This window comes from Pholcus phalangioides, unplaced genomic scaffold (genome assembly GCF_987345545.1).
Source record: "Pholcus phalangioides strain wild (caught in Gottingen) unplaced genomic scaffold, Ppha-v1.0 ptg000015l_1, whole genome shotgun sequence".
NCBI lineage: Eukaryota > Metazoa > Arthropoda > Arachnida > Araneae > Pholcidae > Pholcus > Pholcus phalangioides.
The window spans coordinates 85,498,298-85,724,455 of NW_028301608.1; the positions used below are offsets into that span (position 1 = coordinate 85,498,298).

General features: G+C 36.3%; 5 protein-coding genes, 1 long non-coding RNA gene and 2 other non-coding genes across 12 annotated transcripts; 4 read left to right on the forward strand and 4 right to left on the reverse strand.

Annotated features, from left to right (window-relative positions):
* The first annotated feature begins 5,739 nt into the window (after window positions 1-5,739).
* On the forward strand, window positions 5,740-92,554 carry LOC149076909 (LIM/homeobox protein Lhx5-like). The gene is made up of 6 exons (XM_089244626.1): window positions 5,740-6,140; window positions 39,445-39,677; window positions 52,167-52,603; window positions 76,839-77,022; window positions 89,199-89,384; window positions 91,732-92,554. Exons 1-6 carry the CDS (start codon window positions 5,962-5,964, stop codon window positions 91,938-91,940), a joined length of 1,428 nt encoding a protein of 475 aa, XP_089100752.1. The 5' UTR covers window positions 5,740-5,961; the 3' UTR covers window positions 91,941-92,554.
* Window positions 92,555-111,420: 18,866 nt separating this feature from the next.
* LOC149076910 (putative RNA-binding protein 19) lies at window positions 111,421-158,702 on the reverse strand. 2 transcript variants are annotated; one of them, XM_089244627.1, is made up of 27 exons: window positions 158,289-158,702; window positions 156,380-156,447; window positions 153,365-153,547; window positions 151,960-152,076; window positions 149,972-150,034; window positions 149,707-149,851; window positions 149,393-149,451; window positions 148,531-148,620; window positions 148,027-148,089; window positions 147,754-147,820; window positions 146,998-147,069; window positions 145,980-146,047; window positions 144,834-144,878; window positions 144,447-144,522; window positions 143,345-143,475; window positions 143,186-143,246; window positions 142,809-142,860; window positions 141,405-141,501; window positions 140,849-141,160; window positions 139,719-139,787; window positions 138,875-139,030; window positions 138,004-138,067; window positions 137,624-137,759; window positions 136,354-136,470; window positions 136,147-136,252; window positions 132,193-132,319; window positions 111,421-111,727 (listed from the first exon to the last, which is right to left on the reverse strand). In XM_089244627.1, the coding sequence occupies exons 2-27, from the start codon at window positions 156,413-156,415 to the stop codon at window positions 111,639-111,641; spliced, it is 2,601 nt and encodes an 866-aa protein (XP_089100753.1). In that variant the 5' UTR covers window positions 156,416-156,447; window positions 158,289-158,702; the 3' UTR covers window positions 111,421-111,638. The 2 variants fall into 2 exon arrangements, with proteins under 2 accessions (XP_089100753.1, XP_089100754.1); XM_089244628.1 differs by having other exon boundaries at window positions 149,972-150,031; window positions 158,289-158,425.
* Window positions 146,311-146,384, reverse strand: TRNAS-AGA (transfer RNA serine (anticodon AGA)). The gene has a single exon. It is a non-coding gene; the product is annotated as a tRNA-Ser (tRNA).
* Window positions 146,606-146,679, forward strand: TRNAS-GGA (transfer RNA serine (anticodon GGA)). Its single transcript has one exon. It is a non-coding gene; the product is annotated as a tRNA-Ser (tRNA).
* A 31-nt stretch (window positions 158,703-158,733) lies between the features above and the next one.
* Window positions 158,734-178,043, forward strand: PhKgamma (phosphorylase kinase gamma). 2 transcript variants are annotated; one of them, XM_089244629.1, is made up of 14 exons: window positions 158,734-158,890; window positions 162,334-162,514; window positions 165,097-165,275; window positions 167,245-167,299; window positions 167,409-167,474; window positions 168,500-168,572; window positions 169,497-169,587; window positions 169,720-169,810; window positions 170,421-170,450; window positions 171,650-171,773; window positions 173,059-173,139; window positions 174,966-175,007; window positions 175,144-175,260; window positions 176,151-178,043. In XM_089244629.1, the coding sequence occupies exons 2-14, from the start codon at window positions 162,417-162,419 to the stop codon at window positions 176,292-176,294; spliced, it is 1,191 nt and encodes a 396-aa protein (XP_089100755.1). In that variant the 5' UTR covers window positions 158,734-158,890; window positions 162,334-162,416; the 3' UTR covers window positions 176,295-178,043. The 2 variants fall into 2 exon arrangements, with proteins under 2 accessions (XP_089100755.1, XP_089100756.1); XM_089244630.1 differs by lacking the exon at window positions 158,734-158,890 and adding an exon at window positions 159,032-159,133.
* Window positions 178,044-179,062: 1,019 nt separating this feature from the next.
* On the reverse strand, window positions 179,063-179,675 carry LOC149076914 (uncharacterized). Its single transcript, XR_016194126.1, has 3 exons — window positions 179,560-179,675; window positions 179,296-179,353; window positions 179,063-179,132 (listed from the first exon to the last, which is right to left on the reverse strand). It is a non-coding gene; the product is annotated as an uncharacterized LOC149076914 (long non-coding RNA).
* A 9,284-nt stretch (window positions 179,676-188,959) lies between these two features.
* LOC149076915 (serine/threonine-protein phosphatase PP1-gamma catalytic subunit A) lies at window positions 188,960-211,724 on the reverse strand. 2 transcript variants are annotated; one of them, XM_089244631.1, is made up of 8 exons: window positions 211,341-211,642; window positions 203,959-203,994; window positions 201,574-201,705; window positions 199,354-199,584; window positions 198,889-198,993; window positions 192,994-193,217; window positions 192,491-192,625; window positions 188,960-191,200 (listed from the first exon to the last, which is right to left on the reverse strand). In XM_089244631.1, exons 1-8 carry the CDS (start codon window positions 211,393-211,395, stop codon window positions 191,090-191,092), a joined length of 1,029 nt encoding a protein of 342 aa, XP_089100757.1. In that variant the 5' UTR covers window positions 211,396-211,642; the 3' UTR covers window positions 188,960-191,089. The 2 variants fall into 2 exon arrangements, with proteins under 2 accessions (XP_089100757.1, XP_089100758.1); XM_089244632.1 differs by lacking the exon at window positions 203,959-203,994 and having other exon boundaries at window positions 211,341-211,724.
* Window positions 211,725-216,127: 4,403 nt separating this feature from the next.
* LOC149076916 (uncharacterized) lies at window positions 216,128-219,462 on the forward strand. Of its 2 annotated transcripts, none has more exons than XM_089244633.1 (7): window positions 216,128-216,311; window positions 216,484-216,722; window positions 216,884-216,993; window positions 217,301-217,439; window positions 218,634-218,870; window positions 219,036-219,188; window positions 219,326-219,459. In XM_089244633.1, exons 1-6 carry the CDS (start codon window positions 216,247-216,249, stop codon window positions 219,179-219,181), a joined length of 936 nt encoding a protein of 311 aa, XP_089100759.1. In that variant the 5' UTR covers window positions 216,128-216,246; the 3' UTR covers window positions 219,182-219,188; window positions 219,326-219,459. The 2 variants fall into 2 exon arrangements, with proteins under 2 accessions (XP_089100759.1, XP_089100761.1); XM_089244635.1 differs by having other exon boundaries at window positions 216,227-216,311; window positions 219,036-219,197; window positions 219,326-219,462.
* The last annotated feature ends 6,696 nt before the right edge of the window (window positions 219,463-226,158 follow it).

Below are 226,158 nucleotides of genomic sequence, written 5' to 3' on the forward strand. Positions count from 1 at the left end.
GTTTAACTCTGCTGTTTTCGCACCATGTTTCGACTTGATCAATTATTTCTTGTAAATTACTTAATGCCTTCTGTGGTTTTCTATCTGCACAAATTATCATTGAATCGTCTGCGTACAGCGCAGTAATACCCTTAATGGCCACTGGAAAATCATTCATGTGATAATTGTGGAGGCAAGGTCCTAAAACACTGTCTTGCACTATAGATGACCTAATTCGTCTAGTTGTAGTGTAGGGACATTCTAATCATTTTATAGAGCAACCCCTCATGCCACACTTTGTCAAATGACTTACTTAAATCCAACAGTGCAACTGCAGCTGTATCATGATAAATTATAGCTTCTTGGAGTGTTTCTATAACTCTTAATAATTGTGTGGTTGTAGAATGACCGTCTCTAAATCCATGTTGTTCGGGCCCAATTGTTGGATGAGATTTTTCGTAAGTGTTGATACGTGTTACTACAACTCTCTCGAATAACTTTCCAAAATTACTAAGCAATGAGATGGGTCTCCAATTGCTTGGAAAGTGCAAATCTTGGCCAGCTTTTGGTATAATTTTAACAATTGCTGTTTTCCAGTTAGATGGAAAATATTTGAGATCCAGCAATCTATTAAAAATTTTGACAATATATTCTAAAATATTATTGGGCAAATTCTTCAGTGCCATATTTGAAATTAGGTCATGCCCAGATGCTTTCCGAATTTTCAAATGTTTTACTGTTTTTAATTCATTGATATCTGTTGGAGTGAGAGCTGTTTGTGTTTCAGGTGGAGGGTTATCAAAATATTCATTAATAGTTCTAAGCACTCTCTCGACCTGAACATTTGAAGTATTTGGTGAGAATTGCAGTTCAAAGGTATCTGCAAATACTTCTACCTTATCTTCATCTGTATATACCAGTCCATGCGGGCCATGTATAGATGTAAGTCTTTGGCTACGGGGTTTCTGTGCTCTATAAATTTTATAGAACGACCCATCCTCACAATTAGCATCTTCTAGGAACCTTAGAAATCGTTCACTTGTAAACTCCCTGATTTCTCGACGTGTATTGTTTCGTAATGTTGTATATCTGAGCCTATGTGTAGCATCTCTGGTTCTTTGCCACCTTCTTCTAGCCCTATTCTTTTCTCTTATCATTTCCCTCAGATATCTGGGGAGTGCTAATGGGTTGTTTTCGTTTGACCTTTCCCGAGTGGAATTATTAACAGTGTCCTGCAATTTTTGTGTTAATGAGTTTATTTCATTTTCTATATCTATGGTACACTCACTAGCATTATCTGGTGTTTCAATTCCTGTAAGCACTTGCCTATATAGTGGCCAGTTTGTAATTTTTTTGATTTTTTGTTGTATGGGAATTTCGAAATCAACATCAAGAATTGTTGGAATGTGATCTGATGAAAGTGCAGAAGATTAAAGGCAGATAAAATTCAATTTTATAAAAGGCATTTTATACTAATATTAATTTACTGTATACAAACATCAATTGTTAAAATTATTAAGCAAACTTTACAATTCAACTATTTTATTGCTCAAAAACTATTTATTAATGTCATACTACATTGACTTTTCTATGCAGTGCACCAATCAAAAACCGGTCATCTCAGTCGAAGAATCACAAAAGTTGCATTTTTTATTTGATAGGTGACAGCAGTAGTTCTTGTTCCGTGATATTTCTTACATATATGTTCAGGATGATTACTCAATTCACCCATGCCTCATTTTATTGCCGAACCGTTCCGATTCTAGAGACATAGCCTACTTCCAATTATAAAAAGTATCCAAATAGCGTATGGACCTCAGATAACATCATTCACGGTGCAAGGGGTTGTATAATCATAAAAATAAAAAAATAAACTTTTTTAATACGAGTACCCTGTCCTCAAAAACCCAATTAAAACATGTTGCCCTGTCTCTCTCCTGAGAACAAAAAAAAAATCCACAGTTTCTAATTGCAATATTCGCAGAAATATTTGAATTCAAAAATCGAGGGAAAATTTGGAAAAACTGCATAAACTAACGGACAACGCTTCTTTTCCTCATTTGTGTTGTTCTTTCGATCTGCTGATTTTTTTAAGAGGCATTATCTCGTTAAAACTCAAAATAAAGATCAGCTTTGCGGGTATTATAGTAACATGAAAGCTCTCCGGATTCCGTGGTGTTCGATTAAGCGGAAGCCCAAAAAAGCTGTCACAGAACACTTGTTGGAAACCCATGCTTTAGGCATATTCTTATGCTACCCCAAAGCGAAAGAAAAAAACACCGTCTCTTTTCTTTTCTTCTGATATCAAATAAAGATCAAAATCTGACTCTGTCTACTGGCAGTTGCTATGACAGATTGGGCGGGCGAGGGTTGGAAAACAAGTTTGTGCGAGTAAAGACACCTTCACAGAGATTGCTGGACTCGTCCATACCAAAATAAAAGGGTTTCAAGGGGGTGAGATATTATGTAATTAACGAAATACAAGGTATCAAGTTAGGTGAGATATCTCGTCAATGCCGCTATAAAGGTTAAAAAAAAGCCAAGTTTTGAAGGCTTGCAGTGTTTACGCCGATGCCATAGTGCCTTCTTTGATTTGGAAAGAAAACACAATCTCCATGAAGTTAATAATGGAAATTATCATATAGCATTGTAATATCAATTGATTAAATTGCATTTCAACAATTCAGAGATGTTTCTGAGCTGGCCATGTTATTATTTTTATTACTTTATGGAATACAAGGAAAGGGTAGGCAAACAAATTGGTGTTCCATGAAAGTTAAATTTCACCCTGGAAATATGCGACACTGAAAAATTTTTAATTTTGTGATAAGGAATCAAGCCTTACTTGGCGCACATGCACGAAATCGGATGTGACAAGTTGTCTTCAATTTAAATCACTTACGTCACTTTTTTTTTTAATTTAAACGAACAAACAGCAAATTACAATGTACGAATATATAATACAATATACAAAACAAACATATGTTACACGACACAAAAAACACACACACATATAATACTTACACTATGTAGCCCCAAGGGACTAAGAAGTCCTTCCAGCAGGCCTATATGGTTTTTATTTCAAGATTTTTCCCGCAGCAACAGCTCTTTTCTTCATTAGATGTATTCTAGTTTATAATTAATATGCATTGGTTCAATAACTTATTTCAAACTACTGTATTAATATCTGTGTTTTTGATCAAAATAAAGACATCGTAATCTGTATTTTTATAACTATTTGTGTAATTACTAGAGTAGATGAAGTTCATTATTTTTGGTTCGTTGTAACAAAAACTTTTTTGAAATGATGTTTTGTTACTTTTAGGCACTTGATAGATATTTTTATACCTATTCGAGATTCTATTTTCAATTTTTACTAACCATTCTTCGTTTTTTATGATAAATTTATAAATTCTGTACATGTAGTTCTGTCAATGTCAGTATCAATATGTGGCACTGTATGTTTTTGTTTTCTGTTGGAACATTTATTAATTCTCTTAATTTATTGTAAAGATTGTCTAGATTGCGTATATTTTCATAATATGCTCCTCCCCAGACACATATTCCGTAATTTATATTTGAATAAACCCACGCATAGAAGATATCTTTCAAGAAGTTATTATCAACTATGTATTTAAGTTTATAAATGATTCCTGAATACATTCTGAGTTTTTTTTATCATTTTTTTACTATGTATGTTCCATTTTAGGTTATCTTGTAGAACTATTCCTAAGTATTCATAATTGAACACTCTACCTATTTCTTCACAATTGCATACTGATATTGTTTGAGATTGGCAGTGAGTGTGTAATTTTACGTGGATTTCTGCAATGTCATTTATATTTCTTGTTTTCGTGCACATAAATTTAGTTTTTTGTGTATTTATTTTTAATTTGTGTTTAATTAGCCAGTGATTAATTTTTGTTAGGTCTTTCTCTGTTCTTTTAACCAAACTATGTGTTTCTGTATCCTCAACATATAAAACTGCGTCATCTGCAAAAGATATAATGCTACCATTTAGGTTTAGTTTACTCAGTTCATTTATGTAAATTAAAAATAGTATCGGCCCTAAGACCGACCCCTGTGGGACGCCTTTTTTTACTCCTTGAAAATTGCTAATTTTTTTCTCTATTATGACTGCTTGTCTTCTAGTGTAGTAGTATGATTTAAACCATTCCAAGATATTTCCTCTTATACCGGCTGTATATAATTTCTCTGTTAAAATGTTTAGATCCACGTAATCAAATGCGCGTTTTAGGTCCAAAGAAACTATTATTGAATATTTATTTTTATTTATTCCATTGTTTATCAAGCTCGTTAATTTTAGAATTGCCATATCTGTATTTTTGTTTTTTTGGAATCCGTATTGATTGGTTGCAAAGAATTTTTGATGATTCAGGAAATTGAGCAGTTGGTATTTCATACATTTTTCTAAAATTTTTGAAAAAATCGGGAGAATTGAGATAGGTCTATAGTTGTTAGTATCATTGGAATCTCCAATTTTAAATATAGGATGTACGAGGGAATTTTTTAGTTCGGAATAAAATACTCCATTTGTTATTGAGGAATCCACTAAATCCTTTTTTATATCTATATGGTAATGAGAGATAATTTTCATCATTTTAGGTGTAATTCGATCGTAGCCACTTGCTTTATTTTCTTTAATTTCTGCCACAATTTGTCTCAGTATCACTTAATGATAACATCATTAACTTATCAAAATTAAACAATAACTCGCCTAATGTTGGCTACCGAAGGATGTTTAGAGGTTTCGCGAGTTAGATACCCGATTCATACTATCAGAAACTTTCCAGACGTGGAGGTGCAACAGACACGGCGACAACATGACCGCAGAAAATAGATTGTTACCGCAGGGAATCCCGCCCCTGGGGAATAGCACACCAACATAAGCATGAAAGGGGCAATAATTTCGAACGCTGCCGTTCGGAATCAGCAATAAATTGTCTAATTAGCCCTCGTGTGTGCAGAAAATGACCGTTGTGCGACAAAAATGATCAAATGATCAAAATTAACAAGATGTCTACGTAAGGAGAAAGAACTAAGGCTTCAAACAGTAGGCCTGCTTTATAAAGTTTAGAAAACCGTGATCTACACGAGGTGCGGTGGTGCCCAACCTTCTACAGAGTAGGCTACGGGCAACTTGATAGCGATTTGAAAACCTTTGCGGGCCACTCGAATGATTTGCTAATCTTTCGTGGACCAACTTGTTTGGTTGGAAAAATGGTCCGGCCCATTATTTGTGCACGTAGACCCTACAACAAATTTATGCAGGGGATATTTATGCGTGTGTGAAACCGTTCTAGAAATGGTACGCACACAAGTTTCGCCACACCTTCAGAATCATGCACACACATATTTTTACATGTGTTAAACGCATTCGTCTTTTGTCCTTTTTTGAACTACACGGTTGTCATAAAAGAAAAAAAACACATACATACAATGCATATTTCTAGTTGAAAGAACTTGTTGAAAGTGAAAGACGTGACAAAAAAAAAGAATAAAATATAAAATGAATATATATTTAGGTGTCAAAGAAAAGAGACATTTTCTTTTCAGGTTGTAGAAAACATTTCTTACCTGAAATATTTTTTTGTTTTTGTTTTCCCACGTTACGTGAAGCAATGACCTGTCGCGTATTGACTGACAAGCCCTCGACCAATCGCACGCAGGGAACGTCCTACTCGGAGAGAAGCCCCGCCCATCCAACTGCTGAATGGAGGAGTCTGAATGGGTTGCACTCAGTCTAGTACCCGCTGCTGAACGGAGCGGAGCTGAAAGGCTCCGTCGCCGAGTTCTCTCTTTCCCCCCTCCCGTTTTGCGAGATATATTTCCAGTTTTTGTTCCGTTTTTTTTTTTAAATTTTCCGAAAACAGAAATTTCTCAAACGCGTGTTATTTTTTGAAGAAAAAATAATAATTGTGTTTTTTGTACATAATATATATATATTGTTTGGCGTTTGTGATGAAGACCCTGGTGCAATGCGCCGGGTGCGAACGGCCTATACTGGATCGCTTCTTGCTGAGCGTCGTCGACAGAGCGTGGCACGTGAAATGCGTCAAATGTTGGGATTGTAAAAGCACTTTGGCTGACAAGTGTTTCTCTAGGGACGGTAAACTCTTTTGCAGGAAAGACTTCTTCAGGTAAGACAATACAAGTTTTTTGCTCAGTTTTCTGTAAGGAATGTGACTTGTCACGTTATTTTACGTCGTATAAAGCATATATGTTCAGCCCATGGCCCCCCTCGGACTCATCTGATGTGGCCCGCGACCTCAAACTATATTTTGTCGAAATAAACAAAGTGGGACGTTTGCAGATCACTCAAGTGATCCGTTGCACAACAATTAGACGACCCGTGGTACAATTAAATATCACTCAAGTTCATTGGGGTACGCAAAGGGGGGGGGGGGAATAGGGTTCTAAACCCCTTGAGCCAAGATTATAGTGTTATTTTGCAGGAAAAAACGTAAACTCCCAGAAGGAAAAAAAATTTAAACCCCTCCCCCCTCGAGAAAATTCTGCGTACGCCTATGCTCAAGTTACCCATGACATATTTACAGATCACTTGAGCGACGCTCGGCACAGTTCCAGAGCACTTAAGCAGCTCGCGACACATTTTCTTCTATGATCCGCGGCACATCTACAGAACAGTTAAATGGCCCGTGGTACAGTTGCACATTACTGAAGCGGTCTACGGCGCATTGAGACATCACTTAAGCTACTCGTGGCACATTTGCAAATCACTCAAGTACCCAGCTACATATTTACAGATCACTTAAGTGACGTGTGACACAATTAACTTAAATAGCCCACGGTGCAGTTCCACATCACTTAAGTGGCCCGTGGCACATTTCCTGATCCCTTCAGTGACCCGCGACACTTTTACACGTGACTTAAGTGGCCGCGGCACATTCCCCGATCAATTCAGTGGGCTTGTGGCACAGTTCCAGAGCACTCAAGTGGCCCGCGAAAGGTTTTCAAATCAACCAAGTGAACCGCACTTTAACTACTACTACTTAATCGTACATGCACCTCGTGCACATTCCTCTGCGGAGTTTCTAACGAATTGGTACGTACCGGAATGTACGTGTTGTGTGAACCTGACGTGAAGTTTGTTTCCGTGCAATGCTTGTTATGTGTAGCAAGTGGTGATCCTAATCAGGGCCACGTGTTCGGATCCCCCCGCCCCCACACTTTTTGCTTCTATTCAAACTATTCCACTACCCCTTGCAGATTGGAAACTGAATGAAGTTACCGATATCAAAATCAAACTGTCAGACGAAAAACAAATCAAAACAGTCAAATCTTGAATGTGCAGTGGCCGATAAAAAACTTCTCGTCAGTTCGACTTATCGGAAATCCCGATTTCAGAGTAGAATAAAATCAGATTTTTAAATCTTTACAGTGTATTTACGAATATATCGTATCAGTAAAATATGTCAACTCTTATTTTAGATGAAGAAATTCGGAAAGATAAATAAATAAATTCATATTTAACTGTTGAATGAGAAGATTTAGAAATGAACTAGACCAGTGATTCCCAACGTGGGCATTAACGCCCTCTCTGGGGGCGATAGAATGCTCCAGGGGGGGACGGTAGAAGTTACGGGTATTACATAGGATCCTATGGGTTAGATTGCGTTGGGGGGCGAAGGGAGAAAAAATTTCTGAAGAAGTGGGCGATGAGACAAAAAAAGTTTGGGGAACTATGAACTAGACATAATACTGTAGAATTATGGAAGAAACGGAAGCATATACATGATACTCGTATATATGAAACAAATCACAAATAAAGTGTACGGTAAGTAGTCACTCACTTTCTCTCACCATATTTCACTTACATAATGTTTTTAGGAAGTCTCTCTGGAATCTTTAATCACCTACCATGGATCTCCTTTTACTTGGCTTTACGTGCCCCCCCCCTTTTCCAGGGTCACGTGGGGGGCCATGTGGCCCATGGTTATTGTGAGCTATAACCAGTTAATCGAAAATTTCACGATGACGGCCGTTACCCAAACGGCGGTGATGCTTCACTCTTCACGCCGTCCTAATGCACGATCGTATTTATTCACGGAAACCTTTCCCCCCCCCTCCCCCCACGGCCTTACGGATACAAGAAAAAACAGCAATCAGGACAGAAATAGTCAAACTCGGTTATAATGAGCTCGGTCGTAACGACACGTCGGCTATAACGTCAATAATTGGCCGTTTGGGCTGATTCGTATAGACATATAGAATAAAGTGTATTTTCTGTCAAAAATGCAATGGTTTCTGACCGCCTCTCCATTTTTTTTGTTCTTTTTCGTGATTAAGTCATTCATTTTTTGCAAGCAGACAAATGAATCTGCTGAATTCTATTGCCAAATGCTAAATGCTATTTTTTAAATTTCTCTCATTCCTGGAAACTTCGAGTCAAAGGAAATTTATAACACTATAAAAATACGGAAAACGTTATGGGGGGGATGAGTGAAAACTTCGACTTAAACAGATATGGGCCCCCATATCCAGGAGTAGGATCCCCCTAGGCCGGGATCTTTCGCGAGCCCCCGGTCAGACTTCTCACGGGCTATTATTCTATAGTTCATGTATAACGTGTAAAAGCAAAAAAAATGATGAGAATTGTCCGAGGCCTTAGGGCTAGAGCCCTGTCAGCCGCAGCATTGTGGGGGCTATGAAATGAAAGGTGTGCATCGCGAGTTTCTCCTAATGTCAAAACACACTTTCTTATCGCCATCAAGTGCCGCACAACGTGTTGCGTCGAGAGAGAGAGAGAAAGCTCATCCTTTGACGGACGTTTTGTTGGGAACACCACGCGCTTTTGTGTTTTTTGTCCGTCATTGTGTGGTCACGTGGATTCCTTGAGCAGCTGTTATCTGAAATCGCTTTATCAGTTGTTAGCACTTGGGATTTTTTCTTTTTTTCCCCGGAAAGAGTCTAATGGTATTTTGGAGATGATATAAGCTCTGTTCGAATCCCTTTATCTTAAATTTCTAGCTCTGCCCTTTTGAAATAATCCATTCATACCGAACAACGGGGAGCAGGATCACGATTCTAACCGATTAAGAAAAATCGAATCATTTTTGTTGTTAACAAACAGGTATTCTTGAACCTGTTGCTCGCGAGCACAGCGGAGGGTGTGCTCATCATCGTAGTAACCATGAATGTTCGATGGTTAAACGTGAGAAATCCAGTCAATGACTATTTTGGTAATCTTAAAAATTTTTCGAATTTATATCACATTTACCAGTAAATAATTCCCTCATACGGTGATATGATAAATCGCTGAAAATTAATGAAGGAAATTACTAAAACTGAAACTTTGATTAACTTAATAATGGATAACTGAAAATTAGTGAAAGGAAGAGATGATTGAAAATTAGTAAAAGAAAAAGATAACTGAAAATTAATGAAAGAGATAACTGAAAATTAGGGAAAAGAAATAACTAAAATAAATAATTTTAGAATAAAGCTATGTTTCAATTATTCATGACTAGAGCCCAGATTATATACATTAAAAAGTGGCAAAATATGCTCTAAAAATATGCAAAAATAAGCACTTATGAATGCAAAAATAAGCACTGGAAATACCAAAATGTGCACTTAAAAGGCTAAAATTTGCACTGAAAATTCCAAAATATGCATTAAACACCCCAGAATATGCATTAGAAATCGTGAAAGTCAAATTCCGAAATATGTATAAAAAAAATGAGAAAATATGCATTAAAAAAATCCCCACGAAAAAAAAAGCAAATGTGTTTTAAAAATGCATCTTTTGTATTTCTTAGTGCATATGTATTTTTCATTTGCAAAAAAATATCCCCTCATATATATACATATACCCGCAACCCGCATATATATGCACACAAATAACTTCTACATATTTTTTTTTGAGGCATTTTTCAATTTTCAGTTTGTTGTAGCTGCTCAATAACGAAAATAGCAGTAACAAATGAATTTGGACACTATTTCTTAAAAAAATTTAACACTTTGACGTATCTATAGAAATAGCCTTACAAGAAAACGGTTAGTATTTCGTAAAATACTTTATAAATATGTATTAATTCACTAAATTTCACCTGCGGGGGGGGGGGGGGAACCGATGTTATGAAAATATTATGACAATATTTACTTGAAAAATTGTAAAAAAAACAAAATTGAGTTGACTTAAATAAACCTTCAAAAATATGCACATATGCTGAAAATTCTTTGCTTTTATGCATTTATATGCATTAATGCTAAAAAAAGGCCATTATATGCAAATGAATATGCACATATGCATTTGCATATAATCAGGGCTTTATTCATGACCCATGTTTCATCCAGGAATCTGGCTCAAGCCCTGTAGACCTGCCCGTTAAGACACCATTGCATTGGTTTGACTAATTTTGAAAACCACAAGTTTTGTTGATTTGTCATGTTCTCACTAATAGTTCATATATTTATGGCAAAATATGCGCAGTGCACCCAAGGCCGTAACTAGGATTTATGCCGCCGCTCCCCCCCCCCCCCCACTACTTTAAAATTCGATAATTTTACAAGGGCGTTCTTTTTCCCCCACCTAAAATTTACGCCCCCCTCCGAGGCAGTTGCCCTCTGCCTCCCCCCCCCCTCTAGTTCCGGCCCTGAGCGCACCCATAGGCTACTGAAAAGTGGTTGAATTTAATTTGTTAGTGTTTTAATGGACGTTTACTAACACTAACAAATTCCCTGGACGGATCGTAAAGATCTCTTGGGAATATGTGGTGATTGTGTTATTATTATAAATATTTACGTGATATTTCCGCATGATTTCTTCCATACAGTAGGCTATGTATTTATCATGCTTACCAGCTTTATTCGGGAATTATGCATAATCACCGGTAAAAGTGATAAATGGAGGGAAATTTATCAGACTTACCGAGATAGTTGGTGATTATGCATAGTAACCAGCATTTAGCCCGCGGACCAAGTATGCCCCCCGGAGTCATCTGATGTGGCCCCTAATCTCAAACCTAATTTTCTAAAGATGAACTTAGCGGCACATTCCCAGATCACTTAACAGATCCTTGGCATATTTAAAGATCATCTAAGTGACCAGCGGCACATTTGCCGACCCATTGAGACCGGCTTTTTTAAGACCAGACTTTATTGCGGCATAGTTCCAGAGCAGTTAAGCTTTCTTTCTTTCTTTCAAACCGAGCACAACTCAGGTCCATCACCCTCTATGGGCGATTTACTGCCTAGTGAGTTGTGCCGGAAGTGTAACTGTGTGTGTGTGTGCCTAACAGTCTTTTGAGTGCGTATCTATTGTATGTGATTTTTCAGTGCTACCATCTATATTTCAGAAGTGAAGTGAGTGATGTGTTATGATTGAATTACAATTTGTGCTGTTTGTAGGTCTGTTGCTGTCTGTGGCGAGATTTTTTTAATGGGGAGATCGGCTCACATTCGCGCCTTGAAGTTGGGAACCACAGAAAACCAACTTCAGCCGACCACCACTGTGGTGACGGTGGGGTGCGAACCCAGGACCTCGAGACGCGAGTCTGTCACTATGACCACTCGACCACCACAGCGGCAGAGCACTTAAGCCGTCCGCGGTGGAGGTCCACATCACTTAAGTTACCCGCGCACAGTTCAAGATCATTCAAGCAGCCCGCGGCTCATTTACAGACTAGCGACACTGTTCCAAATGATTTAAACGGCCCGCGACACGTTTTCAAACCATCGAAGTGGCACACTTTCTCCTAAATTTTGAGCACCCTTATACTATAGGCTATTTTAATAGTAGAAAAAAAAAATTCCAATAGTCACACACTTTCTCTCACCATATTTCACTTACATAATGTTTTTAGGAAGTCTCTGTGGAATCTTTAATCACCTACCATGGATCTCCTTTTACTTGGCTTTACGTGCCCCCCCCCCTTTTCCAGGGTCACGTGGGGGCCATATGGCCCATGGCTATTGTGAGCTATAACCAGTTAATCGAAAATTTCACGATGACGGCCGTTACCCAAACGGCGGTGATGCTTCACTCTTCACGCCGTCCTAATGCACGATCGTATTTATACACGGGAACCTTCCCCCCCCCTCCCCCCACGGCCTAACGGATACAAGAAAAAACAGCAATCAGGACAGAAATACTCAAACTCGGTTATAACGAGCTCGGTCGTAACGACACGTCGGCTATAACGTCAATAATTGGCCGTTTGGGCTGATTCGTATAGACATATAGAATAATGTTGATGAGCCTTTGCTTCATAACGTCTATGAAAAGGAACCAACTCGGATGTAACGACAAATCTTTCGTTGCTTTTGTTTCGGTGACTTTTGTCTAAGAAAGGATTGGAGCTGATCACATTCAGAGAATGTTGTTCAATTTAAAAATAAATATTTATTATATATTTGATGCTCCGTCCGACTTACTCATTGGCGTAGCAAGTATACAAAACATTCTAGTATTTTGCTCTTCGCTATACTATATTCGCTGACTATTTCGCTATAAAAAATGTCCCGTTTTTTTTTCAGTGAAGATTAGGCTACTTTTAAGGTCTAATCTTTACTAGAATAGGGGCTGGAGGTAATTTTCGTAATTTATAAATTGTAGCATAATGAATACGATTATAAGCATTCATACGCAGGGCCGTCTTAAGGACAGCATTGACCCCCCCCCCCCCGGACCAAGTGATTTCTCTGAAGCCCACCACCCACTAGGCTAGTTTGCATGCTTATGATATTCTCGAAAATCGCAACCGGATCTCATTTTTGTGAGGCCCCCCCCCCCTCTTCTCTTGAGCCCCTCCCCGGGTAGTGCCAGGATGGGCCCATGCGTTAAGAAGGCACTGTTCATACGAAGGTTTCAACAGCTAGCTGATGCGAAGATAAATCCAGGATAGACAATTCAACTGCTTCTGCAGGGAATTAAGGACCCACATCTTTTAGGCTGTGTTCATAGTAGAGCGAAAAGGTGCTAGAGTTACAAGAATTACGACTAGGAAGGGAAAAACAATGCATAGGGATGGAGGAAGAGAGAACTCCGCACATAGTAAAGGAGAAGGATAGAGAAAATGGCCGGAGGGGTTCTGAAACGTGTGGGTGTGTGATGACGATGATCCCTCCACAAAACAGAGAAAGAAAAAAAAAACGGACCAATTAGCAGATAGTGGAAATCAGCAGATCAAGGTGAAACAAAAACATGTTTGTTCAACTCTCTCACCTCGTTGGGGGAATTTTTTCTCTTTTTTGTCTCGCTTCTCGAGTATGCGCAGTTTAGAATAACAAAACAATACAATTGTTTTCGCGGTTTTTCTCTGTTATGCGCTCCCGTACCTCGTGGTCGCCTCACTATGCTTACGGTCTTATCTACCTGATAAGTGCGCTAGACCATTACGCTACAAAGGCAATGAATGAACTTCTTTCCTTTACATTTGTGTGCAGTGGACGGGACTTTACATGGACAGCTCTAAGAAAAGAGGTTCGTTGGCTTTGTGGTGAATTGATCTAGCGCACTCATCCGGCAAGTGAGAAGACGTGGGTTCGATTCCTTGAAGAGTCAGATGAATTTTCTTTCCTGGATTCGTCTTCACATCAGCCAGCTGTCGGAACTTTCGAATGAATAACGGAGAGTAACATCATCTTCGAATAAACATTCATCTGACGTATGTGTCATGCTTAATTTTCCCCCCATGAAATACATTTTAGTAGACATGCTGTAGCGGTGCTTTTCTCGCCAAGGCTTGTTTATAAGCAATATTTGCTGACAATTGGCAACATATTTGGCGAGAATCGGTAATGCTACGTATTTATTTTTCATCAAAAGTCTTAAAAACTTCAACCTCGGTTACCACGACAAAATTTCGTTGAATCTTCGATGGCATTATAACCAAGTTTGACTATATGTAGAATAAAGTATGCGGAAATAGTAGAAAAAGCACCCGAGTTATATAATGCCTCCTTCATGTTTTCCGACGACTCCTTACAGGATGTCAGCTCGTATCTGAGAGAGTGAGTAAATACCGTTAGTAAATATCGATAACGCGTTAACTTCTTAGGTCCAAGCCTTTTGCAAAAAAGCCGCGCTATCGCCGGCAGCGACTGATTCCAACTTCGATTTTTGTCAGGAAAACTGTGTTTCGGTCAACGATTGTTCGACGACATTTTCATATGCCGCGAAATCAATACAGTTGGCTCTTGGTATCCGCGGTTTTGGTATTTGAGGTCACTTTCCCGGTTTTTTTTGGAAAACACAGTTGCAGTTTTATTCCAAAACTTGGCGATATTGTTAAAAGTCAAAAATCGGGAATGAAACATATTTGGATAAGTCCGATTGGTGAATTTTTGGTTCCAAAGAAAGTAAAAAAAGTTATACAGTCTACGCCGCCTAATGTGATCACATCCGGTCTCGAGGTTTATGATAACAATAACTGTATGATAACTTTATTCGGGAAAAAGTCCCGTTTACAAGAACCGTGACCATACATCCCATTTGGTTGAATATTAAAAGCAAAATTTAAGCTTAAAAGCAGACGTTAAAGTTACAAAGATAATTGATGTTGACTGAAGATCACGTGCCAAATTAAAGCAAGATTACGAAGTAAATTTAGGCTTAGAAGCTGAATTTTATATTACAAGAAATATTTAAGATTACAAGGAGAGAAGAAAGATTTTTACAAGTAATATTAAGATACAAGATTTACAAGAAACAAAATTTAAGCTTAAAAGGTGGAATTAATATTATTAGCAAAATTTAGCTGAATTCCAAATACTTGGAAAATTTAAGCTTAGAATCACATGCGGAATTAGGATTATTAGCAAAAATTTAAGAGAAGAAGCAGAATTTAATATCACAATGCTAAATTTAAGATTACAAGCAAAATTTAAGAATATTGGCAAAATTTAAGCTTAGAAGGTGAATTTGAAATTACAAGCAAAATTCGAGATTACACAAGCAAAGCAACAAATATGAATTTTTTTTTTCAAGCTTATCATGTTCTTTTTTTCGATAGTTGAGACTAAAGAGATATAAGTCCGCTGTACAACATTGCGATCGGGCGTTAATAGTAGCAGTAGCCTACGTTATAGCTTGTTACAGAGTTGACTTCTTATAGGATAAAAAAGAACAGTGGCTTGGCAATCCCTCGAGTTAAAATAAAAATAATAAGCAATGAAAGGAGAAGCAAGAAAAGAAAAAAAAAGAAATCGAGAAAGGCACAAAATTGGATAATCACGCGACAGACCTTGCTCCCATCGAACAAATAACAGTTATTATAATGATGAATTAAACTATATATGTTATGTGTGTACGCGATCAAAAAACTGCACCCACTTGATTTCGCCTCGGCAATTTTATACATATATACGCAGCTTATAAGAAAAACAAGAAGCATTGCTTCTTGTTGTTGTTGGGTCTTTATCTGTAAGCTTCTGGCTACTTATATCGATTTAGTTTATCCCATTCTCCTCTCCTCCCATCACTTATAAGCTATGTCCTAATAAGGGGAGGAGGAAAAATAAAAAGATCAGACACAGAGTATGTATTTACTACTTCGATTCTTCGCGTATCCGCAGGTGCTTCGAAGAAAAGTTTAGTGTCGAGACCGATATTTTCAGTCATGCTTTACAAGCTGGCTACCTAACATTCCGGTAGCTTAACTATTGTTTTAACGATCTTCTTCTTGACAGCTCTCACACGAATCCATGTGATATTTTATATCATCGATTGCCCCCCCCCCCCCATTCCATGGATATTTATCATCTGCATCCCCGGTTTATGTTATGAGGATGATGATTATGCCAGAAGCGTGAATGTGCAAATTTTCACTTTTTTTGGTGTATCGGCTGATTGGATCCTTTATTTTCCTAGTTTTGCCAGGAACGCGAACGCGTTTCTGCGCCCCTTTATCCCAGTGTTTCTCATCCTATGGTCCGCGACGATGACATGAGTGGTCCACAGGCAGGCTCGATAATTTAATTCCCACTTAATTGAAACCGTTGTAATTGGTATTAGTAAGCCTATTACCCATATAGGTTCAATTAATAATGTACCTTAGGTTCACTATACATCAGCCATCTTCAACCTGTTGCTCGTGGCTTAAAAGTCGGCAAGCATCATGGTGCTGTTCGAAGCACCGAGAGTGCTCATGTTCGATTTCGTGCTCGCGGGCGCTTGATCAACAAAAATTGTATTCAAGGATTATGATTATACAAATTTCAGTATCCTTGATGTCAACGTTGCCGTTAGAGGTGCTCTTCGTTTGATGATGGGCATAGGCAGTGCTCACGACTCGAGAGATAATGAGCAACCCCTACTATACATCATCGAGAAAAATGCGGGTACTGCGATGTTAAGTACGGGATATCATTAAATTATGCCAAAAAAATTTCAAATGGCCTTAAATAAAATTTCCTAATTACTTCTAAAATCACTGAAGGGGGCGACTAAAGGGCTGATATAAATCCAGTGATAATAATACATTTCACGAAGAAAATATTCAATTGATCGGATTGCTATATTTCATTGAGAAAAATATGGTAAACGGGGATCTTAAATAGGGTAAAATACAGGACAAAACCAAATGTGAACAAAAAATGTATCCGGAAGAAGGCACAATCATTAGTTTTCACTAAAATTATTGAAGAACTGCGCAAAAAAGTGTTGAACATGACAAATGTGTGAAATATATAAATATCTATATTTTTTTGCCATAATTATCATAATATAATTTATAATGAAAACGCTGAGGTACGACTTATTCAAATAAAAGCATCGTTAAAAAAACGGAACAAATGTATAAAAAAAAATCGGCACAACAAAAATTACAGTAATGTCCCGTAATACGGGAGGGGGGGGGGCACAAGAGGTCCGTAAAACTGTTTCAGACCTTTTACTGCTCCTTGGATTCAGAAAGGTTGAGAAGTGCCGCCCTATCGAAACAATGTTACAGAACATTTTAGGAAAATAGCATCCACAGAGTATCATGGGCAGAGTGAACATTCAAACGTCACACACACTTTCCAAGTTCCTTTGCCCCCCCCCCCCCCCCCTAGTATTTGCGCATTCATGTTTCTGGCATAAGCAGGACGATGTGTGCTAAAAAAAGTTGTAAAATATGCACTAAAACCGCTGAAATATGTATTAAAACTAAAGATAAATCTGCATTAAAACTAAAGATAAATCTGCATTAAAACTACAGATAAATCTGCATTAAAACTAAAGATAAATCTGCATTAAAACTAAAGATAAATCTGCAATATCTATCTTTAAATCGACATTATTTATGTAGGCCTATGTGCGAAACATTAACACAAATCTGTCCAATAATGAAGAAGTATGGCGCTGAAAATAAAAAATATACGCAAAAACGAAAAAAATAGATGCATTTAAAAGTGCAAGAAATTAGAAAAATTCATAAAAATTGTGAAAGTATGCATTTAGAAAGGCTGAAAAATCTCGAAATATGCATTTAAATATATTGAATATGCCATAAAAATTCTTGGATATGCCCTACAGCGTAAAAGGAAATAAAAAGGGACCCTATAGCCATATTCAAAATACACGTAAAATGGAAAAAAAATGCATATGCATTGAAAAAAATCCCCCGAGCAGAAATATGATCTAAAAAGAAAAATATGCCTATTAAAAAGCACTGAAGTATCGCCCGAGAGAAAAGAAAAATATACGCAAAAATGAAGAAAACATGCTTTTGATACCTTTTGCCACACCACGGTCCTTTTCTGTGTTGTGTCGTTTTCCACAGTGTATTGACGATTCCGAACGGCAGCATTCGACATTTTTGCCTTTTTTATACTCACCGAGAGGTTGGTGCGCTAACTCCCTCTGTGGTGGTTCTACTGTATATATGTAAGAGGGAAAGAGTACACGTAGGGTGCGGGGGAAAAAAAGAGGGACTTAAAAACTCTTATATATACCTTATCTATATTATACTTTATACTATATTTTTCTTTCTTTCTCTATCTTCCTTTTTGTAACGTGTAGTTAGGTTAGGACAAGGTTACCGGATTTTCCGCCGACTCGTCAAATAGAGATAATTCAAATTTGTTGCCAAAACCTTGTATATGAAGTGGTTAAAAATGAAAATATGTTCTAAAATGAACTATAGTCGAATCCCGTTTTAACGAATACCGTTATAGCGAAAATCTCGTTTTAACGAACACTTTTCTAATCCCTCAGATGAGTTTACATAGGAACAATGCAAAAATCTGGAATTCCTTTATAACAAAATTTCGTTATAAGGAAGTGATTTATCCGGTCTCCTGGAGTTCGTTATGACGGGATTCGACTGCATAATCAATCGTGAAATATTTTCTTCAAAAAAAGGAAAAGAAATGTTATTTAATTTGAAGAATATTAAGATAAAAACAATCTTAAAAACATTAGCACGTTGTTATCAAAATAAAATAAAAAATTCTGATACATTAATTATGCAGTCGAATCCCGTTATAACGAACTCCAGATAAATCACTTCGTTATTACGAAATTTCGTTATAAAGGAATTAAAGGTTTTTTTGTATTGTTAAAACGAGCTTTTTTTCGCTATAACGGTATTCGTTAAAACGGGATTCGACTGTAATAATAATGCTAATAATGATCTTGGAAGAGTGAGGGTTTGATTTAGAAAATATCGAGTATTTTCGGAGGAAAAAAAAGTTCCCGTTGACCTGGAAAGTCAAGGAAATGAAAAAGGGTCAAGGAAAATATAAAATATTTGACAGGAATAAGTAAAATATGCAAGTATTTGATAAAAGTCATGAAAACATCTATGAGGGGAACAAATGATCAAACAAATTTTGTGGGAGACCCTGTTACAGTAAAAGTGTTGTTACAGTAAAATCCAGGGGTGACCAACTTCTTCCTGTTCGCGGTCCAACTTAATGGTCAGCTATAGCGTCACGGGCCGCATCAGTGGTGCAACATCGGTGTACAAGCCGCTCACTTATTAATTGAATAAATTAGTTTGTTATTAAATTAATTTCGTCACTAGAAATAAGGAGTTTGTAAGCAGTTTGTTAATCAAGAAATCTGCTGTTGGAACCCGATAGTTCAAATAATAATTTTTCACGGTACTTTTTTACCTTTTCGTGGGCCGCACAAAATCATTTCACGGGCCATATGCGACCCGCGGGCCAGCTGTTGGCCACCCTTTTGGTATATTCGAAGTATGTATATATTTTATTTTTCTTTTAAATTTAATCCAAACCTATATTTTCTGGAATTTCCCAAATTCTGGCCTGGCGAAATTAAGTTTAAAGCAATATCTATTTGTCTTTTGATAGCATCGTTTCGCGAATTATTTCCTACATAAATAATTTTTACTGGGAAATTAATTGAAAGTGATCCGTCTAGAAAGCGTTTCTACACCTATAGTCCGCGGACCAGAGGTTGTACGCTACGTTGGCATAGATCATAGATGGTCCGAAGGCATACTTCGAATCCTGCGATGTCGATAAGGATAAGCTTCAATCTGACTTGTAATGTCGGTAAGAATCAGCTTTAATTTGACTGATATTTCGCTAAAGCTGGGATTACGCTATAAAAGTTTCAGAAAAGTTCTTTTATAAAACTTCTAAAATGCAACCAATAAGCTCATCGGTTACATTCGAGCAAACGCAACCGACTGGCGTATTGGTTGCATTTGTCAAGTTTTATAAAAGAATTTTATAAAACCTTCATAGTGTAATCCCGGCCTAAGAATCGGCTTCAATTTGACTGAAATGTCGCTGAAGCCGGGATCACACTATAAAAGTTTGTTGAAAGTTCTTTGAAAAATGGAATTAATAATCGCATCAGTTACATTTGAACGACTGTTACCAATGCGCTTATTGGATGTTTTTTCAAGTTTTGTAAAATATCTTTTATCAAACTTTTATATTGTTATCCCGGCCTCACTGAATGAAAAATTGTTCAATTCTTTTAATTTATATTAGTAATATCCATACATGGGTTCAAATAAAAAATTGTACCTTGATATTTATAGGTTCACCATACCTAATTAAGGAAATGCGACAGATTGCGATCCTAAATGCGGAATATGGCTAATTGTGGCCAAAAAGTTAAGTTAACGATGAATTAAGTTTACGATGACATCTATGTCTTTAAGTCACTCTTTTGGTCACTAATTATTGAAAAAATGAATGAAAGGGGCGGGGAAACAAAGTCCTGCTACAAATCTGAGTAGCCTAAACAAAAATTTATTAGACGAAAAAAACATGTAAATGGCTTGATGACCATATTTCATTATCAAAAATAAAAGGTACCAGAATCTTAAATACGGTAAAATACTGGACGTCGCCAATTGTCATCAAAAACGTTGCTGTAAGTCAGCAAAACCCCCCAACTGTAGTTAAAATTACTAAAACATTGAGGGAAAAATGTTGAAATATATGACAAATATGGAAGATGAATTTGTATCATTAAAGCTATAATTATGTTGATAAGTTACGAAAACGCTGTTTATTCACGATTTTAGTAAACATTACAAATCCAAATTAGCATCGTTGAAAAAACGGGACAAATGTAAAAAACAATCTAGAACAACTTAAAATATAGGAATGTCTCGTAATACGGGACACAAGAGCTCCGTCGAACCGTTTCAAGCATTTCACTGGTCCTTGGGTTCAGGAAGGTTGGGTAGAGAAACGTTCATCTAGAACAGTGGTTTCTTAATCGACGGGTCACGACTCCCGCGACATCCATCATACCCAGAGGCGTATTTATGGTTTTGCCGCCTGTGGGCTACACGAATTTTGCCGCCCATATCCCACTTTAGTCTAATTTTCTTGACTACTCGGATTCGCCACCCTGTGCTATAACCCGCTTGCCCCCCCCCCCCACTTTTGCAAGCACACCTGTGTTTCTAAGTTTTGGTCACTTTTCTTCTCTTTCGGTCACTCTTTTAATCATTCAGATGCTTGAACACTGTTTTGGTCACTCCAAAGTTTGCCCACTGTATTGGTCACTCACATGCTTGCACACGGTCTAGGTAACCCTTTTGATTGCTCCTTAACATGATTCCTAGTTTTGTGGGTCACTCTTTTGATCATTTACACGTTTAAACATGCTCTAGGTCACTGTTTTTGTCATCCTCAAGCTTGCAAACGTTCTAGATCGCTCTTTTGATTATTCACACGCTCTAGGTCACTCACTGACGTGGTTCCTCTCTGTGTAGGTCACTTTTGCGCACTCACGTGCTTGCAAACTCTCTAGATCACACTTTTTTGGCCACATCACTGACCAAGTCCCTGGCTGTCTGGGCAGAGGTGGATTCATTGAGGGTAATACAAATTTTTCCACACTTCTCCCATTCTACAAATTTTCTTGGCAACCGATTTTTCCCAAATTTTCCGCCCCTCTGAACTTTCTGCCCTGGGCTATAGTTCACTAAGCCTCCCTATAAATGCATCACTGATTATACCGTGAGGAAAATAGTCCATTCATTAACAAATCTTACGGACGAAGATGTCAACAACAATATTAGTTGACCGTTTTTTATTAGTTAATTATTGCGGTGTTAGTTTATATAATCATAAAAAAAATAGTGAGTAATTAATTTTTAAGAAAACTAAAGTATGTGAAAGCAAGTATTAAAGTACTGTTAAGACTAGTATCAACATTATCGTTTTGTGAATACCCTATAAAATAGTGCAACAAACAACAACGAAGATGCATACGACACTAAACACATTTGCAATGGGTCTAATTTTAGAAACCCCTACTATTTACATTATAATAACTGTACGTGACATAAATAATTATACATTTGTAAAATAGATTAGGTAGTACTTTAATAAAAAAATAACGGCAATATGGCAATATTCAACCATCAATAATGTGTTTTGGTATGATTTATTTAAACAGTAAAAATTTAAAAAAAAACTGAACGTGATATAAATTATATATTTTTGGATTCTGAATATCCAAATACATATATATATATGATAGTGTATCATGTTTGGATCTGATCAACATATAGATGGCAGCAGTTACTATGTATACAGGGTGTCATAAATTCCCGTAAATACAGTTTAAAAATTCATCTTTTTTTTGAAGGAATATGTATGTTTAAATGGCGTTTGCGAAAAAGTTATTGGGTGGGGGGGGGGGGGTCTTTTTTCGGTGCAGGACCTGCAAATGTATGTAATGTTTAACCATGTGTTTTACCAATGTTTAAACCATGTCAAAATTTTTGCAACTAATTGTAAATTAATTGCAATTAATTTTGGTTTTTTTTTCGCTTATTTATTGTCTTAATTTTAATTTACCGAGCCCTGATCTCAATAAGACCGAGAAATACTGTGTAGAGCAGGGGTGCACCTGCACAACCCTTTCAGTCCTTGAATGAGTCGTGCATTAAATACGTGCATGAATTACAGTCGATCCGGCTCATAACGTTCCCACTTAGAACGTTTTCCCGCTTAGTACGACACCAAGTTACCACCAAAAAAAACTGTCAAATGCTAGTGAAGTTGCCAATCACAGCAAAAAAAAAATTGGCAAAGCAAGTAAAAAATAACATTTACAGCCAGAAAATTACCAAATGCAAATGAAGTTGCTAATGGCAGCTGAAAAACTGTCAAAGACAAGTAAAACTGCCAATTAGGGCTAAAATTGCTGAAAAATCGCCAATGGTGGAAAAATAGAGAGCTACCACAGGTCACGATCGGTAAAAAAATAATTCAAATAATCGTTTGCAAAAAAACGTGAAGGCCTGACATAAAAAAACATATGTTTGACAAGAATGCGGAGATGAATATATTTATAAGACTATATACACTCGCTTCCAAAAGTTAAGCACGCGACGGCTTATATAACATAACGACACCACTTTAACCGTGTCTTTCTGAGTTGGAAGGACAGTTAATGGAACACAAATGCGTGTACTCGGGCGCATAGTCCCCTTCATGTGGAGCTTTCGGCACACAACACTGGCAAATATTGTCTTACCAAGTGATGCTGCATCAATAGATGTAACAGTGGTGAAAGTCACTCGTGGATTCCGCTTGAGTACTATAGCAATATACCGATCATCAAATGAGGGTGGTAACCCTGGTTGACTGGACCCGTCTCCGGTCAGCTGTTTGACTCGCTTAGAAATTGTCTTCGTAATCGGTGTATTTTGCTATAGTATCTAAGCGGAATCGACGAGCGACCTCCACAACCGTTGCTTCCAAGGTTGCAATATCACTTGGTAAGACACTATCTGCTGGTACTGAGTGCCGACGGCTCCACGTGAAGGGACTGTATGCGCTAGTACCACGCGTGTTCCGCTAACCGTACAATCTAGAGGGGCAAGATTAAAGTGGTGTCGTAATATCGCGTGCTTAAAATTTTGGAAGCGAGTGTATGCACTGTAATTAATTATGATATAAATTATATTATGATCACTATGATTCTGAAATATGAAAATAATCTTTCTCTTCCTTTCAAAAATTCAAGTAAGCGTCGTTGAGAATAAAAGAAAAAAAACTGGCATTTTATGTGAAAGTTGGGACGGTAAAGGTTATGGGAATGTAAGTATATAATACGGGTCATATGGTCCCCCTATGCATACAACTTACTGGCCCGTGAGCGGCAGAAATACCGCTCATCTGGCCCGCGTACTCAAAAGATTGTGCATCCCAGCTTTTGATTATCCAAGATAGAGAAGAGAAAACCAGCGGAAGAAATTATATATAAAAATTAATTTTCAGATTCTGAAAATAATGCAGCACTTATAACATCATATAGAATTCAATTCCACTTACAAAAATGCACGCCATCGATTGGAACCGATAAATTTTACGCACTAAAAACCATACGTTAATTGAAACATCATTCTAGTGAAGATGAAAATTTCACGCTCATTCAAAGATATTTGATTGAATTTATTGTGGGGTTCAAGAATGCAGTTGAGCAAATAAATACACGTACCATAAATCGAATATGAATCCATATCTGTCTCATGTATGCTTTGAATCCATTCCTGCAATGAATTTTTTTTTATTATTATTATTTTTTAAAGGAACCCAAATCGTGCCATAAGTTGCACTGTACTTACGTAATGTTCTTCTTCTTGAGATTCATCATTGATAGCAATCGCCCATAATGGCTATTCATTTTGAAAGAAAAACTGAGGAAAAATAAATAACTCGATGAAAGGTTCTTTTATTCGTGAATGAGCGATTCTCCCGCGATCTATGATTAATTGGAAGCACTGGTCCACTTCCTAACATTTATGCTTCTTTTGACTTTAAATGGTCAGTCTATAAGAGAGAGATGGCGGAATAAAAAAAAAAAAATGTCTTTAATCTTTTCATCAAAAATACACGAAATGCTTCTCTTTTCTTATCTCTCTCTTTTTTTGTTTCGTAATTTCATTGTTTTCTCTGTCTTTTGAAGCATTCTTATGATTGAACACAGTGAGATTATTATGAGGATTTCCGAAGTATGATGCATGAAAAACACGATGACAGGAATCCTTTTTTAAAGTGGGTCTATATGGCAGTGAATGATTTTCCAGCGAATATGAAAATATAATTGAAGTATACTGGGTGGGGGTTGAAAGGAAAAAACAAATAGCATTTTTTTTCGGTAAGGAGGAATAATAAATAGAGAAAATAATTGATGCGGCGGAAGTTTTTAGTGAATACTCACGTTGGTTTTTGATAAATAAAAACGCAGATACTCTTCAAGTATATCGTAATCCGGGGCTACTTTGCACAATGCTGAGAAAAGGGTTCAATGTTATCTAGCGGCTATTCCAATGAATATTTCCACAGTTTTGATACTGTCCAACAGGAGACGTTATTATCGACGTTCAATTAACACGTTCAAAAAGAAGTGGGATAAATCGAGAAGTTATCCATACTTAGATTAAGACAACCAATAATATTTTTTACGGGCAGTGTGTTATATAGTAGCTACTAATTATTAGATTTTTCTTACGTGATATATATGTTTGTATATTGGGTTGCTGTATTTTGGTTGTATTTGGCATCCACACACACATATTTTTTTTATGTGTGTGGGCATCTTTTCAGCCACCTCGTTGGGCATTTTGCTTGTTGTGTGGCCTTGGTATTCGTATTTGTTATCGGTGAACTCATACACAGTGATGTGTGTTATGGGCAGTGTGTTATGTAGTAGTAAAAGTAGTAGTAGTGAGTACAACTCATACACAGTGAAACCTCGCTATAATGGTATTCTGCTGACGAAGAAAAATATCGTTTTATCGAGAGGCAACATTATCATCACGTGACATCAAATTTATGATGCTGTTGTCATCTTTTCTAAATCGGCGTTGTTCGTACCACCAAAATACACGCGTTTGATTATTTACAGATCGCAAAAAAATCTAATTGTGATATAAATTGGAATTAGTTAATAAACAAAATTCAGTTAGATGTATTGCCCCTGTAAAGAGATACAATTTCGGTTGTACCAGGTACCAATATTATTAGACGCCCTCGGAAGAAGTGAAATATGTGACGAGTTTAAAAATATATTGAAGGATATTTCTAGCGAAATATATAAAGAATACCGTTATAGAGATTTCAAAACGTCCTTAAAAATATCGTTATAGAGGAGTTTATCGTAGTATCGACAGGAGTTTAGCATTAGACGATAGGCGATTCCAAACAAAATTTGAAAAAAATAATTGTTGTAGAGAGATTTATGTCGTTATATCCAGTATCGTTGTAGCGAGGTTTCACTTTATTTGAGTTCCTGATGCAACAATCATAGTTTCGGATACGAGAAAATACAAGACATTGCCAATTGTCACCGAAGTTTTGTCATAAGTCGGCAAAATCACTAATTGTTTGCTGAAATTACCGAAAAATTAGCAATAGGTGCGAAATAAGAGTGCTATTCAAAATCGCAATGAATTGAGATGCAATTCACGGAATTATCACAGTATAATTTCATTGTGAAAATTATCTCCATTCACAATTTTATTAAAGATCATAAATTCAAGTGAGCTTCGTTGAAAAAAAAACTGATGATTTCGTATATTCAGAAAGTCGAAAAATACGTGAAAATACAAAATTTCGCCTCAAAATACGGGACATATGGTCACATCACTCTTCTTGCTGTACCTTGGTGGCCAGTTTGATTACTTCAGAGTTTCAGACGCATTACAGGTCTTTCCGTTAGAGAAAGATCGAGAAACAATGCTATGCAAGGGATACACTGTAATAACATTACTTACCATACACTTTACATATGCTCTAATAGTTAAAAACACAAGATAAATTCCAAACTGTTAGTCCATTGATTTTGGTCATGTTCTGATGACATCTCATATCTCCAAGTGCAATGTACTGCAGAGTATATCTCTATGTACGAGGTAATCGCATGTTATTCTCGCAGTTTCAATCACCCTCCTATCAACACATTGCGTCTCTCTCGGTTTCCTACACACACACGCAACTGTACGAATATACAGGTAGTATTACATACATGGGTATACACTCGGGGATTGCACGGGCTATCAAGTTCTAGATCCTATTCGAACTTCAGAACTCATTTCTGAATTTGACGTCTCAATCAGACCTTGGACAACACATCATAACTATAAACTCAGAATTGTTCCGAACGGATCGATCGGTTCCTATCTCATGGCTCATCAATTCGTTTCACTCGAGGGATGGCTTTCATTGGCTCTGAACGTTAGTTTCGAAATTCTCAAAGTAAATCAAAATTTATATTTAACGAATTAACATTTATATTGAGGCTTAATTAACCTAATTAATACATGGCAACAAAATCAGAAAAAGAAGTTGTCAACTTTGCGTAATTTACCTAATTTAATATCGCACTATGTTTAATAAGATGTATAGAGCGTCTGTAATAGAATTTTGTTAGAATCAAAAAAAACTTATAAGGATTTTCAATGATAAATTTCTATATTTGATTTTTGATTAATAAACGGGGAAAAAATGTGTATTAGGAGTTTTAATTATAAAGTTAATTAAATGAACTTATTTTTTCCGATGTTCTGGATGGAGGTGTTACTCGATTGACCTGGAATTCTCTATTTAGTTAGGATTTCAATATTTTTATGAAGCTCTGATATTTTTTTAGATTTCATATATGCTCATAAATATACGCGAAATAATTTCGTAATACGTTACTTATTATGTTGCGAAAATTTGGAAAAGTTTCAACTGAGAGAAAATATATTTTGTTGTTTGGAATAAGAGAAAAACGAGTTTGCTAATTTATCTATCATTTTTATCAGAGCAGTTATAATAGGCAATATGTAATCGTCCATACAGGTCAACAAAATATTTGACTGTTGTTCACAAATACGTTGTTGACCTATATGAACTCGATTGATTTATGACCGACTCCTTCAATTTGAACCGGTATATATTTATCATGTTTTCTCTTTTTAGAAAATATTTTAAAAAATTGATCTGTTAGAACTTTTTGTGGAACAAGAACCACATGCCTGATAACAATTTTTTATACGTTTTACTTCCTAAAAAAATTCAAAAACGTTGATACGTGATGCAATGTGTTTTATTTTGACAGGCATGTAAAAAACCGCTCTTTTATGCCAAAATAAAAATTAAAAATTAGTAGAAAAAAGAATAAGTTACATAAACAGAGTGTAATGTTGTAAGCTGTGAATTCTATTTCTCTACAACTTTCTTCATGATGAATTTATATCCGTTATGAATTATTTATATCCTATGAATTTATAAGTCCGTTGTTTATTAGAGAAGTTGGCCTTCTAGAGAAGTTGGATATTTTTAAAGGATTTACCTCTGAAGACATATTCAATGCAAGACTAAACTTTATTATGTAAACTCAGTAAACTATGGATAACTATACTGCTTTATGTGACGTATATAGCTTACCGATAGTGTGGTGAGAAGAAATTAAAGCTATTAGTTATAGGCATAAGTACTTTTCAAGATGCTTTTATACAGATGAATTTACTTTTTTTCTTTACATCTGAATTTTTAATAGGCCCAATTTAGAAATTATTTCGGGAATTCTCAGATAATTTGTGAAATTATATTTTTAATGAGGTCTAATTTTGAAATAGTTTCTTTCAAGGATTCTAAATATCTTTTTGGATTCGAAACTATTATATTCATCCTGAAATTATTTCTTCTTTTTAAGTTTGAATTTTTATTAGTTCTGAAAATACTTCTTTCAATAACTCTGAACTATCTATCTCATTAATTCTGAACACTTTCTCTCGCAGTAACTCAGATTATTTCTTACAAAAATTCTGGATTTTCATTTATTTTGAGTCATTTCCCTCATTAATTTCCAAATTTTCATAAAATTACGTATGCTCTTCACAGCGTTCGAAATCATTGGTGGTCCTCTGGTCCGAGACCACTAATTAAACCATCGGACAACCGAGAAAAAATTGTAGTGGTCCGCGGGACCAGTAGCTGAAAATCTCCCCCATGATGCATTGATCACGGAAGAATCTCCTATAGGAGAATAGTCCATTCTCAGTCGTTTTATGTTGTCAGCCATTTCAATGTCGAATGATAATCATTTATTTGCTGTAAAAAAACATTCAGAAAACCGCATCTGCCGCAATTCAAAAAATTTATGAGCGAAACTGATTTTGATATGCTTTGCATTTTACAGTATGTGCACTAACGGGCGCATGAACCATTTAGCATCCATTCGATGAATCAATATTTCTCCGTCGTTTGCATGCCACCCCTAATCTCTTATGCTCTCCTAAATTAAATTGAAATTTTATTGAATATTTGTCTGAAACATAGCATTTTGTACTAGAATATCACTTTGAGTTGTGAATATCAGCAATCTTTTCTGTCTGACAAAAATGTGGGTGATTCCTTCCGTCCTTATTCCTGAGGATGCATAGATGTCACATTCCAGAGTCCTTTTCTTTTGTCTGTCTTGGCAGCCTGAAAAATGTCTTATTGTTTGCTGAATATGCTAAAAAACAAAAATAAAGACGTGCATTTATGAAAACATTTTGTTTTAATTATTTCTTAATTAATGTTGCCGTTTGAATTTTAGCAAGCCATTTAAGCCGCACAAAAACCTACTACTCATTTAGTATACATCTTCTTAGAAAAAATTCTTCTTTTGCGGAATGGTTTCTGAAAATGTAATTTAAAAAAAGAAGCCTCTTTAAACCTCAACACAAAATCAACAGTTGTGATTTATCGGACCCATCATGATGTCTGCGGACTAGTAGGTTTTCATATTCAATGGTCCGTGGCACCAGTGACTGGTTCTTTTAAATTCTAACGCTACTCTTCAAAATTACGACTTCTCCCAGAACTCCTTATAAAGTCATTTTAATTTTCATGAACGTCATTTGCCAAAAATCGACACAAACGTATCCGCGTTATCGAAAATACGGTTTTCTACTTCGAAAACCAATTATCGGCGTTACTTTTCAAAATGAACGCATCGGAATCGGAGGGAATGTGGCGCGCGTCTTGAAGTCCTTTCGTGTATACGCGTCGGATACCAGAGGGTCTGTCCATCCAAAATCTGGGTCCGTTTTCCGGAACCTTCTCAAAATTGCTGATCTTCACAAAATAAAAATTAATGAAATCACAAATTTGCATTTAATTTTTTTTTTTGATAGATTAACTAGATTATTTCTCTTCGCACAAAATTTCTTACTTTCTCACAAAATTGATGACCTTTTTCACAAAAATCAGGAAAATATTTACAAAAACAGAACCCTACATAAAAGTCTGGACAGACCCTGCATACTGTTTTTACTTGCACTGTTTAACATTAGAGAATTAACACGACACATGCAAATATTATATGTGCACATACATAACTGTAATTTTAAAAAAAAGTGAGGTTTAAACAATTTTTTCGATACACCGTTAATTAGCGTACTAAATTTAAAAGAAATATACCGTATTATGAAAAGGTAATATGCATCTGAAAAACCAGATCTATATATAACTAGAAACTGCTGTGATTCTCTTCTCAACTCTGACAGTGCAATTTCAATAACACTGATACCTTTAGATTTAAAAGCCTAAACTTTTTCTCGAATGTCCAGACCCAATGTACCGGATCTTTGACGTGTAGGTCATTGTAAATACTTCATGACTTACTCATATTATACTCCCTATTTAACCTCAAGTTAATTACCATTCCTTTATGTTATTTACACAATCTGCATTACCATATTCATATAGCATTAATCACATCGAACGGAAGAGTTGATCAACTTTGCCCAAGAATATTAAGAAGTCCTCAACGAATAAGGCAAATACACGAAAAATACGAAAAAAAAAATCCTAATTTGTATCCTATTTTGTATTTTTCGTGTATTTGCATATTCGTTGAAGACTTCTTAATGTTAATCACATCACTATTAACATGTTGCATCGCCCATTTTCAGCGTCTTACTCATCGTATGGTGACTTGATTATCATTTATTCATATTATATTATCATATGTAATTAGTTAGCATCAATCATCATCAATATATGATATCCATGAGTACCTGTGGAGGTTGCTGGTCATTCCCGGGGTAAAGATGTAATTCAGTCACTGTTCTTTTCTAAATTTTTCGCCATCTTAGAGGTGGTTTGTAATGACTCTTAAATGTCATTACATGTCCTCATCCCCTATTCTCTTATACAAACCATGGCTTCAATGCACCACTGCATTTAATTGGTAGAGCGATGATGGGGGGGGGGGGTATGAGCTGTTAAAGTCAGAGCTGTTAAATTATCCACGGCACCCCGATATGGGAGTGAAGGTTGAAGTAGAGGGTTCAAGGCATCTAAAAAATAATGATGCAAAATTAACTAGTTCAGCGGTTCTCAACCTTTTTTGACTCGCGGAGCCTTTGGAGAGTGCATAAGGAGTCCTAAGGGCTCCGCGAAGGACCGGTTGAGAACCGCTGATCTAGTTTATCGATACCAGCAGTGAATGATTATGTTGTGGCAAAATCGGCGTAAGAACTGCTCAGAATATCTCTGCCTATGACTAGACAAGGGCGACAGAACAGCTCTTCTAACAAAAAAAAATTCACAAATAATAAAGAGGACCCCCCCCCCCCCCCCGTCCCGTCCTCTTGGGTTTTCGATGTCCACCCGATCGAGTTGAGAGCGAGCCCTCTCTCCCTATTGATTTTGAGGTATTTAAACTAATGGTGGGAAAAAGCAAAATTATTGCCTATCTTCAGGCATCTAGGCCGAGAGCCCTGTCACGTGTATATTGTACGTGTATAGGGCAGCAAAATCAGCCCTGTCGGGGAGAGACCATTGCGTGCTAGCAAACGTCCTACCACAACTTGTTTCAGAACATCACAACTAAACGCTACGTATACGAGCATAAAATCCAGCGCGTAATCGCGGAGCTGGTAGTCCGTCCCCAAACTTATGTCGTGGCCTGTGTCCTTGGTCGCATATTATTTAGATAAGCGGCCCAAATGATAATAACAATAAATATTAACAAAACAAAAAAAATTGTAGGAACGCATGCCGTCACGCTCGATGCCGTGCTTGCTGGAGGGATAGGCCAAAAAGAATACATATATAAAAAAAAGGGCGGAAAGTAAAGATAAAATATAAAAAAAAGGACGAAATGGGCCGGCGAGTTAAGGTGCGGCTTCCCCATAATAACGGGTTTTCGTATCACTAGCATTATTTCGGCCGCATATCGGCTGTATATTACATCGCCCAGTAGTTGAAGAGCCCCCGTCAGGTAAAAAGAAATAAAATATGGAGAGCAATCACTTCTCCATCGAGGGGAGCCCTCAATTTTCTCAGATAAGAGTTGAAAGGAATCTGCGCCGATGAATTTTCGATCGGAAGTATTAACATCGTAAATGAGTCGCTACCAACTTTCTCGGTTTTTTTTTTTGCCTGAAATTACCCCCATGCCATATTAATGTTCGTGTATCTGATTACATTGTGGCATCCCCGCAAACACACGCACCGTCGCCGTCGTCATCCGTCATCTAAACACAAACCATGGTTTTTTTTCCATGTCCAGCCAAACACAATGGTCCATCGGAATGTCACTAAATGGTGAAGACGCCACAAAGATGCCGAGATGATGATGATGATTCGTCAAATTAGTGTTTGTCGTGGCTCCCAGGGGCGTCGCGGTGAGCTGGAGATATTGATTTGTGTGCGAATTTTTTATGCTTCGAAGTGGTTCTTTTATATGGGAAAATATCTGCCGAAGCTATTCTGGGCAGCCGCAAATAAGCTATGAATTGAGCAAGCGAGCCGTAGGTGACGAAAGTTCGAGAACCATTTCGTTAAATACACAATCTTCATGGCTGGACACAAAGTGATATCATACAAAGGACACCCTGTATGATGTATGGGGACACCGTTAGAGGAGGAATAAAACTGTCACGTGACTGCTGTCAAGTCCACAGGGATTTTTTTTCTCGCTCCGTGGCCATTCTCTATGGCATGTATGCTCAATCCATGGTCCGTGATCTGAATGTAGCCCTCATCTGCTGTGGCCCGCGACCTCAAATCTACCTACATTTGTAAAAATGAATTAAGCGGCACATTACCAGAACACTTAAGTGGCCTGCGGTATACTTTTACTTCAACTGAGTGGCCCGCAGCAAATTTACAGATCACTCAAGTGACCTGGAGAACATCCCCACATCACTTAAATGGTTCTCAGCACATTCTCAGATCATTTAAGTGGCAAACAGTATAATAGATAAGAGAGAATTTTTTTTAGTCTTTTTCCACACCCTAACCCAACGTGTTCTCTTACATGAAAATACGTACTGGAAAGATGCATTATATATGTGTGGGGGGTATCATTAATAGGAGTATAGAGAGAAAGGGGGAGGGGGAAGAAAAAGCACCTTCAATTGATAGGGTTGCTAGAAAGCTTCTAGATGATGAAGAGAGAGGTAAAAAAACAGAGAACTTGTTTGAATTCATCATACTAGCGTTTGAACGTAATATTACGTCAGTGGCTACTTTGTAATAAGTATTAAGTAACATAATTAATATAAACTAGGCTAAGGTAAGCTAGAGTGGAACAACTTGTTAGTTTTACATTGTTTGAGCGCCAAGTTGTTAGTTGAAGGTGAAGTACAAATGTTCGAGACATTTCAAGACGAGTAAAAAGCATAATTTGTCCATTTTTTGAAATTTATGGGTTTTGGGCTGTGTAAAGTAAAATACACAGTGAGTAATAACGTACAGAAATTTCCTTATAGGAGCGTACGTAAGTCAGATGCGTATGCGGGGAAGGGACTGTTAAAAAGTTTAGGCGTAAAAGAATTGAGGAAACAAACTGAAAAAATTCAGCGAAGAAAATTTTTTTTTTCGGAAGACACAGCCTGAATCAGTTCAATTTCTATAAGACGTTGAATATCTTCAGTACATTGCTGAGGCGTTCTGCAGCCTTCTACAATATCTGCGGGTGGGGGGGGGGGGGCATGGATACAGATCCATGGTCCCCTCGCAAGACCGACAGGATTCTATAATAGAAGAATCCTGTCTGTCTTGCATATTTGAATGCCGTTTGCAAAAAAAGTTATCCTCACGAAGGAGGATTTCTTCAGTATATACGGAAAAATAAAAAAAGTTAAAATTTTCGCTGATAAAGGGCGCTGCACAAAAGCAAGTCGCAGAATTTACAACCTGAACCTTGCTTCTATTTCTTCTGTGTCCGAAACATTCATAAATCTTCGGTCGATGATTCGTGGCTGAGGTAAAACAGCTTCACCTATCGTACTTTTATCCCCAACGGTCAACATCACAATGAAAATGTTACGTAAGCGCCAATAACATGAAAATTCAGAAAAGGTTGCTAATCTGACTCTCGACAAACAACAGTGATTTGCTTAATTGTAGCGCCTTCTAGTGACCAAAATTTAAACTAATTTTTTTCCTGAGCTAAAAACAATTTCCCTTTATGAGAACAATTTTTTGGCAAATTTCATTCAGATATACAATTTTTTTTTTAATTTAAATTTTTAAACTACATTTACACATTTATAAAATCTGTCAGTTTGCTTAAAAATGTCATATGTTTATAATATTATATGCTAACTTCTATATTATTTAACTCTTTAAACCCAAACTGTATTGTAGACTGACTATGCTAAGACTATGGCACTCGGTGTGCTCACCAAAATCACATTTCCTCAAGATCGTCTCTCCTTAAATATTAGTCATGCTAGATAAATCTATGTTATATATATACTTTGACCAATTATGATATGTGCAGCCCCGGTCTGGTCCTACGCTAGCCATAGCTATAATCTCAGCAAAACAAGAGAGTTCCTAAGGTCTCTTGTGAGGGCACCAGGGAAAACCTGGATTTACCCCTTATACTGAGCTATCTATAACCCACTATGACAAACTATAGAACTCTGAATATGGCCATCTCAATGAGGTAGTGGATTACGACCCGTTGCAGAGAGCAATATACCGTAAGCCAAAAACGGTATGGCACAATGACTGGAAACTCTATTGATCTTACAAGGTCTCGTATAAGACAGATTTCACTTTAAGAGCACAGTCAAACACGGTTGTAACGACACCTTGACGAGTTTATAACGACAATGAAAACGTAACGAGCTCAGGTATAACAACACATTTTTCGTCACTTTGATTCCGTTTCTTTTACTTTCTGATCCCGTTTGACACGTTGAAAATCCCAAAGAAATGTCTCGTTTTTTTCGATGAACCTTGTACTAACTCAATTGCTAAAGTCATTAGAAGAAAATAATTTGCAGAATTTATAGATTATATCATAGGGATATGATTATAAATACAAAGTTTCTCTCATATTTTGTCATGTAGAACTTTTTTTTTTGCTGTAAAATAATTTTGAATTCTTTGCAAACTTACTGTAGCAGTTTATTTCAAGCCAAGGATTATTTATAGGCAATAATTGATGATTTCGCCAAAAATTGGTAGCATTTTTGACGAGAATTGGTGATGTCCGTATTTGATATTCCCGTATTTTTCTCCATAAAATATAGTCATCCTAATTGCAGTAAAATCTCGATAGTAGCCTACTAGATGAACGAGAGCATTTCGGATTACTGAAAATTTGGATTATTCGAATACAATAGAAATCGACTTCTAGGGTGGGAGGGGGCTTAGACCTGCATGTTCTTACCTTTTTTGTTCTCAATTCAACGGCATAGCTCACTAACAAGATCTATGGTTTCTTTATAAGGTTGGCTAACAGGCGCTCTTATATTCCTGGGGCCCGGTATGAACATCATAATTATTTTTACCGTACTATAAATATACTGTAGAGGAGCCCGTGAAAAATTCTGGCCTGGGGTTCCACCGAAGACGCCAGCATTTATATATATACACATATACTGTATATAATGAAACCTGTCTAAGACGGACACTGTATGAAACGGAAACTTGTCTTAAACGGAAGCAAAATACAGTACTACAGTACAGTCTGTTCAGTGATTAGTGATTTGATTTGCACCTTTACGGAAATTTGTCTGAAACGGAATATTATTTCAGTCTCTTGACGTTCCGTTTCGTACAGATTTCACTGTATGCATATTCTGGCGGATCCCTACATACCCCAGAGCAGAATGTTTTGCATTGTTCTGCAACGAATCCTTGGCTGACTGGAAATGTTCTGAATGTAAAAATCCCCATAGTAGTGTTTTTGCACTTTTTCTCAAAATTCTTCCAGATTGTTCAGCAGTAGCGCTAATTGTTATGCGACGTACATCGCATCGCAGATTTTGGCGTATTCTGCTTTGGTGCATACAGATACATATACAGATCCCTATACAGTGGATCCCGCTTATAACGTTTTTCAAAAAATCGTCTTGAAAAACGTTGTAAGCGAGAAAATGCTTTAAACGGGAAATTTTAATAAGAATTTGTTAGAGTTGTGGGACCACGTACGAACCACGGGCATCACCGATTCTCGCAAAATTGGAAGCATTTTTGGCGAAATCACCAATTATTCGCTCATAAATAATCCTTTAAGCTTGAAATAAAGTACTACGGGAAGTTTGCACAGAATTCAAAATTCTTTTACAGCAAAAAAAAAGTTCTACCTGACAAAATATGAGAGAAACTTTGTATTTATAATCATATCCCTAATCTATAACGAAAATAAGTCGTACTTACTAAGCAGGAAAAAGTTGTAAGTGGGAATGTTATAAGCGAGACCGACTTTAAATTAGGGATCAAGACCTTAAAACTGGAACTTAAAAAAGTATTGTATAAAAAAGGGAAATTTATGTAATGTGGATAACATATGTGAGTAATTCAAATGTGAATGCCCATCACTGTGAACGGAGGCTCTGTTTGATTATTCCCGTCGCAGTGGAGTCTGCGTGTTTTCATGTTTTCATGTGTGTGTGTATATTGCATGCTCCGTAAAAAAGGGAAGCAAAACTGCCCAGCACTGTGAACGGAAGCTCACAGTGCTTTCCTCATTTCCCGTCACAGTGAAGTCCCTGTATATATTGTGTATTTAGATCAGTCTCGAATCTCTCCCACTTCAACATGCCAACAACTTCTTCTTTCTTTCCCCACCGTCTTCTCACTTTTTTTGAAATCCCAGGCTACGGTCTCCAGCCCTTGTGTGCCACCGTCCGCACGTGCAATTTTTCTCCCTAGTCATTGAGCTTAGCTATCCATTTTTGTCAAATGGCTTGTACGTTACATCGACTTGATAGCTGTCTTCATGGGGAGAACGGTGCGAGTGATTCGATAATTGCGAGCGCGGGGCAAGGGAGGGGGGGGACACTGCTATAAATCTTTGCTAACTTTTCCCGACACAACCGTGCCTCTTTTGAGGTAACGGAAGTAAGTTGCTTTGCATCAGTCCGGGGTTGTGAGCGGTTCTATCTATCCACCTACTCGTATTCGCTGGAAGGATCAACCGAAACGGAATAAAACGCGTACTACTTTGAGAATCAACAGAACAGAGGTTTGAGAGGCAAATTATGAAAAATTCCAGCTCTTCGGGTTTTCTGGAATCTTGAACTTCCGAGACTCGAATTATCGAGACTACTTACTATAGTGGAACAACATTTTTGTATCTGATTGCATCCGAGTATATTTTTCAGTTTAAAATGCCTTGGAAAACGTCAACCTCAGTTGTAACGACACCTCGGTTATAAAACCGACACCTCAAAATTTGAAGACATATTCGATGTCGTTATATAACTGAGTTTTACTGTACCTTTTTTTTTTTTTCCTTTAAGATCATCTGGAAGTAGTTTAGCGATAGTCATTGAAATAATTGCCTCAGTTGACCACATAATTATGGCTCATAATTTGGGGAGGGCATTTAGTTCCAGATCCTTAAGGAAAACGAAGCACAAAAATCCAGTTTAAAAAAAACGATCTAGAAATAAAGACTTCCACGGTCTCATGAATCCACAAAATAAAAAAAACATGTAACGTTTGTTTCATGTGTTTCAAGTCACATAAAAAAAGTCAGGTATAAAGTCAGTCATTATCTTGGTAACAACCAACTGAGCGTGCGTACTGCGTACAATGTCACCTGCGCTACACACAGAAAGAAAAAATGATGCTTCTTACTTTTTTCTTGCCATAGACACGGTCAATTTAGCATTCGCCACCGAAATAAAAGTGCAGTCCTTGAGAACAGCAAACCTTTTCTTTTATTCTCTTAAGTGTAAATCTGTACATACCGTGGATTTCCTACCTACTGTATCTAGAAGTACTGCATCTAGAGGTCCCTTGTGAATATTAACGTAGGGAAAAGTGTCTGGCTTTTCTACCTACCGTATCTTCACAGTCATCTCTGGAGGGCCAATTTTATTCGGGGGGGTCGTGTTGGATCAGTGTTTCCCAGCCTGTGGTACCCCTACCCTCTAGGGTACGTGATGTGTTATTTGCGAGAACTAATCAACAAAAGCGGAGAAGAGACAAGCTATTATGTAGTAATGACAAAAAAATGCAAAGCATTTGCTGTGCGATATAAACTGGAGCACGCAAGCTTCCTACGCATATCGAGTCCTAAGTCATTTTCTAAGGGGCTAAACAAATATCTTACGTGTTTTCAGGGCTATGCAGGTGCACTGCGCATTTTTAATGGTACTCGTTTAAGAATTGCTAGGAAGGTAATTTAAGCAATCCTCTCATGCATTTTTAGGGATATGAAAGCCTTCAATGCATTTTTATGGATGCGTAATTTTCCACGCTTTTTGAGTATACACGCTTAATACGCATTTTCAGCGACGCGCAAGCCTCCCGTGCATTTAAAGATGCACGCCAGCCTTTTACACATGCCAAGGGATAAGTGAGGCTTCCAATTATTTCTAGAATAGCGCAAGTCTCTCACTCATTTTTAGTGGTAAACAAACCTCCCACGCATCTTTGAAGGTAGCCTACTGCGAAAAAGCAATATAGTTTCGCTGGCCTCCTATGCATTTCAAGGAGTCACGCAAGCCACCAACTTCTCTCAAGCAGTACGGTTTTCTAGTGATACCCAAGCCTTCCACGCATTTCTAGGTGTATGCACACATTTCCAGAGGTAAACAAGTTCCTCCCGCATTTTCGGTGGTGTACACGCATCCCACGATTTTCTACGGTGTAAGCAAGCCTCTTCACACATTTCTAGAGAGATTGCCTACTCACGCCTCCTGCGCATTTCTGGTTATTCTCACATTCTATGGGGTTAAGCAAGCCTCACAAGCATTTCTATGGATACGCAAGCCTTCTACGCTTTTCGAGTATGCACGCCTTCTAGCATTTCGAACACAGGCCTGTCACACATTTCTAAAGGCACACTTGTCTCCCATGTATTTCAAGGCGGGCGCGCAAACCTCCGACGCATTTCTAAAAGTACGCAAGCAACCAACGTCTTTCCAGGAGCGGGGGGGGGGGGCACATAGCAGTTCTAACGGACACGCGTCCCACAAATCTTTGGGGAGACGCAAACTTCCTACGCATATTCTAGGAATACGCACGTCTTTTTAGCACCTTTCTGGGAATACGCACGTCTCTTTATCACCTTTCTAGGGCTACGCACGTCTCTTTATCACCTTTCTAGGGCTACGCACGTCTCTTTATCACCTTTCTAGGGCTACGCACGTGTCTTTAGCAGCTTTCTAACAGTGCGCAAAGCTCCTATGCATTTTCAACAGCTGCTTGAAGCATGAAAGGTTGGAAACCATGGGACTGTAAAAATTACAGTTGAGATATCACATGGAAATCAAATTCACGATACATAACATTCAAAATAGTTAAAATCTGCAGTATGAATAAATTCCCGAGGTGTTTGGAACTGCCATCGAGAACCCGGAATTTATAAGCTGCCAACAATTTTTTTTGTTAAATTCCGTTCTGCGCTATGTAACAGGCCAAACGATGACCGGATTCGGTTGATCTCGAATCTCCAGGTCCTGTCTCTGTGCATGGCCTAGTAATGTCTAAGAGGGAGAGAGATAAAAACATTTTTAACATACTCTTGTAGATTTATTATTAAGTTGTCTCACACTCAGTTTGTTTTTCCGTGTGCTTGCCTAGGCGTTTCGGAACGAAATGCGGTGGCTGTTCCGAAGGGATATCACCGACGGACCTCGTTCGAAGAGCCCGAGGTCAAGTGTTTCACTTGGCTTGCTTCACTTGCCTGCTGTGCCGCAAGCAGTTGTCCACGGGCGAAGAGCTTTATGTGTTAGACGAGAACCGTTTCATTTGCAAGGAGGACTACATCACCAGCACCAAGTTCCAGCATCACCACCATCATCATCATCACCAAGGTGAGTGTCGTTATTGCATAATGATTTTTGATACGATTAAAAAAAAGGATATTTCACAAAAGAAAACTTCCCATGTGTTAAGTTTTTTTGCACCACTTTCTACATATTTTCTCAGCACCACCACTTTCTGTGGTCTAATTCGTAGAGCATTATAGAACCTATTCATTTGAGTACAAGACCCAAGAAAATACTTTTATGTGCGTTTTCTGTGAGAACCACTTTCTCTGATTTATATGTGCTTTTTTCATATGCATTTCCTCAGCTCCTTTTTCTGCGCTTTATTCATATGCATTTTCTGAGCACTATATTTTAATGTATGTTTTCTGAGCAATACATTTTATATGCGTTTTCTGAGCTTCACATTTTTATGTGCATTTTCTGTGCACCACTTTCTGTGCATTTTATGTGTAATTTTCTGAACATTACAGTTTTATGCGCCTTTCCTGAGCACCTCATTCTTATGCGCCTTTCCTGAGCACCTCATTCTTATGCGCCTTTTCTGAGCACCACTTCACTATTCAAATTTTTAAGGAAAATTCAAAGAAACTTTTAACACGTTTTTAAAGACAAATTTATATTTTTCCTTTCACTGGTTTACTCGTTTCGGCTGTCCATTTCAGGACCGAAACGCTCGTAAGTGGTTTCAAACCACGATGTTCTTAAGGCCCACAGACTAAAGGATATATAGTTATGCGTTTTATTAATTATTGTAATAATTATTTAAGTTATCACTAGTTAATTATTATTATTATTATTGCTCTATGTTAAGACCGTTGTAGGGCACGTTAGAGGTTTCGGACCACGATGTTCTGAAGACAAGACCAAAAACATAGCTTAGCTCATACATGCTCAGCCCATGGCACTCGGAGTCATCTGATGTGGCACGCGATCCAAACCTTTTTTTGTGAAAATGAACTAAGCAGCACATTTCCAGATCATTCAAGTGTCCCGCGGTGCAGTTCCACGTCATTTGAGTGGCCTATGGCACATTTACAGATCACTCAAGCTGCCCGCAGCACATGTGCAGATCAATTAAGTGTCCCGCGGCACATTCTGAGATCATTTAAGTGACCCTCGGCATATTTGCAGATAACCGCGGCACATTTTAAGCTCATTTAGATGATAGACGGCGTTTTTACTGATGGCCGCTGCACATTTCCCTATCACTTGAGAGAGAGTGACCCACAGCATATTTACAGTTCACTTGAGTGATTTGCTGACTTCCAGCTCATCAAGTGTCTCGCGGTACATATACAGATAACTTTGGTGACCCAAGGTGCTGCTCAAGAACACTTCTAAGTGGCCCACGACACGTTTTAAAACCAATGACGTGGCCAGCACTGTACCAAAGATTGAGCACCCTTGGTTTAGCTCATGAAATGTAGAAAATGGTTTCAGCGGTAGCGCAGCAATCACCAAAAATTCCCAATTATCTATTTTTCAAAATAAATTACTTAAAAAAAAGCTATATTCAATGCCAATGTCATATTTCTTTAACCGTGTGAAAATTTTGATTGGAATTTTCAATGGCTGTGTTTATTGTCCCCTTCCGTGAAAAGAAAAAGTTATATACATACATATATAAAACGATAGGTAATAATGGCGGAAGAAGTAATAAAGAATATGTATAAGAAAAAAACCATGCATGTAATGAATGTGAGGTCAGATGGAACACGCTCTGCAAGTTACGAGAAGAGGGTAAAGGAACTCTCTCCTATGGAAAAAGTCATAGGAGAACAAGAAAAGAAAGTTCATTGAAGTGCCAATCGATGAATGATGAGAAATTTTCTCACCCCCAGACCGAAAGCCAAATTCCTTTGGTCCCCCTTCTCACACGACGAGGAACCAAACAACCTTTGAGGCCTTTGTCTATCTGACTTGCGGCCAAAAATGCCTCGAGGCAGACCTTTTTACCCCTGAAAACACTTCAAATGACCCTTCCCTGTCTTTTAAAAAAAGGATTCAAGAAACTTCCCGCCTCTTTTATGGATCCGATAATCAATCCATCTCAAGCCCCAAAAAAATAAGTACTAGGTGTACAACGGGATGTTCACAGTACACACACGGGATGGTCATCAATCGACCACGAGAACACCACCTTTCCAACCCCTTTGGTAACGCCCCGCTCCTAACCAAAAGAAAAATTTACTCTCCTAAAACAATTCTTGGTAAATTTTAAGACACTGAAACGCGGTTATAACGACACCTCGCCTATGAAGTCAGCAAACTGATTCCCATTGAGAATAATGTTAGTGAACCTTGCATATAAAGTCGATTAAAAGACCTCGGATATAAAACGACTTATTTTTATTTTTTCCCTAAGAAAAGGAGCTTCCCTTCTGAAAAAGGAACTCATTACAATGAGGCAATATATGTTTGTTTGTTACAGGTGCATATTCAGGACGATGTGTCGGTAGGGGTGAATGCGTGGGTGCTTTTGGAATCATCCCGTAGGCTATTTTACGTGACACCCCCCCCCCCCTACTATTCCTCTACAAAATTTCTAACGACTTGGAAAGTGCGTGTTGGAAAGTGCGTGTACCTGTTGCACTGAGTCGTGTTGTGACCCTAACATTAAGGTTTTATTTCCTGTGTTATAGTGCTGCCATCTATTCTTCGAACTATGAGTCAAGTGTAATGGTTGAAGATTTGTACTATTGTTGGCCTGTTGCTCTCTCTGTGGCGAGATTCCTTAAAACGGGGAAGATCGGCTCGCATTCGCTCTTCGAAGTTGCCCCCACCCCGGATCTGAGCCTGAGCGAAGGCAGAAATCTTCTGCTGTAAATGGAGTGAAGGCTGTTATCTTCAGCTGTGAATGAATCTGGTGCAGATATCTTCAGCTGCGAATGGAGAGGAGGCAGGCGGATGCGTCCATACACACACGGCGATGTGTCGGAGAAGCAACTTACCGTGTAGGTGCGACATATTTTCGTGGTCTTAACTGTCTTACTATGTAATACTCATCAAGATTTTTCCCGTTCGAGGCGATTTCTCGCTTACAACGTTTTTTTCATGACGGTTTTTTGAAAAACGTTATAAGCGAGATCCATTGTATATGTATACTGTATATGAATTAAACAAGGCGTCTGAGTTTCAACTTTGAAAACAAAAAAAAATTAATGTTGAGTAATTAATGTTTTTAATCTCGAAGGGACTCCGCCGTGAACTCATAAATAGGGAAAGACAGATCTATTTGCAGAGTAGGTATTTGATGATTTTAAGGCGTTAAACGCACACCCTTTTTTCATTATGGGGGAGAGGGGGGGGCAACTAGATGTTTGCTCAGGGTGACTAAAAGCATTTTTGTTTATACTTGTGGCCCAAAGGAACCCAGAGCCTCGAGTCAAACAGGACCCCCACCCCCTCAAGTTATTGAAGGAATTATCCATTTGGAATTATCAATTCCGGAATTGTTTCTTTCAAAAATTTTGAATTTTCAAAAGTACTGGTCTGTGTTGCATAATTAATGAATTGTATAATAGTCAATATGACTATAGTCATCTGACATATTTGTAACATCATTTCTTTCCCCTTGAAAGGCATTTTATCGGACTTTCTCTCTATATATCATTAATAACCAATGTTTGCCAATTAGCAAATTTTCTAGCAAGCATTGGTGATTTCCCTTATTTACGTGTGATCCCAATTTCCCCTCATTTTTCTCGATCATTTATATGTGGTCACCCCCTAATCATAATGACATAACTCCATGCACAGTAGCCTACAGTCTGCCCAGCTTAATCGAATACCCGAGAAACGAATACCCCGCTTAAACGGATAAAATCCTGCGCCCCCAAAATTTGTCCACAAAAACAATTGTGAAATTCCCCGCTTAATATGATAATTTCAACTACTTTTCCCGCTTAATCGAATACTAGGCTTCAAAAGTCAACTGCCCATACACATCAACCACTATACACATGTTTTTATTGAATAAAACATTTGAAATTAATGGAAAATATGTTATACTAAGTTAAGATTTAAAAGAAAAATACCTTTGAGAATAAGTACAGTAGAACATCGTTTATCCGAACAATTCGGTCACACACAACCGAACACCTTTTTAACCTAACTTATTTTAAGTTTTCTATAGTCAATGATGCTCAACAGTTGGTATTTTCTTGGAACTTGAATCCTCTTTTCTCCCAACTCGATAGCTTCGCTCTATTGTACACTAATTCACTTCCAACAATTGTACATACCATACCTGTAAGCTGTAGATATGTAAGTAAGGGGGCAGATCCGGGTACAGTGTATGTTGTTATAAACGACTGACAAGCAAACAAACGTGTGAATAGGGGGCAGATTTTTTTCCGCCTGACGAATTCATCTTAAATTCAATTTATTCCTTTGCTTCATCGAATTAGTTTCGAAATCGATTTTCCGAACACCCTTTGGTCCCGATGTGTTCGGATAATTGGGGTTCTACTGTATTGGCTTTTAAGCATTCAAGTTGTCTTCAATACGTACATTTAATAACAGTGGATACCGCTTATAACGTTTTTCAAAAAACCCCATGAAAAAAAGTTGTGAGCGGGAAAACGATCTTAATGAGAATTATATGTATACTTAGAGTTGAGACCCCGAGAATAAGTCGCACTAAGCGAGAAAACGTTATAAGGGGGAACGTTATAACCGGGATCGACTGTATTTTATTTTTGTTCTCTGTTGAGCTAACAGAGTGCGCTAACTTTCCTAATGAAAAGTAAAAACCTGAAGTTTCGTGATCATCTTGAGAGTGGTTGACTACATTGCAATTACTAATTAAGTATAATTTTCATTTCATTTTCCATGTCTGATTTGAAATCATACATCATATCGTTGCACAGAAACAGGCCCTTTTAGAGTTTGTGATATTATATTATAGAATAGAGATATTCCAAGATTTGATATTCGATTAATCAATCTCTACATGGACTAGACAATTCATTTTTCAGACGCAAATGTTTCAGAAAGCCTGGAATTAATCTATCACAAAAATCCATATAAATATTTATTTTTCCAGTCGCGTTCTATTGAATGTACATAAAAAAAAGGGGTATTCATCATTTATATTGTCGAGAAGTCAATAAGTGTTGGGTCTTCATTGTGTCCAGACCCCGACGATTTTTCATTGAAGAACTTGGTCATGCTGTGTATAAACCCCCCGCGGAGGATACTAAACATCGTGGGTTTTGCTCTATGAAAGAGGGCACGTGCCCTCCCGCCTCCCTTGCGGACAATTATCCCTCTGTTCGAAACCAGTCGGTGACATCTGTGGGTGAAGACCCCCCCGGTGACCGAGGTTCTTTTGTAGTGCAAATGGCGCGCGTACGCTTGCACAAAAACCGTATAGTAATATACTATTTGTACCTGTGGGGCCAGTGACGTATGGGCAAATGTCGTCGAGGGCCGCACGCGACGCTTCGTAAATCGGCACTTTCAGATTTTTTTTGATCCTCAAGTGTTTAATGTTTTCCTTTTTTCCACATCTGCACAAATTTAATTTTTTTACCAAGGATTTTTCATAAGAAAAAAAGTACGAGATGGGTTGACCATTTCAGTCTATCTGAAAACAAGGACAGGTAAAATGTCTGGAGCAATTTGACGGACTGTTCATTACAGGAAGTAATGTAATGTTCCTGTAATTATCGTTGTCCCGATTTCTTTTTACAAATTTGTCCCGTTTTTTCAGCGATACTTATTTGAATTTGTAATATTTACTTATAAGTCGTGAGTACACACAGCGTTTTCATAATACAATTTTTTTTTCTCAATGAAATATGGTCATCAGATCATTTGGATATTTTTTTTTTCGTGAAATACATTTTCGTTTACTGCTATTTGTAGCAGCCTTTTATTTCCCACACTCTTCAGTAAATTTTAGCAGTAATCAGCAAATTGCATTTTTTTATTGGTAAAATTTAGTGACATCTCATATTTAGGATCACAATTTTTTGCATTCTCCCCGATGATGTTAGGTGAACCTAATTATGAAGGCATAATTGAATTTGTACCCATATGAATAGTACTAATACCAATTGGAATGGCAAATAATTTCATGAAGTCTGCCTGCGGACGAAAGCTCAACCTATTAAATACAACAAGGGTGCTCAATTTCTTGGAGAGCGCGGGCCACTTTATTGGTTTGGGAACGCATCGCGGACCACTTCAGTTCCTCGAGCCAATCAGGTCACCTGAAAATGTACCGCGGACCACCTGAATCATCTGGAAAAGTGCCGCGAGTCACTCAAGTGATCCGAAAAAGGGCGTTGGCCACTTGAGTCATCTGGAAATGTCCCGCGATGCACTCAGGTGATCTGAAAGTGCCTGTAGCATCCCTTTATTTCCAGACCCTTCAGTAATTTTAGTAGTTATAGCAAATTGCATTTAAAGTAATAAATTTGCAATTTTTGGCAAAATTTAGTAATATCCCGCATTTGGGATCGCAATTTCCTCATTCTCCTCGATGATGTAAGGTTCACCTAAGTAAGAAAATATAGTTTTATTTGAGCCCATATATGAATATTTCTCATATCGATTAAAACGGATGAGTATAATTTTATCATTACTACTTTACCGCACACCAACTCCGGTCATATATCGCCATACGGCAATTTCCAACAATCAGAGTTGGGTGGGAAATTTTGGAGTCCTCGGGGGCCCAGAGACGTATGCAGAGAGGAGTACAGAAGGCCCGCGTGCCCGTTTTTCGTGTTATCTTAATCCATTTCTGTTAATTTAAAAGACTTTTTCGTAACTGCAAATTATCCAGAAAAAATTCGTTGTACCCCACTTCAAAGGCCAATCCTGGGTACGCACGCCCCTGCCCAGGGTCACAGAACTTCTCGAGGCGGCACAAACTAATACCAGAAAAAAAAACTGAAGGTGATGATTTGTCATCTTCTCGAACTGATGTTAGATGGAAAATTGATCGGAGAAACTGTCTCTTTCCGAACAATGAAAATTTCAATCAATATATTATGGTTTTAAAAATCAAAGAAATTTAATTCTCATCAAGGAAATTTAATGGACTCTTAATGCATTCATAAAAGTTTAATTAACGTTCAGGGGGCGATGATGAAAGAAAGGGAAAGAGAAGGAAAATTTTTAAGGCTGGAAAAATAGATGAAACAAATTCAAATGACGCAAAATTTCAATGAAAAAGATTATGAACTCATTGGGAAAAAGGGAACATATAAATAAAATTATTCTTCGATTACTTAGCATTTAATTTCTGTTTTCGTTTGAATTGTTTTACATTTGATGCGTTTATATCACGCTTGTGAGTTTGCGATTTTATACAATGATGGCCAAAAATCTGTCGTTCTTTTTCGAGAAATTTCGGGCTTGTGGTCAATAGGCCTACAGTAGGTATTTACACAGACACAAGCTTCACGGCAGGTTCATAACACGTACATTCCAGCATGTACCAATTCGTTTGAGGTTCCGCAGAGGAATATGGACGAGGTGCATTTGTGGTTTAGTAGTAGTAGTAGTAGTAGTGGGTATTTGTGTGATATGCTTATTTTTTATTCATTTACTTCATTCATTTCCTTAATCTCACTTAAAAAAGGTTAGTCTATCTTTATTTATCATCATTATCATCATTTTTTTATTTCGTTTATGGGGCCAAACACGTGCGAATGGTTGTCAAAAATACAGGACATGGGTCGATATCGTATGTACAATAAAGAACAGATCAATTTAAAAGGTTTAGTAATTTGATCGTGTCATTGCAAAAAAAAAAGTACAGATTTCGGATTTGAAACTGGGAGGACTTTGTTATAAAAGATAGAAAATTTTTTCGGTGTTAGCTTTAAAACAGGAATTTAAATATGCAGTACGTTGTAAATTGAATAACGGACATTCCATAAGCGTATGGAATAAATCGAATATTTGATTAGACGCATTACTACAATTTGGACAGTTTTTGTTTGAGTCAAGTATCACATATCCGTTAGAAGTGCGCAGGAATTTCCCCCCAGACCGCATTTGGAAGATCAATCGTTTCCACGAAAATAGAGCATTATAGCGAAGATAGTTTTCCATAGTATGCCTTTATTATGTTAGATAGAATCAAAGAGTTTACGCAGGGGTCCACAACCTTTTCAGTCCGAGGGCCACAAACACGTTAATTCTGCCACTCGCGGACTAGAAACTTGCATATATATATATGTTGAGTGACGGCATGATCTGCGTATTTTACAGGAAATTCCCGTAATTTTGATCGTCCCAACTTTTTCATAAAATGTCGATTTATAATAAAATTTATAATAAAATATCACAAAATTTCATAAATTTCGATTTTTGAATTCAAATATCTCAACAAATACTGCACTTAAAAACATGGAATTATTTTTGTTGGCATCAACAGAGACAGGGCAACAACAGTCTAATTGGCTTTTTGAGCACAGGGCGTATAAAAGTTAGTTTATTTTATTTTAATAACTATACAATTCAATATGAATGGAGTATTTTTGAGTTCTACACGTTATTTGGATCCTATTTCATACTGGAAATATGCCTCTGGGATCAACGGTTCGCCAGTGTTTTGCGGTTCGTGCTGTTAGCTGTGCAGCCTGTGTATCAGAATATTGTAGACAGCGATCGAAATTCCTCATGTTCTTGGGATTTGTGATCAAAATCTAAAATATCGGTACCAAAATTTCAAAATTAATTAATTAAACCAAGAAACTTTATCTACATTTGCTATCACTAATGTATTTTTATGGCAAATGCCAATCGATCTGCAAGTATCGACTTTGTCCACACGACAGCAACACCTGTAGCAATTTTCTATTTGTTTTTCCAGTTCTGTCTCATGCCGACGTCGGGTCTTCATACAAACTTTATGAAGTAGGTACAACAACAAAAGCTGTACCGTTTCATACATGTGTATGTAGATACATATGTATGTGTGTGTATATGTACAGTATCCGACTATACCTTCGAACGAGCAGGGTACAGCAGCACCATATGAATGATGCATGAGCGGAGGGGAAACACAGTACTTGTCGAAAACTGCGGGAATAATCTTTATCCCTGCGGGAGGTACAAGTACCCGATGTCGTGGGGACAGAAGGGTCAAACGGGGGAGAGGGGACGCATAACTGTTTTTAGCAATACGAGATTAACCATCAAACCCTCCGTCTCTCAAGAGAAGAGGGGGGGGGGACCCTCCTCCCGATGAAAAGTTGCGGGGGGGGGAGGAAACAAGATAATGGAGCGGCAAATCAGTTCATTAATTTGCATATCCAACTAGCGGCGTGAAGTTTTCACTCTCTCCCAAGTTGTTGATTTTATATTGAATCTGGATGCAGTAGCTACTTCTGATTGCGTCTGGTAATTGAATGCCTCTACGAGGCCGATTTTTCTGATTCTCCACGGAACGTCACGAAAATTTAACCCCAATGTGAAATTTTTATGAATACAGTGAATACAAATCTCGAAATCGGTATCGATTTCAAATCATCAAATCAATTTCATTCGTTTCATATCGAAGCCAAATTGAAATTAATTTTGGAGAAGCACGCGTTCACACACACCATCTAAAATCGATTATGTACAGCGATATACAGTCGATCCCACTTATAAGGTTTTTAAAGAAATCTCAACTGAAAAAACGTTATAAGCGGGGAAATATCTATAAGAATTATAAAGCCGTAGTTTTTCACCGACCATAGTTATTTTATGTAGTGTTTTTAAATTTATTAACAAACATCACGGTACATACAGAGATTTAATATGAATTATTTATGTATTTGTTATTCCAATAAATATTTACATTATACGGGATGTTGTTTGTAGAGGGAAAACATACACACACACACACACAGAAAAAAAATCTTTTACATGTTGATTGTTTAACGTGCTGGGAGGCAAATTGAATTTTCTGCTGTTGTAACTCTAGAATGCACAGGGTTATCAGCTACAAATTTAAGAATTTTTATTTTTCCCTCTATAATTAGAGCTTTTTTTTGACTCGCTCCGAGACATTTTGACTCGAACTGTGCCCGATGTTACTGCTTCATTTTTCCGAAATTTCAAAGGTCATGAAAGCATCGTATTGGCTGTTCTGTGAATAATTAAATTCCTATGAGTACAGTTGGGAAATCCGACTTTTCTTGTCCGAAAAAGCCGCCTTTAAATGCTGCTTGACGCTGGCGTCAAAAAATCTGTCAATTTGTTTACGTTATGTGTCCGTGTCACTCTTTTGCGGCTTGAATTTTGTATCAATAGATTCAGAGGCGGATGAGAAAGACCGCCTCTTATTCCTTTATATCTGCGGTTCTCAACTGGTGCTCCGCGGAGCCCTAGGGGTTCCAGCTCGATGAAAACAAAAAACAAACACTAAATTTGAAGAAAAAAAATTATAAATATTTTAAATAGTAAAAATAAATGAGTAACTTTGATGAATAAATAAAACAATTGGCCCAGGGGCTCCGCCATAGAAATTATAGACCAGAAAGGGCTCCGCGTGTCAAAAACGGTTGAGAACCGTTGCTTTATATAATATAACACCGATACGAGAATAATTTTTTGAATGTCATTTTTTTGGAATCGATCTAGTGCGGCAAATTTGAATAAGACGGCAAAGGGGAAAAAACATTTACCCCTTCTGAGAACTATTTCTAGTTCTAATCTGTTGTTATGTTATACAAAAATTAGTCGCACTAAGCGGGAACGTTATAAGCGAGATCGATTGTATTTGAAATTATATCTACCGTAAAAGTACAGGGTGCCTCATAAATATTTTAAAAATGCTTAAAAATTGAAGGAATTGGTATGTTTCACAGAAATGCACAACTGGCCAGATATGCGTAATTTGTGCCGCTCGCGAGCCAGAAACTTTGTATATAAATAGTGACCATATGACCTGTATTTTATGGGATATTCCCGTAACTTTAGCCGTCCCAAACTTTTTAATTAAATGTCCCGTTTTTCCTATATTATTTACAAGGCTTAGTCGAATTTTTGTGAAATTTGGAATTTAGACTATTTTCATAACATATTAATGAAATTATGATAATTCTGAGTCTATCATAGTTAATTATAGTCAAATAAATATATTCATTTCCATATTTGTCAAACATATCGGCGTACGTTTTTTTTTTGACGAATTATATTTTGACTTGCATCATTTTCCGCGATTGGTGATTTTTCGGCAATCTTAGCGATTGTTGGGAATTTGCCGCCTTTGACAACTTTTTCGGTTGCAATTGACAGTTTTGCTTGACTTTGACAGTTTTTTCGGTTATAATTTACAACTGATGACTTTTTTGGCGATATACCGTATTTTTATGGAAGAAATATGGGCGGCATTGTTATTTATCGTGCTGTGCGTATTGACACTTTTCTAACGGAACACGGGCCTTATTTGGTCCGAGGGTCGGAGATTGTGCACCCCGATATATTTGAATGCGGATTGTGAAGAAGTTATTCTCACTAAGATTTTTTTTTTTTGGTTCAGAAAAAAAAATCAAATTTTTGTCGATAGAGGGTCAGAGAAATCAGAAGTGATTGGACCTGAACGCCATCTATCGACTGTTTTGAGGTTTTTTCCTATCAAAAAAATTCCTGTGACCTCGCGATGCTAACGTTGCAAACCTTTTTTTTATTTCGGTTATTTTTCCGGTTTTTATGCATTTTTAAAGTTTCTACTGACTTTTCGCACACCCTGTAGAAATGTCCCCATGAATAGAAGTCTGGTGCCATTGAAAATAGCTCCCAGTGTCACCGTAGTCTATGGCTCACGGGCCACATTTGGCCCTCGGAGCTTTGTCGTAGCCCGCCGATCATTTTCAAGAAATGGTTGAAAGCCGATCAATTATAAAATTAAAGAAAGAAACAATAAATGAAAGGAATAATTCCATGGAACAAATTAATGAAAACTCACAATCGATGAAAAAAAATAATTTCAGAATTAGTGGCAAAAATAATCAATGAGAGAAATAATTTTGTAATTTCTGATAGAAAAATTGTTTCTCGCAATCAATAAAAGAGTAATTGCATAATTATTGAAAAGAACTCAGTTCAAGATTATATTCAGAAAGAAAAAATAATTTCAGAACTACTGAAATAAATAATTAAGGAATCATTTAAAGTGATTCCTGATCAAAATTAATATCATAATTAATTATATTAATCAGTAATTAATCAAAAAACTTTTTAAGAATTTGAGAAAAAAATTATTTAAGAACTAATAAAAATTGATAATTAATAAAAGGAATAATTTCTTTATGAAGTCTTTAATTATTTTTTCCCCTGTTTAACTCGGGGGGGGGGGGGCCTTTCTATAAGATACCACTAAATTACATAAGTTGGTGGCCCGCCTGCCGTAGTCAATTGGCTGCAATTCCCCAATGCGCGTTTCATTTGGAAAGCACTGTACATCTCCGGTAACTTCAATAATCTTTTATAAAAACGTGCGTAATTTAAATTATTATGTTTTCTTAAACTATCATGTTCATTAAAAAACGAATATTGTTTTTGTTTTTTTTCCAATAGCCTGTTCTTCGAGTTCGCCTGTGGATTCGCCGGAGTTCGATGAATCACTCGAAATGCCAGGTACTGACCCCGGTTCTCCCGCAGAGCGGGATAACGAGAGGGATTCCAGTATCGAACGCGATCGGGATCTACACAACGATCCCGTTTCGGGTGGTTCGGCAGTGAACAGTCCTACTGGGAACGGCAATGGTCAACAGTCCAACATAGTGGACGGCGTGCACTCGTCGGCCACGGATTCGTGTCTGCAGGGCTCATCTGGACAAGGCGCCAGTGACGACGGCGGTCCCGGCGGTACGAAACGCAGGGGGCCGCGGACAACCATCAAGGCCAAGCAACTAGAGACCCTGAAAGCAGCCTTCGCCGCAACGCCTAAGCCTACGAGGCATATCAGAGAACAACTCGCTCAGGAAACTGGACTCAACATGCGAGTTATACAGGTCAGTAACAACGATCCACGTTAATGATCCTTCAGCACAGACAAAATGCATAGTGAAATGCGTTTTTACAAGGCACTGTGAACAAATTTTTTGCGTAACCTATAGGCCTACTATAAATGCCAATTAACATCACGTATTCGTTCTCCTTAAACTGGGTACTAAAGGAAGGGTACCAATACCAAGAAATTTCTTGCCCTTTTTTGATCGTGAAAAAGGCGATTCTCAACCTGAAGTCACATGCCCCCCGCCCTCAGTGGTTTTGGAATATTCTAAAGGGGCCACGGGTGAAAATCAATTGGAAGGGGGGGGGGAACCGTCACACAGGGCCTCCCCGCCACCATCGTTATCTCATGATGTGATACCACGATGGTGTTGGCCGCCCTTACTACACGTGGGGCGAGGTACGTCTCACCGATTTCAGAGCACCAAAACTTTTTAGGACCTCTTCTTTTGCCCCGATTTTATATATCTTGTACGGGGGGGGGGGGGGGTGGAAATTGGCGTCTATTATTTCAGAATATACAGAAACACTGAGAAATATCCATTCAAAAATTTTTAAATACACAGTTGACTGTAAATTAACACATAAATTTATGAAAATTCAGCACTTGGAGGTAAACTAATCAGAGAAACAATTCCAGAAACTAATGAAAATTTATTACTGAAACAAATAATTCCAGCCCCAATGAAAATTCCTAATTAATGAAAGAAATTATTATAGAATTGATGAAATAAATGATATCAGCATTGATGAAAAATAAGAATTTATGGAAGTAATAATTATGGATTAGATGAAAATATCCATGACTAACGGTGGAAAAAATTTCCAGAGTTGATGAGAGAAAATTCAGAATTAATTAATAATTGGTGAAAGCATCCAAAAAGTCAATCGTGGGTCCATGGCCCCGCTATAAATGTATTGTGGGCAGCTCAAGTGATCTCGAACTGTGACGCGAGTCAATCCAAGTGATATATACATATGCCGTGGGTTAGTCAGGTGATATGACACAGCCGCTGCTCATCTTTTAAAGTGATCTACGAATTCGCCGCGGGTCATTTAAGTGATCTGGTTATGTCCCGCTTGTTCATTCTTACAAAATCAGGTTGGAAGTCGCGGGCCTCATCAAATGACTTTCCGAGGGTGACATTTCGCCAGCATGTCATAGGTTGAGCATGAATGACTCGATTGATCGGCGGCGCTGTTCCAGATCACTCGAGTGGCCCGCCTCACAGTTCCGCATGACTTAAGTAGTCCGCGGCGCATTATCACTTAACCTTTTAAGCGGCAATGACGAGATATCTCGCCTCCATAAAAGCCTCTTATTTCAGCTTTGACAAGCCCAGACGTTTTGTAAAGTTGATTTCTCAAACTTTTCTCTATACTCCTGCTGAAAATCGGAAGGAAAAGCCTACCACATTAAAAAAATGTATGGCATTTTGATGGGGGGGGGGATTTATTGATTTCTAATTGCCACTTAAAGGGTTAAGTGGCCCGTGACGAGTTTTAAAGCCAATGAAGTGGCCCACACTCTCTAAAATATTGAGTACACTTGTATTTTTCTGAAAAGCAAAAAACTGCAATAACGTTTCTGGCTGCCTCATAAAATTTTCCCATTGGATGCATGTCAAAAAAAGGCAAATGCAGTCACACCAGACGTACATCTTTGAATTTAATATTCAGCTAATGTCCCGATACGAGGGTAAGTGAACCTGTATTTACGATAAACAAGCCTAGTAATTAGCATATTAACTCTTCAACACCTGGGGGAAAAAACCAAATAAAACGTGTTGGTAATACTTACGTTAAAAAATGCAGTACGATGTTGTTCGCGTCAACCAATTAAACTATTAAGATTCCGTGTCTATTATTTCAACAACAACAAAATCTCAGAGAGAGAAGATATTCTCTTCCATCAAAACCGCTCCAAATTATTAGGTACTGATTCCCCTAATAAAAACGCTTTCTATACTTCGGTGACCGCGTAATCGCTGTCGGTGGCCACCCTTACAGCCTCGAAATTACCTAAGAAAGAAAATAAGGCCTGTATACTACGAATACTAAATGCTAAATGGTCGTTATCATTATCTACAGATAAAACTAGTGTGGAGAGAGAAGAGGAAACCCTAAATTGCGAGAGTTTGACTTTTTCACGGCATAACTTTCTCTCAATTCTGGGCAATTTCTTCGAATTAATAGTTACTGCACCTATATTTCTTCACGCAACCTCTTGGTCTTTTTTTGGCGTATTCTTTCTTTATTTTATTTTTATTCTTTTTTGAGGATAATAATCGATAACAACAGAAAAGAAAAATAAATGACACGCCCCTTGTAAGGCTTGTAAAAGCAAAATTAATTCGTCTCTGTGTGCAACGTTTTTTTTTTGTTTTTCTTTGAGCGTAGCTTCCGTTTCTATCATCCCTCAGATCGATTATTATTGTTTTTTTTAAATCTTTAATTGGGATGTAATAATCGAATACGGGGACATTTTTTCCACTTCCGAAGAGGGGGAAAAAATCCATTTTTATATAGTCCATATACAGTGTCAAACCCGGTTATGACGACATGGAATTTCGCCGTGAAAATCGAGGTGTCATTACAACCGAGGTTGATGTTTTCAAGACCTTTTTCATGTGTGAAAAATATATTTAGATGCGATCGAATACGGCAGTTTTAAATTTTTGAAAAAAATTGAAATTTCTTTACGATTGGGAGTGGCCATAATTTACCGAGGAAATGTGGGAAATTGCGAAGATAAACACGTTAAATTTGCTAAATCTCATCGATTGTCAGTGAAATTGCTCATCATTGCTTATAAACAGCCTCGGCACAGGCAAAGTGTTCTCTTCTCTTCGGGAGGTATACATGCGTATACTGTCATTTTTTATGGTTTTTAATTTTCTGAAAGGGTTTTATAATTATTCTTTTTCTCAAGTTAAAGACCTAAGAGATACACATATGTGGTAGTAAATGGTCCTAGTAAAGATATCTATCTAAATTAATTAATTAATTTTTTTTCTATTTTTAGTGGGCAGTTTGACATACAATAAACACAAATCAATCGAAAAATTATTTTTCTATGGTTAATTTTTGCTTAGGTTTGAAGAGGCCATATCAAGTCTGCAGTGAATAAAAATATATTCACAAGAAGAAAAGGTTGAACACTGCACATTTCTTCGAGGAATATTGCTATTCATGCATAGTCAAATGATAATACCATTTCTAAATTATGCAAATTATCTTCATCCCCAATATGTAAAGATGATAAAATTAAAGTAAGCTTCGTATACAAAAAAACCGGAGGTATTTTTATATTAAAAAGTAGAAAAAAAGAGCGAAATTACGGGAAAATTTGAGAATGTCCCGTATCCATGAGCAAGTCAGAGCGCTGAACAAGTAATAAATCTTTTTTTTTTTCATCGTTAGATATCAATGGAATAATAACCGGATTTACACATAGGCTTGGAATGCTCTCGAGCCAAAAAAAAAAAAAAATCCTAGAACGAAGCTAATATTCCAAAGAAAATGACTATAAGTATACAAAAGTCCTTATAGCAGTAGCGGCCGTTGAAATCAATTAATGACAGCCGGACACCTCCGACACACATCAAAGATAAAACTCATCAAGTCTCGACTTCCTTCCGGAACGCTATTATAATCCAAAATCGTAGGGCAAGACCACACGGGACCAAAATTGTAACCTTATATTACCCTCTCCTCACTTTCAGTGTAGTATAATTACATATTTTCCAGTTAATTTATTATTAAATACATATGTACAATGTATTTTTTTTTTCTCCTTCCCGCGTTACATATCTAAGAAGTATCTAAGCGTAAGAATATTTTTCGGAAGGGTTGAAATGAGATACTTGAAGCATGACCACCATGTTATACAGAAAAAAAAAATGAATGAATAAGTAACATGGAGAATTATCTCTCTCTCTCTCTCTCTCTCTCTCTCTCTCTCTCTCTCAATAGCCTCACACCAGGAACTGTGCTTGCTACCAAATACAGGTTCCAACTATTTAAAATAAATGTGGTCTTGAACCCAGAAGGAGAAAAAAATGCTACTGCATCCTGCTCCGTAATTTTCATTTTACTTTCTTACACCTCCATACAATGAAAAAAATACCAAACGTACATATCCTTATTTTATCCCCCGCAAAAAAGTCCTATATTATAACCTGCGAGTGTACATTTTTTTTCTCATGTCTTGTCGTGTGGCAACAGTAATGATAATAATATAAATCCGCATATGTAGGTAAAAAAAAAAGCCCTCCTAGGCAATAAGCACGTGTCGTGTCATTGTGGTACCCACCTCCGACTCCCTCTGTATATATATACAGTGTATGTCTGTAGCATATAGTTATTTAAAAAAATATTAAAGTAAAAAAAAACGAAGAAAAAGCACTACCTCCTCCTGCGACCACAAGCAAAGTGTGTAATTTTCACCTAAAGTTAATGTTAGGTTTGCGTATCGTAAGTACAGGGTACGTCGGTTCTAGGGGATGGTTTAGGGGACTGATGCACACGCCCTGTTCGCGTTTTTATTCTTGCTCTAGCTTCTAATCTGCGCGCTTCCCTCCGATACCGCGTATGTGAGGATCTCACTGCAGATCCATGGATCTCTCTCTCTCTCTCTGTCTTTCTTGTACGCAACGGATTTATTTTATTTTCACTTTTTTTAGTGTATGTTACTCCGTAATACTGTTTTGTAAACTCTCGGGGCTTGTATCGTTGTATTTTGTTTCGTTTTGAGGTAAAAATGATTCGTTTTAAAAACTGCCCATTTTTAAATTGGTTGTTCGTCATCTCTGCAGTGTGTGTTATTTACCGGGTAATTTCACCATTACAATTTGTATTGGAAATTTTAATGACGATATTTCGAAATACAGGGTGTCCCATAAATATGTAAATAGTTTTAAAATTCATAAAAGTTGAAGGGATTGGTGTACAGTCAATCCCACTTAGTAAGGGAGACACCGGGGATGGTTTTCATAATTTTTACATTTCAATTCATTTCGATTGTGAAATTCAAACCAGTTCAAATGTTTGATATATCTGCATCAAGTTCGAACATTCGGCGTGTACTAGAGCTTTTTTACGGATACAAAATCACTCTTTCTATGAAATATAAATTTTTTACAATTTCTTGTCGAGTGTGACAACCAACATCATATAAGGAGCAAGTTGTCCCAGACGTGGTGCGTTGTCATACAACATTAATTAGACATTCACTCATTATAAAACATTGGAAATGGTAGAATTAAATAAGCTTTATAAAATTTATCATTAATTATCTTCAACTCTATTTTATTGTCAACCTGCCCATCAAAATAAAAAAAAGGCCGAAATAACTTATTACTCATTACTAGCAAGCAAATCAAGCGTGATTGGACCTGAATCTTTTTTTCAATCTCGTCTGTGTCCGAAACTTTCGTAGAGCTGCAGCCAGCGATTTATGGCTGAGGTGAAACAATTTCACCAATCCACCAACAGCACATGCCAGAAACAGGAAAAAGAAATGAGCTATTAATCGTCTACTCCGCATTCTATAAGACTGATTCACATATTTCCAGTGAAGGTGGATGAAGTTCAGAAAGAAAATTCACATGCCTCTGTGGGAAAACGAACCACACACTTCGGGTGAATGAATAGTGAACTAAGCATTAATATTGGTATCGAAATATAACGAACGTTAATATTTTTCCTTTATCACGTTTTAATCTCTGGCTGATACTGGGAGCTTCTTTCTGGAACAAATTTCACAGTAAAAAAAATGATTTCTTTGAGAGGCATTACTAGTTACCGGCTGAAAACAAAATGGTGGAGAAATAACTCATGAAAACAATATTGTAATGTGATTGATAGGTATGGAGTGAAAAAGCTCATCACATGGGATATTCCAGAAATTTCTTATAAATAACCAAATTGTAGAAGCGTAGGGCAAAGTAACTTCAGTTTACGATATTCAATGTAACTATCTCTTATGATAGGAAATTTGGTACAAATTCTGCATGAATAGTTGTTGTTGTTGGATAGTTTGTTCCTTTTCACTCCAGAAAAATTGTGTTTTTTCCCCCTGGTATCTTAAAAAATCTAAGAAATAAAAAAAATTTAATTGAACCTTTCAAAGCCATGTGGTTAACGACTGGTTAGCGCATCAACCGCCGATTTGACAACTTTGGGTTCGAATCTGGTTCACAGACATGAACACCCTCGTTTGGAACGGTCTTTGAACTATAAATGTCATCGTCTAATTGAGTCTACGCATGCATAAAAATTTCCATGCTGCGACAAAATGATCAATTTGAAGTACAGATGACTGGATGCAAAGCAAAGATGATTTAGGAAAGAAAAAGTAACATTCCTCCGTGGAGAATCAAACCACCAACCTCTCACTGTCCGGATGGGTGCTCTGCCATTGAGCTACAGAAGACTGACATTTTCTCGCCGTATAACAATATGTTCCTTGGGCTGAACCGTGACTGCCTCCTAACGTTACGAGTAGTTGATGAGTTAGGAAGCTTTCTATTGCGCAGCCCCGTTCAGCCTAAACAACATATTGTTAATACGGTGAGAAAATGTCAGTCCTCCGTAACTTAATGGTAGAGGACTAATCCGGACAATGAGAGGTTGACGGTTAGAATGCCCCCCCCCCCCCTAAAGGAATGTGACTTTTCTTTCCGAAATCATCTTTAATCTTCAGTAATCATCTGTATTTCATATAATTAGCGGAGAGATTCGTCGTTTCGTTTTGTCTATTTTATAAGCATTTGTTTTCACTAATCTGGAGTGGAGGGACCTGCAAATTTCAACGATGCTATGCTATAGTAAAAGGGTAATCGCGGATTTAAGAGACAAATTCCACTCTTTCTTTAAATAAAAACGAAAACAGAATATAATCACAAAGATCTCCATTTGGTATTTCCCCCCCCCCCTCCCCCCCACCCGCGATATATTCAAATACGACTGTGATAAATGATTAAAATCCCCCTATGCGAAAAACGAAGGAAAAAATATGTATATAATTTTTTTACATATCTTATTTCGAAGGGAATTTTTCACGTTAAAAATTACTTATACGTATTATCTCCAAAAAAAAAAGAACTTTGAATTAATTAAAAATGAACCCAACTGTTATAAGAGAGCATTAAGTAAGAAATGTGCATTATATCAATCCTTTTTTTTTGCTCTCTATCTTCGGAGACATTAGTTTTTAATTATTCCCAGTGAAAATTTTGCCGGGTTTTTAATCAATCGGGAGGGGAAAAATAATTAATGCTCAAAAATTCTAGCATTTTTAATGCATATGTATATATATATATTTTCCCCCTTTTCATTTTTTTAAATACATATCAAGAAGCGGGGAAAAAGGGTTCGATTCCGTTTCCCTCTTTGTTTCAAAAAAGGAACTTAATCTTCCGCGGATAATACGTATTATGTGCATACGGATGGAAAAATGTCTTCCCAACTCCATGAGGACCTACTTAAGAACTTAATCTTAGAAACTTTTTTTTCTTAAATTCCATTTTTTACGCTGATATGTTGTATATACTAGTTTTTTTTTTTTTTTTTTTTTGTTGAGAAAATTTATTCAAAAATTAATTAAGATTGAATTAAAATTTCATTTTGTGATAGTTTCGGTAGGAAATTATCTTATTTATCGGGTAAAAAGTTATTTTAATTAATAGGGGGGAAAAATATATGTTTCATGCGTAAGAGATATAAATAGAGTTCCCAAAAAAGATGTGTTCTTTAGTTCTGAAAGAAATAATGGATATTTATAATGGAATTAATTGTTTTTTTTGTATTTGTGTGTGTGCTGGCGAATGTGATAGTGAAACTATGAAGGTCTGTGGATTTGATTAAGCGTAGAAATGCGCATGTTAATTACGTTGAAATATTATATGCTGTGATGTTTAGGATGTTTTGTGATGTAATTTGCCGCATGTATTTTTGTTATTTACGTAAGATCTTACGGTGTGGACGTCATTGTTTTCTATCTACGGCCAGAAGCGTATTTACAGTGTGGGGGACGGGGACGCTTTGTGCACTATAGCCCAGGATGGCAAAATTAAATTATGTAGTTTGCTTCCAGACGAGCTTGAATATGAATGCAGCGTGGGCTAATGAATGGAGCATGGCCTTTAGTGTTGATAAGTGCATGGTCGCTCATTTTGGTTCTAACAACCCGCGTTTCACTTACAAGGTGTTACTATCCCTACTAGGTTCACCGATTTGAGAATTCTCATTTACAAGCTGCTTAGGTTTTCTCAACACTGTTCAGTGTAGTCAAAGAACCGAACAGAATGCTTGGTTTCATTCCTAAGAAGGTATTTTCGCGTTCTCTTAAAATCATTCTCCGCTTTTCCGAATCTTAGTTCGTCCTGGACTGGAGTATGTCGTAAGGTTTTGGAGACCATACCTGCAGAGAGACAGACTTGGTTGAAGGGGGGGGGGTGCAGAGAAGAGCTACGCGTGCTCTTGTTGAAGAGCTTACGCGTGCGGGATGGATAGGATAGACCATGAGTTATTAATGCACCTTCAATCAACTGCTTCGACAAGGGGTCATTAGTATCGTTTAGTAGCCTATGGGACAACTCCAGGTGTCGTAGGAAGTTTTTCCTCTAATACTGTTGTTAATAAATGGAATAGCTTTCCTCCGGGGGGGTGGGGGGGGGAGTAGTGAATCCTAACACAATTGCCACATTAAAAAAAAAAAGTGGGATAAATCAAGGAACAACCCATTCTCGGTAAGAATAACAGAGAGTCAATGGGTGACCTAGAGCATGTGAGTGATCAAAACAGCGGGAAATCATGTGAATGACAAGAAGAGTGACCTAGAGATCCAGAGATCCGGTCAGTGAGTGACCAAGAAAACGTGCAAGCATGTGATTGACCAGAAGAGTGACTTGAAGACAGAAGGCCGCTCAAGTGCTCTGGAAGTGTGCCGTGTGTCACTCAAGTGATTTGTAAATACGCTGCAGGCCACTTAAGCGATCTGGGAATGTGCCGCGAATTTCGTCTCTGGAGTGGAACTTCATTTTGGAGCAATGAAGTGCTCTGGAACTGTGCCATATGTCATTTTAGTGACCTGTAAATATGTCGTCGGACACTTAAGTGATCTGGAAATGTACCGCTAGGCACGTGAGCGATGTGGATCTGTCCCACGGTCACGTAAGTGCTCTCGAACTGCGTCGCGGGTCCCTTAATGATCTACAGGTATGCCGCAGGTCACTTCAGAAAGTGTTCGAATATGGGAGTGACCAAAAAAAGTAACTTGGAGACAATGGCGTATTTACAAAGGGCTGGGCAGAGCGAGCTATAGTCTAGGAGTGACAAATTTGAAGACAGAGTGGTCAAGAAAACTGGATTAAAATGGGAGAAGGGCGGCAAAATTCGTGTAGCGCCCGCAGGCAGCAACGCCATAAACCCGCCTCTGCCGTGTGCATGTGTACTTATGTGGTGTGGAGACAAAATTTAGAGCCATACAGGCTTTCCTCTCTCTCATCACATGTAGGAAATGGGAGAGAATCTCTCTAGTGTCACCGCGTCTGCACGGTTCGTGGATCTCTTGACAAGCGGACCAATTTATTCAGAGGAATCTTTTGTGTCGGTAGGCTACTGCCATGCGCACGAAGGCGAGACAACACTAGTAAATGCACGGACATGACCGCTATGAGATGATGTTTTCGCGACCAAAACCGTACACGCTTCGAATAAAAGAGTAGGGCGGGCGAAAAAAAACGTTTTCACATTTTTCATCTAAAATAACAATAAGCACAATGAAAATAGACACAATTGTCTTATTTTTATGAGCAACGAGGGCAATGTCTGGCTCTTTCGAAATCGTTACCTGTCAATGTAAGAAATATCGACATATACGGTCGAACTTGGTTAGTTCGAAATCCAAAGATCTGGGGGCAAAAAAGTTCTAATTACCCAAAATTTGAATTATCCAATTAATCTATCCTGAATTTGTAAAATGACTGCAACTCAATCATCAACATTCACATCGGATATAATAATTACTAATTATTAAAATTTCATCCTCAGTTACGAAACTGTTTCCAAATTTTAATAATTCATAATCATAATAATTGATTTTAGCTGCTACATTATTCCACTGCTCTGGAATCAGCATCACTGCAGAATTTGTTGATCATGCTTAAAGCCTTATTTACGGAAAACAGTTCATGATCATCAGTTACGAAACTATTTCCCAAATTTTGCTTTTCATTCTTATTATATTAAGGAAATGTTTTTTCTTTAACGTATTACAATCTGAAAACTTTTCGATACTTTCCATACTCTTAAGCGACAAAAGGATTCAGATTTTGCATGTTAAACCTTGATCTATTAGGTTGAAAAAGCATAACCGGTATTAGGTGGTGAACGTTCTCGATGCACCCAGCTGAACAATATTAAAATGGGCATTAAATTATCAAAAAAAGAGCAGAGGAAAGAAACAGAATTTTCAAATTTTTAATAGTCTTTAAAAATTTGTTTAACAGCTTGGTCGAAAAAAAGCGGTCTGTGACTTCTTGTAGAATTTTTTCCAAACTAAATTTGCCCATACAAAAATCATTAATTTTTTCCCTCCGACTTCGAATTTTTTTTTTTTCAAATCAAATCAAATTTATTGTTATCATATGACAGTACAAAGAAATGAGAAAAAAATTTACCAAGGAGTCGATCAAAAAAATGACTCATTCTGGTAAATGCTAGTAAAAATTAGTGTGAAAAACAGAAGTCAACACTAAAAAAAATCAAAATTATTCAAATGAAAATAAGAATTCATGGCAACAGAGAAGCGCAATTTAAAAACAGTTCTACATCCAAAAAATTTCGAATTAAACAAGAAATTTTAGCATTAAATTTGATGGAAAACCTCTCAAGGGGAGTTCGTAAAAGTTCGAATTAACCAAAATTCCAATTAACCAAGTTCTATTGTAGTTCTACACAATATAATCACCAGAAACATCAATATTATGATTATGAAAAAAATCTATTAATATGTGTGTGCGTGCGTGCTCTTTTTTCTCCAGTTGTTTGTAATTTCCACTTCGAAAACTGATCCTAACCTCGACGTATCACTTAAAAGTGATATCTGCCATAAAGGGTTGGATCGGAGAATTTTATGATATTTTTCTCAAAAAGTGTACAGGGAAAATAATTATAAAATTCTCTGATATTTTATAATAATAAAACGGGGAGAAAAAGTACAAGAGGATGATACAAAAAACTACACGCATGTATACAAAATATTAGGCGTATTTACGCGTATACTTTATATAATTTACATATACAAAATTTTCATATTAATGTAAATTGGTTATAAGTACAGGAGATGATGATAATAGGCTACTCATGCCGTGTGCCGGAAAGTGTAGATTTCATCTCCTTTCAGAGAGAGGACCCCCCCCCCCCCCGGTGTATGAAAGCAACCCCGAACTCTCTTTAATCCGAAATTTCATTTCGTTGAGTGTTATTGACAAACACTGTCCATTTGAGGATACTATTCACTCAAATTAATCCCTATCGCTGTTATTCTTTTGACCACAATACGTCTCGGTATAAAAAATATCATGAAATGCTGGCATATATGCAAGACAGACATTTACATCAGACATTACATTCGCGCGAATGCAACCAATACGCTCATTGAGTGCATTTTTAAGTTTTATAAAAGTTTCTTTATAAAACTTGAGGAACGCAACCAATAACCGGATCTTTTGAATTTACTCGAATATTTCCGATAAGCTTATTAGCTGCATTTTTCAAGATTTATAAAATAACTTTCCTAAAAGTTTTATAGTGTAATCCCGGAGTTATACAAACATTTACAACAGTTGTGCTCAAACTTTTGTCACTCGCGTCTCCCTTGCACAATTCATGGTTCACATACGGCTGCTCAGAATAGTTTGGTAGATATTTGGGGTAAAGCGAGAAGCTATCCATACTTAGAATAAGACAACCATACGTATTCTTTATGGGCATTGTATAATATTTTATCACGTGTATATATTGTTTATAATTTTCATTAATTGCATTTTTAATTGGGTTGCTGTATTTTTGAAATATATGACATCCATATTTTTATGGGCATCTTTTTTCTCAGCCACCTCGTTGGGCATTTTGCCTGTTGTGGCCTTGTATTTGTATATTTTCCCCCATATAAAAGAACCTCTTCAAAGTATAAATAGGCACACAACTCAGCATCTCCAGCTCACCGCAACGCCCTTGACAAGGGTTAACGACGCCCCCGCCCCCTAGGAGCCGTGACGCACACTTTGAGGAAACACTAATTTACATGGGGGTATTACTCTCACCATTTCTCCGAATCATTTCACACGTGGAATTTCAGTCACTCAGTCACAAAAACATACAACGAGTACCCAGTGCCGTCTTACGCATGGGCCTACCCGGGCACGGCCCGGGGGGGGGGGAGGTCTCAAGAGAAACTGGGCCTCACAAAAATGAGATTTGGTTGAAATTTTCTATAATTTACCTGCTAGGGCCTCAGAAAAACCACTTGGCCCGGGGGCCCATGGTGCTCTTAAGACGGCCCTGCGAGTACCAAAAGTAGAGATTTTCCGAACAGCACATCGGTACGCGTACAACAAAAGAAATTTATAAATGCGTGTGGAGATGTTCCTTTTTGTTTGAGCCGAAAAAAGAAAAGACAGATGTAAAAAAATGGAGATAAAGGCGAAACCAAAACAGAAAGGAAAAAAAATTAGAAAAAACGGAAGGCAGACTGTATTTCCATGTTGTGTGTGTGTCTGGCTGCTTTTTAATTGATGTTTTAGGACCAGCCACAAGTGGACCCTGAAGTTCCTCTTGTGTTCATGTTATGTTACGGCTGGTATGGGGTCTAGCCGGGGTCATTCGCAATCGTGAGGGCCAAGGCTCCGCCTTCTTTCTTCGTGCTTTTCCCACGGTCTTTTGCGTTTCTTCTCTTTTCTTTCGCCCCCCCCCTCTCCCCCCCCCTCTCTGTGTGGACTTGTGCCGAGCATATGCAAGCCGCGTACCGAGTCACCCGTGGGTGGACCTCGACCATCTCTTCTACGTTTCCAGCTTTTTCTATATTTCTCAAGACCCGTGTATGCTCAGACACCTATCTTGGTCTTATAGATGGATGTATACCGGACTCATTTTCCTCCTGTTCTTCATCTATGGACTATCTCTTCCCCTCCCCCACCCCTCCCAGTGGGGGAAGAACCCATGCCCATACGCTGTACGTTTTTTGGGAAAATTCTGCAGTTGACATACGAATTATTGATCACCTACAGGAGGGGAAAGAAGAAGAAACTCGGCAATTGTGGAAAAGGGAACGAAATGGAATTGAAAAGAAAAATTAAGAGGAAAAAAAAAATTGATGAGGAAAAAAGAACCATAGAAAAGAAAAATGAGAGAATTCCATTTGTTGATTGTCTTGTCTCACAGACGGTGTTTCTTTCTCATCATCACCACCACCACCAAGAAGGCTTCTTCTTTCTTGCACGCCACACTACAGGCTACTGCTACCATAACTGATAGAGCCAGAGGAGATAGATTTAAGGGAGGGGGTTTGTCCCATCTTGATGGTGAGTTCACTCTTTCATAGCCAACCATCTCGGCTTATTAACTTCTTCTTTTCCCGAATACCAAAATACAATGCGAGACAAACTTCTATCATGTTGCAACGGCAAGACAGAGAACCAGATTCTGTAGTCATCTTGATAGATTCATGTCTGTGGTTGGCGTTCGTCTCTTCCTAAGTAATTTGAGTTTGTTCAGTGTGAAAGCGGAAACCCCTTTTACACTTATGTAATTTCCTGCTCATAATCCGCACATGCATATTTCACTTCTCTGAGAAAAAGAACATTGTTATAATCCTACTCATGAACGAAATTTCGCAATGTGAATGCTTGAGTTCATACCATGCGCAGTCGGCCTCGCTTAATTGTATAACCCCACTGAAACGGATAAAATCCTCCAGCACCGAAATATCTCCCGTAGAGACAATGTTAAAGTTTTCCCGTTTAATATGATAATTTAAACCACTTTTTCTCGCTTAATCGAATATTAAGCTTCACACGTCAACTGTTAATAAACATCAACCACTATACAGTATTCTATACCATTATTGAATGTAAAACATTTGGAATTAATAGAAAATATGCTACTAGGTTAAGATAAATACATTTTTGAGAGTAGGTACTGGCCTCTAAGTATTCAAGTTGTGTTCAATACGTACATTTAATTATTTTATTTTTGTTCTCTGTTGAGCCATTGGAGGGCGCTAACTAATGAAAAGTGAAACTCAGGTATTGTGATCATTGTAATTAAAAATGATTTTCATTTCATTTTTGATGTTTGATATATTCGAGAATCTTTATTAATATTGATTCTTCATCAGTTTTCAATATACAAACTATAGGGAAGATCGAGATAGTTGTCATACTTTTTGCATTTCAATTAATTTCGGGTATGTAATTCAAACCAGTTCAAATGTTTGATATATCTACATCAAGTTTGAACATTCAGCATGTACTAGAGCTTTTTGCGTATACAAAAAAAAAAAATCACTCTTTCTATGAAATATAAATTTTTACAAATTTCTTGTCGAATGTGACAACCAACATCATATACGGGGCAAGTTGTCTCAGACCATGGAGTGCGTTGTCACTCAACACTAATTAGACATTCACTCATTATAAAACATTGAAAATGGTAGAATTAAATAAGCTTTATAAAATTTATCATTAATTCTCTTCAACTCTATTTTATTGTCAACCTGCCCATCAAAATAAAAAAAAAAGGGCTGAAGTAATTTTTTACTTAGGTTTATACAGATATTTTTATGTATCCCACTTCTCTTGCTTGTTACAGTCGAAAATTACGAATGTTGACAACGTAATTAGACTGCAATTTGTTTGAATTTTACTTATGGCCACTTTTGAACAGTGATTTTGTCTATTGTGCTATTGCCACTTGTTCACAGTGGCATCTTAACAAAAAGTGTTGGGGGTAAGTTGTCGCATGAAACAACTAACCCCTTTTCGTCTGGAACAACCAGATCCAAATATCTAAAAAATTTAATCCAAAAACGATTTTTTTTTTTTTAACAAGGAAGTTTGTGACTATGCGACTAATAAATTACTTTATAATAGACATACTCGAAAAATCGATTAATAAAGGCATACCATTGAAATAAAACCTAAACTGAGACAACGAAAAATTACTAATTCAGTAAAAATTCAGAAAAATCTTCCTGAAAATTTATGAAAGTGTCCGAAGCAGATGAATACTAGGAAGAAGAATCCCATTAACCCTTTAAGCGGCAATGACGCATCCATAAAAGCCTCTTATTTTAGCATTGACAAGCCCAGATAGTTTACAAAAATGATTTCCCAATGTAAAACCTTTCCCTATACCCCTTAGTTTGCAAAAGGTAAAAATCGGAAGAATGACTAGTCCCCCCCTAGTGGGGGAGAGGGCGTGGAGTACGAGGGGGAAAAGCTCACTCACACAACTTTGTTTCATATGGTTACAGTAAAGATTCGCGATGAGGAAAAAAAGAGGCTGAAGGAAACAGTCAGCTGGATTGAATTTATTCCACTGGCATTTGGAAGCAATATTACGTCCCTGATCGTAAAAGGGTTAAATGGTTTGAAACCTCGATTTTGTTAGAACCAATAGGAATCGTTATTGTTTAATGGAATATATATATTAATGTTAATATTAAATGCAGCTTTTTTTTACCTAACATGCACTGTCATTTGTAATGGAAACTATAATGGAAATTCTCAATCGATGTGTGCTCGTGTTTAATCAAAATCATGAAAAAAAAGGGGGAGTGTGAGCGCTGCATTCAAAAGAGGGACTCTATGAACATGGGCGTAGGCCACGTAGAATTTTCTCGGGGGGGGGGGGGGGTTACGTTCTTTTCCTGCAAAATAACTTTGATCTTGGCTTGGGGGGGGGGCGTTAGAACCCCCCCAAAACCCGATGCGTAAACCCTTTGCATACGCCAATGTGTCTGTGGATATTCGTGAGGAAGAAGACACCTCTCCGTATACTGTACCCGGTTTTGAGCCTACCACACGCGTTGAAAAATATGCCATTCTCATTTTATTGATTTCAATTAATATCATAAATCAGCTCATTAACGTTTGATGATAGGTCGCAGGCCACATCGAACTTCGAATACCATTCAAGTTCTGCAAGTTGAGTATGTAGGTCCCAGAAAAAGTTTGATGAATCGGCTGGATGAAAAAAAAAAACTCTTAAACTTTGATTTACTATTCGGTCATCAGCTTTCGCATAATTATGTGAAAACTGCCTACACAAGAACTTTTTCCAATGAAAGATGTACAAAATTCTCGAAAATTTATTTCCTGCTTGTAATCCGCACATGCAAATTTTGCCAATTTAAGAGATAAATCACTCCAATATAATTCGCAACGAAAATCCTATTTGATCCACGAAAGAAAAGAAAAAAGTCGCAGCGATTGCTCCTGTCCATTTACATAATGAAACGAACGAAAGCATTGATTCTTTTAACATTTTAATATACACAAAATGGAGTAAGATTCTTGAGGTTAGTACGTATTCCGGCAGTATTAGTGGTGATATGTATCACCACTAATTAAATCTTAATGGGTTTGTTGGGTCACGCTTTAGGTCGTCTACCCTTCTACTTGCATAAAACATGCATTATTTTTAAAAACAAATTGCATTCATTGTTTAAAAGTATTGAAAATTTACTCCCAACAGCTTATAAGGGTGGAAAACCCCAGATAATACGTTGTCTATAGTCCACTTTAAGAAATTTTGACGTTTTTTTTATAACGATAAATATTTATCGACTATAGAAACAATAATTTGCAAGAAAAATGTGTACGCACAGCCAAACTCGGTTATAACGACCTTGATTGTAATGGCAGCTCGGTTATAACGTCAGTAACTGGCTCTCTCCGGACTCCTATAGAGAATGTTAATAACCTTGCTTATAATGTCAATGAAAAGCAACCGGACATAATAAAAAACATTTTCTTCACTTTGGTTTCCGTTTCGGTGATGTTTTCCCACGAAATTCATAAGATTAGAGTTGATCACATCCAGGGAATGTGTTCTCTTGTGCTCTATTTACACTTAACGTTGAATAAAATATTAATTACATGTTTGATGCTCCAACTTGCTCATTGACATGACCGCTTAAAATATCCCGTTATTTATTTATTTTTTCAACAAAACTTACTTGAATTCCCAATCTTCACTAGAATCAAGAACGAACGTAATTTACATAAATTATAAATTGTGGTATAATGAATATAAATATCCATCCCACACATATTTACCAAGTTCATTTCTTCCCCCGTGAAATACATTTTAGCAGACTTGCTGTAGCATATTTTTGTTTCTCTCGCCAAGGTATATTTAAATTTCGTTTTTGGTAATTTCGTCAACATTTGGCAAACATGTTTGGCGAAAATTGGAGATTATTCCGTTATTAATTTTATCCCAATATCCCATATTTTTCTCGATCGAATCGGTCACCCCCTAATCATACAGAAATTAAAACTTCGTGGAAAGTATTTCATTGCCTGTAATTAAATACTCTCCGTCAAAAAAAGGGCTTGAAAACATCACCCTCGGTTATAACGACAAAATTTCGTGGAATCTTCTATGTCGTTATAACAGAGTTTGACTGTATTTCGAAATATATAAAAAAGGAAATACACACACATACTTTCTACTATTATTACTACTACATGGAAGATTACGTGCCCCATACAACTACAACGAGAAATTAAAGAACTGCTTTTTGCAAGTAAAATTCGTTTTCCATGTGGGGGAAGATAAAAAAAAAACGATATATATATATATTACTTTCTGCAGGCGTTTCCGTAAAAATTCCTATTTTTTTTTTTTATTCTTAAAAAGCAGCAGCCTCATCTCCCGCTTATACGCCATCTCGAACTTAACTCTCGCACGCCTTTTTGCGCTACATCCCATAAACCCTACTACAGTACACACACGTGTATTTTCTCACTACAGTTTTACCTTATTTTATTTTTTTTACTCTTGTTTTCTCGGAGAGGAAAAATATTTTCTCTTGAGAAAGGAGCGTGTGCTGCTTGCTTTTGCCTTGTTTTCAAAAATTTAAATCTCGTTCATTAAGTCAGATGCTTAGGATTTCTGTAGGTTGCTTTTAAAATAATTCATCACTGGGTATTTCATTTTTGCTTCTTCTTACATGTTTTTTTCTTCTTCTTCTCTAGCTCCCATTTTCTCTTTATGCACGTGTTTTTCATGTTTTTATTTATTTATTTTTTTTTTCCTTTGAATAAAATGCTAGAGAAATCTTCGAGACTTAGGCATCTTGTAAGAGAAGAGGAGCAAATAAATGATGCTTTTGCACACGAGTTGGAGAATTTTTAAGTCCATGGAAAAACGTAGTTAAAACGCGGACTTTAAATGGGTTTTCTTTTTTGCATATTTTCTTCTCTTGCACCGTAATTTTTTTTTTTTTTTTTCGGGAATTTTCTGGAAAATAAGGAAAAATAATAATAATAAAAGTTGTTGTTTTTTTTAAGTAAAAAAATTTTTTTCCCCTGTTTTCTTACTCCTCTCGGGACGGAAGGTCTGTAATCACACACGTACAAGAAAATTTACATAAATTGTGTTTTGCCAATGTATTTTATGTACGTAGCAGTATTTTTGTGACGAGTGGATGGTGCAGAGTCAGCAGCTGCGTATGAATGAGAGGAAAATCGTAAACAGAATCGTTAAGGTTTTCTATGGGAAACTGCTCTAACATTCAATTGTCTTTTTTTTTTTCTCTCTCTCTCTCTCTCTCTCTCCTTTTGATAAGCGTGTTGAATTATTCAAAATTTCCATGCAAAATGCCATGATTTATGCGAATCGTAACTGAAGAATTTCTGGTCACGAATGCATATGCAGATTCGGAAGAAAATATTTTTATAGATGAATATATTAATGGGTGACTGTTCATTAATTTTAAATAAAAATACCACATTATTAAATAGCAAGCACAAAATTATTGAATGTAGCCTTCAAAAATTTACAATACACACAGAAATTTTCGATATATTTTCCAGAATATATCCAATATTTCTAACTGCGTGTAGTGTAGTAAGATTAATTGAGAATTATAACGTGAATAAAATCCATGGAAATATTTTTTTTTCATCGATATTTTTTCGATTTAAAAAATTCATGATTTTCGCCAAAATATTTGGTAGTTTCTAGATTAACATTATTAGTAACAGTGAAACCTCCCTACAACGATAAATCCCTCCACAACGATGTTCTTCAAATCTTGTTTGAAATCGCCTATAGTCTAATGTTAAACTCTCGATACAGCATCCTTTACTACGATAAACCCCTCTGTAACGTTGTTTTATAGGACATTTTGAAACCGCTATATATACAACGATTTTTTTTTTTTTTAATATTTCGCTCGAAATATCCTTCAATATATTTTTAAACTCGTCACATATTTCAGTTCTTCCGAGAACGTCTAATAATATCGGTATTTGGTACCAGGGCCGTCTTAAGAGCATCATGGGCCCCCGGCCCAAGTGATTTTTCTGAGGCCCTACTAGGCAAATTCTCGAACATTTCAAAAAAATCTCATTTTTGTGAAGCCCCTCTTCTCTTGAGGCCCCCGGGCCGTGCCCGGGTGGGCCCATGCCTTAAGACGGCACTGTTTGGTACCACCTGTTCACCGAAAGTGTCTATGAAGGTTTCGGTATCGCTACTTTTTGTGTGATAAACCAAAGTGTATTGTGTGTGTGTGACAAACCTGTTCACAATACATCTAACTGAATTATTTTAATAAACTAATGAATTTAAAAAAAAATTGCAGAGAATAATTGCTTAAAAGCGCATTTTTTGGTGGTAGTAACAACGCCGATTTAGAAAAGATGCCAACAACAGAATAAGTTTGATGGCAAGTGATGGTAATGTTGCCTCTCGATATATAACGATAATTCCTCTACAACGATATATTTTTTTTCTTTCTCCGCGGAATATCGTTATATCGAGGGTTCACTGTAATTTTGTTTCGTACTTTGAGAAATTTTAGGGAATTCGCGTGAGAATTTATTTTTTACATATCTATACTTTACTTGTGTAATGCTCTAATGTTCTATTAACTCATTCCCATGCACTTCATGGCACGAAGGAAAAATCGAATTTTTTTCAAAACTTGGTCATCTTCATTCCATAGTAATTTTCGTTTTTTCTTTAATTTTTTTCAAAGCTGTTTAATAGTCTTCTTTAGCGCGTAGTTTAATATTCAACCCTTCTTTACGTGTAGTTAGTCTTCTCGATACAACTTGACCTTGAAATAACATTCGTTCGTAAAAAGAACGCAATGATGGGTTCATTATAAGAATAACCGGTGTCCATCAAAACCTACAACAATTTTGAAACGTATCATTTTAAAGTAATAAGTACGGCTATGATTTTTATGGCCTAAAAACCGGAAGAATATGCTGCATAAAAAATGCATTTATGAAACCTAAAAATATGCCTTTGTAAATAGGCTGATCATATTTTCTCGAGGAAAAGTATGGGAAATTACGAAAAATTGTAAATCCTTGCCAAAAACGATGCCAAAGGTAAGTAAGATTGTGAATTATTGCTCTAATATATTCCCGAAATAAATAAATCTTTCGGAAAATGTGTGTTTCCCTACAGCAGTGAGTTGAAAGTACCTTTTATTATTTTATCGTTTTGAGCCAATCAAGCATCCCAGGTAGTCCGCGATTTAGGTATTATAAAAAAGTACTTAACTAAACGTATATATTGTTTCCATTTCTTCAACATGAGAAAGTGGTTCATGAGGTGAATAAATTTAATAAAATCATAACTGGTTAATAATATAAAAACCCCTTTTTGATCCGGTATGCCGGGAACCATCAATCAATTATTCCGAATCAAAAAACTGGTGTCCTTCAATTTTGCCGGATTTTGTGCTGGAATGTATAATTTCTGGTAAAGAATCTTAGGTACTCGCTGATCAAAAACAGTTTCCTACCACATCACTCTGCAATTCGGGTACAAAGTGGTACAAAAAAAAGTCTTAGCATCGTATAATTTATCAGATACTCGTATGCGTGTATCTAATAAGTTGTGGGGCAAAAAAAATGACCAGGTCTTTCAAACCGAGTATTCTGATCACCCTAACTACAGTTATGGACAGCTAAGAACTAAGGAGCGTTAGTTATATTGATACCCCGTGTATTCAGAGGCGGATTTAACTGCGGGCGTGCACCCTGGAGCCAGTTTTTAGAAGGGCACTCAAAAATCCCCAACTTTACAATTTTTTTCAAATTTAGGGGGCCCAATATTTTCTTCTGCACCCGGGCCTCAACCGACCTCAGTCCGCTTCTGCGTGTATTAATGGATTTTTCAAAATCAGAAATACAGCCAATTCTCGACAAGTCGAACTCGAATACCTATTTAAGTCAAAGTATTTACTCAGCTCTAGAACTTTTTTTTTGTATTTTTAGTGCTAAAATTTTCCACCAACTCGAAGTTTTCGGGAATGAGAGAAATTTAAAAATATCATTCAGCAATATATATATTTGCTGAATATATATATATATAAAAATCCTAATTTGCTAAATCCTAAATTATGTAAAATTTAGGATTTAGCAATAGAATCTATCATTTAGCAATAGAACCTATCATTTAGCAATAGAGTCTATCATTTAGCAATAGAATCTATCATTTAGCAATATAATTTAGCATTTAGCAGATTCCTTTTTCCGCTTGCAAAAAGGGAATGACTAGGTAGTCAAAAAACCATTGCATTTTTTAACAGAAAATAATCTTGTATTCACTTTATTTAATTCTTTTCATTTGCACGAGGTACCATGCATATGTGTCCATTTCCATAATACAGTAATAACTTCTAGTTTATTTCTGAATATTCTCATTCAATAATTAAATATGATTCAATTTACTTCTCTTTCCGAATTTCTCCCATCTAAAGTAGTCTGACATATTTTACTAATACCATATTCGTAAATACCAGCACTGTAAAGATTTCAGTCTTACTTTACCCTCACTCTGAAATCGAAATTTCCGATAAGTCGATCTAACGATAACTCGAAGTTTTTTTTGTAGGCCGCTGCACATTCGACTTACCGAGATTTGACTGTATATCGATTTAAACGATAAACAAAAAAAATTCTCTCGAACGATAAATGACCAAAATTAAATCAAACACATTACGGAAACGTTTCTAGGGGGAGCCATGTTTACATCGATGACATTCTATTTTTGTTTTAGAAAAACTTTCGCTATTCAACATCATTTCCTGCTGTTTTTTCCCGAAAAAACAACAAATAATAAAATGGTGAAAAACAACAACAACATCAGAGATAAATAAAACACTTCGTATGCGGCCAAGAAGTCAAAAAAAAACTTTTTTTTTTCTTTTATTATTTCCTTCAGAGAAAAGATGACTTCTTGAAATTTCATTTGCGTCCAATGCGAGTCTCTTTCCCGATCACGCAATCTCCGCCCGAACGTCCGCCATTTTTAGTTCCCATTTCTCCTTTTTTTTTTTAACCCCCCCCCCCTTCCAAAAAAAAATCCCAGAGATCTCCTAAATTCTCCAAAAAAAAAAATGAAAAATAGCAGAAAACACTTTTATTCGGAGGGTCTGCCGCTGCTGCATATTTCACATCATACATACAAACCAACGGGATACAGAAAGAGAAAAATTGAAGGGGGGCTTTTATGTATAATATTTTTTTTTTAATTCATAAGATAGAAGGAAAAAAAAATGGAACTCTTTTTCGGAATGGGTTTTTTGCGTGCCAGAAATTTTCCCAAGGCGTCGTGTGTGTGTGCGGAGAATATGGACGGGAATGAAGGGGTACAGAGAGAGACCATAGGTACGTACATACGTCCTGGAATATTCATTGCCAGGATTTTTGCTTTGCGATGCTTATTGCCTTCATACACGCGATGGAGGAAGTAAAATAAAATAAAAAATGGTAGAGAGTGTTTTTGTTCAGCACAGTTGTGAATTTTCTACATTTTTTTTACTTATTCAACCAAATATATATATATATATATATATGTGTGTGTGTATTAGCGTAAGATGGAGAAATAACGTTTATAAAATAAAAAAAAATGGTAGAGTATATAATGTACGTCAGTAACCAATTTAATGTCCGATGTACTCATTAAGCAAGCGCCATGTGAATTAAAGAGTATTGCGTATCATTTTATATGCGGTATTGCGCTCGTTAAATTACGCACACGAACCGCACGCATTTTTGATTCGGGAAAAATTATATTAAGGAAATGGAGGAAGATAAAAATGATGAAGATCTGTGTGTGTGTGGGGCGTGTAAAGTACAAACGGCTATTATTGTGATTGTGTTGTTTTTTGGTTTTTTTTTTTGTTTTAATAGAAAAATAGGGATCTCCGTGGATTGAGTGATATTTTTGTTATTGGGTTCTTTAGGATGTACATGCTGAATCCGTGGCTCGAAATTGAGGGCCAAATGCAGCCCTCCGAAAGGTCAAATGTGGCCCCTCAGAGTTATTTGATGTGGCACGTGACCTCAAACCTAATTTTGTGAAAATGAACTAAGTGGTGCATTTTTCATTATCAATTAGGTGAGCCGCGGCACATTTACAGGTCATTCAAGAAGGCCCCGCGGCACATTCCTAGATCACTCGAGTACTTCGTGAATATTTACAGATCACCGCGGCACAGTTCCAGAGCACTCAAACTGCGCGTATTCCCTAAGATACCTTAAGTGACCCGCGGCGCAGTTCCAGAACACTTAAGCGATCCGTAGCACATTTTCAGATCACTCAAGTGCCCCGCAGCACATTATCAGATCACTTAAGTAACTTGCGGCGTGTTGACAGATCACCGCGGTACAGTCCCAGATCTTTTGAGTAGCCCGCGGAATATGTACAGATCAGTTGAGTGAACTGTGATGAAGTTCCAGATCACGCGAGCAGCCCGCAATACATTTACCTATCAATCAATTGATCGCGACATATTTACAGATCAATTAAGTGGCCTGCGGTAAATTATCATATAAATTAAGTGATTCATGGCACATTTACAGATCATCAATGAAGTGGCCCGCTCTTCCCCACTAAAGTTAGAATGCCCTCGCTTTAGGTAGCTCAAGAAATCTCCTTTGAATAATATAAGTATGTAATTTTTATTTGCAGGTTTGGTTCCAGAATAGAAGATCTAAAGAGAGGCGGATGAAACAGTTGAGTACTCTGGGTTCGAGGCGGCATTTCTTCAGGAATCCCCGGAGAGCTATGAGGCCTCTACGAGCGGGTCTCGGAGCCGATGGTCTCATGGAAGATGTACAGGGACATCATAACGGGCCGTATCCATATTTTTCAGGTGAGCCTATGACGTTGGTCATACAAAATACAGAGAGGGAGTGAGGGTGATTACTTAATATTCTCCTTAGCGCATTTTACTGACGAATGGTTGATACTAGAGCAGGGGGTTTCCAACGTAAAGTATCTCGCAGAATACTTGGTATTTATAAAGTTGTTTTCTCGCAACCTTTGATGATAATGGGGCTGTTCTACGGAACTCAAACAAATTTTTGAATATTTATCCAAATAAAAGTCCCTACTGCTGTCTCAGCAGCATCATAGCCTCAGGGCAAAATGAAAGAGGACTTGGTGGTATACCACCATGAAGATACATATTTATTGCCATAAATAATTGCACCAGATCTTATCGTGGAAGCTCCTATGAAACTGAGGTAACCGCATTGCTCACACAAACGGGAATAGGACTGAAAGGGCTTCCTCCTGGGGCCCTCGAGATGATTCTCATCATTTTTTTTTTTCACATTGTAAATTCATTACTTGACATCTGGCAGTATGATTTTCAAGAGAAAGTATGTAAAGTGTAAGCTGTGAATTTCAACCAGATAGGTGCACCTGAACATCACTTGGCCGGGATGCCCAGGATGCTCTGAAGATGGCTCTAGAGTCTATGCGTAGCCACGAAGTTTAATATTCCGTGAGGCTATTGGGAGGCATATTTCACGAATCGAGATCTTTGATTGTAACCATCACCGGAGGAAAAGCACCCGTACAGGGACTGAAACTGAAATAATCATGATGCGAATCATTGAATTGCAGGGTGATTCCGATCTGAGTTGTCGGTAAATCTCTTGAGTACGAAACAAGCCAGCACCTCCTAAAGATAGAAGGCCTCTGCACTGTTTGCCACAAATGTCATTCAGACTACCTAGCAAGTTTGCCACATTTTGAAACGCAGCATCCTATTTCGTTTCTTCTTATTTTGGCGGAGAATCTTCATGATTGGTTCACGAATACCGCAAAGTAATTAAATGTGGGGCATAGAAATCGCCAATTCTGAACCCGATCATTTCTTTTCCTCACAACGATGATACTGGTACGAGCAGAGAATTTTTTTCCCCTGAATATTCCGAAGGAAAATGGACTACTTACTGACGTCAAAAGCAGAGTGCGGAGACCTTCTATTTCTAGGAGGTGTTAAACAAGCATCCATCCTCAATGGTTTAAGTGACCACCATAACCCCCTACATGGGTAGGCTTGGCAGGGCTCTATCACGGTGGCCCGGGAGAAATCGTATTATTTTTGTTTAATTTTTTTTACACTATAAATTCCCTACAGAGGAGACCCACCACAAGATCTTAGTATAGGGAGCCTGCGTTCCAATTGTGGGGGACCATGGTGAGCACTTGGTTGCTCGCGAGCAAAAAAAAACAACTTTATTCCCACATGAAATGTGCCTTCTTTTTTTTGCAAATCGTGGGCACATTTTCTTTTATTTCGCCTGCACTGACTTGTTGTTTCTCTGCGCACATAATTTCGATATCTGTGCGAAATGACAACTAAAATGCTCCTTACACAATACAAGGAATTTTTCTCTGCTCAGTAAAAACTTGTGTGCAGGAAAGCATTATCAATCATTCTCAGACTCTAAACGTCCATACTTTTGAAACTTATTCACCCACGGAAAAAAATAGTGTCTCCAAAAACTATAAGCGGGGAAAAATAAAATGTTATCACTAAATATGTGCCTTCTAGAAAACGTTGAAAATACACTATAGTAATAAATTAAATATGAGAAACACATCATGAACTGTAACACGTTCTGTCACATATAAAACAAAACTGTTATAATTCTTTAATTGAAATTGATTACCGGTTTCTAATAAATTGCCGCATTAAGCAAAATTAATGCAGTATGATATTAAAAAATATTTTATAATTAGTAATATTAGTTAAATTGTCAAGTTTGTTTAAATTTTAGCAGTTGTTATTTGTATCCGGTAAATTAGCATTACTATAACGCGCATTTGTAATAAATAACAAAACGTACACCAGAATCGACTAATCCCGGCTTATACAACCTTTGGGATTATGAAAAAGTTTTTGTGGTTGTTTTTTTTGCGCATTTTACCAATGTTAGTTTACTTTAGACAAACAGCAACCGTTAAAATTTTGAAAAAAACTTGACAATTTAACTTATATTATTACTTATAAAATATTGGTTAACATCATACTACATTGATTTTTTTCTATGCAGCGTATTTATTAGAAACCAGTCACCAATATCAAGCAAAGAATTATAACGGTTTTACCTTATAGGTGGTAGAACGTATACCAGTTCAGTGATGTGTTTCTCACATGTAATTTATTACTGTACCGTGTACTTATTTCCAATGTTTTCGAGAAGGCACATTTTTACAGCTGAATTTTTTTATTGTTTATGTACAAAAGTAACTAAGATAGACATCATGGTGAATAGATTTAAAAAGTCTGGACGTTTAGAGTCTGAGAATGCTCCCAGAGTGCAAAATTTTTTGCTAAGCAGAGAAAAATTTCGTATATTGTATAAGGTAGCATTTTATTTTGTCATCTCGCTAAGATGTCGAAATTCTGTACGCAGAGAAACATGTCAGTGCAGGTGAAATAAAATGGAGAGAAGGAGCACTTTCAAGAATATCACTACTGGATAAAGAATTTCCCAATAAATACAAGTACAACGCCAACAACAGGCAAATTGCCCAACGAGGTGGCTGACTTAAGAACATCATGGATCCAAGAGCCATTTTTTGGAGGTCCTACCTACTACTGCTACACCACACATGCACCCCCCCCCCCCCGCGGAACCTCCAACGAATCGGTATATGCGGGAATGTGCGTGTACGTGTAGTGAAACCTGACGTGAAGTTTTGTTGTTTCTCTGCAATGCTTGTTATGTGTAGTGCTGCCATCTGCCACTAGTTTTTCTAACTATGAGTGAAGTGTTATGATTGAATGATTTATCGTTGTAGGACTGTTGCTCTCTGTGGCGAGACTTTTTAACGGGGAGATCGGCTCGCATTTGCGCCTTGAAGTTGGGAACCGCAGAAAACCAACTTCAGCCGACCACCACTGTGGGGTTCGAACCCGGATCCTCGCATCGTGAGTCCGTCACTATAACCACTCGACCACCACAGCGGCAAAAAACCATTGTTTTTACAGCTTATAATTTCCTGATGAAATGAAGAATGACATTTATCAACTTCTGGGGTTTCCAAGTTGTTTAGTTACAGAAGCGGCCTGAATTTTTTTTAACGACACTTTCTCCTTAAAATTAAAAATAAAGAACAACTTTGCCAATAGCATCGGTAAAAGAAATTTTTCTTCTTCAAAAACTCTCCGGGTTCCAGGATTTTTTAGGGTTCCGTAGCATTTGATCATGCAGAACTCAAAAAAGCTCACACGGAACACCAAGTGGAAACCCATGTCCTAGAGGTATGCTTCCGATTAGAAAAAATATCCAAATAACGCGTAGACCTCAGATACGTCATTCATGTTGCAAGGTGTTGTATAGTTATTAAAATATAGTATATATAAAAATACTTTCCATAAGGACACCTGTCCTCAGAAACCCAATTAGAAAGTTGTTGCTCTGCCTCTCCTGAGGTCAACTAAGAAATTAACACGTTTCTAAGTGCAATTTGCTGAAATATTTGAATTCAAAAATCGGAGGAAAATTATGATAGAACAGCATAAAAATAAGGGAAAGAAGCGTTTTCCGTCAGTTTTTGCTGTTCCTTCCAAATTTTTCAATTCAAATATTTCATCGAATATTGCACTTCGAAACGTGGGTATTTTTTGTGGGCCTCAGGAGAGACGGAGAACTTTTGATTGGGATTTTAAGTAATAGCCCTGTAGATCTTTCTAAAAACATAATTATTGCAGTAAATCCTGCTCTAGTTTGAAAATATCATGATATAACTTATATGTAATGCTTTACATTTCCTGAATTAATTAAAGTAAAAAGGTAGAGGTGCGCTTTGTCGGGCCACAGCCGTAACTACCCACATGAATTCGCTCCCAAGAGCCAAAACATTGCAACTTCTTCGAGGGTGAATTTGGCTCAAATTGCCTTATTGTGTGAAGATCTTTGTGACATACGTATTTGTTCTAGACAGGATAATCAAGATAGTATTAATGTAACCAAACACTAATGATGAAAGTGTTGTTGTAGTTTAATATGGACTTCCTGCCTTTCTGTAAGCACCTCTTCATTCCCGAGCGGAACCCTGAGGGGCAATGTTTTTGGCTCGTCCTCAAGTCAAGACCCTACACTGGAATCCTTACGGTGTTTTTAAAGTGAAATTTATTGTTTGAAAAATTAGAAACAGTTTAATTGAAGACAATAAACGCTTGGAAGTGTTCCAACAGCCACTTAAATTACCCGCGACACATTTTCTGATCACTCAAGCTGCCCGCGACACAGTATGCATCACCTGAGAGGCTCTTGGCACATTTCCAGACCACTTAAATTATCTGCGACACATTTCCAAATGGCTCAAGTTGGCAACGCTCTATTTCAGATCACTCGAGTGACTCGCGGCACTTTCCCATATGATTCAAGTGGCCCACAGCACATTTCCAGATGACCTGATTGGCTCGAGGAACATTTCCAGATGACTGAAGTGGCCCACGATGCATTCTCAAACTAATACAGTGGCTCGCACTCCACAAAGAGTTGAGCGCCCTTGTTGTATATCAGCGTACCTCAACCTATGGTCCGCAGGCAGACTTGATAAAATTACTTACCGTTGTCATTGATATTAGTACTATTCATGTAGGTTCAAATATATAATTATGCCTTTATACTTAGGTTCACCTAACATCATCGGAGAGAATGCAGGAAACTGCGATCCTACAAATTTGGGATCTCACTAAATTCTGCCAAAAATTTCAATTCATTGCTTTAAATGCAATTTGCTAATTACTGCTAAAATTTACTGAAGAGTGTGGGAAATAAAGGGCTACTGCAAATCGCAGTAAACGAAAATGTATTTCACGAAAAATATTGAAATGATCTGATGACCATATTTCATTGAGAAAAAAAAACAAAATTTGGATCTTAAATAATAATCCGTAAAATACGGGACATCGCCAGTTGTCGTCAAAAACATTGACAGAAGTAGTCACAACCACAAATCGTAATTTAAAACTCCAAAAACAATGAGGACAAATCGTTAAACCTGACATATATGTAAGGTAAATATTTATAATTTTTGCCTTAATTATCATAATATAATTTATGTTATGAAAAGCTGTGTGTATTCACAACGTCGGTTAATATTACAAATTCAAATAAGTATCGTTGAAAAAATGGGATAAATATATAGAAAAAATAAATACGTAACCCGTAATATGGGACACAAGGGGTTCGTCTAATTTTTTTAGACATTTTACTGGTAATGGTTGTCAGAAAGGTTGAAGAAACACTGTTGTAGGCTATATCATATTAATTAAAGCCCTCAGTCACCAATGTCTGAAACTTACTTCTTTTATGCTGACATGGGATATTCAAAATGAACCAGTATATAGGAAAGAAAAACTCATTAATCAGTTTTGTAGTGTAAGGGTCAAAGGCTTGATCTACGAGATCAACAGATGCATTCCTTGAACCCCACGAACCGATATCTCTTTAAAAAAATAATCAATGAAAGCATTTTTATCCATTTATTTCCATTTTAAAAGCCATACGAAGATCTTCAAAAAATGATTATAAATCACTATATTTTATTGTACACATATTTGATGCCAGGAGGGATGGGTTTAAGACCCCCCCCCCCCATGAGACATTTACCTAGTGGGGGAAGAACGAGCGACCCCCCCCCCTCCCCATCACTTTTTATCTACCTTAACCCAAGGGCGGTGATCGTATCCTGTATAAGAGAGAGAGAGAATGAGAGTAGTACAAGTTATGGTACATGTCAGACATGAGTATCGCACCCTTGTGTTCGCCCTGATACATACAGCGAAAGCACTCCATCAGACATTAGCGTGATCCGCAACACGCGATCCGCAACTTAAGGATCAGGGCGCAAGGGCAGACAGATGGCAAACGTATGTAGGAGAAGCAAAAAAAAAAAGAAACAGATTTTTGATCCCTGGATCACAACCACTACCTAAACAGGAAGATCTGGATGGGGATTTATACATGTATTCTTTTTTTTTTTTTTGTTAAATATTTCCCATCTTCTTTTCCCTCTGCTCCAACATTGTACTTTTTTTTTTTTACCCTCGATTAAGCCTTGAAGAGAGAGCGTCTTCCACGAGATTGAACGGGGAAAGTATCGATGTAATTAAACCGAGCCAGACAGAGGTAATATTTCTTTAAGGATTAATATCGACGGGCAAATGGTGTCCCTTCGTGTCAATCGCTGTCCCTGGATTCTCCCTCCCCCTCTCCCCCCCCCCCTCCTATCCTAAAGGATATGATATATGGTCGCGTAATGCTTGACCTTTTTCTAGTGAAGGGAACAGTGATATTTTTTGAGAGGAGAGAGAAATGTGTGAAGAGTGAGGAGCAAAAAAATAGAAGAAATTCCGTGGTTATTATAAACTTGTATATTTAGTGAAATCTATTATGCCTTGGAGAACACGTTATTTTCCAAACTTCTTTTTCCAAGTCTCAGAGTTTTTACCGTAAAATTTCACTGAATTGATTTTTAGTATCTGTATACTATATGAGAGTTCGGGTGATATTTAAATTAACTTTCTGTTCTACTATAACCCCCTAAGATACGGATTTAAGAGAGGGTTAAAATGTTTCAAGGTACATACAACGTTGGGTCTTGTACCTTGAAACAAGTTAAAATTACAAAGGCAAAAAAATACAACTTTAATTTCAGTATTTGAGTATGATGCACATACTTAAATAAAAAAATATCAAAATAATGACACAAATAAGATTATTAATATATATATGTTGCCAGTTCACGAACTGGCCGGTCCAGTTGACACAGGCCAATATCCGAAATTCGGGTTTTCGCCGTGCTTTGGCCAGCCCCTATATATATTGATCCCTATGGTTCGGGGGCATAGCCACGTGGGCGTATTTTTTATGATATAATTATGGTTAACTATGTAAGCTTGGCGATCAAAGAAATCTGAATATCGATATCTTAGTGATACGTATACAGTAAAATCTCTCTTTTACGGACAAAAACGGAACAAAAAAATTCGTCCTTAAAAGACGGGGTGATCGTTAATCAGGGGTTTGAAATGCATGCTTTTGTTATATATAATGGGAAATTATTATTTGACCTTAAAAGAGGGGTGACCGCTAAGAGGGATTTTACTGTATAAGGATCGACATGCAGGGCCCAGCGAAAGTCCGAAATTCGGGTATTAGCCGGATTAACTGGGCCGGCCAGTTAGGAATTACCTGGGAAATATCCATGGTATTGGTATCCCGTTTAAAATATGGGTCTTGGAGTCCGCTGGAAAATCTCCGTTGTGGAAAATATTTATGATTCTTTAATCACGTGAAAAATATCCATATTCAAGAACAACCTGGAGATTATTCAGTCTAACCTGCAGAATGTCCGTAACAGGTATCCCGTGGAAAATCTCCATGGCCTAGAAATTACCTAGAAAATAACCGGGGTATGCGTGTGAAATGTACATGGAAAATCATTTGATATCGGTTCTAAACTAAAAGTCGCGGTCTGATCATCCCACACGCAGAAAACGACAGTGGTGCGACAAAAGTTATTATCATCATCCATGCTCAACGTCTTTGTCTATTAATTTTCTCTACAAATTTTTTTGAGAAATAGGTCGGAAAAATTTCAGTCAAAATCGCTCATAATCGGAACGTTCGGGCGACTCATCAGATTCCAATATTTAGTTCAGATCTGACTTCAACTTCTGCTTCCAACTAAGCAATATGATTATTTTCCGAGCTTGATGGAAATGTACAGTGATGTTTATGATCCTTATAGTTTTCATCATGGTTCAACGAAAGGGGGGAAAAGTGCTCATAAATAGGAGGCGTTTAAATCGTGACTCGATAGTCTGAAGATAGTATCTCACTCCTCCTCTCAAGAAAAAAGAATTAATTGCTCTCGCTTAATCACGATCTCTTAAGCCAAAAAAGGAGAAAAAAAAATAGTAGGGGGAAAAAGTAAAAAATGACGAAAAAGCGTGTTCATCGCATTTAAGAAACTTATAAGAAAAAAATTTAAAGGAAAAAATTTTCTTTGTTACTTCTTCCTGTAGAGAATCTTCTTGGACGAGTAACAAAGAAGCTACTGAAAAATTATAGTGGGAGGGGGGGGGGGGGGCTTTGGTCCTTATAAGAACTAAAATATACCTGGACTTTCCGGAAGTTTTAATCGAAAACCATTGAAACGAGGCTACTTCTCATAAGAAGTCTTCCTTACAACGCGAAATTCTCATGGAATTTTTAACAAGATACTCAAGTCTAAAAACTCATAAGAAGAAATCGATTTCGGGACGGACGAAGAAGAGTAATTATAGGGATATATTTTTTTTTATTCAAAGTCCTAAAATATTTTCAAAGAAATAGCTTTTTCTTGTTTTATTTAGTACATGAGGAGGAGGGAAAAAAAATGTCTTGATATCCGTCTATTAGTTTTCTACATCGGTGTTTAAAATTTTATGGATGGAGAGAATATTATTTCAGAAACTTTATATATAAATTCATGTTAAGAGAAAATATGGTTTCCCCCCTCCCTTTGTATTTCTTTCATATTTATGGAGGCGAAATTCGTTATTTATAACTTATATAGCAGAAATAAAATAGATGTGGAAATGTGAATAGTGTGGGCTGCAAATTAGGAACCGTTAGGAAGGGATTAAATTAGATTGAACACTTATTATACATTTTTACTGTTTACAATTCTAGCTTGAACTTCTATAGCAGGGTTGCCAGAGACGAGGAAAATCCGGAAAATCAAAACTGGTGAGGGAAAATGTGAAATATTCGGCAAAAGTCACATGGGGGGGGGGGGGAATCTAAAAATGGGGTGCAGCGAAATGAATCTCGGATCAGTGCGTGGTCAAAGCTGATATCGAGCGTATGTCCTGTTAATCAAGAATATTTTTAGTTTTGGATCTGTCAATTGAGCATATATATATACAGTAGAAATCATGATAATCGTACTTGCCACAAAATATTACATAACCGGGTTAGGTACCACCTCGTCCTTCACAAGTTCCCAAGCTAGAGGTACTTAACCTTTTGCCAACGGACCCTTTGCACCAATGACTTGAAGTTCGCGGACCCCTTTAGAAAATAAAAATTTGATATATGGCAATGTAAAAACAAAAGAGATTGATTTTTTCCCCACGAATTATGCACTGTTATGCCTTCCAAACATTTTATGCTGCTCTCAGCCTGCAATTTAGTAGCTTCAGGGGAAATTTTAGGAGCCAATACCAATTTTTTAGTCGCCATGGCGACTAGATTTGTTCATCCCGGATAACCACAATTTTTTTTTTGATTCCCTAATAATGTGTCTTCCAACATGGGAAGAGGTCATAAAGTTCCGGAAAAGTAAAAAAAAACATCCTTATATCTGGGACTGTTTATTTGGCACCTAATTTTTTCTTCGATTTGTCCAGCCCGCACTAAGGAACCCCCCCCCCCCCCTTCCAACAAACCTAACGAAATTCATGGTAAATGCTGAGCTGTGTCATCAGCGGACTCGCATATACCGAAAGGCATCCGGCTTTTATGTCTGAGATAGTAAAGACGTGAAGGGCCTTCCTATGACAAAATTTGTATACCGTTCAGAACAATTCAGTTCACGAATAATTCAACCCAAAGCAACAATTATTTCTACATAAATTTTTATGCTTTACGTCTTCCACTTCGTATGTTGACTTGCAGTAAAACCACTTGCAGTTAGTCACAATTTTGACATTAATAGTCAAGATGTCAAAGAGAAAGATCTAGAAATTATACATACAATTCGAGTTATTCCAGACAAACAACCACGATGGCGTCACCGCATTTAAGAAATAGCCAAAAAAAAAAATTCAAGTAGGCCGTGCCTGGGCGCTGATTGAGAGTGACTTGTTGTTTTCATTGGCCTAGCGTCGGTCGGATCCAGTTCTTTATGAAAGAATAATAAAAATAACAAAAAAGAAAATCCACAGAAGCTTCAGATTTTTGTCGATTTTCACCATCATTTTCATTATATTTTTATTCGCCCCGAAGGGTTCATTCCTCATTACTTTCGCTTCTTCTTCTTCTTATAATTTTTTTTTCTGCCTCATTCATTCATTAAGGCCTTTTTTTTTTATCGTGGTTTTCTTCAGGGCTCCCATGAGTCCACCTTTCAATGTAAGGCCCCAACAAACCTCACGTTTTGCCTCTGACACCTCCTCTTCCGAAACCCGCCTCGTCTTCAAAGATCTACATCCATTTCTTAATTTTTATTTTCTTAATTTTTTTTTCGGATATGTTAATCAATCAAAAGTGGCAGATGACCACATCACAGCTTCCATACTTCTCCCCTTCCCCCACTTCTTCATTCTTACGAACAATTCTTTCACGGTTTACAAACTTGTGAAATAAGGCCTCGAGCGTAACATGCTTACATGCGAGAACAACCAAACCAACACCATGCATGTATGTATTCATGAACTTTCAATCCATGAAAAAAAAAAATGGCTCTTGAGATTTCCGACCTTCTTCACGCGTTACTCAATAACTCTTTTCTTTTATGTCTTCATTAAGACTACTGGAAGGTGAGCCACATATGTAGAATGCATTGATTTTATTATAATTTTTGTTATAGTATGGCTTATTACCTTTTATATCGACAATATGGAGAGTATCGTATTGTATGAATAATGATGTTCTTCTTTTTTCGATTTGCTGTGGTGATGGTCAGTTGCGTAAATTTTTTGACGTCTTGAATCACCTTTGTCTCTTGTGGTTTCTGAGAAACGTCCTATATTCAAGTAGGGTTGGTTGTTTGATGGGTATTGTTATCACTAATTACGTGCATGTTATTAAGATGAGAATTGGAGAAATGTGCATTCGGATACTGGATATTGTGTGTGAAAACACCGTTGTGAAATCTGTATTGTTTTTTTCTTTTTCTAAACATTTACTGGAAATCCATCCTCGTGGTGATGAGAGTAAGTGTTTTGTCTGAACTATATTAGGTCATCTCAAAAGTAGCAAAGCATTTTTTTTTTGTAGATGCGTGTTTCGGCTTATATACAGTCGACGTTCGTTACAACGATCCTTCTTGTTCCATGGAAAAAGGAGGTATTAAATTGAAAAATCGTTGTATATCGAATGTTTGAAAAACAATCTGCTTAAGCGAATTCATATTTGGTCATAATTAGAAATAAAATTATTCATTTTGTAAAAATGTAAGCAGTTGAAGTAAAAAGGAGTCGGGTCAATAATAATAAAACTGTTATAATCAACTACAGTATATGCTCGTGCCTATCAACCGAATTCTACAATGTAAGGCAAAGGTTCTCAACCTTTTTCAGCAGCGACGCAAAAAAACAACAGCAAGATCAGCTTCGCGACTCGTTGGACTGTTTCTTTTTTTCAAAATTAGTGGAACCAGTGACGCAATATGTGCATTTGTGAATGAAAACTGTGAATGAATTCGTACGACCCATCTGGAAGCCCTTGCGAATCAAATTTGGGTCGTGACCTATAGCTGAAGAATCCGTTGCCGTAGGTGGATTTCTACGACTAATCACAGAATTCCCCTGAGAATCAAAAGTGATTTGAACGGCCCACGTTGGAAGCTCCTACGACTCAAGTTTGAGTCATGACTCATAGATTAAGAACCTCTAATATAAAGAGTTAATTTCAAACACTTTTGGCAAACAAAAGAACAAGGATTTTGTCCATTTCTTTGTTGAAAAATAGGCGGGGCAGAGCTGACATGGGCCGCGGTATTGGATTGATCTGGCCCGCGGACTGCAAAAGTTGTACACCGCTGTTCCACATGAACGGAATTTTTAAAAGCCCGAAAAATACTTCAAAACTGTAACAATAAACCGAGGATTTACTTCGAAAAATACAAGTTTTGAATTTTATTTTCCCCATCATTCAAACATTAACGGGGAAAAGAGGGCTTAAAGATTTCAGAACGACCCAAAACATGTACGAAGTGTAATTACAGAGATGTGAACGAGAAATGTATACATTTTTTTTATTTTTAATGAACTCGCTAATGTATTCGTTACTTTTCACGTTCCAGATTCCAGCAGCCCTAATGATTTCGGATACGGGCCACATCCAGGTTTTTATGAGTACTTCGCTAATCATTCTCAAGAGATGACCGTGTTTCCGGGTACCATGCCAATCGGACCAGCTAGCGTCGACGGACATCCGCTGGATTCACAAAACCCACCGACCGTCGCTGGCATGCCATCCATGGCGAATGGTACAGTATCCACTACAATAATTTACTTTCGTAAACCAAATACGCGGGATATTTATAAATAACCTATATCGGTTGATCGAGTGTGAGCAGAGTTTTCCACAAAACAACGTATACGTAGTTATTTTAATGAGAATTTTCGGGATGAACACGATTGACCGGCGGTTGGTCATTACACTACGTCCCAAAAAAGTCTCTTGTTTTTTTCTGTATAACTTCTGTAGCACGTGGTGTAATGAAGTGCATTTTTTTTTTTCACAGAAAATGAGAGAAGAACATTCAAAATAATTTAAAGATAATTTTTTTCGACAATTTAAAGAGCATTTTTCATAAAATAAGAAAAATTGTATTTATATATATATATAACGTTAATTTGTTAAAATTAAGTGTCCAAAGTTTACAGAAACTATTGATTATATGCAAATTTAAACGCGTAATCGTGACGCAAAGCTTGAAACCTATATAAATGCAGTAGGATGAATTAATGTGCGAGAGAATCTCTTTTATTTACACGACGAGTAAAAACGACGCAGCTTTCTGTGGACGAGGTTAACAGAAATTTGAGATTGAAGTTGTAAGGTAAGCCTATAGAATATTGAATGTTTTCGAAAGGCTTCAAATCATTGCAAAAGTATGATTTATCGCGTTTTTGCCAGTGAGGCGCCTTACCATCCAACGCACGTTCGGGAAGACCTCGATAAACGATTACTACGATGATAGGTTGATAAAAAGACCCAGGTATGTTTGTGTGTTCGAACCCCACCGGTGACACAGTGGTTGTCGGCTGAAGTTGGTTTTCCGTGGTTCCCAATTTCGAGGCGCGAATGGGAGCCGATCTCCCCGTTAAAAAGCCTCGCCACAGAGAGCAACAGCCCTACAACGGTACAATTATTCAATCATTACACTTCACTCACTTTAAAAAATTGATGGCGGATGGCAGCTCTATAACGAGCAGAACAAAATTTCACGTCAGCATCATAACACAAATGCCCACATTTTTTTCAACATGGCCCAGGTCTTCTTCGATCATCTGCTTATATCTCTTTATTGAGACAGAGCACTGCGCTATGTGATCTGGTTAGGAGATGATGTGTTGTTTGTTTATGGAATCCTTCGGGTCTCCAGTTTGAATATATCGCCAGATACGACTTTAAAAAGAATTTTAAATAAAACGGATTTTGTGGTTCACATGAAAATTATCCGTCGATTATCCCCTCTCAAAACATCATATTCAAGCACATTAAAAATAATATTTCGAGAGGTGAGGGTGCGCTCGAAATCACGTAACTCACGGAAACAAATGAATCAGTGTTCTTTTCAGAGACGAAAAGAAATGTAACTTAGATGGTCCAACGCCATCTATAACAGAAGGCCTCCGCACGAAGCTCGTGATGTCATTGAAGAAGTTCATCTCACTTATAGCCATTGGATATAGCAGGCCAACGCATGCGCATCATTACCCTTTTTTAGTAGTAAGCCTATAATATCCAATAGCTGAATGAATGAACGCCAGGGTCTCTGCCACCGGACTTATCCCGTTCCCGAGATCTCATCCAGCCCAGCTTCGTCGCAGGGTCTGGAACAAAGTGAGTGTGTGTGTACACCTAACAGTCTGAGTGTGTAGCTAGTGTTGTGTATGATATTTCAGTGATGCCATGTATACTTCAAATTGTGAATGAAGTGTAATGATTGAATATTTGTAACGTTGTAGGCCTGTTGCTCTCTGTGGCGAGACTTTTTAACGGGGAGATCGGCTCGCATTCGCGCCTTGAATTTGGGAACCACAGAAAACCAACTTCAGCCGACCACCACTGTGGGGTTCGAACCCGGATCCTCGCATCGCGAGTCCGTCACTATGACCACCACAGCGGCAATATCCAATAGCTGTAAATGAGATAACATTCTTCATTAACGTCACGAGCTTCGCGCGGAGGCCTTCTGCAATAGATTGTGTTGGATGGTTCGGATGCGTATATAAGGTAATTGTCGCGATTTGAGGAAATATCTAGGCTCATACTTCAGCAGACATCAGGGTAGAAGTTCTGTCATAGCATGGGCGGTCTCCACGTTCAATGGACACACACATCTTTATCAATCCTGGATAGGAGAGAGAGGACGCACAGAAATTTCATTTCTATTTGTTTTGGTATAAATATATATATATATATACTGTATATTTTTTTCTAAATGAGTTGTTGAATGCCATCTGGTCTGTATAATACAATATTTTTCTTTCCCACATTTATTTTCATTCGTCTAAAAAAAACCACTTTTTCCCAGATTCTATAAACTTTTGAGACAGAGAACACTTTTAAAGTTATATTTCGTTTTGCTTACCTACCCCCCATAGGAGGCGTCAACCTGGCTTCAGACGCACCATACATGGCACCGAACGGAGATTACGTCCGTCACCACCAATCCAGCCCGAAGAATGGTATGGCCATCCAAATCCAGGCGTCCATGGACGGGTACGCTTCCAGGAGCGCTCAAGAAGCTTATCCGAACATGCCTCAGCAGCACCAAACGCCACAGCTCAGCTCCGACACTCCCGTGTGGTGACCAGAAACACTGCTGGTGTTTTAATGGAAGTGGTGTGAACTAATAGTGAAGTGTTCTCCGTGCCTCAAGAGTTATGTACAGTAATAACACTCGCATAATAATGCTGACACTTTTTCCTTTTTCCTCTTGGTTTTCTTCCACCTCATTCCGCAGACCGATTCGTGCTGCGGCGTTCACGGAAACTACAATAATTTGCATAATTTGACGACAGGAAAACGGGTCTGAGACGCCCCCTGATGGATTTTTTTTCTCAAGTCAATAGATATTGAAACTGTGATTCATTAATAGAAAAATTTATGTGTGAAATATAAAAAAAATGGTCTACACTTTGCGTGGCTTCCACGAAGAGGATGCTGACAGGATCCAGGATCCTGACAGGCCAGGAGCCCGGCAGCCACATTTTTTTAGGTCATAAATTCACAAGGTCTCATAGAAGTCCTTGCCAAAAAGCCCACCGAAAATTCCGGCTTAGGAGGTTCGATGGAGGGATTTGGGAATCCTTGATACTCTATAGGAAAGTGGTTCCCAAAGTGTAGGTCGAGTCAATGAACTTTGGGGGGGGGGAAAGATTCTCCAAAATTAAAACGTCCAAATAAGAAATTCATTTCTACTTTAAAAACGTATCAAAACTAAAAAATGCCTTTACTCAGCTGAGCTAATTACAATGTATCATACAATGTAATTTATCAAATTCTACTTGTACAATAACCAATACATCAAGTTAAGAATATATATACATAGGCGTACGCAAAATTTTCTCAAAGGGGGTTACGTTTTTTCCTGCAAAATAATCTCGGCTCGAGAGGGCGTTAGAATCCCAAAACCCCCTTTTGCGTAGGCCAATGTATGTATGTATATATATTTGCTTCCGGGACTGCACATTTACTGGCAAAATATAGCAATGGTTAGCCTATGTAGGGGATCGTCGATAAATTTTTAGTCAAAAGAGGGGGGGGGGCGTAGCGCTTCAAAAAGAAGTTTGGGAACCACTGCTCTATGGCAAGGATGCTTAACCTTGAGAGTGTGGGCCACTCCATTGGTTTGAAAACGTGTCGCAAGGCCACTTAACCCTTAAACTCAGCGGTAATACCGAGATATAACTCGTCAAACTTGATCTGCTTTATTTCGGTCACCCCGAAATATCTCGGGTTCTCAACACGTTATTTCCAATGTGGCAGTTATAATACGGATCAGGAAAATTTTAAAAACCACTTAAAGGGGTTAAATAATTTGTAAATGTGCCGCGTTGTTACTTAAGTGGTCCGTGAATGTGTCATAGGCAGTGATCTGGAAATGTATCACCGACACTTTAAGCGATCTGGCAATGTGCCGCGGGCCACTTAATTGAAGTGATAATGTGCCGCGGGCCATTTAATTCAAGTGATAATGTGCCATGGGCTGCTCAAGTGATCTATAAATGTGCCGCCGCGGGCCACTTAATTGAAATTAGGATGTGCAATAGGCTGCTCAAGTGATCTAGAACTGTGCCGCAGGCGACTTTATTGAAATGAGAATGTGCGACGGGCCACTCAAATGATCTGATGAAACAGCACCCAAAGTCACTAAAGGGATCTCGGAAAGTGGCGCACTCCACTTAAAAAATGTGTTATCAAATCACTTGATTGGCCCACGGTCTCGAAAAGGTTGAACACACCTGGTCTATTGCATTTATTATGAAATCAGCTGAAAGTATCCGACATTTAACGACCATCCAGTTGTTTTGCCATATTACCACGTTCCCGAATTTTATCGGTCCAAAATCAGTGTTTAACCCGCAGGGTTATTCGGGCCGTATGCGGTCTAGAACAGCTATGAATGCAGCCCAACAAACGATTTCGAGCCAACGTGAATGAATATTTTAATATTGTTGCGGTTTGATTTCAATAGTATTTTGCCACGAAGCAGGCAGACATACTGCTGGCGTAAAGCTATTCGAAATACTGGGAGGGCTCAAAAACGTTGGGGGTAGCCTGAAACCTGATATTTTTAAAAGTATAGGATTATGGGGATGGTGGTACATATTGGGGTGGGGGGCATCTGGCAGACACAGTTTACGCCTACGCAAGCAGAGGTCATACATGTTCAACCCGTGGCCCTCGGAGTCATTTAATGTGGGCCGCGACCTCAAACCTAATTTTAGAAAAATCAAATAAGCGTCACATTTCCGGATCACGTATGTGACCCGTGGTGAATTTGCACTTCACTTGAGTAGTCCGTGGCATATTTCTAGATCGCTTGAGCGACCCGCGGCAATTTACAGGTCACACAAGTGGTCCATAACATATTTGCAGATCACTTGAGTTAACTGCGGCACAGTTCCAGGTCACTTAGATGGCCCGTGGCACAGTTCCAGGTCACTTAGATGGCCCGTGGCACAGTTCCAGGTCACTTAGATGGCCCGTGGCACAGTTCCAGATCTGTTAAGTGACCCGTAGCATATTTAAAGATCAACGTAATATAGTTGCAGAGTACTTAAGCGACCTATGGCACTTTACAGATCATTCTTTAAATGGCCCGCGGCACTGGCCCAGATCTCACTCGTGTTCCGCAGCACATTTTCAGATCACTTAAGTGATATGCGGCATATTTACAGATCACTTCAGCAAGCACTATTTCAGATCACTTAAATCACGCTTTCAAATCAATATGGAATGGCCCTTATTCTCCTGAAGGTTGAACCCCCTATTATACATAATGTGGTTCAGCTTCTTCTTTCTCATTTCAAATGGGAAGATGAGCTTCAAAGCTGTCATTTTGCATTTCGAGTGAGGCCCAAAATTAATTTTTCCCCCTCCAGATGGGGGCCCTAAAACAATTTTTCATTTTCCCAAAGTGGCCCAGAAAAGAACCAAAAGTAATAATTTAAAATTCATCGGGTTTTTTTTGAAAGCAATATTTTACGATGGTAATTCACTATTTTATCTTTTTACTGTGTTTTAAATTTGAAATTTACGAATAGTTTCTATGAATTACAACTGAAGAAAATAATTGAATTTTAGTTTCCTGACGTGAATCAAGTGGCGTAATTGCTTATGGATTGGATTGATTTTAGCTTATCAGTCAGTCGCATGGCGCCGTGAATGGTCAATATCATTTGTGCTAATGAAAATTCTTATTTGTTTGTTATACAGCGGATCCCGCTTATAACGTTGCCGCTCAGTGCGACTTATTTTTGGCTTTCCCAAAGCTAATTCTCATTCATATTTCCCGTTTAAAGTGTTTTCTCGCTTACAACGTTATTTTTTTTTAAAAAAAACGTTATAAGCGGGATCCACTGTAATCAAATTCGATTGATCGCGTTCGAAGACTTTGATTGACCAGTTTAAAATAGCCATAGAAATTGAAAGGTGGTGAAATTCTCAAATCGAGTGAGGTTAAAAATTGAAAATATTTGAATTTTTATCTTTTAATTTATACAGGGTGTTTCACAAAATGTCCGAAAAACAAAAAGAAAACAGAAAATTATACTGTTGATCCTAAAAGTGAAGTAAAATATGAAAAAGTTTGAAACCGAAATTGGGTTCGCGATAGTTCCATTCCTGTAAAATAGTAATTGTGAAGAATTATTAGAAATTAAAACAGCCCTTAAATTAGAAAAAAACGATTAGTGAATTTTTTCTTCTCTCTATTGAATCGAGAGAGAAAAATTGTCCTATAACCAGGGCCGTCTTAAGAGCATCATGGGCCCCCGGGCCAAGTGATTTTGCTGAGGCCCTATCAGGCAAATTCTCCAAAATTTGAACTAATTCTCATTTTTGTGAGGTGCCCGGGTGGGCCCATGAGTTAAGACGGCACTGCCTATAACATATTTACATTAAAATTCGTCGATATACAGGGTGTTCTGTAAGCGTTAATGTGGCCTTTAGTTCATCAACCATCCGTCGTAGAGGTATGGTTCCAGTTGAAAAAATGCTCATAAGGCCGTCAGAAACTCCCCGGAACCAGTTTCGAGAGTGAAAAGTACAGTAAGTTTGCAGAATTAAAAAAATCTAATTTCTTATACGGTCCCTTTGTTCTCTACTTTTCAATTAGAAAGCTGTTGCCCTGTATCAACCGAAGGAAAACTAAAAAAATTCCATGTTTCTAAGGGCAATATTTGCTGAGATATTCGAATTCAAAAAATCGCAGAAAAGTTGGGGATCGACAGCATAAATGAGGGAAATGCGCATTGTGTGTCCGTTCGTTTTTGCTTTTCTTTCATATTTTGCTATTCTTTTATCGGATTTTTGAATTCAAATATCTTGACAAATATTGCACTTAGAAACATGGATATTTTTTTTTACTGTTGGCCTCAGGAGATACACGGCAACAATTTCCTAATTGAGAGTTAGGGGACAAAAAAACCATTTAAAAAATTAGTTTTTTTATTTGGCGATGCACTGTATTTTCCATTTTCAAAACTGGTACAGGGTGATTTTTGAATGCCTTTTGAGCATTTTTTCAACTAGAACCCTACCTCTACCACGGATGGTTGAAGAGATAAAGGCCGCATTATCACTTCTAGGACACCCTGTATATGGATGATTGAAATTTTTTATTCTTCACTTTTTACGATTTTGGCCGTGACGCTTTTGAACACGCACAAAGTAGCAAAAATCAAAATTTAGTTATCGATATCTCGACAAGTTTTCATGAAAATGTGCCGCAAATGCTACTGGTTTGCATGCTTTTAATTACGTAATTTCCTGCATATAATCCAAGGAATATAAGTTTAAAAAAAAAAATCTTGATTTCTTAGCTCATACAAACTCGTTTATAGGAAAATCGAAAATTCCTCGAAATTTTTTCGTTATAACCGAGGTGTCATTTCAACCGGGGATAACATTTCCAAGGCCCTTTTTGACGAAAAATATATTATGAGGATATCATATAGTTTGCATGAAGTTTTTATTTCTTTATGATTAGGGTGACCAATTTGATCGAAAAAAATACGGGAAATCGGGATTTTAATTAGGGGCATCGCCGATTCTCTCCAAGCATGTTGCCAAATGTCTACGAAATTAGCAAATAGGCCTACTGTATCACTTATAAATTGGTAGGGGAAAATACTACAGCGAGTCTGCTAAAAAATGTATTTCACGGGAAAAGATGAACACTTGACAAATATGTGAAGTGGGATATTTATAGTCATATTCATTGTAACACAAGTTATATATAAATTACGCAAATCACTTTCATTCCTGATTCTAGTAAAGATTGGGAATTAAAGCAGGTTACGGTGAAAAAACTGGGAATTTGTGTTTTTGGTACAAAATAGTCAGAAAGGGCAAAATACGGGAATGTCCCGTATAGCGGTCATGTCAATGAGCAATTCAGAATTTAAAACACGCAATAAGCATTTTTTATCCAACGTTGGGCATGGATAGAACAACAGACGGATATTCCCTGGATATTATCAGCTCTAATTTCAGGAATTTCTTGGAAAAACGTTATTGAAACGGGAGGAACGAATAATTTGCCTTTCTTCCGAGCTGATTGTCTTTCATTGACGTTATGAGCAAGGTTCATTAGCATTATGTTCAATAGTTCGGACAGCCAATCGTTGACGTTATAGGTGAGGTCATTATGTTGTAGTTATAACCGAGTTTGACCTTATTATCCTCAGCTTCTTTGTGTTTTCAGAGATAGAATAAAAATAAATAATTTACCAATTGCTGTGCAAGGCTTTGCAAGATAGAGAGGGTGAAAAGCACAATTAATAAATGCACTGAAGGGAAAAAAATTGACAAATTGAAAAAGTTATAAGGAAAAAAATTGAAAAAAAACAATTCGTTCAAAAATATGAAGAGAATTTTATGCAAATGAGACGAGTGGGCCGATTGGATAGAAATATTTTCAATTTTTATAATTTTAATCATAAACGTGATTTTATTTTGATAGAATATTTTTAATATTTGGAAAAAGATTGGGACCAAAAACACCTCATATTCTTTATTGAGATTTCACAGCGGATGAATGAAATTTGCACGTGAGGATTATTTGCGGGAAATTACGATATATTACACATTTTTCTTTTCATATTTTACATCAATTTCAGAGAATCAACTGTAGAATTTTTATTCCCGGCGGATAATTTTCGTGAAACACGCGGTGTATTTTGACCTCCAATATTTAAAAGTGAACGTTTCATGTTTCGATTTTGCATAGGAATACAATGTGTAAATTTTTGAGAAGAAGAGAATGTGTAAATTTTGTACATAGTGACAGTGTTGTAAATTCATTCGCTCAAAATAAAAATTCCAAAAATACATTTCTTTTGTTATGTTATTTTAATATATCATCATTATCGCTATCACAAAAATGTATCCATTGTACTTGTATTTTATATTTTACTAGCTATAATACCCGGCGCTGCCCGGGTTTTCTTCAATTACTGAAATGATTGAAAAAAACTGACAAACCATTATAAAGGCATAGAAACTACTATACATAATACTGGCGGCATTAAAGAAGTGACAAACCATGGTAAAGGCATATGCATGTCTGAAACGCTTTGCTAAGGGGAACCACGGTAACCCAAGTAAACATTCCGAAAGTGATTGTTGAGGCCTAGAAACCATTGTTACCCGATAGTTTTTCGCCCATTTCGGATGTTTGCCCAGCTCCGGCAAACTTTTAAAGTAACCTATCGTTCAAGTCGGGTCCCGTTTGGTATATATGCAAAATTTGTGTTTTGTCTAAAATTGTAGATTTGTGAATTGTGACATACACACAGAGAAAACCAATTTTATATTTAGATTTAACCATTTTTCGCTACCACTGGGACATACGTGATCCACGGGCGTTTTATTATTTTATTAATATTTTAACACAAAATTTATTTGAATAAAAATAACTTAGTTGTTCATTGCATTTTAATCATTATTACAATACCACTGGTACATATGTGTCCCACTAAAAAACACCAATGGGACACATGTCCCTTTGTAATCCCTCCTCCCTCGGTAATTTTTTTCCTCTTTCAACATATTATCGATCTTTATATCCTAATTTATTTATTAGCCCCCCCCCTTTTTTCACTTACAAGTTAGGGGGTCATTCAAGTATTACGTCAGCATCGAGAGGGGGGGGTGTTTCCGATTTGCTGACTTTTGATGACAAGGGGTATTTGACGGTTGCTTACGTCATCAACCACCCCTTTTTGAAGATATGAAATATTCTAAACTGCTGACGGGGAGGGGAGGGGGTCAAAATTGGCTGAAAATTTGCTTACGTAATACTTGAATGGCCCCTTATTCGAATGATCGGCAAGAAACTCGGATGATCTATATTTGACAAATGGGTGATAAATATGGTCACCATGTCCTAATCTAACTGTGCATTATAAAAAGGGACTACGAACATCTTCGTAGGATTACAACATAGCCTCACGATGAAGAGGAGAGATGAAGGAAAACAGAGAGAAATTGTTTGAATTTATTTCCCGAGCGTTTCGACGTAATATTACGTCCTTGATCGTAAAGTGGTTAAAGGCCTACTTACTTTTTTTTTTCCTGAGAAAATAAAATTGGTTGTGAATAGGTTAAAGTAGCCTACTACTAAATTTTTAACCCCCGTAACATCTCGGATGATCTATACTTATGTGCAGTATAAGTCTGCACATAACCATTACCAAATGACAGGACAAGTGTGGGACAACTAGTCCTGTCCTTTTTTTTTTAATATGTTAATAAATAAAATTCAGTCAGATGTTCCGCCCCTGAAAAACAGTTTACTGCATTACACTGTTGTGCGATGCAATTAAATATTTCGTTTAAAAAAAATGGGAGAAATAGTTTGCAGACAATGAATGAATTAACGCCAGGGTCTCTGCCACCGGACTTATCCCGTTGCCGAGATCTCTTCCAGCCCAGCTCCGTGGCAGAGTCGGGAACAAAGTGAGTGTGTACACCTAACCGTCTGAGTGTGTAGCTAGTGTTGTGTATGATATTTCAGTGCTGCCATCTATACTTCAAATTGTGAGTGAAGTGTAATGATTGAATATTTGTAACGTTGTAGGCCTGTTGCTCTCTGTGGCGAGACTTTTTAACGGGGAGATAGGCTCGCATTCGCGCCTTGAAGTTGGGAACCACAGAAAACCAACTTCAGCCGACCACCACTGTGGGGTTCGAACCCGGATCCTCGCATCGCGAATAGTTTGCAGACAGGGGAAAAACTACACAAATAAAATAATTTGCAGATTGGCAAAAATATACAAAAAATAGAAATACTGTAATTTGCAAAAACCAGGAAAAAAAACACATGAATAGGAGAAATAATTCGCGGATCAGGGGGAAAAAAAGAAGAAATTATTTCCTGACCAGGGAAAAAAAGGAGAAATAATTAGTGGACCAGCAAAAAAATAAAACAGAAACTAAAGAAACAATTTGCAGACCAGCAAAAATATATACAGAAAGGAGAAATAGCCCCACTGCAATTTAAATATAGGCATAAATTTAACGTCTAAATTTCATAAATATGAGCAATTAATTTGAATGAAGATGGGCAAAAACACAGAAATAGGAGGAAATAATTTTCGAACCAAAAGGGGGGTGGGGATTGGAAAATCAGCAGAGTTTTATTTATTTATCTATACAATATGGCTTGGCCGAGGCCTATACAAGGGAATGCGGTGGTGAAGTTTGACAGAAGAGACGATTCATGTTACAAAGGAAATCACAAACTGTTGACAAATATGTTTTCAAATATGAATGTATTTTCAAATATGAATGTATTTTCAAATATGTTGACAAATATCTACAATCTAAATAAACATAAACAAAAGAAGTAATCTGCAAACTAGTAAAAAATGCGTAATAGGAGGAATAATTTTCGGACCAGGGGTACAGGCCCGTCATTTAGGATTTCGAAAATACACTAAAAATGGTGTATGTATATATACATACATTGAGTGCATGTGCTTTGCCCCCCCCCCCCCCCCCCCCGGAAAAAGTTGAAATGGCGGCCCTGCAGGGGTAAAAAAAGGAGAAATAATTACTGGACCAGCAAAAAAACATAAACAAACGAGATAATTTGCAGACCGGCAAAAAATATACAAAAAAGAGAAATAGGCCTGCTGTAATTTACATACAGGCATACATTTGATGTTTAACTTTAAAATGCATAAACATAAGAAATTAATTAAAGACCGGCAAAAATACAGCAATTGGAGAAATAATTTGTGGACCAGCAAAAAAATACATAAACAGTAAATATACTGTATTTTATTTTCATTCAATTTAAAACTACGTAGCGGCTACATGAATTGCGCGGAATGTATCGTGGACCAGCTATTGAAGAACACAGCGATTACACTATATGGACAATTCCAAACAAGATATTTACAAAAAAAAATGTCATCGTTGTAAAGAGATGATTTATCGTCATATAGAAGCTTCCCTGTATTGCTTTTTATGTAAATGACGAGAAACACATAATCAAGCAAGACTCGATAGAGGGCGCTCAAACACACGATTCAACAACGCGGAGGGGCGTGAACAAGTAGTTTTGAATGATCGCGCCCATTCCCGCTGCAAAAGCGAATCGAATGAGGTTTGCACCCACTTTCTCAGCCAATCAACGTTCGAGTAGAGAGGCATCCAGTTGAACACACAGTAGTGTTTCCTCTCTTGTAGTGCGTGTATTCATTATGATCTTTTTTTTATAACTAGGGATAAGTAAATTTCGTATTCACGAGAGAGATGCGAAATTTACCATTTTTGATGGGATAAATTCGGAAATTTTGGATTTTACCGCCCTTTTCTAAGAAATCTTTATAATTTACATTTTTTGAAGCGAAAATAAGTATTAATTTTGCTGAACACTTTAATTCTGCAATAGTAGGTCCGGAGGCGGATTCAATGGCGGGCGCGCACAAAACCCCAACTTAACACTTTTTCTAATGGCACCAAGTTTAACATATGTGCAATTTTAAACACGTACAAGTTTACAATCGGCATTGCAACCTGATATGTTTATATTCGTTTGTTGTCGCGATGAAATTGAACAGTTTTTGAGATTCATTTACGCATGCATACGGTGTATGCATTTTGCCTTTTTCCCAATTTCATCCCGCATAATGTTTGTATTTTTGTTAATTTCATCCCTAACTCGATTTTTCCCCCATTTTTGGCACCCCGTACAATTTTGCCAAAACCGGGATTACACCAAAAGTTTTATAAAATTTCATGCGAGTGAATGTAGCCAATCCTTTTTTTTTTTCTGGGCTGTTTTCAGCACATTGTGAGCCTTTATGAAGATTTCACCGTTGGAATCCCATTTGAAGGTCGGGAATGTCTATAAATAGTCTCGAAATTTTTGTGAATGAAAACATGACATAATTTTAACGAAAACGAATCAGAAACTAACGAACTAGTAGATACTATCAAAAAAGATGACAATTGTCCCGAGAATAGGCGGATACCGAGGGAGGGCAATCGCCCCATCGTTCAGTGAAAAAATTGTATTTTGGCAAAAAAAGCAGAACAGAGTTGGACATTCAACACCCCCCCCCCCTTCCCCGTTCACTACACGCACCCTCGGTGATTCCCCCCCTCCACCGCGTGCGACGAATCTGTATCAGCTTATGGTCCTCCGGTTGGAGCCCCTGTCTGCCCCACCCTTGTGGGATCTTAAATCGGCCGCTTAATGGACCCTTCGTACCAGAGGTATACGCCCCCCCCCCCGCTTCACTTGGCCTCCTAGACATATTACGATTTAAGTATACACTAGAGCCAACGAGAATAACTTATATTCATATTTATTTGCATACACGCCTAAACCAGAGCGTTCGACATGCTCTCATGTCCAACGGTCAACAACCTATCCTCTTTGGCTCCATGGCCTTTTCACCCGATCCGATTATTGTACATCACTTCATTTCACTTCCGACACCTCCCCCTCCCCCCACATTTCCGACACGTTCACATTTTCTACGATTTTAAACATCTGCTCATCATCAGAGATTGAATGGCAGCAGCCTCTGCCCCCTCCTCCTAACCAGATCACATGAGCCGCCGCTCTGTCTCAATGAAGAGATAAGGCTAATGATATACGGTGGTGGTCAAAGAAAACCTGGGACATGCTGGAAAATGTGCGTGCTGAACCTAACGCGAAGTTTTGTTTCTGGTAATTCTTGTATTGGCCCGTTGTAGGCCTGTTGCGCTCAATGACAACTCAATTAACGAAATGACAGCAGCCGACTCCTCTTCAAGGACTCCATGGGCGGAGATACGCAACCCCCCCCCCCCCACGAACGACTCATTGGGAAGTAATTCGTGAATGAAGATTTTTTTTCGCTGTGCTTTTGTGCTTGCGTTCATTATTTAATTACTTAAAATTTCGCGCGAAAAATTGGAAGGGAAAATAATTGTTTTGAATCGTGGGAGCCGTTTAAAAAGACGTCAGTCTCCCACGATAACAGCCCGAGATCTGACAGGCTTCATAGCGCGCGGCGAACTGGAATCCGTCTTTTTTCAGAACACAGAACTTCTCATTATAGCTCTCCTTCCCGGCCGTTTATCGTCGACAGCAGTTTCGGACAAGCAAGCGCCAGTTTGAATCGCAAAAATCAACCACACAGGTAAACACAAAGGGCTTCTCACCTTCCGTCAGAACATGGCGAGAATCACGCCGAAAGCCACGAAAGCCACCAAGAAGACAGCGGTCAAGAAATCCGTCGCCAGCACCTCGACCAAGAAGTCGTCCGCCAGCGTCAAGAGCGACGGCGGCAAGTCCCAGAAGAAGAAGAAGAAGCAGCAGCCGGATTCGACCGAAAAGCCAACCGGTCCCAAGGTGCCGGAGCCGCAATCCTCCGCTCACCTCCATCACCATCACTTCAAGCAGCGCTTCGACGCCAACGTCCCCCTCAGTCACCTGAAGAGCGTCTGCAAGGGCAACGTGGAGCCCAAGACGGCCATCTACATGACGGCAGTCATGGAATACATGACGACGGAGATTGCCGAACTGTCCTGCAACGCGGCCAGGGAGCGAACGAAACAGAAGAAGGCACTCATCACCCAGCAGGACCTGAAGACAGCGGTCGATCGCGATCCCGAACTCCGGTGCTTGATCAACGTTTAAGAGGACAATCCTTACTGACCGCCCATAGTCAAGGAACATTTACAAGAGCAACCCTCCCCCCGCCCCTGCTCCTTTTTGAACGTACGCGCTTGCCGAAACCCACTCCATGATAGTCAAAATTAAGATTTAGATGTCACATATAATAAAAAGTTCTCATATCCGTTTCAACATGGTACATTTAGAGCATTGCACATCCAGCAGGACTGTCCATAGAACTAGGGTCACCTAATACATGGGCACATTTGGACCAGGGTTCCAGATATCGATCTTATAGGGTTGATTAAATACAATTCGATAAGTAGAAAGTTTCGATCTGGAACGGGGGGGGGGGGGCCTGGATAATCAGGGGAACCATGAGTGGAAAATAGTGTTCAAAGGGGGGCCACATGAGCTGAGAACGTTTGAGGAAACACTGCCTTAGGCCGGGATTACACTATAAAAGTTTGGTAAAAGTCCTTTTATAAAACTTGAAAAATGCAACCAATAAGGTCACCAATCGCATTTTCTAGAATGTAACCAATAACCTTATTGGTTGGATTTTTATAAAAGTTTTATAAAAGGACTTTTGTCAAACTTTTATAGTGTAATCCCACTCTCTTAAGAACAGTGTTTCTCAACCTTTCTGAAAACAAAGACCAGTCAAATATTCGAAATTATTAGACGGACCACCTGTGTCCCGTATTACGGGACATACCTGTAATTTTAGTCGTTCCGACATTCTTTATACATTTGTCCCGTTTTTTTACTGATATTTATTTGAATTTGTTCGTAATACACAGCGTTTTCATAGTATAAATTATATTATGGTAATTGTGGCAAAAATCATAAATATTTATCTCGCGTATTTGCCCGCTTTAACGTTTTTTCAACAATTATAATTTGGTGATTGTGCCTACTTTCGGCAATGCTTTTTGCTGACAATTAGCAATGTCCCGTATTTTTGGGAAATAGTTACAATTCATCGCGGCGCAGTTCGATAAGTTAATATACCGTTCATTTTTGTTAACTGCGATTTGTAGCAGGCCTTTATTTCCACGCCCTTCAGCAGTAATTAGCAAATTGGATTTAAAACAACAAATTGCAATTTTTGGCAAAATTTAGAAAATCATCCCGTAGTTAAGATCACAATTTCCGGCATTCTAGTTGAATAAATTTAATCCGAATCCATATGGATATTACGAGGGCTGGGCAAATCGTGGTGCCAGAACTATTTTGTAGGTGCAAAAATTTTTACCTGAAGAAAGAAATTGAAAATATTGCTTTTTTTTTTTTTTTACTTTTTCTGGGCATAGTGACCCCTTTTTATGTTGACAGATGAGGGCCGCTCTCATCAGACGCGGGGCCCTGGTACGAGAATAATTTCCCGGCTCCTTTGCCACGATTTTATGTATTTTGTAGCGGGAGGAGAATTTGGCATCCGAAGAGATTCAGGCGTTACCACAGAATATGCAGGAATGCCCAAAAATATCTAAAATTTAGAATTAATAAAAGAAAAAAACCCAAAATTTTGTTGAAAACTCAGAATTAATGGGGGAGGGGGGGGGGGAAATCGTAGAATTGAAAAAAATCCCAGAATTGATGAAGATTTAGAATTAATGAGGGAGAAAAAAATCCCAGAATTCATAGAAATTCAGAATTAATGAGAGAAAATATCTTAGAATTTAAAAAAAAAAATCAGTGTTAATAAAAGAAAAAATCCCCGAATTGATGAAGATTCAGAATTAATGAGAGAAATCTCAGAATTGATGGAAATTCGGACGTAATGAGAGAGAGAAAATCGCAAAATTGATGAAAATTCAGAACTAATGGGAGAAAAATCTCAGAATTGATAGAAATTGAAAACTAATTAGTAAAATAATTCAAGAATTGATTGAAACGCAGAATTAATGAGAGAAATGATTCCAGAATCGAAAGAAATGATTCCAGAATCGATGAGAATTCCAGAATCAAATCAGTTGAATCTCAGACACCTTACTTTGTTCGAAAAAAATCGGTTTTTAAAGTAGAAAATTTATATTTTTTCACTTCTTTTACCGTAAGTGTAGGAGCCCCCAAACAGCGGGGCCTGCAGCGACCGCACCTGTCCACGACCACCTAGATAACCTGTGTAATTTAGGAGTTCGTGACCTGTCGCACACCCCCCAAGGGCGGCTCTGTGGCAGATATGCTGCTATACATCCCAAACATTTTGCGCTGTTTTCGGCCTGCAATTTAATGACTACAACAAGAAAAATTTAAGGCGCCAATATCAGTTTTTTAGTCGCCATGGTGACCTGGGATTTGTCCGGCCCTTGGTAATATAAATTGCAACGGGTGGATAATTTTATCAAGTCTGCCTGCGGACTACCTGCGCGGACCATAGGTTGGGAAAAGATGTCTTAGAACATCTCAAGACCACAAGTGGGGGGGGGGTGATATGGGCCCACGGTCGAGAGCCACAAAAAGTGTTGGAAGGAGGCAGGGATAGCAGGTGGCAATCGATACCTGATGGGAATCAATGAGAAAACACACAACTTGCGTATGAAAAGATAAAAAGAAAATATCCACCCGAAATTCTCAAAAGAGATGGATAGAGAGAGAGAGAAAAGCTACAAACTAGCTCCTAAACAAACTGTCGGACAAAGCCCTACCAAGACAAGAACTGCACCTTTTTTTAGTTCCTCCTCTCTCTCTTCTAACATCTGTGATAGCTCGGGCAGTAAAACAAATGAGGCTCAAACCAAGTTATTCAGGAATCGTCCGTGATGGCGAAGTTGGATAGCGCGAGCGCACAGAGAATGGGGCGGAACTTCCATTTACTACATACAGAGCACGGCCGCCTGAGATTGCAGTGAGGCATTTAAAAAGATGAGAGAGTGTGTGTGAGTGGCAATGTGTTTCTGTCCCCTCCATAAATCAGAAACCTTTTGATATGTAGGCTACAAAGTTTGGGATGTGGGGGCTTGGAAAAATGAATCAAAAACTTCTTTTTTCCCCCAAGCTATTTTTACCCATTGGCACTAAATCTTTCTCGCTCCCTCCCTCATATTGTCAAAGGCATGCATGCATGTTCAACCAATGGCCCCGCGGGGCAAATGTGGCCCCCGTATTCCTTTGATGTGTGTGTGACTCGCGACCTCAAACCTAATTTTGTAAGTTAAGTGGCCCGCGGTACATTTACCGATTGTTTAAGTGTCACGCGGTACATTAAAGATAAGTGACCTGGCGCTCTGTTCCTTCCAGATTACTTAAGTTGTTGGCAGCACATTTGAAGATCAGTTACGTGACCGGCGGTGCTGTCCCAGATCACTTAAAGGATTCACGGCATATTTTCAGATCACTTCAGTAACCCGCGGCACATTTACAAATTCATTCAATGAACACGCAGCGCATTTCCAGATCACTGAAGCAGTCTGCGGCACATTTTCAGATCACTTTAGTGATCCGCGGCGCACTTAAATATCACTCAAGTGTCCGTTCATGCTGTTCCAGATCACTTAGGTGGTCCTCGGCACATTTCCAGATCACTTCAGTGATCCGCGACACATTTATAAATTCACTTAAGCAGCCCGCGGCAATGTCACAGATCAACTCACATCACTTAAGTGGTATAGAATATTAATATTCTATACCAGCGTTTTCTTAACGTATGATCCGCGGACCAGCGGTGGTCCAGGACGATGGCATAGGTGGTCCGCAAGCAGACTTAATATAATTATTCACCCATCGTAATTGATATTAGTAGCAGGCCAGAATTTCACTCAGTGCTCGAACAAGGAGGTATATTGGATATGGGTACTGAGGTCACACAAAGTAAATCTGTTTCTCAAATTTTTATTGAATTAAATCGATTTAAACGAAGCATCCATAGGGTGCTGGCACGTGGTGAGCATTATTAACTAAAATCGAGACCTGGAAGATCCTGAGTGACCAGTTAACATGACGACAGAAAAATACTAATACTGGCAAGAAACAAGTACATTCTGCTAGTGAAAGTAGCCAGAAATTTCGTTCGGGGCAGGGGAAACCAAAGTGATAGTTTGGCCATCTTTTTCCCTTTTTTCGGTCATTTTCTCACATTTCAAGGGAGGGGGGCGACCCCCAAGTCCCCCCGCCCTGCAACGGCCTTGATTAGTAGTGTTCATATGGATTCTCAAATAAATCCCCATTCACATGGGAAATAGAAAAAGTGGGTTTTAAACCCGCTTCAAGAATTTTCACCAATGACTGCTCTCCATTCCTTTTCTTACGAAGGAAAAAAGTCGTCAAGCGGGTGCTAGACCTCCCAATGCTACCGCAATATTTGCACATGTGAACGGGGCTTAAAACTACACTCACACATACTGAGGTTCACCATGCATCATTCAGCAGAATGTAGGAAATTGAAATATTAAACACGGAATTATATCACTAAATTTTGCTAAAACGTTAAGTCTAATCCCATCTTTGCAAACACAGCTTCGCGGAAAACAACCACATCGAATACTTTGAGAAGCCCAGCCCAGAAATGATGGCTAGCTATGAGGGTATGCAAATAAGGTAAGTGACGTGAGCAAATGGCGGAGTGGCCTTATATATAGTTTTTTCGAATTGCATTACACTGTAAATCGAAAAATAAAGTTTACTGAAAAAGTATAGGGGGGATTTTTTGAATAAGTTTTCAAGTTACTATTAATCATCATAGTCAAAAAAAAATTTGGAAAAATTCTGGCGGTTTTTTTTTTTTTTAATAATCGCCATTTTTTTTCACCAGGTCTTATAATTTCTTCTGCAACTGTAGAGGAAACGTTATATCAGCGGTTCTCAACCGGTGCTCCGTGTGTACTTCTGAGGGGCTCCGCGGCCACTCGAGGATAATAAAATAAATCAGTAAATTTGATAAACAAACGCAAAAAGATGCCTAAAGGGTACCGCCATAGAAATTATACACTCAGAAAAGGTTGAGAACCACTGCGTTATATAATTCTCCTCCCGCTTTCAAATCACGATAGTAACTATCGAAACTGAAATAATCAAGTTATCAATTAATTTTATCCCTCGTTGGATTCGATTTGTAAAAGATACGACGATCCAAAAACTCGTCATTAGTCACTAAAAAAAATAAGATCCGAAGTTCGTAATGTTTTTATTGATGCTTTCTTCGCATAAACGCGATCGGTGACTTCCGATTGCTTAAGAACTACACTGGAAACGACTTTTTGATAATGTTTAACTCTTTCGGCGGCAATCCCGAGATATCTCGTCAAACTTGATCTGCTTTATTTCAGTCACCCCGAAATATCACGGGATCTAAACGCATTGAAGTTGTTTTTACAGTCACACGTGTTTCTTTCCCCCCCCCCCCCCAAAATCGTTGAACTGCCAGTGGGAGGAATTGGCCTTTCTTCAAGAGGTTAGATAATGCCGGGACTACACGATAAAAGTTCTTTTATAAAACTTGAAGATTGCAATCAATAATCGTACCGGTTGCATTCACGCAAATGTAACCGATAGTGTTATTGGTTGCATTTTTAAAGTTTTACAAATTAACTTTTATCAAACTTTTATATTGTAACTAAGAGACGGAGAGAGAAAAAGAAATACTGCGCGTGTTTTTCCACCACCTTCTATAGCAGAAAGCCTCCAGGCGAACCTTTGACGTCACTCAAGTAGCCCATTTCACCTGTAGCTATTGGATATAGCAGTCCAACGTAAGCTAAACCTTTTTTTGCAGTGTATCCAATGGTCTAGTCTGGTCCGGCCGTCGCCGCAGTGGTGGTCGGCTGAAGTTGGTTTTCTGCGATTCCATACTTCGAGGTGCGAATGCGAGCCAATCTCTCCGTTAAAAGTCTCGCCGCAGAGAGCAGCAGGCCTACAACGTTACAATTATTCATTCATTACACTTCACTCGCTATAAGTGGAGAAAAAAAAAACTCAGTTTTTAAAAAATTGATGGCAGCACTACACATAACATGAATGAACGCCAGGGTCTCTGCCACCGGACTTATCCCGTTGCCGAGATCTCTTCCAGCCCAGCTTCGTCGCAGAGTCTGGAACAAAGTGAGTGTGCACACCTAACAGTCTGAATGTGTAGCTGGTGTTATGTATGAAATTTCAGTGCTGCCATCTATACTTCAAATTGCGAGTGAAGTGTAATGATTGAATATTTGTAACGTTGTAGGCCTGTTGCTCTCTGTGGCGAGACTTTTTAACGGGGAGATCGGCTCGGAGATCTTGAAGTTGGGAACCACAGAAAACCAACTTCAGCCGACCACCACTGTGGGGTTCGAACCCGGATCCTCAATACACATAACAAGCATTACACAGAAACAAACTTCACGGAAGGTTCACTATACATACACGTCCTAACATGTACCAATTCGTTAGAAGTTCCGCAGAGGAATATGGATGAGGTGCATATCTGGTTTAGTAGTGTATCCAATGACTATAGCTGAAATTATAACCATCCTTATTCCAGTCCAGCATCGGAGTCAATTCTCTTGATGGGGGTGGGGGGGGGAGCAGTTATCGACTCGCAATCGGGAAAAAAAATCTTTAAAATAGGTGGCAGTTGGCGGAAAGTTTCGCAATTTCCAATGTGGTACTTACAATGCGGATCAGAAACATTTTAAAAACCGGTTAAAACGGGCAAAAAAGTAAACTAAGTTTTAGAAGATATTCCACTATATGAAAAATTGTGTGATGGGACTTTTGAATTGCAATCTACAAAGCGCCCACCTATCTCTATCATCAAAAGAAGAGCACCTTTTGTGGTAACTGACATATGCTGGATGGATCGAATTTTCGGATGTGGGGAGGGGGATGTAATCGATTTTGAGAACGATCAATAACCTCGCGAATATGAAATCGGACTTGAGTATCGAGCAATATGAAGCACTCTTCAATACATCAATGAGCACCCATATTGCTTGCGAGCAACAGGTTGAAGGTTCGTGGATTTTAAAAAACAATAATTTTTTTCACGATTTAGGCAAATTAAAAAATACCTCAGCATTTTTATAAGCGTAGTGGCCTAAATAATTAACTCAACAAATGAGGTTTTACCATAATTTCCACCTTTACAGAATGATGTGGACGTGAAATCTCACAAATATCACGAAATTTACATTTAAAATATGACTTGTCATTATTCTAAATATGGATTCGAAAAAGCTGTAAGCTATCGCCATCTTTTTTTTTATGAAGTTGCGATACGAAAAAGCTAAACTAATCGAAATACCGCTGTGCGGTCATGTAGTCATAGTGATGGACTCGCATTGCGCGGACCCAGGTTCGAACCCAACCGGTGGCCATAGCTGCAGCGTCAAAAATTTCTTACTCGACATGTGACCCGGAGCTACCGGCATGGAAAATAATTATTCTGAATACTTCTGAGAATGTCTTTTCGGAATTAAAATGTGCTTAAAAATATCAGGAATAATAATAATTATTCTTTCTACAGTGGCGCGTCAAATAGGATATTTAATCATTTATTTAAAACCATACATGATGCTTGGCGAATTCGTAGGCATAATGTGTGTAGATGTCCTAATCAAACTGAAATTATCAAACTTCACTACATTTTATGCCAAATAAGAACTTGAAATAACAGCATAGGGTAACACGAATTCCCGATTTATCGACTCGCTTTTCCTTCTCCACCGTATGTAAAAAGGTGAATCACTCGGAATGTTGGTCGTTTCTTTTGGCTGATGCAAGTGCCACGTCTTCCCGGAGCTTGGATTTCGTCAACTTCTTGACAGGGCCGCCTACAGAAAAAGAAGCAGAATATGTTAACATATTTTAGCATTGGAAAAACAAAGTAAAATAAAGGAAGGAAAACCAAAACAAATACGTTGAAAAGTAAAAAAAGATAATTTGAAGTTAAAAAATAATCCATCGAATTCGAATTCTGAACGCAATAACACACAAGAATTGCAAATAAACACTTAAAAAAAAAAGGGTTAAAAGCTATCTATAACATGGCATACACGTCAGATTGTGCAGTGCGCCACAAAAGTTTAGGCACAAATTTCATGTGATCGCCATTGCTTTTATTAACTTCGATTCATCAAATACACGTATTTTCATCGAAGTTACAAGATTTTACACTAATGCTGACGAATAAAACTGTGCTTTCTCAATTGCATTTTCCACTAATAAAACCGAAAAATATGGTTTTCCTCTGCTATGAACGACACTTGTAAGGGTTCTATGGAGTTAGGGGTTCGGATTGAAGGCTGGCCAATCCAGAACCGAGACGTTTTTAGCTCAGAACTACTTTTTCGTTGACTTTGAGGTGTGAATGAAAGCATAATTTGGCTGAAAAATCCAGTTTAAAGCAACCAATATTTTTCCAAAATGGTAATAAATGGCTTTCAAGTTGTTGTTTTTTTGGTACATTTCTGAATCCTGACTGCCATTTAACAATGCCAATGAGGTCTGTCCATCATAAATAAACGCTTTCCACACCATCACCGAACTTCCACCTTACTGTGCACTGAATAAAGTTCGTGGAATCTTTCTTAGATCATGCCAATAATAAGAATAATCTTCTGGGCCGTTCATATATAAATTCCACTTCTTTTCATCACTGAAGAGTATAAACGCAGCCACTTCCCTGAATATGGCATATGGTCTCGCGTCCATTCTAACTGCGCTTACTTATAGTTGTTTCGAGAAGGATACACTAATCACGTTGCACTTTTGTAGAATAGCCGAATTCACGAATTCATCTAGGAATAGTTTCTCTCGAAAAATATTTTATTCTGTTCTGTTTTATTTCACAAGCGGAATGTACTTGTTTCTGAGCCAGTATTAGTATTTTTCTGTCGTCATGTTAACTGGTCACTCAGGATCTTCCAGGTCTCGATTTTAGTTAATAATGCTCACCACGTGCCAGCACCCTATGGATGCTTCGTTTAAATCGATTTAATTCAATAAAAATTTGAGAAACAGATTTACCTTGTGTGACCTCAGTACCCATATCCAATATACCTCCTTGTTCGAGCACCGAGTGGATATTGGTGTGGGTGCCATGCATCACGAAAACATTCAAGGTTCATGTAGCAACAATGCGAAACAACTCTTTGTGACGTAAATCTATGTCGCATATTGAAATTTGCATAAATTTGATTCTGTGCCTATACTTTTGAGGTACGAAAAAGTCAATTTTTTTCCTTTGAAGTTTTAGTTTTATGAAACTTTCACCTCATATGTTCTAGAATGCATAATTTCTGTTTTTGGATGAAATTATTAATAAAATCTATCAGTTATTTTTAATTTTATTAAATATACTGTGGGGCATAAACATTTGTGGCGCACTGTATACAGTAATACAGTCTCCACACACAGCACACAACACACCACAATCAAGTCTACAACATTTACACACAAACAAGCAAAACTTAATATACTGAGTTGTCCGATTCGGAATTATTCTCAAGACAAATGATGACAGCACTACTTGAACATACAAGTATTCCTAAGAAACAAACCTCACGTTAGGTTCACAACACATACACGCACATTCCACCATGTTTTCATTCGTTGGAAATTATATAGAGGAATTATTTTGCAGGGAAAAACGTAACCCCCCCCCCCCCACCCCTGAGAAAATTCAGAAAAAAAACAAATATTTTCGCTGTTTTTTCCAACTTTGTTACAAGCGGGTCACGCGTGTGTAGTGTGACCGAAAAGCTGAAACATTTTTCAAGTCACCATAAATTCTCAACGACGACGCGGTATTTGTACATTCTTCATCTGTCGTTTACCACGTGTTTGATATTTAAAACCCACCGTCAAACGCGACTGCTCCCAGACAATCGTTCGGTATAAATTTATTATCTTGACACGAATAAATACATAAGAACGTTTGTTTCTTGGGAGATAAAAGAAAAGAAAGAGCATTTTCGTGAAAGACCTGATAGCACGCGTTAAGAAAAAGATCTTTCTCGCTGCGGAATGAGAAAAGAACCGTGACACACGAAGATACACTGTCTTTGAATTTGATGCCAAAATAAAACAGGTCTTGATCCTTTTGCGCGATATTCTTAGTCGCTGGTGAGCATTCATTTCTATGCATTTTAGTTTATTTTCCTCCAAGACCTCTCCTTGGCCAGAATATAACACGTCAGTCACGCTACCGTGATCACCTCCTCCTTCTTCAGGGATAAACCGCTTTTCTTTTCGCAATGCCTGCCAACGCGCATTACTGCAGGCCTATTCTACTATAAGAGCTACTGGCATCCAAACAGCCAAATTTGAGAGTATGTCTCTCGCATTAGTGATGAATGAATTAACCGCATAAGTATAGTTTGTTTCGAGTAAAATTGAGATTTTTTTATTAACTGCATTCGAATGATCCTCAGCCAAAGTCATTAAGATCACGCATTGCGAGCCCGAATTTCATTGCAAAACCATGGTCGTGTTAGGAACATCGGAAGATTTTAATGGAACAGTAGGTGTCCAACTTAGTCAGGTTTCACTGTATTACGTAAATTCCCAAGATTTGAAAACTGCAACGTCTGCACAAAAAGTTCTCAGACTAGAGCAGTGAAAAAATATATTTTCGAAAATCCAACTACTTCAATTGTCCAATCAAAACAACTGAATCCGACGTCAGACTTCGAGGACATGCAACCCTCCTTTACTCCCAGAAGGCTCCAAAGCAGTGTTCTACAGCTGATCCGCGAAACATTCCGAGCAATTCATATAGCCGCCACATAATTTAAGATTCATTAAATATTATATCATCTCTATTATGGTTTTTATTTCTGTCTCAGCCGTCAGCAAGTCTGTGAATCATTTCTATCTACATTCATTTTTTTTGTCCGTTAGCAAATTATTTATGTTATTGTGGTTTTTTTTTGGTCCACAAATTATCTTTTTTCATTTCCGCCGGTTCGCGAAAATTTGCAACTACTTTCACCGATACGCAGTCGTAAAAAGGTTGAAGAACTATTTACGAAATGATGATCAGATGTTAGAATGGTCAGTATGTTCAGAACAGAGATTTAATTTTTAGCATCTCCCCCCTTCTATTTCCACTTGAATTTTCAAAAACAGTAAATGCCTGCAGATGTTTCGCAAGAAACTGTACCGCAAGTATCGATGCTGAAGCAAGTCCTCCATTCCAGGCCAAATATTTAGAACCAAACTTTCTTTAGCCAAGAGAACATCAATGTTTATCCGTACCTGTGTCGTCTTCGAGAGACTGACATGCAACACAACTCAACCAGTATCAACCATCAAATAAAAAAACAGCTGCAGAGAAACATGTAGTTAATATCCTTGGGAGAACTTCGATTTCGATGACAATTCCTCATTTTAGGGGAAAAAAATTGAAAGGCAACTGTCGCTGCTCCCATCAGAAAAGAACGAGGCAAAAGTTTGCAAGAGAAATAAACGGTTGGATGGTTTGGAAAAATTGCAGATTCGTGATCGAAAAAGCGACATAACCAAGAATGCTGTCTAAATCCGTAAAAAGCTTGCTAGTGCCTGTATGAATCTAACAAAACAGCTTGGAATTGTAGGCTACAAGCTACATTTAGTGAGTATAGTTTAGAAATAGCTTGTAGTTTTTTTTAGGTCCAAAAACAAGAAAAAAAAATTAATCGGCCTAACATGAATATATTATTTTTGTTGATGATTTCACGTCTATCTCCACATTGTACAGCCAAATGAGTTGAGTGCGCATTATAGCTCCCAACAGATGTATCCCATTAATTCACCTCTGGATCAATTCGAAAATTTTGACATTTTTTTTTACGTCACCCAATAAGTTATAGAAAGTACTAGAATTACAATTAACGAATGAAAATAAGTTCCTAGTGTATGTGTGTGTGATACCTCTCAAATGATTAGCAAAGCTTGAGAATAAGTTCCATAAATAGAATCGTACGTGAATGTTGACAGTAAGAAACTATCTTTGGTCAACTTATGGATCCTATTTAGCTGAATTAAATAATTCGGCCGCTTTTTGCGGTCCCCTTTAACATGCAATTAACCAGGTTCGTATATAGATTCTGTATATACGATACATTTATTAACATGTTATTAATGCATGTTAGTTTATTACAAATTTTATGTTATTGTTATTAAATATTATCAAACACATTATTTATTGACAATTTAACATTCAATTCTCAAAAAGATTGTATTGATTACTTCATTGATTGCTCAAATAATAGAACTCCTATTGATTTGGCCACCTACGATAGACTTTGGAGTTATCTCTGTAGAATCTAAAAGATTCTCTCTCAAACTTCGTAACAGACATGTTTCGAAAAGAAAAAAATTATATTCAGATGCAGAAAACAAAGTTCAGAATTTGGAAATCGTTTAATTGAACAATTATGTACAAGCATGTGAAAATACAATAGAAATCAGAGGAAGGAACTAACAAGAGGGTCAAGAGTTTTTGAGAGAGACAGAAGTGAGCTGTTCTATTGTTCAAATTACAGTATCATTGAATGTGTGAGAGATACAGTGAATATATTCTTACGTGATCAAATTTATTGCTTTTTCTTTTATCAAATATGTGTTTCTCCATTTCGGCGAAATCTTCACCTGCTGTAGAGGCTGACATGACGGTGTGAGACCATCGAAGAATTGAATGAGAAGGATATCCCGAATGAAGAACCTGAACAAGACGTCCGAAAAGATCGCAAGTATTCATCTTGGAGCGTTACATCTATATGTGACCAGGTGGATGAAAGTCCGGAGTCGAACGCCAAAGCACCAACTTTTTGACACGCGTTCCTTCGGCAACTGAACTAATTCTAAAGATAGCGTACAATCCCAGGAAGGGATCAAGACTGAAGTCACTGGATGGACAGAAAGGAGATGCGACATCGAACCATGAAAAAAAAGACAAGTGTCCGTGATAATGGACTGAGTGACTCTACAAAAGAGACCGTACCCGGCAGAAACGACTGCGAGTTACTGGAGTGGTGCGCGAACTCGTTATACAAATATTTTGCAACGAAAAGTGGAAATCCGAACTGGATCTTACGAAAAGAACTGATGATTGTCTCATTTTAGAAAGTTTTCTTTGTCTTCTTAAACTTGTCTTCTGATGATTAACTTGAAATTTGATTTGTTTGATTCGGGCTAATTGTCATACATAGCCCTAACATTTCGGCCCTCAGGAAATTATGGGGAAAAAAAAGGCAAAGCCTCCTTCTCTCACAAAATTTTTCCACCTCGCTGTGTCTCGCCTCGTCGTTTGTCCTTCGAGTTTGTCGAAAATATCTTGACAAACTCAAAAGACGGCCGCTAGACTAAGTAGACACGAAAAATATTTCTGGTGTAAAGAAGTGTCTGCATCTTCTTTTAAAATGCTTTAACGCAGGTGCTCGAGAAAAAAAAAATGCCTAGATGTTACCATCAGATTTAATCTACGTTAGCAAACGTTGTAATGCAAATCTCAAGAGAGGTTCATATTTTTCATTCTTTTTTGGTATGATACAAATTCTGGCAGAAAAAATGACATGTTAAAAAAATATGTATTACGCATTTTTAACGATATGATTATTCTCTGCATTGGATACGGGTGTACTGCGATGTAATTCACTCTGGTTTTTCAATTTCGAGAAAGCTAGTCTCTCTCTTTCTGAATAAGTTTCCAGCGAAAACCTTATCGAAGATCCTTTCTCTCCTCGAATGAACAAATAAACTGTAAATGCCTTGTTAATTAAGTAAGTTGAGCTTGAATAAAAGCAAAAGCACATCACTAAATCCCCATTTAATAAATCTGTTGTTTTCATTAAAAGAAAATGAAGTTTTTTTCACAAAAAAAAGCCCCCACGATGGCAATAATGCATTTCCAAGTACCATTTCCACCGTTTGTAGTTCCGAACCCACAAAAATGAAAACTGAAGGTTTAATATTTCATTCAACTCTCAAAAGCGAATCCGCAGCAGGAGGAAAGGGCGACAGAAGCTGTAGAAACCAGTAGTAGCAGTTTATCAATCGAACATTGCGTATCAATCATCCAGCACAAGAGTCCAGCCCTCCTCATCTCTAAATCGAAGAAGAGGTAGGCAGGGGAAAGAGGCCTTCAGGAAGGACGGAATGAGTGATTATTTCGCGGTTGGGAGCCAGCCTTGTTTCCCAAAGAACGAACACAAACCTGAAGCACAAAAAAAAAGACCTACCTATCCACTACTGCCTCAATACCCACCACTGATGTGTCCCCCCCCCCACTTCCAACTACAAAATGTTATTCGTTCCCCACACCACCACCAACCACTTCTATACCTTTCACTTTGGCATTGGGTCACCCCGCACGACATCAGATTGGTAGCACTTTCATACCTGAAGAGAGACGAAAGGAAAAAAAAAATGATAAAATCACTTCGAAAGGTGCAATGCAACCGGGAGGAGGGATCCAAGTCTTACCAATCCGCTTCAGCGGAAGACACCATCACTCAATGCCCGTGTAATAAGCACAGAAATTAAAAAAAAAAAAAAGGTCCAAACCATTGCAAAGAGGTTTCCTTCAGTCAGGTCGGAAACAGTTTCGGCTCATTGAGTTTTCGAAGCACGTTCGCTTCACGGCAGGACCTCATTGGACGCCAGAAAAACATTTTCCTCTACCTCACCTGCATTACGTGAATGCCCGTATATAAAAGTCCCCATTTTTCTTTCTATATTTATATGATATTTTCTTCGCTTCCAAAAAAATTATCTTGAACACTGGTGGCGATGGTAGAGGAAAGAGGGAGGCTTCCAGATCATTCCATCCAATCTCTATCATGAGGCAGATGGCAAGACGCATTCCTCGACCCACCTTCCACACCACCAGCAGAAACCTGCTCCAACAGCCAGCCGCCGGGAATGTCCCGAAGCATTAGGAACTACTGGTGTTCCACTGTAATCTTTGAAATTCGCAATGCCGTGGCCATAACTTTGGCTGCGATTTTCGGAGGCACCGCCTACCCGACCCGCCTTTTCATATTTATTCTATATGAGTGTGTCGCCACTACCAGAAATGGCTTCTATATCATGCACTCGTGGACTGCGTGAATAGCCTTTTATTTCCCCCCCCCTCCCAATATGTATTATATAATGACCAGCGGGGTCTTTAAAGGGATATTGTTGCTATTGTTACAGGAATTATCGCGATGCGGGAATCAATAGCGTACGCTGACCTAACACCTCTTTCGTGATGGATGAAAAATCCCCGTCAGCAGCATCGGTGAAGCTGTACTAGCAAATCTGGTAGTTCAATGCACAGAATGCAGTACAAACAGGAATCTCAAGAAACAAATTTACTGCAGAAAAAAACCTGCATTTACACATTTTTTTAATCGTAGGATAAGACGTTAAGCCGACCTGTACATGTACGGCCCGGAGGCCTTAAGATAAGAGGGGCTTCAGAAAAATAAGTAGTTGTATTTTTCGATAATTTACCAGGTGGGACCTCTGTGAAAATCACTTGGCCCGGGGGCCCATAATGCTCTTAAGACGGCCCTGACCATGTAACAAAACAGCTTTGTCGATTGAGAAGAAACAATTGAGAGAGAAAGAATTCACTAACCATACATAAAGTGTATGGATAATATATCCATGTTAAGCATGATAATCTGAGGATAATATATCCACGTTAAGCTTTAGTCATTTTTCATTATTCTTTTGCAATTACCAAAATTGGCTAAAGTTGAAGAATACCTCAGAATGTTGTGAAAAGATATCCAAGGTATGAGAAATATATATATATTTGAAAGAGCCTACATTTTTGTCATATTGAAAACAGTTATGAAAATATAGCCTCACGAGTTTCAGTACGTGTTTGGAGCGCGCCTAAGCTTCCTTAATTTTAACAAACCAACTGATTATTTTTTTGCAAAATGCTTTTTAATAAAAAGAAATAATGGATAATAAAGAAATAATAAACATTTCAAATTAAAAAGGGCAGTAAAAACACTTAAGGAAAATTTTGTTCTGATTCTGACACGGATAGAAACAGGAAAAGAAGAAACTTCGTTATATGAATTCTGTGTATGAAAAAAACGTTGATATATTCAATACAGTCACTGTCCAATAACATATTAATTTTTTTTAAAAATCACCAACTTGTTCCAAAAAAAATCGATAATACAGGCTGACCATAGTACGAAGCCAAATTACAAGTGCAATAGAATAAGCGCAAAAAAGCTCAACATGCAGTAATGTGCAGCTTTATGTACATGCTTAAATGTACAAAATATAAGCATCCTATTGAAAAACTGCAATGTGCGAAAATTAAAATAACACAAAGGAATTAATAAAAAAAAATTTTCTCACATACTTCCAGAAAAAAAAAAATCTGAAATTCGAACCAGCACTATGACATTGAAGATGTCTTCACCAAAGACAAATTACTAGGAATCCGAGATGTGAAAAAAAGAAATTGAGGAACAATAGAATCGGAAAACAAAACTTAAAGCATAAGTAATAAAAATGTACAAAATACAAGCATCCTACACCGCGTGCTGTACACAATACGGAGAAATAAAAAGTTAATCCTAAGACCACAACAGAGTAGGCCCACTGTCAGACACTATCATGGACACATTGATATCAAATTATTTTCTGAAATACTGTACACTGTATTTTCTGAAAAGAAATTACTTATTACTAAAACAGCCCTTTGTGCCAGCGTTTCTCGAAGTGTGCATCGCGGCGAGCTAGAGATATTGATTTGTACCTATTTAAGCTTTGAACCGGTTCTTTTATAAGTGAAAATATCTACTGAAATATTCAGGAGAACCTTAAATTGAGCAAAGGAGCCACGGGTGACAAAATTTTGAGAGTTCACTGCTTCACGTAGTAAGTAGACTATGGGAGAACAAATTTTCAGCTATATTTCACCCACGATTATTTTTACAGGTCGTGTGAAGGCTGAATAACTACTTTTCTAACACCAAATACAATCGACGTAACGACTCCCCTTTTTCAGTCGAAAATGAATGTTTTTTCGGGTGGTCGTTATACCGAAAGGAAAACATATGTGATAGTGGTTATAAAAAAGCAATTTAAGACTTATCAAACAAGTCGTTGTAACGGAATGGTCACTATAACGTGAGGTCGTTATAACGAGCGTCGACTGCATGGATAAAGGCTCTTGTACTATCAATATACACAGGAATCTACTCTTTTCAAAGATATAGAGATATATATGTTTAAATTGGTACAAAGGCTTTTTCATGAACACTAATCAATACATTCCTAGCTAACCACAATCTTCTTCATATACTCACCACTTCACATCTTATATTGCATTTTACAATAACTAATTAACATTTTAATAACTAAACTAAATAACTAAATATTTATTTAGTTTATAGGCCGGACTTCGTTCACCTCTGCCGTGGAAAAGATCCCGAGGTTCATACATACTTTTTCCGAATAAACTCACGGAAAGATGATTTCTCTCTACCAAAGCTCTACTTAGTACTGAAAAACTGCAATGTGCGAAAATTAAAATAACAAAGGAATTAATAAATTTTTTCTTTTCTCACATATTTATTGCCAGAAAAAAATTCTGAAATTCGAACCAGCACTATGACATCGAAGATGTCTTCACCAAAGACAAATTGCTAAGGATCCGAGAGGTGAAAGAATGACACAATATAGGCTTTCTCCTTGAGGAACTTTAACAAGCCTTTTCAGAGGCATGTACAAGAGATAAGGAAAAATATGTATGACGAGTGGCAACCGGAAGGATACTATCCCTCCCCTTAATCTCCAATTTTGCATTCTTGTTGTCTCTGATGAGCAAAATCAACAGTTTTGGGAAACATTTTGGTTCCCTCCCTCCATCTCAGGGAAACCAATTTGTTTGGAATGAATTCGCGGAAAACTAAAACAACTCATATTTGAGGGGGATGATAGATTAGCAGCTGCGCAAAAACATATATAAAAGGAAAAAGGCATGTCTGCATCTCCTGTATGCAGATCTCGAACAGCTAACTTAATGCATCAACTTGACGTTGCAGGTGCTAACGAGGACGAATGCATCCGAATCGTGATTTTATAAGGGAATCGTAAATACGGATCATGCTCACAGGATTGTTAGAATGAATTCACGCGAATCTGCACAGCATGCGCCGTAAGGTCAGATATATTTATGGAGAAAAAATTGTAACGATCACAATTCGGCCAATATGAAAGAAGAAACAATTCACGATAAATTCATTTTTAATGACATAAAATTTCGTTCAAGTTTCTTTTAAGAAAACAAAAAAATATTATATACATTTTTATTGCTTTTTATCTAAAAAGAAACTATTTTTCAACGCATGGTTAAGCTAAAAATTTTCTTGGACATCATGTTTTATTAGAGTCACTTGAGGTTAATGTGGTATACCTAAACTACGTATACGTCTTCAATCATTTTCACGCTGTCAAATCAGAAGTCTATTATGCAGTCGGAGACAGACTGGACCCGACCCGTCCCGTCACGTCAGAATAAGCCGTGGATGTAAGCTTGGTGAGACGTTACAAACCGTCTTGCCTGAAGGCAGATTCACTCTTTCATTATAGCCACAAGACTGAATGAAACACCTGACTGTAATGAGGCGAAAGTTGCTCAACACAGCTCAACTCAAGCTGCTAGAATACATAATGAAAAGTCTCAGCGTATTGAAAGTAAGACAGATTCACGGGGTGCTTGATTCTTCAGTGAGCTTTCACCAATGAGATTCGATTTTCACGAAGAAAAGAAAGTCAGAAAATAATGCGCTGCTGAACTTCGAAAATCTGCTGAGATTTTTTACATTCTCTTCTTCTTTTTATGAAGTACTAACGGACTACGAGGATTTTTCAACTTATTTCGAATACCACTGGAATTGCGATAGCCCGGCAGTAAAGTTATAGCTTAGTCTTCGAAATCAAATCCACGAGTCTCACAAATCCAATCATAACAGTGATCATTAAAACTCCAATACAGGCTGACAGACAAATTGTTAAAAATAGTTGAGATTTTCATTAATTTGTACCTTATTTCAATCAGTGAGTTAACATTTGCCGAGCCGGTCTCGGCAAATGTTAATTTTTTTTAATCAGAGAGCAGTACCTTCAACGCAAACAGACTTACATAGCATGAAAATGGGCGCGGTAGCTCAGGTAGATAAGAGACTCGCCAAAAGTACAAAAGACTGTCCTGATGCGGAAATACAACAAAAACTGAAGTTTCCTGACGCGGAGTTGGAACAAAAAAAAACGACCACATGACCAAAGAAAAAAGTTGCTACAGCAGGGAGATCCACACCGAGGGGTTAGCGTACCAACCTCTCGGTGAGTACAAAAAAAAATAAATGTCCAACACTCGTTCGAAATCAGCATAAAATTGTTGGTGACGGTCTAATTAGTCCTCGAGTACAGAAAACGAATGCGGTGCGACAAACATGATCAATAATCAACACATAACATATGGTGCTGTCCGCGCCATCCAGTGGTGGACGTTGTCGCCACAAACTATGAAAATTAAGGCATTCGTTATTTTCACTTCCAAATATTGAAGACAGATCGCAACACCAGTATAACCAAAAACAAGCACAATTCATCACAACATAAATACGTTAAGGCCACGCGTACACACACAGCACGTTTCTGCACACGTACCAATTCGTTAAAATTCACCAAATATGTTTACGAGGTGCATGTAAAGTTAAGTAGTCCCATTTGAATACACAGTAACCCCCCCCCCCCCACTTAACAGGCACCCTTCTTTTATCCAAATAATATTTTCCCTTTGTATAATAAAATTATGAATTTCAAACCCCCCTGATTAACGGTCACCCATCTTTTACGGACGAATTTTTATTTGTCCCGCCGGGGAGAGAGGTTTCACTGCAAATCCTTAATTTTTGGGAAAAAGCCACGCCACACCACCATAAGCACTACACCAGCGAAAGATTGCTTAGTAAAATCTGAAACTGGTCCAAACCGCAGTGAATACGAAAAATTGCCTAAACAATCTGATGAAATATAGATGGAGACTATTATCGTTCCCCTTGTGCCAGAAACATGAATGTACAAATTTTTGGGGAAACAAAGACTTCGGGAAATGAAGTTTCAATGTTTGCCCTATCCATGTTACACTTGGATGTTATTTTCCTAAACTTTTTTGTAACATTGCTTCAATAGGGGATACACATTCGTGTTTCTAGTAAAACTTAGGTAACAAAATAAGGGATCCAACCAGCTGATAAACCAAAAATGTGAAAATTTGCACATTTATGCTTCTGGTATGAGTGGGGGGGGGGGGGGAGGATGTTTTTGCACGTGATAATGGTTGGTATTCACGAGCATGCAGTTAAAAATTACGAATGGCTATTGTAAGTAAAAAGACGGAGCATGTCAAATATCCTATATCTCTGTGGGGGAAACGTAAAAATTTAATTCATGTACCCCAAGAGAATTTTATGGAGCTGGGGCGCTGATAAAACGATGGAATAAGTGCACAAATATTGATGGAGACTGTGTTGAGAAATAAAAATAGTTTTGAAGTGATTAGCACTGTAAGTTAATTTTTAATTATCTTTTGTGACTTACTCAATTATTCTCCTACGTAGACTCTCCTAACATAAAAATTTTGGTTGAGAAATTAGGAAATAGGCGTGAAGGCTGCATTGACACAAACAGCCTTTTTTTTTAAATGGAACTCTTATACAAGTAAACACTGTGGTCAATCTTCCAAAAAAATTTTAAAAGAATACAGAAATTAAACATTTTTGTTCTATATTTTCGTATATATTCATATGGTTCTGAATTCAATACAGTAGGTCTATACATATTTCCTTTCCACGATGAGTTTTCAAATAAGACGTCCAAAAAGTTTCTCAAAACTATCACGCTTTTCCCACCTCACTTAAACAACATTTTTCCGCATCATCACTCATACTTTGCTATTACAAGAGGAAAAAACAATTTAAAAAGAGTCAAAAATTCCACAAACATATTTCTAGCACTCGTCAAAATAAAACAAATGAACGCAGGTTTCGAGAAACGCTAACGAGGATAAATATTTACGCTCTCAGCAAAGAGGAAGAAAAACCAAAGATCCACGTGTTCATCATCCTCCTCCTCCTCCTCCTCCACGGTTGCAGCCTCAACATAGAATTTGTCATCCTTTAGCGCGCAAAAATTTGACGTGAAGCGAAATTCTCCTCGAAAGAATTCAGGAAACAACACGAGTTTTTCCATAAAACACGACGTAGATCCAGACACACACAAGAACACGTTTTCCTGTGTTTTCCATGAAGAAACTCTCAAGCTAGAACGAAACCAAACAAGTGCAAAAGAAAAACAAAGATATATATGTGCTCATCGAGTAGCGTAGGAGGAACATTTTTCACTCAATGAAGACAAGACTCTGAACACGGCGATGATGGATGAGCGAACGTCAAGAAAGTTGAGAAGAGTATCAAGGAGGAAAACTCCCAGGAAAAAAAAATGTTTTTCTTTTCTTTCGTTCTTTTTTTTGTTTTTGAGGCAAAAGTTCGAATCATAGTTTCAAGTAAGAAAAGTTGAAAACGCTGAAATTCAAAACAAACATTTGAACAGCTTCTATTTTTCATGTAAATAGCTAATGACACTGTGTACTAAAGCTAGATACTTGGCTGAAATTGCGAAAGGAATTTTCATCCTTGAATTCGACAATACGCATTAATACCCTTGACTAGTCGAGCTCGAGAACGCACGTAACTAATCGCGTGATACCATAATTCCACAATTATTTTTAGCTTGAAACATTTGTAACCAATAACGCAATGTGACAGTACAGCTTCTAGATATTTAAAAAATATAGACAGGCAATCCATATGTAGGCATATGCAGGATTTTCTCCGGGGGGAGGGGTAAAATTCTTTTCCTTCTGAAGGGGGGGGGGGGAGTTCACGTTTTTTCCTGCAAAATAACACTATAATCTTGCATCGGGGAGGGGGGTTATAATCTCAAACACCCCCCCCCCTCCCTCTTGCGTACGCCAATGCAGGCATCCTTCGCTTTACGCGATTAATTGGTCATACAAAATCATCACCTCTGAAGTGATGATTTTGTGGGAACACTTAACATCGGTAAGATGGGGATTGGGATTTTGTTCAGAGAAAGATAAAAAATAAAATAAACCAACTTTTTCCAGCAGCAAAATAATTTTTTTGATGAGAGAGAATTGAACTCAAACTTTTAAATAAAAAATCTCGTAAATTAAAGCTATTATGGATGAACTTAATGAATAATTTTTACTTCTGTCTTCTCAGTAGGTACTTCCGATCAATTCTGGTGTGTGTAGATGTTTTCTTTCCTGAAGATCCTGGTATGACAACTGGTTGATAACTTTTTTTTATGAAATGGTCGAGATTCAGGTGGCAAGCTGCATTCTTCGTCTCTATGAAAACTTCAATGCCAACAGAATTGCCAGAGGATTCTAAATATCCCTCGCAAATACATAAATTCTACTTTCATTAGAATCTTTTTCCTTAATTAAAATTCTGATAGCATTGTCAATGTTATTAAAAGATACTGATTAGTGAGATCTGGTGAATTGGATTTGAGCGCTTGCCCCACATCTGTCTCATCTAAATCATAAAATCCAACGGATTTTGTCATTTTAACAACATCATATCTTCAAGATTCATCGAAAGACTGGTTATTTGTGGAGATGAAGATTACAAGGAAGAAAATTCATCACTGCCCCCACGGGGACTCGAACCCAGGTCTCTCGCTTGCCGGACGAGTGCTCTACCATCTAAGCTATGGAAGCAGATAGAATATTTCAACCTCGGAGCGTATATATATGTTGAAAGGCACCGTAGATGGACGGCGTCAACAATCAACTAATAGCTCTATATGCATCATATCTTCAATTTGCATGCCCATTTCCAGGACGAGCATCAAAACTCCAGGACAAATTTCGCAGGTAACGACACGATGCTAAAATAAAATTTTCGAAATCGTGTAAAGTGAGACCGCGCAAAGCGAGAAATACCTATAGTAGCACAGCCATCTACAGCCAAAATAAGCTAGCTCCTATAACTGTTGCTATAGGTGGTGTTGATAGTAGTCTCTCAGTATATATGAATATAGAACTGGGGGGAAAACGAGCAACAGAATATCGGCGTACACATGAATCTAGTCAAACTTTTTGCAATTTCTTGAACATTTGTTTTTGTTTGACAAATTTTAATGTTAATGTAATTCGAGAGCTTATGTATTGATTCATATTATGACTTTTGGAATGGGTGGTTTTAACAAATCGAATGGAAATTTACGGTAATTTTTACCGCATTTTCCTGAGCAACAAGAAAAAAAACATATCACCATTTTTTCGAAGTTTAATAGAACCCTCTTTCGGACCTCTGGTGTCCACGGAAGACATGCAAACCAAACACACTCCCACGTTAATATTCAGAAGAATCTCTAAAGTGCAGGGGGGTGCGCGATTCGTCCCCAAAACACTTTGAAAAAATTCCTTTGTATCTTTCAGACCGTGCACGCACAAATGCGAGTGTTGCTTTCTCTCGCTTCAAATATACATACTTTTTTACATTTCCGGGAAAACAGCCCTGATTTCAAAGACTGTGTTGGTGTTATTGTTGAAATTGGGGCTGAACTCTCTAAGGTAAAAAAAATAATAGTTTTTCTCTGTAGCGAGAAAAAGTATTAAAAAACAACACTCAGGTTTGTTAACTCCAAGCCTGAAAGGGTTATCGATGATTATAAACGCGAAATGTGAAATATTGATACTATAATGACATTCTCCATGTTAAGGAAAAACATTGCTGTAGATATCGCAGCATCATCACCACGCACTACTAAAAGTGTGCAGCTGTAGGTGTCTCTTCCGAATCAGCGTTGTTAGTAGGCCTACGGTATTACCAGAAAATGAAATTGTGAGCATTTAACGGCCGTAAATAGTTATGACTAACTACTGAGTTAAAAAAATTCAGTTAGGTATACACATATATGAGTTAACCACACTATACTTTTGTGTTTTCACAGAAAGTGGCAACTTCATTAACGCTTTCGGGGGGGGAGAGCGGTGCAAAATACCAATGTCGCTGTATTTCCTCAGAAGAACAAAAACTGGGGAGGCAATGGGCAATTTCAAACAAGATTTTTAAAAAAAATCGTTGCGGTATCGTATTTACCGAGTATCGTTGTAGCGAGGTTTCATTTTATCTAGAAATTGTTAATTTGAAAAAAAAATCTCTTGTGCCCTTTTTTCCCTGCAAAACTATACCTATATAGCTTCCTGAAACAAAATATAAATGCAAAAAAAATCTTTTGTAAGATTCTTTTTTTATAAGCGTATTAAATCTAAGTATTGATACTGGAAAAAAAAAATCATATTGGGCTATATGACAGTTTCAGACATAACAAATGATCGGAGGCTGTCTCAAGAGAAAAAAAATAAAAATAAAATAGTGTGCATGTTTCCCCCCCTTTCTGTTTCCTTCAAGAAATCGCCTTCAGCATTGTTTCTATCTCCGCCCCTTTGCCTTCAATCACTTCACATGCCGCTCCTACGCTTTTTTTTTTTTCACTATTGCTCTGTCTCTAAAAAAACTAATATCAACTTTTATGGGCGGGAAAAAAATTAAAATAAAAAATTTGGAATGGCTCCTGTTGCATTGCTTCTGACATGGGTGCGGCCATTTGACTGTACTATCCGTGCAGCTGTTCTTTTGGAAAAATTTAATATATTTTTTAATACTATGTATGGCTTTATCACATTCCTTGTCCTCCTCAAGGGATAAAAAAACTTGATTTATAATGATACAACGAACAAGACAAGCCTTAAGGTTAAGATGCCGATGATATATGAATTTGAAAGATGCATTTTCAATGAGCTTTAGCACCTAAGGGGTTTTTTTTTTTTTCATTGTGGAAAAGATTGGAGTTTTCAGAAAGCTTGTCTCATATGAAGCAGTGCTCATTTAAAGAGCACCCTTTTCATTTCAGTTTTTTCTACTTGAGCGAAATAAATTAACTTTTCTAAATAATTGCCGAATGATACGAATCTCAAAGAAAAGGAAATCGAATAGCCTAGCTTTAATGAAATTTCGAACTATTCACTTGATATTCTATTGTCAATTTTGAACTTAAAAATATTCTATCTTGAATAGGCTTGAAAAGAAAACAAAAAATATCAATAAAAATTAAAAAAAAATATTTTAATATTTAAGACAACGGAAAAGTATAACGTATTTCTTTTAACAATTATCATAAAATTACTGTATCAGTAATTATGGCATTGGCAATATATGTTCAAAAAACATTTTTGATCATTTGTATAATTATTTTTTTTTAAATTAGTCTTTTATCAGAATCTTTACAACTCTTTTCTCTCTCTCAATCTGTTCTCATGGATTGTATCCCAATATTCAATATTTTAGAAAAATAAAAGTGTCAGAAATTTTAATGAGTAACTAAAAAAAATGAAGCTAATTTTTTAAAATCCGTTTCAATAATCTTTGGAAAATTTGAAATTATATAATCAATTTCAAATTAATCAAATATTCACGTTAAGGCAACAATTGCGCAGAAAGCTATTAAGATTTTTTCCGCCAAATTTTTAATAGCGCCGCCTCATAACACGGATATGCAGAGCACATTACGCCCTCACGGAATCACTACGATCAACAACAACGCAAAAACACGTGCACCTGCACAAAAAAAAAAAATACAAACACCACATCGTATGCCTTGTAACAGTATGACCAGTGCACCCAGCCTACTACGATAATAGATCCTATAACAAACTGGCGCAATATTACGAAAAAAGTCTGTAAACACAAAGAAACACGCCCCTCTTCAGCTCATCTATAAGCTAATTTCTTGAACGGGGTTCCCTTCAAAAAGTACCACCACCAAAGAATGCGGATGAGCGAAAAAAAAAAAACCTCAGTGTAAACCGCGTTCAACTTAAAGCACTCCCACCAAACTGCTACACCCACAACAACAACGAGTATACATTCAGTATTTGTTATAACTGATCACCCACAAATTCTGAAGAGAAGGTGTGCTAAGAAAAAAAAAAGTTGAGCGAAACATACTCTTGCTTGGCACCCAAAACTTTTACTTGCTCGAGATCCACCGCCAGTCTATAATACAATTTTCGCAACGCGAGTGCATATCATGCAGTGTTACACAAGAAAAATTGAGGAAAAAAATTCTTCTGAGAGCAATTTCAACAACGTATCACAAAACCCAGTGTACTCAAAAGAACCTTCACTACCCCGCACACAACACACATAACCCATAAACAAGCTACACGCAACGTTGTTTAAAAGAGACATAAATCACATGCTGACTACTTATATACACCCACTTACTTTTTTTTCCTCCCTCAAAATGTAACAAGAAAGTATAAGTTGGCAGAAAACTATGCATCACGAGTAAAAGAGTTTCCGTCATACTTTTCTACAGAAGTTTTACACTTCGCCAAAGCTGTCTTGTGAGAGACCGCAACCGACGCGTTCCCAGTCTCCTAAATGTAATGAAGAAACGATGAAGAAAACCTCGTCCCATCTCCTCCGCACACTCGCTATGTCAGATTTGCCGTAATCCGATAAATGACCGAAATAGGTAGAAGAGTTTCGGTCGGCGAAGCACAAAGACTAGCTATTGTCACTAATATGTCACATACTTCAAAAAAAATCGAAATACTTCATACTTCAGTTTAAGACACACCCACACATGGAATTAGTTCGTTCTGAATTAGCTCATTATTTCAACGAAAAGGGTGAAGTATTGCTACCTGGCCGTGGAGCGGTTAACATCCTAGTCTTCGGCTGTGCAAGTCTGGGTTCGAATCCCAGTTCAGGAATGAATGTGTACAGTATGCTAACACAACAATTTTTCTAGATAGATCACACAGATCTCTTGAAAAAACATAAAAGATTCAGCGCATTCCTTGCAATGTTGCGTCGCAACAATCTTGATGGCGATCCATATGTAAATTCGATCACCGACCCTAATTATCTTATTAAGGTTCTTTAGGCATTCTAAGTATAGCTAGTTGGTAAAAATATCGATGCTTTTTAAAAATAATAATAATTAAAATACTACAAGAAACTCAAAGAAATGAAATTTTTTTCAAAAAAAGTCTGTAGAAAAAATAATTTCCATATTATTGCGAGTATCTCCCGTAGCTCTGTAGTTGAGAGCGGCCGTCCTAGAAACTATGGGCAATCCGTAGCAGTTGGCAACTCTAATCCCGCTTATGTATAACCATTGGCGTACGCAAGGGGGGGGGGGGGGGGGTTAGAACCTCAAGCCAAGATTATAGTGTTATTTTTCAAGAAAAAACGTAACTCCCCACCCTCAGAAGGAAAAGAATTTCGACCCCCCCCCCCTCGAGAAAGTTCTGCGTATGTCTGTGTATAACGATTTTACTTCGAACGTTTTCCCGCTTAATACGACATGTTTCACGGTCCCAACTTTTACTGATACTCCCACTTACAACAGTTTTGATAACGGTATTTTTAAGTGGGATACACTGTAATTAAAAAAAAAAAAAATCTATACTTTTTAAATGTTTTTCCAAGTTTAATTTTTTTTTCATTGACAGAATTTTTCTGACTTTCATCAAATATTTGCATGTTTCCCTGACCTTTGCCAAATACTTTATATTTTCCATAATTCGAGTCGCTGGGAACCCTTAGAGTTTATGTTCGATTTTTAATGAACTGTAGGTGAAACAAGCGAATTTTCCTCAAACGAAAAAAAAAAAGATGTTCGTTGACATTTTTCCACCTACAAATTTTTCTGGATCATAATAAACATTAAAGAACACGAAAAATACCATTAGCATACTTTCACAACGATAAAAAATGCATTATTTAAAAAAAGAATTGTAGAGTTGGAAACTGTAACCCTTGGAATAACATGGGAATATAATTTAAATTCACCAGAGTTGTATGCAAACAATTTCTATCTGAAGTGAAAGATACCTGTGAGCATTCGTTTGATGACCTATACTTTAGATCAGTGATTCCCAACGTGGGCGTTAACGCCCCCTTGGAGGCGATGGAATGTTCCAGGGAGGCGGTAGAAGCTACGGGTATAACATAGGATCCTATGGGTTTGATTACGTTGGGGGGGGGGGGGGCGATGGGACAAAAAAAGTTGGGAAACTATGCTTTAGATTATCAATGGACAATATTATTTAAATACCCAAATACTGTATTTCACAAATCAGTCCACCGATTCGAATAATAATAATTTGCTCGTTTCTTACCAACATAGAACTCTCGGGCGGTCTTCTTTCTGAGTTCGGCCACGTCATCCATTTCCGGGTTCGCCCACTCAAGTACCAAACGCCTTCCAAGCAAGTGAGTGCTGTGACATAGGGTGTTGAATGCCCTCTGTAAAATTCCGAAATTAACATACATTAAAATGGCAAAAGCTATACAAATTAAATCCAAAAAACAGCATGTACACAAATACCCCAGCTTATTAGATGGTGGGGGGGGGGGGAACAACAAAGCGTGTAAGTACTTTTTCCCCATTTAGTAACAATTTCAAGAAAACGTATAATCAAACTTTATTATTTACAATACAGATAATCAAATATTGCATGTGATCAGTCAACTTGATCACTGGCTAGAGAATTACGTTGGAGGGACTTTCGCATGGCTGTGCTCATGCACTTGAATCCTCTGATATCTTTCTGCTTAGTCTGGAATGATGTATGACATTTATTCATTCACCTGACTTCTAGTCATATTGTTAAAAAAATCCCACTCCTACTAACATCGCGACACGCGCGCACAAACCTATGATCAACTTCCAGAAACTTTTTATTTCAGTCATTACAATAAAAAAAGTCTGTCAACATAACGATTTTAAAAAACGTTACTTTTAAAATAACTTTTTTGTTGAAATTCTTAAGACTGATAAGTCTTTAAAAAAGTTTTATATTTGAAAATTTTAAACGTTGAATGCATCGTATGGTTGATAAGCTACAATCAACCGATAACTAATATTATTCGCATTCAATTAACATGAGAGAAAAATAACAACTGCTTTCTTGCGCTCTAGTCCGTAAAAATTAATGGCAAATTTCGAATTACGAAATGAAAAATTCATGCACTAAAAATTGCTTCATTGATTATATAAATAGAAGAAAAAAAATCGAGTACATGTATCAATTACATCTTAAACCATCAATAGAGTTTTCCTCTCGATTCGAATATTTTCGAAATGAAACAGTCTTCAAGCATCTCGTGAATAGCACATGAACTCTACTTAAGTACTCAGATATTTAATTTCATCTCTGGAATTTTTCCGTTCTAAAATGCAGGACGGGTTTCACCCGAATGAAGCAAATAAATAAGTAAAGTATGAGCGAGCAGCGATCCGGGACAAGAGGGGGAAAGGAGAAACAACGTTTAGAACGCTTTAAGCGCGACCTATAGCAAGTATCGTAGATACACGCTTCATTTTAGCACAGAAATTCAGAGAGAAGCAAAACGAAAAACAGACACGCGATTTCCTATTTCCTGCCTCGTTTCAAACAAGGACACAAATCGGGTCGTTCCACCTCCTGTTCGGCCGATTTGTTTCTGCCGTCGGAGTATCAATAATTCAGCTGTAATCCCGAACTCCTGATACTAACACTCAAAACCCGGACTTTTGTCTCCCCGTTTTCTCTTGTTTGCCACCGGATTGGGAAATTAAAAACTGGGAATTAACCTGGACGTGGAAGGGGGTGCGGATGGGAGTCCACAGTGACTTTAAAATAATCTCTTTTCAACGACCCGACTCCGAATCACCCCCCAACTACGACTACGAGTCTGTAATGCAATACCAAGGGTTTTGAAAACCTCCCTTGGGGCCTAAGTCCCCACCTATCTTCTCTTCACCACCGATCTTTTACTACATTACTGGAAAGAGTGATAAGTAGATGGCGTAAGTATCGACAGTAGTAGCGTCAAGAGAGAGGATGGAAGTTCGAGACGATGGGGTAGTTCGGAATTTTTAACTCTCTTTGCAATCATAGACCACGCAACCGGAAAAGATTGAAGATTGTTTTTCTTTCCCCTTTCCTTGGAGTATGGCGACCATTTTATGAATAATGTGTTTGGCTAATACAACGACCTAGAAATTCCCTGCTTTCAAGCAAAAGCGAATGAAGAACGCATACACACAACTCTTAAAAAATTTAACAACACGAAAAGTGGGTGCTTGAACTCAGTCATACCAACATCTCTATGACATGAGTAAACAACTTCCTCCTATAGCGTGACTCGGTGGTTCTCAAACTCTTGGCTCACCTCACCTAAGAAATCATTTACCCACGTGTCGCTTATCCTTATTTACCTGCGACCCAGGAACCCGGGTCGCAGGACCGAATTAGACCGGGAACTACAATTTATTGCCGATTTTTCTGACAAGGACGAACCGGGTATTGAACTCGCGATACCTCTAAACATCCTTTGGTACTTTAGGCGAGTATCTCATCGACCGGGCTACCACGCCCCAAGAGCTTCAGTAATTTTTTTTCACTCCATCACTATTTTATGCACATCAGGGTATTGCTGGACAAGGGACTGAAGTTATAGTGATACCTCAGCTAACAAAGATTCTTTTGTGATTTTTCTGCCTCGGTTAACGAATGCAGATTCGGCCAACAAACATTTTCGTTGATATAGGTGCACACGCTAACATCAAACAGCCGCGTTGTGAGTTAAATTTTAGTGCTAATCATCATCAGAATTACTGTCACTCGAGGCCGATCAACTCATGTTCACCTCGGAGTCCTTTTCCAGTTGTACCTCCATTTCTCTTTCTGAAAGTTTTTGAACCATTTCATGCATCTTGAACCATCTCAATGTATATAGAAAATATATTAAAAAAAGGGGAGTATGTTTTCAGAGCCGCGTTCTTTCAGCCCGAGAAACAGCATCAAACTGAAGAATCTAGACATTCTAGGAGCTTATTTTTTCCATCTGCATGTATCACATAAATGAGATGACTAAATTACAAATGGATGAGGACACCTACGAACTCAACTGGGTTGTGCCAATACCAGCTTAAGCTACTAAAGCTAGTGTTGGTTGTGTATATAGTGTACACACAAAAGTGTAAAATATAAATATATTAGGTCTCTCATCTTCCTGTAAATTCTCATTTATCCAGTTTTGAAGCTGTTCATTTTAGCCCTCAATTAGTTTTTGCCCTTTTTATAGCGCTCTCTTGGTGTTCCAAAAAAAAACTTTTCTCAGTAAACTCTGGGAAATCATGTTTCAGATAACAAAAAGATTTTGGCTAACAAACAGGATTAAGGAACAAATCATTTTTGTTAGCCGAGGTATCACTGTATAAATTAACTCAAACACTTTAAATGCTGTTCTTCAACCCAGTTTCAGTCGAATCCCAATGACTATGATTATATCCTTCTCTATGATTTGAACACAAGCTTGCCAAGCTGCAGGTTGGTTAAGTGAATGCAGTGAGATTATTATACGATGAATTCCTTACTTCAAAATTCCAATAATTCTGATACATAAGTAACTATTAGTAAATAAAAAAATTGATACAGATTGCCAAATCTAATGAAAGTTTTGTCTAAAAAAAAATACTCCTGATTTATTTTTCATACATTTCATTTGGTTTGAAGCTGCAAAGAAGTTTTCAAAATATATTAGCAGAACTTTACAATATTAACCAGACTGATTAGCATGAAAAGACACAAACAACTAAAATACTACCATGTGTCATGGATAATTAATGGAACCATTGCTTGAAATTTCATTCAATTATGGAGGTATTTTGAATCATAAAAAATATGAAAAACCTTTATAAAATTATCTCCCCTATATGAAATTTAAATGATGCTTTCTTTTTGTGTTTATCTTCCTAACATTTACTTAACTAATATAAACTTAATTTTAATCTAACAAGAAATTCTAAATTCTACACTGAAAGAATCATATTCCTATGAATGAGATATTAATTGAGATATGAATGAATTCAGATATTAAAAAATAATCATAAAAACACAATCAGAATTAAAAGCAAAAACAACATTAATGCCTTATGTTCATTTTCATTTCAATAAAGTAGCATTACCATCAAATTTATACCTGAAGAGGAAAACAAATTTAAAACCAACATTACTTATCTCTTAACTAGTCAAATTTCATCAACTTTTGCTTTCAAGACAATAAAACAGAAAAAAATTGCACACCTTTGCATTACTTTTCGACACAAAATCCACAAATCCAAAGCCTCTATGGCTGCCTTCACCAGTTGCTTTCTTTGGAAGCCGCACAGACTTCAAGTTACCGAATTCTCTGGGAATAAAATTGTGTATGATTTAGAATAAATGAGCTCAACTATAAATTTTGAAAAATTCTAAAACTGATCAGACTTTCAACTGATACAGTACACTTACTTGAACAGATCTCTGACCTCTCTTTCTGTAACCTCAAATGGAATGTTTCTAACAAGAATTTTTGATGTTTTCTGCTCTTGCGCTTTGGCCATTTTTCTTGAGGTTTCTGGCTTAACTCTGAAACCAATTGAAAAACTGTTAACTTCAAAATATATGTGATAGGGCATCAGTATTAGGTTTTTGGCCTCAGAAACTATCTTAGTATTATAATTACTGAGTATAGAATATCTATTTAAATATTATAAATTTTGTGATCTGCCCAAAATATTTTATTTCATATAAAAATTCTCATACAATGTCTGTTAATACAATAATTAAACTAGTTCATTCTCACCTAAATATAGCTTAGGTTGGTTGTTTAAAATCCAGAGTTTTAAAGAGTATTCTCAATCAAAGCAGAGCTGACAGGACTTTATAATTAAAGCATTGTTTTGCACGTTCAGATACAGCTTCAATTGGAAAACCAACTATTACATTATATAAATGCTAGCAAATATACCACATCATAGTCAAACTTGGTTTTTCTTACTTTTGCATTAAGAATAAGCTACAGGAGTTTCCTAAGCATCATATACAATCAGAACACTGACAAACTAAAGGACATGTCAGTCCTACAACTTAGTATTCTGATTACTAGATATATCCTAATGTTATGCACAATAAGGGCAATGTTTTAAGTATCAGTGATTACCTAGGTAATTTAATAACTAAAATTAGCATTACATATATGGTGTAAAAAGAGTGTTTTAAACACTGATCTGTTATAAAAAGAGCACAGCAGATGTTTATATCTATACACATAAAGAAGTAGTTGAAGACATTTTGGAAGGTTAGAATCATTTTGAATTGAAGAATATCAAATAGTTCTATAGTTTTCCTTCAGCTTTTATGCTATGCTTTATTCAAATTGTATATTTTACCAGAAAAAATACATATATATTGTCCAAAATAATTCTGTAGGGAGTAGAAAATTATTTTACAATCATATTAAGTATTTATTCTTTGTTTAACATAGCCACTTAAAACATTACACACAATTAACATGTGTATTTCCAATGGGAATTTCATAAATGTAAAAGTAATATTTGAGGTTTCTGACAGACAGTTTTTTACATCAAAAACTGCCATGCGTTGAAAACCTGCCAACCCTGCTTTGTACATGTTTGCTTTTTTTTGCCTGCTGATAGTGATGCATTACTGACCACTACAAATTAATGAATGATCTATGCTTGTCTGTTCTTAAAAATTATCATTAAATATAATGTCTTACATGGTGGCTTTATTGGAGAACTTCAATTCAAGTTTATGGCCTTGAAGTTCTGAATGCTGCAGATCTTGTAAGGCCCTGGTTGCAGATGACTTTTGACGAAACTGAACAAAACCAAAACCCATGGAGAGCATATTTCCTTCAGAGGAAAAGAAAATTAATTTATGTATGATGATGTATTCACATAAATCTTTTGAATCATGTAATAAACAATCACAAACAGTTAGTTAGCAAGCATCATCTATATGCTTTTAGTTAAGGAAACTCAGTTCAGGAAACTTTTAGCCAATAACTTTCAAGAAAAGGCTTGAAAAATACTTTGAGCAATGTTTTACATAACTGGAAAAAAATTATCCCTGAAATTTTTCATAATGTTTACAAACCTGAATGAAGATCCTTCTTTTTTGATATAGACACAGCATATAACGGTCCATAATTTTTAAAATGCTATAAGAGAATGCAGGCGGGAATCAGAATACATTCACATACACAAATTTAAGACAAAATAGTGGATAGGAGAAAAACTAGTTGCCTTACAAGTAGAGGCAAAGAAATGTAGACATTTTAATATTCAATACCAACGCCTGCTGATCCAGACTAGGGCCATCTTTAAAGCATCATGACCCCTTCAGCCAAGTGAATTTTCGGAGGCCCTACCTAGCAAATTTTTGAAAATTCCAATCAGTTCTCATTTTTATAGAAGCCCCACCCCATTCTCTTGAGGCCCCTAGGCCATGCCTGGGTGAGCCTATGCGTTAAGATGGCACTGATCCAGACTGGGACTATGATGTATGCAAAATTTGCATCGTAATGATGATTCTTGGCAGATTTTGACTATTAAAGCAATCACTGACAATTTATATGGATGATTTCACATTAGATTTAAGAAATTAGCAATTCAATTAGCATGACAAGACGCTCTGATATCGTGGAGATTCAGTATGCCACTAGATAATTAACATGATTTTAATGATTCTTTACACATGTGTTAATGCTGCTAATGGATTGTCCTCTTACATAATTTTGACAATTTACTTATTATATTTGAATATTTCTTGAATTAAAGATGTTCCAGAGGTACCCATGTCTATAAGGGCAATGGTTACGTTATCACCGTAAGGCAATGTGGTCTAGGTGTCTCCTGGCTCAAAAATCAAATTGGTATTACCAAAATTTTTTACACAGTGCAAGGAAATAACATTGAGAATAATTTTTAGCAAAAAATGTGTCAAAATCAGAGATTTTTTTACTTACCCTCTCCATATCTTTTTCCGTTGTTTCAAAATTAAGATTTTTCACAAATAGGGTTGTTCCTACTTGAGGCACAGGTTCATCTTCATCAGCTGCAGCTTGTTCATCAATTTCAGTATTGTTAGAGGTTTCATTGGCTTCTTTTTCCTCACCAGTAGCCTCAAAAATGAAATTATATATATTCATGTAAATTTTCATGAAAATGTCAATAATATCTTGTGTTTTAATTTTTATTGTATGTCCATAATATCAATAGTGTTTTTTATGAATTAAAAATTTAAAAACTTTATGAATCCTTATATAAGAGTTTTCTCTTCTATTTTAAAATTTTAATGTGGAAACTATATATTAGACAAATAATTATGTTGAATACCATACAGAAATACTTGATCTCTAGCAGGGCAGTGCAGTGAAGGGGGAGGGGGGAATAGAGGGTGAGGTAAAGTAAAATAAACAATTAAAAAACTCTGCAAAGCCATTTTGATTCTTATTCATTAGTTTTATTAAAGCTTTATTCATTCTCCCGAGAATGACTTAAAAGCTCTAAACAGCACAGGTTGAGAACCACTGCTCTCTAGACTTTACTTATTTTTTTGAATTTGTGAATGCAGCTATTTCCAAATCAATCAATAAACTTTTTTTCCATAAATTGATGAACAAGAATGAGATATCAAAATAATCCAGGTACTATATCATTAAAATTAACTTCTTAACTAAAAACAAGGGGGGGGGGGGAATTGTTCACTGATCACTAATAATAATTTTAAATATGTGAACAGCTATTGAACAGGCTGCGCATTAATTTATTTCATTTTCAACAGATGAATAAGAAATTGCAGAAACTTACAGGTGGTGTTGCATCTTCTTTGAAAACATTCATAGGTGCCCATTCCAAATATAAGGGCACACTACCAAACTTGATTTGGAGCAACAACAACAAAAAAAGAAAAAAATAACAAAGAAATTACAAATAAAGCATTACACTAAACATTTTCCACATGATTTAACACAAAACCAACCTGATCTCATCATGTTTCAAACTGAAAAAGTTACAACATTCAACACAATAGACAAGTTTCTTGGAAGCAAAAAGATACAATAGTACTGACAGTCTATCTATAATATTTTTTGAACTTAATAAAAGCAAATAAAAATACAACGCCACAACAGGCAAAATGCCCAACGAGGTGGCTGAGAAAAAGATGCCCATAAAAATATGGATGTCATATATTTCCAAAAAAATATATAGCAACCCAATTCAAAATGCAATTAACAAAAATTATAATCAATATATACACATGATAAAATACTATACAATGCCCATAAAGAATACTTATGGTTGTCTTATTCAAGTGAAGTCAAAGTACACTGAATGAAACAAGCATGTCCAACAAGTAGTTTCAATCTAACACCTAACATAAGCATTTTGCTAATTTGATAATACTGTTCTGAGTAGATTTTGTCTTTTGTTACCAGGAGAAAGAGAGGGAAAGAGCTCAACTCATTTTTTCTTCTTCTGGATTTTGAGAGACAAGTTTGACACTCATCACCTATTATTTGTATCATGAAAAATGATCCAAAATCGGTTCCCCCCCCCCCCACTTAATGCAGCTTAAAAATAGTTTTTATAATGTGGCATAAAAAACTTAAAAACTTTGACATCATAAATGGTGTTAAAAAATGCATGCAAGAAAAAAAATTATCATAAAAACACTGATTATACATCACATAAGACTTATTTGTGTAAATAATAATGATAATTATATTTTCTAAATCCATGGGAAAAAAAGTAAAGAAAGCTTCATAATAATAATGAGAAATCACAATATAAATATTTCAACTTCAGCATTAAAACATTTCACTATTAACATACGCTAATTAAAAATTTATATGAGCAATGCAAAAAGCGAATCTATCATCATGATTCAAATGCCTTCCATGCAATAGTGTAAACAAGAGTACAAGAAACTCACTCACACGAGAATAACATAGTTTTCGAAATGCAGCTTTTGCTTCGACCGATTCCTGAAATTCTATCAGAGCTGTGACGCCTGATGGTGGAAGTACAACTCGAGATATTGTACCATATTTTGAAAATAGATCATGGATTTCAGTGGATGATGTCTTCGCAGGTAAGTTTTTAGCAATAATGACGGTCTTGCTACGTTCCGCAGCGGCTTGGCTGAAGGAATCTAACTGCACATTGTTTTTTACAAGAAACTCTCTTGTTTCCATGACCAGCTGCGTTTCACCAAGTGCCATTCGAACAGCTAAGCTCTCATCACCTTCCTAAAAAAATATAATATTTTTCAGTGAAATTGTAAAATTAGAAAAGGCATTGACTTGGTTTTTTTTTTTCATCGATCATTACAGCTAAATTAATTAATTACTATATTTATGCATATGCAAATGTGAAATGTTAGTATTGTGAACAAAGAACTTGGTTTCTCATGAACAATCTTTTGCATACTTACAAATATCAATGAAATAAATTATTGTGCAAATGTGAAACAAGTAGTATTTTAAAACTCACTTCATTTAATAAAGTAGATTTCTCAATGTTGTAGTGTTTGGATATTGCATCAGCTACTGCATTTAAACCAAGAAATAAGGTATTCCAGTTATACGAGCTGAAATTAAATAATGCCTTATTAATAAAAAGACAAGATTTATATATGATAATAAGATATTCAAAAAAAATCCACCAAAATACAATTATTCTTCAAATAACTAACACTTAAGCACAAAATGACCATGGTGTGACAAAAATAATCAAAATGATCAAATCAATAATTAAAACTGAAAATCCAGTTTATATCATTATCGATTTCACAATAGAACAGTTGCTGCAACTGTTCTAACCTTGAAGTTTGCTGCAACCCAGTTGCAGCAAACTTCAAGGATTGAAAATTTGGGTCTCCAATAACATTTAATGATACGACCAAATATTTTGGTCAGTGCATCTGAAGGTTTGCCTTAGCAGGGTTTGACTGTATTAACTGAAGGGTGCAGTAGCCCAGAGGTAGATAAGATACTCACCTACAGTACCAAAGGATGTTTATAGGTGTCGCGAGTTTCATACCTGGTTCATCCTTGTCAGAAACTTTCCTGACACAGAGATACAACAGGTATGGCATCATGACCACAGAAAAAAATTGCTACAGCAGGGAGTCCCACACTGAGGGTTTAGCACACCAACCTCTCGGTCAGTATAAAAGAGGCTGCTGTTCAGAATCAAAAATAAATTGTATGTCCCGGGCTAATGCCCTTGTGTGTAAAAAATGACCATTGTACGACAAAAATTATGAAATTAAATGATGATTGACTGGAACTAAATAGGGAGTCAGTATAAATCACCAATATAGCTCAGTTTGAAATAAGTAAATATGTTGATAATGTAATTCCAATTGAAACTACATGATTACTAGTAGAGCCATGGTATATTTCTAACAAGATTTTAATCTTACTATTTATTTATGAAGCAATATATGAAATACAGACAGTGGTGCCTCACAATTCATCCCAAATCCATTCATTGTTAAATTAATGTTAAGTTGCAAGATAATATTTTCCATATAAGCCTATCCGGCAATTTCATACATGTGCATCAAAGTGCAGGACACTACTTCACAATGATAGATATAAAACTTCTCATCTTTTAACACAAAATTAATATATTCATATACAATGTCAAGAAGAGTGTAGTTTAGCATTTTTCACCTGAACACTTTGTGTTTCATCAGTTTTTCCTCTGCCATCATCGTAAAACAATTTAATTTGTCAAACATAAAAGATATCCACTTACTTACATAAAACATTAGTTAACTAAATTCGATAATAACAAACAATTCTTCAGTCTATTTGCTAAAAAATTTCATAGCAAATGAAGATAAAAGAAATTCATACAATGCTAATATAAAAATAAAAAGGCACTCACTTTCCTCCTAAAGCTTTTAATTTCGCTGCTTTTTTCTGTTTGTATGATAAGTCTAAAATATATTATCGGAAATGCATAAGAAACAAGGGAAAAAAAGACAATCATAAGAATTCTAACATAAAATTTTGAATCAACAAAAAAAAAAAAAAAAAAGCAAAAAAAAAGGTCCATAAAAAGAATAAATTTAAAAATTCAAAATATTGAAGCTAATTCTTACAGGGGGAATAAAGCCATTGCATTACTCTAGTAGCAAAAAAACAACAAAGTTTATTGAGACTTAATTATTTTATATAAAAAATAATATTTCATTAAAAACAATAAAAAAAAAACAAGAAAGAGCAATATATACAATCACTGGAAATATAAACACTACTCACTCTCAATATCAAGAGTTGTCTCTTTCTTAGGTTTAGAGGGTATCAAATGTAGCAAACGACCCTAAAAATAATAATAATAATTAGGAATAGATTGCTTTATGTTGCCCTCAGGTTACAACAAATTCTCTTTATTTGCAAAACATGAATGCACATTCTTACCTGAAAAATTGTCCCATCCAGTTCTGCAAATGCTTTCACTGCATGTTCAGCAAACAAAAAGGACACAAAACCAAAACCTAAGGACTTTTTTGTATATGGATCAATAGGAAGATGTATTTCAGCGAGAGGACCTTAAAGAATAACAAACTACATTTTGAAATACTGTCATTTAATGTTGTTTTCAATACTTAAATTTGTTGTCAACACATCAGCTCCGGACAGGGCTGCAACTAGGGCACTGGACCAGAGAGGAAGCAAATTTCACACTGTAACCTCTCTTTCAATATTACAAGGGGGCACCAAAAGGTGTGCTTGCACCGCCTGACCAAACATCTAGTTGTGGCCCTGGTTCCAGAGGAACACATATATTTAGCTCTCATTTTTACAGGTTTTAAATGGTTTTTAATTATTCTTTTTCCCATGTTAAGAGATCTAAGGCACACACATGTATACCTAACTCAAACTGTCCTGGCAAAGATACACAAACTAATTAATCAAATAATTAAAAAAACATCTTTAAAGGGTATTTTGACATACAATATACACAAATCAATGGAAATTTTTTTTCAATAGTGAGTTTTGGTTCATGTGGGAAGAGGATAAAACTAAAACATTTAACCTAAAATTGTTGCAAAAGAGTTAAAGTAGCTGTATTCCCACACTTGCTTTATATTGCCCATGCTTTAAAGAATAGTGGTAGGCGTAATAAACAAGCATGCACATCGATTTGTCAAATGTGTAATTATTTTATCAGTGAATCTATTGACTTTCATGAATGCTCATACATACATCATACATATCAAATAGAAAGATATCTTCTTAGTCATTAAAAATTAAGGGTGAATCTTATGAGTAATGTCATGAGGTGAAGTGACGCGATTCAATTTGGCGAGAAACAGAAGCATCTATCAACACGATAGTTAATTTTAAATATTTTTCAGAAAATTTCATAAACTTTTGTTATTTTCTCTATAAACTCTTTTATTATTTCTCAAGCAAAAAATAAATAAGTAAATTACAAAGTACAGAAAGAAGTGATAATGAAAAAAATTGATAAAAAATCACTATTTCGATCACAAATTGGCTCATCTAAAGCATTTACCATATTTAGAAAATAATTTTTGCAGTTCTTCTTCTGTGGCATCAAAACACAGATTCCTGATAAATATCCTTCCAGACTGTAAAGTAATAGAATACGTCATAAAAGTATGTGATCAATAATTATATAGATACATGTCATACAAGGACTTTTTCAAGGACTTCATACAAGGACTTTTTCAAGGACTTCATACAAGGACTTTTTCAAGGACTTCATACAAGGACTTCTTTTTCAAAGAAGGAAAGACAAAGCAATAATAATTATCATTTGAAACGTGTTAAAACATTTGTTGTTATAACACATTTCAAATGATAATTATAATTGCTAATTATTGTATACCATAAAAAATTTAATTAAATGTCTTTAGTATAAACTTTTCAGTTTTCTCACCTCTGCTAACATTTCTTGTTCTTCTTTCTTCTTCGCAGCATCATTCTACAGTAAAATGTCTCAGTTACAGCACACATAATTCAGATTTTTTATGACTATAAGCAATTTTTTAAGTTATCGTCATTTGAAAAAATTTTTCTTAACACATTTCAAAGAATAATTCTACCACATAAAAATATAAGTAATGTGTGTGATTAACAAAGTAACTATTTTTTTTACCAGTTTAATATTTAGAACGTGGATAATGTGAATTGCAGCATTATTTGCACTGTACTGATTCAGTTTCGAATGAGTAATATATGCAAAACTGATGAAATTCTTTCCTAATAGTAAAAGAAATAGTAATAAACCGAATTTGATGCAATACAAGTATTTTTCTTCTTTTTTTCTGATTTTGTTTCTGGAGAAGCAACCAACTTCTACTATCAAAGGCTTCTTATTTCTATTGTATTAATTTTTAATTTTGATTGTCTCTTTTGCAAATGAGGAAGGAACTTCATAAAGTTTCAAAATATACCCTGTTGTCACTTCTCCATATATTGGGCTTAATAACTAGCTCATCTTCTATTTATTCCATTGCCCAAAAAGTAATTTCTTACTGCTTCAGTCGCATTAGTCAGTAAAAAAACAATAATGTTAAGCATCAGTAGTTGGTAATATTATACCTTAATTGCATATTTTTTTGCATGCCATCAATCATTACAATTTATTATTATTTTCTTATTATCATTATTATTTTCTTATTATCATTATTATTTTCTTATTATCATTATTATTTTCTTATTATCATTATTATTTTCTTATTATCATTATTATTTTCTTATTATCATTTTCTTATTATCATTATTATTTTCTTTTATTTTTAATTGCAACTGTTTACATAATACAAAATGAATATAATATAGTTTTTTATTCCATCCAAATATGAATTTGACTTTGGAAGCTAATTTTTTTTCTCAAACTTTTGATATGACCTTTCAATATGTTTCTTTTCTGTGAAAACATGAGGGTTGTTATACCAGACTGTATATGCAATTATTTCAAACATCTATTTAGTTCTTTTTATTAGCTTTAATTTTTCCTCATCCTAAGATTAATAATTGTTCAAATAAAGTATTGCATAATAGAATCACAGACACTGCATACCTCATTGTTTTCAGATTTGTCATTACTCTTTTGCTTTTCATGTTTCACAACATCTATTTTGTGACCCTCTAAAAAAATTATTGGCAATAAATGAGCAAAAATTACTGATACATGAATCAAGGACAAATATGAATAGAATTACCAGGGAAAAAGAAACCTTTTCCCTTTATTTTCAGAGAACAATCACATAAAAACATTATAGGGCGCATTAGTGTGATGCCACAACCGGCAGCGCTGATTCCAAAAAAACATGAGCTGAACAAGATTACGAAGGTTTTAACAACTGGAAGGATGTTGCGAAGATATATTTTGGAAAGAGAGAAAATTCAACTGCCCCTGCGGGGAATCGAACCCACGTCCTTTCACTTTCTGGGTGAACGCCCTAGACCACTAGACTACAGAGGCACAGAATTTCTCAATCTTTCCTTGGAGCTCGTGTACACTGAAAGGGACACATCCAGTTGTTAAAACCTTCGTATGATAGCGGAGAGTGACGTCATCATTGTGTAAGTCGCCATCTGGTGGCAACGTCAGCAGTTGTGAGCTTGGCCTTAGTCTGGTCCGGCCGTCCATGTACGGTCCCTTTCAGTGTACACGAGCTCCAAGGAAAGGTTGAGAAATTCTGTGCCTCTGTAGTCTAGTGGTCTAGGGCGTTCACCCGGAAAGTGAAAGGACATGGGTTCGATTCCCCGCAGGGGCAGTTGAATTTTCTCTCTTTCCAAAATATATCTTTGCAACATCCAGTGGTTAAAACCTTCGTATGATAGCGGAGAGTGACGTCATCATTGTGAACAAGATTAGAAAGGAAAAAGTCATAGGATCTAGATGAACCTGTTTAGATTATTTTTCTAAAACAAATAAAACTTGTGAGCTCTTGAAATGAAAACTTCAAACTCTTGTGAACATGCAATGCTAAAAATATAATAATAGTTCCATAGGTGGAGATAGTGATGTCTGAGTGTACCGATTGTGACGTCTGGCCACCACTAATGTGCCCTATTTTATTTTATATACTCACCAAGAAAACTTTTGTGTTTATTCAGGGCTTGTTTCAGTTCTTTTTCACTTCGAAACTTGACGAATGCAATTCCTGCATTGTTAAATAAGTAAATAAATAAATATATATTATTATCAACAGCAAATAAAACGTTGTAAACCAAGCAAAGCTATAAAAAATCTATGCTAAAGACATCATCGTTCACATAAACTGAAGAGCACAGATTGCCTTGTAAATGATTATGTCACTTAGTGATTAAACTTAAAAAAACATGTCAATTATTTCCATTCTAGTTATGTAAAACAATATTCAAAAAATTTAAAGCACAATGCATGGAGCCATGAGAAAATAGCAGTTTTCATTATTTTGGGATACATAAAATAAAACTTGAACATGATATCCAATGTTTTAACAATGCTACCGGTTTATGCCACACTATTTAGTGTCATGGTGATTTAATGCATTTGATGAGGACTAACCAGATTGAGACAGACCTATGGGTTGAAGCTGTTCTGAATGTTTACTCAAACCACAATTTTGCTCCAAACATGTAACAGGAAGTTAATAAACTAACCACAAAGCTTTTTCTTACTTTTTCAGATCACATGCTACCTCAGTCTATCATCATATATATTGACAATTTTAAATAATTAATTGTTACAGCATTCGCACAGTAAAAATTCTATTTATGGAATCAAAATAGCATAATTTTTTTTTTTATCAGCTTTCATTTTATTACTTCAATTGGATAATATGTGGATAAAAAAAAAATTTCACCTCTAATTTTAGGAGGAATTCTGAGACTTTCTATTTTCAGTGGATGAAAAAACTTCTTGATTTCCTTCTGCAAATACATATTTATATAACTTTCAAATAAAAATGAATAGCAAAAAGGTTCTGTTTCATATGAACATTATAAACACAAAATTTTAAAGGTATTAAGAATAAGGATCTGGATATAGGTGCTTAAAACACACATGCCCAATATGAGAATATATAGGTATTAAAAAAAAGAATTCACTGGTGTATAACATTTTCTAGTCAAATTACCTTTTTACAGTTGTATGGAAGATTTCTCAGCTTTACAGTGAATGTATCATCTAAAATCTTTTCCTTAAATTAAAAAAATATTCAAGTAACCACATTTGAAAGAGAAAGTTATTCAAAAAAATTACTAATAAAAAACAGTGAAAGATTATCATTTAGCACAAAAATTTTCAAGAATAACATGCAAGTTTGTCAAGTGACTTTTACTTGTATGATAAATGAAACACTTTCCATGATTTTTACATCATTAGTACCATGATTAGTAAATTAGTACCATGATTAGTAAATTAGTACCATGATTAGTAAATTAGTACCATGATTTATCATCATAAAATAAGCATGAGAAATATTTTTTTTCATTCAAAAGTTCTTATTAAAAAAGCACAACCAAAATTTTAAATACTTTTAACTACATATTTTGTTGGTTTCAATATGAAAGTACTGTGCTATTGAATAATTTCAAATTGTAATTTTAAAACAAATGCAAAGTTATTGATATATGATTACCTTCTTATCGTTTGACTTCTCTTTTTTTTCAGTTTTTGCTTCAGATATTTTACTACTAACTTCAGATGAGGATATCTTACTTTTGAAGTACTAATGAAAATTAAAAAATAGTAATAAATATCACCTTTTTGCCACACTAACATATTTACATTCATTCGCTGTGAAAACAAGATTAAGACACTTTTCCCCTATTTTTTTTTTCTTTTTTTGAAAAACAGAATAATAAAAATTACTCTGTGATAAATTTGGCTGCAAAAAAAATAGGCGAATTTCACATTATGTCAAAGTTAAATTTTAAGATCTAAATCAGTGTGAATTATTTTGAAGAAATCAAAAATACAATAATTTTTATTGGCTTTACAAGTTAAATCATGCGCGTAAAAACACCTTGGAGAAAAATTTTCCCAAGTATTTTAATTTTGAGATTTTCCCCTTCCAAAATATTATGCAATAAACACATTATTTACCAATTTAAACACCCCCCCCCCCCCCAAAAAAAAACAGTTTATCTAAACAATAAAAAATTTTCAAACATTGCAAACCTAATATCTGTATATATAATCAAAATAGATTTTTCTTACATTAAGAAATTTAAGAATTCTCTTCCTTAAACTGAAAAAAATATTGAAGTAAACAAAAATAATTTTTTTTGCATAAAATAAATTTCTAAATTTCTAAATTGAAGTTATTTATAAAATCAAGTGTTTGATGGACTTCTCTGTCCCATCCCATAAATTGTAGTTTACTCATATCTATAGATACCAAAACTGCATATTATACACATGCAAAATGCATGAGAAAACTGAATTACACTAATATTTTAAGGAAAAAAGAGGTTAGTTGAGAAATTCATTCTTCATACTTCTTTGTCAGAGACCGCTTTATTTTTTGCCATGTTCAAACTCTCATCCAGTTCTTCATCTGTAAAGCATAGTTAATTTGTAATGTTGCTATAAAATCAATTACATCTTATGTATGATTACAGTATGTATTATAAGAAAAAATATAATAAATTTGAGCTGAAAAAAAAAGATTAATATTTAACAGAGACAAGAATCCTGTTAATTACAAATACAAGTAATAAGTGAGTTAAAATAATACAAAAAGTGTTCATTTGATAAGTTCATTTCTGAATTCAAAACTTAAAATGTTTTTGAAAGGAATATAATCAAGCACCTGAAGAGGACTCATTTTCTTCTGCGACTTCTTTCCTTTCATCATCTTTGCTTTCAAGATTCACTCCATCATCACCCCACATGGGCTTGGTACTTCGAACTTTATTTACTTCAAGGAACTCTTTAAACTTAGTGTCTTTTAATAGCTTTAGGATTTAAAAAAAACAATAAAAAATACTGTTAATTATATTGAATTTGCTCAAATATTTGGAATAATTAGTTTTAAATAGCAAAAAATTCAGGAAGAAATATATATAATTAGTTACTTCTTCAGGAAATTCCTGTGATTCTTTATTGGCACCATCTTTCTTCTTTTTCTTATCCTTCTGCTGCAAACAAAATTTGTATAATCATCAAAAAATGTACTGTCTCTTATAAAACCGAAATATTTATGTGTTCACTTTACAGCATCATACAGTCTCAACACTGGATTTTATGAAACTCTAATTCATGAACTACACATTTTTATAAACTAATCTTCTGGTCCTAGATAATTCTGCAGCTTATCTAGGACTAATATACTATTCTTCTATATGCCTTTCCCATTCACAAACTTTCGATTTTATGGACTATTTTTCACGCCCGAACGGGTTCATAAAAGCAAGTGTTGATTGCTGCATTTGTTTTGCATTCATAATGATGAACAGTAAAACTTCGATTATCCGGGCTAATGGTAAGGAACATGAACATGGATAGGTTAATCTCAAATGGTTAATCTCAAAACGTGGTTATACTGCCGGAAGTGAAAAAAAAATTAAAATAAAATTGAAAACAAAGACTTATGTATTTTACCTGTTTAAAATTACTATCCAATGTATATATTCATATTATTCATGAGAAAAAATTTAATAAAAATATTATATTTTTTGAAAGATAGCAATGCTACTAATATACAGTACTGGGTTTTCTTGATGACAGAAATACAGTAGAACCTCAATTAACCACACTAATGTTGGGGAATGTGATCATATCTAACCAAAAAACATGACTACCATTTTCCTGTCAACCATTCTGCAGAGTTATAAAATGTACCAAGAGAATGACACAAACAAGGAATAGCGCTGGTCCAGCTGATGAGCTATGTGGTCACATCTGAAGTTATACTATTCTTGCGCCTTATCTTTCAGTTGCAAAAAAAAAATTTTAATATATTTTGACTAACTGTCCGGCATTTCCTGTAATTGGCTGTCTTCACATGGCGATTGCCTCAAGGCAATGTTCGGTTCTTATGCATACATATGGACGCTGCTGTTTCAACGCATTGTACATGGGAGTTCAGCTCTGAGAATGTGAGGGGGGACTGTAAAAGAATGAAGAAATCCCGTTCTTTGACATGGAAATGTGTGTTTTTATTGCAAGCTTCACAAAATTTTCATAACCAATGAAAAAAAAACATGGTAAGAGCTGAACACGAAATTGAAATTTTTGTAGCATGGTTAATCCACTTCCTAGTTAATCCATGCATGGATAATCAAGGTCCTAATCAGGGTTTAAGCTGGATAAAAAATTCCTCTCGCAAAAAAGCGAAAATGGGGGGAAAAGCTTTAGCAAAATGCTACAATGCTAATGTAATGATTGATGGTTGGATGTCTACTTGTTTCGTACCTCCTGTACGCATTTTTGCAAAAATGGCTACTACTACTTCTTTCGCATTCGACGATTTTCTTTCACAGTTTGTGAAAAATACGATCGTAGCTTAAACCCTGGTCCTAATGTATATAATATAAAAATTACGCATAAAGACAAGTTACTGGGTAGCAATTATGACAAAAACCTCAAGGTATACTTATAGCTGCCACTTTTGTTTATTTCTATAAAAGATCATTCCACTATATCTTGAATTTATTTTTTAATAAATTTTAATGAGAAGAGGAAAATTACAATTACTTTACCTGAGAAAGAATGAATAGAGGGAATCATGAGAGAAAAGAATGGAATCTCTTGACATTCTATTAGCCAAGTTTAATTTCACGTTGGAAGGATTGTACCTTATGCAGTGAATTCTGCTTATAACATTCCCTCTAAGAACATATTCCCCACTTAGTATGGCATATTTTTGGTGGTCCTAACTTTTATTAATATTCATAGGCATTTTCCGTTTAAAGTGTTTTCTCACTAACAATGTTTTTTCGTGACCGTTTTTTGAAAAACTTTAAAGATCCACTGTATTCCTTTCAGACTTCATTTTGAATGTGACAAGAATAGCTGAAAACATATACAGCAGATATAATAACAAAATCAATAGCAGACTCACGATTTCATTTTCATCTTTTGACTCTATCAACTTTGGCTCTGAAATCTGTTTTTCTCTAGAATGCTTGCTCCAAGCCTTGGGTTTGTTCGAATCTCCCAGGTTAGTGCAGACCTCTACCTGCAAATAATTTTGGATCCATTACAATTTAATCATTCCATTCCATACAATAAACTTGGCAATAAATATTCATACAATAGAGGGAATTGAACTCAGTTGAAGATTTTTTGTTTTTCCCTTTAACTGTGGTAGCCATGACCTCAAGTCCGACAAGCACAAAAAAATGTATTGCAGATTAAAAAATAATAATAATAGAACTCTAATAAAAGTAAGTTTATCTCTTGCTCCTCAATTTCACTCTGCCAAAAGCTCTGATCGGCTTCAGCAGATCAGATCTGAGCAAGATAATAGATTATTTCGATCCATGACCATAGTGAAGGTACACAGTGGGCACAATCCCGCCAGGTCATCGCGAATTTTACTAAAAGCCAGAATCAAATTTTCTCAATGAAAATATATCTGTGCCCACAACTCTCTATGGTTTTCTTCCTCTTTTCTTTTCTTTTTTTATTTCTTCAGCTACTTTCAAACAGATTCAATTCAAACTCCATCAGGTCATTATTAGTTTGCTGACGAGCAAACTAATTATTTTACCCTGATTCCTTCTTGTCAGTTTCAATGAGCTATATCTGAATTTCTTGCTTCTAAATTCAACTCATTTGCCACATTCAATAATGCCCTCAAATTTAGTCTCTAGAGGTCTTTAAAATCCTCAAAAGATCTTTTGAATACTTTTCCCAAATACTTTTTATACACTGTTCCATGGGTGCATGATACACATAAAAGCGTATAAAAAGGAAGGGGATAAGCAGACCAAGCACTGCCAAAATGCCAAAAAGATCTATCTGGCACATGGAAGGTGGTCATAAAAAAAATATTAATCAGAAATTTAAAAAACAGCACTTTGTCGCTACATGGAAAATCGCCATCTAGCTTACAAGCAGTGCCTTCTTAACACATGGGCCCACTCGGCACAGCCTGGGTGCCTCAAGAGAAGAGGGGCACAAAAATGAGATAAAGTTGAAATTTTTAATGAGCATACATGTAAATTTGCCAGGTATGGCCTCGGAAAAATCACTTGGCCAGGGGGCCCACGGTGCGATTAAGATGGCCGTGCCCACAAACTGTAAAGGTTATGCACTCCAGACAAAGACCATCCAACTTTGATTTTTACTTAAGCATCTGTTTGTTCCAAACATACATAAACTCAACGCAGCTTGTTACAAACACTAATATATCATACTCCATCCCACCTCCAGGAAGTATAAATAGGATTACACCTAAAAACACACAAAAAACATTTTCTTTGACAATCAATTTGCATATAAGAATTTGTATATAAGAATACTTGTATTTTCGATGCATTTACAAATGTCCCATGAAAATACTCCTTCGCAGTTCTGGCCTCTTCATCAGTTTTGTAGCCCACAAAAGCAAACTGTCTAAATTTTCCATCTTTTGTGTATTTCAACTGCAGATCAGTGATACAGCCTTTGGTGGAAAATATCTCTTGTAGTTTATTAGATGTTATCTAGAAAAAAAAATTGAAAGATCAAAAAGAAAAATTATTTTTATACGAACATATTTTTTTTTAAATAAAATTTTATTAGTGTGTATAAACTCATTTGATATGCAAAAAAATTCATTTTTTACATTATTTTTTTGGACAATCTAAGGACGTTTCATTCCTATTTACCTTGAATTAACAAGACGGTACCCTATTACCATCACTAGTAACTTTTTTTTCAAGAACAACAATGATTTCATGTGCTCTTTAGTGAGCCAGCAGACTTGCAAACACAATAATTAATACACCGGCGGATGCTGATTTTATAGATAGATGATAGCACTAACACATGCCTCATATATTATAAATACATTAAGGGCAAGGCTTGATAAATACCAGGTACATTAAGGGCAAAAACCATGTTGGCACCTAAAATGTTCTATGTGTGGTTACAAAAGTAGTTCCTGGGGAAAACATGAATTTTTCAAACTTTATATCAGTATGAAAGAGAGTCAATAAGCCACAGAAAAGAAGAAACTTATTTTGGATGATTTTCCTCGGAGACTGAGGGGAAGGGGGTAAAAATTTTTGGGTCCTAAAAGATCTAGCTAACACCTAAATTGTTTTTCAATTCAGCTGCTTTAATTAAGTGCTATAAGGTCTAATTAATGACTACATATTCATACAACACTTCACGGGATACACCAATTCTTGAGAAATTTCTCAGATGAGTTGAAAGTTGTTTTAAAAAAGCCTACTGTGATAGCCATTTTATATGCAGAGGAACTTCTGTTAACGAGTTCAATCTTTTCTGACAACATGTTCATTATCAGAATCACTCATATATTGAATCAAACTTTCCCATAGGTAATAATGAAAACTCATATAATTTGTTCCACAATTATTTATTCACATAAAAATTACTAATAAAACAGCATACAATCAATAATACAATAAAATATAATAACACCATAAATAAACATATTATATGATAATGTTCACAAATTAACTTCTCTAAACCATAAGACTATCATTTAGGACAATTTACAGACTCATTTTTTTTTTACAAACTTGTTCTTTTTGTATGACTTTGAAAAAAAAACCTATCAATGACACTTGCTTTTGCCACCTCCTTTACGATTTCTTGGAAATGAGAAATTGTATTGTCATCGGTCGCATTCATTGCTAGCTTTGCTTGATTGGTTCTTCTCTACAAATTTTTTTTTTTTTTTTGCACAGATTCCCACATTCTATACATCTCTCTAATCCAGGTTTTCCCAAAGTGTGCAATATCGTCCCTCCCTCCCCAGAAGGCAATGGCATGGTCCAGAAGGGCGGTCGAACTTTAGATTTAGTGTAAGATCCTATGGGTTTTCTTGAAGGGGGGAGATGAGAAGAAAAAATTTTTGAAGGAGGGGACGATGGAACGAAAAGTTTGGGAAACTATGCTCTAATCTCATTTGAAATGAGGGACTTCTACTCACTTCTCTCTCCCTTAGACAAGATACCCACCAGAAGCTCTTGCTGTTGCATGCAAAGGAGATCCATCAGTTCATCTACAGGTGATACTCCTGGCCATGTTCTACTACCAGTTCTTGAATACTATCCTCATACAATAGAGGGAATTGAACTCAGTTGAAGGTTTTTGTTTTTCCCTTTAACTGTGGCAACCATGACCCCAAGCTTGACAAGCACAAACGAACGCATTGCAGATTAAATAATAATAATAAAACTCTAATAAAAGTAAGTTTATCTCCTGCTCCCTAATTTCACTCTACCACAAGCTCTGATCGGCTTCAACAGATCAGATCTGAGCAAGATAATAGATTATTTCGATTCATGACCATAGTGAAAGTACACAATGGGCACAAAAATTCTTTATGGGGTCAGAGGTTCACGCAAAGATTCTTACACCATACTGGTTACCTTAACCCCTTGACAATGTCGCCAGAGTCCAGTTCGGACAACTCAAAAGTGCAGTATTTGAGATGTCTAAACTCAGTTTGGGAAGAAAAATTTGTGTTTTAATTCTGTGAAGCCTGAACTGGGTTTGTTTTATTTTTTGGATGGGTATTTAATACCTAATTCACTAACTTCATATATGGTGTATGGTGATAGTGGTTCTATATTTTTCCATTTCGGCAGAGGATAAAGTAAGTGGTCAGCTATAAAGGCCCGCATTGGCAATGGGTGTTTTGCATAGTTAGTCTGATTTTTTTAATTCCTTGTTACTTTTTACAAATTATATAGAAAATTGTTTCTCTTTTTGGTTCTTTTGCAATATCTGATTGTTGTATTGAATTTAGCATCAATTTATAATATATTTAGCTTCAAAATGTGGTTTATTTAGCTGTAATTGAATAAAATATGACTGTAATCCATTAATTTTTTATGTGCATGTCAAAATAGTAAATATAATATAATTATTACATTTAATACGTCTTTTTTTTTTACAAAAAACAATCTTTTTAACCTTTATATTAAGAGAAACAACAATATTAAACAGGGGGAAAAAAATCCCATTTTAGATGAATTTTTCTGAAGTATATGACACTGTCAAGGGGTGAGAATGTCTGAACAATTATTAATGAAGATCTGCACGAAGCATAGGTGTCAACTTGCATCCCTGGACCTCAATATTTTCCAAAATTTTCATAACATGTCTAGAAAGACTGGGATTGAGCTCCTCTCCTGAAAAAATACTTTTGAGCCCTCCAGATATTTCCAACAGTCTTAGGCCAATGGACTCCCCGCTAGCAGAATTCATAAATTTATCACATGCAAATTCAACAAAACTATAAAAATCTAATCAAACAATCACAAATAAAATAAAGTTGCATAGCTTTTCTCTCTTACTTTCTTGGGTAGATTTTTCACTATGATTCTTGACATGGTTATAAAACTGGGATTTCACGAGGCATACACTTAGGAAAAAACATGAAATATATTGAATGAACATGAGAAAAGATCAAAACGCTTAAACCACAAAGGGTTAAGAAACTAATAAACAGCAAACTTCTTTTATATATACACAGTCAGATCTTCATATAACAAGCAAGACAGATTTGTTGTTATGTAATTCTGCTGGCAGAATACCTTTAAAGAGACATTACATAGGTTGAGCAATTAACCCTACAATGTCAACTAAAATGAAAACTGATAAAAAAAACCACTTGTTAACTGCCTATACATCTATGTTTCTGAGACAGAGTTAGTATGGGGTTAATAGACTTCTAGGGTTAATAATGATGAATGTTATATCAAGGTCTGACAGAGAATTAAAGGTATGGCAGAGAAATTAAAGTGATGAGTATAATGACACAGTTATAATAATAAAATATCAAATGCCAAGATGTCAATGAAAACATATCCTGCCATTTGTTCATCACATTACACACTTTTCATAAATATGTTGAAACGCTAATATAACAATACTCAAGGAACCAGAGAAACATATTGCTATATAAAGGAGTTAAGCTGGATTTTTCTAAGAGCAGATTTTCTACATCTAATGCAATGTGAATGGCGCATCGCAAAACGCCGTCCATTCACCAATAGGAAAGCAATATGATTGTTCTTCTACAGAGTGCAATATGCCTCATGCCTGTACATTACGTCAAGAGTGCTTGGCAACTTACAGCTGAGAAAAAGTCGCAAAGTCATGGCAGACCATACTGCATCTGTTCCTCTTTCCCTTCCCTTCAGACCGGAGTATGCTGGCGAAAGAACAGCTGGTGCAAACCACTAGGAAAACACAAATGTGTAGCGCGATAAAGTTACATGTTTCTGTCAATGCAAAATAGTCCTATTCGGTTCATGCCAAGCAACAAAAACCTGCTCCAAGGAAAACCCGGCTTTATTGTTATAGATAGAATAGTGTATCAAGTAATATCATTATTTAGGTGATCATCATGGCTATAAGATTCTGTAAGCGAGATTGCACCAAATATATAGCAATATTTAGTCCCCAACTGATTGCCTTGGACCTATAGCTCTTTCAAAGGTTTTCACTGCAGACAATAATGTTTTTCAAGCCATCATGTGTTTTTAAACTCTCGTGATGACTCACATGCTTGCACACTATTGCTCCCTGCACGGTTGCTCCCTGAACTCACTCATTCTCCAGGTAAATGTAGATTTATGATTTATATCATGCATGCTCAACCCATGGGCCAAATGTGATCCTCTGAGTTATCTTATGTGGCCCATGACCTCAACCCAATTTTGCAAAAATGAACTAAGCAACACATATTTAGATCACTGAAGTGAGTAACCGACGGCACATTCTAACTTCAATATTCTCATTCCTCAATTTTTCCATCCCCCTCCGAACCTTCTACCCTGGGCTATATCTTGCTTAGCTCCTCCTCTGTAAACAGGGCCGCAACTAGGGGGGGAAATGCGGGTGTGGTGTCCCGGCACTGGTCAAAGGTGAAGTTGACTGATCTAATGTATATATGCATATATGAATTGACATCATCGAAATCAGACTTCCAAGTCTATCTCCACCTATGCAGGTGGGGGCGCCAAAGTCACCCCCTTAACTGCGCCTTCTACATTACACGGGGGCGCTGTATTGCGTGCTTGTCCCGGATGACAAAGTGTCTAGTTGCGGCCCTGCCCGTAAATGTATGGATGCAAAGATGCGATTAATCATTAAACAAATGGATAAATAACGAGTCCACCGACATTAGAATATGTATAGCTTCAACTCTTCCATCAAATGCACTCATTAACAGATTCATAAAGAGGAAAATATACTCACATAGATAACACTCAAAACAAAAAATTATAACATGATTGTTAATGTTTATGGACGTGAAGTAAATGGCCGAATTTTAATGTTTATTGGTATGAGAGCTTTTTAGTAACACGTGCCACTGTTTACAAATTTAATAAAACGATTAAGATATTAAATAACGATTAATCCAGTGAATATCATAAAAAAAATTTCTCCTAATCCCGTGGAAAAATTATTCATCTCACAAAAGAAAATGAAATGATCATAAAATATTCGAAAAATTAGAAAAAATATACTAAAAGTATTTTAAAATGAGTTTTCATTTGAGCGAATCAAATTCTAGTTTCAAAATTTCAACATGTCATTGTTGTAAGTTTGCCCTAACGTGATTGAGCAGTCGCTCGGCCGCGAGGTGTGATACATTTCAAAATCACGGATGATATCGAGTGCCAAAAAGGCGCGTCCCTCCGTCGTCATGGTACTTTCACTTTTGTTGTTGATATTTTGTTGTGTCCGATATTGGTGAGCCTTTACCTCTTTGGTTAACTAAAGATCATTAATGCGATGATTCATTTTCGAGATGACACAACACAGCTCAAATCATTCGATGACTTCAAGTTCCTGAGGTAATTGTTCATTTATTTTTCAATGGTAATGATCCCCGTTATAACTTTTATGCCCTTGAACATTTCGCAACAAAACAGTCATTAATTTCTTTCTTTCTTTCACTTTTATTTAAATGCGTCCAACTTTTTTGTTGTTTCCCCATTGTTGTTTCTTTGGCAGCGTGACATAACTTTCATTTTATTTTACATGGTCATAAACTTGTGTTTGAAATACACAAGGTGATATCAAAATCCGAAATGGTGGTAATAGTTTAGTGGGTGTTATTATAGTAATGATTGAATTATTCGCTTCATGCATTTGAAAGCATTGGCTCTTAATCTCTTATTATTTATTGTCAGTTGGAAAATAATTTTTTTGAGCATTATGTGGATAAAAAGATATTGGCAGCTTTTTTTCAGTATTGCATGCATTCTTAATTCAAAATTAATTGGGACAAATTAATCTGAGAAATAATGTGCACCATTTGTTTCAAATTATTTGTAAATGGTTGTGAATCATAAAATATTGCTAGAGTGATTGAAAATCTGAGTATTCTTTTCCCTTGAGAGAATTACGATCATAATTTTCTCTTGAGGTTACCCAGGAAGTTGCGGTCCTGGGGCTACCTACCATGCAGATCTCAATACCTATCGCTGCAGATCTGAGGATGTGTTAGTCCACCAAATGGTTTGTCTACCATCGGAAAACTTTTCTTTGAGATCATGGACAGACAAGCCAACATACGTAGGCATTATTTCGATCAGAAGAGCAGGGCCATAACTAGGCTGGAGCAACTGTGGCCCCAAACTGAATGGTACCCCACAAAAATATACACTTAGTTTGCATAATTATAGACATTTTGGGGGCCTCCAAGAAAAAGTCTGTCCCAGGGCCCCGAGAAAGCAGACTCTAGCCCTGCAGAAGTGATTTGTTTTGACGATTTGTTTTGCACAAACACAGAACAGTGTTTGTGCTGCCAGAATCTGGAACAGTCTGCCATCAGAACTGGTATGCGCCACCTACGCAGGATTTTCTTCCCCTATTGAAGATGTAGACCTGGCTCTGTATATGAAGTATTTTCCTTACCATCTATTTTTATTTAGTATTATCATTGTTTTTATTTATTATTACTTTTCCAGTGTAAGTGCATTGCATGCCTTCTGGGGTTGTTGCAAATGAAAATACTACCAGGCTTGGATGAATTTTCAAAAATTTACATGTCCAATCGGGCATGTAACTGGAAATAATAGATGCCTGAGAGACAAATATCACCAAATATTATATGCCTGTATTGAAAAAATTATTTCTGTTTTGACCTCTGGTCGATAAAAGATCCATGCCTGCTCAAAATGTTTACATGCTTCTGGCATGCGGTGCAAAAGCATTAATCTAGCCTGAGCTAACTTAATACTATTAACTATTATGAAATAATGAACCTCTCTGCTAATTATACAAAGTATGGTATCTTCACCTGATAACAAGGAAAGATAAATTTCGGAAAGAAAATTCATTCCCCTGGGGGAAAATCGAACCAGCAACCATTAGTGATGGTAGTAGACTTGAATGGAAGCAAGTATTATAACAAAGGGTGCATTTCCCACAAAACATAACCAAGCCGATTCAATTCTTGGCAAAAATTATCAATAAAATGTAATTTTTCAAAAATGCACTATGATCTATTTGAGTATCAAATGTTTGTTTTAAAATAAGTAAAGTTTAAACCTTGTTATGGAGTGAAACCTCCCAACAATGGCCACTGATGGGACAGAGAAAATATGGTTATTATTGGGAGGTTACAGTTGTTAAGAGGTTCAGTATTCCCCCCAAAAATATATATAAGCCTATTGGCTATTATAGTATTATATGTATCTATAAGAAATTGAAATTTTTGATTGCACATAAAATTTTACTGAAATAAATATGCATCAAACTATGCATACTTTGACCAGTTCAAAGATGCTATTTTTTAGCGCATGATATTTACTTTGCATTGAAGATATTACTTTTTTTTTTGCATGATATTTACTTTGCATTGAAGATATTACTTTTTTTTTTGCATGAAAATCTTGCGATTCAGCACATTTTTTCTATTGTTAATTTCACTCAACTAACAATTTGTCAAGTTCTAGATATGAAATGCAGCTGTCTTTAGCAAAAAAAATGGCAGTTTCATGCAGAAAAATAGGTAGTACTGTGCTATAATCCTTGTATCATGGATGTGCATTCTTTAAGAGATCAGACTCTCCTTCGGATACAATCAGCTATTTTTCTACGTTAACTTATCCAATCCAGTATTTTTAGTTGGTGCGTATCCGAACATCCTTTTTCAAACAGCGTGGAAACAAAAGAACTACCTGGGCTATGACATAGCCGTGTCACATTTCAACCCTAATTTATGCCTTGTTGTTTTCTTAAAGTGTGTCTAGTACACCTGTTAGCAACTACTTGAGAAACCCCCGGGATCTGTGGACAATGTTTTAAAAACTATGTAGGGAAGAACCCAAAGTCTTTTATGCTTGCAGGATTCAAAGAAGAAAAACTTGTTTAGAGCAAATCTTGAGGACTATTTTTACTTATAATATGTATCGCTTTTCTTTCATTTCCATGTTCGAAAGTGGTCAATATTGGAGAAATTCTTGTTCAGAAGTTGATCACAATGTTAATCCAAAAAGATGCACCCCATTCTGCCAAGAAAATGTGGTCGTTGTTCAGTGGTGACTGTTATGGGAGGCTTCACTGTACATAGTCTCCTTGTATTGCAGGCAACATCATGCACCCCATTATTTTATGAAATCCACTTTTTTCTACAGTCAATGTTCGATATAAGAACCCCCTTCATCCCTTTGAAAACCGACATGTTTGGAAGGTTGTTATATTGAAAGAAAACCATATATTATAGTCGTTATATGAAACATTTGGGACTTATCCTATATTAGTTGTTATAACAAACATCAACTGCATTGGCATATGCAAAGGGGGTTTTGGGGTTTTAACCCCCCCCCCCCCAAGCTGAGATTATAGTGTTATTTTGCAGGAAAAAACTTAAACCCCCCCTTCCTTGAGAGAATTCTGGGTATGCCTATGATCAACTGTATATGTAAGTTAAGTCTGCCCTGTTATAGCATTTTTAGGTTATAAAGCACCATGCCCCTCCAACCTCCAGGACATTCATATTATGCACAACAATATGCCATTGTATTTATCAGTATGTAATTCATCATTGAATTCCCTTGAGGGATGTTTAGGAGGTGCATGTAAGGTTAATTAGTAGTATGTAATTCATTATTTTAGCTAATAGGCTATTGCTCATTAATGCTGTTTAAAACAAACTCAATATATATATGTGTCACATAATTATGTTTTATTCATGAACATAAATGCATCACTCTCTTACATGTGTATGGTTTCAGAAACTTATGTTATTGCTTAAAATTAATTTATAATTCAGTCATTTGCATTTTAGGTTGTCATCATTTTGTCTGGTGGGCTAGAGTAAGTTGTATGCCGCAGTTCTATATAGAAGTATTTCAAAGATTATTTTGAAAGATGGTATCAGCACACAAAGAAGACACAGATGAGCTACCTGATAAGAATGTAGCAAGGGATTTTTATGCAAAGTATGAACCAAAAGAGGTTCTTGGAAGGTAATATTATACATAAAGAAATAGTATAAAATAATATTATGCATAAAAGTCATTGATAGATTGTTAAAATCTGGTATATATGTCATCTGGTCAATCTCTCAAGGGCTCCACTATATCATGGGTGCCATGCTTCCAATTTTTAAGCCTTATCCTGGTTGGAAACCAGATTTTTCATATCTTTATGGAAAAAACCTCTAAAAATATTCAAATTGTGCTTTGCTTAAATGAAAAAATCGTTAAAGAAAATTAAGGCTGGTAGAATTTATCGATCAATCAGGTGGGTTAATAGATCGATAATAAAGATAATTTTACAGTAAAACAATTTACAGATAATAAATTGTTAATCACAGTTAAAATTTTTAGTTGAGTTAATCGACTCGATCAATTCGATTTTATGAAAAATTTGCAAATCAACTTTATTTATTTCAAAAACTGATTAGATATGCCTTATAAATCATATTTAATACAGAACATTTTCGCTAAGTGACTTAATTAAAAAATATTTGAAACAATATTTCGACAGAATTCAATTTATTGAAAACTAATGATTTCAATTTATTTCAAACTGAGTGTGATTGAAGTTTTAGAAGACGAGACCAAAATTTATTGTCTCCACTATGAACAGTAGTTTTTGGTATTCTTGCAAGCATCAGCTCATCTCTTCACAAGTACCATTCGAGAGGAGTTTTTAGAAAAACAGTCAACAGTATAATCGAAAGTAGAATCAAAATCTGTGAATAATAACCAAAAATAACCGTTAAAAAAAAATGATAAGATCGAAATGAAGACACAAAAAATTTTGGCAGTTATTATGCTCAGCATATTAAATTGCTTTAATCGGGCAGCTTTAATTTCTCAACCTATTACTATATATGTTTACCTCCACCGAATAGGTGAGCGAAATAAATTATATTTTTATAGCATCTATTAAATGGTCAGAAGCAGTATTGGATTAAAATTTGATTAATCAGTTAAAAATATGAATCGATTTTCAGCCCTAGTTAAAAATCATCATCAACAAAATTTCCAAAAAATTTAAATAAATAATGCATATTCCCCCTAATTATTTTGAGAAGTGTGGTAAAAGTTACTTTCCATCTGGTAATATTAGGATTGATCAAATGAAAAGGTGACAATAACCTCACCAATATATATAAATGACATATATCCTTCTTGAGTAGGTAATGCACAATCTTTTCAGTCTGCAGGCCAGATATGCTGTATTTCTGCCACTTGCGGGCCAGAAATGTATACAGGGTGATACAGAAAAGATGGGGAAAACGTTAAGAGGTGGTAGTACATACAAAAACAAATGATTTTGTCAAAGCAAAAAATAAAAATAAATATAAAAAAAAGAAAAAAAGCCTTTTATTCACTAATGATGCAGATTTGCACACTGTTTCTTCTTTTTCCCTAGGTTAATTGCATGCATAATGTTCTTTTTCTCCTGATAAATTTACACAGGAATGCAGTTTTAACGTTTGCGGAGTGGCCATTTCGAAACACGCTACAGCGTTTGCGTTTCATGTCAGACCCATGCATTCTTTGATGAAAATTGTTTGTATTGATGTGTACTATCATCTCTTATTAAAAAAGTTTGATTAACCAGTTAAAAATTTTAATCAATTCCCAGCCCTAAAAAAACCTCTTTCCAGTCCTTGCAATACCAAGTTGATTGTTTTCTCGGGAAAAATATGGAAATTTTATACATATATAGGATTTCCAGTATTGGAAATCGGCAATTGTCACCAAATAAGGTGCCAAAAGTTAGCAAGTTGCATCATGGCTAAAATTGCCAAAAAGTCCCCAATGACAGAAAGTGAAGTGCTACTGCAATTCTCTCTCACAGTAGATGAAAATGAATTCTACAAAAAAAAATGTTTAGTATGACAAATATGTGGCACAGTATTCATTATTTATATTATTACATAATTTTCATTTACTAATGAAAATCATGTCTATAAATATGTCATTGGAGATTTTTTTGGAAATGATGCAACTTTGCTTACTTTATGATACATGTTAATAATTTTCATTTATTAGTGAAAATTATTATCTATTAACATCTATCATAATTTTCATTTATTAATGAAAATTATGATTGATGTTAATAGATGAAGTTATTGGCAAAATAACTTCTATTTGTAATTCTTTGATTTCAGTGAAGGATAAAAAATGTTAGGCTTTTTGTTGAAAATACAAAAAAGGGTTTTTTTAATTAAATCAGAACAGCTAAAAATATGTGAACATGCTGAGAAAACATGCCATAATTATGACCACCCTATGCCAGGCTGGACAAATCATAAAAAAATCTAGGCGCCAGAACGATTTTTTAGGCACCACAAAATTTTTTTTACCTGTAGAAAAAGGTCCAAAATAATGTTTGTTTTTTACTTTTTTCAGACATAATGACCTACTTTCATGTTAAGACTTTATGAATAAGATACAAATGCATGTCATACCAATAATAAAAATCATCTGTTGCTTCTTGAATCTTTTCAAATGCACGTACAATCATCATTCATGAGATATTCTCATATGAACAGAAGTACAATGCATCCCATTATCCATTTTATGACTAGAGGTGTCAGTAGCACAGTCAGAAGATGTGTAGAGAAAGATACCGGGAAAGAATTTGCAGCCAAGATAATTGATATAAGTGCCGATTCCGAAGATACTTCTAGTCAAGGTTTGAGCCTCAGGGAAGCAACTGTTAGAGAAGTGAACACTTTGCGACTTGTTGCAGGGCACCCATTTATTAGTAAGCTATACTAAACTAGTTTGTTATTTTTTTCACTTTTGAATAGTTTGATTTTGCTATTATATTTTTTAAAAATTAGTGTTGTGTATTGCTCAGTATTTTGCTGATCCTTTTATTTAAAAACTTTTGAAAACAAAACACTGTATAAATGATTAATTTTACCAGTGCCCAAATTTCCATAGATTCTTTTAATGAAGCATATTTTCATTGTTGCTAAATGTCTTAAAATCATCTGTCTTAAAAATATCCTGTTATATATATATTTTTTTAATGGTTTTATTCACTTAGTGATGATAAATTTATTCATTTCAGAACATTTATTCTGAATTAAAAATCATTTTGATCATTAGGGCTCAGATTTGTATGGCCTTAAAATTTTAGAAATATGCAAGCATTTATGATCCAAAAAACAAAAATATTACAAAATAATGCAAATTTTAAATTTGCATTATTTTTTACCTTCTTTCTCAATTAATGTTTGTTATCTTATCAAATTAAAAATTAAACAGTAAATGCTTCAATTCACCTAATAAAAAATTCAAACGATTTTTAATTAAAACTGAGTCAAAATTGAAATGGAAATCACACTTGCCTTCATGGGCGGAGATACGAGAGGGGGGGCATTGCCCCCCAGCGTCAAAGATAGAGTCAACTGATCTAATGTATATATGTATTGACATCATCATCGTGCCCCCCCCCCCATACTTCCAAGTCTATCTCCGCCTATGCTTACCTTATACATAATTTTCTTTTAAAATATTCTGGAATTGCACTAAATTATCAAAATGTATGGTGAAATGTTCAAAAAAGAAAACCGCCATAAGAGTTAGTTTCTTCAAGGAAGCCTTGTTTTAAAGCCAAAGTTTTGTTTCTGCAGCCTCGTTAACTGTCACTTTAGCTGAACAGCTTTATATATTGCTTCACATTAAATCACTTTTGTACTAGAACCTTTATCATATTTTAAAAAATGAAAACAGTATCATCAATACTAAAAATATTCTCTTCATGTAGAATAAGTTCCTTCACTTTTTTTGTCTCTGAGCACTCAAATTTGGGGAGGGCCAGAAAAAGGAGGGGGGATGCAACTACCTTGTATAGGAATATTGAGGGGGCAGCAAATTTTAGAGATAAAAATTAAAAATATATATATTTATTTACTTCAAAACATGCAAAAAACATTGTTATAGAGATTTGATGTTCTGCAGTGAAGGGGGAGTACTATTTAATTGCACATCCACCTTGTAAGCATTCTCTGGGAACTTCTGGCAAATTGGTGCATGTGTCGTTTCTGTGGAATGCGTGTTATGCGTTTTGTGAAATGCTGTCTTCTGATTTTGGAAGCAAACAACTTGGCAGGGTTTTTTTTTAATTTTATTTATTTCACCTATCACATCATGCGTGAATTTTAAATTTTCAGCCAACCACCAACTATGCAGTGGGGTTCTAACATGGGTCCTCGCTATGTGAGTCCATCACAATGTTCCTACACAACCGCATAGCAGGAAAAGGGCAGCTGCAAAATGAAGTCCCCCCTCCTAAAAAAAACCTTGTTACAGCTCTTACTTTAGACATGACGAAAACACGTTGAACCCAAAAATTCTGTGTTGGAATGAGTAAGATCTTTTGCAAGTGCTTGGCGTGCCACCCTAGGTTCCACTTCGAAAGCAACAGGTCACCCCCAGAAAAAAGTAGTAATAGTTATCTGGGAAGTAGAAGGTTCCCTGAATGAAAAAGATTTAATTGGTACAAAATTTACTTTTAAAGAATTCTTGTCTTTTTTTTATCTTGTTATTTTATCTATGCCAACAGATAAATGTTTTTGGTGATAAATGACCAAAAAATATGATCAATTTTTTTTTAAATTCTTAAAATGTGATTGCTCGAAAATGCCCAAAATATCACTTGTCATAGAAATCTGAGTCCTGGTGACCATCAAAATAACTAACATATTACTCACTTTGTATTTCAGTTGAACTTCATGATGTTTTTGAGTCATCAACTTTCATCTTTCTTGTTTTTGAATTGTGAGTTATTCATTTTCAGTTTTACATTGCAGATTTTTGTTACATACCGCAGAAATGTATCTAAATCATATTCACATGTAAAAAATATGTGCTTTATCAATTTACGCAGGTGTAAACACGGTGAACTCTTTGATTATCTTACTAATGTTGTGGCCTTATCTGAAAAGAAAACAAAGTAAGTATTCACATTACTTGATCTTTTTTTATATATCTGCTGAGTTGAACAATTTTATTGCTTGTCTTTCATAAGCATGCTTAAAATCATAGCTGGGAGAGGGAGATTATCAGGGGGGGGGGTGTCTGCCCCCAGAATGTTAGAAAACGACTAATATATAAGAAATAGCATGCTCAAGTCCACTGTTCTATTTGTTTCTTCGCCGTCCTAAAATGACAGTTGCCCCCCCCCCCCACCCTCAAAATAAATATCTGGCTACAGCCCTTAGTATGCTTATATGTATGTACAATGTCTGTTTCTAAGTGATATATCTGCTTTGACTCAGCGTGTATGCATACAAATATTTTTAATCATGACTACATTAACATTAATTCAGTTCACTTCATTGCGCCACAGTCATTTGATGTAGTTCTGAAAAAACAGGTTAATTTTCAGTTTGAAACAGAATTTAAACAATGGCAAAACATTAATTTTCTTTCATCTCTTGAGTTAAAAGTGTTGCAACTAAACATAGGACTGCTATTTTACTTAGCTCATGAATATTTTTTTTTTAAAAAAAGGAAAAAGTTTAACTCAAAATGTCAAACTATGGCTCCTATCAAAAAAATGAATTAAATTTTTTTTAATGATGAAAATCAAATATGCTAAAGATATTGCTAAGTAGAGCATAGAAATTTGGTCATTCTCTCATGAACGTCAACATATCTCATCTGTTCTGGGCAAATAGTCCCGAAATTGCCATAATCAGGTAATTGGGGTGGGAAAGCAGCCTCACACAGGGGCGTCGGAAGTGTTTCGAACCTGTGGGTGCCCGTCTTGAGATTCATGTAGGAAATTTCGATTTTGAATCAATTCTGTGGGTGCTCGAACCCGCTCTACAAACTTCCGTGGGTGCTCGAGCACCCCCGGCTCCGACGCCACTGGCCTCACAAGATGTAATATCTTCTTCTCTTTACTTTTATTATCAAAAGAAAATACTATTGTATATGGTTCAGCCTACTCAGTTTTGTTAATTGTGATTGCAGAAATGTGATGAAACAACTGTTTGAAGCTTTGGAATTCATTCATTCGCAAAATGTTGTTCATCGGGATCTTAAAGTAAATTTTATTTTTTATTTGTTCTTTAGTATGTTTAAATAAAAACTTCAGTTTCTTTATCCATTATTATCAGTTTGATTAGAAATGATCTCTCAATTCATTAATTGTTTTTGATGGTAGCCTATCCAAGCTAATGTCAACCAGACCTACCTCAGATAACCAAAAGTTTGTATAATAAAGACTTTATTATAATTAACTCTTTAAGCTGCAATTGGATATCACTAAACCCCCCCCCCCCCCCAAAATGCCACATCTTTTTTAATGAAGTAGGCTTTCTTTTGATTCTCAGCAGCCGAAAACTGAGGGATGTAGGGAAAAGTTTTCCATTGAGAAATCAACTGTACAAAATATCTGTTCTTGTCAATGCTAAAATAAGAGGTTTGGAGAGACGTGGAAGTGAGATATCATTGCAGGTTAAATTAAATTTAAAAAATAGACATAAATTATGAAAATTACACATTTGCATAAAGATTATTTCAAATTCTACAATGCAATAAAAATATCAGATGAATACAGTATTAAAATTATATTAACGTACTGTATTGCACTATCACCATTTACATTTTGAATATTGTAAGTACTTTGAAAACAGTGCCTTCCTGAGACTTTCCCACTGTACTCACCCAGTCCTGTTCAGAATCATTCCTGATGTCATGGCACTGCTTTCTCTTCTTTCATTTGAAATAAAATATAAATTTTATATTTGAAAAAAAAAATTCATAAAGAATTAGGGAATTCTATGGAAAGCTTAAATTTTTAATTAAATTTAAGCTTGGTTAATATCAAGCTGAAATTTTTCATAATTATCAGAGAGCTGCTGGCTTTTGTAGAGTAAATTTTTTTTACATGTGGAGTTTTTATTCTAAAATTTTGATATCCTCAGATGTCTATTATATCTAATGTGGTTATCAATTTTAATTTCAGCCAGAAAATATTCTATTAGATGATGACTTCAATATCAAGCTGACTGACTTTGGGTTTGCTCAAGTGGTGTCACCCGATGAAAAATTATTTGGTAAGTGGGAAGATAACGCTAAACCATATAGTTATTATTATTTTATTTTTTAACAACATATAGTCTAAATCGTGTGGTGTTAAAAAAACTGTTTTGAATTTACAATTTTCTTTTAATTTAATATTTCCCCAGAGTTATGTGGCACTCCAGGTTATTTGGCACCTGAACTCCTTCGGGCATCTATGTATGAAAATGCGGATGGATATGGAAAAGAAGTGGATGTGTAAGTTAAATTATGAGTGTTTTCACAAGTTCGTAAATGCGCATTTAATATCTAGGAATTTATATCTATAGTCAGGGCTGCAACTGTGAGGGGTGGGGGAAGCAGCTCTGGTGCTCCTGGCGCTGAACCAGAGTGGGGCGAGGGCACAAATTTTACACTTTAAACTCTACTTCAACATTAAAAGGACATTACTTGTCCTGGCTGACCAGGCATCTAGTTGTGACGTTGTCTGTGGTGGTACTTTTATGAAATGGTTTATTTAAGAAAGTATCACGTGTGTTCATAATTTTACAAATGATTCTGTGAAGCACTACGCTTCAAAAATTAGGTATCACTTGCCCATCTTTTGTTCTATTCTTGTTGCACCATTAAGGATTTATATGTTTGTGGGTGTTTGTGAAAGCATAATTTTTACCGTCTGATCAATACATAATTTAGATCCTAATTTGTAGGTTTTGAATAGTATAAATAATTCCTAATTTGTTGTATAGCTGCTGGTTTGCAAAAAATGCAGGGGTAGCTGGACTATTTTGGTATTACTAGAGACATTTTTTTTTCTTCAAATGGTCCATACAAAAATTTTTCTGAAGTTGTTATTTGTCTTTTCCAGGTGGGCATGTGGAGTTATAATGTATACCCTGTAAGTATTTTCTGTTTTGTTATTTTATTTTTATTTTTCGTATATTGTGTACTAGCTATAATACCCTTGTGCTGCCCGGGTTTTCTTCAATGAGGCTTTTTGGATCACATAATATCTCCCTCTTTCTTTGAGGGACATACAAACCGTGTCTAAGTTAACCAATATGACGACTCATGAAATAAACAAATCTAGATTTAAAGAAACGTAGAAATGAATATATATTTTTATCCTTTTTTAAGGAGCATTAGGTATTTCGATTTCGATTCCCCCCCCCCCCCCCCCCAAGTTATCCATCTGCTTTCAAAAATGCTTAGTTAAAGCTGTGGAATTTTTTCGATGTACTTTTTACTTGCCCATAATTAATTTTAAAGTATCCTAACCCGCATAACTTTATGCAGTTGAATATCAAAAGACAATTCCGTAGACATTAATTTTCATGCTTGAGGAGATGTAAATAAAAAGTTAAAATCAATGTTATTGCATGAATGCCCAACTCAAAAGTAGGTCCGGCTAATTACTTCATATTTAATCTCCTGGGCTTTGTATATCTCTAAGCAAACTTATATAAATATTTAAAAAATCGAGAAATCTATACAATTTTTAAAATTATTGATGTGGCAGAAAACCCCACCAAATTTCCACATTTCTACTGTAAAATCGGCAATTTTAACACTTATTTCTATGGGGATCATCCTTTGCCTGACCCTCAAAGTGATGCTGATAATGGTTATGGCATCTATTCAAAAAGTCTCATTACTGGGAGGATTGAAAAAATGGCAAACCATTACAAAGGCATAAACTATTATACATATAGTAACAGGATTAGAGAAGTGAAAAACCATTGTAAAGGCATATACACGTCAAACTCATTGCTAGGGAATTACGGTAACCAAAGTAAACATTCCGAAAGTGATTGTTGAGGCCCAAAAACCATTGTTGTTTGACAGTTTTTTGCCCGTTTGGGGGCATTTGCCCTGCTCTGACAAAATTTTAAAGTAGCCTATCATTCAAGTCGGGTCCTGTTTGGTATATATGCAAAATTTGGTGACGATCGGCCTAAAACTGTATATTTGTATAGAGAACATACACACACAGACATACAATCAATTTTAAATAAATAAATATATATATATATAGATAGATAGATAGATTCTATTTCAAAGGTTTTTTGTGTAAATTTTTTTTCATTTTTATTGTAGTCTAGTTGGTTTCCCACCTTTTTGGCATAGAAAGCAAATGATAATGTTGCGTAACATCATGGATGGTGAGTACAAGTTCTGCAGCCCAGAATGGGATGATATAACAGATCAGCCAAAAGACCTGGTAAGTTTCTTTTATTTGTCCCTTTCTTTCTCTGTCTAAAAAATATTTGGTGTAATTCAGGGCTTGACAAATCCTGGTTGCCAAGTTAGCATGGTGACTATAGAATCAGCATTACACCACCTAAAGATTTCTATATTTGATTGCTGCAAATTTTCCGCTTTCATAATGATGCTTCTTTCAACATGAAAAGGGGGTCACTAAACTTTGAGAAGGGTGGGGGGGGGGGACACACATCATTTAGGACTGTTTTTCTTGTGGAGGGGGCTATGCGTGGCTCTTAAGAAATTTATCTGGCACATAAGGTTTTTTTTTTTTAATTTGCAAGCCCTGTTTATTGATTGGTAATTTAGTATCTCATATTAAACGTATTTGTATATATATGTATATATTTTCGATACATTTGTGCCTTTTAAATATTTTGATGTTAATATCATATAACAACATTAACAAAGCTGGATCTGCATTGCATTCTTAGCTATATTGGATTTATGATTATACACCTATAAATTTGCTTAGATAAAAATATAAATTATAATTTGCTTAGATTAAATTTTTCAAACATAGTGATGAAATTACAACTTTCATCTTTGATTAAACCTTTATCTCTGACTCAATTTTATGTGTAACTAATATTTAGTAATTTACTTTTCTCTATATGCGTAAAATTTTTTAATAGACATAGAAGACTCTCGACCATTAATTAAGCTCTTTCTGATTTTGAAATTCTATATATTTTGTGTGTTCATGTACTTTTTATAATTTCACACTTCAGTTTTTTTCGATTTCACATTTCAGTGAAGAGTTTTTTTTGTAGTACAGTAGAGACTCTCTCTTGCTAATCCATTACTTATCAGACCAGTGTAGGCCAGATTACTGGAAGTTAATTGAAAATGCCCATTAAAAATAGTATGAACTTCTGTGCACAGGCATGCAATGACGTTTTCTGCTATACTCGTAGAGGGGCCATTCAAGTATTACGTAAGCAGATTTTCAGCCATTTTTTACCCCCTCCCCGCGAAATTTCGTCAGTAGCTTAGAATATTTCATATCTTCAAAAACGGGTGGTTTATGACGTAAGCAACCTTCAAACCCCCCTCCTCCCCTTGTCATCAAAAGTCAGCAAATCTGGAACCCCCCCCCCCCCCTCGATGCTGACGTAATGCTTGAATGACCCCAGAGAACCTGCTTAAAAAGGCTGGATTATTGAGAGTCTACTGCAGCCTAATTGAAATAGTTTGTTAAAAATTTTCATTTCTGACAATCAGCTCGTGTTTTCATTTTTCAGATACGAAAGCTTCTTGTAGTAGATCCTGGAAAACGTATCAGTGCATCAGATGCTCTTGCTCATGATTTCTTCAAAATTGTGGTGAGTGATAATTTAAAGGGGGGAGGTATTTATACATAGGTCTTGCTATATAGTTCCCCTATTTTATACATTTATTGAACAATATAATTTATATTTTCAAACTATATGTAGTTGAATCAAAAATAGTTACATTATGCATATCTAATGGAAAGTATGTTTGTTTTTTTACATAACCACTAAAGGAATTCAACCATTTATCAGAATGCACTATTCTTACCGGTAGAGAAAATTAATTAGTTTTGTGTAACCAGTTTGAAACTGCTTTCTTTTTGAAATTATTGCCTTTCATGATCTTTTTTCATTTTACTAAATAAATAAAAAAATCTCACAGGAATAAGTCAAGGCTATAAATTTGATGTAGGGAGAAGAGAGCCACATGACAGTTGCATCTTTCCAGCAGAGTTTTTGGTTTGTAGCTTGTGTGGAGTTCACGTACAGCACACAATGATCCCATCCCTGATTTTGAATGACGTAATGCACACTTCTGAATGAAATTTCTAGGATGCTGGCGATTTTTTCTGTGTGTGTGTGAGATTCATAGTTACCCCCCATTAGGTATTGAACTCGTCATACAGAGTGCATATCTATAACTGCACTTGCCACAAATAACTGATGAATGGTTGATCTTAGAGGCGTACTTCGAATAGGAAAAAGTATCTTAAGGATAATGGGTAGACCTCAGATATGTTATTCATGTTGCAAGGGGTTATATACTTATTAAAATTAAAAAGTTATATGGTCATCCTGTCCTGAAAACCCCAATTAGAAAGTTGATGCTCTGTCTGTTCTGAGGCCAAAAAAAATTCCTGTTTGGGAGTGCAATATTCTCAGAGATATTTGAATTTAAAAATAGAAGAAAAGCTTGGAAATAACAGAATAAATGAGGGATTAAGCCTTGTCCATTAGTTTGTTCTTTCCCAACTTTTCTCTGATTTTGAATTTAAATATCTCAACGAATATTGTACTTGGAAACATGAATTTTCTTTTTTTGGCTCAGGAGAGACAAGACAACTTCCTAATTGGGTGTTTTAAGACAAGGTACCCCTATAAAAAGTTAATTTTTTCATTTTAATAATTATACAACCCCTTGCAATATGAATGCCATATCTGGACTCATAATTGGAAGTATGCCTCTAGGATTAATGGTTTGCCAGTAATTTGCAGGAAGGGGAATTAGCTATGCACCCAGTATATGGTAAAGATTTCAGTATTGAATATTAGTTCAATTAACAATATCAGTACAGTTTAAGCCATGTTGCTACATGCACCTGCAATTTAGAGTGAAAGTCTGGTCAATACATCATCACAAAACTTGTAGCAAATATGCATAAGGGCATGGCTGCAACTGGGGGGAGGGGGGTTAGGCAGGAGAGTGGTGTCCCAGTGCCAGACCAGAGGAGGTGCAAATTTTACCCAACCTCTCCTTCAACATTATAAGAGTGCCAAAATACATTCCTGCCCTGACTGAAGTTGCATCCCTGCATAAGGAAACTAGACCAGTTGTTATCAACCTTTATTGACTCACTGAGTCCTTTTTAGTGTACAATTTCTATGATAGAACAGTGCAAAATATCAACATTTATTTTAATTGTATCAATTTACTGATTTATATTATTCTCCTCGTGGAGTCCCTGGGAAGTGCACACAGAGCCCTTGGTTGAGAACTGCTGAACTAGCAAATGTCACTTGTCTCCTGAAACAATTGTAGAATACATGCAATTGCTTCAGGAGACAATGCTTCATGGATATGTTACCAAATGGTGCCAGGTGTAACTTGCACTTCTTTTCACATTTAATACATTCTTATATATTTTTTTTATTTACAGACTACAAAAGGCAGAAAGTTCAATGCAAAGAAAACGTTCCAGGTGCATAATTTTTCTATGAAATGCATGTGTTATTTTTCATAAAGTTGAATGATAGGATTAGTTTCAGTTGCGATTTAATTATTGCTGTAGCTTGAAATGACATCATTTTAGTTATTTTTTTGGTGTGTTTCCATAGTTTGGTATAATGTGCGTGAGAGCAATGATAAGGCTGAAGAGGTTGAAATATACACCAGAACCATTGTCAATTGATATTGCGAAAATTGACCCATACAAGGTCAAAACATTGCGTAAGGTAAGTTTAGCTAACAAATTCAAATTGATTTATTTTGTGTTGATGTTTGCGACATATGTTATATATCAATTTTATGCAGTACCGGAAAAGATTGTGATGGTTTGATTATTTTCTAGATTAAATATTTTTGAAAGTAGCTTTTCTTTGTTTCTGTTGCAAACACTTTACTGCATCTCTGTTTAATGTGTACATCTCAATAGCATGGACAATTTTTTTTTTCCATCTTTCTACTAGACCATTTTTTAATGCTAGAACCATTACCTCTAACACCAACTCTGCTTCTCAGAAACATAGACATATAGGCAGTTAACATGCAGTTTTGTCAGTTCTCTTTTTAGTTAGTATTCTACGGTTAATTCAAGAACTTGATTCATTAAACAATTGCCTAGAATGAACACATGAGCCACAGTCTTCTGACAAGAGCTTCGGCACTGGGGACGATATAAATGTTACTTTTTTCTCTCTTTTTTAACATTTACTACGTTAGAGTGTGTGAAATTCTGGCGTAGGGATCCACAGAGGACCGCAGTCTAAGGATCAAGACCCCCTTCAAACTCAAATTATTGGTGTTTGTAGGGGCAAAAAGACACTGAAACTCATTCTTGGCAGAAAACTAAGAGATATTATAGAGAAATTTGAAAAATTCCAGCATCTCAAATTCGGGTTTCAAAGTTTGAGACACTTCTGTACAGTCAAACATTTGTGAATAGAACCTCTATTACATTCAATATGTCAAAATAACATCGTTTCCTTCTGTTTAAAGCAATTGAGTTCAACTGTATATTTTTATTATGATTTTTTCTTTTTTTTTCCTAATGCTGTGGTATATTATTTTAAAAAGTGGCTATTTATATATGTACACTAAGTCTGCATTTGTCTTTTTCTCACAGGTTATAGATGGTTGCGCGTTCAGAGTATACTGCCATTGGGTTAAAAAAGGTGAAATGCAAAACAGAGCTGCTCTTTTTGAAAACAAGCCCAGAATTGATCTGCGTAACTTTTACACTGAAGCGCTCAAAGATTCAGTATCTTAAAGCGATCATAAGCTATTTGAAGGTTTAAAAAAAAAAAAGAAACTCTTTCCTATCCTCTTCCCCCATCTCATTCCTTCATCTTCATTCAATTTTGCTCCTCCCATAAGACCCCATTACAATGGATTTAGTGTGAAATGGGCTATTTATTACCCAAAGAGGAAAAAAAGGAAAAGTTGTTGCGTCCTTTTATTTATTTTATTTTTTTTCAATCATATTACCATATACTTCTGGAAATAGTGGTTTGTTCCTGTCTTTGGAAGTTGTGCAACTGTAATTTTGTGTTGTTGAGGAAGATTTTGAATTTTTATTGTTATCTGTTTTCTCGTTTCGTGATCAAATTTGTTACATATTTAGTTATAAAAAATTATATCGAACACCTCAATCACATCATATGTGTACATCGAAAGTTTTGATTCTGTCAGTTTGGCAATAACCAGTTGGTTCTTTTATGTTATGAATTATTCTCTTGTATTTCGTGTACAATATTTCAAAATTTGATACTTGAATGAATCTGATATTGGGCAGATGACATTTTATGTTACATTATTGCCCAGCACAATGTGGATTTAGTATTATTTTGTAATGTAAATTATTTTATTTTTAATGTTGTCTCTGGTTTTTCAGAGTGATATATCCCGGTGGGGAAAAACAAAACGAGTATACTGCTATTATTGCACATCTTGAATGTGTCTTATTCTCAAAAAATTCTTATCTTAGATTGGAATAGTATTGATAGTTATTCTGAGTGGGTCATAAAATAACTTCCCTGATGTATACGAGTGCTCTAACACCCATAAAAGTGGACAAATGTGAATAAATTCAATATATATATATATATATATAGACATACGTAGAGTTTTCTCCGGGGGGGGGGTGGTTCCAATTCTTTCTTCTGAAGTAGGGGGGGTTTAAGTTTTTTTTCTGCAAAATAACATTGTAATCTCGGCTGGGGGTTCCCTCTTTGCATGTGCCAATGTATATAGATGTTTCAGAGTATGCATTGGAGCAGGAAAACAAAAACCTAACTTTTACAGTTATGGCCACAGCAAAAATATTTAGAAAAATTTAAATAGCAACACATGATTTTTTATGCATTGCAATGTGCTCAGTGCACTGCAAAACCTATGAATGGTACCTATAGCATGATAAATTCAGGGCACTAGGTGCAGACAAAGAAATATGTGGAAACAACTGATGCAGGCTACATTATTGAAGCATGAAGTCCTCCCCACCAAGATGTTAGCGCACCAACCCCTTGGTGAGATCATCTTTCTTTGTCAGCATACATGGTGCTACAGTAACCATTTGAATGCTGTTCATTGTTTTTCACTGCATAATCGCTTAGCAATGTATAAAAGTGAGGGTTATTTTAATTTTTTGAAATTTTGTTGCTGAAACCATAGCAGTGAGTACATACTTCGAAGCACTTATATCTTGAATTCCATTCGATGATTTTCCTACCACTAGGGGTTCATATATCTGTTAAGTTATTTTATGACCACCCTGTATGTTTAGTTGCATTTGATCTTAATTTTCAACGCTGATCTGGCACAGTTGTGGCCCATCAGTTTGATAAGTAAAGCAATAAGCTCTACAAGCACATATCTATTAGCATTTGTTTGAACCAACTGACCATTTAAAGTATCGTGAGATTTTTAAAAATCAATGTTGAGAGATCTGTTATTTTTTGCATTCTTAAGCAAATTAGTGAAAATTGCTTTGAATTTAATAAAATATGTAGATCCGTGACAGCTTTTTTTTTTTGGGTGTGTGAGTTCTCAAGAAAGTTTTTTTCTGTCGGAGATATTGCTGTAAAAATTGAAGTTTCTCTATTTACAACTGCCAATATTATGCTTACAATGTATGCCAGGGGTACACAACATCTGCATAGGTGCCGATTGGCAGCTTGTCACAGGGTGAAATATTTTGTTGCCAAAGATAAATGTGCAAATAAAAAGAAAAAATAGAGGTTGGATGTAATTTGGTTTGTGCTACAGCCATCAGGCCCACATGTAATCACACATTATAAATCGGGCAAAATAACCTCCAGAGTTGTTCGCTTCCAAATTTGTAAGTGGGGTGGCAGCAGTTCAACAATGTGTAACAGGCACACATTCCTTAGAAAACAAACTTCATATTAAGTACATAACACTTACACGACATAAAATTCTGCCACGTTTGCTAATTTATAAATTCCCCTATGGAATATCTATGAGCTGCATGTGCAATTTGGTTTACAGCAACCATTCCATAAGTCTCTAACTGGAAAAGTTGTGCACTGCAGATATAAATATAATATGAAATGCAGTCTGTTCCAATAATAACCGAACAGGATTATCGATTCAGAACTTCCTCTTTACGCTTTCGTTAAATATGTTTGATCCAGAGCTGAGCGATCTGCAAATGTCATGGGTCACCTCATTAAGAACGTGTCACTCGAGTAATTTATAAATGTGCCGTGGAGCAGCATTTAAATGCTCCAGAGCTAAGCGACGAATTATCCGTAAATGTCGCAGGCCACTTCATTAATTAACATTTTATCTTAGGTTATTATTATTCATTAATGTTTTATAATTATTAATTGTTCTTTCATAATAAAAGAAATGAATTATAAATTTTAATATCTAAATAAATAATGTACTTGCGTGTTTCCTGAGAGTGCTACATTCATCATATACATTATTTTGATCTGAACGTTATTGCTAAATACACATTTCAGAAAAAAGACAAAATCATATATAAAAAAAATATATAATTTATTTGTTTCTTTTACATTGATTTTTTTAATAACAAAATTGATCATTGTTTTTCTTGTCAAACGAATGAAATCGTAGGTTCCTGTGGATTAAAATAAAAACAATTTCAAAAAAAAAAAGGTAAAATTAAACAATGTAATTTAAAAAAACGCTACTAAAAGAAACTTACGTCCAAGCGATCCATATGTAAATCAAGTAAAATTAATAATAAATAAAAAATTACAGAAATATATGTTTTTACTCACATCTACAATTAATTTGCTTCTGTCCTACAATTCTTCTTGCAGTGTCCGAATCAGTTACCTAAATAAAAAAATTTTAAATTGAAACCATAGTTGAAAAAATAAAAAAAATATGGAATTTTTTTCACTTTAATTCGTGTCATGTTTTTTTCATCATAATGCAGCGTAATCAGGTTGTAAGTTTTTGACTTCTCTCGTTGGTTTGGCTATAGGATAAAAATAACAGTTCACATTATATATAAATAATAAAAAAAATGTTTCACTTACAGCTTTGTCTCCAGTTTCATTCATTATTAATATTGGTTGTTTCTAGAAGGATTGATTGGGTGATTTATATAAACAAAACTTTACGAAAAAACAAAACTTACAGCCTTCAGTAGACCCAAAACCTTTTTTATGACATCAGTAAATAGGGGAACTGTTAAGAAATCATATCTTTTCATCGTGCATGTTTCCAAGTGCGTTCATGTTCCTAACATCAATGGATGCAGTATTCTAAGGGCCGTATTCACCGACATGGTTCAAACCTGTAGTTACAATTTTTGGATAAGAGATCAACATAGATTGGTTAAAACCCTGAATTTAACCAATCCGTGTCGATCTCTTATCAAAAAATTGTGACTATAGTTTAAACCATGTCGGTGAATACCGCCCTTAAGAGATGTGGAATTCATTCCCAGAGCCCAGTTGAAGTCTGGTGCTGGGCCACATCTGTCTGTTCCTTTGATTCGGCTGACGAATCACCAGTAAATGTGGCGGGGCACTTCAGTGATTTGAAAAAAAAAAATGTGTGGTGGGTCACTTCATTGATTATATTAATTACTAGCTGATACCCGGCGACGTTACCCACCCCGTAAAAAATTTAAAAACTTATTATTTTTTTAATCAAAAAATTTCTGCATCAAGTAAGAAAAAATTACAGAAATATAATCATGTTTTTATTCACGTCTAATTTTTTCTTTTTCCATCTGGTGTGTACATGTACAAATTTTTGGGATTACCAACATCTTCGCCATGAATGTTTGTTAAAGTATTGAAATGAAAATTAAATTAACAAACAAGCTAAAAATTATTCGATGTTGGAAAAAGCTATGGAATATTCTGTCGACGTGATGTCAGGAGTTGAAAAAAAATTGAAGATTCAAAAATATATATCAGGTGGGGAGGATTTATATATTAAAAATTAGAGGGGGGGGGGGGTTCGAATATTTCTCTCGTCCAGAACGAATTTGCTGCCATCTGTTGTAAAAATACATGATCAAATACTGTATTTAACATAAAGATATCATCTCTATAGATTAAATTAAAAAATAATAATGATTTCGAAAATTTGGAAATAATTTTTGTTTAATGAATTTTTATTATTTAATTTTTAACCCTTAGAATTTCCTACGAATGCCAAGGATCTTCTCCCGTATTTTCGGCTTACATAATTCATAATTTATCTCCTCTTTAACTTCGATTAAAATATCATATAATCGATATTTACAACTTAGAGGAGAAATAGAGAAGTCATATTTCTTCTCGATGACTTACATAAGTTTATAATATGTTGTGTATTCTTTTTTCCCCTGTGGCGTCATCTCTCGCCCCCCTTACGTAGGTGCAGAGGCGAAAAAAGGGGACAAGCGAACTGTTTCCCTTGCGTGCCCTACTTCTTGCTCAGTGTGTTGCTCTCGCGCAAGTGAAAAAAAAGTTTCTCCTTTTTTATTATGTGGAATTAATATTGTTAACCTATGTAAATAGTTTTTAAAAATTAAATGAACTTAAATATTATCAACCGTTTCTTCAATTGGAGTCAGAATATACATCGTCCTCAATGTGTACCACATAACTATACCCCTCTTGGGTGAAAGTGAATAAATTTATATTCTTCTTTAAAAAAAAATATATAATGTGGCTCTGATCACAGTATTCGTAAGTTCTACCTGATCATTTTCATCCATCGTTACGAAAGCTATGAGCTTTAAAAAAAGCACCTCTCTGAATGCCAGATAGATAAAAAATTATTACTATTATACTCCCGCACGTTGCGTCTCTCTCTCTCTCCCCGTGGATTTGAGTAGACTGAAGCGCGCATGCGCTAACTGCGCTCGCCCAACACCCCCTATCAAAGCCGCTCTTAATGCAGCTTTGCCCCCTATAGATAAGATCTTATCTATAGGGGGTGTTGGCTCGCCTCCGTAAAAATTATCCAATGAGCATCTACTTGCCACTTATACGTGTGGACACTTTCAAGAAGAATCGGTAAGTTAAAATCAAGTTGCCAACTAAAGCACTTGTCTCGTGTAAACGGGCCTTTAACTTACCGATTCTTCTTGAAAGTGTCCACACATATAAGTGGCAAGTAGATGCTCATTGGATAATTTTTACGGGGGGTGAGCGCAGTTAGCGCATGCGCGCTTCAGTCTACTCAAATCCACGGGGAGAGACAGAGAGACGCAACGTGCGGGAGTATAATAGTAATAATTTTTTATCTATCTGGCATTCAGAGAGGTGCTTTTTTTAAAGCTCATAGCTTTCGTAACGATGGATGAAAATGATCAGGTAGAACTTACGAATACTGTGATCAGAGCCACATTATATATTTTTTTTAAAGAAGAATATAAATTTATTCACTTTCACCCAAGAGGGGTATAGTTATGTGGTACACATTGAGGACGATGTATATTCTGACTCCAATTGAAGAAACGGTTGATAATATTTAAGTTCATTTAATTTTTAAAAACTATTTACATAGGTTAACAATATTAATTCACATAATAAAAAAGGAGAAACTTTTTTTCTCACTTGCGCGAGAGCAACACACTGAGCAAGAAGTAGGTCAAGCAAGGGAAACAGTTCGCTTGTCCCCTTTTTTCGCCTCTGCCACCCACGCATCAGGAGAACGTTTTTATTGTGGAATTCATTTTGATCCCCTACAATTTGCAGTAATGCTTTATTTCCCGCCTTTGTGATTTTTCGTAACTTCGGAAATATTTGGCATCTTTGTTCAGTTTTGGCGATGTCCCGTATTTCACTCGAGGAAATATGGTCAGCTTAATCAGAGGGTTTGTAAAACTTCCTTAAAAAGGGAATTTCTCCATTTACGACGTGTGACGTCATTTCGAAAGAGAAAAAAAAAGAGGCTTCATGCACGACGATCAAATACTGTATTTAACATTATAGAAATATATATTTAGTGTGGTGTTGGCTTCATGCCCCACAAGAAATGCCTTAGGGATTGTTTTCATAAGCGGGGATATTTTTTCAATGAAGTAGGGAATTTTTAGGGACAATTAGGAATTTTTGTAAAAATTCGGGAGATTTAAGAACTTTTCGGGAGGTCGAGCGATGAAGCTAAAATTCGGGAGACTTGGCAGGTATACATATGGATCGTTTGAGCGTAAGTTTCTTTTAGTAGCATTTTTTTAAAATTACATTGTTTAATTTTACCTTTTTTTTTTTTTGAAATTGTTTTTTTTTAATCCACAGGAACCTACGATTTCATTCGTTTGACAAGAAAAACAATGACCAATTTTGTTATTAAAAAAATCAATGTAAAAGAAACAAATAAATTATATATTTTTTTTATATATGTTTTTGTCTTTTTTCTGAAATGCGTATTTAGCAATAACGTTCAGATCAAAATAATTTATATGATGAATGTAGCACTCTCAGGAAACAAATAAGTACATTGTTTATTTATTTAGATATTAAAATTTATAATTCATTTCTTTTATTATGAAAGAACAATTAATAATTATAAAACATTAATGAATAATAAATGAAGTGGCCCGCGACATTTACAGATAATTCGTCGCTCAGCTCTGGAGCATTTAAATACTGCTCCACGTCACATTTATAAATTACTCGAGTGGCACGTTCTTAATGAGGTGACCCACGACATTAACAGATCGCTCAGCTCTGGATCAAACATGTTTAACGAAAGCGTAAAGAAATAGAGTTTTGAATCGATAATCCTGTTCGGTTATTATTGGAACACAGACTGTATCATAAATATATAATCTAAAATGCTTTTATTTCACACCCATTTGAAATGTGTTTGGTTTTTATGTTGCTGTTGCATTGAAGGATTGGCATTAACTCTTCAGAGCAAACCCCCCGGCCATAATTTTTTATTAAAATTTAAAAACCCTATAATATTCACATACGTGAGACATTTAAGTAAGCTTGACGTATCTTGAGAGAACAGATACGTTAATGAATAAACACACACTGCAATCCAAAAAAAAAACTTTTTCGCATTATGGTTAATGTAATTAGTTTTATTCTCTCATACCACACACACGCATACAAGGCCCGGACTCTCTCTCTCTCTTCCAGGATATTAGCCATGTAACCGGTTGGGCAATGCTGGGAAGGATCCTCTATATTGGGAAATAGTCTGTTATAATGTCACCTAGGGCTATAATATCAATTGGCAGTCCAGACAGATTCCCACAGACAATGTTAATGAACCTTTCTTGTAACGTTGATAAAACGCAACAACCTCGGATATAATTTAAAATTTTCCCCAATGCTGTTTGTTACAATGGGGTTTTAATAAGAAATTTTCAAGATTAGAGCTGATTACATCCAGGGAATGTTTGCCTGTTGTTGTATTTATACCTAATTGAAAAAAAAAGATTTGTTGGATGTTTGGCGTTCCGACTTGCTTATTGACATGACCACTACACACGTAAGATTTTCGTGTTCAGCCATTCCTGACCTCTTATAAATGTTCCATTTTTTTTCCCGACAAATCTTGCTTTAATTCCCATATTTTTACTAGAATCAGGAATATGAAGGCGATTTGCATAGTTTATAAATTTTATTATAATAAATATGACTATAAATATTCATCTTGTGTATTTGCCAAGTTAAATTTTTTTCCTGTGAAATACATTTCAGCAGACTTGCTGGAGAATTGTTTTTATCACCAATGGTTATTTATAAACAATATTTGGTAATTTTGTTGACATTTGGCTACATGTTTAATGAGAGCCAGCGATGTCCCATATTATTTATCCCCCTATTTCCCATACTTTTCTCGATTAAAACGATTGCCCTTAAAATCATAAAGAAATGAGAACTTCGCAAAAAGTATTTGAGAAGTCTTGAAAACATCAACCTCAGTTATAACGACAAAATTTTGTGGAATCTTTGATGTCACATGAAAACCTAACATATTTCATGACATTAATAGACAAACAATTGAGTAATAGTGAAAAATTTGAATAAATTGCTTTCTTCTGGGCCACACAAATTTAGATGCAACTGCCAGAAGATAAATTATAGCATAAATAACTGTCAGATAGATGCTGATAACAGTTGATCCTGCTTATAACATTTTCCAAAATACCATCAGGAAAAAACACGAGAAAACTTTTAAGCGGGAAATATCAATGATTGTATTATATTAATGGTTGAGACTACGAAACTGCTTAAAAGTCCTGTTATAAACGGAATCCACTGCAGTTTTTAGAACCATTCTCGGTACCCAGAACAGTTATCATTACCAAATACTTTGTTAGTTGCAATAGCTTATAATCGTTCGTATGCTTCAGACGAATTAGGTTGTTATACAATTTAACTCCTATTTAAGAGAGTATCGTGTACCTTCATTTATTTTCTTACCTCTGTATAAAGATGTAAAACTTGTATGATTGGATGTGATATGAAGTCAATCTTTAGAAAAACAAAACTATATTATGTCTTGATGGCTTAGAATGAAAACCTTGTACAGTGAGACATCGATACTTGATATGATAAATCCCTCGCTACAATAATATTTTTTCATGTTTGGAATTTGCTATAGTCTCGATACAATATCCTTTACATTAAATCCCATGATATTTGAGATTTTTGAAACTGCTGAAAAAAATATTTTTTGCTCAAAATCATTCAGAATTTCACGTCAACTTTGTCATCAGTTTTTGTTCTTACGAGGGCATCCCCCCCCCCCCTCTTTCTGTGTAAGACAAGAAAGTGCAATACTGTAAACTTCTTTAAAAAAGATTCCAACAATAGCACAAATCTGATAACGTGACAATGTTGCTTCTGGATATATTTTTTTCTTGGTTTGCAGAGCATCATTATATCAAGGTTTCACTATATATCAAAAATTCCCAACTTCACAAGAACTAAAAAAGGCTTGTTATATAGCCATAGAACAACACGTATATGGTTCATTTTTTACTTCATAGAGAGCAGTTGGTTTTGATTATTTTTTAAATATATACAATAGGTGAGATACAAGGTTCCCTTAATCTATAACACAAAAAATTATTAGGTTTTAATTCTAAACCATTGATATATAGAAAAGTTCTGAGAAAAATCAATATTCTGGATAATTAGTTTCCTCTCTTGAGAGAGAGTAGGGTCTTCAAAGTTAAAACCTGTATCTTTTTGCTTCCTAAAATGAAATATTCTATAATCAGTGTTTGACGACATCATTGCCACTGCCATCCATCACATAGGGAGACCCATTCAGTATATATACATTTGTTCCAAGGAAGAAATAGTCTACCCGCTTTCGTAGCTTAGTGATAGAGCACTATGAGAGACAAGGCTTGAAGTCCCTGTGAGGACAGAGATGAATTTGCTTTCCTAAACATCAATGTATCTTCATACAGTCAATTTTCCATATACATAGAATTTTGTTTGGTCAGTGCACCAAATTGTTCTGGGATACAAGTGTTTCAAAATTTGTGCAAATCAGTTTGTTTTTTCAAATGATTATGAGCTATTTAATAGAAAATAACAGATTAAACTTATGAATTGAAACATTACTTTTAATAAAAGTTAAAAAAAAAAAACTCAGAATTTACGATAAATGTTGGCCTTTTTCACAAATACCCAGCATAGTCTGATATTGCATTGATGATAGTCTTGAGTTTATCATATGTGTTTTATTGTAGTATGCCACATTTCTAAGATAAGCCCCAAAGACAAATGTTCTGGGGTTACAAGTTCGGTAAAGAGGCAGCTTAGGTCCACGCATAATGACACGATCAACAAAATATTTTATTAAAAATTGAAAGCATTCTTTTTTGGCATGAGTGTGGCACTATCCTGTATAAATCAGGGGTACCATTCGTCACTGTTCAACAATGAAATGAAGTAATATCTGTGTAGACTTTGGCATCAACAGTGGAATCTAAGCACCATTCATGAATAAAATGAGGTTTAATAGTGGACCAGCACCAAAATTTTGGGCTATCTTAAAAATATGGTCTACTGCAATGTACGATTGATGAACTCAAGAACAACATCATAAATGCAATATCAGACATTAATTCTTGCTGAGTTTTATAGTCTCGAGCAATCTGGTAAAAAAAATACGCTTACGTGTCAAGGGATAAAACCAACATTTTCAACATTAAAAAAACTTGGAATTTACGATAAAACTTTTTATTTAAGCTTATGAATTGAAACATGACCTTTAACTATTTAACAGAAAATATAACATTTTATTCATTTGAAAAAAACTTTCATATGATAGGAGCGAAAATTTTTAAACACCCTGTAGAATACAAACTTCTTTACAGGAACAGAAGAGTTGATTCTGCAAGACTAAAACTCAATAAAGGCTGGATTTCAGCAAAATGAACCAAGACAATAATAATGTACAGCTATGAAAGAATTTTTTTTTACTTGACAGAACAAAAAAATTTAAAATTTGCTAACAACGAAAAGTCTGTTATAACTACAATCCCCCCCTCATTGTGAACTCTCGACTTGCTTCCTCAGAGGCGACGATATACACCACAAATTTAAAACGAAAAAAACTGGCTATCAACTTTAATATAATGTATAGATTATTTGAGTTTAACCCAGGGCTCCCACTTAAAAAATTAGAAAAAGTATACATTCATACCATTTCAGTATCCTGTAAGATTGACTTGAGTCAAAGCAAAATGACAGAAATGACTTGGCTACAAAAACAATTTTTGACCGAAACAGTGAACTAGCAACCACAGATAATTCTTTTCGCCTCTCCTCACAATATATTTTTTGGAGTCAAAGTGCAGAGTGTCAAAACACTGACAATGCACAGTAAATTATGAAGATGTTTTTTTAAGAATAATGTTCCTTCCAGACCACTTTCAAAAGAACAGTGCAAAATGTGTAAATTACAAGATCTGATGTAAATAAGCCATGGTGAATCAGATGGTTTTACTGTGTTTTCCATCCTTTTTTAAACGGATCTGTTTACATTTTACTGATCAATACCAGTACAATAATTTTTGACAATTGAAACACTTATTTCTAGCTCTTTGCTGAGTATTTTAAATATTGTTTGTCTCTTCATGCCCTAAAAATACAGAAGACAATTGAATGCTATTGGGTAGCATCAGCCACTAAACCTAGAATAGCCTATGTATTCAAACTTTGTTATGCAAACTGTTGTTTCACCTATATGCAAAACCTACACCATAGTTTTGAATGATTAATGTTAGTTACTGTCCAAGATTATCAAGTTGTAAATACAAAATTTATTCCATCCGAACAGAAGTTTTTAATGACTAAATTTTTTGAACCCTCAAACTAAAAGCAAAAGAACAATAAACCAAATGGTCCACATACACTCCCACCAAGTAATCTTGAAAACAATATAATTTCTGCTTTGGGCAGAATCATTAATTGCAACCTACAACATTTATAATATATTTGGCAATATATATCGATGATTCCCTGCTCAATTAAAACCAATTACACAAATTTTGTTGATAGGATTTGGTAAAAAAATAAGACACGAGTGGGAGTCCTGCAAAACAGTGTACTAGCACAACCACAAATAGTTCTTTTTGTCTCCTCCCAATAAATATATATCCTTTTCTGGAGTCATCCACAGTCTGTCAATTCTCTTTGACAGTGCACCGCAGACTATGAAGACATGCAAGTTTTTTTTTTTAAAGAATATGCTGCTCTTTTTCAAGACCACTTCCAAAAGCACAGTGTAAAATGTGTAAATTACAAGGTCCAATGTGAATAACTCAAAGTGAACCAGATGGTTTTACTGCGCTGTCCATCCTCCTTTTAAAAAGGGATGTGTTTATTGTTTGATGCCAGCGTTTTTGACGAATGAAGCACTTTCATTGCTAGCTCTTTGCTGAGAATTATAAATATTGTTTATGCCTCTGCATGCCCTAAAAATAGAGAAGACAATTGAATGCTATTGGGTACCATCAGAATCACCAAACCTAGAATAAGCATATATATGCAATTACTTTGTTATGCGAACTTTTGTTTCACCTATACACAAAATGTGCACCATAATTGTGAATGATGACTGCTAGTTACGGTCCAAGACCTTGAAAAGCAAATACAAAATTATTTTTTCCATCCATCCAGAAGTTTTTAATGACTACTCTACTTATTGAACCATCAAACTAAGCAAATGAAAAATTAACACGCCAAATGGTCCACATACAACCCCCCAAATAACCTTAAAAATTATATTTCTCCTTTTGGCAAAATAATTAATTGCAATCCACAACATTTGTATTATTTGGCAATATATCAATGAGATTTCTCTCCTCAATTGTAATTAATTACAAAAATTTTGTCGATAGGATTTGGTAAAAAAGTAGGAGCCCTGTAAACTAATTATACCATTAAACAATCTTGAGATCTATTTCAGTTATTTTAAAAATATCAATCCAAATAATGCAGTCAGAACTTAAGAATCAAGATATTTATTCCACCCAAAGGATAAAATGACTTTACAATGAAGGATCACTTGAAATGGCTTAAAACTATTTTTTGTACATTAAAAAAAATGAGAGCATATTTTTTTTCCCCTCGCAAATGACGGTTTGCTTTGGGAACTACCAAATTCGAAAACTATTTCATAAAGAACAGGCATTAATTTTTTTTGCGTGTGTGGACAATCAGTATAACAAACACAGTATAAAACATCGAGACACCATAAAGAAACACCAAAAATCTACCATAATTATATATATAAAAAAAATTGAAGCACAAAAAAAGCAACGGAAGGGGGAAAAGGGAAGAAACGAAGTACTGTGGAAATTAAAATGTCTTCCCAAAATAATGTTTGTAACCCCAACCAATTTGTGTAAGACCAGACCAATTTTCAATTTACTGCTAGCGTCCAACTATCTCTCTTAAGTGCAATAGAACTTGTCAAAATCACAACTCTAATTCATCTTAGCGCTTGATTACAAAAATACAATCGCAATCTTTTCGAATCACTTTCGCACACATGGAATTTCGGGGGAAAAAATAAACCATATCCAGACACTGAAATTCATCAAATTCATGTGCTTGTAAGAAACATTACATAATTACATTCATAACAGTATCAGTTCTTTCCGCGACTTAAAAAAAGCTAAAATATAATAGGAAAAAATAAATCTCATACTTATTGCATTTCTGGAGACATTTAAAAAAAATTGACACAGAAATTAAGTATATATATATAATATATCGAAGAAAATAAATACACATGTACACAAGAATTTAAGGAGTATCCTCGGTTGTCAAACTACAGGGTTGACACAATTGCTAAAGCAAAATTTACAGACCAATGCTTTACACGATTTACACATTTGCATTTTTTTCTTGGGCATCCTTTGATTTCAATTTAAAAAAAATCAATTTGAAAAATTTTCCAATTTCAAACAAAATTATCTTGGTGATTGAATAGAGTAGGTGAGATTACCATCAGTGATATATTAACTCAGAAATATTCATAGCGGTATGTAAAAGCAGTCTTATCTAAGCTTGTGTGTGTGTGTGTAAGAAGCCGCTTGAATTACAAGCATACAAATATTTACTTCAGTAATAACCACCCCTCTCTGTGTGTGTCAATAGCATTGACTTCTCGCTCGTTTTCCACTAAACTTGAAGGCAGCACAGTAAGAAAAAATATATAATGCCTAATGTTTTATATGCACAAAACCAAAATTATACAGATTCTTTTTCATGAGGAAGATTTGTGTCATTTCCAGGTAAGGTTGCTAACAATTGTAATTCTCGAAATAAATTTGTTATGTTTTTGGCATTCATGATGATTTCTGTATTGAGCACAATTCTGGAGGCTTTTAAATGAAAAATGGACATGTGTAATAAATGCATTGACATCAAGATGAAAATGTTCTCCCACCCCTATTTTATAAAAACTCAAATTATTTGCCTAAAAAAAAAATTGTTCAAAAAATTAGGTCTGTAAAAAAAAATCAAATTATTTACTTATGTGTGTGCGGGAAGTCCAAAACGCTCACATATTATAACGCATCCGACCAGCAAAGAAAATACTCGTCTAAAAACATGTACGTCAATATTTTCTAAACATATACACGATTTTTTTTGTACAAAATGCATGAGGATTTATTGCAGCATTGCTTGTCTGGGAGATTTTGCAAAGAATGATAAAGAGTAACATTAACTGAAAATCATTTGTCGATAATTTAGTTAATCAGTAGCTATGTTATCATGCACAATATAGCACACATTGTTCATTATGTGCAATACATTATGCATAACAGATTTGATTAATTACAAAAAAGGAATTCATTATCCAAAAGAAAAGAAAATACCCTGTTGATTTTGCTGCAAGGAAGAAAAGCCCAATTTAGTAGCAAATTCATAGCAAAAAAAAAAGTTGAAATTATTCTGAGCAAGTATTTCTTTTTCGGTTTGAAAAAAGAAGAAAAGAATTGAATAAAACATATAAGAAAATGTACAATCATCAAGGAAATATATCTTAAAACTAGAAACAGAATTTATTTAGTTGTTGATACTGAATTGACACAAACTGTTATATCACAGTCCTTGGTAACCTGTTTCATTTCTTGCTGTTCTTTTTATTGACTTGCCCACGCGGAGGAGTAATTGGCCTGTTAGAGTTCATGGTGTTGCCATATGGAAATTTCTTCTTGTCTGCAGGCTTCAGAATCTACAAAGAAAGTGATTTCAACTATCTGAATTAAAAAAAAAAAAAAAAAAAAAAAAAAAAAAAAACACACAACATTTTGAAAAAAAGCTTAAAAAGACAGTGGAACCTTAATAACCTGACACCCCAAAAGTATCGATGAATATGTCAACTTAAGCAAATGTTAAATTAGAGAAGATTCATTTGTTCTCACCCTCCAAATTTTTAAACATAATTTATGCCATGTACTTATACATACAATTGAACAATTTGATGCTATCTATAAATTAACAAAAAAAAAAAAAAAACCGCAATTTTCTACAAAAGGTTTCCAAATCTCAAATTATGGTGGAAAAAACAAGCTTATCTACATATCTGTTATTTGCAAATGAGTAATGTGATTGTCGAATATAACTGGGCTTATCTGCGATTTTCGTAGTTCCCAGATCATGTTTCCATGCTCTAAAAAGTGGAAAATGACCCTATCTTCAAGGTATGAAGTATATTCGGGGGGGGGGGGGGGAAATATGAAACATACCAATTCATGGACAATTTTGAATAATAAGTTGCAATAATAAAATTAAAATGCAAATTATTGCATAAAAAAGTATAAACATGAATCGAAATATTTCTTATCTGCAAATGAGCAACGCAATTGCCGAACGTTAGAAGAACTTTCATTTTCCAACTTGGAAATTTCAATCTGAAAAACTTTTTTTTTAGCTTATTGAACCATCTATCGCTTAAAAATTTCAGATATTATCCGCACTAACCTGACTACCATAGTTCACAGGCCCCAAAAATTAAATGTGCCCCCCCCCCAAGGTACAACTTGTATAAGTATTTTCGACCAACAAATTATTTTGACAAAAAACCCCTTGAAATGTGCAAGACAAATGTGTAAATTTATTAACTGAATCCACAGGCAACTATGAGAAATTGTCACAACACAATGTGAATCATAGTTGACTTAAGGAGGCTTTAGCTATCATGTGCAGTGTCTCAAAGCGGTTATCCTCCCATTGAATTTAGTATTATGCCAACCATGAGAATATTACCCAGATAATTCAACATTTATTAAAGTTATCAGTTAGAGGTTCTACTGCATATAATCACAAGCTCATCAAGTATGAATCTGCATTTTACTTGATTGACTGATTTCCAGTCATATTAATTGGAATACGTTCCTTCATCACAGTGACACAAATAAAATGTTGCGGTTAAATTAGTTTATGTATAACAAGTGAATTTTTATTAAGCAGAAACTGCAGCATTTTGAAGCAGAAACATCAACATTTTTATTAAAATTCTTACCTGGAAAGAGCACATTAAAGTCTCATCCACGCTCATCATTGCTCCAGCATTATCAAACTCTCCACAATAGTTTGGAGCTGAAAACAATGTCACCAACTGACGCTTGGCAAAGAACTCATAACCATCTTCAACAACCTGTCATTAAAAGCAAAAGTCCCCATGAGAAAGAATGTCAGATCATGAAAAATATATGGTACATCAACTATTTAAATTTCCGAAATCTAGCCAAATGTGTAAAACAAATTTTATTTTGCAGTTTTAAAACATTTACTAGTTGCAAGCCAAACAAGAAACTTTTTCATTATTGGAATGCCCCGTTAATTATTTGTCTTTCGTAAAATTTCATTCCCATTCAACAGGTTAATTCATACAATTAAAAAAATTCATCAGACAAATAACTTTCAATGTACCAATGAGCTATCATGAATGTCAGTGTTCCAGTAAAAGCATTTTGTTATTAAAATGATATAAGTATAATAAGTATGATATACTGAATAGCATACCTGATGTGCCCTGCAAATAAGATCTAAGTCATGCTTGTGTAAGAACTTCGCAACAACATCAGCACCAAATGTATAAGAGACACCACGATCGTTTTCACCCCAACCCATCACGTCCTTGTCTGGGTCTGACCACAGCAGGTCACACAGCAAACCCTGGTCTGGAACATCTGTTGGACGCATAATACGACGGATCTGTTCCATAGACTGCAGGTCAGGACTCAAACCTAGAAAAACAAAAATAAGGAATAAGAATCATTTTTCCCCATACACAATCTTGCAGCATTTTGCATCCTTAACACCCACAACAGTATTTAAATTTTTATGCAGCATTGGACAGTTGAAATGGATATTGTACTTTTGGTCCCAATTGTATCTGCTGAAGAGGACCCTGACTTTACTAATCATCAGAGATGGCACTGTACTCTAATTTACCAGTCCTGGGATGCAAATTAGTATCTGGGTCTTTTTTGAGTAAAAGTGGGCCCCTTGAAAAAAATTCTCAAAAACAGTATGATGCACTCCCATCATTCTCACTGGTATCTCTCACTGTGAATCAAATAATTCATTTTTAAAAACTTGTTCAATCCAATACATCATTAAAAAAAGTTAATTTACCAGCTTATAACTTCGTTCTTTTACTTTGTCTCCAGTAGACAAAGCTTACAAAAAAAGCCCATTAGCACTGAGAATTTAACACATGAATATATTTACTAATAAATTAATCTATAAATTTTCTGATGGATTATACATTTTGTTTATATATATACTAGGGGGGCTCTGGCCGCCAAAGGCGGCCAACCCCTCCCCACCACTTCTCTCCCGGACATATCTTGTTTATTTCGTCCCACTTCATCAGCGTGCTATGGAAAAGGGGAAAGGGACGTGTGAAAGCACCAGCCTACTGAAGAAGCAAATTTTAATGAAAATAATAATAAAGCAACAAAAAACAAATGAGATTCATCAAGTATCCCCAGAAAACTTTCCCATAGGGGTCCCCAGATTCAATTCGCTGAATTTCAGTGGGGCCCCACACTGGATATATCTTGGGCTACCGATGTGTTGCAAATTTTACAATGTTAAACCACAAAAATCAATGAGATACATTCAGGGGCACCGAATTACAACCTGCCAACATTTCCATGAAGCCCTGACCTGCAAGCTTGTCGGACACCCCCCTGTGAGAATTTTTCATTTTTATCAATTTTACAACGAATAAAATCCAGGGCCCCACATCCAGTAGCGGGGACACAATACGCAGATTTTTAGTGGGGCCCCAGACTGGCTATATCTCGGGTTTCGGCTGTGGCAAATTCTACAACAGAAAAGAATGAGATTCATCCAGGGCCCCCAAAATCAAACCTGTAAACATGGGCCCCCCGACTTGGAAGCTTGTCGGTCATCCCCCGGTGCGAGTGCCATGAAAAATTTTCATTTGTATTCGTTTTACCAACGAATAAAATCCAGGGCCCCAAAATGAAACCTGTAAACATGGGGCCCCCGACTTGGAAGCTTGTCGGTCATCCCCCGGAGCGAGTGCCATGAAAAATTTTCATTTGTATTCGTTTTACCAACGAATAAAATCTAGGGCCCCCAACCAATTACCCAGGACACCAATTCGCATACTTTTGGTGGGGCCCCAGACTGGCTTTATCTCGGGCTTCGGCTGTTGCAAATTCTACAACAGAAAAGAATGAGATTCGTCCAGGGCCCCAAAATGAAACCTGTGAACATGGGGCCCCCGACTTGGAAGCTTGTCGGTCATCCCCCGGTGCGAGTGCTATGAAAAATTTTCATTTGTATTCGTTTTACCAACAAATAAAATCCAGGGCACCCAAAATGAAACCTGTAAACATGGGGCCCCCGACTTGGAAGCTTGTCGGTCATCCCCCGGAGCGAGTGCCATGAAAAATTTTCATTTGTATTCGTTTTACCAACGAATAAAATCCAGGGCCCCCAAAATGAAACCTGTAAACATGGGGCCCCCGACTTGGAAGCTTGTCGGTCATCCCCCGGAGCGAGTGCCATGAAAAATTTCCATTTGTATTCGTTTTACCAACGAATAAAATCCAGGACCCCCCAACCAATTACCCGGGACACCAATTCGCATACTTTTGGTGGGGCCCCAGACTGGCTTTATCTCGGGCTTCCGCTGTTGCGAATTCTACAACAGAAAAGAATGAGATTCTTCCAGGGCCCCAAAATGAAACCTGTAAACATGGGGCCCCCGACATGGAAGCTTGTCGGTCATCCCCCGGTGCGAGTGCCATGAAAAATTTCCATTTGTATTCGTTTTACCAACGAATAAAATCCAGGACCCCCCAACCAATTACCCGGGACACCAATTCGCATACTTTTGGTGGGGCCCCAGACTGGATATATCTTTTGCTTCCGCTATCGAAATTTTTCAACGTTAAAGCAGCAAGAAAACAATGAGATCCATCAAGGGCCCCTGGAAATGAAAACTTTTTACTTATACGTGAAATCTTCCCCGGGTACCCCGACCCTGTGTTGGGAGCACTGCTGTTGTGTGTGTATATTATACATATATATACCTCTCGGCATGGACCTACCCCCCCCCCCCACAAAGGAAGGGCTGACAGGGGCCACAACGATTCTTATCACTTTTTGATTTTTCACACTATAAATTAATTAATCACAGAGGGGCCCCTGAAAAGCTGGTTTGGGGGCTCGAAATCTAAATTCCAGCCTAAGGGCTCTGCTGTAGGATGTAGGAGCCTCTTGGTACATGCACATAACATGGTCCCGATGGGTCAAATGGGTCCCGATATGTGAATATCGACCCAATATCGATATATGATATCATATCGATATATGAATATGAATGTACGATATATGAATGTGAATATCGATATATGAATCGAAACCGACTTCCGTAACAGATTTCCGTCACTCAAAAATTTCACCCACTTCCGTCACTCGGTTGCTTAGCAACAGGCCCTTTTCGAGTTTGTTTGCGATTTTATATTATAGAATAGATATATATATATTTAAGCTAAGGTGTGTATATATATATATATATATATACCTATATACCTTAGCTCATTCAATTATGTTTTCTCATTAACTTTAAAGCAAATGCGATTCTGACACTTATCTTCTGATTCATATAAATCCCAGAAAGCAATTTCCTGGTGGAATGATTTTCTTTTCCCACCCTGATGGATCACAACTGTGGGTGTACCACCATTTAACTGCCACAATATTTTCCCACCTGAATAAGGGAGCTATGTCAGATTTGTGTTGGTGAAACCTAAGTGTGCTTGTGTTCAGTAGATGGTGCCACCTATCCTCCAAATTGCTAATGCATGGATTTGAAATTTAACCCTACAATGCATATTGTGGGCAATGTCTACTTTAAATATGTTTCTTTTTCTGTTGCAAATTGGCAACTTCATGTTTGAGACTTTCATTATTGTGTGTGTCTGAGTTTTGCTGACGTAAAACTTTAACGGCCCCTTACCGAAAAAGTTAGTTATTTAGCGCAAAATTCGGGGGTTTTGTCCCGTATTTACTGAATATATGTCCTGCATTTCTATCGAGAAAATATGGTCAGCTTGTTTATTACTGAACCATGATTGAAGAACCCTTTGGCCGTGTGCGTCTAATTAAGTCAATCCGCCGCATTTGACAATAAATGAAGGGGAACCGGACCCCGGTATATATTCTATAGTTCGTTTCAGGTTAACTTTGCAGTGAAAGGGAAGCTACGAGGGAACCGCATCACACGTTGCTATGACAACGAAAGCCTTTCAACCAATGTATCGATGCGCAGTCGCGGTAAGGTATAGCTGATTCTCGCCAATCTCACTGAGAAAAATCTTTTTTTTACGCATAATGGTGATCATTTTTTTTTTCTATTTTAAAATTCTTAAACGAATAAAGATCGATTCAGAACACTATTTTTTCAGTATTCATTTTCAATCATTCAAAAAATTGAAATATTCTGCATAAATGATCATCGTAAGCCTCCGATATATGGGAACTATATTTTGCGGCGAAGGAATACACTCTCTACCTTTCTCTGCACTGCAAAGTTAACCTGAAACGGACTATAGAAACCTTGCTTTTCCAACTGCATTTCCCGCGGCGGTATCGTGTTTTGCTGCCAGATTTTAGGTAACAAGCACTAAGGAAAAATACCTCCGGTTCACGTGACCATACGTCCCGCAACTCATTTCTATTGCTTCGCTCTTTTTTGTATGGGTTGAACGTTTGAGAGGAACGGGGAATAGGAAAAAGAAATTTAAGGCAGAAAAATCTCTTCAAGCACTTCAAATGCTTTTATTTTTTTTCAAGGACTGCTACGATTTTTCAAGCACTTTCAAAGACTTGAAAATGAACTTTTTTTTCCAAGGATTTTCAAGGAATGTGCGAACCCTGATATAATATACAGTAAAGGGCTTAATTTGTATTTCAAACCAGAAATTATATTTTAAGGTCATACAATCATGATAGGCGGTAGAAAGGGGGAAATCTGGGAGTTTTTTTACCCTGTACTATTTTCTTCTTAGAACTAGGAATGAGTGTGCCCTGTGGGAATGTGCAAACCGAATTTTTATATGTCCTTTTCCAAAATTTTGGGTATTTGACATACTATAGCATGTCATTGGCACCTTTGAATCATAGTGCATGCTCAACCCATGGCAAAGGAGCCAAATGTGTTAAGAATCATTTGATGTGGTCTGCAACTTCTAACCAAATTTGATTAATCATAGACCAGAATGTGAATTGGGCTATACTGCCATTAAGGCTGAAACAATGTCCCTCAGATAGGAAGTGGCACTGTTCACACTTTTCTTTAGCGACAGAGATTATAAACAGTGGTTATTCAGATTATGACTTACAGGAATTTGGTAGAGAGAGACACACACCTACCTCTTACCAATATTGGGGATACGGTAAACAAAGATTTAACAGTATGTTAGTACATTATACAGTGAAACCTGTGTATAACGATACTGTCTATAACAATAAACTTGTCTATTTTCCTTGGTCCTGGTGGAATTCCTATTTAATAGAAATAATGCAAATATTCAAACTGCCCGAAACGATAACCTATTTATAACAATATTTTTTATAGGTCTCTACAGTCCCCCCCCCCCCTGCACACAAGCAGGTTTTACTCTATATACTTTGCATTGGTGCCAATTCCTGGACTTGAAAAAATTTGTAGTTTGTCCTGTGACGAAATGTTTTGCTACCAAAGAAAACATGTCACTTTTTTTGGGGGATTATATTGATGACCCCTTTTCTGGAACACTGATGCATTATCCCAAACTTTCTACCACCAACTTTTTTAATAAGATCTCCCATTTTTTTGACAAAGCCTACTTGAATTTCTGTTCTGCATTGAAATCAATTAAAATTATTTTGCCAATTTATAAATGACCAATTTATTATAATGACCAATATTTTTATCACATATTTGTCATGTTAAACGTTTTCCCCCCAATAGAATTAATCTCAATCAACTGTTTATTGATTTGCAATAGAGCTTCAATTCCTGCTATTTGAATTTTTTGGCGATTTTAAAAACTGACAACTTCCATTTTTGAAAACACTTGGCCATTACCCGTATTTTTCTTGAGGCAACACAGTCAGCCTAAAGTTGCAAGAACTGACAGATTTTTTTTAGAGACTGTTCATTTTCGCAAAGTATACCTTGAGGATTTTTCTTTTAAGATACAAAGAATCTGGTTTTTGATTGAAAGATTTTAATAAGGCTACAACATTGGAAGAGTTCTGGGTAAATCAGAAGCATTAGCACCTATGATTTTTGATTAGCCAAGTCCTGCACGTGTATCAAAATCAGCAGTTTGAAGACAAATGTAGGTGCATTTAAGAATTCAACCAAACATGTTTTCATTCACTCACCTCCATGACAACAGAATATCTTTTCGTCAACTATTGCAGCAACAGGCAAACAGTTGAAACAGTCTGTGAATGTCTTCCACAGTTTTATGTTGTATCTTCTTTTGCCTATGCAAACAAATATCAAAATTAAAAATTAAACTCCACTTCAAAATGCATCATTTGCAAAGAAATCTATGCATTGTACGAACAAAAGTAAGTAACGAGTTATCACGTGAAAGCCAATTTCATTTTTTATAACAGATTTCTATGACAACAGCAGTAGAATTTCTCCATAATAATTTTGGTCATTAAAAAAAAAATTGGCTTCACGCACATTGAAAACTTTTGACATTAAAAAAATAAATACTACTGTCAACAATAGTGAGAAATATTACTGCATAATAATTAGAAAACTGGGGGAAAAAAAATCATTACTATAAACATTTAACAAAAAAATGAATTACTGAAAGTAAAAACATTACTTACACTCATCATAGAAACCATAAATTCTGTTTATGCTTGCGCACTCATGATTCCCACGGAGCAAGAAAAAGTTTTCTGGATATTTGATCTTGTATGCAAGCAACAGGCATATGGTTTCTAATGACTGCTTTCCTCTATCGACGTAATCTCCGAGAAATAAATAATTGCTTTCAGGAGGGAAGCCTCCGTACTCAAAGAGCCTTAGCAGATCGTAGTATTGCCCATGAATGTCTCCTGTAAATTCAAGATACAAATCAAGTTTTGATATGTCATGCTTCCAGATAATAGTAGAGACAAGCAAAAAATAATTATACAATTATCATGTTTCAGATTAGAGAAAGAAAACAGGAAAAACATTCTTTTATGTAACCTTACTTCTAAAAAACTTTATACATTTTTTAAAATGAGAATCTGATGAATAAAATTTTATGCATTCAAAATTGGTACAATTCTATAGCTGCAAACTTTGAACAATGAGAATTAGGAATTTTTTAGCACAGATCTGAATTCCACACAAAAATACAAAAGGGATTTTCGACAAACAATGTAGGGATTTTCATTAATACAGTAGACTCACTAATCCGGCACATATAACATCAGAGTGTGCCGGATTATCAAAAATTGCTGAATTACTGGAAGTCTTTTGAAAAGGCCTATTTAAATAATATAAACTTCTGCACACATACAGTAACAGTCCACTGTAAAAGTAAAATTGTAGGAATTCTTCCCTTTCAAAAAAACGATGCATCATGCAAGCCAACACAGATTAGCCAAGTAGGCAATCATAAATCATAACCAACCAATAGGCCTCAAAGCAGAATATGCAGAAATCTGCGACGTTCATCGCAGAACAATAAGTGCTACTACGAACAACTGGGAAGAATTTTAAGAAAAATGTAGGAAACACTATTATGGGAACTGCAGAACATTTCCAGTCAGCTGAGGGCTCATTGCAGAACAATGCAAAACATTCTGCTTTGGGACCAATAAGTTAAATTACCTGTCATTACTGCTCTCAATCACGGCAACAGAAAAATTAGTATTGAAACAGGCCACGTGGTTAAAGCAGATACAAGTCATCTCACCAATTTCAAATGGTGAATCAATACTGGCTGTTTGGTGAATTTTGTCTTTTCCTTCAAAAAATATTTATTTGATGCAATGGCGACAATTTACAGTATTATGCTTGTGACACTTTTGGACAGAAAAATGAAAACAGACCTTTTCCTAATTGTTTGGAAACAACTTTCTCCCCGCCCCCCAAAAAATAAAGGGTTTTTTTCTGCAATCATGGACAAAATTTGGGAGATAATTTTCCAAGGGACACTACAAATTTGGGAGGTGTCCCGAAAATCCAAGAAACTTGGCAATTATGTAAAGTCTGTTTTAGAGGCAAAACTGCAGGAGAAGAGCAGAAATACTTGTTTATAAATTTATTATAATAAAGAAATATAAAGAAATAAAATGTATTTTTCAAAAAATTATAAAATTCAAAGAATTCGAAAAAGCTTTTATAATAACTATATACCAATGGCCGAGCATACAAATCTCTAGCATACAGTTGCCACGGCAACCAAGGAATTGAAACTGGGGAATAAAATTTTCTATGTATGATTGATAAATTGAACTGACAACAAAATTTAAGCAGCGTATCTACTGACATATAAAGATTATAAAAAAGCCATAAAATCTCAGAAAAGTCTTAAAAAAAATTATTTTGGAGCTGTCCCACCCTCCCCCTCCCGATTTGTCAAGCCCATCTAATAGCTTAAACCATGCATTTTTTTTTCTGGTACTGAATTGCAACATATTTCAGAAATAATTATATGCAAACTATTGAGTATTAACCAGAGATTTGTTTCATTTTCCTCATTACAACACATATGACATCTCTCTCTCTCTCCCCCCCCCCCCCCAGTAAAATTAACTTCCCTTCTCAAGAGACATAGCTACTAGAAAACCACAGTAGAGTTCCAGAATTTTCAATAACCTTTACAATGCGAGTGATCAGATTTACTTTAGTTTCCTACTTCACTGAAAATATGACCACGAATGAAATAAAGTCTGCCTAGTGATTATGAAGACTCAAATATTTGACTCATTGAAAAAACCATGATTATAAAAAAAAAAAGAATAAATATTGCGATGAGACACTGTTGGACAGACCACAGTAAAAGTTGGGAAAAATCACAAACTACCACAAGCAAACTGAATAAAACTAACCACAAATCTTCAGCGGTGCTTCCAGCTCAAGTAAGATGGGCTGGCTCAGAAATATTTCTCTGGATTTCAAGCATAGTCCCCTTATTTCTGCCTCTGTCAACTGCACATTCTTTCCTGGTCTCGATCCTCTAACTATATACAATGAAAAGGGAAAACAAATGAATATGTAAATTTAGGAAATGCACTTTTAAAAACTACTGCACAAAAATCTTTTTTGCATCACTAATTTGCAATGAAATAGGAATCACTTATTTTAATTACAAAAACAATATTTTCCTTATATTTCATTAATCAAGTGTCTTTGTTTACATGAAGAATTCAACAAACAAAATTTATGATAGATTTGATTGACCTATCAGGTCAATCAATTTCAGATTTTCAGTCATTTTTGACCCCCTTCCCCCCCATCAGCAAAATTTCGCCAGCAGCTTAGAATATTTCATATCTTCAAAAAGGAGTAGTTAATGACGCAAGCAACCTTCAAACCCCCCCCCCCCCGATGCTGACGTTACAATGACCTCTTAAATATCTTCAAACCTCCCTTGGAATGAGTTTTCTTCTCAAAAGCTATATCAATTGCTTGCAATTAACAATCACAGCTGTATCTGTTCTTATACGAGAGGGTTAAAGTCAGAATAGTACAAGTCGATTGTCATTTCAAGAAGAAAGTATTACCAGAATTGTTTCCACAGAGAAATAGTGATTTCACAGTCTAGTGGAGAACTCTCGAAGCTGAGACTTAAACTATTGAAAGAAAAAAATGAACTAACACTTCTAAATTACATTTCTGGATTAAAGTCAGAATTGAAAATATGGCATGACGTTAACTCCCGATATATAATCTACACAGCATGTACCATTCAGTCAGTGTCTCTGAATCTTGCTAATAAAAATCCAAACTATTGGTCATAATGTAATGAAATTTACTACAGAAATACCCTACCCTGGTGTATGAATTATAGAGGAAAGTTCTGGAATTGGGCAACCACACGGACACCTAATTAGGGACATTAAGAACTTGCAGAAAAATGTCTAAAACATGCTTTTTTAACTCAAACTATAAATGTATCAGATGGAATAATTTACAGCGAATACTACTTTTCCATGCATACGCATGCAGTATACCACACCTTCAACCGCTGGCACAATACAGTCCACATTTGACGTTTTAATGAGATTCACCGGCCACTACACTTTATTACATGTGTCACCAGAGATCTCAATAGGTCATGCATTGAAGATCCCTGGTGCATATGAATTTGTGAGTTCTCTGGGTCATTATACTGGTAACAGCTTATACGCTAGAGGGGCACAGAAAATAGATCTCGCTCTGGGAAAATTTTGTTTCACGCCACCCATGAATGATATCACAATCTAGTATTGGAGGTGGTTGTCATCCCCAGCATAAATGTATGTCTGTATACATACCTCTTTATATTATGGAAAATGGCCACCAACACCCTAGAAGTTTCATCAATTTCCATATCAAATGATGCCTTACTGATGTACGATGGTGCACGACTTTTAGAAAATAGATCGCCCTCCATCAGCATGTCCCAAAACAAATTCTGTAGATTATGACACCAATCAGAATGACCCAAGTCCCTTGGAAAGAGAGAGATCCTTAAAAAAAAAGGCTATCATTTTTTTAATGCTGGTATTGGAAGTTTGGCAAGGGACGTCATTCTGCTGAAACTGTAAAGCAGCTTGGATGCATACTACCCAAACTTACTGAAGATTCCCATGTAGACTTGTTGCAAAAGATGGGCCACCTTCATAATATATGGCTGAATCTTTTCCATCAGGAATAGGTGGTCCCTACATCAGGGCTTTACAAATACCAGGCACCAGGTAATTTAGAAAATCTGTATTGATACCTTAAAGTTCCTATATTTATATAGTAAATTGATTATTAAATCCTGATAAAGTTGAAAAAAAATTTAAGGGCTATTAGAAAAACTCAATTTATATATAGAAATAGAAGCCAAGCAAAGACAATAGTGATTTGGGTTCTTACCAAATGCTGTAACCTAGTGTGTCAATCAATAGTCACCTAAACCATCATAGAGATGTGCAAGATATACACATCTCAGTACTGATTGCGACTACTCATAGTAAATTGCTACGACCACATTTTGCTTCCATTACATGAAAGGTATACCCCAAAAAAATTTTGTGACCAATATTTCATTTGACAATTTTCATTTTGAAAGAAAAAATTGGAAACGAGTGCATATATGTATAGAATCTCTTGTATGCAGTCAACATTGAATGAGTATTTTAAAAATATTAGATGGAATAATTCATGTGCTTATTTTCACAAAAATCTTACAAAGGGAAAATAAAAGAACCATTGCAGCGACAGCAGAATTGCCCTAAACTCACCATCTCCGAATTCATCTTTTTCTTCCACGTTCCCGTCTGCAAAGAAACTGGAATTCAGAGGCAAAGAAGAAAAAACATTCATTTTCAACTCTGAAATTCGTCGGTGAGGACTATCCTTGGTTGTAAATAACAGATGCGAGAAAGTTAAGTTGAATCAATAATAAAAATTCAAGTGTTTAAAATCAACTTGATCAGGTTTTCTCTCTTCGGGTCTATAACATAACATTTCTTTCAAATATCATATCTATATACAGGGCTTGACAATTCGAGAAAAAATATTTTTGTGCCAACCAATTTTTTCCCAAGAAAAATGCTGCGAGTAATGTTTCTTTTGACTTCCTCTCCAGAACTTGTTCAGCCCTCTGCATGTTTGTAGATATGTCCCAATATAAATTCAGGCAAATTTTTTTCACTAACCTTTGACTCCATTCAAATCACAAAATTTCCTACATGCATACCAATTTTTTTTAATGTAAACAACAGCTGGGATTCATCAAGTCCTGTAGTAAAAATAATGTTTTACTGCTGTAATGGTTTTTATAGGCTGAAATAGTCTCTGTAAAATGAAGCAACTACCATTTTTTATATATAATTTTGCCATGAATCTTGCGTAATTTAAAATTCAAACCATCCAAAATCTGACAGAGTGACCATCAAAGACAATGACTGGATAAAATATGATTTTAGTTGAAGCTTGTTCAATAGATGTGTTTGAAGCTTTCATTTTTTAGTTTGCAGGGGTTTTTCATTAATTAACTTCAACCATAAATTTTCAAACTATGTATTGACTGCTTGATTTCCTTGTGCAAAATATATGTTATTTGGATGAGCCACATTATCTAGACTTGCAAACTATTGGTTTGTCAAAGTTGATAAACGATAAACAGTACAGTAAATTTGACGATGTAGATTGAATCATTGTAGAAAAGACTCGACTCACCAGTTTCTGAATCACGTGAATGATCTGCATTGTGTTCTCCTGCAAAAAAAACTATGTTCTATAAGCTTTACAAAGCAACTCTGACTTGAAATTCAGGAATATTTTATTTTCTTCATTTTGCTTGATTTTTTAATGGGCAATGTATATCGGTTCAGTTATTTTAAATTAATAACCATCTTCACCAATGACAGAAAACAATAGACGTGTCTCCTAATTTCATGATGTACATCATATTCTTTTCATATGAAGTCCTGAAGGAAACAGATGCTAATTTTCTTCTTGTATTTATCCAATTTGCGACTTTATATACATTATATATGTCAGGGCTTGACAAATAGAAAAAATATTCAGGCGCCAGCCCAATTTCTTAGGAGCTAAGTATGGTATTTTGCTTACGTAAAAATGTCCTAAACAATGTTTTCTTTTTCCATGTAAAAAGACGCAGCCTAATGAGCTCAGAAAATTTTGTGTTGCCCTTAGACCCCAAATTTAAAAATTTACTCCAACTGTGCAACCACATTTAGAAATTTTAGATGGCAATACAATTTTCTAATTGCCATGTAATCTGGCGCCTGGGATTTGTCCAGCTCTGTTATAATACATATACATTTCATAGGTACATCTATACTGTTGTACATATAAAAAAATTTGAAAATGTAAGAAAGGCGATACATAAATATCATGGGTCATAAATCGAAGAGAAAAAAAAAGTATAGCAATTGTTCACATAAGGCCGGATTTACACTAAAGTCTGATGAAAGTCCTTTTATAAAACTTGAAGAAAAAACGAATAATTGTACCAATTACATTGGTTCCAATCTAACCAATGCGCTTGTTTGTGGCATTTTTCAAGTTTTATAAAAGAACTTTTACCAAACTTTCATCTCAGCCTGTAAAAGACAAAAGAAATTCAATACAGCCAGGATTCTAAAAACATGCGGACAAATTTATCAAAGAAAAAAATATAAAGACCTATTTACATGTTCCGAGGAATACTGATAATTGTATCTTGAATTTGTAAGGCACATAATAGCGATCCGCGTGGTAAACAACAAATTGAGAAACACTAATAAAATAATAATTGTAACATAGAGTTCACTGGCATACTTAGTATCAGTGAGTCACAACCCATTTTAAAAAAAGTTCATACAAAACAATATGCATACAGACACACAAAGTTTGTCCAAAAAGTATTCCACCATAATTTTTTGTGCATAAACATGTGAAGCTAGGAAGGTGTGGTTTGGTGCACAATATGTAGGTAATCCTAGCATACATGATTGATTTGTGTATTGAATTCTTCCCTGCCTGCAGAAGCTGTCAGCAGACTACTGACGAGTTAGGAAGTGCGAGAGGCATATTGCATTTCCGTATTTGACAAAATGACAATGATGCTACTGCATTGAATTTTGTGTCAAGCTTGGTAATTCTGGAGTGGAAACAAGATTCAAGATTCAACAGGCCTTTGAAGACTAAGTAATGAGCTTACTGATAAAAGAGTGGTACAACCCCAAAAGCAGAATATGCCAAAATCTAAGATGCACGTTGCAGAAAATTAGTGTTACTGCAGAACAATCTGAAAGAATTTTAAGAAAAGTGTAGAAAACATTATTATGGGGATTTTTTACTGCAGAACATTTCTAGTCAGCCGAGGACTGGCTGCAGAACAATAAAATACATTCTGCTTTGGGGATACAACTGCATCAAAGATGGTCAGTGAAGAGTGAAGTATGTTCTAGTAGGCCCTTAACATCCAGAAATAAGATTATTGACCAAGTGAGGGCCTTTATTATGCATGATTGTTGAATCAAAGAACTTGCACACGAGATGAGCATTAGCATCGGATCTGTTCATTCTATTGACTGACTGACAATATGGTCTTCAAAAGATTCAATGTGAAAGTCATGCTGACCATCTTCTTTGACTCTAATGGTGCGGTTCATCACGAGCATACATTACATGGCACAACCATCACCAAACTGTCAAGGAGTTCTGAGTTATAATTGGCAGAGCTCGATCACGAACACAATTGAATCATTCAAGTTCTTCCTATTTTCGTCAAAAACCCAATTGTGACAGAGCTTGGCAGCATCTGTAGGCAGGAAAAAAATTCACGCATGCTCACTACAGGGGTGCAAGTGCCCCTCATCCATTTTGGAGCAGCAAATTTCATTTTTGGAGCAGAAATTTTGAAAATGGAACAGAACTAAACACGAACTATATATGTAATATAAGGAGTAATTTTTCTGTGAAACGCCAGAAGTTTTGCCAAAAATGGTTGGAACAAATAATTCTATATAAATTTCCTTCACAAATTAAAATCCATTTAAATTTTTTCTGAATTATCTTATCTGTCACAAATAAAACGTGCATTACTGAAATGACAAATAAAAATTATTAGACTCTTTTCAAATTAACCAACATGCATACTGAAAACCTAGGCAGCAAGAATTTCTGCTGCTTGAACACCAAAATCTTATTCCTCTTGATATAGCAAAAAAAGTGTGTGCAGAATATAATAAAACTACCTTATTTACTCAAACAATTCTCAACCTAATAGCATGTTAATAGATTACGAATCACGAGTCGCTTTCAGAAGTACAGCAATGACAATTTCTTTCAAATTTTTTATACCCTTGAACATAAGATTTTGTATGTCTTATTCCATTAAAGCATTGGATGGGCAGATTTTTCAATGTTCGAACAGACTTTTATTTATTTGTTAACAATGTTTCACTGTCTCTTTCACTGTCTGCGTTACCTTCAGACGCAGCGCCTTCTGCAAACCTTCACCAAAACTGGCAAAATTTTGAACTTAGGGCTGCTTTCAAGGTTACAAAGTTTGAATATGTCTGCCCAATATCTATCTATTCTCTGAACTGATTTCACTTCTTGTAATTCTTTGCATTCTAGTGCAACCCATTCATCACACATAATCAATAGTTCTGTTGGTTATACAATGTTAAACATCCCCCCCAGCAATACACGAGGGAGTAATGTACCCTATCCAAGCAATGCACAAGAGGGAGTGCGAAAAACAAGAAAGGGTGCAAACATTTCATTCTCTCCAACATGTTTTGGAAAGTTAGGGCATTAATATAAAAAAGGTATCTCACAGAAGTTATGTGAAATGAGCATGCTCCTAGTACAAACTCCTTCCTCTGACTATTGTTAAGAGCATGCCCCTCCTTCCTCACCAATGCAGTGGTGGACCGTGCGGCCATATTGGGCGCCGCTCAAGGAGGAGGTGCCAAATGGAGTTGAAAGGGCAAAAAAAGGTTTGTCGACCAAAGAAACGTGGTCAGTAGCGCCAAAAAAAAAGGTTCTGCATGGGTAGAGATCTTTTCCCCTCGAGCCAGCTCTGTCCGCCAAATCCGGATTTTTACGATGTGAAATTGTTACGATCTGCAACCGCAGACGATAACCAAACGACCATATAGTGGCTAGATGACAAAACTATGAATATTTTAGCTGGAGTTTTTACAGATCCTATTTTCTCCCCAACGATCTCCGAAAAATTTCGGTAATTTAAACAAGTAAACCAATCCCCTTTTCGATGTATGCAGTCTTTGAACACAGGTTGGCAGCCGCAAAATTACCATTATTTTCAGTATATAACCTATAACCAGCAGGAGAAAAAATGGTGTCCAAAATCGGAAAATTTAGCATATTCATTCAGGGACTTTGATAACCCGCCGGTTATACCAATAACCGTACAAGACTTTATACTTCAAGGTAGTATAACTATTTTCCAAGGTCACGAGATAACGCGATTGTGGTAGATGGTGGGAAGTGAAAAAAGATTGAAGTTTCTCCCGCAACCCCCCCCCCCGTATCTCGAAAAGAACGCGTCCTGTGAAAAAAATTTTCATGTTTCTTTTTCCTAAATTAAGTGTATTTGCCGTACTCCAGCAGCGGTACCTCCGCGAACCACAAACTAGAATTGGCGCAAATGCGCAGGGATTCGATGCCTTGGCGCACTGTGTAGCCAGAGAACCGTTTCGGCGCAGCTCTTGCACCCCTGCCACTAGGATCGCCTACATATGCACACCAAACAACACCTCCCTAGCTTCATTAGTTAACGCATGAAAAACAGTTGAAGATACTTTTTCAGTAAACCTTGCATTTCTTAAATACATGTAACTATTATATGACTGTGCATGCTAACACGAAAGAAAGGTCATGTCTCTGTGTGATATGATAGTCAGTGCACTTGCTGAGATGCTGGAGGACCAAGGTGCAAATGCCAGAGACAACAAACTGTTCTTCCTTAAATTTACCTCAGAATAATACAGAGCTTTACAAATCCCACAGATCACCATGCCGTCGTTTTCTTCAAATAAAAAAAAATGTTTGGCTCTCCTAAGAAACTTTTAAACCCTAGATTTTATTAAATTTTTAAATTAGTTCAAGTCCTGGCATAATATCCAGAAAGACTTTCTTTAAAACACTTGCACTGTTACTGGTTTAACAAAATGAATCACAGTTCCAATATAGTAAGTTAGAGATAAAAAGAGGATATGATGGTCAAGTCCTACAACATTAATTACTATTTGCCAATAATTTTTTAAAATTACCTAACCTGATTGGGAGGAAACTGTTTGCTAGGATTACAATATGAAATACTGTATCAATGAAAAAAAAAAAATGTAATGTATAACGATATAACGCCAGCACACAACACTAGCAAAAATTGAAATAACCAAGAAAAAGCACAGAACTGGGAACAATGCATTAGACAACGAAATGACACTATTTCAAATAATACAAAAAGGAAGACGCCATTTGAATACCCCGCTTCTAGTGCCACCTGGAATAGATGATTCTAGAAGTGAGAGAGAAGGTACGGCAACCCAGAGCTATTATGCCATCCTTGGCGATCTGGATCTGTTCCGCATTAACAACATGCACAGAAAACTTAAGGCACCAATACAAATTTTCTGGTCGCCATGACTACCTTGGGTTTTGTCATCATGGTGACTAATCATAACTCTTCTCTAATGCACAGAATTTCCTTCACAAGAAAATATCAATGATCACTTGTGATTGAAGTCACACACCAAGGCTGTTGCCACAAAACAATGTTTTACATTGTTTTGCAACGTGCCCTAAGCTGACTGGAAATGTTCGACAGTAAAAATTCTCATAATAGTGTTCTCTATCTACACTTTTCTCAGAATTCTTCCAGATTATTCTGCCATGTATGTCACAGAGATTTCTGCATATTCTGCTTTGGGGGGGGGGGGACGCTGTTAATCTTATGGAACTCTGTAGTTGATAGTACATCTGGATCACAATTTTTCCATTTCGCTCACCAGAGAATCCCTGGTGAAACTGAGTACCAAGAGCATTAAAACAGTTGTCCCTATGTACAGCCCTGGACCGAACATTTAAATTCCCATGAAAACAGGGCTCAACAAACTGCAAAAAAAGAAAAAACTATAGGTTCCCAAAAAATTGTTGTGGTGCCTTGACATCTTTCACCCAAGAAGAACCGAGCCAAAACAATTCTTCTTTTGACTTTTCTATTGTTGGTGGATATACTGCATCCAAACATTTTGTACATATTCTAAATTAGAAACAACACAATGAAAATTTTACAGGTTGGAACAACCAATTTTTTAATCGACACAGCGACTTGGCACCTAGAATTCGTCACCACTCTGCATAAAAAAAAAACCATTGGCACACATTGTTGAATGTTCAAAACATTTAACTTAAGTACTCTTTCTATAACCAAAACACACATTTTCTGAAATACATTAGGCTTTTGCAGTCATCATTCACACTATGATAGAAAGATTTGGGAGCTACTAAGTTCTATCGCACATTCACGATGCCCGAACATTCCAAAACCTTTCTATCGTAGTTTACATGTTTTTATTCAGTGCGATGACATAAATTCTCAATTTATGGCAAACAAAACATTACAATCACTGTTTCAATCTAACTAAAAACTTCTAAAACAATCTCTTACAATACAATACTACAAAACAATCTTTTATTCATGCACCAAGAATTAAACTCTCATTACTAACTTCACGCAAACTAGGTATACTTTTTTTTTATTATCCTGGTCCCCCACCCCGAAATGGGGGGGGCCCCCAGGACATTTTCGCCCTATGGAGGGGGGACCCTTTCATGAATGTTTATTGGGAGAAAAACAAAAACAAGATCTCATCCCGGGCGTCCTTTTTTGCCTCCCACATGCGGGCCCATGACGATCACTGTCAAAATTATCGAAATTTATTTCGTCATGAGGTCGCCCATTTATTACAAGGGCACCTTGCAAGCTCATGAACGCAACCGATTCCTAGCCAAGTATGTTCAAGGCATGCTAATTAAGATGACGCAACGCAGGAATGCGAATCGCGCTCGATCGAAAACGCTCCGAATCAATTAAGATGCACTAATTTATTAATTCGTTGATTAAATGCTTTACCTTCAAGGAGACGTGCGATGATGCTGTCTATATTTAGCTTTTCGGTGTCAGCCATTGGGTGTTCTTCTTTGCGAGATGACGAACGATATCTGAAGCTCCACCTGAAGCACTTCTTACGAATAAATGGAACCCTTTTTTATGTATATATATGACAGCTTCACAAAAAAAAATATATAAATAATTTAGTCCTGGCCGAATTTACGTAGACATGACTGCAATAACTGCTAAAATGGACGCCACGGATGAATAAATTTACGGAGAAATCGCAAATGGCGGATTGCATCGGGAGGAGTTATTTACTTCTTAAGAATTTCAAGTGGTTGGGGCTCGTTCGGGTTTTCCGAACACGAGAGCGGCTATTTTGCCCGGACGACCAATCACAACTGATTTCTTCAAATTTGTACACCAAATAGTCGTTGTAACTAATCATTTCATTCGTCGTTTGGAAACGCTGGCATGTGACGTCAAAATATTTGGCACGGACGAAATATTGACATTTCTTGTTTTTTTTTAATGAATTTGATTAACAAAAATTTAGAATAAATTCATCATGAAAGTCTAGTAAATGAATGAAATAAAAAGTCTGTAGCACATTTTGTTTATTAAATTCATTTTGATATGATTGTTATTATCGTGACCATGGATTCATTCTCAAGCGGGGACAGTCAAGTTGATTTTGTCCACATTTTCCAGCAGTTCCGGGAGTCACCTAGCAAATGAGTGGTCTCACACCAGGTTTCAGTTCCGTGGATCTTGAATCCAAGATTGCTTGTTCATGCAAGGTAGTTCAGAATAGGCTTCGGTCGTGCTGGACATGATAGCAAAATATGACTTTTGTATAACGGTCACGAAAAGTCACATTCGTCAATGTCTCGTTTTTACAATCAAAATCCCTTATACATTTTCGTGGTTAAAGCATACTTTATTATCAATAAATCTAACTATACGTTCTGCGCGAGTCTGCCGTTTCTGATTTGTGTCAATAAACTAAACAGAAGTAACGATCACTGATCAGAAAACGCATGCTGCCATCTAACAGTAAGTCAGAAAACCAGTTGTGTTTCTAATGTTCGTCGGTAGATGACAGTACAAGTACCATTTTTTTGTAAGTCAGATCCAAGAAAGCAATTTACGCGCCAATACATAATAGGGTTTGAAAAATGTTGCACCCAGGGGACGTCATTTCAACTTTGCCCAAGGGGACCAAGAACATGTACTCACAATGTATATATATATATATATATATATATCATCTTTAGTGTATTTTCAAAAGCCGGGGGGGGGGGGGCAACAGTCCCCTCTGACCCCCCCCCCCTTCCCCCCAAATGACGGGCTTGGTTGCACATAAGGAACAGTACAGATTGAATCAAAATATAAAATCAGAAAGATGCTTCAGAAACTTAGAGAGAGAAGAGTGTTATTTAATTAATAATATCAACTCAAATATGAATAAATTTAATGCTCTATATAATTCATGTTCACGTTAATGCTGTGAGTGCCATTCATTTTGGATTAGTCTGTTTCCAGATACACATACAAAGGATGATACACAAAGGCAGGGCCGTCTTGAAAGCATCATCGGCCAACGGGTCAAATTATTTTTTTTTGGGGCCCCAAAATTCTCGAAAATTGCAACCATTTCTTATTTTTGTCAGGCCCCTCTTGTCTTGAAGTCCCCGGGTCATGCCAGGGTGGAGCCATGCGTTAAGACGGCCCTGTACAAAGGGGGAGGGTGATGATCATTCCCTCCCCCACGTTCACCAAAAAAAGTGTGTGTTAGTGTCATGGGCGGAAGGGCAAAGATATGCTACGTCACTCCACCGCTCACTATAGATACTATATAGTGATAATATAGATCATACACTATAGACACCGTGTCACAGACATCCCCCTCCCGTATCCTCTTGTGGCCAGACAGTTCTTTAAGGCATACATAATCAACCCATGACCCGGGAGAGAACGAAATGTGGCCCACGGGCTAGTCTGATGTGTCACTCGCGATCTCAAGCCTAATTTTGAAAAAACGAACTGAGCAGCACATCAGAGATCACTCGAATGACACGGCGCGGAGTATTAACACACAGCTTGAGTGGCCCGCGGCACAGTCCCAGGACACTCAAGTGACCCGCTGTGCAGTTTTACATCACTTAAATGGTTCGCAGGACAATCCCAGACCACTTAAGTCTCGCCACGGCATATTTACAGATCACGTGAGTAATCTGCGACACAGTCCCAAATTACTTAAGCAGCCCGCGGTACATTTACAGATCACTTAACTGACCTGCAGTGCTGTTCCAGATCACTTAAATGACCCGAGACATGTTTTCAAACCAATGAAGTGGCCCGCCTTTTCCTGAAGTTTGAGCATCCGTGCTTTAAAGTTTTCTTTAAATGCAAAACTACAAATTTTCTAATAATCACGCTTTTCTATTAAATAAGAAAGAAGAAAAATATATGAAGGTGAAAATATATGAAAGATAATAGAGATGAAAAAAAAGAGATAAGATATGAGTAGGGCAAAAAAAAAAAAGGAATAAATTTTTGTCCTTATTAGAATACGTTTGCAGCTCAACGTAAACTATAACTGGATCGTTTTCTTTTCTTTTGAAATAATTTTCAGTTCCGTAATTACTGACTCTGATGTCAATGCTCATAATGAATGTCAGTACTAAGGCCTTGCAATAAAGGTTTGTGTTGCGGCGGCGTACCATAATTATAAATTTTACACACGCAGGAAAGCGTATTCACAGAGGGTCATAGCAGACTATCGACCAGGACAGCAACTTCGAAGAGGCCACAAATTTGAGAAATGAGTGATAAAAAAAAAATTACTAGAATTGGAGAAGTGTGGTATAACGATAGATCTGCCTCTACCTAGAGAGAGAAAACTAGGTGAGTGAGTGGCCAAGCGCGTGAGTGATCTTGAGCGTGTGTAATCATGTGAATAAGCAAATGAGTAACTTGGAGTACGAAGGACCAGATCAGTGAGCGGCCAAAAGAGTCCCCTAGAAGCTGTGTGAGGATGGGAGATATTAGTAGAGTAACCTAGAGAGGGATGGACCAATTAAGTGAATGACCAAATGTGTGACCTATGGAGCAAGGAAACAGGTCAGTGAACGACCAAATGTGTTACCTAGGGAGCAAAGAAACAGGTCAGTGAACGACCATAAAAGTGGTCTAGAGAGCGTGTGAGTGCAAGCATGTGAGCGACCAAAACAGCGTGCAAGCATGTGAGTGACCAAGAGCGAAGTACCAGATCATGGAACGACCTGGAAAGTGGCCAAAAAATATCGCAAACATGTGAGTGACGAAAATAATACCTAGAGCATATACAAGCTTGTGGAGTGACCTAGAGAGTGAGGGACCTAGTCAGCAAGCAACCAAAAGAGTGACCTAGAGAGTATATGAGCATGGAAGAGACCAAAAGAATGACTCAGAGATGGTATAAGTACGAAGTGACCAAAAGTATGACCTCGAGAATGAGGAGAAAATTTCAGTGAACAACCAAAAGAGCAAAGCCATAGCGAGAGGGAGGATGTTTAACATTTCGGTCCCTCCCGAAATGTTAGAAAATGACTGGTTTCTATGGAAAAGCAAAGTAAAATCAATTGTTTTATTCCTGTGTTGCTCCTCCGAAATACTGGTTCCCCCCCCCCCCGAACTAAATTCCTGGTTACGGCCCTGCAAAAGAGTGACCAAAAATGATCAAGCAAGTGTTCAATCATGGGAGTGACCAAAAGAATGACTTGTAGACCCAGGTGTATTTACAGGGGCTAAGCACAAAGCAGAAAATTTGAGGAATAATAATGAGGCATATTTATAGTGGCTGGGGCTAATTTAGACAAATTTAGCCTAGGGCGACGAATTCGAAGAATTAGTTGTCAAGAAAGTTAGACTAGAATAGGGAAGAGGGGGTAAAACTTATGAAGCCCACAGGTAGCAAAACCACCTCTGTGCATACAAGAACTTTCGGTTTCAGTCTGACCGTTTTGTACAGTCAATGAGGCTTTTTGGATCACGTGATATTTCCCTCGTTTTTTGAGGAGCATACAAGGTAACCAATATGGCGACTTCCTGTGCGATTTATAAAAGAAAAAAATCTAAATTAAAGAAGTATAGAAATGAATCGTTTTTTCTTCTTTTTAATGGGAGCTAGAAATTTCGAATTTTTTTTTTTTTTAACTTCAAGTTAATGCTCCACCTGTTTTTGCTTCAAAAATGCTTGATTAAAGCTGCAAAATTTCTTCGATGTAATTTATACGGGCCAATAATTAATTTAAAACATCCTAAACTATATATGGATTGAGATGCAATTGGATAATATAAGACAATACAGAGACAATTTTGCAAATTTGAAACCAAAATTTGAAATCAATGTTATTGCATGAAATATCCACCTCAAAAGTGGGTCTGGCTCATTATTTTATATCTAATTTTCTAGGCTTCGTATCTCTAAGCGAGCTCAATATTTCAAAAACTAAAGACTCAATTCAATTTTTAAAATTATTGATGTGGCGGAAAACTCCACTGAATTTCCGCATTTCGACGCTAAAATCGGCAATTTTAACATTGATCTCTATGGGGATCATCCAGTGTATGTCCCTCAGGAGTGATGCTGATGATAATTATGACGTCTATTCGAAAAGCCTCATAACAAAATTTTCCTTTCCAATAAAGCGATTAACAGAAAGTTAAGATTACACTGTTACTCTTCCATGCGATAAATTGTTGGGGATCTAACAATGAGAAATGTCTAGTCAAGTCTAGTTTTTCCAATAGATTCAGTTCATTTTCTACAGTTCATTCAACTCAAAGGTCAGGGACAAAGGTAGCCGCCTCTTTTCTTTCTTTTTTTTTTTAGTCAAACTTCGTGAGGGAGCATTTCACAGTATCAAATCGGTTGATCATGAAGAGGGAAGCGTACAAGCCAGTTAATCCTCATGCCAGCCAAGAACCTCATTTGCTTGCCGGGTGAGTCAATAAGAAATACATCAGTGTCTATTCCATCTACCCCCTCCCCCCCCCTTCCCCGCCGTTTTAATTTTTGGATTTAATTTGATTTTCTTATTCTAAGAGGCATACAATTTGCAATTGTGTTCGTAAATGCACGGGGAAAAGACTAACGGAAGGAATTTTTCTGCAGGTACACCGGGTACGTACCTGGTTTTGGGGCGAAGAGGCAGTTCCAGATGGGAGAATCGTATGGGAGAATGACACGAAGGCTTATGATGAACCATCCGATTGCGGGAAATAGGTTGGCCCCGATTTTGGACGATTCGAATGCGCGGGCTTTGGAGCGGCAGGAACAATATCTCATGAACAAACACGAACGGGAAACAAAAATCGTCAAGTTTCGCGATCCAATGGTGACTGGATACTCTGGTGAGTACACGTGTATCTACGCAAATATTCATCGACAGTTCTCAGAATTTTAACAAAAAAGTCTTATTAATTTGAGTGTGTATATTCAACTGATTGTGTTTTCATATAGACGATTCTATATATATATATTTATTTATTTATTTAATTGTATTTATTCATAGGATGCATTCCGAGAAAGCATTACGTGGTTGGCAAGAACTATCCGAATGAATGCAAAGCAGCAGTGAGTGAATTCCAACAAGTGCTTGATATTCATCGACAGGGTCAATCCGTAAGTATCATACGAATGCTCGTCAGTATTCTAAGCGTGACTTACCACCGCACGATCCATTTCAAAGTAAATTCTTATTATTAGAAATAGGAACTTCTCGTAAGTTACAAAATCTAGAAAGACAAAAAGTAAAGTTAGATTAAATTTGACATATACACTTTGATGCTGGTCTCCTGATAAGACATATTTATGACAAATTTAATTGGTCCGATGTGGCTTTTGGTGATTCGTGTCTCGCCTGATTTTTTGTTCGTCGTTGATATGTATTTTTTCTCTCCCATGTCTTTCTTTCTCTGTCTCTCCTTAGGATCCCCAACTGAAAATTGGCAGGTTTAAGGAAAGCAAACAAAGACGATCCGAGAGTGTCAAAAGCAACTCCATGGAGAATCTCCCTCTGAACAAGAGCGTGGCACACCCCAAGACTACGTACCACATTGCGAATACGAGTAAGTTTTCAGTTATATTAGCTTTTATCATTTTGTTTCAGATATTTCCAGTGTGAAAGTTTTTTTTTTTGTATTTTTTTCCTTAAAGTATTATTTAGCTCTCATATATAAAAAAATAATTGATACAGTACCCTTTCGATAACGAATAACCATGAGACCAAACATTTTATCCGCTAGTGAGGAGGTACGATATACAGTGGAACCTCGTTTATACGACATTCCCATTTATACATTTGGCTTCGGTCGCAATTGGTTCCTATACATTTTAATGTCAACATGCATATGTTACTGTAAAAGTGATACACCGGTGGTTATGCATAATCATCAATCATCTCGATAAAGAAAGTCTGATTAAATTTCACTGCATTTACCACTTTTACCGGTGACTATGAATAATTCCCAAATGAAGTTGGAAAGTCTGATAAATATGGAAACTTTTCTTCTCATCATTAAGCCAATTAGTTATTTGTACCCGTAGATGATACAGACACTACACGTATTTTACAATAAAAATTAAATTAAAGTAAGTGCGAAGAAGCACATTCATAATTGCATTGGAAACATTCATAACAACATTATCAGTTTTGTAATGTTGGTCTTCTTCACACGTATCAACAAACAAAGCCAACGCTACCATTGGAATTCACCATCCTAGACTAAAGTTAGGTTCAGTTAACTAAGTAAATTAGTTGACGATTTATCATATTTACCAATACGAGCTTGGGATTAAACACAATATTAGTCGAATAAGATAAATTCTCGGTTTATGACCAAAAATTAATAGTTTGCCTGATTTTACTGTCCGCTATCAAGAGTGTCTGATAACGGGGAGTGAAATACCTTAAGCACTATTTCAGGAAACGGGGATCAAAAAAGTTGAAACAGGAGAGGTTCCATTGTAATACGAGACTGAGAAACTATCAACTGAAACACGGGGTCGTCTCAACAGTGACATTGGGTACTTTCCTCCTATCGGGAAGTACCATATCGCCAATTTACATACTTTCTCTCAAATATCATCGTGAGATGGCTTATAACAAAAATCTTAGTGTAGTTGGTTTGTATAAGTTATATCATCTTAAAAGTCTCGTTTCTATTTCTCATTATATGATATAGTCAGTAACAGACTTTGATCTTTGAGTTTAATCAATAACTATATGCAAAAATTTTTTTGTCCACCTCCTGTCATATTAGTGATGGGCCCCAACAAACTGAACCGGGCTTACGATCCATCCGGTGGGTCAAGGAACTGGGACCAGATGGTCTCTGCTGCGGATCGCCAGAGAACACTCGGCAACAGGTTCACGGTCGATGTACTGTTCAGGCACAGGATGATCGAATCCGCAAAAGAAGTTCCTTGGAGCAAATACAGGAACCATCTCGAACAAGATATACCGCACCGCATGCCAGTGCCTTGGTACAAGAAGAAAGGTAATCAGATATTCCGTATCGCCTCAAAAAAACAATGGTTATTCTTTTCTTTTCCTAAAAGGAATTCAAGCCTAATAGCGAATCGTATAATGTGAACAGCACTTTTCGTTAACATATTTCCGAAGCAATTTTTTTTAATAATAAACAATTTTAATTATCGAGCAGATTTACATCCTGAGCATGGTTTGGTTGAGACATGTGCCCACACCTTTGGCCCGGGTTACTTGAGGGATGTCGACAAGAATTTCTACAAAGGTTTGCGTAAGGGAAAAGAGGATCAGGATCAGCCAACCATACTTATCACGAAGTAAAGTCGAGGTATCGATCGTAAGCAACAGCATTTTTCAATTTTTATCATTATAATTTCAGTGGCGTTAGGTGAGTGATGGTCGGGCAAATGATTCGTGGCAACTGCGAAATAATATCAATATTTTTTTTTTCCACTTGAAATTTAGGAACGCTTGGGCGATCGAAAAAGGACACCGCTACGAAGATTACAAAAGGATTGAACGAGCCTCGCAGACAAACCCGTGGATTCATATTACATAGGACAATAAGTCATCAGCGAATAAAAATTCGATATTGAACGATTTATATGTGTATTTAATTAATTTATTTTTTTGTCATGCCTAATTTTCATTCATTGGTAAATATCTTAATTAAATTTTAATTTTTTACGTGATAAATTAAAAAAAAAAATTATTATTATATTAACATATTGAATTGATTGAATGGAAATGAATAACTAGATATTAATCAAACTTTTTTAAAATAAGAAAGACCAACTTGAATCGTAATATTATGGGTTAAATAAATCAGTTTAGTTGAAAGAGTCTCATATAATAAAATAATATTGAGTAATGATGTATGATAGCCATGCCAGTGGTTCCCAAATGATATGGCGTGGCACTTTCAGTGCCGTGAGATCAGTAGCGTCACGAGTCGTTTTGGGCAGTTAAAATCTTATCAGGGCAAATAACTATTACAGTGATTCCCAACTGGTATGTCACGACCATATGGGACAGGGTGCACAAGCCTTTCAGTCCGCGGGCCAGATATGCGGTAATTCTATCACGCATGGGCCAGAAACTTGTATATGTAAGATGACGTGTACTTTACAAAGCATTCCCATAATTTTGGTGTCATCCCAAGTTTTTCATAAAATGTCTTTTTTTTTCTTATTTTCATCGAAGACTACATGAATTTTTTGACATCAAGAATCAAAATTACTTTCATGATATAAATTTTTTGCTTTTCACAATTTTTTGGCAAAGATTGGCAATTTCCCCTACCTTTGAAAATTTATTGGCTGTAATATGCCACTTGACTTAAATTTTTTTAGCTGTGATTGACAATTTGCCTTTTACAATTTTTTTTTTTTTTTTGGCTGTAATTGCATCTTACTTGCCTTTTGCAATTTCTTTTTTGACTACGATTGGCAACTTGACATACATCTGACATTTTTTTTTTTGGCCATAATTGGCATTAATCCATATGGATTGCGACTTCCTGTATTTATATAATGAAAATATGGTCGGTTTAGCCTAGACATTTATTGTGTTGTATTTTGATACTTTTCTACCCGAAACACCTTCCGCGAGGGCCGGATAGAACCTCTGGGCCGGAGATGAACATCCTTTGATGACATCCTATAACAGAGGTTATAGGATGTCACCGAAGTGCTTTTAGATCACAGAGGGCACCTCGCGGAATATTTGAATACTAATCTAATTCTTAACCGTTAAACTGCTCCCGTCATTTCGAAAGTTAGATTTATTGCATAAAAATTTGGGGGGGGGGGGGAAGCATTGTTATGCGATCTACAGCCAAAATTTTGTAATGTCTCCAGGTTGAGTGAAAAATTCCTTTGTTTTAGGTGCGTGTATGTCAGTGAATTAAAATACTTCAGAATAGGAAGAGTTAGCAGCAAAAGAAATGATTTAACTCTATAATGCCCAGATCGGCCGAAGTCACCAACGGGGAAGAAGATGAAAGCTCTTGTCAGAGGCGGGAACGGAAAATACAACTGCAACGCCCTATCAATGGGATTTTAGAAGCTGATGTACTAGAATGTTCCTTGAGAATGGACTGATTATATCCAAGTAAAGTTACTGCCTTCCTTACTGACACAGTAGACCCTCTCACACAATAGACCTGCATGGATCACACCTCCTTGCACTCACACAATTATGTATACCAGTCTTTTTATTTATAGAAAAATAAGGGTACTCAATGCATTTCACAAAGAGATAATACTGTGAGGAAATGGGTGTGTTTTCAGTATATATATATGTATATATAACACCTCTTTGCGTTGCAAAAAATTTGGTATTTTCACGAACCTCCCAGGTTTTCTATCTGAGAATTAAAGAGAGGGCATTTCCACCCCATCAATAATTTAAAAAATTGAATTGAATTCTATATTTTTGAAATCCTGAAGAGTTCGCTTAGAGATACGAAGCCCAGAAAAAATATTAATTAGGTTTTTGGGCACACGGGGACTTTCATTTTAATAACTATACAACCTATAAAACCCCTTGTAACATGAATGGCGTATGTGAAGTCTACCTGTTATTTGGACACTTTTTCTAATCGGAAGTACACCTCTAGGATCAACGGTTTGCCAGTAAAATGCCTCCTGTTACCTATTCACCCTGTAACAGAGTGTTCTGTTAATGGACCGTCAAACTCAGAGGGTTGTTAGTAGACATCAAGAGGAACAAAAGTTGCAATGGAACATGGTGTCGCAAACCACGTTGAGAGGGTGAAAATCGCGAAAAACGCATGCAGGTTTCGACGTCACGCTGGAACGACAAAAAGTATAATAATATAATCACTAAAAAATTTATTTGGTTAGTTATTTCAAGAGTTGTTGGAAGTGGTGGCCGCTGACATCATTGCACATTCTACAATGACGTAAACACACACACGATTCCCGGATGCACTCGAAGATACCGAGCATGCTTTTGACGTCTGCCGCAGCGATGACAACCCTTGCTATGAGATCCTCCCGTGTGACCACAGGCATCGCATAAACGAGTGATTTAAGGTGACGTGAGATATGGTAAGTGAACCCACGAACGCATTCACCGATCACCTGACATCCACCTTTCGTCTCCTCTGGACTCAGAGCCTGCATGCGTTTCTCGCGATTTTCACTCGTGGTTTGCGACACCATGTTCCATAGCAATATTTGTTCCTCTTAATGCCTACTAACAACCCTCTGAGTTTTTCGGTCCAATAACAAAACACCCTGTAGATTTACTTCTTTTGGATGACAAAATTTATTGCCCGAAGCATACCTCCTTCCCCAAACATGATGCATAAGGTCACTAGGCTGGCTGTGATCAGTGGCATGTATTTGCAGGGGAGCATAGCGGGCTATAGCCCAGGGTGGCAAATTTGAGGAATGAGTGGCCAAAAATTTAGTGGAATGGGTGAAGAGTGGTAAAATTTGTATAACCCTAAATAAATGCGACTCTGCGATACAATGGGGGAAAAGGTCAGTGAGTGATCAAAAGAGTGACCTAGAGAGTTTGAAGGCATGCGAATAAAACAGAAGGGCGAAGGACCAAGTCAGTGAGTAACCTAGAGCACGTGCAAGCACGTGAATGGCCAAAAAAGTGACAGAGAGTGATAGTATGTGAAAAATGGCATGTTGTGTGAACATGTGAATGATCAAACGAATGGCCTATAATAAACTATAGATACGCCTCTGGCTGTGATCTGTGGAAGACATTTTTCACTATAATGAGTTCATAGTGTGGGAAAACCAAACAAAAACTAAGAGTCATCTCAGTTCCCCGGACTAGAGTCCTGTTAGCCCCATATCTTTGTCGAGGGCATTAATCATCAACTTGTGAGTACTATCCGAGTTTTGATGGCCGGAAAAATCCAATATTAATGGCTGAAAAACGAGTAGACGGATAGAAAGAGATTTAGTTAAGTCAGCAAAAAATATATCGTATATTGGGCAGTGCCGCCCTGGGCGGGGGGGGGGGGGTTAAGTGCGGTAGAACTGAGCCCTGTGATCTGGCGGTGAGCCCTGCACTTGCGGTAATACATGTAGAAGTGAAAAAATATGCATTCATATTCGGATAAACAAGGTGTCTGATCTTCAATTGATTTGATTGTAAAATTTTCATCAATTCAGGAATTATTATCGTATATTTGGAATTATTTCATAAATTTTCTGAATTTTTCCTTCAATTAAGGGATTATTTTTTCATTCATTCTGAATTTTCATCGGTGCTGGCATTATATCTTTCCATTACCTCTTATTGTTTTATTCATCAATTCCAAATTTTCATTAGGTCTCAGATCATTAGGTCCTAATTTTCATTAGTTTTGAAATGATTTTTTTCATCAATTTAACATTTCCTTCAGTTCTAAATTTCCATAGATTCAAAATTGGCATTAATTTTTGAGTTAATTTAAATTTGATTGTATCTATATATATTTTTTCCAGCATATCTTTATATTTTGTGATAATACATGAATCTTTGCAAAAATATATACATATATATAAAATCGGGACTAAGGAGCCCCGAAATTATCTCCTCACCGGGCCCCGCGTCTGATAAAGGCTACCCTGATATTTGGATGTACTAAAGGACAATAAAATTATTAGCATACATCAAGATACAACAGTACCATTTTTACTGAATTCCATTGTTGCCGATGCCTGTTTCTAAACATTAAATCAGAAAACCCCGATTTCGATTCATTAGCTTGAGTTTCTTTAGGTTAGGTAGCTTCACAAAATTTATTTCACAGGAATTATCGTAGATAGCAAATAGTCCATACAATTAGAGCAGTCTTTAGATAGTTATTTTCAAGCAGTGATCATTATCCTGAACTTGTTCAATAGCCGTCATGTCTAAGCAGATCGACGAGACCTTCCGTACTCCTGAACCGTATTATCTCCCTGGGTAAGTGTGAGATTGTGTACAAAAAAATTTTTCATTCACGCTTCTTTTTAAGAAATTATACAAGACACTTAGGGACTGATTTCTACATAAAACATTTAGGCATACGCCTAGGAGCCCCACAGCTTGTGGTTCCTAAATGTTAATAGCATTTATTTGCGAACTGACTAAACATCAAAACCTTACTCAGTTGTAATTCTCCCCCCCCCCCTTAACCCTTTAAGCGGTAATGCCGAATATCTCGCATCTATAAAAGTCTATTATTTTAGCATTGACAAGCCCAGATATTTTGTAAGAACGATTTCTCAATAGACAACTTCTCCCTATATCCCTTAGTTTGCACCTGCTGAAAATCGGAGGAAAATCGACTTAAAAAGTATAGTATATAGCATTTTGAAGGGGTATTTAGGGATTTCTAATCACCGCGTATAGGGCTGATTTCTACTTTCTCTCCAAATTTCTGATTGGTCTCCTTTACTATTATATTATTATGTCAACTGTTAAAAGTAAATAAGCCAACCATATTTGGACATAACATAAGATTGCTACAACATTCATGTCACATTTGCATGGGCTTTCAAGGAATACTCGAGAGCAGAGGTTCTCAACCTGGACCATATGGTCCCCTTGCGGTCCTGGTATATTCTAAAGGACGCACGGGTGAAAATCAAATGAAAGGGGATCCATTAGAATTGGTGAAGGGGTGCCACAGGAAGGTGTGAAGATAAATAAATCTCTCAATCTCAAATACGGTGGGGAAAAAAATGTTACTACTTTCAGAATATATAGCAGAGCTGTCCCTATAGAACCAGGGCCATATTAACCCATGGGCCTATGTTGGCATAACCCGTGGGCCTCATCCATACGCAGATCTGGTACTACGATTTCCAAATGTAAATATGTAAGCAATATTGGAAATTTTTATAAAATTCATTCTTTTAGTCCCCCATCAAATAACCCTCCAAGCCATATTCCGAGTTTGAGGCCACGATTACGCTATAAAAGTTTGATAAAATCCCTTTTGTAAAATTTGAAAAATCAAACCAATAAAGCTCATAGGTTACATTCGAGCAAATGCAATCAATAATTTTATTGGTTGAATTTTTCAAATTTTATAAAAGAACTTTTAGAAAACTGTTATAGTGTATATAAGAGTTTCACAAAATTTCATTTACAAAACGTGAAAAATAAACGCATCGGGAATCAGACCAATAGGCTTGTTGGCTGTTTTTTTCTCAAGTTTTGTAAAAGATTTTTTATCAAATTTTTATAGTTAAACTCGGACTATTGCTTACGATAAAAGATCTTTCGCAAAACTTGGAAAGACACAACCAATAAGCCTATTGGTTACGTTCGCTCGAATGTAACCGATACGAGCATCGCTTGCCTTTTTCAAGTTTTATCAAAGTGCTCAAAACTTTTATAGTGTAATCCCTCGGCCTGAATGAATATTTTTCATTGCCTGTGATTTGACTGATGAAGATGAACAAACCTTCGACGAACCGATCGCCATGGCCGTCTTAAGAGCACCATGGGCCCCCGGGCCAAGTGGTTTTTCTGAGGCCCTACCAGGTAAATTATAGAAAATTTCAACCAAATCTCCTTTTTGTGAGGCCCCCGGGCCGTGCCCGGGTAGGCCCATGCGTTAAGACGGCACTGCCGATCGCGAAACCTCACTGAAAACGGAATTTGTTGTGACGTTTCGATCAGATAAACTGCTTTCGCTCCTAAATAATTAGCCAAGATCCAGGAACGGCCACGAATGCTTCTTATTTATTTGAGTGATGAAATTCTGCTCACCTTTTTCCCCGTGTGTACTATTTACGCAAACGAAACCACCAGCTGCGAATATACGCCGAATGTAAGTAGGCGGTCGTTAGATGCAATATTATAATATCTTTTCGTCCGATGGAAACGATGAGAGAATTTCGGACCATTTTTCTCCAACTTGTTTATTTTTTTTTAATTGGAATAGAACCGAGGGCGAGGAAATGGCTTTTCCGCTTCTCTTCGTAATTAATTTTTGGCGTTTGTTCACCTGTGGAGAGACATTTCTGCGTCATTCCGCTCTTTGTCAAGAACAAAAAACTGTCGAAATCGTCGTTTTTAATTCTTTTCTTTCAAGGTTTTCCGATAGTAATGCGAAAAATTAAGGAAATGTTCTTGGAAAAAAGACACTAATATAATAACAATATCATTTAGGATTCTTTCCACGTGACGACAGATCCCTCGTCACGCCAGAGTTTTGATTCCCCCAATGCGGTTGAATATAGTCGTGTCCGGAAAATACACCAACAACAATTCATCGCTAAAAAACATCGAATGGAAAATTCATCGTTGGGAATATTCACCGACAAACA

Excerpts from the sequence above, each read along its gene's own strand:
- LOC149076909 (XM_089244626.1), top strand. The coding sequence starts at position 5,962 with ATGAAGACCCTGGTGCAATGCGCCGGGTGCGAACGGCCTATACTGGAT. Across the intron at positions 39,678-52,166 it reads CCATCATCATCATCACCAAG|CCTGTTCTTCGAGTTCGCCT; the intron begins GTGAGTGTCGTT and ends TTTTTCCAATAG. Across the intron at positions 77,023-89,198 it reads GCCGTATCCATATTTTTCAG|ATTCCAGCAGCCCTAATGAT; the intron begins GTGAGCCTATGA and ends TTCACGTTCCAG.
- LOC149076910 (XM_089244627.1), bottom strand. The coding sequence starts at position 156,415 with ATGTCAAGAATCATAGTGAAAAATCTACCCAAGAAA. Across the intron at positions 136,471-137,623 it reads TTCTCCAATAAAGCCACCAT|AGTTAAGCCAGAAACCTCAA; the intron begins GTAAGACATTAT and ends AATTGGTTTCAG. Across the intron at positions 111,728-132,192 it reads CGCCCGAGAGTTCTATGTTG|GCGGCCCTGTCAAGAAGTTG; the intron begins GTAAGAAACGAG and ends CTTTTTCTGTAG.
- PhKgamma (XM_089244629.1), top strand. The coding sequence starts at position 162,417 with ATGGTATCAGCACACAAAGAAGACACAGATGAGCTACCTGATAAGAAT. Across the intron at positions 171,774-173,058 it reads CAGATCAGCCAAAAGACCTG|ATACGAAAGCTTCTTGTAGT; the intron begins GTAAGTTTCTTT and ends TTCATTTTTCAG. Across the intron at positions 175,261-176,150 it reads AGGTCAAAACATTGCGTAAG|GTTATAGATGGTTGCGCGTT; the intron begins GTAAGTTTAGCT and ends TTTTTCTCACAG.
- LOC149076915 (XM_089244631.1), bottom strand. The coding sequence starts at position 211,395 with ATGGCTGACACCGAAAAGCTAAATATAGACAGCATCATCGCACGTCTC. Across the intron at positions 193,218-198,888 it reads GATATTCTGTTGTCATGGAG|GTTTGAGTCCTGACCTGCAG; the intron begins GTGAGTGAATGA and ends TTGTTTTTCTAG. Across the intron at positions 192,626-192,993 it reads TTATTTGCAGGGCACATCAG|GTTGTTGAAGATGGTTATGA; the intron begins GTATGCTATTCA and ends TTTTAATGACAG.
- LOC149076916 (XM_089244633.1), top strand. The coding sequence starts at position 216,247 with ATGAAGAGGGAAGCGTACAAGCCAGTTAATCCTCATGCCAGCCAAGAA. Across the intron at positions 216,723-216,883 it reads AATGGTGACTGGATACTCTG|GATGCATTCCGAGAAAGCAT; the intron begins GTGAGTACACGT and ends ATTTATTCATAG. Across the intron at positions 216,994-217,300 it reads TTCATCGACAGGGTCAATCC|GATCCCCAACTGAAAATTGG; the intron begins GTAAGTATCATA and ends GTCTCTCCTTAG.